Source organism: Helicoverpa zea, chromosome 14, assembly GCF_022581195.2.
Source record: "Helicoverpa zea isolate HzStark_Cry1AcR chromosome 14, ilHelZeax1.1, whole genome shotgun sequence".
Taxonomy (NCBI): Eukaryota; Metazoa; Arthropoda; class Insecta; order Lepidoptera; family Noctuidae; genus Helicoverpa; species Helicoverpa zea.
The window spans coordinates 5,419,406-5,666,867 of record NC_061465.1 but is presented as its reverse complement, the minus strand read 5'-3'; the positions used below and the strand labels follow the sequence as shown (position 1 = coordinate 5,666,867).

General features: G+C 36.5%; 17 protein-coding genes, 4 long non-coding RNA genes and 5 pseudogenes across 28 annotated transcripts; 21 read left to right on the top strand and 5 right to left on the bottom strand.

Moving 5' to 3' along the window:
• The first annotated feature begins 17,522 nt into the window (after positions 1-17,522).
• Positions 17,523-20,316, top strand: LOC124636540 (brachyurin-like). The gene is made up of 5 exons (XM_047172671.1): positions 17,523-17,811; positions 18,307-18,586; positions 18,762-18,860; positions 19,079-19,272; positions 20,148-20,316. The coding sequence occupies exons 1-5, from the start codon at positions 17,608-17,610 to the stop codon at positions 20,250-20,252; spliced, it is 882 nt and encodes a 293-aa protein (XP_047028627.1). The 5' UTR covers positions 17,523-17,607; the 3' UTR covers positions 20,253-20,316.
• Positions 20,317-21,017: 701 nt separating this feature from the next.
• Positions 21,018-27,425, top strand: LOC124636647 (annotated as a pseudogene).
• A 12,771-nt stretch (positions 27,426-40,196) lies between these two features.
• On the top strand, positions 40,197-42,517 carry LOC124636542 (annotated as a pseudogene).
• Positions 42,518-43,261: 744 nt separating this feature from the next.
• On the top strand, positions 43,262-44,999 carry LOC124636535 (brachyurin-like). Its single transcript, XM_047172663.1, has 5 exons — positions 43,262-43,523; positions 43,747-44,014; positions 44,094-44,192; positions 44,279-44,475; positions 44,831-44,999. The coding sequence occupies exons 1-5, from the start codon at positions 43,296-43,298 to the stop codon at positions 44,933-44,935; spliced, it is 897 nt and encodes a 298-aa protein (XP_047028619.1). The 5' UTR covers positions 43,262-43,295; the 3' UTR covers positions 44,936-44,999.
• Positions 45,000-51,912: 6,913 nt separating this feature from the next.
• On the top strand, positions 51,913-53,723 carry LOC124636541 (annotated as a pseudogene).
• Positions 53,724-55,967: 2,244 nt separating this feature from the next.
• Positions 55,968-57,340, top strand: LOC124636539 (collagenase-like). Its single transcript, XM_047172670.1, has 5 exons — positions 55,968-56,218; positions 56,310-56,577; positions 56,705-56,803; positions 56,892-57,076; positions 57,167-57,340. The coding sequence occupies exons 1-5, from the start codon at positions 55,991-55,993 to the stop codon at positions 57,269-57,271; spliced, it is 885 nt and encodes a 294-aa protein (XP_047028626.1). The 5' UTR covers positions 55,968-55,990; the 3' UTR covers positions 57,272-57,340.
• Positions 57,341-58,872: 1,532 nt separating this feature from the next.
• On the top strand, positions 58,873-60,322 carry LOC124636543 (collagenase-like). The gene is made up of 5 exons (XM_047172673.1): positions 58,873-59,100; positions 59,178-59,445; positions 59,713-59,811; positions 59,893-60,077; positions 60,153-60,322. The coding sequence occupies exons 1-5, from the start codon at positions 58,873-58,875 to the stop codon at positions 60,255-60,257; spliced, it is 885 nt and encodes a 294-aa protein (XP_047028629.1). The 3' UTR covers positions 60,258-60,322.
• Positions 60,323-61,254: 932 nt separating this feature from the next.
• On the top strand, positions 61,255-62,876 carry LOC124636538 (collagenase-like). The gene is made up of 5 exons (XM_047172669.1): positions 61,255-61,499; positions 61,580-61,847; positions 62,128-62,226; positions 62,309-62,493; positions 62,712-62,876. The coding sequence occupies exons 1-5, from the start codon at positions 61,272-61,274 to the stop codon at positions 62,814-62,816; spliced, it is 885 nt and encodes a 294-aa protein (XP_047028625.1). The 5' UTR covers positions 61,255-61,271; the 3' UTR covers positions 62,817-62,876.
• A 4,355-nt stretch (positions 62,877-67,231) lies between these two features.
• On the top strand, positions 67,232-79,163 carry LOC124636537 (collagenase-like). Of its 3 annotated transcripts, none has more exons than XM_047172667.1 (4): positions 67,232-67,496; positions 67,577-67,844; positions 68,030-68,316; positions 68,453-68,604. In XM_047172667.1, the coding sequence occupies exons 1-4, from the start codon at positions 67,269-67,271 to the stop codon at positions 68,555-68,557; spliced, it is 888 nt and encodes a 295-aa protein (XP_047028623.1). In that variant the 5' UTR covers positions 67,232-67,268; the 3' UTR covers positions 68,558-68,604. The 3 variants fall into 3 exon arrangements, with proteins under 3 accessions (XP_047028623.1, XP_047028624.1, XP_047028622.1); XM_047172668.1 differs by lacking the exons at positions 67,577-67,844; positions 68,030-68,316; positions 68,453-68,604 and adding exons at positions 78,137-78,404; positions 78,590-78,876; positions 78,982-79,163 and having other exon boundaries at positions 67,233-67,496; XM_047172666.1 differs by lacking the exons at positions 67,232-67,496; positions 67,577-67,844; positions 68,030-68,316; positions 68,453-68,604 and adding exons at positions 77,792-78,056; positions 78,137-78,404; positions 78,590-78,876; positions 78,982-79,163.
• Positions 79,164-81,567: 2,404 nt separating this feature from the next.
• On the top strand, positions 81,568-82,970 carry LOC124636536 (collagenase-like). The gene is made up of 5 exons (XM_047172664.1): positions 81,568-81,834; positions 81,915-82,182; positions 82,314-82,412; positions 82,496-82,683; positions 82,771-82,970. Exons 1-5 carry the CDS (start codon positions 81,607-81,609, stop codon positions 82,873-82,875), a joined length of 888 nt encoding a protein of 295 aa, XP_047028620.1. The 5' UTR covers positions 81,568-81,606; the 3' UTR covers positions 82,876-82,970.
• Positions 82,971-86,117: 3,147 nt separating this feature from the next.
• On the top strand, positions 86,118-93,583 carry LOC124636646 (annotated as a pseudogene).
• Positions 93,584-94,117: 534 nt separating this feature from the next.
• On the bottom strand, positions 94,118-98,385 carry LOC124636181. Its single transcript, XR_006985105.1, has 2 exons — positions 98,054-98,385; positions 94,118-94,298 (listed from the first exon to the last, which is right to left on the bottom strand). It is a non-coding gene; the product is annotated as an uncharacterized LOC124636181 (long non-coding RNA).
• An 11-nt stretch (positions 98,386-98,396) lies between these two features.
• Positions 98,397-99,135, top strand: LOC124636179 (collagenase-like; the record flags this gene model as incomplete). Its single annotated transcript, XM_047172123.1, has 4 exons — positions 98,397-98,418; positions 98,507-98,605; positions 98,725-98,912; positions 99,031-99,135. Coding segments are annotated over 4 exons (414 nt in total), but the record flags the coding sequence as incomplete, so codon positions are not given.
• A 908-nt stretch (positions 99,136-100,043) lies between these two features.
• LOC124636180 (collagenase-like) lies at positions 100,044-101,396 on the top strand. The gene is made up of 5 exons (XM_047172124.1): positions 100,044-100,271; positions 100,362-100,629; positions 100,736-100,834; positions 100,967-101,154; positions 101,292-101,396. Exons 1-5 carry the CDS (start codon positions 100,044-100,046, stop codon positions 101,394-101,396), a joined length of 888 nt encoding a protein of 295 aa, XP_047028080.1.
• Positions 101,397-109,479: 8,083 nt separating this feature from the next.
• LOC124636178 (collagenase-like) lies at positions 109,480-110,896 on the top strand. Its single transcript, XM_047172121.1, has 5 exons — positions 109,480-109,726; positions 109,831-110,098; positions 110,206-110,304; positions 110,421-110,608; positions 110,744-110,896. Exons 1-5 carry the CDS (start codon positions 109,499-109,501, stop codon positions 110,846-110,848), a joined length of 888 nt encoding a protein of 295 aa, XP_047028077.1. The 5' UTR covers positions 109,480-109,498; the 3' UTR covers positions 110,849-110,896.
• A 4,197-nt stretch (positions 110,897-115,093) lies between these two features.
• Positions 115,094-116,580, bottom strand: LOC124636176 (collagenase-like). The gene is made up of 5 exons (XM_047172119.1): positions 116,316-116,580; positions 115,960-116,227; positions 115,711-115,809; positions 115,399-115,586; positions 115,094-115,262 (listed from the first exon to the last, which is right to left on the bottom strand). Exons 1-5 carry the CDS (start codon positions 116,541-116,543, stop codon positions 115,158-115,160), a joined length of 888 nt encoding a protein of 295 aa, XP_047028075.1. The 5' UTR covers positions 116,544-116,580; the 3' UTR covers positions 115,094-115,157.
• Positions 116,581-118,089: 1,509 nt separating this feature from the next.
• Positions 118,090-119,509, top strand: LOC124636177 (collagenase-like). The gene is made up of 5 exons (XM_047172120.1): positions 118,090-118,350; positions 118,435-118,702; positions 118,846-118,944; positions 119,066-119,253; positions 119,335-119,509. The coding sequence occupies exons 1-5, from the start codon at positions 118,123-118,125 to the stop codon at positions 119,437-119,439; spliced, it is 888 nt and encodes a 295-aa protein (XP_047028076.1). The 5' UTR covers positions 118,090-118,122; the 3' UTR covers positions 119,440-119,509.
• A 2,023-nt stretch (positions 119,510-121,532) lies between these two features.
• LOC124636645 lies at positions 121,533-126,255 on the top strand (annotated as a pseudogene).
• Positions 126,256-138,625: 12,370 nt separating this feature from the next.
• LOC124636644 lies at positions 138,626-149,336 on the top strand. Its single transcript, XM_047172808.1, has 17 exons — positions 138,626-138,887; positions 139,148-139,415; positions 139,508-139,606; positions 139,853-140,040; positions 140,400-140,500; positions 142,302-142,536; positions 142,738-143,005; positions 143,076-143,174; positions 143,247-143,440; positions 144,929-145,103; positions 145,955-146,053; positions 146,139-146,239; positions 147,756-148,001; positions 148,191-148,458; positions 148,656-148,754; positions 148,844-149,034; positions 149,196-149,336. The coding sequence occupies exons 1-17, from the start codon at positions 138,660-138,662 to the stop codon at positions 149,292-149,294; spliced, it is 2,958 nt and encodes a 985-aa protein (XP_047028764.1). The 5' UTR covers positions 138,626-138,659; the 3' UTR covers positions 149,295-149,336.
• LOC124636175 (brachyurin-like) lies at positions 142,266-143,923 on the top strand. The gene is made up of 5 exons (XM_047172118.1): positions 142,266-142,536; positions 142,738-143,005; positions 143,076-143,174; positions 143,247-143,440; positions 143,776-143,923. Exons 1-5 carry the CDS (start codon positions 142,309-142,311, stop codon positions 143,875-143,877), a joined length of 891 nt encoding a protein of 296 aa, XP_047028074.1. The 5' UTR covers positions 142,266-142,308; the 3' UTR covers positions 143,878-143,923.
• A 4,745-nt stretch (positions 149,337-154,081) lies between the features above and the next one.
• On the top strand, positions 154,082-156,209 carry LOC124636367 (brachyurin-like). The gene is made up of 5 exons (XM_047172436.1): positions 154,082-154,335; positions 154,421-154,688; positions 155,550-155,648; positions 155,722-155,915; positions 156,030-156,209. The coding sequence occupies exons 1-5, from the start codon at positions 154,114-154,116 to the stop codon at positions 156,132-156,134; spliced, it is 888 nt and encodes a 295-aa protein (XP_047028392.1). The 5' UTR covers positions 154,082-154,113; the 3' UTR covers positions 156,135-156,209.
• Positions 156,210-162,926: 6,717 nt separating this feature from the next.
• On the bottom strand, positions 162,927-163,733 carry LOC124636397. The gene is made up of 2 exons (XR_006985126.1): positions 163,559-163,733; positions 162,927-163,191 (listed from the first exon to the last, which is right to left on the bottom strand). It is a non-coding gene; the product is annotated as an uncharacterized LOC124636397 (long non-coding RNA).
• Positions 163,734-164,528: 795 nt separating this feature from the next.
• Positions 164,529-181,442, top strand: LOC124636393 (histone acetyltransferase KAT5). 6 transcript variants are annotated; one of them, XM_047172477.1, is made up of 15 exons: positions 164,529-164,677; positions 164,757-164,883; positions 165,927-166,079; positions 173,297-173,455; positions 173,799-173,882; positions 174,504-174,661; positions 175,165-175,365; positions 175,598-175,681; positions 175,766-175,967; positions 176,244-176,366; positions 176,716-176,878; positions 177,400-177,508; positions 178,064-178,155; positions 178,649-178,704; positions 180,521-181,442. In XM_047172477.1, the coding sequence occupies exons 1-14, from the start codon at positions 164,633-164,635 to the stop codon at positions 178,653-178,655; spliced, it is 1,707 nt and encodes a 568-aa protein (XP_047028433.1). In that variant the 5' UTR covers positions 164,529-164,632; the 3' UTR covers positions 178,656-178,704; positions 180,521-181,442. The 6 variants fall into 6 exon arrangements, with proteins under 6 accessions (XP_047028433.1, XP_047028430.1, XP_047028428.1 ...); XM_047172474.1 differs by having other exon boundaries at positions 175,132-175,365; XM_047172472.1 differs by having other exon boundaries at positions 175,117-175,365.
• Positions 166,565-167,638, top strand: LOC124636395. The gene is made up of 2 exons (XR_006985124.1): positions 166,565-166,989; positions 167,368-167,638. It is a non-coding gene; the product is annotated as an uncharacterized LOC124636395 (long non-coding RNA).
• Positions 172,042-173,120, bottom strand: LOC124636396. The gene is made up of 2 exons (XR_006985125.1): positions 172,691-173,120; positions 172,042-172,312 (listed from the first exon to the last, which is right to left on the bottom strand). It is a non-coding gene; the product is annotated as an uncharacterized LOC124636396 (long non-coding RNA).
• Positions 181,443-181,602: 160 nt separating the features above from the next.
• Positions 181,603-229,337, bottom strand: LOC124636394 (protein c-Fos). Its single transcript, XM_047172479.1, has 6 exons — positions 228,851-229,337; positions 190,829-191,324; positions 189,102-189,191; positions 187,267-187,425; positions 185,375-185,533; positions 181,603-185,042 (listed from the first exon to the last, which is right to left on the bottom strand). Exons 2-6 carry the CDS (start codon positions 191,096-191,098, stop codon positions 184,497-184,499), a joined length of 1,224 nt encoding a protein of 407 aa, XP_047028435.1. The 5' UTR covers positions 191,099-191,324; positions 228,851-229,337; the 3' UTR covers positions 181,603-184,496.
• Positions 229,338-247,462: the final 18,125 nt, after the last annotated feature.

The window sequence follows — 247,462 nt, the reverse complement described above, 5'->3', positions numbered from 1 at the left end:
GCCTTGCCTGACGACAAAATGTGATTTTTCTTTCATAACCAAACGGCTGATTACTATTGTTATGTGTTATTTCATATGAATTGCTAATGTCGGTGCCAACGTGTTTACGATGAAATTGGCCCTGGTATTAATAAACTGATGAAGGGACTGAATTGTTTTGACCTTCAGCTTTTCAAGGTTTTCCTAGCGTGCATTCTTGGGTAGTCGTTTTGATAATTAAAGGGTTTTAACGTCATGCCAAACCGTGTTTAAGAGCGTGATACTGTAATCTATACATATAGTAATTTACACGTTCTTATCAACGATGACATAGAAAGTTAGGCCATGAATTATTTTCTCATTAGCGTAAAGCTTAGCTTATGGAGGTTTGTGTTATCGTTTAGGCTTTAAGTAAATGTGATATTAAAAAGTAATTAGCCTTTGTTTATTCTGGAACACAAACGCTTGGGTAAATCATTAGTCGACTAATCAACATGGCTCTATATCCACGCTTAGGAATGATTTATGCTTAGTATACCGACGTAGGTCAAACAACTTTATTCATATCATTAAATACGTATTACTTACTATATTTCTTATTAAAATTTATAGATATAGGATACATATACGGTCTAGACTAAGCTTCGTGAGTAAATAAATACCTACCATTACAGATTCGGAATCAAAATAATGGCCCCCGTCGAGCCAATTAGCAATTCCAATGTCCCTCGGTAAAAAGTGCAATGAGTATTTCATAGGCTAGGTTATATGTATAGCTACTGAAAAACTGATTTATTTTTGTCCAGTATTCATAAGTGGATAAGCATATCGTGTAATTAATTATTTGAAAATAAATGGCTTATCTTTGTCTGAAATGATGATGAAAATTTTGAGCTATAAGCAATATATGCAGTAATATTAAAGATAAGAATATAGGCACAAGTTTAGGAATATAAGTCTAATTAATAATAAAATATTAATATATATGTATATATAGTATACTTTGCAAAATGGTACAAATATTAATTCTCTTCGTATTATTCAGACGATATAACCTATCATAAATACACATACCAATGACACAAAATGTTCCTGGAATATTTGAAAACAACTAGCTAAAAGAAGCATTAATATAAAAAGGATAGTAAATCAAAACTATTACACAATAAATGACTACCCAACACCAAAATAAGTAACCACACTTTATCTAACGAAGCAAAAAGTTTCGCTTACAAAGTACAGTTAACTGATTAGTTCTACAAACTAGTGATTTGGATAGCCCCGCTTAGGACACGAGGGGCTTCACTGTAGCACATGCATTGTAAGCGAGTAAGTTGTGACAAGTTGGTGCTGCATCTCAGGAACTCAAGTGCAGATTAGATTCCAGATTGCGCCGTAAAGCTACGCGAGGGAGTTCGCAGATTTGTCAAATGTTCTGTGGTAATAGTTGTGTCCGATGGGCTATTTTTGGAATGTTCTACAAATGTCAATGGTACCTATGTGGTGTTTAGGAATATGGGTAGTTGCTTGTAGATCGAGTCAAAAAGGACCCCTTATTATAAAATCTTTTTTTTTAATTATATTTACGTTGGTAAGTAATAAATAACGTACATCAAAAACAAACAACGAACGCTCAATTAAAACATCCGGAACAGATCCCAAAATTAATTATGACCGTAGAAAAAGTCGCATAAAAACAAAAATATTATAAAAGGGTGGGTTCCGAAGCACTGCTGCATAAAAACCGTGTCTTCAATAGTATCATTGAAGCATGTAACGTTTCATTTCACGGTGCGGCCGCCGCGTGCTTGCGGAATTCGTCTCCATTAAATAATTACGCACAGCGTAAAACGGAGCGCAATAATTAATGGAGGGACGTTTAAGATAGATGGGCTTGCACCCTGATGCAAGAAAGTTGTTCCCAGTTAGCAATGCTTAATAAAATCATTTCTGTGAAAACCAGTATTATTGATGACATCGATGGATTTTTTAACTCGTAAATTATAAAAAAAAAAGTTTTATCATCAGTTTATAAATAAATCTTAATTTAAAAAAAAAAACGACCAATTGAACCCTACAATATGATTATGTAGCGATTATCAGGTAAGGGTCATCAATAACCTCTCAAGTGATCAAAGTGTTCGATACAATTTTAGCTACCGAGGTCAGACAGGAGTCGTTTAGTGTAAAATATTAACATATAACACCTTTATTACTGAAACTCATTTCTAAATTGGGATTGATGGTTTGTACTAAAATTGTGACAATTATTTTATTTATAGAACTCACTCAGAATATTATTTTCACCTTAATCATTTTTAACGATCGTGATATTCTGTCATTTATTATTGTATTTCTGTGTAACCTTTAAAGTAATTTTTGCTCTGACGTCAGATGTGTACGTATCTTCGCAGCCGAGCCCCAAGTAGAGAGATGGTCTTAGGAAGCGTGGCGAGGTCAGGCGGCTAATCCGTTATTACATCGGCACGGGATGGGTCGCGGTGTCCCACTCTCGTAAGCGCATTAGTCGAATTAACAATTAGTCATGCCTACGTCTGCCCACCAAGTCTGCACAAATTTACATAACAATAAAGCCCTTCGTAAACCCACCGTTTGTTATGGCAATTTTTAAATTAATTGGATCGCGAACCGTGGAGAATTTGTGGGCTTTGCTCCCTATGCGGTCAATGTTACTGAATGTATTGGCTACTGGACAGTTCGGTTTTATCTCGCAGATAGCATCCTTGTGTAATTAAAAACGAATGGATAGGGTTGCAGTATGCACAGATGTGCATTGTAAGTATGTACTGATTGAAAGATATATGCATGAGATATCTGAAATGAAAAAAGGGTTGTGGGGTTAGTTTTTGAGTTGTAGATAATTAAAAATTATTGCCGACAGCTATGCTGATAATGCATATAGCATTGCTAGCTTAGCGTTGGTTAAAATTCATTGATTGGTTTTTGGTTCTTTACTTCATTGATGGAAGTCCTTTAGCTTATAAGTAGGTAACATTGATTGTAGGCTCATATCATTACTGAAGCTCGCCGTAAACAACACGCTCATGACACAGTATTTGCAAGCGTCATCATTAACACAATCAGTGTTATCGGAACATAATCTCATTATGAACTTATTGTGACAACGTTATGACGGGTGACGCTCACTCGCGCGGACAGATACGCGCGTCCCGCGAATCAAATGGGCAACTATAAAAGCACGAAACTAAATCGAGACCGGAATAAGCAAGAACAATGGCGGGCTTAAATTGTCGCATTGTGAACGAACAGTAGCCGACACGTCCGCGAAGAATAGAGTCATTTGCCTCTAACAACATTAATGCCAGCCTGACCCTCATACCATCAGTTTTTGTTTGTTAATCTACAGAAAAGGGCGTAACTCATTTTGTCAACTCGTAATTTAATTTCACTTGAACCCCAGCAACTCAACGGTAGGCGGCACAGGACATGGGCAACAGCAATTTATGTTGTTAATTTATTGTCTGTTTATGTAACGATTTTAGAAGAACAGTCAAATGTTACACCAAAAGATCAGCCCAAAGTAACATCGAACCAATGGAAATAGAATTATCTGCACCAAGCGGCGTATTTTATAATAGGTACGCTATAAATTTTCAAAATTACAATACGCAATGCGTGCAGTCCCATCGTTATCCTGAAAGTTTAATGTCCCTATACAAACCCACCGACATCCCGGCCAAAGGTGACGGTCGCTTTTAGAAATGCTTAAAATGCAATTTTACGTGAGTACTTTTATTTATGCCCCCAAAAAATGTAAAATGCAAACGTTTTATTGCGGGGCTTTGTAAAAATACGAAGAACAAACAATGTTCCCGGTATCCCGAGACGAGGGGACGTCGAACCATATTTGTCCTTTCTGGCGATGCAGCGAAACGTCTTAAGTAGGTGAAGGCAGGTAAACGAGGGGTTTCCTTAACTTTTTATATCGTTGTCATATCAAAGATAGAACGAAAACACATTATAAGAAATGTTATTACCATAATTGCATCATGAGAATGTAAACAGTGATGACTTTAAAGTCTCCGGACAGACCCTTTGAAATAAATTGAAGATTCAAATGAGCGATAAATTTGATTACTCCACTCTACAAAGAGATTTAATTTTGATAAATCAACGCTTATTGTTGTAGAGATTTATTATGTTTGGTTCTGTGATGTCAACGTTTTCAATAGACTTGAAGTCAAACTAATCAAGTGAAAGATATGCCTTCTGAATGCTAGAACCTCGTCAAGTCAACGCAACTTTTCAAGGATGTACGAAATATCTTGCGCTATTATAACAATATCTCAAGCCGTCCAATTAGCTTTTTATATAGGTAAGCCAGCAGCGCTATCCTCGAGTCTACTTTGTCTGACGTAATAGCGGCATTACCCTCTTTCGGGGCGTCGTCGCAAAGCGAAGTGTGTTGAAAAATGTGAAATATTTAAGATGCAAAATTTTATAATAAGAATCGCCGAGATTACACCTTGTGCTCATCTATTTTTAATGCTGCGCTGGCAAGTGGGACATTTTTATTGCCCCCAAGCTCTAGATTAGTTTTGTTCTGTGAATTTGATGCATATAAAATGAGCTCGATTATTCAACGCCCTGCACAACTTGCTTAGTATTGTGCCCATTGCAAATATGAATTTGAAATGAAGCCACATGACTTTTGCCATGATATAAGGGAGGATTTTATATACACACGCATTTACGCTTATCTATCTTACCGACGTAAAAGTGTAAAAAGTTAACAACATTAGTGCGTCGCAACAAACTAAAATGCACATGCTCGCACATACTGGTGCTCAAACAACATTTGGGCTGTATACATTTTATCCACAAAATATCCATCACACCAACAATACGAATCAATAGAAACACACGAAGGGTTGCAAGTTATGTGAAACGAACAAGAAAACTATTGCGAATCTAGCAACCCGAACCTTAATCGAAATTACGATAGGAAAGTATGACATTCTGTGTCGAATAATAGTACAAAAGACAGAATACGAACATGTGCAAAAAATATCTGGCGTATGCATTTGGGAATTTCGCGTGACAGAAAATTTAATACGAGGGGAGTCTAATATTAAACCTCGGGGACCCATCACTTTTAATATTTGGTCGGAGTCCTAGAGGGCTCCTAAATTATTTACCAAATGGAAAGGTAATGGTCGAGGAAGAGTGCGAATGAAGGTATGCAAATTTTATAAGCACGTATTGTTGGCTATAAAACGTGTTAGCTCCTCTTAAATCGGCGTAATGAAGAATTCGCGGCCGGCAAATGTGTTCACACAACGTTACGCGCGCCCAACACCGAAAGTGAATTTGCTTTTATGGTGTAATTGTAATTTATGCTATCGTAAAATGTGGGCTTATAATTTAGAATACATAGGCATATATTATAACCCGTTAGCCATTACAGGAAAAACCGAGTTCATTGTAGGTATTTTCCACACAAAAATATTATTTTACCTTCAAAAAATACCGTTGAAATAGATCTAGATTTTCGCCATTTTGACCGTGTTATTTCCAATGGATAGACTATTAAATTCGGATCACCGGATGAATAACCATCGAACTTAATAAACTGCGAACCAACCAAAGCGACCACAACGCAGTCGCTAGAAAAATAACCAATTCATACGAACGCCGAACAAAATTGAATTGTATAACAATTGGACCTTTTAGCTTCGTAGTCGGCGAAGATTTATTGGGAAAAAATCACCATTAATTCGCACACGTGTCCTCGTTTAGGGTGAAGGGGTGAAACGGGAGTCACGGGCCATAAAGAGTCACGCATCGTGGCTGCCTGCTAATGACACCGGTACCATGAACCTCCAGCGATGTACCTTATTAGGTACCTACACTCACGTAAAACTCTAACGTTAGCTAGTTCTGTTAATTGCGAAAAAGTTAGATAACTTCATGCTCGTCCGCAGCATAATTTATTAACTGGATGTAAACGTTGTCACTGGTAATTGTAGGTGCCCGAGTTGTGAGTTTTACTTCAGTAATGCGCATTAAAAATAATTACAGTTACAAGCAATTTTCAATTTACATTCTAATTTGGCAAACGACGAAAATCTAAAACTAATATTATTATCCTAAACACAACCAGCAGCTATTAGCAAGCACTTCTCAACACTTATTTACTCAGAGGCTATTAAACAGCCATTGTAATGTAACAGATATCTTACAAACTTCTTCTGCAAAGTTAATGACAGCAAAAACAAGACGACTAGAAATTAGACAGGCGAGCGCCGAAAGATCTTAAAAACGAAGAGTGACGTAAGAAAAGACTTATCTTTGTAAGCTAAAAGAAATAAAGATGTATCTTAATAATGCGGATATTGTACGTTGTAACCGTAGCTGGAATATTCGGGAAATATATGGCGTTTTCTTTTATGTTTTATTCAAATGAGCACACCTTTGGTCTACGTTGTGTTGTTAAATAAATCTTCATGAACGCAAAATAAATATAATGACTGCTTGAAGACTTAATATTGATACTAACATGGATAAATTTTGAAATCACCCAGTAAGTGTGGCTATTCAAACCAGATAAAATCAAACAACGAAATCTAGGCAAAGAAATGGAGCAACTAGTCAAATAAATTGTTTTAAGTAAAATAAAAATATACCAGAGTTGAATGAAATGGGTTGAATGTTCGTACCTACGTAATTAGGTAGTAATACCTACCTTCCTGAAAGTTGGAGCCAGTTAATCAGTCTCCAGCACAGTAGGGGTTAATTTTGTTTATTTGAATGTTCGCCCAGATTTAGTACAGAGTGGAGCCCAACGACCGTATCCGAGGGCTAGCTGCCAAAGAATGTTTCAAATAACTTACACAAAAAATATTTTATACCTATTATTTTTATTAACCTAATAAAATGTTTGAATAAGTAGCCACTTAAAAGAAAATATTTTGACCACTCTTTTAAAGAAAAATAAAATTTTATGATACGTTTCATCTCTATACCTTCTAAACTCATGAATATAAAAAAGCTTTAAAGGAATAATTTCTAAGGTATAATTTTCTTTCAAATATGCTATAAACGAAACTACAAATCCACTTAATTAGCTTACCTAATTAACTTCAACGCTCGGGAGGAAAAAAATAAACTTTTATTTTCCTCCGAATACCTCTTACTGGCTGTTTTATATTAGGACTAATGTTTTGAAAGGAGAAAAAGTTTATTATACTTTCCATGGCATTTGCTAGCGAACTCATTAAGTGTAAGATATTTATTTGTACTAACGACTTACACAGAATGACGTATCCTTACTAATATTATGCATGGGAGAGTGAGTTTCTTTTAATGATTTCATAATAAAACGTTTGAACGAAATAAGATACAATTTTGTAGGCAGTTAAAGACTAGACTCTCTCCGTAAGATGAGTACCTGCTGGGACATGGGAGAAACCGCGAAGCTAGTTCCGTCTGTCTGTATAGGCCACTTAATATTGATTAGACTGGTAAATAGTTAATATTCCTATTATGTACTTAGACGCACGTTAAGCAAATATAAACAATTGACATGTCTGCACCCTGAAATACTAATTCGATGTTGACATATCAAACAAATTGGAATGCACAATACCAATAACGCACAGTCATCAGATTACTCCAATATTTATGACGTAAAGACATCTATTAATAGTCAGTTCATAAACATAATTATAAGTAAACACAGAAAATTATTTTTATATAAATGTGTGTGACCTTATGATGAATTTGCTGATAAATCTGGCATGGTAACGAGACATTGATAAAACTATTTGTTTTTTTTTGCACATAACCTACACTCTTTTCTTTTTGTAACCGCTTCTTTTGAAACGTGTACAATATCCAAAAATCGCCGAAGGCCAAAATATAATATAACTAAATATTTATACCTACAGTTGTATCACGACAAACAAAACAAGTTGTAAAACGAATGTTGGTCGCAGTTGAATTGAGCCCAACGTTCCATTTCACACATTACCGTGGCACTGATTATATGACCAAGACAGCAGCCACTAGATAACTGCGTTATGTAGTAATTCACATAGGTAGCGGGTATATAAAAAGTTTTATTTGATAAACGAAGTACATGTTATTTAATGTAACTTGCCTAAACAAAATAACTAAAATTGAAGTCCAACCAAAAAGGTACCCCAACTAGTTTATGTTTAGGGACTGAGACAATATTTACTGCAAAAAAATATTTGATGCTATTTTAATTTGAACTAAACAAGAAGAAATAAAAGTTCTCTCTAAATACTTCGAAAACTTCTTAGAACTGTCCTAAGTAAAATCACAGAACAAAACTTTGGTAAGTATTTCAAAAAGAAGTACTAAAGCACTTCATAAGGCTTTGAATTTAGTATTTAAAAGCTCCTGGGTGAGTGCTAGCAGCTAAATAGATAATTTACTTTAATGTTAGGTACTCTTCATGCTACCATTAACCCTTTTCATAACTTTTTGAACAAATGGTTATGATTTGACGGAATATACGCCAACATTTCAGATTATAATGGTTTTTATTTCATCATAAATTCTCGAACATGGTTACCTGGAATTTTGGTAGTAGATTACCATGTTTTGTCTTTGAAGCTTACTATATAGTGTTAATAACGCCTGTGTTTAAGTACCTACTAATTAATACACATTTAATATCTAGTTAACGTATACATATACTTTCTCCGAAAATCTAATTAGTGTACGACTCTGTTAACCTGACTATAACTAGGGAAAACTATGAGATACTGAGAATAGAGGAAAGCATTAAATTATCCTTATTAAAAGTGAATGCAATGCAAGCTTCATAATCAGCTGTAGGTAAAACTTATTTGTGTAACTTATTACGCCAGGACCGGTCAAACTTGTTAAAACTGACGCTCTTTCAGATGAACTCAGTAAAATAGTGAGTAGATGTGACTTTTGAATTCAGTGCACAAATATACATAGTTTCGGACTGCAGTAATTTACACACAGAACACAGGTAACACACAAACCCCAAAAATTTGAACCAAACGGCTAAACAGCATCAGTCAGGCATCCAAACCGCATGCTTGACACCAGCAATGCACACAAGACGTGCCGGACGGGTGTCCGGTTACATTTGCGGTCGTTGAGCGATGCATGTGCCGACCGCACCGTTCCGCGTGACACCGTGCCACCGTGCTACCGTACCACCGTACTATTATACCGCGATCGTACAGTGCTGCATCACTGCCATTGCAACATTCTCACCGCATTAATCCAAGACTGGAATTGTTGCTTTGATTTTGGGCATACCGTCAGTTAGCGACCATTTAGACGAGGTATTGATAAAGGTCGATTGTTCATTAAAGGTATTTCGGCTGACCTACCCACCAGCACGATTTTTTTTTTGTAGGATTTCCAAAGATAAGCATCACGGGTATTGAGATATAAAATTATTTTTAAGTACTAAATATCGTATAGAAATAAATGTTATTTAAATCTCTTAATTCCAATTTCTCTGAACTGAACTTTAAATCCACTTAGTTCCAGTAAAAAGTAACCTACTTTCAAGCAAGCTCCGTCAGAATAATTACAACAGCGTACATTTTTTCTAGGAAAGCTTAGATCCTCACAAGATTGCAGTAAGTACCTATCTAAGTTTAAGATAGCTACAAGAGTCTCAACTCAAGATATTGTACCAATGGATATAGTGAAACAAATTACATTGTATTATCCAATCCCAAGCGAACCAAGTAAAGGATTTCATGTTCTACTTTCTGAGAAGATAGATACTGTATTTTGTAACTTAATTGTAATTGTTCTTTCAGAGAAAGTATATCATTCTTCGAGAACATGTTACGTCTATAAAAATGTAGAAACACATTCACGATTTACTGCTTTCCTTCTAAAGTAAAATGTACGGGAAATATTTATCAAACTCATATTCAAATTAATTCATAAAGTAGGTACTCAGTTTTACCGAAAAGAATAAGAAAGGAGGAAAGGTAAGGAAACCATAACACACACACACTACTCTTTGTCTTTTTAATTTACAACCTTATCACTGTTCTGCTAAAAGCTTCCATACGTAATCTGCTAAGATATTCTGAGTGCGGTATTAAAAAGCATTTGGAAAATGTTTGCTAATTCCTCGCCAGAAAAGAACAATCGCGGCGCGTGAGTGCTGTGTGTTGTGCATTACCCACAAGACCGGCGTAGATCGTAGAAGATGGCGGTTTGCATTTCTTATGTCGAAAATAAAAATCAAATCAATCATAAAATTACAGTGAACCTACTGTGTGTGTACCTATTAAAAAAAATGTACATAGCAGTACATATTTCTTGTATCTTTATTTACATGATGATCGAAGTAGGTATATATTTTTTTTCATATATTAAAATTGGGGTCGCCGATACTGTTGTTTAAAACTTACTTTAAGGTTCCGATCATCATTTGTTTGCAGTTATCTTATTGTGTTTTAAGAAAGTATCAAACCTGCCCGATACAACGTAATAACCGAGACCAACGCCGCTAGTGGCCATTTTATAACCCCAAAATCACACTCATTTTATTATCTATACTAATATTATAAAGAGGAAAACTTTGTTTATTTGTTTGTTTGGTTGTAATGAATAGGCTCAAAAACTACTGGGCCGTTTTTAAAAATTCTTTCACCATTCGAGAGCTACATTATCCACCAGTAACATAGGCTATATTTTATCCCGGTACGGGCAGTAGTTACTACGGGACGCGAGTAAAACCGCGGGAAAACGGCTAGTAATTTATATGGCAGTAAATTGCGACAAAGTGTATGCTGGTCCCTCTTCATTCGGATGCAATGAAGTCTTCGCTGCAAACTAAGTATCTCATCTTATACCTTGCACCACAAACAATTGAAACAGTAGAGATTAGAGGGTATAGACTAGTACACCAACATGAGCCGGGATTTTCACTACAGCTTTGTACATTAACTTCCTTTATACTCGTGCATTTAAAGACAATGGATTGTTTTATTTATACTCAGAGAATATTATGGCATACAGGAGAAGGCACTTGACGGTGAACTGTAATTATGGAAAAATGCATTAAGTTTTCTTTTTAGTATTTAATTGTTTCTATGGTCTGACAATTGCCAGGATCAGACACTGTCTTGAGCAAATTAAAGTTTTTATATTGCATCAAAATTATTTAAAAATATTTATATTAGGTATTCCACAGCAAAGCTTACCAAGATATAAATTAATTTCTTAATCTTATCATGTCGTTTCTACTCCGTCCACGAGAGCGATTTCAATCTACTACAAATGACTTTAACCGTCATCCCCAAGTGAATCACCCTAGTATCTGACCGTCCATCTGACAAAGCGTCATCGGCCGATGTTTGCAAAACGAGATAAGCGTGACCGATCTCTGGACACCCTTGCAGGAAGTGACGAACAGGGCACTGTGGAGTTTCTTCATTTTAATACAGACCTCGAAATTTTATAAAGCAGTTTGCTTATGAATGTAGCGTAATGTAACTGTTTAAGCAAGAAGATTAAATGCATCAAAAATTTAACACAATAACTAAAAACGAAACAAAATTGAAAATTAATTAAAAGAGCCGACTCTATTACAACTATGCTGTACTAATATATCGTCTACCATTTGAAATATGACCAAGTATTAAAACTGTCTCCGCGTAACTACACCTTGAATATTTACGACCACCTACTAACCTACAAACACTTGTTTTGACACTATGAAACTGTCAAACTTTTTGTGCATTCTAAAAACAGTACGGGAAAAGCTATAACGCCTTATCGGGCCGTGTCCGGAATCATAACAGTGCATAGCCGGCTCTAAGACATCCCTGTTCGTGACGGAAGCGCCTCCTCCGGCCAGTAATGCGTTGACCTAGGTCGGCCTCCTTGCGACCGCTGCAACCATTACTCATTGAAAATTATACGAGACTAAGTGGTGTTTCGGGTACATCCAGTCATGCGAGCCCGCGCCCTGTTTGCGAACATCGAATAACAACGCAACTCGAATGAGGTTTGCGTGTATCGATTGTTCCTTTAGCGATTTATTGCTTTGAATTTTTCGCTGATGCGTTTCCCGTTGTTAGAGTGTAGCCAAATCGACGGTATAGAGCAATGGTGTGGAATGTGAATTGGTTGGCTCGTACCATATATTATTTTGAATGCTAGCTGTACCTTTAGTTGTTATAGGTAGGTTAGTGTTTTATTATTTTTGTCACGCTTACCTGCCCATTGAGCTTTATTTCCAATACGTTGCAGGATAAGCATTATTCATTAATTAATTAAACCGTGCTAATTTTAATTAGTGGACATTCAATTAAAATGAAAAAAGGTCAACGAAATTATAAATATAGTAAGTAATTGACTATAATTACTTACTTTAGCCTTTAACGAAAACCTCACTCGAATGATACCAAATTTCCGACTATCTAGAACCCTTGAATTTTAGGATAGTGAGATAACAAGACACGACTTGACCACAATAAAATCAAAGATTCACACGTGATCTGCCAGAAGTCACAGCCCTACTATTGGTTCCTCCTGAGATATCTTAATCTCAATGATTCTCCAAAATAACCCTTCTTCGGCTGACGGAACTATTTATCATCATTCATTAGTTCACTCCTGATGGATTAAGCACGCGTGTCGTCTCTTGTGGCCAGATTAGCGAAAGGGTTTAAGTTCAAGGGTTGAGGGTAGAACTTTGATGTGTTCACTGTTATCTCTGTTGTTAAAAGTTGTTCGGCTAGTGTAGCCGCTAATGGATTTGTTCCTTCTTAGTTTAGTTTCCGAATTCTCAATGGCTGAATTGACAAACAAACAGTTACATGACAGTGATGTCTGGATTTTATAAATGAGTGACTGTTATTTTAAAATTTTGTAGCTGTTTCCAGTACCCGCATGAAAAGTGGCCTATGCTTTGTTAGACTCATTTAAATGCGTTCACGACAGTGAGATAAAGTTACTTTCACATCATAACATTGGTTGGGTATATTTCATGTGAAACTTGAATTAATCTCATCTTTTATGTAAATTCTAGGATCAACAAAACTCCGAATCTCAATCGCTATTGTTTGTCAAACTTACATATTATTTTTCTGCTAAGCTAAACTCATATGGAAGGTTGGCAAGCCCCGGGTTTAACTCCGCTAATGGTTCAGACAATGGCTTCGAACTATTATAGGCAAGACATAAGAGCTTAACCCTCTAGGGATCTTTGATCTGCGGAAAGAATAAGCTTGGGATTATGGTGCATCCTTTGATATCCAGCCTGTGATGATTTGAGTCTTTGTAGATAATTCCAATGAATAGAGCAAATAGCTAGTTTGATTGGCTTTGTTCATACCTATTATATCGAATGAACTCAATGCTCACTCATTTAAAAATGGAATTGTGTTGTTTCTTATGTTTCTTACCTAATGGAAGCCATTTTTATTTACGTCAAACATTTTTGAAAATAGAACCACCTATGGAGCACACTTTTATTTAAGTTCAAAAGGTTTAAATATGGAATGTTGAATTTCTCTTTATTTACATAATGTTATAATATAATAGTACATAATATTCACAAAAAAATAAAAGAGACATTTAGAATAAACAATATTAAGATAACGTTATCATTTTGAGTATAAAATAAATTAGTACATTTCCGAGTTCGTAGTGCACAAAGCAATAAATATAATTGAATCTCCGTAAGACTTTCAGCGATGAAACTCGGTTGCAGAAGTTAGGTAGCGCAATCAAACTATAATATTGAATTCAGTACTTTGGATTGGATAGATAAATTCATATTGAAACATGCTAACGTGATAAGAATATTAGGGATTTACCCCGTACTAGAAGTTTCACTTTAGCTTATGAAACTCATTGTTTGATTTTATATAATCTTGTTTATCTTAATTATCTTTGCAAATACATGCGTATGAAGTGTGGAAATAGTCCAACAAGGTCTTCAGTTTTTCCCTAATAGATTACGGTTGAAGAAGATATTTTTGAGCCATTATACCTAGATTTTAACGGTCAAAGTCTAACTGAAACGTCAACCCAAAAACAAAATTTGTTTGACCTCCCAGTCCCTACGTATAAGCGGCCCAATCACATCTAAAACTTAATTGATTAAAAGTTAGCGAAGACGAGAACTGTATACCAACTAACGTTCCTGAAGCGGTGCAATATTCGCGCCGGTGCCGCCCTGTGTCCATCTAAGTCGACCAAATTGTTTACGACAACCCAGTTTTCAGGGGAAACTATTTAATTCAGTTGGTGTTCCATCCCTGGAAGTCGGAAGTAAGTTGGTAGTGGCGGCACTCACCGCTGCAGCTGATGGCATACTGAGGGCTGAATACAAGTTATAACGATAATTTGCATGTGACGTGGTAGTGTGAACGGTGGTATTCGGATTTGGAATCATTTTGTGGTATCATAGTGCATCTGCTTGTGGGTACAAATTGTCTTGCGCTTGGTTTGGCTCATCCAAATGGGAGCACCACTATGAATTACCTCCAGATTAATGTTATATTTTTTCATAATTTACTTTATATAATGTTTAGTTCCCACTACCAAATTGGGACTGTGATTTGTTTTGTTTTTTATTATAAAATCGTAAACTTAAAACAAAACTATTTTTTATTATTTCAGCACTGCGGCGTCTTTGCAGTGGTAAAGTATTTTTCACCAACTTTAAGAACACGTCAAAATTAAACCGAGCACAGATAAATGCTCCAACAATTTCGAAAAATATCCTCTTTGTGACGCAAATGAGTACAGAAAACCATTTTCAAAAATAATCGCACTGATTGACTCATTTATCCGGCGTCAATTTAAAGTATTTACAGATACGACATCAATTGCACATTATAGGCCTCGCCAATGACAGTGAAATACTATCGCACGTAAATATATTTTTAAACAAAAGCTCCCGTGAAAAGCCCAATATTGAAGGTGTTTATTTAAACATTATTTATGGAGGAGATTTAATATTGTTAACTGGAATGGATTTATTTAAGGTTTTTAAGTTTTTTTGGGATATTGTTTTTTAATTTTAATAATTTATAATGATTTTGTTTGTATGCACTGATTTTAAGAGCAGTAGAGAAAGGTGTTACTTATACTAAATTTACAAATCAGCAAATATGTTTCGAGATTGTTAGGCATCCCTTGAACTTATGGTTGATCACTTACGACACGGACTAGTCATTAATTATTATCTCCTTAGTCAAAAAGTTTCTGCGACTGTTTTAAAAACCATCAAAAGGAATAATGGGCAACTTTAGCATTAAAATAAACAAATGCAAAACAAAATATAAAATCAAAATGCATCAGCATCCCTGATTGATGTTATAGTCTGGCGCGTCAAATCCGGATGAAAACTTTAAAACGGTCCGACATTTTAACCGGGCCGGGCGTAATTGCAGTAACAAGGGTGCTCTAACGTTATTTAGTCCGGTCGCATTAACGTCCCGCCGCTGTCACGTTTCCGAACACACTTCGCTTTTAATTATATTTATTTGCCAATACACGCTTTTGTCACTTTCGTTCGTGGGAATAATATGATGAGGCAGTTAAGTGGGGTGGCTGTTCTTTTTTGTTTGTTTTATAAGTTGAAGTATTCTCGCTGCACTAAACGCTTGACCCACACGTAGTTTTTTTTAGAATTTGTCAATTGTATAAATTGTCAAGTATAAATCGATCTAAAAGAATACAATTTTACCGGATTGATACGAAATAAAACAAACCCTAACAAACATATTTTAGTATAAATAATCTATCCACGAATCTCACTCCTTAATATGCTCAACTCACAAAACGTGTACAATAAAACCAATCATTACTAATGAACATGCCTAAAATCAGAGATCCCAATTTCGAGGCTTTTAACAATCCATTGTCATCAAATAAAGTGCTGTCCGTAACACGAATTTTGTACACTTAATTATATCGATAGCAACGATTATCGATACCGAAATAGTTTTCACATTGTAGTTGTTGCCTGTCTCGCCTGTCAATCAAACAAGATCGATTGGCTAGTTATGTGCAAACTGTTGTTAAGCCCGGATTAACGCACTGCGATAATCTATCCAATGACAACACTAGCACGCACACACGGGTGTTGTAGAGTTCCAAAAATTTAGATTCGCTTTTTAATCACTGTGTATTATGACGAGGCTAATCGTTTTTACATCTGTCAGCGCTTTTAATTTAAAACCCACAATAATTTTGAGTATTGAGTATGAATTATATTCCAGTTAAACCTTGATTGAAAGCAGATATTCAAGATGCCTAAACAGATAATATCTAACATCTAAGTAGTCAGTGCATGTTAACTGACTCGCTCACAATATGGAGCGGAATGAAGTGCAGTACCCAACGTGGACCTTAGTGAATTGTATTGCAGTGATCCTCTGTTACGACCTCTTGACATCCTGCAATCACTCGTGGCAGACATCTCGAGTCGATATCGTATATCGAACACTCGAGAGTAAGTATCGAGTGAGAGTCGAGAGGCCTCGTAATGTGAACTAACGCACACTTGATCGTCCGCCTGCCGAAGACCGAAATTCGATTAATGTTTGAGCCCGCCGCTACTCACTCCGTTTCAAGTTCGCTACGACTAATCGAATCTCAATTCGACACAGACCCGAAACGTATTCCAAGAGTTGGAATCGAATGTTTGCAATGCTCCTGCAACTAGATACTTAACGGTAATAAGTAAATTGAAAATTAAAAAAAAAACTTTCCCATTGTATACGCCATTCCTTGTCTTCGTAAAGAATGATTGTCATGGTTTCCAACAAAGTTGAAGGGACCACAACACAGCCAATTATTCTGTTCTATTGTCATACAAATAAACCTCGACCTTTGCCAAAAATGGAAGATAACCAAACTGACACGAGTGTATGCGAATTGAATCTGAATACAATGTCAGCATAACTAAAGAGTTTGACTTTAGACTAAAATGTCGGTCCAATATAAGTTGCGCTCTCACGTTTCCCGCTCAGACTTAGTTGGAGGGTAAAAAAGGGTTATAGGTAAGCAACGTCGGGGTCTGCACTAAATGGGTAGCTAATATCATTGGGTTGTTCCGCGCCAGCGCTTGAGTGACAGTCCCCTGTGCAAGGCAGAGACTGAAATTGTTTGTAGAAGCGCATTGCGGGAGAGCCGACCCATCAACTATAAACATAGCTTTTGTGATATCCCTTGCAAATATCACGAATTTTTGGCAAGCTTTGGTAATAAGAGAAAGTTTTAGTAATGGTAAATAGTTCGTTTTTCGTCTGGGTTAATTATTTGGAAAAACAGGAATAATTTAAGACATAGGAATGTGAATTAAAATTATATTGGCCACTTCTTTAGGTATATGTAGTTTTCTATAATTGCTAAACCAAAAAAATATAAAATTATAGATCAAGTAATGATCAATGTCAAGCAGTTGCACAAACATAATTTCATTTGTTGATAACCAGTCCGATTCAAATCGCCGAAAATATTGATAAAAAAAACTCAAATCAATGAGATTACATATTTCGTAACATGTACTCGATTTCTTTGAAATAATATAATCTGGCCTTCTAAACACAAATAAGTGTTTATTATCTTTTGTTTCGCCTCACAATGCAGTTACTTGTGGCATTTATTGTATTTGGAGCAATTGCAAATGCTAAAGATTTGCAATCACTTTCTGAACAAAGTCCAGCATATGGGTATATTCAGAACATAGGAATTCCTGCAGCGGAGAAAATCCGTCAAACAGAAGCATCAGGAGGTTCACGAATTATCGGAGGAGTTCCTGCAGCTCTTGGACAATACCCCTTCCAGGTTTGTTCCAACATTTGTACTGTGAACTGTCTTCGAAATACCTAAGCGCATTGTGTTTAGTGTATCGCTTGCGTTATTCCCTCGTGAAATTAACAGAGTAATGCAATGAGGAGGGGTTATACATACATACATGCATGCATACCTAAGATGCCATCTGTCGTAATGTAGTTATGGGTAGCAGATATGTATGAACCGAGATCTACTTGGGACATACTTTTCCTATTAGTAAGTTTTTTCCTCAATAACAGAAACTACTTTTCAACGGTGGCTGAATCAAAAATACTTCATCCTAGGTAATAATAAATAATAAAGTTTATTGATCCACAGTTACATTAATGAGTCACTTTTTAAAAAATTAAAGTAAATTATTACAAATGTTCGCTGTAACTTCTCTATGGGAGACATTTTCATAGGTTCTGTGGTCCCCAAACTAGGCGCTGCCGTATTCCAAAACATTTACACTTTTAACCTAAATCCCTTCAATTTCGTTTCCAGGCTGGTATTCTTGGAGAAATCGTCCAAGGTGACGTAGCTGCTATAAGCGTATGCGGAGGTTCCCTCATTTCATCCAGCCGTGTCCTCACTGCTGCCCATTGCTGGTTCGACGGAGTCCATCAGGCTTGGCGCCTGACCGTTGTTCTTGGCTCCATCCAACTGTTTACCGGTGGTACTAGGATTCAAACTAGTGCCGTTGCTGCTCATCCAAGTTATATCCCTGTTCTTGGCCGCAATGACATTGCTGTTGTATATTTTGCAACTCCTGTTGCCCTGTCAGGTCAGTACTATAAGTTATGTGGAACAATATGATGAGTCTAATAAAATGTATTCTTTAAACACAGTCATTAAGTTGAGTTGGCAGTGCATTTTATAGTGTGGAGTATTGTGGATTAATGAACGTTAAATATTTTATGAAATAGGAAAAAATAATGAAATGTGTTTTTTCTTTACAGGTACGATTAATCCGATAGCTCTTCCTACTGGACCTGAACTATTTGAGTCTTTCGCTGGAGAGAGGGCTATCGCTGTTGGTTTTGGAGTGACCAGTGACAGTAAGTAGCTACCACTATCTTCGCTCTTGCTTTGTACAAAACAAAATCCTTTTTTAATCTCTTTCCTTTCTAATCCATTATTATTGATCTTCAAATTTTCCTTAATTGTTGTTTTCAAAAACAAATACGTCATTATTATCAGTAGCAATAGCAAAGCAATAAGCACGTAATTGATATTTCGATTACGTGCTAATTTATCATTTCATTCATATTTTCAGATGGGAATATTTCTACGAACCAGGTCCTGAGTCACGTCAGCTTGAACGTGATATCTAACAGCGAGTGTTCCTGGGCGTTCCCTTTGTTTCTACAAAGTTCCAACATTTGTAGCAGTGGCCTTGGAACAGTCGGGTTCTGTGATGGTGATACTGGTGGCCCTCTTATCATCACCAGGAATAATAGACAGCTATTGGTATGGACTGGTTTACTTCCACTTATTATCATTATCATAACAAGCGTATTTTAGACAACCACTGCATTTAAGTACAGTCCTTTAAAATCGTGTTTCAATTCTCCCTTTTCTTAGGTTTTTGCACAAAAATTCTATAGGTTCAAAGGTATCTTGGATATGGACACAATGCAGTAAAAAAATTACACACAGCACACAGCCTTACTACAAAAATTGAACAACTGTTGAACACTTAAATTTGTTTGTGAACACACACTAGACAAGGCCCAGCATTACATCAGATTTGATAAACCACAAGTCCTTGCAAGAGAAAACCGATTCCTACCTAGGATGATTCGCGAGGCTATTGAAATTAAAAAACATCCAAATTTCAAAAGAGAAGATGGCTGGTGCATACCACCTACTTGGAATCCCATCATAGAAACTATTAAATCAAAATCCAAGCCTACAACTGCTCGACCTATGGATACAGTGAGCTCGTTTTGCGTGAATCGGATTGTCAATAATAATCAACAAAATGTAGGGTAGCTGTTTGTAACTAATATATCAAGACGACCAACACCTTAGTCTGCCCGTGACCATGGATGCTGTAAAGGATCCGAAACGTCGGGATTAAATAATATTAATATAACGCGATAAAATCCGTAAAAGTAGTTTTATTTAAATGTCTAATATTCGCGTAAATGTCAGAAATCAATCTGTTGAACACTTGTCTAAAAATGTGGCTGCAAAACGGACCTTTATCTCAACGATATAATTTGTCATTTTTTTAGACAAGTGTTCAACAAACGTTTAAAAGTTCTTGTGGTATAACGGTTAATAGCTAGTGTATTATGTAAATATAATGTCCTATATTGTTCCCAAATTTCTATCCACAGATTGGTGTTGCGTCCTTCCGTTCCAGTCTGGGCTGCGAGTCCAACCTACCCAACGCTTATGCTCGAGTCACTTCATACATGGACTTTATCTACAGACATATTTAATCCAAATATATTTGTATAAACTATAATATGAACTATCAGATAATAATAAAACACTGAGCAAATAGTTGTAGTTTCATTACATACACTAACTAAATAAATATTACTATTAACTATGAATCCAAAGTCAATAAATGAATAACTGATAGTAAATTGTTAACTTTTATATTTAACAAAATACAATAACTCGTAGAAGAGTTGACCGATAATCTTTGATAAAATAACTGCAAGCAAATAGTACTGAAGAGATATTTCAATGGAAAGATAAATATTATCAAGTGCCCTTCTGTATGGAACGAGAACAAAAAGATTTTGATGAACAATTTAGTCTTTCAGTATTTGCTAGATTAGGTACGTTACCAGTGTTGCGTCTTGTAAAACATTAAAGTTTAATTTTTTGTAGTTACAGGTAAATAATATTGTATTGCTTTCAAATGTATGTTTTAGACCTAATTCGTTTATCTTTTATCTGAGTCGATAAAGTGTTGCCAGATGATTGCTACAATTCTATGTAGGTACCTAATGCCGAAATAGAGTTTCATTGCTAATCCAAAATGTTCTACCATGTTCTATAAATGTTCTGTGCAACTAAATTTTTGATCGCTAATCCGTAGGTGCGTCGAGATTTCGAACTGATAATAACCAAAATCAAAGTCACTAATCAAAAGAATATAATTTAAGTAGATTACGAAAGGAAATTAATATCTACGTTTAAATTGATTGCATCAGTGTAAAATTATCTGTAAAAATGCTATATAATAATCAAAAGTACGTTTTAGCTCCTAGTTTTGCCTGGAAACACGATGAAAACCTTCATTGTAGTGTGTTTGGCTCTGGCTAGCTTCGCCTGTGCGGAGCAGGGATCTTTCCCTGGGTACTCTACGTTTGGGTACCTGGAGAAGTATGCTATTCCTCATGCGGAGAAGCTTCGCGCGGCTGAGGAAAAGTTCCTCGCTAGCCAGTCTGGCTCCAGGATTGTAGGTGGAGTTCCCGCTGGCCAGGGACAATACCCGTACCAGGTTTGTTTGTTTATAATATTATCTTGTATGTTAATTTGATTCCTATTCAAATATTTCAATATATCTATATTCTTAAGTAAATTGTTCAATTTATTTTTGATGAATGCGTTCACAATTTTGTGATATTTTCAAACGACTTTTCATTTACCCAGGCTGGTCTCCTCCTCTCCATCATCGGTTTCGAAGGCAACGGTATCTGCGGAGGCTCCCTGATCAGCGCCAACAGAGTGGCTACAGCCGCCCACTGCTGGTTCGACGGTATCCACCAAGGATGGAAGGTCACAGTTGTGCTAGGTTCCACCCTGCTCTTCTCCGGAGGCACCCGTCTTGAGACCAGTGTGGTCGCCATGCACCCCAACTGGACTCCTGCACTTGTCCGCAATGATGTTGCTGTGATTTACTTGCCCAACTCTGTACAGATTTCAGGTAAATATGACAGTAATTTAAAGTTATAACAAATTATTTTTATGAAAATAAAAAATGAAAAACTACTTCCTGTATCTCTCAACGTTTTCAACATTTGTTTTATTTTGTTCTTTTAATTTTCAGCCAATATTGCACCAATTGCTTTGGCTAGCGGGTCTTCAGAATTCGTCGGTGTCTCCGCCATTGCTTCTGGTTTTGGATTGACAAGCTCAAGTATCTTTTTATTTATTGTTATAATAAGTTGAGAGTTTTTGTCATTAGTTTGATTTGTAGTTACCAACAATTCATTATTTCATTCTAAATATTGTCTGCGATAACTTGGTTTGTTTATTTACATAGATATTTACAATAAAATCAAAAACTATCCTAGTAAATAAAAAAAACTAAAAAGCGTCAAAAAATTCGTCCCCATCGCTGTCAACTGGGAGCGTGCTCAAGAGGCAATGCTGCCAGCCTCCTGCGATAACTAACTTTGATAGACAGAGCTTTGACTTGTTATGTGACTTAAGCTAAATCGAGTTTTATTCAACTTTTCAGATGGACAAATCACCGCTAACCAGTTCCTGAGCCACGTCAACCTCAACGTGATCACCAACAGCGCCTGCAGCGTAGCCTTCCCCTTCATTGTCCAGCCTTCCAACATCTGCACCAGCGGTATAGGTGGTGTTGGTACTTGCAGCGGTGACTCTGGCGGTCCTCTGGTCACCAACCAGAATGGACAGAACGTCTTGGTATGTGGTTTTGTTTCTTGACCTATTACTGATAGGTACCTAAAGCCATCTCGGTGTGTTGATAGATGAAGTTATTGCATGAGTCAAGGATGTAATCAAGGGATAATTTTTGGCAATAATATGATCAGGGCTAGGTGAGATTTTCGGTATAAATATCTGGCATGTTTAAGATTTAAAAACGCTGCTCGTAGAAACAAATGAGCAAAAGCTCCCTTTTTGAATACATATAATAAATTTTATGAGTACCTGCCAAAAGCAACTCTAACGGCCAGTTTCTTCATCAAAAGTTAAAGTTATGGCTAAAGTAATGTCTAAAGTAAAAGTAACGGTCAAATTCAATTTTTCTATTAGTTTTGCTGTCACTTTAGCCTTGAAAAAACGAATTTAACCGTTACTTTTACTTTAGACATTACTTTAACTTTAACTTTGGATGAAGAAACTGGCCGTAAGCAACTCGAAAACAACATGTTGCCAACAAATCAAGATCAGCGTGTTGGTGCAACCATGTTACTAAATAAAAGTTTATTATGAGTACGAGATCCATTGATCCAAATAATATGATAAAGCATTTATACTAATATTGTATTTTTCTTCCAGATTGGTATCACTTCCTTCGGCTCCGCTTTCGGCTGCCAGGTCAACCTCCCATCAGTCTTCGCACGTGTCACATCATTCGTCTCTTTCCTCAACCAACACTTGTAATTCTGAACAAACTATGTTACTGTAAATAAGACTGGAGTTGGAATCTTTTCCAGCATATTCTTTGTGTATTTTTTATGAATATTTTTGAAGCTGTCATAACAATAAAATAAAATCTGCTCTCGTAAGAAGTTGTTTTATTTATAGAAAACTTGTTATTTGTATTTGTCGCAACTAACGACTAGCAGAAGTGGTTTCAAGACGAGCCTTGTACTTGTAACATACGCTTTCATAAGCACACTTGCAACAACTTTAGGAATAAGCAATCCGTTTCAGATCGTGGTCCACAGTTTCCGAGGATAGTCAGAAATGCCTATATTAGTAGGCCACGAGGGCCACTATTTCATTCCTTTGCAATTCAGTCGATGACGTTGCTCCATCGGCTTATACGTATGTATTTATTTACTTAAGTCATTAATAATTAATTTGTGTCATTAGAAAAACCCTTACGACATTGTTGGATAAATATTAATATCTATTAACACTATCTAAAATAAATTGATTTTGATAATAATGAAGATTATAAAAACCCATTTCCAGTCTTAACGCAATTACTACGTGATTCCTTTTATCTTTTTAATGAACTCAATAACTATGACTGTATGTATTATTGAAATGAAATTGGTTTTCTTACTTACTCATTGTTTTTGAGGTACGATCTGGTGTGTCAAAGAATATGGCACATTCACTTAAATTCATTTTTATATTAATTTTTATTATATTACATAGGGTGTGAATGATGTACATTTATGATAAAAAATCATGTGGTAGGTATGATTTCCTCCCCAATGACATATTCATAAGGGAGCATCAGGTATCAGCATCAGCATCAGCATACGGGCAAGTAAGAAATATAAAAAGCTGAATAAAAGACGTTCTAATCGATAAGAGAAAACGCTAAGACAACACCATAACATTAAGTTTCTTTAAAATTGGATTTGGTTTTTTACTTAGCTTTTCCACCACTTCAGATTTACTAAAAGGCTTTTCTTTTTTAACATAGCCTACCTTTAAGGAGAATTGATTCTGGACTGCAGCTGACTTGCAAATACAAGGGGACAAAGTACATTATAAGGGTGAATGAGGAAAATATACCATAACTAGCTGGTGCCCGCGACTTCGTCTGCGCAGGTTTAGTATTTCGAACAATATGTTTACAAATTGTAGCCTATGTGTTATTCTGATGTATAAGCTATATTATTGTAAAGTTTCATTAAAATCCATTCAGTAGTTTTTGCGTGAAAGAGTAACAAACATCCATACATCCATACATACAAACTTTCGCGTTTATAATATTAGTAGGATTAATAATTGCTTACCTATATATTGCGATGTGTGCTAAATCTTAATAAACCTGTATATACAATAATGGCAATAAAAATCTGTTTAATTTGTATTAGATTAGGTATCTATAAAGTTTTACAATTGATATTGCCTGATAAACAAACAAACGTTTCACATATTATAGGTACGTCCCGTTCAGCACGGATTAGATAAATTGGGTAATTACGAAAGAAAAACAGATTATAAAGATAAAACTATACTAGCAAAAAATACAATGAATTAAATATGTCCCAACTAATTAGATAGTGAATACATAGGGTACCATATTTTTTTGAGGAAAATTAGGACAATTTGTTACATAGCAAAAAACTGATATTATTTTAATTTCATTTTGATAAATCAATGAGCATTGTAATTGAATATTTCAAAGTTAGGTACACTAAATGAAGCAGATTCTCCTGGACTATCTTAAGGACACAACAAGACAGACGAGCTGTATTTGTAGAGGTACAAACAGTTTGGTAATAAGTATAGCTGGAGTACCTTTCTCATGTGTATATCAATGCTTGTGAAAATGAACTTGTACCTAGAGCTTAATAATGAAACAGAGACACACATAAACGTTAAAAAGCATGCAGACATTTTAGGTAACTGCAGTAATCCGACTCTGCGGCAAAAGATGAGTAATTAAACGAAATAATTATTATTAAATGAAACCTTTTTACATTAATTGTCTCCAATTAAAATCAGATCTTGATATGGCTAATTAAAATCGATAACTACAGACAATTACGTTGTTACGTGTGGAGTTATCATTCCAATTTGGAGGCACGGTAGTGCAAAGCAATGTCTGACTCAGTATTTTTCAGGTTTTTCAAAACAAAAACTTAGTTTGATTCAGCTGTCATTACAAAAAAAAAACCTCAATGCATTTTAAAGCTAAGGTTAAGGCAAAGCATTGCGATGGAGATAAAAACATTAAGAATGTAAGAGCTCATAACCACACAGCTATTGTACCAGTTTTTTTTTAGTAAATAAAGATATATGCCTACCTAATATTATATAGGTACATATCTATTATTTTTATACCCAATGAAAATATTGCTAAATTGAATTGAGGTAATTAAAAAGTACAATAATTATCATACTAACGAATGTATCTCGGCTCTTAAGTAGTAGAACTACAGCCATGGATGGGAAATTAATAAATATTAAAAATGCATCAAAATCATATATTTATTTCACGAAAGTTTGGTCTCCGAACTTGGCCTTATTTTCGTGCCACTTCTGACGTGATAATATTTTGCGTAAGTCATTTACGTCTAATCTGTTAACGATTTAATATAAATACAAACCAACTAGCTCAATTTGTGACTTGGTTAATTAACATCATAATGAAGGTGATAATTGTGCTAGCTTTGGCGACTCTCACCTACGCGAACGTTTCACCTCCGATTGAGGGTAACACCGCTTACGGATACATCCAGAACTATGCAATCCCCTTGGCCGAAGAAATCCGCAAAGCGGAGGAACAAATGAGCCCTGAGAGGATTGTTGGTGGAAACCCATCCAACGCTGGTCAATTCCCCTACCAGGTAAGTCATTACTTAAGTTTAGTGTCCTGATATACCCTTAAAATCTCTGAAAGCTTTTATGTAGGTAATGTTATTTCAAGGCTGTGTTACAATCGAAGAAGAGCACATTGCTCAGCATTTTTAAATCATCACACTTGACAAGCACTTTTGGAATTCTGTGTAGTTATGATGTCTTGTATAAATTCACATTTTTTTGTTCCCTAGGCTGGTCTTCTCGCCTCCTACGCTGGTATCTCCGGCACTGGCGTGTGCGGAGGTTCCCTGGTCAGTGCCAACCGTGTCATCACCGCTGCCCACTGCTGGTTTGACGGTGTCAACCAGGCTTGGCTTTTCACCGTGGTCCTTGGATCCACTACTCTCTTCTCTGGCGGTACCAGGATTGACACCAGCGCTGTCGCTCTTCACCCTAACTGGCAGCCTCTGCTAGTCCGTAACGATGTTGCTGTCATCTACTTGCCAAGCAATGTTCAATTCTCAAGTAAGGAAAATTATATCAAATATCATCCAATACTCATGCAACTTTGTTGCTGTGCTCGTATACCAGCACATTTTAATCTAATGTGACCCTGTATAATATTCATCTATGTATTTTATTGCAGACACCATCTCCCCGATTGCTCTGCCTTCGGGAAGCCAACTTAACCAGGACTTCGTCGGCGTTACCGCTGTTGCCTCTGGTTTCGGTTTAACTAGTGACGGTAAGTTCTTTTTGGTTTACAAAGCCGATAATATATTATTTGAGATAAAAGTTCTTGCCTAGAACAATAATGACATTTTAACACTTTTTCAGACAATAATGAGTTTCATTTTATTTTCCTAACAACAAACAATTGGCATTTTTTTGATAAAGTATGTAAAAAAACATTTTCATAATGAGTGTACTTTATCTTTGCAGGTGGCTCCATTTCAACCGGCCAAGTCCTCAGCCACGTCAACTTGAGCGTCATCTCCAACAGCATCTGCTCATTCGCCTTCCCCTTGATCCTCCAATCCTCCAACATCTGCACCAGCAGCCTTGGTGGCGTCAGCACTTGCAGAGGAGACTCTGGTGGCCCTCTTGCCATCACCAGCGGTGGACAGCCTGTCCTGGTATGTTTATTTATTTAACTTTATGCAATATACATAACACAGGCGGACCTAATGCCACAGGCATTCTCTCTAGTCAACCTTAGGGTGATGCAGAGATATATGTTTTTATTCCTAATTTAAAAATTGTGTTCCAATTTATTCTTTATCTTTTTTTGGATCGTTGATGGTAATCCTATTTTCTCTTTTCACAGATCGGTATCACATCTTTCGGCTCAGCTCTGGGCTGCCAGGCTGGCTTCCCCGCTGCCTTCGCCCGTGTCACCTCCTTCGTCGACTTCTTCAACCAGCACATCAACTAAATTATGAAATAAATATACTTTAATTTATCACTTATACATTGTTTTTGTTATGCTATGAGTATTACATGACTCGTAAAATACTTAAAAACTTTACAAAGTACATGACTTCTAATTAAATTGTTATGAATACTGGACATCAACAGGTACTTAACTAAATCAGTAGTAAGTAAATAATTGCTTAAGGGTCCAGTTAAAGAAAGTTCAAAATGATAAGAGATTTAACGATGAACGCGGCAGAATTTGATGCCAGAGATGAAAATGTTTTTTTTTTGGTAAAAGGGTGACCCTCTTCCTAACTCCAATTTTACCCTTTTACAAAGTAGTGGCCCAGAAATGTATGGAAGCATAATATGGCTGTAATCTTCTTCATTTGTACTAATATAATAAACAGGTAATTTTTGTTTGTACCCTAAAGCTTCCGAAACGAATTATTTTGATTTGAAAAATTATTTCGCTGTTGGCTACACAGCTAAGCTACACTAATATTGGGTATGGCATCTCACCATATTTTATTGGGTACGAGAAAGTTCCTCCCAGACATGGGTGAAACCGCGGTAAAACAGCTAGTTTTTTCATATAAATCAATAAGCCCAATTATATTTATTTTTATTGTCTCAATACAATATACGATTATCTTATCACTAATATAAGCACTGTAAGCAGGTTCAGATAGCTCGTTGCTATTTTTTTATGGAAAACTGAGACCATTTTGCAGAAAAAGGTCCAATTCGAAAATCGCTATAGTTCGGCCATTCAGAGAATGCGTTCCTGACACGTCGCGATTGAACTGACGACGTAACTTTGCAATGGCGTTGCAGTTACGATAAAAATATTTTTGCTGGTTGTTTACCGTTTTAACAATTGAGGAGCATTAAAACAACATTATTATATCAATAATCAATGAATGTAGTTACGTCGTCAGTTCAATCGCGACGTGTCAGGAACGCATTCTCTGAATGGCCGAACTATAGGTACTATTACAAAAACTATTAAATATCTTCCCCCTCGACAGAGAAGGCTCAAGTTTACAAATAAAACCTGACACTGGCTGCCTACTACCCTCAAAATACTTGGACTCTGCCGATCACAATACAGCGCCCTCTAGTTAGTAACCACTGTAACTCTTGAATGAGTACCATCTCAAACACCGCCCCTTTAGAACTGAATGTTACGTTATAGAGATACATAAAGTACAAAAGTTCGAACGTTCATTAAACTCCTAGTAAAACAACGGCTTTCCCAGAACGCACGTGCATTTTTTGTTTACTCCTTGGTGAAAATAATAGCAACACGCATAGTAGAGATTGTTTACAATATTATATTTTTAATAGGCGTCGCGAATGGTTTTAATCGTTCTTTGATAATGTTCCTTGATAATTACGATAAAGTTTATTTGATTTTTGATAAAAGATGGCGTTACTGGTATCGTTGTACCTACCTATTTATTTTGTGAAGTAAGTAAAAGTCTACCCGATGAACGCAGTCCGTGCGTCAAAAACAGAGTACCTACTGCATGACATACGAACGATGTTATGAATGCAATGTGCGAATGAATGTGATTTTACCATAAGCCCACCTGCTTATAGGTACTTACCTTGCGACTTACCTACTCGTTAATTACAAAGTACCAATTAAGACTGGTTTTGAGAAATTGAAATTTCTTAAAATGGGATAACTTGATAGTACACTATATTAGTAATAGTTTGATCTTACATAAAATGTATAAATTAAACTACAACAGATTCAAATGAACTTCTACAGGCTTAAATAATTCTATAGTCTTCCAGCTAAGTAACTATTTTTACAAGTAGAAAATCTGTACCTATAACTTTTTGGTTCAAGATTAAAGGGGAGGTAGGACTACCGTCGCTTATCTACCTGTATTAAAATATATCTTATTCGATAATTTATGAAAAGGAGAGCTGCAAGATGGCGCCAGCAGTCCTATTTTTATACTTGTTATTATAGCGTAATCAGGCAACGATGTTCTGCTTTATCAGCGCCCTTACCTAGGCCAATAACTATAACAGCCTTACTACAAAAACGTAAACACTTGTTGAACACTGGTCTAAAAAAGTGTGGCTGCAAAACGGACTTTCAAAGTCATAATCTGAAATTTCATTAGACAAGTGTTCAACGGACGTTTAAAAGTTTTTGTGGTACGACCGTTACAATCTTAAAGTATTTAATTTTACGACCTGAGCATACAAGAACTAGCCACCTGATTCGATATTTCATACATTCGAATTAATCCAAATCCAAATAATATTATAAATGCGAAAGTAACTCTGTCTGTCTGTATGTCTTTCTGTCTGTCTGTCTGTCTTTCCGTCACGCCTAAACTACTGAACCGATTTGGATGAAATTTGGTACAGACATAGTTTGGAACTCGAGAAAGGACATAGGATAGTTTTTATCCCAAAAATCCTGCGGGAGCGGGAACTTCTCAAAAATCCCGCGAGATTGGAAACTATGTGGGTAAAACCAAAAATCTGCCGGAAGTCACACAATATTCCACGCGAACGAAGTCGCGGGCAAAAGCTAGTGTTATAATAATTGATTTACTCCGATATTTGTAAGTACGACTTACAATCTATGCTACTACGGTTATGAGTGTTCAATTTCATATAAATTCTAAAGTGCTTATCTTTTAATCCATGATTTTAATTGATAAAAGGTTAGGTATTTACATACTTCTATATTGCATGTTTGTCCTTATAAGATAGGTAGGTACTCTAATCATAATTCAAAGGGTGCATACAGTTCAGTAGTAATTAAAATAAATTATTTTTTTGAAACTGGTACAAAATCAGAATGTATTAAAACTAAAACTTTTGGGGTCGTATTTTGTAGTAGCTTATAACAACAAAATGAAAACAAGATAGTTACCAACGTCTGATTAAAATCTGATTTAATATTATACATAAGTATAAAGATTATTAGTGTCATATATCATAAAGTATCATATATCATAATCATATATCGTAATAAGTATCATGTGATCATATATCATAAATACTGAAAGGTAAAATTTTATTGATAAAAAAATGAAGCTGGAAAAACTGAAAAAAAATTGGATAAGGTGACTATCGAATTAATTTAAGTATGAAACAGTAAATAATTATAAAGTCAGGATTAGTCAACATATTGTTTATAATATAGGTAGGTACAAATTTTATCAACATAAATGACAGTGTGTCATCAGATAACACATTCTACCAGAAAGCTAAACCTATGGTACATCGATTTACCTTAAATCCAATTAAATATTGAATAGTAGGTAATTACCATATTTTCTCTAATTTCGTATCAAATATTTACTTCACTCGTAAAAATTGTGTTGTGAGTAAAAGGGAAGGTAATATCAAAGCCAATATAAAAATAATAATTGCATTATATCATAAAACATGATAGCATTAATGAAAATAATGGGGAAAAAAACTAATGGTATTAGGAATAAGATTAAGTTACTGCATATTTAGCTAAAAGATGGCGTTAGTAGTTCTACTAATTAATATCGTAATTAATATCTATTGATAATAAGGTGATATGTCTTAAGTACTTATCATTTTTCGTCGTATTTTTTTCATTACTCAGATAATGATACATTTCTGGGTAGTGAAGAAATCAAATAATTTATGTTATTTGTAATCAAAAACTTTAACATACCATTAATGTAGTAACAACTAAGAATTCTGACAGTAATACCATCCAATAAAATCCAGTTATTGTAACTGACATACGATAACTAAATAATGGTCTTCCTACAAAATGGTTTTAACTTACGTTCGACCCGTGTTTAAGAAAAAATGACTAAAGTCTGCTTAACTTTTTCTTAATCGTGCATAAAAGTTTGAAACCCTTGAATTCAGTTACAGCTGCGTCGAAAAACGAAAATAAATTAACTGAATAGAAGAACAGGACAAAATGAAAATTTATTGTACTTCATCTGAATGAAATTCTTAAATTTGAGAATCCTCAAGTTACGTACATATACGTTCCTCTGAATGTGCTCAAACCGTGAAGTAAATGTCTCAAACTTACCAACTTGACTACATAAATAAATATCAAATTAATTATTGAAGCGGCACTATACAGAAATGAATTTTAAGCAGTGCACATAAAAAAACTGGTGGTCCAGAATAATTAACAGAACCAGAATATTTAACTATAAGTTGACTTTGTTTTTTGCGCACTGGATAAAATTAATTCCTGTGTATGTTTTAAATGATAAATAGTGAATAACTTGCTACACATGGTATTCAGTGATGGTGAAGATTAATGTCCAAGAGAAAATATAGCGTTAAGCAGAGGAACAAGATTTTCATAGAAACACCCGATGAATGAATAACAATGACACAGGAAATGACGACTAAAAAGATAAAAAATACCTCAAAGTAAATAGTATTATTTTTATAGACCTAAGTTATTTGAGACGCACTTCACAGATAGGAGGATGACACTAAAGTGTCTATCTGACGAGGATTCCAGAAATGTGATGAGCAAATTCCGACAAATAATTGATCACGTGCGAAGTAAAGATTAGTATGAAAATTGACAACGACGTATTTCCCTTATACATCATTGATATCAGGACTTGGGAAATACCGATTAATCAAATAATTTATCTGATAACACTTTAGACTATGTAGTTTTTAGTAATTAGTCAATTAATCCGCGCACGTAAATAATATTAAAGTCTGATTAGGTCGATAGTCCGTTGTCAGAGGAATTTAAGCCCTGTTTGTAGCAATTTTAGTAACACTTGCTATATGTTTATATTTATGTCGTACAAACCGACCCCTGGTGAAAAAAATAATAGACATAGCTATCCTACAAGGACGTTGGTATGGATAACATTTATTTATCTGAAAGTGGATTTCTAAAATAACCATACAATATGACTCTAAATTAATTTTTTAATGAAATTTCTCAAGCTATCTCTTACTATTGGATTATGAATATAATAAAATCAATAATCAAATTGTTTTTATTTTAAATAGGCCTTTGCAGGCTCTTATGAAACGTCACATTAATTAATTGCACGGATCCAAAAAAATTATCTCATAGAGAAGAGCCGGCAAGAAACTCCATGGACACACAATAAAAAATAGAAGTAGGTACACTAATAGATAGTGGTAGGTATACCTAATTGGAAAATGAAAACAAAAAACCAATGCTTTGTAAAGTGATTAACTGATAAATAGGCTAAAATGGACTGATACCGAATCGCAATCAATTATTGATAGAATTGGTATATCAGACAAAACCCAAGTTTAAGAACTCGTTCAATCCTTTTCGATCATTTTGTTCTAAAAGTAGAAAAAACACTATAATATTTTTAAATAAAATGTATTTTTTTAATACCGTAAATGAGGGTTCCTTCACAGCTACTGTTAAGAACTTTTTATGTGTTAACCTCCGTAGCAATTGGTCTATTATGATAAAGCGAATGTTTTATACCTAGTTGGCATAACTTAAAACTTGTTTACGAGGACTTATCGGAAAAATAAACGTTTTTTTTCTGTTTTAATAATCTTTTTACCTCACCCTCCTACAATTATATATGTACACCGTACACTAAGTTTGGTACTGGGCACCTCAGGGTTTAATCGCAAGCCAGTAATCAACTGCCAAAAAGTTTTTTTAACTAATAGCAGCATTTAGTTAAAAATAATAAGAATAACAATGACAAGTTGTCCAGTTGTACCAACTATTTTTTTTGCACTGAAATCTTATCATTGGGTTTTTTTTGCATTATCGTTTCCTCAAATGTAATGATGATTGATGTTAATTATGTTTGCTTAAATTAATCACGTGTCATTAGAGCGATAAATAGTTGCAGGGGGTCGACCCTTGCTTTCTCATTCCTAGTAGCATTTTGAGTAAACAAAAAAGCGAGACGATCTGAGGGTATCACTCCTTTTGTGAGAACGTACTGGGTGTTACATGGCTATGTAATTTTCGGGTCTGAAGAAAGCTATGCAGTAACATCCACTATACTATTGAGTGAATGTGACTCTTGACAGCAGCTTACATATATACATAGCATACAGCTTGTATGAATGTCACCTACTACCTACTACAACTATCCAGCAAACTATACCTAGTTAGGTAAACGGTCCTCATAAAAACCTTTTCTAAAGTGCTCTTAACAAAAAAATTCAAATAAAAAAAGCTGTGTGTCAACCACGACTAGAAGAAACTGAGGACGCTTTAGAAGGCCAAGATTGAGCTGTGACAGTGCGTCCCTTTGGATTGATATTAGTATAGACATAGATTGATACCTGGGTATAGTCTGTACTACATAACAGTATTTAAGCCTCTAAAAGTTAGGAGTAGATCCATGCAAGTGCAAGTAAAACCAAATGAAAAAAAAATGCAAAATGCTTACAGTAGCATTGCTAACAGTGCTGAGTAATCACAAAATTACAAATTGAGTTGTATTTAATTGATAGTATTGCATAAATTAATTATTTGATAAGCAACAAGTTGACTTTTTTAAGGCTTAAGTTATAAACAGATTAACAGTAAGTATTATTACTGGAAAACCCAATTTGGAAGAAAGAATTTTTACTTTTGATAACAAACATTCTTAACATGTTCTTCGAATTTTCTTAACAAATTGGATAAAGGATCATTAACAAGATTAAAAACGTTATTATTTAAAACCGCTGCTACTGCAACGGGTTTCCCAATAACGTAACACAGTGGCGTTAAGCATACTTATTTTTAAGCGAAGACCTGACTGTATTTTACCTATATAAACAATGAGTGAAATATTGATTGTTTCAAATCATTCTTTTAGAAATAACGATATATCTTTGGGATATTTTCTATGTATGTATTATTATCCCTTAAGCTAATCGAGGTCGTAGATGTGTGAATATTTTGGTTGTATGGCACTATTTAGAGAATAGCCTTCAGTACCTATACTTCAACGAGGACACTTTAGCAACATCTAGGTAATTAAGTAAGACAGACCTCAGTCCCGAACCTAAGGCAACATGAACGAGATGAATAAAGATTTCGGCGGACATTCAATGCTCAGCCAATTAAAGTGACTCCAGAGTCCATTCAACGTTCATCAGAAAGCGAATAATTTGTTTCAGTTTAAATAATTTACTGTCGATCATCAAAGAATGAAAGGGGAGAACAAAATAAGAAGTCCTGTGCTATTCATGTCCCTATAAAATTAACATTAATCCTAAAAAAAGTCCCTATAAAATTAACCGTACATTTTGAAAATGTTTTCTCTGTTGCCCGAGGTAAACAGTTATCTCAGCTTGCATAGTCATTAATCGTAGTTTTCAATGTGCTTAAGCCTACTATAAATGTTGCCAATAGATGGCAGCACTAGTATCTTTACGTAAGTAACAAAAGATAGTTGGATAGGTACTTAAATTAATAGACTAAAGAAAACTAGAATAACAGCATCATAAATAAAACCGGCCAAGTGCGAGTCGGACTCGCGCACCGAGGGTTCCGTACTAATCCTGTATAGATAAAAAGTGAGTCTCGCGCCAACCGTTCAGTTTAGAACAATCATAGTTATGGTAATTTCGTGAGAGTCAAAATAGTTAATATTTTTTATTTTATAATATAACTAAAATAGTAGGCCAGTACCTTGTAAAAGTTATTTTATTAAAGTTATTTATATACAACATTTTATAGTCATCATTCAGAAATCTGATTGAAAATAACTAATTATGTCTTAAAGGTCATTGGGCATATCTGACCCGCTTTGTAAAATTGGTGGACATGAATCAAAGTAGTTTTAAATCGTGGAGAATGGTATGACGTTTCTTTGAATATAAATATTTTATTAAAATTCCATGGAGACGAATGTCCAGGATCGTTTGAAAAATATAAAAGACAAGCAGTTTCAGAGGATTGTACAGGTTGCAATGCTAGTTTTTATTGTTAAAGACTTTTCATAAAGAAGGAAGATGCCAATTCGGATGACCAGGACCTGATGAGGATCTGGAAACCCTGAGAAATCGAGGGCAACTCTTGAATATTGTAGGCACGCATCGAGTCAAAACCAGACATGTGAGTATATTTTTGAGGGTACTGGTAAACAGTGAAGGTTTGGAGCTGATTTGATTATGGAGACTACAGAGAGTCGAGGGAACTCCTCCTCCACGGTATGTTGCAACTACCACGTGTTTGGGCTTATTTTATTCGTATTGGCGAAGTCTTTCCACATAGATAGGTTTAACTGCCATTGTGGGATCGATAGCAAAGATCAGATATGGTTATGGGAACTCGTTTACAATTTATAACGTAACCTTGTGTTGGAGCTTATTTTATTTTAGGTGATGAGAATTCACTACTAATGGGATCTTTTATTTTTTTAAACATACATACAGTTCTCTCGACTTTCTCACGTCTTCATCATCAGGTAAGCTCTAAACCTTCACTGTTTGATAGTATCACCAGACACACATCTGAGAATCAAGTTTTAATCCTATGCATGCCTACAATTTCTGATAGTTGTCCTCGATTTCTCAGGATTTCCATCATCAGATCCTGACCTGATGACAATGGAAATAAACGGCGAGTATACTCTTTCACTACAAAGAAATGATTTCTCAAATCCGTCAAACTTGGTCGTTTAAATTCCCATTGAAATGAGGAAAATATTTGATGTTTACACCTGATTTTCTCTAGATTCCCATGGTTCACATAGATGCGACTAATGCCATAGTAAATCAGAGCCTTTATCATTATAATGTGCTATATTTCGTTCGTATCCGCCGTGGGTATGATTTCCATACTAAGGTGCCCAATGACCTTTGAATGATTTAAAATGTTTCACAGTTTAGAGACAATTAGATTTAAGAAGTGTTTGATATGAATTTCAACTGTAATATCTCTACGCGTTCATATGTGAAAGGGTAGGTAGTAAGTTTATAATTATTAAAAAAAATATATTTTATGTCATGTAAGCAAAAATAATATTTTTATATTTTATGTAACTTCAAATTTATCATATTCGCAATTTTTCCTTTATCTGTACTACATAACGTTGCTTTGTGCCGAATTTCAAGATTCTGAGTTCACGGGAAGTACCTTGTAGGTTTTGATTCCCTAGCGTGTGACGGAAATTCGTCTAAGGTTTCGGTAAAACTGCTGTATCTTTTGATCGCTTTAACTTAGAAGTTTGATTTTTTCATTGCTTAAAGGGACAATAGACCTAGGTATTTGGTATAAATTTCAATTTGGTACCTTTATTCGTTCGTGAGAAATAAGGTAGTAAGTTTCATTTTATTAAAATATTTTTATTATATTATATAACTAAAAAAATTTGATTTTCGCAATTTTTCCTATATTTGCATGATATGACAATGCTTCATGCCAAATTTCAAGATTCTGAGTTTACGGGAAGTACCCTGTAGGTTTTGATTCCTTTGCGAGTGTCGAAAATTTGTTGAAAATATCGACATAATCGGTTGTATCTTTTGATTGGCTTGGCTTAGAAGTTTGATATTTTCACAGCTTAAAGGGGCAATAGACTCGAGTATTTCATGTGAATTTCAGCTTGATACGTCCACGCGTTCTTAAGATAAAGGGTCTTGACAGACAGACAGACAGACAGACAGACAGACGGACAACAAAGTGATCCTATAAGGGTTCCGTTTTTTCCTTTCGAGGTACGGAACCCTAAAAACATTAAATCCGAAAACTGAAAAAATTTGGTATCTACCAATATTTAGTACATAGGTTTAGGACTACCAACAGTACTTTTTAAAAAGACATATTTAAATAGACATATCCGAATATTGATAACGTCCTCCTTTTTGCGAAGTCAGTTAAACTATTATTACCGGCATCCAATTCATAGGTCTAAGAAAACTCAAAAAGAAAAACTTTTCTCTGGTTATAAATTCTCAAAATATAACGTGCTTCATCGAGGTATTTCTCGAAGCTCCACTGTTTTGACGCGCACCTGATGAGCACCTTTACTGTTTCTTGAAGCGCATTTTATTTTCATAAGTGTCATTATGTATTTATTCTGTATTAAAACGTGTACCTTGAACGTATCAAAAATATTAATTTACGCCAATTCCTGATAAATGGAGAATGTTAATGATTTATTAGTTTTGTCATTTTTATCTATAGGATTTAGATAGCATAACCGGATTATTACTCGTCCGTGTCACTTGCAAACTACTGAGAAGATAAAACTTTTGATTTGAAAAACTAGATGTATTCCACGGTTCCACCTGCCATATAATACGACTTCACTGACTGCCTCGTTGGTTTAGTGGTCGCAAACGCAGCTCCTAGGCTCAAGGTTTCGGGTTCGATTCCCGGGTCGGGCCGAAATCGCTTTGTGGGTTTTCTTAAACTTTCACAAAGCAGCCCGTAGTCTCAGAAGTTGGTGATTGATTCACCCGTGCATCGGAGAGCACGTAAATGTCGGTCCTGCGCCTCCGGTCGTGTCGGATTACCGTCCCATCGGGCTATGAGAGTGAAGGAATAGGGAGTGCACCTGTGTCTGCTCAAGTGCTCGTGCACATATGTCCTGCGCAACTGGCTGATCTCCTTAAATGAGAACAGCCGCCGTGGCCGAAACCGGCCGTGGACGCCATTATAATACGACTTCAAATACATACCTATCGCTGGAATCATCCTCTTTCATATTATTTAATTAATAGCCCATATATCGGTTATAATGAAGAGTTAAAATATGTAAAAAAAAGTTAAGGCGTAAAAATTAAGATAAGTAATTATTGCTACCTATACGAATGGGTCTGAGATCAAGACATTCAATATGAACAAACTTCAGCTTAAAATATTAGTAGTTGAAGACATTTAATAAAAAAACTATGTCATGAATCTAAATAACAGAATTAACTACTACATTTTAAAGATACTACCACAGAAACCATCTGAGATCTTGGCACTTAAAAATATATTGTTGGAGCATGATAACACACTTAGCAGAGCAGTAATCGAAATAATTGTGACTGTTGTTACTGTTACTGTTAAGGCCTTTTTTTATCGTCCCACTGCTGGGCACAGGCCTCCTCTCACACGGAGAAGGATTGAGCATTAATCACCACGCTTGCTCAATGCGGGTTGGTGATTTCAGACTTTATAGTCCAGGTTTCCTCAAGATGTTTTCCTTCACCTTTTTATCAGCCATTGGTGTCCAAGATATACTTAGAAAGTACATACAAACTTAGAAAAGTTGCATTGGTACTTGCCTGACCTGGAATCGAACCCACACCCTCATACTCGAGAGGTTGGTTCTTTACCACAAGGCCACCACGATTACGATATTAAATGATATTTCACATAGGGCTTTCACGCTAGCGGATTTTCCGATCGACAGACACAGAAAACTAAGACAACTACCTACCTTGCAAGAAATACATATAAAGTATGGAACCGTGGAACCGATTTTTTTTTTGTTTACAAATTATGTGTTGTTTGTATTAGCTCAGTTATGGTACGCGCGACAAAATCTGCTAATCTAGACTGTACTAAATATCTTCCTTTTCTTTATTTTTTCTTTTTTTGCTCGAACTAGTAATCCGATTTGAATATTTAAATAATAGCCCGTTTATTGAGGGAGGCTGTTCATTCTCCGAGCCTTTTTTTTCCAACTATGTTGGGGTCGGCTTCCAGTCTAACCGAATGTAGCTGAGTACCAGTGCTTTACAAGGAGCGACTGCCCTATCTGACCCCCTCAACCCAGTTACCCGGGCAACCCATTACTCCATGGTAAGACTGATGTCAGACTTACTGGCTTCTAACTACCCGTAACGACTGCCAAGGATGTTCAATGACAGCCGGGACCTACAGTTTAACGTGCCATCCTGCTGTTGGCTACTTTTTATCCGGATGCGTAAAGTAGTTCCCTCGGGACGCGGGTAAAACTTCTTGCATGAATAAGATTCTGGATGCCGCCGACCCTTTATCATTTGTGTTATACATATTTGACTCTATTCAAATGAAAATATGAATGAAATGCGTTATGCGATAAGACCGTCTATCGTACTATTTATATCAATTTTATTTTGATTAATTTATGCATCATGTTGGAGCCAGCCTTTACATTCAAAAGATTATAATTTTATGAAACTGCAAACGCAAACAATAGTAAATAAGCATTAGGTATAAGTAATAATATGTATTTTCATTGATGTTAGCTCTTTAATTATTTGTATATCAGATTGTCAATTTATATTATGAAATAAGCTTTTCTTCGCTTGAGACACAGGTTCAACCTAGTTCAAGCAATTATAATGTTAGCACATATGTTTAGATTTTAAGAAATGACGTGTTTTAGTGTGAACTTTGATATATGAGTAAATGATTTGTAGTTAATTGTAGTTTGTAGTAGGTAATTGTAATCGAAAATCATATACAATCTATTTTTATTTTTTTATATAGATTTAGCTTAACAATAGCAAATTAGGAAAAGTCATAAAATATGAAAAGAAAGAAAGACATAGGTAGTTTGTGAAATATTTAACAATGAAATTGCCTTGCCGCCAATTTGACTGCCTTGGTCTTTCTAGTGTTAAATTCGAATTAATTAATTCAATTTTTAATGACTCGCCAACCCTATGATAAACGGAAATCCTTTTAAAACCGGATTTTTTGTAGATCCGATACCTATCTAAAGAAGTACCAACTGATAGGGTTTTCTCTACTGGGTCTTCCGTAAACATCAAAAATAAGATAAGATTCCTATAAAAAATTATAATCTTAGAATAATCAAAGAGACAATTGTCTATAAATATTGGCCTCAAGCAAACGCATCCACAGTTTTCTTACACACGGCAATATGAGGTTCTTGGCTGTGACATTACTAGCTCTGGCAGCGGTTGTTTCCGCAAGAAACGTTGATGTTCAAAATGTGATTGATCTCGAGGACTTGACAGCATATGGTTACCTAGCCAAAATAAGTGCCCCCTTGGCTGAAAAGATCCGCATAGCCGAGGAAGAGGACAGTCGCAACTCGCAACCCATCCAGAATAACTGGTGGCTCTGCAGCTAGTCTTGGACAATTCCCTTATCAAGTGAGATTTTTTGTTTTTTTTTTTTTTAATTCTCGCATTATACATATTTCCTAAACACCAATATTATTATTTTACTAATTAAGTATTCTTAGACAGTTTTGATCACTAATCTTCTGCCAATTATGGTGCGCCTTCATTTCCGAAAGCCACAATCCACAGTTTTTTCTATAATCATCAGTGTCTGTCTTATTTTTTGCTTTTGCACTATGCTGTTAACTGTTAGTTTCTTTGCAGGCTGCTCTATTGGCTGATTTCGACGATGGCAGAGGTGTTTGCGGTGGTTCTTTACTCAACTCACGAAGAATGCTGACGGCTGCTCACTGCTGGTACGACGGTGAAGATCAAGCTTGGCGGCTTACAGTTGTTCTAGGATCAATTCGTTTGTTCTCTGGTGGAGTGAGGCTGGTTACCTCTAACGTTGTGATGCACGAAAACTGGAACCCTAGACTAATTAGTACCACTTCGCAATGACGTCGCAATTATTAACTTGCCATCTGCAATCTGCAAGTTCAAGTGAGTATACATTGCAATAGAGCTCTTCTTTTTAAAAAAAAAGCCGTTCCATTTTTATACAACTTCTAAACATATGTTTTGGTAGAGTTAAGTTATGCTTTTTGTGATCCAGGATGATATCATAAAAATTCATGATGGGTGTTGAGAAGATAAATAATCTTACTACCAGTATTATCAAGAAAAACGCATGTGGAGATCAAAGAAGCCCTTACTTACAAAAGAAAGGCTGAATAGCTCCGCTGCACTCGAACAGACTCAGTAGTAGACTCACATACTTAGTTCAGTAAACTTGTTTTATGTAATTTCTCAATAAATACATTTTCCAACAGACAACATTGCCCCCATTGCTCTTCCGTCTGGCAACGAGCTTAACGACTAGTTTGTAGGTGCAATCGCTACTGCATCTGGTTTTGGGCGAACTGGTGATGGTAAGAAACAATTATTCACTTATTGATTACTGACACTTACGCGAATATTAGACATTTAAGTAAAACTACTTTTACGGATTTTATCACTGTTAAGTCTGTCCGTGATCATGGATGCTTTAAAGGATCCAAAACGTCGGGATTAAATAATATTAATATAACAGCGATAAAATCCGTAAAAGTAGTTTTATTAAAATTATTCAGTTAGTCAATATCACACTAATTAGGATTTTTGTAGTACCATACGTTGCCGGCCATAATTGGTACACATAAAATAATAAAGGTTTTTACAACACAGGTCTTTCTGGCAGCATTGGTCCAAACCACTTCCTAAGCTATGTGGATGTACCTGTGATCTCAAACAGCTTGTGTCGCATATCCTTCGGATCTGCTGTTCAATCATCAAACATTTGCACCAGCGGTGCTGGCGGAAGAAACATCTGCAGTGGTGACTCTGGTGGTCCTCTCGTTGTCAACAGAAATAACAGGCGAATCCTGGTAAATAAAATTTTGCTTAGCTACATTGTAGTCCAAAGTTTCCAGTTGAAAATATCCAAAGATGTATAGCAAAATTCCTAGAAAAATTACAAAGCTACCTAAAGCAATATTTAAAAAGAACTTAAAAGCTTGGATTACAGAAAAGTGCTTCTACACAATACGCTTCTTCTTTCTGTTCTACAGTATGCTAATTGTAGAAAATAAAGTGCCTACTTAGTTTTAGGTTATAAGTTTAAGCATTATCTCTGCTATACCTTTCGCATGCCTACTGGAGGCGAAATATTCTGAGAGACTTATTTTATTTTACCCCCTTTTGTATTTACCATGTCTCTGCGAATAAAGACTTCATTTCATTTCAAATGAAGTGAAATGAAGGTACGTGTACCTTGCCAACAGCTAAAAATAAGAAGCTTAAATGTAGAGTTTTTCAATGTGTATTCAAGAAGAAATAAATATTTAAATATTTTTTTACAGATCGGTGTAACCTCTTACGGATCTTATCGCGGCTGTCAAGTCGGCGCGCCGGCTGGTTATGCCAGAGTCACCTCTTTCATAAACTGGATCAACCAACGCCTTTAAGTTCCTTGATTAAATCTACAACTGCTATGAATACCTAACTGATTGATAATACATCACTAAATAGTATAAAATAAAGTCGCTTTTTTTGTCCCCATGTCCCTTTGTAGGTACGCTTAAATTTTCAAAACTACGCAACCGATTTTTATGCGGTTTTTTTTTAATAGAGAGAGTGATTAAAGAGGGAGGTTTATATGTATAATAACATACACTTAATAGTGAGAAAACACCGTTATCCCGTGCGAAGCCGGGGCGAGTAGCTAGTGTTTAATAAAACAAATGAACTACTTATTAATAGATAAATAATCTATTCTCATATTATGCAAATTATTAATAATAAATGCAGTTCGATCACACCACAAGATGAGACACAATATTTTAAAAGAAAGCGATACGAACGCTTACACTTAACTTTACTACAAGACGCATGAAGTGCAAAGAAATATATATGGATTAATTTAGTCGTATAGCATGATGTCAAAAAGATGCTAAGGATGACTTTTTATGGGAAGATAGTAGTCTGTTCACTAGTTCTGTGGTTATCTGGGCTAATTTGGAAAAACACTATAAATACCGCATTGTACTCAAACTACCTAAACTTAATTTTATTTTTCTGGGATTTACCATCCAACTCCAACAGATTAGAAAGATTAAAAATTGATTTAGTCATGGGGGTTTCCTAGTTGATGTTAACACTATCCTTAATTATAATCATATCTTGGGATCTTTTGATAGTTAGGTACTAGTAGTTATCACTGATATTATATTATAATCTTAGCTTTATCTTAAAGCAAGACGATATAAATATGTACCAAAAACTAATAATGTCATTCAGTTTCTAATACCGGCAACATGAAGTTCTTGGCTGTGACTCTATTGGCTTTGGCAGCGGTAGCCTCCGCAAGAAACGTTGGTCTTCAAGATGTAATTGATCTTGAAGATCTGACAGCATATGGCTACCTGGCCAAAATCGGCGCACCTTTGGCCGAAGAGATTCGCATAGCCGAGGAAGAAGCCATTCGCAACCCATCCAGAATATCTGGTGGCTCTGCAGCTAGCCTTGGCCAATTCCCTTACCAGGTAAAATCAAAAGCATTCATTAAAGTCCATCTTTTATTTATTCTATATTTAAATCTGGTTTTCTTTTAATTTTGCGTTGTCTATACGTCATGTTCTCGTAAATAAACATAATCATTATCTTCTTTTCGATAAATATTCCGAGACTAAGAACTAATCTCTACCAGACTCACTTACGGACCCAATAAACGTAATTTTTTGATGGTTTTAATTTATCAATTTACAGGCTGGTCTATTGGCAAGCTTTGACCTGGGCAGGGGTGTATGCGGTGGTTCTCTGGTCAGCGCACAGAGAGTGCTTACCGCTGCTCACTGTTGGTTTGATGGTGAAAACCAAGCCTTCAGCGTCGAAGTGGTCCTGGGATCAATTCGTTTGTACTCTGGTGGTGTCAGGTTGCATTCAAACAATGTTGTGATGCACGAAAACTGGATGCCTAGTGTTATTCGTAATGACGTCGCCATCATCAACTTGCCTTCTGCTGTTTCTTTTTCTGGTGAGTATATTTTTGCATAATGTTATTTTATTACTAGAAGTAAAAAAATAATAATCTAACAAATTATACTTTTTAACAGACAACATCGCCCCCATCGCTCTTCCCGCTGGTGACGAGCTCAACGAACTGTTTGTAGGAGATATCGCTACCGCGTCTGGCTTCGGACGTACCGGTGATGGTAAGAAGACGTTTAAGATAATTAGACATTTGAAATACTTTCTTAGTCACTAGTATATTTAACTAATCTTTATTTCCTAATCTCAGGTATTTCAGGAAGCATCACTACAAGCCAGTTCTTAAGTCACGTGGATGTGCCTGTGATCTCAAACAACGTGTGCCGCCAATCCTTCCTGATCTTGCAATCATCCAACATTTGCATCAATACCGCTGGTGCTAAGAGCACCTGCAGGGGAGACTCTGGTGGTCCTCTTACTGTAGAAAGGAACAACAGAAAAATCTTGGTACGTTAACAAGTTCTACAATGATCTTCAACAATGATTTTGTCTTTAAATTGGGTAAAATCAGTATATCCCTTAAGTCCTAATGTGGTTGGAAAGATTGACTGATTTTTAGAAACCAAATAGGCAGTAACTCCATAATGAAACTGATTTTCAACCATTTTGCGCTGAATGCATTGCGGGATGATCCGGACTACCAATGGTGACTGGATATCATGACCATTGTTAACTGCTTCTTTATTCAAATTAACACCACTGTCTACGACTCTCAGTAACAAAAGCTTACACTTTATTTTGACTTTGTTTTACTTTCATAATTTGAATTAGGTAATATTTTTTTTTATTTTCCTACTTCTAGATCGGTGTGACCTCTTTCGGATCTGCCCGTGGTTGTCAAGTCGGAGCGCCTGCTGCCTTCGCCAGAGTTACTTCTTACGTCAGCTGGATCAACCAACGTCTTTGAATTTAACGAAGTTTCAACTGTCGATTGCAAAATGTGACTGATTAAATTAATGATTTGAATCTAATACGTCGTTGTTTTTGTGATTTAATCTGGAAACCTTATCATTTGCTTAGAGGTGATTGTAGCTATTGTAGTAACGGTCAGCTAGGACTGACATAAAACCTCTTAAGTAAAAAATAGAGTAGGTAGACCTAATAGCTGCTCCTAATTATATTGAATCAAAGAACAACGAAACTGAACCCCGCCAAAACACTTATTACCCCCGAACTTAGAGACATTTAATGATTACTTAAGTCACTCCTTAATGACAGATTCTCATAGAAATTCTTCACCAAGGAACGGCTTAAGTAACCATTAAATGTCTCTGAGTATGTCCATTAGATAATATAAAAATAAAATCACTTTTATATCACTAAAGAGTAGAGGATGCTATTTAATTTGTACCCAAAATTGACTACGAAACTAACATTATATGGTCTTAATTGATCATTGGCTGCTGCGCTGCGTTTGCGCTTCTTCGCAGGTTAAATTTATGGATCAAGTAGAATTGTTCCTATACAGGAATGAATTTTAAGCAGTGCACAAAAAAAAAAACTGGTGGTCCAGAATCATTAACAGAACATATCTGCATCATCAGTAAAATTTTTTTTTCTTTCTTTTGTCCGCCCTAAAATCAGCAAAATATGGATACTAACTATTCTTACGCGCTTGGAACAGCGCTCGCGTCGGTAAACCGGTTTCGCGTTGCCGCCGTGCCTACTATGACGACTGTGACCGTACAATCGGTTACAAAATAAACATCTTTCGATATCAATAACTTTTCTTTTTTGCACTAAAACACGACAAAATAAAAATATACGTATCTATAAAACATGTTTAACTATAAGTTGACAAAGTTTGCGCACTGGATAAAATTCATTCCTGTATAGGTACAAATGCGACCATACTTGATTTCAGGCCAAACTAGGGTTGCCTAAGCTAAATTAGTTATTCCTACATGCAATAGGATAAACTAATTGGCTGGGGCACTGCCGTGCCCTCAGATAAACCCTAGTATAAACTACATTATAATTAGTTTATCGGGCGATAATAATGAACTAAGTAGTTGAGCCTAGGCCAAACTGGTTGATCCTTATGTATGTACATAAATGCTCTCATCATCTAGGCTAGCAGGTTTGTACAAATACCTCAATAGCCACATTCTGCCTAACTTGGCATAGTAACATGAAATATGACATTGGTTAAATAGGTATCATGCTTACCTACATATTCTTCTTATTAAAAGTATTCATTAACATCAGTATTTATTTTGCCACGTTGTAAAATAGACAATTTGATAAACAAATGGTTTTTCACTTCTTACTTGTAAAACAAAAAGGAAACACTGAAATGGATGAAGTATTTTTATTATTCGAAATTAGTGAAATGGTTTAACTAGCGTCTTTGATTGGTTTTCATCCCTGTACTGGGATTCTATAAAACTCGATCAACAACTCGCATTTCACTTCGATTCGTAATGTCATTTCATACTTTAGGGGAGGTAGGGGAGGGATGGGCACTTTTTCACAATTTATTGCATAAAAAATCAAACCCAAGACCTCTGGTTCAGCAATCCGGCATAGTTAATTGTGGCTGACTTAGTAATTTAGAAGCCAACATACATTTTTGGGGCGAATAATGATAATAAAAAGAAGTCTATTTAATTAGCACCCATTAATTATGACGTGAACGCCAAAGCCCATTCACGAAGTTTCGCCTTCGTAATTGACCTAAAGCTAAATCGGCGTTGGATGGTAAATCTCTAGTTTGCCTCCTTGTTGCTTCAGCAATTATTTCAAGCTCTTCTACTCTTTCTTCCTCGGAAATAGAGATTGCCGGAATTCCCGCGCGATTGCACATGTTGTGCAAAACACAACATGCAATTACTATTTTTGCAACTACATCTGGATGGTAGTCGAGTACTCTGTGTACTAATAAGCACCTAAATCGTCCTTTTAGGAGGCCTATTGTTCTCTCAACTGAGTTGCGAGCAGTTGAATGACGCTTATTGTAATAAGCTTCAGGGGAATTCTCTTCAGCGCCACTAATTGGCGTCATGAGGTAGGCACGCTGAGCATATCCTGAATCACCTGAAAAAAAAATAACTATGTAGTTTTTATACTTAGTAATTAGGCTTATATTCTGAAGCAGGGTCAGGAAAGGATCTACTTACCGAGCAAAACTACTTCTTCACCAGCATTTGTTAATGCCTCTAAATGGTCTTTGATAGCACTATAATTAAAAATGAAGCTATCGTGAGTAGCTCCTCCATATGTGGGATCCACGTGTAAAATATTTAAATCTGCATCTGTTATCTGAAAAAGAAATAAATTACAATGACTCTATTATACCTAATTATAATTGATTACAACATTGAAATCCATTTTACCAATTGCACATTTCTTGCATGGTAGCCTTTGCGGCAGTAAAACCGTTCTTCGTTCTCTGCTGGTCTCTTCATTGCCACCAGAGTGCCATCAATACAGCCTATGGTGGCTGGAAACCCAAACCTTTTGTAGAACCTGTAATTTACAATAATCACTAACATGATCAACTGTAAAAATAAAAGGGTCAGTTTAATTATAATAATATTAAAATTATATTATATCTAGGTACTAACCTTTCTTTTAAAATTTGCCTTTCTTGCTGATTTTGAGGAAACCTTATATATTTTTTTACTACGGCCGGATTGTTCAGAGCTTCCACTACTTCATTTATGCAACGAGATGCAGACGGTTGCGATAAATAAGTTCTGATGCCCTCTTTAATAACCTTCTGGTAACTGCCACTAGCCAAGAATGATAAAGTACATAGTATCTGTGAAACAATAAATCAATAAAAAATGTAATACCTACTTTATCTGGATTTAGTGAAAACAAAATTGAGACCAATTTGGTTATTTTCATGCTTAAGAGAATACCAATATTATAACTGAAGTACAGAGGCTTTTGAAAACATATCAGCTGGCGGGGAAACCACATAAAGGGAATACTCCTTATTAAGAACTAAGTGTTTTTCTTATTATTGTGTGCTTGATTACAATTTTTCAACTATAAACTGTGTCAATACTTACTTTTACACGAGTTGTAAGTCCTTTGCCTCGACGTTTTGTGGGCTTTATCAGGGGCAGTAAATCAGACTCCAGTTGGTCAATTAGCTCCTTTGACAATCTATATATGCTCACATAGTCATCATCGCGAGTTAATAAAGGTAAACTACGAATTCTAGCAGATTGTTGACGCTTTTCTAAATTATCTAAAGCATGAGCTTCTTCTAATAAAGATTTAAGCAAAAACATTCTAGCCATCGTTAAATGTAGGCACTTAATCACTTTAAAACACTTAGAACTTTATTTAAACACTATTTTAAATATAATAGTCTCTAGATCAAGTTGGCAACGGTACCTGAAACAAGATTCTATAAAGGATTTTTCGCGCAGATTTATAACCTCACAAATTTTCACTGACGAAGAAGAGCAAAAATTTACAAGTTATACATTACATGGTATGTCCAAGCCTCCCTACCATAGAGAGCATTGGACACTTTTGACTTAGTTTATGAAAAAAAAATCGGTAAAAAAACTTTTAAGTTAAACGGTTTTATCTTATGTGCACTGAAAACTAGAAAATAAAAAATAGTTACTTACCTGTCAACCTACGTAGGTGGTCCCGGTCATATTAGACTAAAATAAAAACGTGGGGCCCATTAACTATTGCTGTAGTACTCTCTTCTAAAGGTATAATAGGTGTGGATTGCATCGACTTACTATAATTGTAACTGGAGATTTTGACAATCAATAATTAATAATAGAAAATACACATACCTTTCATTAGTTTTCTCTTTATAACGATCCGAAACCGCAACAAAATATTTAAGTACTTTTACGAGTGTTTGTTCTTGACAACTCACAGAAATGACAGAAAGTCTATGGATGAACACCGTTACCAGTCGGTAACGTAAACTACCCAATTAAAAAAAAAACAAAACTATGATCAGAAATCAGAATAAAAGGACCCCCCTTTTATTCTGATTTGATCATGTCTCCCAACTGCCCATCTCTCCCCTACCTCCCCTATAGATAGACAGATTTTGACAAATCTGTCAAAATCTCGACTTTGATTTAGTTCAACTTGTCAACACGCTCGATAGTGAAGCGCTAGTGTAGTTTGACAATGTCAATCACGAAACTTTAAGGTAGAATTCCGTGGGTCGCGATTGTCGCAGCCGCGCGCGACAAAAGTCAACCTATGAAAATGTATGGCACCGCTGCCGAGGGCTGCGACAGTCGCGCGCGGACCACACACCTCCACACCCCAGCCTTGGTTTAGACCATCAGACCAGCAATGAGCAGCGGTCAGCACTCTCTGTGCGTTGAGCAGAGAGCCACCGCACACACCTCTTATATCATCGAAGTTGACCAATAATCCAGCCTGTAAAATAGCAATTTAAGAGCATTGTAGACTCTGCAAGCATGTAAGCTATTAAATAGAAATCTTAAGTTAAATACAACTGTAAAAGAAACTTCTGCACATAAAACAATTTTTATAATAATGCCGGGTCTCTTAAGCAGCCTTAGGATTTTTTTCCAATCTTAGTTTTAACCTGGTATGGGATTTGGCCAAGACTAGCTGCAGAGCCACCAGTTATTCTGGATGGGTTGCGACTGGCTTCTTCCTCAGCTATGCGAATCTCTTTCGCCAAAGGAGCACCAATTTTAGAAAGTTAGCCATATGCTGTCAGATCTTCAAGATCAATTACATCTTGAAGATCAATATTTTTTGCAGAGGCTGCCACAGCCAAAGCCAACAGTGTCACAGCCAAGAACTTCATGTTACCGGTATTAGAAGATGAATGGCATCACTAGACTGTAGTTGTTATTTATAGGCATTGGATTATGAGATTATTCTTAGATTGTTATCATATCCTTGATAATTACAGACCTATCAAAGATCGTAAGATATAAGACAGATTTGGGTATCACCCACCTAGAAAATCCCTGAGACATCAACAACTTTTTTTCCTAATCAGTTGTAATCGGATTGTAATTGGATTGTAGCCCTCCGCGAAGGTGCGGCCATGTCACGGTCGCCATCAGATGATTCTTGTGAAATCATTGTATTGTATCAATGTGAAAACCTAAACTGTAAGTTTTAATCGCCAATTTTACGTTGATCAGTCTCTGTTCAATTAATGAATGAACCCCTTCTGGGCATTGTGATGCACAAGTAAATATGGCTCTAACATTGTACTGGCTTATTGGTGCCTTGTGTAGTAAATAAAGAATTTTCTGGGCTTTGGATCTCAGCTTCAATATTTATTTATTTATTGGTTTGTCTACAATTGTTACACATATATGTTTACATTAGGTATACAGGAAGATGTTAATAAATAGCCTTTGTGTACAATATTACTTGACAAACACAACATTCACAAAATACATGGATGACAAGTTAGTCTAGTTTTTAACAACTTGTACTATTATGTGCTGATCTTACGGACATGGTTCCTGTATGTAATAAGAGAAGCGCTAAACATGTCTAGGTTACAGTCAAATTTATTAAAAAGCCTACACAATCTGGGGACTGGGGAATACTTAAGTGCCTAAAACTGTTTTTCGTCGGGGTGGGTAAAATAACTTAATGGGTTTCCGCGGGTATTTGTGGGGATCTGCATGTCGATTCTATAAAATATCACAACTCACTTCGACATCACTCTCACTTCGACTTCGATCTAAAGGTAGAATTCCGTGGACGCGACAATAGTCAACCTTTGAAAATGTATGGCACCGTTGTCGAGGCCCGTGACAGTCGCGCGCGGCCGACGAATTTCGTAAGCTGCTCGCGGCATTGTCAAAAATTTAATTCTGGTTTTACTAAAATTCTATAGATGTTATTAAGCGCTAGACCATGTTGAGAAGCGTACGGCCGCGAGCAGCTTACGAAATTCGTCGGCCGCGCGCGACTGTCACGGGCCTCGACAACGGTGCCATACATTTTCAAAGGTTGACTATTGTCGCGTCCACGGAATTCTACCTTTAGATCGAAGTCGAAGTGAGAGTGATGTCGAAGTGAGTTGTGATATTTTATAGAATCGACATGCAGATCCCCACAAATACCCGCGGAAACCCATTAAGTTATTTTACCCACCCCGACGAAATACAGTTTTAGGCACTTAAGTATTCCCCAGTCCCCAGATTGTGTAGGCTTTTTAATAAATTTGACTGTAACCTAGACATGTTTAGCGCTTCTCTTATTACATACAGGAACCATGTCCGTAAGATCAGCACATAATAGTACAAGTTGTTAAAAACTAGACTAACTTGTCATCCATGTATTTTGTGAATGTTGTGTTTGTCAAGTAATATTGTACACAAAGGCTATTTATTAACATCTTCCTGTATACCTAATGTAAACATATATGTGTAACAATTGTAGACAAACCAATAAATAAATAAATATTGAAGCTGAGATCCAAAGCCCAGAAAATTCTTTATTTACTACACAAGGCACCAATAAGCCAGTACAATGTTAGAGCCATATTTACTTGTGCATCACAATGCCCAGAAGGGGTTCATTCATTAATTGAACAGAGACTGATCAACGTAAAATTGGCGATTAAAACTTACAGTTTAGGTTTTCACATTGATACAATACAATGATTTCACAAGAATCATCTGATGGCGACCGTGACATGGCCGCACCTTCGCGGAGGGCTACAATCCAATTACAATCCGATTACAACTGATTAGGAAAAAAAGTTGTTGATGTCTCAGGGATTTTCTAGGTGGGTGATACCCAAATCTGTCTTATATCTTACGATCTTTGATAGGTCTGTAATTATCAAGGATATGATAACAATCTAAGAATAATCTCATAATCCAATGCCTATAAATAACAACTACAGTCTAGTGATGCCATTCATCTTCTAATACCGGTAACATGAAGTTCTTGGCTGTGACACTGTTGGCTTTGGCTGTGGCAGCCTCTGCAAAAAATATTGATCTTCAAGATGTAATTGATCTTGAAGATCTGACAGCATATGGCTAACTTTCTAAAATTGGTGCTCCTTTGGCGAAAGAGATTCGCATAGCTGAGGAAGAAGCCAGTCGCAACCCATCCAGAATAACTGGTGGCTCTGCAGCTAGTCTTGGCCAAATCCCATACCAGGTTAAAACTAAGATTGGAAAAAAATCCTAAGGCTGCTTAAGAGACCCGGCATTATTATAAAAATTGTTTTATGTGCAGAAGTTTCTTTTACAGTTGTATTTAACTTAAGATTTCTATTTAATAGCTTACATGCTTGCAGAGTCTACAATGCTCTTAAATTGCTATTTTACAGGCTGGATTATTGGTCAACTTCGATGATATAAGAGGTGTGTGCGGTGGCTCTCTGCTCAACGCACAGAGAGTGCTGACCGCTGCTCATTGCTGGTCTGATGGTCTAAACCAAGGCTGGGGTGTGGAGGTAGTTCTTGGGTCAGTTCGTTTGTACTCAGGAGGATTCAGGTCATATACAACCAACGTTGTGATGCATGAAGACTTTTACCCTAATCTAATGCGTAATGACATCGCAATTATTAGCCTGCCGTCTGCCGTGCCTCTATCAAGTCAGTATTTTAAGCATTTACTTATAGTCATTATGTTTTTGAGGTTTTTATTGAGGCATTTCTAATATATTTTGTCTTATTATATTTGTATTATAAAATGCCTAATGTCCAATGTATCCGTCCAATTAGAAAAATATTTCAGTATCATATAATATGAAGTAGATCCCATAAGACGCATGTGAAACCGCTGGCAGAAGCCACTTTTTATAAAATACAAAAGAAATAATCAAACATTTTATAATTTTCAACAGATATCATCGCCCCTATTGCTCTTCCTGCTGGTAATGAAATTAACGACGATTTTGTGGGTGATGTCGCTACCGCATCTGGCTTCGGACGCACTGCTGATGGTAAGAATCATTATTGACTTGAACTACCTAACAAGAAGATTGGATTAGTTTTTAATTATTTTTTACCCTTAACATGACACTAATCTTTATTGTTTTCCTACAGGTCCCTCTGGCGAAATATCTGAGAGCCAGTTCCTGAGCCATGTCGATGTACCTGTGATCTCGAACCGTGCGTGTCGTCTGCGCTTTTTTTATTTATTGCAACCTTCGAATATTTGCACCAGCGGCTTTGGTGGAAAGAACGTATGCAGGGGTGATTCTGGAAGTCCTCTCACTATAGTCAGGAATAACAGACGCATTCAGGTACGTAATCATTGTTTTGCTTATGTAGGTATTAGTTAAAATGATGAGATAGGTAACGTAAGTCATAGAACAGGAACTAATGAGATTCCATGTAGTAATTGACAATAAACAAACACTATGTGGATGGACAGACACTTAATCCCTGTTTCATAGAATGAATCATGAGCCTATTCAGTATTCTTTTGAGTATCAAATATGTTTTGCAAGCACTCGTCCATAGAGTATAAAATTGCAAATGTGTTTAATACTCAGTTGGTGATGCAGCTTGGTTTTTAAATTGCAAAGCACTAACATTTTCTTTACTCGCAGATTGGCGTGGCCTCATTTGGATCTCCCCGTGGCTGCCAATATCGCATGCCTAGTGCCTTTGTCAGAGTTACTTCTTACATTGACTGGATCAACCAACGTCTCTGATTCCAACGATGAATTATTATCATTATAATGTTGAATGCTGGACTCCTGTAATACCATGTCTCTGCAAATATATGTAGATTCTTTTTATATAAGTGATTAAATTATATCTATGAAATAAACTGTCTCTAATCTATCGAGTATTACCTTTGAACCTATCGTTTAAAATATATTCAATAAAAATCTGTAGCCACCACAAGTCAATGTGGCTGAACTTTGACTTGTGTTCAACAATTTGATATTACCTGTCTCACCCATTCTCAAGTTTATAATAATGTCCTCCTAGCTGATTTGTGTTAACCATATCTTGGCAAATAAATATTTTCATTTCATTTCGATTATGGGCTACGGCGGCTGTTCTCATGTATGGAAATTAGCCAACTGCGCAGGACATATTATAGTGCACAAGCATTTACGCAGACACAGCTACGAGCACTCACTATACCTCCACTCTCATAGCCCGACGGGACGGCAATCCGACATGACCGGAGAGAGATCGGGCGCAGGACCGACATTTACGTACTCTAGTTAGCTCTGTTTTACAATATTTAATTATATATAGTGAACAAAATACAGCATTTTTCTGGGTTTTAACTTGTAATGATGTAAGCCTGAGTTTTACAAAAAATATTATGCACTGTGAATTAATCTATCATACCTAGCTGACAGGAATATCGCCAATAAGTCAGTTATATCGGTGATAAATAGCTTAAATCGTGATTAACGATAATGATCTCTTTGTTTTCCTCACGAAAGAACCCCTTGAAATACTACTACTTCTTCTTCTTCTTCCCCCTGTCCTGTTCCCAATTATATCCCAAATATTTGAGGTCGGTGAATTATGTCATCCTCTTCCATTTTCTACTTGTACTATTATTTATAGAAAACACTGACCCGACCGTACAGAACTTATTATTATTTTATCAATAACATTTATTTTTTGTCACTTAAACTCGCCATCCTGATAAGACATAATGAATGACTTGTAATTACCATTACCTAAGTCTTTATCTCTTGTTGTGGAAATTTATATTATACGAAAGTGACTGTATTTTCCTTCTAAAGTACCCACTTAAGAATACGACTACTGACTACTTCAAAATATATATAATATTTTTAAGAGGATCAACTTATGTATTTTTATAACAGAATCATAGCTTTATATTCAAATTCTTTATCTTAAACTATAATTATAATCATTTTTGCTGGCTTAATTTTTATTAGGAGGTAGTAACCACTCTTAACTTTATCCTTTATGCTGTAGCTTTCCTATTTTTTTGTACTTGTTATCTCCAAATTGTGCGATGCATGATGACAAAATCATACTATATGATTTGGAAAAAATACGTAAAACAAATTTTTTGTAACTATCATATAGGTTATTTTAATTGTAGATACAACGGGTTTTTGGTATTTCTTAAAGATATAATACATTGCTTTACTTTGAAATGTACAGAAACATGAAAGATTCAAGCCCTATTTCTTATTCTTATAACATTCAGCAGCTAATTATACTATGTCTATAAACCGCAAACGCTGTTACGCGACAACACATTGTCCTATCAGTAAAGATATTTGTATATTTGGAGAGAATAAATAAATATACCAGCCCCTTTATCATTGACTTCATTGACGTATCTTATGTACGACGTTACTCAACAAATTAGTGAATTCATAGTTACAGATTACAGCGCCCTTCATAATTACGAGTAGACCAGTAGGTAATATCCGTAAGTAATACCTTAACAATGCATAAGTAATGCATATTTATAATAGAACAAAGTCTTCTACCGTGACTGTGTGTCTATTCAGAAAACGACATGACTAATTTTCAAACGGTTTTCCGCAATATATAGAGGAAAAATTAAGATAAATTTATTTTTTAGTTTAACCTTATAGATAAAGCCTTACGTATATCTTAACAATAAATAAACGCATCGTCACCAATTATCTGTTTCGGTATAAGAAATAATTGTATCACATTATCAATAAACACCTGCAAAAATGAATAATGCCTATTGGGAGAAAAACTTCTAAACTTGTTCACGTTTACTCACTATCACTATTCCCCAGAAACACTGGGTTATGGCTAGCGTATATTAACATGATGCCATGGAACGTAAAAAGTAGACACTAAGTAATGCAAAAGCATTACATGCATGTGCATACAATTGCAGCAGAAAGAAGAGTTAAAAAGCATGCGCTAAAATTAATCAATCATCAAATAGATAACGTGAAAGGAGCACATAGAAAAACATTATCTTTATCGACAGTTAATCTCCCCACCAAAGCATATAAATATTCACTGCAGAATAGTGACAACATTCGTTTGTTTGAATCGGCAACATGAAACTCTTGGCTGTGACTCTATTGGCTTTCGCCGCGGTCATCTCCGCGAGGAACATCAACCTCGAGGATGTGATCGACCTCGAAGACATTACTGCCTACAATTATCACACCAAAATTGGAATTCCTTTGGCTGAAGAAATTCGTCTAGCCGAACAGGAGGCACAACGAAACCCATCCAGAATTGTCGGCGGTTCTACTTCCAGCCTTGGCCAATTCCCTTACCAGGTACATTATTGTTTTACTTTTTTACATGATATATAATTTGACTTACAGTACGGTTCTCTTGATTTTTTATTGCATTAATGTTATTTTACAGGCTGGCCTTCTTGTTGATTTGCCCGCTGGCCAGAGTGTTTGCGGTGGTTCTTTGCTTAACCAAAGAAGGGTACTCACCGCCGCTCATTGCTGGAACGATGGTACCAACCAGGCCAGGAGATTAACTGTTGTCCTAGGCTCAGTGCGCCTGTTCAGCGGTGGCACTAGGCTGACGACTACCAGCGTTGTGATGCACGGCAGCTGGAACGCTAACCTCGTCTGGAACGACATCGCCATGATCAACTTGCCTTCTAACGTCGGTACATCCAGTACGTAACCTGAGCCTGTATTTTTAACATTCGAAAATATGAAGTTATTTTATAAAATTATTCAACATTTATGTGATTATATATGGTCCAAAAGTAAGCTTCTGATATATTTTTATGCTACCTTTAGGTTCCATCGCTCCGATCGCGCTGCCTTCTGGTAATGAGCTCAACAACCAGTTTGCCGGTGCCACCGCTACTGCTTCTGGCTTCGGACTCGCCAGGGATGGTAAGAAAATTTCCTCAATTATTCTTAGCTTAGTCATGGATTTATTTTAAAAATACATATTTAATTTACACATCTTCATTTGTTTCAGGTGGCAGTGTCGACGGTAACTTGAGACACGTCAACTTGCCTGTAATCACAAATGCTGTTTGCCGTCAAAGCTTTGGTAACCTCCTGGCTTCCAACGTTTGTACCAGCGGCGTCAATGGCAGAAGTACTTGCCGCGGTGATTCCGGCGGTCCTCTGGTTGTTAACAGCAACAACAGACGCATCTTGGTAAAATCATATTATTTTCTTGTACAACTTTTGATTGCTTAAATGTTTATACTGATGAAATCATTTGAAAATTTTTGAATTAACTTACAGATCGGTGTGACCTCCTTCGGTTCTGACCGTGGTTGCCAAGTTGGTGCCCCTGCTGCTTACGCCAGAGTCTCCTCATTCATCAGCTGGATCAACCAACGTCTTTAAAAACCGCTACGAAAAAATTACTACGACTGCATTTACCAATTTATGAAAGAATAAAAAGAGAAAACGAAATATTTTTTTTCTTTTACGGCTGCTCGACCAAATTACGAAAAATGAATGAAAAAAAAAAAACACCGATAAGGCTATTTACAACCCATCATTAGCCTTTTTATGATGAAAGCTGATATAATTGTATTACAAATGATCTTGACTGACCCTAATTACTTTACTAATTGATGTGTGCTTTCATTATCACTTCCTGTGATTACAACTTGCCTTGAGTTGATCAATTATCTATAATCCTGAAAATGTATAAAAATATTTAACATTTTTATCATGCAAGCTGAGTAAAATAGGTAATCGTGTATCATATTGCAGAATATCTTCAAAACAAATATTGACTTAGGTATATTCAGATGGGTCGCAAAAGTCATTCATAGCAGTTCTTGTGATCATTCGTGAGATGAAATGGGGCAGTTGAACGAGACGGGGAGATTTTTGTGATTACAAATTCCAGATAATCACCTCGTTAAAAGAACCCTAGTGATTATGCACTGGCATGTTCTTAGCTTGATAATAGGGTCCGTATATGTTCAGATTGAATAGATTGTCAAAAATAAATAGGTCACTTTGGAAAAACCATTGATATTTTTGATTTGATTTTTTATAACAGTTTCTATTAGGCAACCTGATGTTTATATGAGGTTAAGCCTTAAGTTAAGTTAAGTGAGGTTAAGCACAAGACGAATTCTGTCAACGCGCAAGAAGCGCTCAATTTTCGAACGATTAGATTGACCCGTTTGGAACACCGCACTATTTCTTCGCTGCTTCTATGTCATACAACCTTTTCTACTAGGGTAGCTTTGTCTATGTGGTCTAACACATACTAAATGCAGGTCAGTATTGCAACTCGCGGGCAGGATTTGAATGGGAAGATAGACGACTTTTTTATTTAATTTGAAGATTAAGATATGTACTACCGAGACGATCAGATAAGTCTTAAGTAGAGCTTATCAGCTGCGTTGCATGTGGTCTCGTGCAAGCTGCCTGCATTACAACAAAATACTTGCTATTTATGTTATAATAAACATGATGATTGATTGCAGTCATATCTTTAAATGGCATACCGTGAAAACAGATAAAATAATCGAACGACAAATTACAGCTCATTAAATATAGTTAATACCTATATTTTACTATAGTGTATCCCTACTGAAGATGTTAACCATTCTTCGAATAAACTTCATAGTTCCAATCAATAAAAAATAATTAAATCATCATAGTGATCTTCAGATGAGGATTTGATTTGATTGTTTGGATTTGATTGTTTGAATACATAAAAAGCTCTTTCAGAGGGTCGTATCTAGAGCACTTTAACAAAAAATAACGCTACCATGATTTAACATTTAAAGTTTACTGCAGTAGCGCAATGCAGAATAAAGAATTTATGAAATATTGTTGTTTTGTATTTTTCTATATGATTATCGACTGAGAGATAAAATGTATCAAGCAAATTTATTACCCCTATCGGAGAATTATATCTCTGCTATAGTATATAAATATCCACTACTAATCAATCACATTCATTTGTTTACATCTGCAACATGAAACTCTTGGCTGCGACTCTATTGGCTTTCGCAGCGGTCGTCTCTGCGAGGAACATCGACCTCGAGGATGTGATAGACCTCGAAGACATTACCGCCTACGATTATCACAGAAAAATTGGTACTCCTCTAGCTGAAAAGATCCGTTTAGCTGAAGAAGAGGCTGAACGAAACGCATCGAGAATCGTCGGTGGTTCTGCGTCTAGTCTCGGCCAATTCCCTTATCAGGTTCTTAGCCTATTATTATCTGGTTTTAACTTTGTGCTTTGTAATTTGTTTCTAATTCTACTGTACAAAAATTACAGGCCGGTCTTGTCATTCAATATGCAAGCCACCAAAGTGCTTGTGGTGGTTCGTTGTTAAATCAAAGGAGGGTGCTTACTGCCGCCCACTGCTGGTTTGACGGTTGGAACCAAGCCAGGAGTTTCACAGTCGTCCTGGGCTCAATCCGCCTGTTCAGTGGTGGTACCAGATTGGTTACAAGCAGCGTTGTCATGCATGGCAGCTGGAATCCTAGCAATGTCCGTAATGACATTGCCATGATCAACTTACCTTCTAATGTTGGTACTACAAGTGAGTATAACGTTCAAATTGAAAAGTAATACCCATTAATAATATTCAAGTTCAAGTGAGTCCTTATTCGTTTTTATTGTTTCATTCTATTTAATTATTTTCATCCTACTATATTTCCACATCAAGGATAGGTCAAATACATTGCATGTTTAATTAATGAAACGTGATTAGTTCACTTGATTCACTGGACTTGTGTGCAAGATGTCACGTTTAGTAGTAGCTACAATTTTCCACCTGTATTATTAATCATATGTAATTTATCAACAGACACAATTCGTCCAATTGCTCTTCCATCTGGTAATGAACTCAACAATCAGTTCGCCGGCTTTACCGCGGTTGCATCAGGATTCGGTCTCACCAGGGACGGTAAGCAGAGAATAAAGCCATTTATATTTTGTAATATCACTTGTGACTATTTTAACACTAATTACCTAATTGCAATTTCAGGTGGTCAAATCAGTAATGAGTTGAGACACGTGAGTTTGCCTGTGATCACGAACAGTGTTTGTCGTCAGTCTTTCAATATCATCCAGGATTCAAACGTTTGCACCAGTGGAGCTAACGGCAGAGGCACATGTACAGGAGATTCAGGTGGTCCCCTCGTAGTTACCAACAACGGCAGACAGATCCTGGTAATGAAATGCACGTACTATGTTTATCTTATTCCCTTCTATATTCTTTATCTAATAATCTATTGTTTGTGTCAGATCGGTGTGACTTCTTTTGGATCCGGTCATGGTTGCCAGTCTGGTGCGCCTGCTGCCTACGCCAGAGTTACTTCTTTCATCAGCTGGATCAACTCCCGTCTATAACAACATTAGTCTTCAATTGATGTAATGATATTTTGATATGACGGAAATAAACAATTGATAAGAAATCTATCTTGTTTTGTTAATCTTCCATGAAAGTAACACCATTCAATCTCGTGATTTATGAAGAGGATTTCTTATATTGTGATAAATAATTCTAAGATTTTTTCGATAAATTGATAGTTCCTTCAGCTGCATAAATATTTATTATATGATGGATTAAGTTTATTATGGTAATCAATTATTTCTAATCAAAGAGCTGATTCAAAATTTATTTATCTATCTACGTATATACCATTGACGAAAGGATTTTCCTAATTAAGGGCTTTAATGAATCAGATGATCCAAAAAATTGATACGATGGAAAAAAAAATATAACAGTCATCATTCATTAGGCTGGTTTAGAAAATAAAAATTGTACTCTTATACAAAGGAAGAAAGAAAATGAGAAGAAGCTCCTATTTTCAGAAGTTTTCAAAAGTAAGTTTCAGACCATATTCGGTTCTAAAGTTTCGAGTACAAACAAACCAATATTTTCTCATTATTACCTATTATATTAGTTGGTATAGATAAAAAACTATCACATGTTGGATAGCTTAGCTGAATGATTGACTCATTAAAGATGTATCTAAAGCCTCGATATGGTGTATCCACCTACATACGTATTGGTCTACTGAATTATTATTTTGATTCATCGACTCGCCCAAATCGAAACTTAGCCAAAAAAAGTATAGTTAATGCAACTGTGTGCAAGTTTTCTTTTCACTAAGAGCCATTTCGTAATCTTCAATATTAACCCTAAACCATTTTGCACAATTTCGTATTGTTGTGCAATTATATTGTGCTGTCTAAGCACCGCCATAAGGATAAATAATAATGGATTGAAAACTTTCACCAAATGTAAAGTGAGATAAAGAGATATAACATATGTTATGTTATCTGACTAATTATTATCTGCCAAGTAGTATAAATATCCACGAAACATATTTACACCATTCATTGTTTTGAATTGGCAACATGAAACTCTTGGCTGTGACTCTATTGGCTTTCGCCGCGGTCGTCTCCGCGAGGAACATCGACCTCGAGGATATGATCGACCTCGAAGACATTACCGCCTACGATTATCACAACAAAATTGGAATTCCCTTGGCCAAGGAAATCCGTTTAGCTGAGGAGGAAGCTGAACGTAACGCGTCCAGAATTGTTGGTGGCTCAACTGCCAGTCTCGGCCAATTTCCTTATCAGGTTCTTAGTTACCTTGTTTTATTGTAATCTTTTTCACGTTATACTGATCTAATTAATAACTTTCCCGAAATATTTTTTAGGCTGGTCTTATAATTGACATGCCAAACGGCGAGAGTGTTTGCGGTGGTTCTTTGTTAAACCAAAGGAGGGTACTTACTGCCGCTCACTGCTGGAACGATGGTCGCCAACAAGCCAGGAGACTCACTGTTGTTCTCGGCTCAATTCGCCTATTCAGCGGTGGTACTAGGTTGTCTACCACTAGCATTGTCATGCACGGTAGCTGGAACGCAAACCTTATCCGTAATGACATTGCTATGATCAACTTACCTTCTAACGTTGGTACTTCAAGTGAGTATAACATTCAAATTGAAAAAAGAATACCTATTAATAATATTCTTTCATCCATTCTTTCTTTTTATCTTCTTACTGCTCTGTTTATCTTCCATCCATTCTTCTTTAGGTATACCTAAAAAAACTAAATAAATTTTAAACTTAATCCGTGATCCATCAAAATTATATTTATTTTGAAACGGTACCTTATTTTGAATCCTGGTCACCAGTTGTGAGAGCTGTTTTTAGACTTGCTAATTATATGATTAAGTACTTGATATGATTATTTTATCAACAGATAACATTCGTCCCATTGCTCTACCGTCTGGCAATGAGCTCAACAATCAGTTCGCCGGTGCTACTGCTATCGCATCTGGCTTCGGTCGTACCAGAGATGGTAAGAAAAATTACTGTTTCATAAGATATAAATAATAAAAACAAACAGAATATTTTTTCAACAACAACTGTATTAATTCCAGGTGGTGCCGTGAGCAATGAGTTAAGGCATGTCAGCCTGCCCGTGATTACGAACAATGTTTGTAGTCAGTCTTTCAATGTCATCCACTCCTCAAACATTTGCACCAGCGGCGCCAACGGCAGAGGCACTTGCCAGGGTGACTCCGGCGGTCCTCTTGTTGTGAACAGCAACAACAGACTTATTTTGGTAAATGGACATAATACTTTACTATTTATGTTTAAAAAAATAACTCTTTCTTTGCTTTTGGTTTAATAGGGGTGAATATCTGCCACAAGATGGCACACAACAGTTCCTTTTTATCTTTGAGTTACAAGTTCAAGAATGTCAAATACTTTTTTTTTGTTATTACCTAATCTACCGTCTCTTCTTCATTTTTTTAACGTGTTACTTTTTTCTCATTTCAGATCGGTGTGACCTCTTTTGTATCCGCCCGTGGCTGCCAAGTGGGTGCCCCAGCTGGCTACGCCAGGGTTTCCTCCTTCATAAGCTGGATCAATCAACATCTCTAAAAAAAATATGTCCTTGGAATTGAAATAATATTATGTTTGGAATAAAATATTTAAACTGAATGCCGAATTTTGTTTTGTACTTTTCCTTATAAGTTCTTAAAGATTGATTGTTAACTACTACAGTTATTGCACTGCATCGAAAACTACTGGTCTGGAATCGAATGGAGGCTTTTTTCAAAGATTGTATCTTCTTATCTGCTTTGTCATTCAACGTGGCAGCCTATTGATGACGACGATACATGACGGATGTGATGCCCAGCGATGAGGACCAATATTTCGATGTCCTTTATTAGTTTTTAGCATCATTTTATGCAAATATTAGTTAACGTTGAAATAATATAGATAAAGGTTGTGAAATAACAAAATAAGATTTTACAAAAAAAAATATGTAGGTGCATCGTAATTCGTAATGCATCTTATAGAAGGAGCTTTTTAGTTTTAAATTATATAAGATGTATTTATACAATATATTTTTTAAGCATCAAAAAACTCCTCATCGATTAAAATTTTAGTTAACTGAATAACATATTCTCTTAGCTGAAGGCTCAAGAAAACCTACAATGGACTAAAGAAATGACTACAACCTGTATGTACCCGATTTGCGGGTCGGGCTAAAGTCACTTTGTGGGTTTAAGAAATTTTCACAAATCAGCTCGTAGCTGAAAGTTGGTGATTGATACACCCGTATCTCGAAAAACAAAGGTCTTTCTCAGGGCGTATCACGTCATACCGTTCCATCGGGCTATCAGAGTGAAGAAAATACTCGGAACGTGCCCATTGCTGCCATGTGTTCTTACACACAGGTTACAATGTGGCAAACAAAAATGTCAGAACGCAGTTTCTTATTGTTTTATGGACCGAGTAGACTAAAAGAAACATTTGTGAGCATCACAGTGCCGCTCATAGTATAAACTTTTGCTCATTTAGGTTATAGTCACCACACCAACAGGTAAACTCTTAAAATAAAAAAATACTTCTTAAACTAACTACTACCTACTGATAAATTCACTAGTTTACTAGGTTTTTATATCCCAGCTGAAAATTGTTGAAGTTTATCTATCTACGAGGGCGGGTCAATAAGTCCGTGACTTTTTGAATTTCTGACCTCTTTACTGAAAAAGCAACACTACTCCTGTTAACAGGCATCTATGAGGTGACTCCTGACAAAATTTGAACTTGCTGCGTCAGTTAGATTGTGTTTGACAGCTATCTTTATCAGACTACCCAGTAATCTGAGGAAACAATGGAACAAAGTGAATTTCGTGTGCTCATTAAGCATTATTTTTTGCGAAAAAAAACCATTATCGAAACCAAGGCTAAGCTTGATAAATACTATGGGGACTCTGCACCATTGATTTCAATCGTAAAAAAGTGGTTTACTGAATTTCGTTGTGGCCGTATAAGCACTGAAGATGCCGAACGCCCTGGACGCCCAGTTGAAGTCTCTTCACCCGAAACAATCGAAAAAATCCACGGTATGGTGTTGGCCGACCGAAGATTGAAAGTGCAAGAGATTGTGGAAGCCGTAGGGATCTCGCATGGCTCAATGGTTTCAATTTTGAATGATCACTTGGGCATGAGAAAGCTTTCCGCAAGATGGGTGCCGCGTTTGCTCACAGTCGACCACAAACGCAATCGTGTAACAACTTCACAGGAAGGTTTGGCGTTGTTTGATCGCAATATGGAGGAGTTTTTGCGCCGTTTTGTAACAGTGGACGAAACATGGATCCATCACAACACACCAGAGACCAAAAAACAGTCAAAACAGTGGGTTTCTAAGGGTGAATCGGCACCAAAGAAGGCCAAGGTGAGTTTGTCAGCCAATAAAGTTATGGCGACTGTTTTTTGGGATGCACGCGGGATAATCCACATTGACTACCTTCAAAAGGGAAGAACAATCAATGGGGAATATTATGCCACCTTATTACCTACCGCTTCAAATACGATTTGAAAAAAAAACCGAAATCATTTGGCCAAGAAAAAAGTTTTTTTCCACCAAGACAATGCAAGTACACATGTGCAGTTGCCATGGCAAAAATCCATGAATTCGGCTATGAATTGCTCCCTCATCCGCCCTATTCTCCAGATTTGGCTCCGAGTGACTACTTCTTGTTCCCAAACCTGAAGAAATGGCTTGGTGGAAAAAGATTTGACTCCAATGATGAAGTCATCTCGCAAACAAGGGCCTATTTTGAGGACCTCGACAAATTCTAATTTTTGGAAGGGATAAAAAAATTGGAGAAGCGTTGGACAAAGTGTATAGAGCTCAAGGGGGACTACGTTGAAAAATAAAATGATTTATTTATCAAAAAATCTGTGTTTTATTCCAAAAGTCACGGACTTTTTGACCCGCCCTCGTATCTTTCTTTAGGTAGTCTTTAGTAGATAATATTAAAAAAAAATCAAGTCCACATTTGGAACTGTATTATATATGTTACAGCCAAAGTAATAAGTCCGCATATTATACATATTATCTAGCTATTATTTATAATATCTACTCAATTTGGATAAAGTGATAATTGACACAGAATTAATCACATTAACTAGCAATTTTATATAATATCTCCATAGACTTAGATAATGTAATAAAACAAGTAGGTAAAGATTATTATTTCATGTTAACTAACTAAAGTGCCTGGTGCTGACCTTAATATAATTCGAAAAAGGCTAGTTAGCACATTGCACCCCATAATAGTAGCGAAAAGTCCCCCCTAAGAACAGTGAACAGTGGCCCGAGCCACTTGAAGTGTGGCTCGGGCCAATGTACCGATGGCCCGGAGTGTGCCGTGCCCGGGAAGGGCACCGCCGTGTCCTCGTCGAGGCAGTCGAGTCGGCAGCGGCGACCTCTCGCACCCGGCCCTGGTTCAGCCAAGGTCCGGGGCGAGAGGTACTGAGATGCCATCGTCTCCTTCTGTGTGGTCGAGAGACGACTCCCAGCCACCGTAGACGTGAGGCTGTGCGATGAGTTCGGGTGCCTTATCGGCCTTCCGTCTCCTGGGAGACACGGACCCGTCACGGCGGCGCGCGTTGTTCAACGCGTGGGTTTAAGCCACTAACAGTCTGACCTCACACTGCACGCTCACGCTCACGCTCTCTGAGTCCCTCACGCTGCTCTCCCACAGTGGGAGGAATCATTTGATGATTTATCATATAAACAGTCGATAATAACTTAGCCGTTTCTAGGAATTAGTAAGTAAGTAGTCAGACGATTATACCATATTTATTACTTTGGCTAACTTTGACCAGCTATTATGAATTAGATCCAGATAAAGTGATTAATCTATCACACTGTCTAGTCAATTTGGGTATTATATACAATGACCAGTCATTGTGTATAATATATATTTAATCACTTTGGCTGTAACATATATATGTATTAATAGGTAAACTATTAAAAAAAAACTATAAAATGGACCAGAATATATATAGGGGTCGGAATCGGTTTCTCTTAATGTAAACCAGCAGTACGTCGATTCTATAAAATTCAGACAACAGCTCGCATTTCACTTCGCTATTCACTCTCACTTCACATTCGGTTCAAAACGTTCTAAAAGTCATCTCATACTTTATCTGTCAAAATCTCGAGTTTAATTCAGTTCAACTCGCAAACATGCTCGCAAGAGTAGCGCTAGAGTAGTAAATAATGGCGGATTCAGATGCGAAGTTTAGAGCGAAGTCTTATAGAATCACACTGCAGTAGTCTCCCAACATAATATTTTCGTCCCAATATCCTTGGTGACGTCTGGAAAAAAAACCAAGTGGGAATCAGAAGATGAATCTTTAATGACATGTCCACGATGGCCCATCTTATGATAATTTTGTAATAAATCACCCACTATAAGTATATGCCTTTATAGTTTTATTCGAGTTAAACGACAAATATCTCTTAAACTAAACAAGTAATGTAACACTAAAGATCAGTAATTAAGAATGATTCTTAAAAATAAATATTTGAGGGTAGAAAAAAATGTGACGTGATATAATTTTTATGTTGTTACTTTTAGAATGAACAAAGGTGGCAGAGAGTACTATAGATAATAATGGTATAGATTTTGTAAGGGGTAAATAAAAAAATAAAAATTTGAAAACTAGCCACTTGAATAAGTTGTCCTTTTACCATATTTAATTTAGTGCCTATTCTGTCATTATTTTTGCGCATAGACTCTTTTAATCTATAAACCAATACGTGTTTTTTTAATCATTCCAATTACTTGTTTTAATAATTATTATTAAAAATATAGGCACTAAATGAAATAGGTAGGGTAAAAAGACAACTCATTCAGGTGGCCAATTTTAAAATAAAGGATGTAGGTATAAAGATTTCTAATAATCCCGTTGATAAAAATAAATAATGAAATCAAATAACTCATAATCATAAAGTTATCTTTTTATCAAAATATATAAATATCCACTGCAGAATAGTAACATCATTCGTTTGTTTGAATCGGCAACATGAAACTCTTGGCTGTGACTCTATTGGCTTTCGCCGCGGTCGTCTCCGCGCGGAACATCGACCTCGAGGATGTGATCGACCTCGAAGACATTACCGCCTACGATTATCACACCAAGATTGGAATTCCTTTGGCTGAGAAGATCCGTGCAGCTGAGGAGGAAGCTGACCGCAACCCGTCCAGAATTGTCGGTGGCTCTACTTCCAGTCTCGGTGCATTCCCTTACCAGGTAATTTTGGTTGTCACTTTGAAGAAAGTTGATGCATGAAAGTCTTTAGGCTCAAGGACTAAATAATCCATCTTTTACAGGCTGGTCTTCTCGCTGCCTTCGCTAGCGGACAGGGTGTCTGCGGTGGTTCTTTGCTTAACAACAGAAGGGTTCTTACCGCCGCTCACTGCTGGTTCGATGGTCGCAACCAGGCTAGGAGTTTCACAGTTGTCCTCGGATCAGTTCGTCTTTACAGCGGTGGCACCAGACTGAACACCGCTAGCGTGGTCATGCACGGCAGCTGGAACCCTAATCTTGTGCGCAACGATATCGCCATAATCAACTTGCCTTCCAACGTTGGTTTTTCTGGTAAGTGAGATATTGAAATTCAAAAAAAATCTTATATTACAGCTCACGCAATGGTCCACTAAACAAATAATTAATTATCTTTTTTTTTCTTTTTGAAATAATCAGCCTTTATAAATTTTTGTATCAACTTAATAAAAACCTGTGATAAATTACTCATTAATATATTCCATTGTATTTACCCACAGGTAACATCGCTCCTATTGCCCTGCCTTCTGGAAACGAGCTGAACAATCAGTTTAACGGTGCCACCGCTACTGCATCTGGCTTCGGTCTTGCCCGTGATGGCGGAGTTATTGATGGCAATCTTAGACACGTTAACCTGCCCGTGATCACCAACGCTGTATGCAGTCAGTCCTTCCCCGGCATCATCCAGTCTTCCAACATTTGCACCAGCGGCGCCAACGGCAGAAGCACTTGCCAGGGTGACTCCGGCGGTCCTCTTGTTGTTAACAGCAACAACAGACGCATTTTGGTAAATACGCTCGTTATTACATAACTTTATTACATAAGTTATAGAACTAATTCTTTTTTGCATAAAGAATTCACGAATTGAGCTTTCCTGAACCTACAATATTCGAGACATATTAACACTTTTTTCTTTACTACAGATCGGAGTAACTTCCTTCGGATCAGCCCGTGGTTGCCAAGTCGGTTCCCCCGCTGCCTTCGCCAGAGTTACCTCCTACATCAGCTGGATCAACCAACGTCTCTAAAAAGTTTTATTACTTGACGTACATTAAAATGTAGTACATGAAGTATATTTATGGTGTTTTAATGAATGCGGCACTAAAATCATATTTAGAAAGAATTAAGTTTACGTTTGCCATGAGAAATGTTTTAAGTGAAGTATAGACTAGTGATTTTGTTTCATTCGAAATACTACGAGTATTCTTGATACGTATTAAGTGTATGACTACATAGGAAGGACCCTCAATTTAGACCAAGTCACGAGTCCTGGTATACCTCGAGGTAACCGGCCCCTTTTAATTTTTCGGGCTCATGAATCAGTATGGAGATGACAGTTGGCCAGAATAAGAAGGACCAAAAATTTTTTTTATAGATTGACAATGTTCTTTGAAAAAATACCTACTTAACCAACTGATAGCTGACTGTTTATTCTGCAATGTGCGGGAACGCTTAAAGGCATTGCGATTGACAACAAATAAATAGAATATAAATAGGTAGAATTCTAAAGTATAAAACTCAACCCATTTATTATAATCAAGTTATTACCAGATTTTAACTAGCTATAAGGTGTAATCAAACTTAAAGTAGGCACAGCAAGCGTGCTGAACCGTGCCAAAGCGCCAAAGATAACATAGACATGGACTTTGTATGGCATCATTATGTTGATAAGACCTGTAGATTAATTAAATCACAGACTGATGTCTAGGAAGATCTTGATAAAATGATAGGTAATATAAAATCTATTTGCAAATAAAATATATCATTTAGTACGCTGTCAGAATGGTTTATTAATCTGAAGTATTTTTCCTTCACAAATTGTTTGGGTAGGACATGGTTTGTCACATTTTTTGATGTTAATATGCCACTAAGCTACAAGTTGCTGTGTATAAGAATAAAATGCACAATACATACACAGATGCCACCGCAGATCACTGTAATTTCTGGCGAAGTGTGTCTTATTTTACATTGGACGCTAAGAAATTCATATGAATACACTCATACGGAAAACAGAGTGGAACTTGGTGGGAAAAATCGAATGCGATATTCAAAATTCATCGCATTATAATCGCACCGCGAAGGCCTTCCGCTGCGGTACACAAGGTCGTGAGTGAATCACGTATTTATTATTATTTATTGATCAAAAGGTACTTTCTAAGTTATATAAGGTACATACCTAATGTCCAACAAAACTATACACATTGTTTGTTGGATCACAATTATTATATACACTGTAGGTATAAAAGAAATGTCAAGAGTTATCTTGGTAGCTACTTATTTACATATCGAGTTAGTGGGATCAGTCCTGCGATTCTATAAAATTCGAACAACAACTCGCATTTCACTTCGATTCAAAATGTCATTTCATACTTTAGGGGAGGTAGGGGAGGGATGGGCACTTTTTCACATTTATTGCATAAAAAATCAGATTTTACAGATAATCAACTTTTATTGCCATTTCTTATGTTTGGCTAGATAAAATCAAAGAGCTATCCTAAAAATTACAATCAGTTTCAACATTACGAGATATTTAAACGGTTTAAATAAAACCGTCGACACGTCAAAATTTTGTTTAGTCTGACATGCTTTAATTGGTACTTACGTAGTGTTTAAAGTTATTTTTTAACCCCCGACGCAAAAACGACGGGGTGTTATAAGTTTGACGTGTCTGTGTGTGTGTGTGTGTGTGTGTGTGTGTGTATGTGGCATCGTAGCTCCCAAACGGATGATCCGATTGTAATGCGGTTTTTTTTGTTTAAAAGGAGTGTCATTCGGGAGTGTTCTTAGCTATGTTTGGTGGAAATCGGTTCAGGTCTTCAAGGTCATCAGCTCGTTTGTTAGGTGTGAGAGGAATGTTACACGCTCAGTTTACTTGCAAGCATGTGTGGGATCTGAAATTTGAAACACTAATGTCTTCTGGAACCACTGAGCTGGTCTGCTGTTAGGGCACGAAGGTAGGAGACGTAACCCTGAACTGCCTTTTAGTAAACCCATCGAGTTTGGGCTCGTTGAATTTGTCTTGACTAGTTCTCTTCAATTGACGAGAACCTGATACTGGAAATGGGATGTGGCGGATGAAACCCTGGAATGCCGGAATGAAACGGATAAACCGATTTATATCTTCGCTGAAAATCTAGAATGACCAAAGGTTTATGTTTCCTCAATCTGTGCAATTCTCCCAGAGCCAGTATGTTATGAGGATTGTTAAACAGCATCCTTTGGCCGAGATCGCATAGAGCGACCCCATCTTAAAATAAAAGAAATTAACTGAAAGAAGGAAAAATTAAGGAGCTCCTTCAAAAAGCATGAAATAAAATTCATCATCATCTTCCTGCCCTGTTCCCAAGTCATTTGGGGTCGGCGCAACATGTCTTTTTCTTCCATTCCTCTCTGTCAGACGTCATACTTACATCCACTCCTTTTTGCTTCATGTCTTCTTTCAGGCAATCAATCCATCTTTTCCTCGGTCCACCTCTGCCTCTCCATCCCTCCACATTCATACTTAGCACACTCTTTGTAGCATGCGTTTCACACCGTCTCATCACATGCCCATACCAGGACAAACGCTGACCTCTCATTTTCTCTGTCACTGGCGCTACTTTCAGGCTTCCTCTGATATACTCATTCCTCACTTTGTCCATTCTGGTAACACCACACATCCATCTCAACATTCTCATCTCTGCTACATGCACTCTTTTCTCATCCTTCTTTTTCAATGCCCAACACTCTGATCCATACAGGACGACAGGTCTTATGACGGTTTTGTAGATTTTGCCCTTCAGTTTGAGAGGCATCCGTGGGTCACAGATAGTGCTAGTTACCTGTCGCCACTTCATCCATCCAGAATTGATCCGATGCGTAACGTCCCTGTCCACCTCACCGTCACTTTGGACGAGTGAACCAAGGTACCGGAAGTCGGAGCAGGCTGGTAGGGGCATGCCGGCTAGGGTTATGGCCATGGGTCTTGATATACCGCCAAAATCGCAATGCAGATACTCAGTTTTGCTCTTGCTGACCTTTAACCCTACCGTCTCCAGTCTTAGCCGCCATGCTTCCAATCTGCTCTGGACCTCTGGTCCACTCTCCCCCACCAAAACAATGTCATCGGCGAAAAGCATACACCAGGGAACCTCCTCCTGTATGTCCGCTGTAAGGGCGTCCATTAACAACAGGAAGAGGTAAGGACTGAGCGCCGACCCCTGATGTAAGCCAACGCCTACACTGAAACTGGCGGTAGTGCCGGCTGTGGACCGGACTTGTGTACTGCATCTGCCGTACATCGCTCGGATCAACTGCACATACTTCCCTGGCATACCTTTCTCCTTAAGGGCCCACCACAAAACCTCACGAGGTACCCGGTCATATGCCTTTTCAAGGTCAACGAACACCATATGCAAGTTTTTGTGTGCGCCCCTGTACTTTTCGCACAGTTGGCGAATACAGAATATAGCGTCCGTTGTACCCCGACCAGGCATAAAACCAAACTGGTTTCGTGAGATATCACTCTCTTCTCTCAGCCTTCTTTCAATAATTTTCTCCCAGACTTTCATACTATGTGACATTAACTTTATTCCCCTATAGTTGTTGCAATCCAACACGTCACCCTTGTTCTTAAAAATGGGCACCAGGTAACTATTGCACCATTCGTCCGGTATTCTTTCCTCTTGCAACAACTTATTGAAGAATAAAGCTAACCACTTCCATCCATTCATCCGCAATAGCTTCCATACTTCCACTGGTATTTCATCCGGTCCTAATGCTTTGCCATTCTTCATTCCATTTAGTGCTTTTCTTACCTCATCCACACAAATGTTTCTGACTAGGCCCTCATTTACTGGTTTATTGTGGAGCACACCACTCCACTCATTTTCTTCATTCATCAGTCTTTCAAAGTATTCCTTCCACCTTCCTTTTATTCTCACGTCATCCGAGAGGACCGTTCCTATTCCATCCCTTACACACTTAATTTTGCTTACATCCCTCGTCATTCTCTCTCTAGATTTAGCTAACCGGTACAGGTCTTTTTGGCCTGCCGGGCTATCTAGAGCATCATATAGTTTCTCGTGTGCTTTTGCTCTTGCAACAGCCACGGTCTTTTTAGCTTTTTTCTTCCATGCATCATATTCATTTTTCTTTTCTGCCTTTTCACATTCATTATTCTCGTGTGTCCTCTGCCATTCCTTGAACTTCACTTTCTTTTCTCTCAACACCTCTTGAACTTCTGTAGACCACCACCATGTTTCTTTCTTTATCACACCTTTTCCTTTCGATTCTCCTAAAATTCTTCTTGCTGTCATTCTTATAGTCATTGCCATTTCACTCCAACACTCATTCACACTCCTTTCATTCATATCTCCCATTTCAATCATCTTATCTACAACCGCATTTCTAAATTCTTCCGCCAAATCGGCCTTTTCCAACCTGTGCCATTTTATGTTTGGAGGTAACTTCTCTTTGCCCTTTATTGACTTTATTGTGAACACTACTTCCATAACAAGGGGTCTGTGTTGCGAGACTACACTTTCACCTGGTATAACCTTACAATCTTTTATGTTCTTCAAATTACTGCGTCTAACCAAAAAGTAATCAATTTGTGTGGCATGTGGACCGCTTTTATAGGTGACCATGTGTTCTGTGTTCTTCTGGAACCACGTGTTGACCACTGCCAGATCAAACGCAGTAGCCGATTGCAACAGGGCTTCACCCTCGTCGTTCTGGCAACCAAACCCCCACCCTCCATGCACTCTTTCATACTTCCCTCTCAATCTGCCAACATGGCCATTAAAGTCTCCCCCGACAAATACTTGTTCATTTACTGGCACATTCATCATAACTGCATCCCAGTCCTCCCAAAATTTTTCTTTCATTCGTTCATCACATCCTACTTGCGGTGCATACACGCTAATTACGTTTACTATTAAATCCTCTAACACAAATTTCACGACTATTATTCTATCATTCACTCTTTTTACCTCCATCACACACTCTTTCAGATTCTTATCTAAAACCACTCCTACACCATTCCTTTTCCCATCACTTCCACAATAATAAAACTTGTATCCTTCACCAATTTCTCTAGCTTTCGTACCTTTCCATTTTGTTTCTTGCAAACATGCCACATTTATTCGTCTTCTCTTTAACACATCCGCTAACTCTCTGGCTCTTCCAGTCATCGTTCCAACATTCCAACTTGCATACCTCAATCTTACTTCCCGGGCTCGCTTCTTACATTGCCCCCGCCCGGGTTGGTGCAAAAACCCTTGTCCACTTCCCACAGGGGCCGGGTGCTGCCCCTGCGCGTCGCCTGGGGGGTACGCCCTAGCTCTATCACTCACATCTAATATACTTGACATATTGCAAATCGATTTGGCTATATTTTTATGACCGGCCGCCTGCCTGACGTCAACCCTCCTTGGGAATGCTATTGTTGGCGGTTTTCCCTCCGCCTGAGGGTCGACCCATGGTGCTGAATACTATGCACGGGTCCATAGTTTTTTTCCCTTAGTCGCCTCTTACGACACCCACGGGATGATATGGGTCAGCCCTATTCGAAACCGGAAGCTGCACGGCTGCATGAAATAAAATTAAATTATAAATTTAAAAAAACCCCCGACCCAAAAAAGTACGCAATTAGTATGACAAAAGGTTAAAAACGCTAAACCCTATAAAAAGCAAAAAATAACTTTTAACTCTACGTAAGTACCAACTAAAGCATGTCAGACTAAACTAAATTTTGACGTGTCGGGGGACCGCTTTTTACCTTCAAAAATACTTACATAAATCAAATGATACCTACCTAATTACAACATTCGTATAAAACAAAATTATATACACAGTTATAAGTGGTATATACTTAATTACTTCTAACGTTAGGCTAATAAATTAGAGCGGTCCCCCGACACGACAAAATTTAGTTTAGTCTGACATGCTTTAGTTGGTACTTACGTAGAGTTAAAAGTTATTTTTTGCTTTTTATAGGGTTTAGCGTTTTTAACCTTTTGTCATACTAATTGCGTACTTTTTTGGGTCGGGGTTTTTTTTTTTGCTTTTTATAGGGTTTATCGTTTATAACATTTTGTCATAATAATTGCGTACTTTTCTGGGTCGGGGGTTTTTTTAAATTTATAATTTTATTTTATTTCATGGTTTTTTAAAGGAGCTCCTTAATTTTTCCTTCTTTTTATGATGGGTTCGCTATATGCGATCTCAGCCAAAGGAAGCTGTTTAACAATCCTCATGACAAACTGGCTCTGGGAGAATTGCACAGATTGAGAAACAATAAAGATTGACCTTTGTTGATCCAGGGTTATATACCATTCTAGGGTTTCATCCGCCACATCCCATTTCCAGCATTAGGTTCTCGTCAATTAGAAACATGAAGGAAACTAGTCAAGACAAATTAAACGAGCCCAAACTCGATGGGTTTACTAAAAGGCAGTTCAGGGTTACGTCTCCTATCTTCGTGTCCTAACAGCAGACCAACTCAGTGGTTCCAGAAGACATTAGTATTTCAAATTTTAGATCCCACATATGCTTGCAAGTAAACTGAGCGTGTAACATTCCTATCACACCTAACAAACGAGCTGATGACCTTGAAGACCTGAACCGATTTCCACCAAACATAGCTAAGAACACTCCCGAATGACATTCCTTTTAAACAAAAAAACCGCATTACAATCGGATCATCCGTTTGGGAGCTACGATGCCACATACACACACACACACACACACACAGACACGTCAAACTTATAACACCCTGTCGTTTTTGCGTCGGGGGTTAAAAAGAATGGTTTGCGACGGAAAATTCCTAAAGATTTAATATAACGAGCAATACAAGAGGTATCAAAAGGTTAAAAAATAAAATTAACAGCTGATAAATATGGAGTCCCTAGATCAAGTTGGCAACGGTACCTGAAACAAGATTCTATAAAGGATTTTTAGCGCAGATTTATAACCTCACAAATTTTTACTGACGAAGAAGAACAAAAATTTACAAATTATACATTACATGGTATGTCCAAGCCTCCCTACCATAGGGAGCATTGGACACTTTTGACTTAGTTTATAAAAAAAAAATGGGTAAAAAAACTTTTAAGTAAAACGGTTTTATCTTATGTGCACTGAAAACTAGAAAATAAAAAATAGTTACTTACCTGTCAACCTACGTAGGTGGTCCCGGTCATATTAGACTAAATAAAAACGTGGGGCCCATAAACTATTGCTGTAGTACCTCTTCTAGAGGTATAATAGGTGTGGATTGCATCGACTTACTATAATCGTAACTGGAGATTTTGACAATCAATCATTAATAATAGAAAATACACATACCTTTCATTAGTTTTCTCTTTACAACGATCCGAAACCGCAACAAAATATTTAAGTACTTTTACGAGTGTTTGTTCTTGACAACTCACAGAAATGACAGATACTCTATGGATGAACACCGTTACCAGTCGGTAACGTAAACTACCCAATAAAAAAAAAACAAAACTATGATCAAATCAGAATAAAAGGATCCCCCTTTTATTCTCCTCTCTCTCCCCTACCTCCCCTATAGATAGACAGATTTTGACAGATCTGTCAAAATCTCAAATTTAATTTAGTTCAACTTGTCAACACGCTCGAAAGAGTAGCGCTAGTGTAGTTTGACAATGTCAATCACGAAACTTTAAGGTAGAATTCCGTGGGTCGCGATTGTCGCAGCCGCGCGCGACAATAGTCAACCTATGAAAATGTATGGCACCGCAGCCGAGGGCCGCGACAGTCGCGCGCGGCCGACGAATTTCGTACGCTTCTCAACATGGTCTAGCGCTTAATAACATCTATAGAATTTAAGTAAAACCAGAATTAAATAGTTAACAATGCCGCGAGCAGCTTACGAAATTCGTCGGCCGCGCGCGACTGTCACGGGCCTCAGCAACGGTGCCATACATTTTCATAGGTTGACTATTGTCGCGTCCACGGAATTCTACCTTTAGAACGAATGCGAAGTGAGAGTGATGTCGAAGTGAGTTGTGAGATTTTATAGAATCGACGTACAGAATGGAATTTGTACCCGGAATTAAAGCTTACAGGGTTCAAAGGTTCATACAAGGATTGTACGATGAGCCTAGTTATTCCAAGGTATATCTCAATCCATATTAACAGGAAAATCGAAATGTGCAATCCATATTTGACTGCTAATTGGCTATTCCACTTTGATTAAGTAATTGTTGCGGATTTGAAGATAGTTATCGTCGAAATAACTAAAAACTGGTTTATTTGGAAAATATTAAACAAATCTGAAAATAACAACGTTATTCACCACAAGATAAACGTGCAATTAAGGAAAACAGTGGTATCTCAAAAAAATAGGAAAACAGTCGAAGATAAACATCTCATCGCCACAATCATTTTAGTGGTATAACGTATATTATATATTATTATTAATACAGTTTTAATAAAGACTGTTGTGGTAAAATGGCCCCTGTGTTTGACAAACATTATTAAAAAAACCGGCCAAGTGCGAGTCGGACTCGCGCACGAAGGGTTCCGTACCATTATTTATAAAACGGACAAAACAAACACGTTTGTTGTATGGGAGCCCGTAAAATATTAATTTAATTCAGTATTCGATGTTAAAGCGGCAACAAAAAAACATCATCTGTGAACAGCTCTCTTACTATCACGGTTCATGAGACACTGGTGAGGTGACAGACGGACGGACAGAGGAGCGAAAACAATAGGGTCCCGTTTTACCCTTTGGGTACGGAACCTTAAGAAAACAATTACTCATTGCGGCTTAAATCAATGAACTATTTATGGCAATTTCGAAACTTTAAGAGATATTTTACTTTGCTTGTAAATATATAAAATGCTCAGAAGATGTATAACTACAACTTTGGCACTTTATGCTGGTCACTATTTTTGTTTTTCTTTAGCCATACAATATAGGTCAATACATTCACTGCACCAAGAAATTATTACGAATTGTAGATATTTGTAACACGCAAAAATAAGAAACTGGAGGAAACAAATAATTATGAAAACGGTAATAAATACATCATAGTATGTTAAAGAGCTCATACAAACAAAATTATAAATGGACCGTTAAACTTTCATGATCAATGCAAAATGACTACTCAATAATTTTGTAATTTTTAAAATAAAGGATGTAGGTATTGTGATTTAAAGTAATCCGATAGATAAAAACAAATGAACATTGTCACAACATTTATAATCATGGAATTATCTTTTTATCAAAACATATAAATATCAACAGCAAAACAGTAACATCATTCGTTTGTTTGAATCGACAACATGAAACTCTTGGCAGTGACTTTATTGGCTTTCGCGGCGGTCGTCTCCGCGAGGAACATCGACCTCGAGGATGTGATCGACCTCGAAGACATTACCGCCTACGATTATCACACCAAGATTGGAATTCCTTTGGCCGAGAAGATCCGTGCAGCTGAGGAGGAAGCTGAACGCAACCCATCCAGAATTGTCGGTGGCTCCACTTCCAGCCTCGGTGCATTCCCTTACCAGGTAATTTTGGTTGTCACTTTGAAGAAAGTTGATGCATAAAAGTCTTTAGGCTCAAAGACTAAATAATCCATCATTTTCAGGCTGGTCTTCTCGCTACCTTCGCTAGCGGACAGGGTGTCTGCGGTGGTTCTCTGCTTAACAACAGGAGGGTTCTTACCGCCGCTCACTGCTGGTTCGATGGTCGCAACCAGGCTAGGAGTTTCACAGTGGTCCTCGGATCAGTGCGCCTGTTCAGCGGCGGCACCAGACTGAACACCGCTAGCGTGGTCATGCACGGCAGCTGGAACCCCAACCTCATCCGCAACGACATCGCCATGATCAACTTGCCTTCCAACGTTGGTACTTCTGGTGAGTAATGTTAGACAATTTTGCTACTAGAGCCAATTTTCAATAAACCTTATTTAAATTGCGACATATGTTGGCCTTATTGTTTTTTAATGTTCTCTTCTAGCAAAAAAGTACACGTAATAAGCTCAAATCTATTCGCATTTTCACTTAAAAGATAGTGTAACCATGCATTAATTAATCAACAGGTAACATCGCTCCTATCGCCCTGCCCTCTGGAAACGAGCTGAACAACAACTTCAACGGTTTCACTGCTACTGCATCTGGCTTCGGTCTTGCCCGTGACGGTGGAAGTGTCGATGGCAATCTGAGACACGTTAACCTGCCCGTGATCACCAACGCCGTATGCAGTCAGACCTTCCCCGGTCTCATCCAGGCATCCAACATCTGCACCAGCGGTGCCAACGGCAGAAGCACTTGCCAGGGTGACTCCGGCGGTCCTCTTGTAGTGAACAGCAACAACAGACGCATCTTGGTAAATCAACCATTAGTGTTATACTTCCTAAATGATAAATGGAAAAAATTAGAAAGCTTTATGTTCGTAAAAAACACTCTTTTCAACTTGTTTTTTTCTCTGCAGATCGGTGTGACCTCTTTCGGATCTGCCCGTGGTTGCCAAGTCGGAGCTCCCGCTGCCTTCGCCAGAGTTACCTCTTACATCAGCTGGATCAACCAACGTCTTTAAGAAACATAACGAAACCTTGACTGAAACCTGTGATGTAAATTTACTTACCTAAAATAAAATAAACATAATTATTAAAACGAAAAGCCTTTTCTTGCCTACACCTCTTAACATTTTTCAAAAAACTGTTTATGCAAGTGATAATATAATAAATAAATAAATAAATAATGTCGGGACACCTTTTCACACACGGTTGGTTAGCCCCATGGTAAGTTATTAATTAACTTGTGTTATGGGTGCTAACACAACTGATAAACTACATATAGCTACACATATACATATTTATAAATACATATTGTAACACCCAGACCACGACCAACAAGCATGCTCATCACACAAATGTCGACCGAACCGGGAATCGAACCCGGGACCTCAGATTCGGCAGTCCGGCTTGGTGACCATTGCGCCACAGAGGTCGTATATAATATAAATATAAATATTAAATAAATGGGCGTAGATATTTTTAGTGTTTTTTGCAGCATAATTTTTGTTGATTGACTTCTCTAGATAGATAAAGCATTAAAAAAAACCCTCAATAAAAAATGCAGCAGCATGCAATCCGGTGAATATTTTATATTCAAAAGAAATAAAACCACTAAGTAATACCTGCAATACTGCAAAAGGAAAGCGAAGTATTGTGCTAGCCCTTAACAGTTTTTTTTTTGTTACATACTATGAGGCCCGATGCCCTGACGAAACATATTGTGATACAAAACAGCCAAACATTATTGTTATATCATTTAAAAAAATTATGATAATTTTCTGACTGACTGACACCTCCAAGTTCTCAGGTTTATGGTAAAGAGTTGTGAATGTGCAATTCGTCTGATTCGAGAGGTCTCAGACACAGACACAAAAACCCAAAATATTTCATCCATAAAGTGGTTGTCATATATTAGTAGGAGGCTTCGTTTACTGACTTTTCCAATTTAATCAACCACTCAGATTTAGGAATCGAACCCAGGATGAACAGGCGACATCACATCAACCTGCCTGAATCTGTCCAATTCCTTTAATAGATTTTCAACCTTATCACAATCGTGGAAGGTTAATGTTCGATTGGTAATCTACCTACTACATTTAGGTTTCTACTCCATCTTCTACCCTCCCCTCCACATCTTTGATGTACTACATGCAATGAAATAGTACATGGCGTTATTACTAAAAACCGGCCAAGTGCGAGTCAGACACGCGCACTAAGGGTTAAGTACCATTACCAGATACAGCCTGGTGACAGACGGACGGACAAACGGACAGAGGAGCGAAAACAATAGGGTGCCGTTTTACCCTTTGGGTACGGAACCCTAAAAAGTTAAACAAGCAATTCTTCCTCTAACTCCTGCCCTGTTCCCAAACAAGCAATTGATAGGTGTTTGAAGAAAATTCCCATACCAAATCTTTCTGGAGCAAGATTAGTAATATTAAATGGAGCAGCAGAACAATAAAGGTTTTGATTTCTTTTTTCTCTTAGCATCCTGTAGATTTGAGATCTTATCAGGTTAGAGAATCTGAATCGACTTAAATCGACCTGATAAAACCTAGGTAGAATAGTAGTTGAGGATGATGGCTAACTTTCCTACCACGCTAAAAGAGGTGACATCTCTTCATCATCATCATCATATCAGCCAATTGCCAATTGAAGAAGGCAGTGAATGAATGCGGGCTGCCCATGACCGAGACGGTTAGTGTTGGGGGAGGCCTACGTTCAGCAGTGGACATCACATACACGCTGATTATTTTAGACCCTTCTGAATTACTTTGGAACTTTAAAAAAATCCATGAACTGATTTCTTACTAGGCGCTGTGACTATTAGTCCAGTCAAATTAGACCAAAAATGAGTGTGAAGTTACATTAATTCACACCAAGCTGAAAATTGGTGAGATCGCTTATAATATAATAATAAATAAAATTTCAAAGCTAGGTGACGCCATTGATAGAAATCATGTTTAAAATCAATCTGTATTCTAAACAACCTTTTTTAAACAATCATTCACAAAAACAGAAAATTAAATAGAGACTACCTAGCTGTCAGGTATTTGGCCGTATCGAACCAACCAAAAACATTGATTGGATTCGCGATTGTCTTAAAACAATATTTTTTTCCAATACTCGGGCCAACTGTCGGCCGACTGTTTAGTCTGCATGTTGTTCACACTAAGCATTTTTTATCACTGTCACAGGTATCATAGCAACATCAGGAAGTAAATTAATTTATAAAGGCATCGTTTCAAACAATTGTCTATAAAAGTATCTCGAAATGGTTCAGAATTATTGTAATAGCTAATAATTTAAATTAAGCGTGATGTCCTCCCACTAACGCACCCGAGGTTAGAATAAGAAGAAACTGTATTAGATGTAGCTATACTGAATAATAAAAATAAACATAATTTCTTTATTAATCTAGTAGATTATAAATTAAATGCGCAAGTCATCTAAATTCTAATCAAAGATTTATCTTTTATCAAAACATATAAATATCAACAGTAAAACAGTGACAGCATTAGTTGGTGAGAATCGGCAACATGAAACTCTTGGCTGTGACTCTATTGGCTTTCGCGGCGGTCGTCTCCGCGAGGAATATCGACCTCCAGGATGTGATCGACCTCGAAGACATTACCGCCTACGATTATCACACCAAGATTGGAATTCCTTTGGCCGAGAAGATCCGTGCAGCTGAGGAGGAAGCTGAACGCCACCCATCCAGAATTGTCGGTGGCTCCACTTCAAGTCTCGGTGCGTTCCCTTACCAGGTAATTTTGGTTGTCACTTTGAAGAAAGTTAACGCATAAAAGTCTTTATGCTCAAACACTAAATAATCCATTATTTCCAGGCTGGTCTTCTCGCTAACTTCGCTAACGGACAGGGTGTCTGCGGTGGTTCTCTGCTTAACAACAGGAGGGTTCTTACCGCCGCTCACTGCTGGTTCGATGGTCGCAACCAGGCTAGCAGTTTCACAGTTGTCCTCGGCTCAGTGCGCCTGTTCAGCGGCGGCACCAGACTGAACTCCGCTAGCGTCGTCATGCACGGCAGCTGGAACCCCAACCTTATCCGTAACGACATCGCCATAATCAACTTACCTTCCAACGTTGCTACTTCTGGTGAGTCCTCTGAACGGTTGATATTTGAAATATGTAATGTAATGTTTAAACAGCCAGTTTTCATATCGCGATAGCCAAACCCTTTTTTGTGAATTATATAATTCTGAATAAATTCTAAAATGTATCAACAGGCAACATCGCTCCTATTGCCCTGCCCTCTGGTAACGAGCTGAACAACAACTTCAACGGTGCCACCGCAGTAGCATCAGGTTTCGGTCTGGCCAATGATGGTAATTTATTTGTATTTTTTTATTGCCGCAGTTATAAAATTTGCTATTTAGTACTTGTAGTAATTGCAATGCGCTTCTTTCAGGTGGAAGCGTTGACGGCAACTTGAGACACGTCAACTTGCCCGTGATCACCAACGCTGTATGCACTTTGTCCTTCCCCGGCATCATCCAGTCTTCCAACATCTGCACCAGCGGCGCCAACGGCAGAAGCACTTGCCAGGGTGACTCCGGCGGTCCTCTTGTCGTAACCAGCAACAACAGACGCATCTTGGTAAATAGACTGATTGTTAAAACTTGACAAAAATTTTATATCGAGGATGATGATCATTACCTTTAATTTAATTTTCCTTTACAACAGATCGGTGTGACTTCCTTCGGATCTGCCCGTGGTTGCCAAGTCGGTTCACCCGCTGCCTTCGCCAGAGTTACCTCTTTCATCAGCTGGATCAACAATCTTCTTTAAGAAACATTACGAAAGCTCAAACTGAAGCCTAGAACCTAAATGAAATTTAATTTATTCAATTAATTAAATTTAAAATAAAGTAATAATTAAAATAATTTATGTTTTTTACTAACAACTATCATTATTCATACCTTCATTGTTTTTTTTTTATTTCCGCTTAGATTTGGCTTAATTGGTCAGTGATATGGTATTAAATGTTAAGAGTAATAATGATCTATAGAGGGTTATGAATCTCTAAGCTTTAAAAAACAATCTCGTTGTTGTCGGTACTCATAACCGAGGTAAATTAAAATCAATATTCAATTTTAAGACTATAAATCAAATTGCAATGAAGAGCCTTTTAGTACCTCAAGTTTAAAGTGAATTATCATTATAAATATGTAATCGTTGTACTCAGTTTCTTGTACCTACTGTTTAAAAATGATACCTAATACATAGCACATTTTACTGATCGACTATCGATAACGATACTATCTGTATAATCCTTGAGATGAAGAAGTGTGGACACCTTTTTACACGCGGTCGGTTAGCCCCATGGTTGGTTATTAATTAACTTGTACTATGGGTGCTAACACAACTGATAGATAAACTATGTACAGCTACATACATACATATTTATAAATATACGTGGTAAATACATGTTGTAAGTCGTGGTGGCCTAGTGGGTAAAGAACCAACCTCTCGAGTATGAGGGTGTGGATTCGATTCCAGGTCAGGCAAGTACCAATGCAACTTTTCTAAGTTTGTATGTAGGTACTTTCTAAGTATATCTTGGACACCAATGGCTGATAAAAAGGTGAAGGAAAACATCTTGAGGAAACCTGGACTATATAGTCTGAATTCACCAACCCGCATTGACCAAGCGTGGTGATTAATGCTCAATCCTTCTCCGTGTGAGAAGAGGCCTGTGCCCAGCAGTGGGACGATAAAAAGGCTGTAACAGTAACAGTAAGACCCAGACCACGGCCAACAAGCATGGACACATAACACTAACAATCGACCTTAGGTTCGGCAGTCCGGCATGGTGACTATTGCGCCATCAAGGTCGTCGAATATATTACCCTATGTTTCCTTTTATACTGCGTTTAATACATATTTTAGTGATTTGATCTAACGGAGGATGTGTACAGCCAACAAAATACCGAAAACAGTGTAACTAAGCATTTAAACTTCATATTCATCAGACCCAGACCCATGACATATGACATGGTCGTAAAGTTATATAATCTGATCAATCGTATAAATATATACTTACCAACTATGTGTATAATATTGCTCTCAATAATTCTTCTAAATATAATATTGGTGAACTCCAAACCTCTCAAAGTCATAAGAAAATAGAGATTAAAACTTTGGAAGAATAATCTGTATCTTAAATATTTAATACTGCAAAGAGGAAATCTTTTTGGTTTGTTTTAACAGTAGAGGCTCCAAAACTACTGAACCGAATTGAAAAATCTTTTCACTGTTGGAAAATAATCCCGGATGACACAGTAGCTTGTGTATTTTATACCTTTACGGGAAAAACTTATCAAGGGTGAAACAGCTAGAATCTAAAAGGTGGTAAATCAGGGTTAGATAGCTTTTGACGAGTAAGTTGTGATTGATGATAATAGATAGAAGTAATAATTAGCGATGATAAACATACCGTTTATGTAATACTACGGCATTAGACGCACAGAAGCATACTGTGTATGAGTGTTGTGTCCATATGAGATTGAATGTTTGTAAACCATTCTAAACGCACTTCTTAATTTCCCATCGTTCTTTGCCATTAAATAATTGTGTACCTACAATTTAAACACTTTCTCCTTATAATAGAAGCGTTTCAAATGACACTTGTATTCAAACACTCAGATGCGGGTATCGAACCCGCTATGCTCATCGAATCAATCAAATGGAAAATCTCTTCTATTCTTCTGATATACTTACGAAAACATGATATAACTTAATTTATTTAATAGGGAAATCATATTAATTAGGTTCCGAACTCTTGTAATTCGTTCAGTGAATGAATTATTTTTAGAACCTATCAGGCCTAAGTTTATTATCATAATTGTCGACCTATGGTAGTGATAGCGATCGGGTATGATGGCAGAACTTTATGAATGGGTTAGGATTAGTGATACTCCGAACCAGAAACGATAGTACCCTGCGGGTCATATCGTAGTCCTCTGCGGTGCAGGGCGAATAGAAATAAACAGAAACTGATTGTTGGATGTAAGAAAAAATATATTGGCACTAAATTAACCAGTCAAGTGCGAGTCGGAATGGCGCACGAAGGGTACCATTATCCATGAAACGGCCACAAAAATCACGTTTGTTGGATAAGAATCCCCTAAAATACTTTTTTATTCTAGTTTTCAGTATTTGTTGTCATATCGGTCATTCACAAATATATCATTTCTAAAAAGTCTAAATCTCTGCCTATCACTGTTGATGAAAAACCGCCTGGTGACTGAGGTATGGCGAAAAGACGCACAGCGTCTGTAGCTGATCGTGCAAATAGATTTCTGTCAGCTCCCTAAAAATTTCGGTAATCAAATGCATTTCATTTGACAGAACTTTCGACGTGCCCCAATTACCAACTTCATCTTTCCTTGGAGCACAAACGGATGAGGCTCTGGCGATCGACTGCGTTACACAGCACTAAGTGGAATAGTAAATGCCTTACTCGAAAATGTGTGGCAAATCTCCAAAACTAAAAAAATATGCCATTGGTCCTGGGTTCACCAACACACATGCCCAGCGCGGTAATTATGGGCATGGGTACTTGGTACAGCAGGTGGAGACTTTTGTAAAGCAGCGGATTTTTTCAGGCTGTGACGATGATGGCGTTTAATAAAACACCTACAAAATTCTCCGAGTTTGTTTAAATTTCCCCACATATTACGAGGAAGATTGCCACGGTATGCTACCGGTACATGTAACAAGCACTCACAATTAAAGTCCTTTTATAAGGCCGCGATTAAGAAAACAGAAATACTAGTCACCGTATAGTTGTGTGTATGGAATATGTATTGAGAAATTGCATAAAGTATTTTTTTTAGAGGACCAGTCACTACCGCACCCGATTTTCGAATAAAAATATTTGACTCGAAAAGCAGGTGCCGATTTAGCTAATTACTTTGTTTATCCTTTAGATTAAAAATTAAATTAGCAAGTCATTAAATAATAATCTCAGGTTTATCTTTTTTCGAACCACTAGCGAACCATATAAATAACCAATGCACTGCAGTAATAGCATTCGTTTGTTTAAATCGACAACATGAAACTCTTGGCTGTGACTCTATTGGCTTTCGCGGCGGTCGTCTCCGCGAGGAACATCGACCTCCAGGATGTGATCGACCTCGAAGACATTACCGCCTACGATTATCACACCAAGATTGGAATTCCTTTGGCCGAGAAGATCCGTGCAGCTGAGGAGGAAGCTGAACGCAACCCATCCAGAATTGTTGGTGGCTCTACTTCCAGTCTCGGCGCATTCCCTTACCAGGTAATTTGGATTGTCACATTGAAGATAGTTGATCCATAAAAGTCTTTAGGCTCAAAGACTAAATAATCCATAATTTCCAGGCTGGTCTTCTCGCTACCTTCGCTAACGGACAGGGTGTCTGCGGTGGTTCTCTGCTTAACAACAGGAGGGTTCTTACCGCCGCTCACTGCTGGTTCGATGGTCGCAACCAGGCCAGGAGTTTCACAGTTGTCCTCGGCTCAGTGCGCCTGTTCAGCGGTGGCACCAGACTGAACACCGCTAGCGTGGTCATGCACGGCAGCTGGAACCCCAACCTCATCCGCAACGACATCGCCATAATCAACTTGCCTTCCAACGTTGCTACTTCTGGTGAGTCATCTGAACGGTTGATATTTGTAATGTATTGTTTAATCAGCCAGTTTTCCTATCTAGATGGTCAAAACTTATTTTTTGTGACTTATATAATTCTTAATAAATTCTAAAATGTATCAACAGGCAACATCGCTCCTATTGCCCTGCCCTCTGGTAACGAGCTGAACAACAACTTCAACGGTGCCACTGCTGTTGCATCTGGCTTCGGTCTGGCCAGAGATGGTAAGTTATTTTTCACCATTATTTTAAAATTTATGCTTGCAACAGCACTTATTATATTATTCTTTCCTTTTATTTTTGTGCACCGTTTGCCACGGCGAAACATTTTGATCACATATTTTATTTAACATCTTGATGCCTACCATTTTTATGCAAATAAATGATTTGATTTGATAATACCAACAGCATAATATATGCATTGCGCTCATTTCAGGTGGAAGCGTTGACGGTAACTTGAGACACGTCAACTTGCCCGTGATCACCAACGCTGTATGCACTTTGTCCTTCCCCGGCATCATCCAGTCTTCCAACATTTGCACCAGCGGAGCCAACGGCAGAAGCACTTGCCAGGGTGACTCCGGTGGTCCTCTTGTCGTAACCAGCAACAACAGACGCATCTTGGTAAATAGACTGATTGTTAAAAGTTGACAAAAATTTTATGTCGAGGATGATGATCAATACCTCTAATTTAACTTTCCTTTACAACAGATCGGTGTGACTTCCTTCGGATCTGCCCGTGGTTGCCAAGTCGGTTCCCCTGCTGCCTTCGCCAGAGTTACCTCTTTCATCAGCTGGATCAACCAACGCCTCTAAGACGTATACTGAAGTTTTCAATTGTTAAAAATGATCAAAATAAAATATGACTAAATACTAATTCAAAAAAGTTTTTTGATTATTTATCAACGTATCCTAGAAATACCTAAAATGTATAAGATGAATTAGCAAAATAATATTTGTTAGTTGATCCTCCACGTTGAAATACTGTGATATCTGATATCCATTAAGATACTCCAAGAGTACATTTTTTTTACGAACTTTTACGAACAAAGCTCATTTGGATGACTGTTTTTATTCTTCTATTCCTAGCGTTCGAGTCGTTGTACATGTGTTTTCGACTTTTAAAAAAATACGATAAAAGAGGCCCTTTCAAAAAGTATCTAATAAGCCCAGCACGCCTTTTCTTACAAAAAAAAGCAGTGGGATGTTCCAAATAAAAAATGCGCCTGCAATGGATTTTGTTCTCATTTTCGATTTTCAAAGTTTGAGGAAAGTAAACTTTTCTTTGTTTGAAAGCTGTAATGTGATTTGAAAATTACTTTTAGTGTTATATAGCCTGTCATTGATCTAGAAGTCGGTGGTAAAAATAAACACAGCTGCATCCACTAGATACCGACTTCTAGACCGATACACCTTAAAGTAGTTATTTTGGCTTTTGATGTTTTTAGAAGTTGGTTTTATTTTTTTTAAGACCAACTTCTTGGTCGATGTTTAAAGAACATATTTCTGCGATGTTAGAAAATTTATAATCTGTAATTAATATAAGTACCTACAATGTATACTTACATAATACACTCACGGGTACCTAAGTACCTACGAAATCATATTATATGCTTGAGACTTAACAAATATTAAAAAAAATATAAGCTTGCAACTAATCGAAGTCTTAAATCCAAACACAAGACAATGTCATTGACCTTATGCTGAACATTTAGAATATTAGATAGAATTATTCGCGCAGGCATTTGAATTGTTATATTTTTTACTGAGCATCAAAATTATATGTACTTACTTGAAAAATTATTAAACGCAACTGCGAAACGAAATTGACAAACAAAATTAACAATATTCCGCTATATTCCAAATATTTTCAAACGAGAATATTTTTAATTTGTTACGCGCGATACGAAAGAGATGGTTTAGCATGTAAGAAAGAGTAAACAAATGTTTAAATAGAAACAAAACACACGCCAATGACATCACGCTCAAAATGAAAGGGATAGATTGATAGCGCAGGAAAGAGTTAGCAATTGTTTAATAAAACAAAAGACACGCCAATGACGTCACGCACAAAATGAAAGAGATAGATTGATAAAGTAAGAAAGAGAGAACAAATATTCATTGAAACAAAAGACACGTCAATGACGTCACGCACGAAATGACAAGGATAGATTTATAAATTAGACAGAGAAAATAAATATTTAAAGCAATCTTCAGGAAAGGCATTATGTTCAGTTTATTTTGGTACGAAAGTAATTCTAATTTTGAAATGCATAAGGTTGATATTTCCTAGAAAGGCTCTTAAAGGCACTCGCAGTAATACTGCCTCTGGTATGATAATGTCCATGTTTAAGAATTTAGTTTTTTTTTAGAAATTAGCGAATTGGATCGCACGGGTGTTAGCGGGCATGCAGTGTTGCGCACACGGGGTAACTTTCTTCATACGTGTGCGAAAATCGGCGAAAAGCGCTTTTGAATTTATTATCACGTGATTTTTTTTTGCGTTGAATAAAATTGATATAAAAATTGAAGAAATTGAATAAAAACCGCAAAAAATATGTATAAGATGCTTATGGTACCTATTCAACGTCATTTATTTGATCCTTTATTAATACAGTAACATAATAATACTTTTAAAAATAATTACAATTGGTGGGGATCGAACCCACAACCTCTTGATTGCCAAACCTTATCTATCATCATCAGTGCCCGTGGGACACTGAAAAATACATAGGTATAATAGTTATTTGTTATACAAGACTGCAAAGTTGCTTTTTAACCGCGTGCTCAATTTTGATGACCGAGCAAGCGAAGGATTCTAAAATTGAAACACGAGCGTAGCGAATGTTTCAATAATTAGAATCCTGAGCGATAGCGAGGGAATCAAAAGAGCACAAGGTGAAAAAAACTTTTTTACAAAAAAATTAAACCGACTTCCAAAAACACTAGAAAGCAAAAAAATGGATAGTGACAACTTTTCGTATCACTGAAAAGCTGTAAATAAAAAACTTTTTTACAAAAAAATTAAACTGTCTTCCAAAAACACTAGAAAAAGAAAACTAATTTTAGGTGCCTAGAAGTCGGTGTCTAATGGATGTTACTAAGTTAATTTTGCCACCGACTTCTAAGCCGATGCACCTAAAATTAGTTTTTGGGAAGTCGGTTAAAAATCTTTGCACTCGAGTGCAACACGTAACTTTTCATCCCACCTCATCGAGGAAATTACTAAATGCAAAAAAACAAAATGGCGCGCACATATGAGTATCAAATTAAAAAGAAGCACCTAGTAAAGTTCATTTATTTGAAAACTTAGTTTAAAAATGAAACGAGGGTAAAAATCTATCTATGTAAAAACAATAATAAAAATTACTTAATTAATCGAATAATTATGTTAAGCAGTATTTTATTTGTTTAATATGTATTTGTTTGAATAGTTTTATCAAGATTGTCACAAATGGAGTATTGCACACGATGTTCTAAATTCAAATCACTTTGCCGCTCTAGAGGATAAAAACGGCTTTTGCGCTCAGATATCAAAGGGTAAAACTATTCTTTCCGAGATGGTGGGATGAAAAATATATAGTTTTGTATGTAATTTATGTACATTGTTTGTTGTAGAAATGTATCTATGGGCCATTGTTGCCTGACTGTAAAAGATTAAATTAATAAAATAAAATATGCACAATATGGCACAACGTTAAATTCAAGTTTCCATTTCTGCACTTGCACTCCCGGAGTACAACAAATATTTTTTTTTAAATTGTTATAAGTATCAAGCATATCTTGCATTGTTTTTTTGCATGCCTACCTTGTAAGAGGGAAGAAAAAGGATTGCGGAGCTTTTTGACCCATCCATTTTTATTTAACTTAAAGACAAATGTTTTCTCCTCTAAACTACTTCATGAAGAATTTCTTTTCGTAGAATGTCAACCAATCAAGTAAGCCTTTGTTGACCTTGTGTGAGCTTGTGACCAGCATGAGAGCATGAGTACAGAAAAATCAATCATACAATTTCAATTTGGGTCAAGAAATGTATTTTTTAAACATTCATTATTAATTTCAGACGCTTGAAGGATTGGAAGGAGGCAGCAGATGCGACGCACCAAACCAGTAACTACAGCGCAGGTGAATCCGGAAGAGGTCACTGTTATCTGGAAAAAGAAAACACCTTTTTATTCAATTAACCTCTATTTCTGGTCCGTATTGAAAAATACAAATCATTCGTCAAATTAATCCTTATTAAATGCTATACAAAAGGATAAGCTTTTGATTATCAATATCTGGGAAATACTAGGTAATTAATCAAATACATGAGTAATCATTGTGAACGGGAATTCCGGTCAAAAGATATTTGATTTTATCTACACCTACACTTTATAATTAAGTTCGGAAGGGGCATGAGGACTTAAATCTAATAAGAAAATAGGTTTTATTTCTAAATAACTATTATGAATGGTAACAGAAACATTAGGTTTTGAAAATGCAACATAACTAAAAAAAAAATTCATGCCATATTTTGTAAAATATCTTTTTAAACTTAACTTGCCAAATAGCCAAAGATTGGCTCTTTCATTTGTTATGTTCTTTCATTTAAAATTCTTAAGATCAGCCTTTAATTATACAACATGTAACGTAATTAACGCACACCCTCAAACACCCCAATTAGAATATTATGTTATAATCATAATACATACACTGAATTTTTAATATAACATGTATATGCATTGTTATTTACTAAATTAGTTATACCAATTTTTGGAGAACTTTTTGGTCATACTACTACGCACGCAAATATCGCGCCGCGCGCCGCTCGACTCGACACAACATAACGAAACTACGGAAAAAGCCGACAATACACGAAGTCTTATTACTTTGAGTTACGGTCTATTTGAATTTGTTTTGACTGTACAGGGTTAATATGACAATAATTTCCGTAGTTTTAATTATTTTTGGGATAAAAAATTACCGATATTAAAAATGATATAAATCGATTCAGTAAACGATTCTGAACAAACTAATTTCAGGATGTGCGTTAATTGAGTTACATGTTGTATATCGTTCCAGGCCTTGTGGTACAAAAAATTACATTAAAAAATGAGCTTCATCCGTATAAAAACCCTCATTATTTTTTTATACCAGATTGAAAAACAATATCTCCCCTTTTAAAAAAAAATCATATCAAAGTGTCCCAATTTTCCCAAATTCTAAACACTATGCAAAGATTCTGATGTGCCTATAATATAAAGAAAGTACTAATTTTAATACTGTAAGTATTTGAAGTTGACCACTTGCTACGACAACGTTACTGAGAATAAAATACAACAACAGTGTTTGATCGGCAGCTGTCAATTAAATTATAATCATCTAACCTAGATTAGGATAAATAATAAATAGAGCGGTTCATAATCATTATCTGAGTTATCTTATTCGCGAATCATATAAATATCGACGCCAAAGTAACAGAAGCATTCGTTTTTTTTAATCGGAACTATGAAACTCTTGGCTGTGACTCTATTGGCTTTGGTAGCGGTGGTGTCCGCGAGGAACATCAACCACGAGGCAGTTGTCGATCTTGACGACATTACGGCGTACGGATACCACCGTAAAGTTGGTATCCCTCTGGCCGAAGAGATTCGCATAGCCGAGTTGGAAGCTTCCCGCAACCCATCCAGAATTGTCGGCGGATCCTCTGCCAGCCTCGGACAATTCCCGTACCAGGTACCTTCTTGTATATCAAAATCAGACATATCATACAGTAATCTTGTAGGTAATTACTAACTTTTTTCAAAATATTTTTTCAGGCCGGTCTTCTCATTAATTTACCTCTTGGTCAGAGCGTTTGCGGTGGTTCTTTGCTCAATCAAAGGAGGGTGCTTACTGCCGCTCACTGCTGGTTTGATGGTGAAAACCAAGCTAATAGTTTGACAGTCATACTCGGCTCAGTCAACTTGTATTTCGGTGGTACCAGACTGAACACCAACAGTGTCGTCATGCACGGCAGCTGGATCCCAAGTCTCATCCGTAATGACATCGCCATGATCAACTTGCCTTCTAACGTTGGCACTTCCAGTAAGTGATAAAATCATTCCATAAATTTTTTTAAGCTAAAACCCAGATCTATTTTTAGTAGAGACTTGTCAAAGAAATAACAATATAATATAAAGGAGTCAAAAATATTATAACAAAATTTTATCTACAGATAACATCGCTCCCATTACGCTGCCCTCTGGCAATGAGCTCAACAATCAGTTCGCCGGCGCCACTGCCACTGCATCTGGATTCGGTCGCACCAGGGATGGTAAGGGACAAAATTTACAGTACTATTTTTATAGTACAACATTACATATTTAGTACCATTTGCTTCACATAAATCACGAATTAAATATATATTTTGGTCTGATTTTAGGTGGTAGCGTCAGCATAACTTTGAACCACGTCAACTTGCCTGTGATCACAAACAATGTGTGCTGGCAGTCCTTCCCTGCATATATCCAGTCTACTAACATTTGCACAAGTGGTGCCAACGGCAGAAGCACTTGCCAGGGTGACTCCGGCGGTCCTCTTGTCGTAACCAGCAACAACAGACGTATCTTGGTAAATAAACTCATACTTTCTCATAAATCTACGTTGTTTTAAATATATTTCAGAAAGACTTATAAATGAGCAAGCTATAGCAACATTGAATTAAGGTTGACGACCTATTTCATGTTTTTTTTTTCTTCTTAACAGATCGGTGTGACCTCGTTTGGATCCGACCGTGGTTGCCAAGTCGGAGCGCCTGCTGCCTTCGCCAGAGTTACCTCTTACATCAGCTGGATCAACCAACGTCTATAAATAACATCTTGTAACGGACTTTCTATGTGATAAAATGATAATTTAAATGTAAATAATAAAATATATTTGACTATAATAAAAAGATTTTTTACAAATTGTAACCATCATCATCCTCTGAGCCTTTTTGCCCAACTATGTTGGGGTCGGCTTCCAGTTTAACCGGATTCAGCTGAGTAGCGGTGCTTTACAAGAAGCGACTGCCTGTCTGACCTCCTCAACTCAGGTCAGGTCCCTTGGTTAGACTGGTGTCAGATTTACTGGCTTCTGACTACCCGTAACGACTGCCATGGATGTTCAATGACAGCCGGGACCTACAGTTTAACGTGACATCCGAAACACAGTCATTGGTGTCTAAGATATACTTAGAAAGTACATGCAAACTTAGAAAAGTTGCATTGGTACTTGCCTGACCTGGAATCGAACCCGCGCCCTCATTGTAACCAATCGATTCTATAACCCAATTTTTAATAGTTAATCTATTGCAAAGACAAGCTATCTATATAACAACTAGTATAGTCACCGCAATTAAAAAGACTGCTATTTGCTGACAATAAAAAGTTTAAAATCAATCAATTTTTTAATGCAATCAAAACAAATAATTTATTTCCTAAAAATGTAAGTGCAATTTGGTGTAACTGGCTGTAACCTTGCAAAAATGTCTTACAAATTGTAGTTCTAAAGTCCAGACATGTTCTGATGATTTTCATGTATGTTACCATATTCCTCTTCTGATTATAAAGGCCATCTGAAAAATGAATAGCATATTCGAGTTGACCCTGTGTCGACACATCGCATCGGTATGAATAATGTTGTAGTTTTTGATTATGACTAGTTAAAAAATACAAGAACACATATTTAACGTATCTGTTTAACATTCTAAGCTGAAAAAACCCGTGAGTTTGTTTGTCGCAATGAATATTCAAAGCTCAGAAAGTACCGAGCCAATTTGTTAAATTATTGTAGTGTTAGATAACAGTTTATCTATTTATCGAAAAACACCCAATGTACTTTTAATCTATTATGACACAGTGGAAACCCCGGGAAACAGCTATACACAAAAAAAAAAAAAAAAAACCATATCCGTTGAGTACGATAATACACTCTTTTAGTACGTACTTGATTAATTACCACTAAAAATGAATGTTTCACTTTCACAAGAAAGTTATAAAAACTTTGTCTCATACTGTATTCTATGATTTGTTGAGACGACTGATGAATCAAAATAATACACACATACTGCCAATGACATTAATTTATTTAAAACCGTACGGGTGAAACCAATTACATTAATTACAAAAATAACACGATTTTTATATAAAAATAGTTCAGGATACTTGTCTAATTAAAAATTGACATAGGCACATCTTCAGTGACCCACAAACTCTGTTTCACTTAATTATTCGTTAATAGTTGCCCTTGTAGTAAGTGTTGGGCGCATAGAAGAAAATCAGACGGAGATACTAAGCGTCATGAACCATCTTTCAAGCTACTGTGAACTGGTCAAAAAATTTATAATTTTATCGGATAGAGATGACTGGATACATCAGTCGAATAATACCCCAAGATACCCCAAGTCTGCCGCCAATGGAGTAGTCCACAAAAAAGGTGGTGGGATAAGTAATCTGGACAAATACCGACTCACAGTGTTTGATTTCACTCAAAAATTTTCCCTATGCTGTTTGTTGCATAAATGAATCAAGGAATGCGTTTAAAATGGAAGAGTAGAACACCCACGTGTCTATTTCATATACTTTTTTTTATAAAAATTAATATCAATTTCATGACCTTGACCTAAAAAAATCAATAAAAAAATTATGTAAGCGTAACTAATTACGATAAATATATTTTTTTGATATCGTTCCATGAAGGATCTTTTGGCGCTTATTCCCCAGTTTTGATTTTTGAATTAACACCTTTGGTCACTAAGTTATTATTATTTTTTCAGATTTTTGTTTTTATTTTTTTTCTCTTAAATGACTTAAAAGTGCGGCTTGTGAGTAGCACTCAAAGATTGTTCTCAATTAGGTCTATCGTTGATAAAAAAACCACTATCCACTATCGCGGCGTTTGGGAGTTATTGAATTTCAAAATTTTATGTTAGGGTTGTCACACAACTTGACCTTTCATGTTTAGTTCGATTGTTTTCTTATATTAATTTCAGAGTTGATATTTTTTTCCTTTATTTACAAATCTATTTGTTTAGAAATAAAATATATCTTGTACACAGGATGTTGAGGTGTTAACAGACTGATCAAACAATCGACGTTGATCGAAGTCGATAGATTTACGTAATAAGCTTTGATCGACTAACGGAGACCGGTCAATTAATCATGTTTTTATTTCGATGAAGGTTCACAGGTAGCGTGGGAAAGGGTCCACCTTCGTCAGGCTTTTGCTGAAACCCTACGCTGATACAAGTGAACTAGAGAAACAGAGGTGAGGCACCATGGAGCCGTTACAGACCCATGGCGCCATTTTGCCTCAGCAGGGGCTTACCCAACCTGCTGAGGGATGTCCGTCCGGGCCCCGACCGGAGGACTTACTACATGAAGGCGCCAACCCTCATGTTGGTACACGAGTGGCAAACGATGCTGTGGATCGCGCCACAGCCGGTACTTCTCAAAATCCGGAAGTAACCGCAAATATGCAAGGATTATATACGCGTTTCTATATTTTTGAGTGTTTTCACGCAGAAAGCAAAAAATATAAAAAGAACGCCTCACCTGACGACCTAACACCATCTGATTTAACAACCGTACTTTTCAGAGAATTGTACCGACAGGAAGAGAACAGATGTTATAGTCTCTTTACCGTGGACTAAAATTTTGTGTATTGTCACAGTCATCGGATGCCAATTATATGACTGGACGTACCTTTCCTCGAGCTGGCGCGTACGTACCTTTCCGCGGGATGATGTGAACAATGTTCTCTTCCTGTCGGTATGCTCTCAGAGCAAGCGGCCGAATCGCGCAATAAATTTTGGCGCTCAGATAGGGAACATCACTGCCGAAAAATGAACAGGAGAAAAACTATGATCTAGAAGGATTTGTCTGCCGAAAGCTGTTCATGAACTTCTGAACCCAATCTACGAAGAAAACTTGCAGTTGGCAGAGGTCGATGATGAAGATCCATCGTTCGATGCATCTTCATCATTGGGCGATAATGAAAATCCATCCAATATTGATATTTGCACGCTGCTGATACTTGAAAATGAAAATGATTTGTATGCGTCATAAAATCAATTAAATAATATAGAACCAACTTGCAAAAAGACACTATAACATAAAGTGATTTCCTCTAAGTTGTTTTTGGAATATAATGTGGCAAGAAGTATCTTATGTGTCGTTTTTGGATATAAAAATCCCTCATATAATTTTTTCTATAAAAAATATATATCATATTTGTTTGACCTTAGTGACACCCCTAAATCGCATCATTTGACCTTTATTCATAACTCCCAAACGCCGCGATAGTGGAACGTGGTTTTTTTATGAACGATAGACCTAATTGAGAACAATCTTTGAGTGTCTACTCACAAGCCGCACTTTTAAGTCATTTAAGAGAAAAAAAATAAAAACAAAAATCTGAAAAAATAATGATGATGATGATGTCCTCCTAGCCGATTATCGGCTACGGCGGCTGTTCTCATGTAAGGAGATTAGCCAACTGCGCAGGACATATTATAGTGCACAAGCATTTGCGCAGACACAGGTGCACTCCCTATTCCTTCACTCTCATAACCCGATGGGACGGCAATCCGACACGACCGGAAAGAGATCAGGCGCAGGACCGACATTTACGTGCTCTCCGATGCACGGGTGAATCAATCACCAACTTCCAGGCTTCGGGCTGCTTTGTGAAAGTCTTCTAAAACCCACAAAGCGATTTCGGCCCGACTCGGGAATCGAACCCGAGACCTCGTGCTCAGCAGCCACACTTGCGACAACTAGACCAACGAGGCAGTTCACAACGAGCAAATAATAATAACTCAGTGACCAAAGGTGTTAATTCAAAAATCAAAACTGGGGAATAAGCGCCAAAAGATCCTTCATGGAACGATATCAAAAAATATATTTATCGTAATTAGTTACGCTTACATAATTTTTTTATTGATTTTTTTAGGTCAAGGTCATGAAATTGATATTAATTTTTATAAAAAAAAGTATATGAAATAGACACGTGGGTGTTCTACTCTTCCATTTTAAACGCATTCCTTGATTCATTTATGCAACAAACAGCATAGGGAAAATTTTTGAGTGAAATCAAACACTGTGCGACTCGATTCGTGAAAACACACGAAGGATCGGAGGATATGAAATGGGGAGAACCAAACGACTGGCGGAGATGTCATAACGCAAAATCCCCTAAGAATGTAGTACGCCAAAATGTGGATGGCCCCCGCTATGGAACCCGGCCAATATTTTCAAAATAAAAGCACTCGTTAGTTTAGTATCCTGCCTACCGTACGTTACTTAACCAACAGGAAGGCACCTGACTTACCTTCCTTCTAGCATATCCGCTATCTTTCTTTCATCCCGGGAACAGACAGACTGGCTAAAAAAAAACTGATGAGTATGTAATAATGACCATTACGAAGACACAGGGATAAAGCGTGTAAGTTGTTTGTATAGATTTCAACCGCGCCGGTGGAAATTATTTGCAGCGAGGTAGCTGCGGCTTCGCACTAGCGCTTGAATAATACATTATTTGATGGCTGGTAACACGCAAGAATCATGGTGTTTAAAAATACGGTATATAACTGTCATATATTGCAATCCATTGAAACACAAAGCGAAGAATTTGGTGATGGTATAATCCAGGTTATTGTCAACGCTCCAATGTATATTCTAACGTAGCTACTTCAGGTAAGTGAAAAGATCTTAATGGAAGTCATGTATTATTTCTAGATGAAACAAATGACATAATTGTTAACATTGTAATATTTATCAACAGGCAACATCGCTCCTATAGCCCTGCCTTCTGGTAATGAACTCAACAATCAGTTCGCTGGTGCCACTGCCACTGCATCTGGTTTCGGCCTCACCAGGGATGGTAAGAGCCATAACTCATAATTTTGTTTGAATAACAACCGTACTTGATATCCATACTTACATTTTACAATTGACTTAATTTAAAGTTTGAATATTTATGTTCTATTGCTGTGATTTTAGGTGGTAGTGTCAGCCAAACCTTGAACCACGTCAACTTGCCTGTGATCACGAACAGTGTGTGCTGGCTGTCCTTCCCTGGAATTATCCAGTCTTCTCACATTTGCACCAGCGGCGCCAACGGTAGGAGTACTTGCGATGGTGACTCCGGTGGCCCCCTTGTCGTAACCAGCAACAACAGACGCATCTTGGTAAATAAACATATCATTAATTATCTTTCCTTTTTAGGTAAAACACAAAATTCGCTTATTAAACTGTGAAAGGATTGAACAAAGCTTGAGGCTTATGAATATTTTTTCTTCTAAACAGATTGGTGTGACCTCATTTGGTTCCGGTCGTGGTTGCCAAGTCGGAGCGCCTGCTGCCTTCGCCCGAGTTACCTCTTACATCAGCTGGATCAACCAGCGTCTATAAATATATCTTGGACTCTCTTCGTAAATAAAATAAACGTCAATTAATAAAGTGTCATAATTTAATTGACCAATCATATTACCTACCCAGTCCTATTTCATGATATTCTTAGAATTTTAATTTGCTGGTCCAGCAGTAATTATAGAGTAGGTACAAATGAGCCAGTACAGCACAGCAGACAAATCAAAAATCAAGGAGAATCTTAAAAACTTACACAAAATTATTATAGAAGGGCTAGCAGTTACTTCTATAGAAATAAGGACATACAATATATGATGATGAATGTAGAAATAAGAAGGAAATAATAATGTTGAAGAATGTAGTGATGGCGAAAATCGAATGAGTGACAAATAGAAGGTGTAAATTTTTTCATATTTTTAACCCTTCACTTACATAAGTATTTATTTGCTATGTCAAACAGTCACACTCGGAGTTAGTTTCGAGGTAAACTGAACATACATAATCATGTGTACAACACAGAGAAAATTAAAAACGACAAATTCGCTTAAATAAATAAAAAATCTAAGGGGGAGGCCTATGTTCAGCAGTGGACGTCCTATGGCTGAGATGATGATGATGATGATGATGAAATAAAAAATGGCCTCACTTGTTATCTAGCAATACTCAATTTATATTCAAGGCAGAAAGAATTCAAGTCCAGATTTTATAGGCAGTCGGTAATTTCTAATGAGCAAAACGTTTATCCGAAGCTGACTGTCTGCTAAGACTACGAAATTAAGAATAAAAGACAATACTATCCGATTATAAGTAATTGGGAAATCCAATTTATTGTTATCTTTTTATAGATTAAGATTAATAGGAAAGATTTAATCCAAAGAATTATCTTTCTGGCGAACCATATAAAAAGTTGCAGCAGAATGTAAGTATTATTCGTTTTTTACATCGGAACCATGAAACTCTTGGCTGTGACTCTGTTGGCTTTGGTGGCGGTAGTGTCCGCCAGGAACATCAACCACGAGGCAGTTGTCGATCTTGAAGACATCACCGCCTACGGGTACCACACTAAAGTTGGTATTCCCCTGGCCGAAGAGATTCGCATAGCCGAGTTGGAAGCTTCGCGCAACCCATCCAGAATTGTCGGCGGATCCTCTGCTAGCCTCGGACAATTCCCTTACCAGGTTGTACAATCTTCTCGTACCTCACAAAACAAACCTATTTGTTATATTGTAAAACAGTCTAACTAACTTTGTTCAAACTTAATCTTCCAGGCTGGTCTGCTCGTTAATTTACCACTTGGTCAGAGCGTTTGCGGTGGTTCTTTGCTCAATCAAAGGAGAGTGCTCACTGCCGCTCACTGCTGGTTTGATGGTCGCAACCAAGCTAATAGTTTGACAGTCATACTCGGTTCAATCAACTTGTTCTTCGGAGGCACCAGACTGAACTCAAACAGTGTCGTCATGCACGGCAGCTGGAACCCAAACCTTATTCGTAACGACATCGCTATTATAAACCTACCTTCCAACGTAGGTACCTCAAGTAAGTAAAAAGATCTTTATGGAAGTTATGTAATATTGAGATTAAGCTAAACTAATTTTAATGAACGAAAACACAGATACGTTTAGTAATAACGTTTCGTAAACAGGCAACATTGCTCCCATTGCGCTGCCCTCTGGCAATGAGCTAAACAACCAATTCGCCGGATTCACTGCAACTGCGTCTGGTTTCGGTCGCACCAGGGACGGTAAGAGACAAAACCCATAATTTTATTTTTATACCAAACCCGTACGTCATGCACGGGTGTTGTATAATCCTTACTATTGCTTATATTGGATTTTTAAATGTTATTATAATATGTATTTTGCTCTTCTTTTAGGTGGAAGTGTCAGTCCAATTTTGAATCACGTCAACTTGCCTGTGATCGCGAACAATCTGTGCTGGCAGTCCTTCCCTGCATATATCCAGTCTACTAACATTTGCACAAGTGGCGCCAACGGCAGAAGCACTTGCCAGGGTGACTCCGGCGGCCCTCTTGTAGTAACCAGCAACAACAGACGCATCTTGGTAAATAACCATATCATTATTTATCGTCTTATTTTTGTTGTTTTTCAGATAAACAAAAAACACAAAAAGACTGATCAAAGTTCGTTATTCATGAATATTTGCTTTTTTATATATTTTGATTTTTTGCTTCGTAATAGATTGGTGTAACCTCATTTGGATCCGACCGTGGTTGCGAAGTTGGTGCCCCTGCTGCATACACCAGAGTGACATCCTTCATCAGCTGGATCAACCAACGTCTATAAACATCAATACATCGTGGACTCTCTTTGTAAATAAAATAAACGATTGTAAATATAAAAGATTATAATTGAATTGACCAATCTTATTATGTACCTACCGACTGTGTTTTCAGCGTAAATACCTAATTCGAATACTAATTTGAAACAAGTATAATAAGATCAAAGACGTTGTACTCTACTAGAGTACAATGTCTTTGAATAAGATTATTCTGCTACATAACTATCACTCCTATACCTTCTCTTAAACAAGCAGAATTATGCATTTCCTTAATAAGTAAATGCTAGTAGTCAAAGTATCGATTCTTATGGTGTTATAAAAATGGATATAACTATCTAGACTATTCAATTCGTACAGTCGCCTCTCTATGAGTAAAGGTTGTCAACTTAAAGCGATGTCCGTGGCATACAAAAAATCCTTCGCGGATAAAGACTTCCATTTTCCATCACTTTGTCATCTTCCTCTGGATATGGAAGTAGATGCTATGGGAATGCATTGAATACGATCTATCATTTTATCCGAGCCTTTTCCCAACTGTGTTGAGGTTGGCTTCCAGACTAACCGGAGTGATTGCCTATCTGATCTTGTCAACCCAGTTAACCGGGCAACCCGATACTCCTTTGTTAGACTAGCGTCAGACTTACTGGCTTCTGACTACCCATACCGACTACCAAGGATGTTCAATGACAGCCGGGACCTACAGTTTAACGTGTCATCAGAATTACAGTCATTGGTGTCCAAGAAATACTTAGAAAGTACGTACAAACTTAGAAAAGTTACATTTATACCTGCCTGACCTGGAATCGATCCCACGCCCTCATACTCGAGAGGTTGGCTCTTTACCCACTAGGCCACCACGACTTTCAGAGTAAAAGATTATGACACAGAGAATTTTGGTTGAATTCTGTACTTTGGAGTGACTACTGAAACAATAGATCCCATTGCAAAAAAAAGCTTTTTCTAGTCAAGTCCTATTTCATTATATCCTTGGAATTTTAATTTGTAGGTCCAGCAGTAATTACCGGGTGCAGCAGCGCAACAGATGGATGTAGCACCTCAGTAGCAGGTACCAAGGAGCATTTTGCAAACTAACCACCTAATTATATAATTATTAAAGACTAACTGTTGCCCGCGACTTCGTCTGCGTGGGCAATTTCGTTTATTTAATCGTTCATTGCTCAACCCCCGTAGGTGATAGCGTGATAATATATAGCCTATGTGTTGAACCGGCCCCCCAGGTATTAGTCATGCAAAATTTGATTTAAATCCATGCAGTAATTTTTGAATTTATCTGGGACAAACATACAGACAAACAGACATACAGACAAAAAATCTAAAAACTACATATTTGGGTTCAGAATCGCTTATGGATCACACCCCAAGTATTCTTTAAAAAAAAAATTCAATGTACAGTTTTGATTTTCCTATCATTTTATTATATGTATAGATATGTATTAATCTATTTCTAAATATATAAAACTCAAAGGTGACTGACTGACTGACTGACATAGTGATCTATCAACGCACAGCTGAAACCACTGGACGGATCGGGCTGAAATTTGGCATGCAGGTAGATGTTATGACGTAGGCATCCGCTAAGAAAGGATTTTGATCAATTCTACCCCCAAGGGGATAAAATAGGGGATGAAAGTTTGTATGAAACTTTGTCAATTTTAAACCGATCGGACTGAGACTTTGCATGCATAAAGCTACTAAGGCGTAGGCAACCCTTAAGAAAGGATTTTGATAAATTCCATCCCTAAGGGGATAAAATAGGGGATGAAAGTTTGTATACATCTTCTTAGATTTTATGAAGAAGTCCTGATGACGAATCAGAATTTTATGATGACGTTCGCTTAAATACGATTTTGATTAATTTAACCCCCATTCAACCCCCACGGGTGATAAAATAAGGGATGATGAAGGATGTAAAATGTATTAGTTTGAACCTATCAGTACGTAATGGAACGAACAAAATAATGTTTAGTTCTAAATGTTGAGAAGTTCTGCCTACCGCTATTAGATGGCGCTGTGCATTTTCGTCTCATTTCTGAATCGCTAAACAAAAGTAAAGCCGCAAAAACCATACCTAATTAATAATAATACATCTTAACGCGAGCGAAGCCGCGGGCAAAAGCTAGTTAAATATATTTCCAAAATAACTATCGGGGGGTGATTAATGATCGATACTGATGCCAAAAATGCAATCAGAAAAATTTTTGTCTGTCTGTCTGTATGTTCGTTATGGAAACAAAAACTAGTTGACGGATTTTAATGAAACTTGGTACAATTATTCTTCATACTCCTGGACAGGTTATAGGATACTTTTCATCACGCTACGATCAATAGAAGCAGAGCAGTGAAGGGAAAAGTTGGGAAAACGGGAGAAATCCCATTTTATAAGCTTCCGTCGCGTGTTCTGCCTTCATGGTTAAAGCTACACAGCATGTCGATTCTATAAAATATCACAACTCACTTCGACATCACTCTCACTTCGACTTCGATCTAAAGGTAGAATTCCGTGGACGCGACAATAGTCAACCTTTGAAAATGTATGGCACCGTTGTCGAGGCCCGTGACAGTCGCGCGCGGCCGACGAATTTCGTAAGCTGCTCGCGGCATTGTCAAAAATTTAATTCTGGTTTTACTAAAATTCTATAGATGTTATTAAGCGCTAGACCATGTTGAGAAGCGTACGGCCGCGAGCGGCTCACGAAATTCGTCGTCCGCGCGCGACTGTCGCAGCCCTCGGCAGCGGTGCCATACATTTTCATAGGTTGACTTTTGTCGCGCGCGGCTGCGACAATCGCGACCCACGGAATTCTACCTTAAAGTTTCGTGATTGACATTGTCAAACTACACTAGCGCTTCACTATCGAGCGTGTTGACAAGTTGAACTAAATCAAAGTCGAGATTTTGACAGATTTGTCAAAATCTGTCTATCTATAGGGGAGGTAGGGGAGAGATGGGCAGTTGGGAGACATGATCAAATCAGAATAAAAGGGGGTCCTTTTATTCTGATTTCTGATCATAGTTTTGTTTTTTTTTAATTGGGTAGTTTACGTTACCGACTGGTAACGGTGTTCATCCATAGACTATCTGTCATTTCTGTGAGTTGTCAAGAACAAACACTCGTAAAAGTACTTAAATATTTTGTTGCGGTTTCGGATCGTTATAAAGAGAAAACTAATGAAAGGTATGTGTATTTTCTATTATTAATTATTGATTGTCAAAATCTCCAGTTACAATTATAGTAAGTCGATGCAATCCACACCTATTATACCTTTAGAAGAGAGTACTACAGCAATAGTTAATGGGCCCCACGTTTTTATTTTAGTCTAATATGACCGGGACCACCTACGTAGGTTGACAGGTAAGTAACTATTTTTTATTTTCTAGTTTTCAGTGCACATAAGATAAAACCGTTTAACTTAAAAGTTTTTTTACCGATTTTTTTTTCATAAACTAAGTCAAAAGTGTCCAATGCTCTCTATGGTAGGGAGGCTTTTCTTCGTCAGTGAAAATTTGTGAGGTTATAAATCTGCGCGAAAAATCCTTTATAGAATCTTGTTTCAGGTACCGTTGCCAACTTGATCTAGAGACTATTATATTTAAAATAGTGTTTAAATAAAGTTCTAAGTGTTTTAAAGTGATTAAGTGCCTACATTTAACGATGGCTAGAATGTTTTTGCTTAAATCTTTATTAGAAGAAGCTCATGCTTTAGATAATTTAGAAAAGCGTCAACAATCTGCTAGAATTCGTAGTTTACCTTTATTAACTCGCGATGATGACTATGTGAGCATATATAGATTGTCAAAGGAGCTAATTGACCAACTGGAGTCTGATTTACTGCCCCTGATAAAGCCCACAAAACGTCGAGGCAAAGGACTTACAACTCGTGTAAAAGTAAGTATTGACACAGTTTATAGTTGAAAAATTGTAATCAAGCACACAATAATAAGAAAAACACTTAGTTCTTAATAAGGAGTATTCCCTTTATGTGGTTTCCCCGCCAGCTGATATGTTTTCAAAAGCCTCTGTACTTCAGTTATAATATTGGTATTCTCTTAAGCATGAAAATAACCAAATTGGTCTCAATTTTGTTTTCACTAAATCCAGATAAAGTAGGTATTACATTTTTTATTGATTTATTGTTTCACAGATACTATGTACTTTATCATTCTTGGCTAGTGGCAGTTACCAGAAGGTTATTAAAGAGGGCATCAGAACTTATTTATCGCAACCGTCTGCATCTCGTTGCATAAATGAAGTAGTGGAAGCTCTGAACAATCCGGCCGTAGTAAAAAAATATATAAGGTTTCCTCAAAATCAGCAAGAAAGGCAAATTTTAAAAGAAAGGTTAGTACCTAGATATAATATAATTTTAATATTATTATAATTAAACTGACCCTTTTATTTTTACAGTTGATCATGTTAGTGATTATTGTAAATTACAGGTTCTACAAAAGGTTTGGGTTTCCAGCCACCATAGGCTGTATTGATGGCACTCTGGTGGCAATGAAGAGACCAGCAGAGAACGAAGAACGGTTTTACTGCCGCAAAGGCTACCATGCAAGAAATGTGCAATTGGTAAAATGGATTTCAATGTTGTAATCAATTATAATTAGGTATAATAGAGTCATTGTAATTTATTTCTTTTTCAGATAACAGATGCAGATTTAAATATTTTACACGTGGATCCCACATATGGAGGAGCTACTCACGATAGCTTCATTTTTAATTATAGTGCTATCAAAGACCATTTAGAGGCATTAACAAATGCTGGTGAAGAAGTAGTTTTGCTCGGTAAGTAGATCCTTTCCTGACCCTGCTTCAGAATATAAGCCTAATTACTAAGTATAAAAACTACATAGTTATTTTTTTTTCAGGTGATTCAGGATATGCTCAGCGTGCCTACCTCATGACGCCAATTAGTGGCGCTGAAGAGAATTCCCCTGAAGCTTATTACAATAAGCGTCATTCAACTGCTCGCAACTCAGTTGAGAGAACAATAGGCCTCCTAAAAAGACGATTTAGGTGCCTATTAGTACACAGAGTACTCGACTACCATCCAGATGTAGTTGCAAAAATAGTAATTGCATGTTGTGTTTTGCACAACATGTGCAATCGCGCGGGAATTCCGGCAATCTCTATTTCCGAGGAAGAAAGAGTAGAAGAGCTTGAAATAATTGCTGAAGCAACAAGGAGGCAAACTAGAGATTTACCATCCAACGCCGATTTAGCTTTAGGTCAATTACGAAGGCGAAACTTCGTGAATGGGCTTTGGCGTTCACGTCATAATTAATGGGTGCTAATACCTAGATATAATATAATTTTAATATTATTATAATTAAACTGACCCTTTTATTTTTACAGTTGATCATGTTAGTGATTATTGTAAATTACAGGTTCTACAAAAGGTTTGGGTTTCCAGCCACCATAGGCTGTATTGATGGCACTCTGGTGGCAATGAAGAGACCAGCAGAGAACGAAGAACGGTTTTACTATCGGCTATCGCATAAGTGGTTTGCTTTAAGGAATGTGAAGTGGTTCTAACATACTGCTGCAAAAAAAAATACTGCTAACCTTGGTCCACTGTTTGTGGGTTTTGATGGTGCCACCTATACTGTTTAAGCGCACGGCTAATTCCTCCCACTGGCTTCGACTTCGCTCTCTGGCATTTTGCGTTCTCACGAAACCCTTCGCCAGGCCAGGGTTTTGCTCCATAAACTCAACCAGAGTTTCAACCTGAGCCGACGAAGGGTGAGACGACCTGTCATTTGGACTGAAATTATTGTTGGATTAATAAAATAAACACTTCTTTAATTAATATTATTTTTAACTTTATAACAAGAAATATAAAATTACTTCATGATTTTATCACAATTACGGCGAAAACCGGCGAAAACAAACAAGCTTAAACACAATATGAAGACAGAAGATACCCGATATATTACTTTCCTCTATGACAGAAGAGAAGAAAATATTGTCCACAGATTAATAATGGTATTGGCGCTGTCAGTATTTTTTTTCGTAGGGTAAGCATAGATTATATTCACAGCACGAATTTAGAGATTTCTGTTTATTTTATACTTAAAAGCTGCCTCAAATTCCTTACAATAACAAATTATAACTAAAACATCATATTTAGCTAAAATTCTGTGTCAAAACTGATAAAATTAAAAACTGATTAATCTCGGTTGACATTTTGTCGAGTGGGGAAGTCACTAGCACAGCATTGGTCGATGTCGAGCTCACTTCACTTCGCAAGTGATTAGGTGATGTTTACAGAATGCAAAATCAAGGTCGTTCTGAATCGAATGCGAAGTGAGAGTGAATAGCGAAGTGAAATGCGAGTTGTTGTTCGAATTTTATAGAATCCACGTGCAGGCAGGCCTTGGCCCTGTTGCGCCCCGCTGGGGTTGCTGACAGTATTCTACTTGTGTAGCCCTTTCATTTGATACCCATATTGAGGGGGCTGTGCCATTTTGTGCCGGCGGCCATATTGGATTTAATTAAAGGTGTATACAAAATTTCAGACCAATCGGTTGACAGGAAGAGGGTGAAATTTGAATTACTAAATTTGATCCAAGAATAAATAATAAAACAAACGGGGTGAGCTAAATAAAACCGTTTAAATATCTCGTAATGTTGAAACTGATTGTAATTTTTAGGAAAGCTCTTTCATTATATCTAGCCGAATATAAGAAATGGCAATAAAAGTTGATAATGATCTGTAAAATCTGATTTTTTATGCAATAAATTGTGAAAAAGTGCCCATCCCTCCCCTACCTCCCCTAAAGTATGAAATGACATTACGAATCGAAGTGAAATGCGAGTTGTTGATCGAGTTTTATAGAATCCCAGTACAGAAACCATGTATGACAGAAATGTTCTCCTTTAAATTACGTAAAAAATATACTGAACAACATATGTCTATCTTTTGTGTTTGGCTCACAATAACACGCGTAACTCTCGATAGCTTAGCAGTTTGGAGCTTTGTTTCTAATTAGGTACCTATATGAAGTAGTATCAGGTACGCAAAAATATAGATAATTGGATATGCTGGTGTTTATTCTTGTTCCTCTCTTTGCACAAAGTCCGAATTTAACGCGGACGAAGTCGCTGGCAGAAGCTAGTAATATATTGTCAATAAGGATTTATGACTCGATTATGATAAAAATGTGTAATAATAATTAAGTTAAATGTTTGCATGTCACATTTTAATATGACTTAGAGTTGCGGATACATATGTTATTATTTAAGACCCAAATTGTATCAACACATATCGCAAATAAATTGAAATTGAATAAGATCTAGTTTATTTTAAAATATAATGTAGATGATTTAGAGGTAAATAAAAAACAAAAATGTCTTGAAAAAAAAATTAAAGAAGGGCCTAATAATATAATGATTAATAATTAAAGAAGGTGATTTTGAACACATAATGGCGTACATGATGAAGCCTCCAGAGCGAAAATCACGGTTTTCAAGCAGAACAAGGCCTAAACTTCGTCATGCGCTGTTATATTTTGTAGTAGGTTGAATGGGACTCTTCAATCTTTCATGGCGGTTAATTGAGTAGTTAAAGACAGCACAGCACTTACAGATTTCAAAATTGTTCTTATTGTCAACTTTGCACATACATAAGTAATCTTCTGCTATGTGAAACGGTCACACTTGGAGTTTATTTCAAGGTACACTGAAAATATTATAATCTTATTTAAACGATGGCCCTAGGTAAACTGAATTAAAATGCGACGGACGAAATTTAAAAAAAAATCCTCAGTTGCAATTCTTGCTAACCTTACATATTCCAGGCAGACATAATTTTGTTAAGGTCTATGTTTTATAGGTGAATGGTAATTTCCAATGAGCAAAGAGTATACTGTAATATATGTGAAGCTGACTGTCTAACGAGGCTACCTAATTAAGAATAAAAGAAAAGACTAACCGATTATGAGTAATTGGGAAATCCAATTTATTGTTATCTTTTTATAGATTAAGATTAATAGGATAGATTTAATCCAAAGAATTATCTTTCTGGCGAACCATATAAAAAGTTGCTGCAGAATGTAAGTATTATTCGTTTTTTGCATCGGAACCATGAAACTCTTGGCTGTGACTCTATTGGCTTTGGTAGCGGTGGTGTCCGCGAGGAACATCAACCACGAGGCAGTTGTCGATCTTGAAGACATCACCGCCTATGGGTACCACACTAAAATTGGTATTCCTCTAGCCGAAGAGATTCGCATAGCCGAGTTGGAAGCTTCCCGCAACCCATCCAGAATTGTCGGCGGATCCTCTGCTAGCCTCGGACAATTCCCTTACCAGGTCATACAACCTTCTTGTATAATCACAAAACAAACCTAATTTGTTATATTGTAAAATATTATGTCGTCTTGTAATTACTAACTTTTTTCAAAATCTATTTTCAGGCCGGTCTTCTCATTAATTTACCCCTTGGCCAGAGCGTTTGCGGTGGTTCTTTGCTCAATCAAAGGAGAGTGCTCACTGCCGCTCACTGCTGGTTCGATGGTCGCAACCAGGCTAACAGTTTGACAGTCATACTCGGCTCAATAAACTTCTACTTCGGAGGCACCAGACTGAACTCAAACAGCGTCGTCATGCACGGCAGCTGGAACCCTGATCTTATTCGTAACGACATCGCCATTATAAACCTACCTTCCAACGTAGGTACCTCAAGTAAGTAAAAAGATCTTTATGGAAGTTATGTAATATTGAGATTAAGCTAAACTAATTTTAATGAACCAATACACAGATGTGTTTATTTGTAACGTTTTTGTCACCAGACAACATTGCTCCCATTGCTCTGCCCTCTGGCAATGAGCTAAACAACCAATTCGCCGGATTCACTGCGACAGCGTCTGGTTTCGGTCGCACCAGGGATGGTAAGAGATAAAACCCATTATTTTATTTTTAAACCACAACTGTACATCTTCACCATTCCTATGAATGTATTTGAATCTTGCATATTACTATAATATGTATTTTGCTCTTCTTTTAGGTGGAAGTGTCAGCCCAACTTTGAACCACGTCAACTTGCCTGTGATCACGAACAATGTGTGCTGGCAGTCCTTCCCTCTGTACATCCAGTCTTCCAACATTTGCACCAGTGGTGCCAACGGCAGAAGCACTTGCCAAGGTGACTCCGGCGGTCCTCTTGTCGTAACCAGCAACAACAGACGCATCTTGGTAAATAAATATATCATTTTTTATCTCACTAATTTGTTTTTCAGATAATCATAAAAAATGCGCCACTTACATATACTGCAAAAGGTTTGAGCAAAGTTTAAGATTCATTAGTACATGTATTTTTCTTCTCAACAGATCGGTGTTACCTCGTTTGGATCCGATCGTGGTTGCCAAGTCGGAGCGCCTGCTGCCTTCGCCAGAGTTACCTCTTACATCAGCTGGATCAACCAACGTCTATAAATATCAATATATTGTGGACTTTCTTTGTAAATAAATAAACGTCTCAAAATATATAAGAATATAATTTAATTGACCAATCAAAGAACAATGGCCAAGTTGCGAAATATATATTTGCGTCTAAGAGTACCCTACTTAATAGCACACTGCAGACAGTCGGCCGACAATTGACCCGATGCGATGGTTGTAAAAAATTGTTTTAAAGAAAAGCTTTATTCCAATCAAAGTTTTCAGTCGATTTGATATCTTATCTTCATACTGATTAATGAGCCCAAACAATCGGTGGACCAAAAGTTTACAGTGTGTGATACCCTACTCTAAACAAATTCTAAACATCTCTTAAATGTTTTTTATATTCTTTCAAGAAAGCAGACTTTTTGCGGCCCAGTTAAAGCAATATCTTAAGGAGAGTAGAAAGACTATTTTTAGCCACCTAAATTATTGCGCCTCTAAGGCATCATATAAACAGTTGTATATCATTATCATACGGAAAAAAGCTATTACACAAAGATATGTCCGATACGGCAAAATGGTCGGCTGGTTGCTTGTATGTGGTAGTAAAGGTGAGGAGAGGTGAGGACTTCGTTTGATGGAACCTTAAAAAGAAACCAAGTTCAGGCGGTGTGCATCAGTACTATCCGATGTGTGGTAGTTATCGTGATTATTGAAGTAGATACTAAAACGATTATAGGTGATGTGGACGACTACTGTGGTATTATTCCATGTCCTGACGAAATGTAAGTGTATCAAAAAATTCAAACCTCTTCTGGAACTCTGTTAGATATAAACTCAGCATTATTGGTGAAAACTGACGTTTAACCTGATTGCATCAACTGGTAGCAGGATTCAATTATTAAATAGTTTTTTGATCATTTACTTAAGTTAACATTCGATATGTTACGTGATCTTGACGATTGTGGTAATAGGACACCTCACAGTAATTTTTAATATCCTTTTTTAATTCCGGAAGTTCTTAAAATTTAAATGCAAAGTATAACAATATATCGAATTGCATTTTTGGAGTTAAAAAAGGACATCGAAAAGATTGGTGCTTTACCCACTGGCCTAGTGGGTAACCATCAGTGGCGTAGCGTGGGTATCTGCCGCCCGGGGCAGTTGTCGATTTTGCCGCCCCTTTCCGTGTATTTTTTTTTAACAAGTGTTACTGGCCGTTTGTCATTTTTAACCGACTTCAAAAAAAGGGGAAGTTTTTTTTTGTATCGACGTTAAAAATCATCAAATGACCCTTCCCGCTGTGGGTTAGCAGCGGTGAGGGAGTGTCAGACTCTTACTGACTAAAAACTATCGTGTTCCGTCGAAGGCCGCGGTAACTCTTTCGAACAACCCGCAGCTCCGGCAGAAGGGGGAGGTTCTCAAGTAGACTTTTCTTTTATATCTTTGTTACTTGATTTCTTTAAGGTTTTAAAATTCTTTTAGGTAAGTTAGTTAGTAAAGTTTGTCTTGCCGGGGACCACTTCATCAGTTTACCTAAATTAGCACTCTGCTAAACGCATGTCGGCAGTTGTGTAGGTAAGCAAATGCAAATAAAGAAAAACTGGCCTATGTAGTTTCCAAATGCGCGAGCGAAGCGAGCGCGAAATTTTTCATCATCATCATCATCATCATCAGCCTATCGCAGTCCACTGCTGGACATAGGCCTCTCCAAGTGCACGCCACTAAGATCGATTTTCGGCTTCTCGCATCCAGCTCCTGCCAGCCGTCTTGCGCAAGTCATCACTCCACCGTGCCTGAGGACGTCCTACACTACGTTTGCCGAGGCGTGGTCTCCACTCTAGAACTCGAAATTTTTATCGGACTTTAACAAAATATTACGTAAAATTTAGCCCAAACGTACTTAACGTTTGTTTGTTGACAAATGCAAAAATAAGGGCAATAATATAGTTTCTAAATACACGAGCGAAGCGAGCGCGAAATTTTTATCGGACTTCAACAAAATATTACGTAAAATTTAGCCCAAACGTACTTAACTTTTTGTTTGTTGACAGATGCAAAAATAAGGGCATATCGTTTTTGAATACGCGAGCGAAGCGGGCGCGAAATTTTTATCGGACTTAAAACAAAAATTACGTAAAATTTAGCCCAAACGTACTTAACGTTTTGTTTGTTGACAAATGCAAAAATAACGGCCATAATATAGTTTTTAAATACGAGAGCGAAGCGAGCACGAAATTTTTATCGGACTTTAACAAAATATTACGTAAAATTTGCCCAAACGTACTTTACTTTTTGTTTGCTGACAGATGCAAAAATAAGGGCATATCGTTTTTGAATACGCGAGCGAAGCGAGCGCGAAATTTTTATCGGACTTAAACAAAATATTACGTAAAATTTAGCCCAAACGTACTTAACTTTTTGTTTGTTGACAAATGCAAAATTAAGCGCATACAGTTTCTGAATACGCGAGCGAAGCGAGCGCGAAATTATAATTATTTTTTATTTAATATACAACCCGTGCCGATAAAGAATGGGATTAGAAATCGCGACCGCTGTATTCAACTCTCGCTCATGTGCTATAGTGTATGAGCGAGAGGTAAATACAGCTGTCGCGATTTCTAATCCCATTCTTTATCGGCACGGGTTGTACGTCCATGCGAAAACCCCCGCTCGCAATTATAAGTCAATAATAATAAAGTTAGATATCGCGAGAATTCGCGATGCTTCGCCGCTTAGACGTTGATCACGTGTGTTTTAAGTACCAAATTTTAACAATAATTAATTTTAAGTTTAAAAAGTTTCAACTTTCTGTTTAATGTTTTGTTATTGTTAGACAGTTTTATGTAGCGGCGCAGATACTAGTTGTGAACAATTTTTTTTTAATTGGGTAAATTTTGCCGCCCCCTAAAAGCTGCCGCCCGGGGAATTTGCCCCCCCTGCCCCCCCCCCCCCCCCCCCCACGCTACGCCACTGGTAACCATGTCTTTTTAACAAGAAATCAACTCAACTGATAATATATATCCGATGACGGTGACATACTAAACAGAGTGCTTAGTGCGAGTTTTCGTGAATTTTTTTACGGACTCACGTGAGAGCGCGTATACTAAGATTTGTATGCAGTGTTGCCAACTTAGTGGATTTTCCACTAATACTGGTGGTTTAAGTCCCCTATTTAGTGGCGAAATGTTGAAAGTACTGCGGGTCAAGTAGCGAAATGTAAGTTTTGTGGTACAACTTTAAGGAGTTACTATGGAGATTTGAAGTCTCACGGAATGTCAAAAAAGCATCTACAAAACAAAAAGGTGAACGACTACTATATAATTATATTAAGTACTCATTCATTGGTCAAATGCGTAACTAAACAATTTGTGAAACTACTACGCCGATTATAATTTGTGAAGGATTCGGATCGGGTCGGATGAATTGCTAAACAGATGTAATGCTTTGTCTGTTTTAATTTTCTATCGTTGCCGAGTTACATCTTTGGATGATTAAATTGTTTTAGGTTACAATAAAATATAAACAATATTTTTTTAGTGGTGAATTTGGTGATTTTAAGTGTGGGATAAATTTTTGTTAGTGGTTTTCTGGTGGTTTTAAAAGTTGACTCTGGTGGTAAGCTTCTACAACTGTTGGCAACACTGTTTGTATGGAACAAAAACAGGTTCCAATTTTTGACACTAGGTGGAGCTGTTTTTGTTCCATACAAATCTTAGTATACGCGCTCTCATGTGAGTCCGTAAAAAAATTCACGAAAACTCGCACTAAGCACTCAGGCGCTTACAAATAGCTCACTGAAGTTGCCCTCAAGCACTGTAGATATGCTGGCGTTTGGTGCCTTGGTCTTCAAGTATAGTTCGGCCATTCAGAGAATGCGTTCCTGACACGTCGCGATTGAACTGACGACGTAACTTTGCAATGGCGTTGCAGTTACGATAAAAATATTTTTGCTGGTTGTTTACCGTTTTAACAATTGAGGAGCATTAAAACAACATTATTATATCAATAATCAATGAATGTAGTTACGTCGTCAGTTCAATCGCGACGTGTCAGGAACGCATTCTCTGAATGGCCGAACTATAATAATAATCTTGTACGCTTTGATGAAAGGTTTGCGGCACTATACTCTTCGGGTAGCGAGTTTTTCCCATGAGGTTGGCGAAAGCCAAATAAATAAAATATTAATTTGTGGGCTGGTTTGGACGACTTTGGAGTCTTTCATTTTAGTTAACTAGATTTTGCTGTTCTTGAGTGAGTGTTATTGACGCGTTAAAAAGTAAACACATTTCTATCTTTTATATATCCTTTAATTTTAAAATATCATGTTTTAACTATTTCCAAAGGCAGTCTGAAATTTTTAAAGACGTTGGTTGATCCAGCTGATGAATGAGGTGACTCTAGCGAAAGCAGCAGGAGCTCCAACTTGACAACCACGGCCGGATCCGAATGAGGTCACACCGATCTGGAAAATAGAAAAATATGTTAATGAACTAATTTAAAATGCTCATCTCATATGCTTAAAGTTTTCTTCATTTATTATGTTTTATTTTTTTTCTTAAATACAAATAATAATAGATTATAGTAAATATTTCAATTACCAAGATGCGTCTGTTGTTGCTGGTTACGACAAGAGGACCGCCGGAGTCACCCTGGCAAGTGCCTCTGCCGTTGGCACCGCTGGTGCAGATGTTTGAAGACTGGAGGATGAAGGGGAAGGACAGACTGCACACGCTGTTCGTAATCACAGGCAAGTTGACGTGGTTCAAAGTTGGACTGACGCTTCCGCCTAAAATCAAAGAAAAATAAACTTTACTTATTAAAATATTACAATAATATTTGCAAGTACGTTAGGTACAAATTATAAACATTTAGTAACATTTTGATCGTTAAATAATATATTTTTAACTTACCGTCGACGGTGCGACCGAAACCAGACGCAGTGGCTGTGAATCCGGCGAACTGGTTGTTGAGCTCATTACCAGAGGGCAGCGCAATTGGAGCGATGTTGCCTGTTGGCATGATAACGTGATAAATAATCATTAAAAAAATTGTTAAAAAAAGTTAGTACGACATTATCACTTCAAACTTGTTTTGTTAGGTATATGACAATAGTAGCATTGTGTAAAATGAAAGTACCTAATTAAGTTTTTAAAACTCACCTGAAGTAGCAACGTTAGATGGCAAGTTAATAATGGCAATATCGTTACGGATCAGGCTGGGGGTCCAGCTGCCGTGCATGACGACGCTATTAGTGTTCAGTCTGGTGCCACCGCTGAAAAAGGTGATAGAGCCGAGTACGACTGTCAAACTAGTTGCTTGGTTGATGCCGTCAAACCAGCAGTGAGCGGCAGTGAGCACTCTTCTCTGGTTAAGCAAAGAACCACCGCAAGCGCTCTGGCCAAGGGGTAAATTAATGAGAAGACCAGCCTGAAAAAAAAATCATTTTAAAGTTAGAAATTACCTACAAGATGACTGATTTTATGTCAAATTTTGATGTACAGGAATGTTGTATAACCTGGTATGGGAATTGTCCGAGGCTGGCAGAGGATCCGCCGACAATTCTGGATGGGTTGCGGAAAGCTTCCAACTCGGCTACGCGAATCTCTTCGGCCAGGGGAATACCAACTTTAGTGTGGTACCCGTAGGCGGTGATGTCATCAAGATCGATGACATCCTCGTGGTTGATGTTCCTCGCGGACGCCACCGCCGCCAGAGCCAATACCGTCACTGCCAAGAGTTTCATGGTTCGAATTCAAAAAACTAATAACTAATTCATTCTGCTGTTAATATTTATATGATTCGTTAGAGAGATAACTCCAAGATATTGATTATAGAATAAAATCTATCCTATTTATCTTAATCTATATGGAGATTATAATTTGATTTCACAATAACTATATTACTATCGATTATACATTCATATTGTGTCTCGTTGATACCGAAGCATATTTAATATTTCAGTAGTAGTACAATATCCGTTTAAACGTCAATTTTCTCTAATCATGCCGAATTTGTATGAATAAAAATGTATTATAGCTTTTTGTACCGTATGTGAAAATGGTGAAGAAAGTTCCTTTATGATGCCTGGGTGACATCAATTTGGCTGCATAAAATAGTCTTGAATCTATATGCTCTTAAGATATTTCTTTAACATGCTCGCAAAAAGCCGGTACAGAAAAAAATAAATAAACAGGGTTGCACTTATACGTCTAGGATGTGTAATCTCCAGACTCCATCAAACCCGTTAAAATTATATTGATTTATAAGTTAAAACGATAAATAATATCGTTTCAGACGACAGCGATATATTTTGATATTTCTTAGAAGTCTGATTCTGATCAAACAAACCCATTAAATAAATATTCCTCTTACAATTTAATTTACTCTGAAAAAGATTGATTAAAACTTTCTACATGTTCTCCAAATCAAAAGCTTTATCCAAATTCGTGAACTTTGCATTACCTGATTGTGCCTTCTACTACACACACACCCGATATACATACGTTTATAGGGACTGGAATTAAAACTTCTCAAAGACAAACATGGCAGGTGGCACGTGCATCAAGGAAGGCAAGCCGATGCAAGAGATACAAATTCAGCTCCAAGACATGGAAATCAACAATCATAACACGACTCAGACCCGCCAGACAGTTTTTGGGATGAAGTCCATCTATTGACTAGGTATGAAAAATTACTGCAAGATTTTTGGAGGTTTTATTTTCCTTGCAAAACGACAACATCATAATAAAGGATATTGCAGCATAAGACGGTAAACTATCTACAGATCGAATCAATTATGGAGTTTCTTGTCGGTTATTCTCCATAAGACCCACTGTTTGGAACCGCGCAACTAGCGTCACTAACGTAGCTTAACGTTTCTTAAGCTACAGGTGCATAAGATAGGTCTTTATGTAATAAAAACCTTTGACTATGAATCGACCGCGTCAAGCATTATTAGCTAAACCTTATGATCGATCAATGCAGGAGGCTTTGACAAAGCCACGGGTTCGAGATAGGTAATTATAATTTTAAAAAATATCTTTAAAAGCACCAGAGCGATCACACAAATACTCCTGGCTCGAGCATTGATTATCACCGTATCTCCAACTATCTGCTAAGACTGCGTAATTAAACATAAAAGACAATTTAAGATTATCCGATCATAAGTAATTGTAAAATCAAATTATAATCTCCTTATAGATTAAGATAAATAGGATAGATTTTATTCGACAATCAATATCTTAGAGTTATCTTCTTGGCGAATCATATAAATATTCACAACAGAATGGAAGTAGTAGGTATTAGTTTTTTGCTTACGGACCATGAAGCTCTTAGTTGTGACGGTATTGGCTCTGGCGGCGGTGGCGTCCGCGAGGAACATCAACCAGGAGGATGTCATCGATCTTGATGACATCACCGCCTACGGGTACCACACTAAAGTTGGTATTCCCCTGGCTGAAGAGATTCGCATAGCCGAGTTGGAAGCTTCCCGCAACCCATCCAGAATTGTCGGTGGATCTTCTGCCAGCCTCGGACAATTCCCATACCAGGTCATACAACTTTCTTGTAAATCAAAATTCAGTATTCAAACTTCATCTCCCAATTACTAACTTTTTTCAAACATTATTTTTCAGGCTGGTCTTGTCATTAATTTACCTCTTGGTCAAAGCGCTTGCGGTGGTTCTTTGCTCAACCAGAGGAGAGTGCTCACTGCCGCTCACTGCTGGTTTGATGGCATCAACCAAGCAACTAGTTTGACAGTCGTACTCGGCTCTATCACCTTTTTCAGCGGTGGTACCAGACTTTCCACCAATAACGTCATCATGCACGGCAGCTGGACCCCCAGTCTGATCCGTAACGATATTGCCATTATCAACTTGCCATCTAACGTTGCTACTTCAGGTGAGTTTTAAAAACTTTATTAAGTACTGTCATTTTACACATGCTACTATTGTCGTACATCTAACGAAACGAGTTTGAAGGGCTAATGTTTTTTTTTTTACAAAATGTATAATTTTTTATTGACAACGTTATCATCTTAACAGGCAACATCGCCCCAATCGCGCTGCCCTCTGGTAATGAGCTCAACAACCAGTTTGCCGGATTCACCGCCACTGCGTCTGGTTTCGGTCGCACCGTTGACGGTAAATTAATAATATATTATGTAACGACCGAAATGTCGCTAATGTTATAATTTGTACCTAACATACTTGCAAATATTATTATGTGTTTGAATAAGTAATGTTTATTATTCTTTGATTTTAGGTGGAAGCGTCAGCCCAACCTTGAACCACGTCAACTTGCCTGTGATTACGAACAGCGTATGCAGTGTGTCCTTCCCCTTCATCCTCCAGTCTTCAAACATTTGCACCAGCGGCGCCAACGGCAGAGGCACTTGCCAGGGTGACTCCGGCGGTCCTCTTGTCGTAACCAGCAACAACAGACGCATCTTGGTAATGGAAATATTTATTTTAATCTTTACATATACATATATCGGTTTCAAACTAGTTTATTAACATTTTTTTTCTTACCAGATCGGTGTGACCTCATTCGGATCCGGCCGTGGTTGCCAAGTCGGAGCGCCGTCTGCCTTCGCTAGAGTCACCTCATACATCAGCTGGATCAACCAACGTCTTTAAAAATGTCACGCAGTTTTGGCAATCGTTATAACATAATATTTTTAAATTAAAGCGTAATATTTAAAATAAAGAGTGTGTTTACTTTTTCTAAAGTATTGAGAAATACTTAACAGTTATATGACCACGAAAAGGGTTCGCCCAAAATTATTATTTTATTCATTCGGCTTGACGTCAACCTCATGTGTCGCTAAGCTCTTCATCAAAGCATCAAAGCAAAGTGGCGTCTTGAAAATGTAGATGCTCTAGCTGCTAGGTCCTTATATAAATACTCCTACGATGCGCAAGGGCAACTTTACTAAGCTATTTGAAACCTTGTGTTCAAGGCAAAACTTGGTTTCAAGAAACCGTTCGGAAAAGGAAAGATAAAAAAAATATACCTAGTTACATAACTACACTTAGGCTGTGGTATTTCCCACTGCAAAGATTAGCGTTTATCTACATTATTACTTACCTACTGCATTGCACAAGCCAATGAATTAACTTAGGTAATTCCAAATAGGTAATATGAATGATTAACTTTATTATCCATTCATCAAAACTGTCATCTTTATAAGCAATTACATAAGTTTAATTTCATGTAGATAAAAAAACGCCGAAGCTATAAAATTATTGCCTAGTCATCTTTCACATAAGTTTTGTACACAGTCTAAAATATTGCTGTAGTGACACAAAGTAAAAGAATCTAAGATTTTTGGATTTCATGAAAACCCGACAGCTGCTTTGCTTATAGCTCATATCAATTTGCGGATGATTAATTTATCATCTACGAATAACAAATAAGGAAACCGAGGATAGGTACCTGAAAGTCGATATAGCTAAAAATAATGTTAATTGTAAGATGAACGCCAATGGAAGAGTATGGAAGAAGATAAATCCTGCGCCGACCCCAAATAAAATTGGCATAAGGGCAGGAGCATGATGAAAATTATCATCAATCAGGTTTTTGGTCACGTAAAAAGCCAAATCTAATTATCTTGGAGACTAATCAAGTATTATCATGTTTGTCTGTGTACATAGGACGTGCTGAAGGAACCAGCATTTTATGACAATGACATGGCAGTAATAAGCAGCTGATGCAAAATTGAGATTCACCTCGATCTCGAGGTAGTAGATAAAGTCACTGCGATTTTCTTCACTTTTTCCTTTCACTTCCACTCGACTTATAGACGTTTTTTGTCTGGGTTAAATAAATATTATTTACTAGCTTCCGCCAGCGGCTTCGCCCGCGTGGTGTGTTGATAAAAAGTAGCCTATGTGTTAATCCAGGATATCACCTATCTACATACCAAATTTCAATCTAATCGGTCCAGCCGTTTTTGCGTGATTGAATAACAAACATACATCCATACATTCTCACAAACTTTCACATTTATAATATAAGTAGGATTGCTCGATTGCTAAATTATCCCCTATTAAAATGACAATATTTTGGAAAATCTTCTTTTCCTTAACCCCTGTTTGAATAATATTGAATAATTTACTGAAGTTTGGTAATAATATAAGGAAAAGATGGTAAAATGATATTCAATGATTGAAAAGCTGCTTTGACATGATTATTTTATCTCTTAATTAAAAGTCATGTGAGCATCATGGTGTGGTGGCCTAGTGGATAAAGAACCAACCTCTCGAGTATGAGGGTGAGGGTTCGATTCCAGGTCAGGCAAGTACCAATGCAACTTTTCTAATGTTGTATGTACCTTCTAAGTAATCTTAGACATCAATGGCTGATAAAAAGGTGAAAGAAAACATCTTGAGGAAACCTGGACTATAAAGTCTGAAGTCACCAACCCGCATTGAGCAAGCGTGGTGACTATGCTCAATCCTTCTCCGTATGAGAGGAGGCCTGTGCCCAGCAGTGGGACGATAAAAAGGCTGTAACAGTAACAGTAACAGAGCATCATAAGAACCACCTAATATTTTCGTTTATCATGCTTAACATCTTCATATTTATTTTGGTTTTTATCTATACCTACATAATTTTATTTCGAGTGGGGTGATCAGGTGATCATGCTTATAAATATGAATAGCAGGAAGTATTGTTATATAATATATATTGTTACATAATACTCAGTTGTTGAATGAAGTCCTTTGACATGAAGTTACTGATTGTGACTGTTTTGGCCTTGACAGCAGTCTCAGCGAGGCATATTACTCTTGAAGATGTCATCGAACTAGAAAATAACTCCGCGTACAGTTATTTGAATAAAGTCGGTGTTCCTTTAGCTGAACAGCTCCGTAAGGCTCAAGAAGAAGGCATACGGGATCAATCCAGGATAGTAGGTGGTCAACTTGCCAGTCTGGGGCAATTCCCTTATCAGGTAACTTTTTGATTGTTTTGCTGTATCATGTCAATCTATGGTTGTTTAAATAAAAACTTACATCTATATAGTAAGGACAAAAATAGAGTAAGCACTTTACAGATTGATCTATGATATACAAGTGGATAGAAAGCCACGTATTTAGATTACATATTCACAAATTATCGTTTTCTCTCCAGGCTGGGCTTCTCCTTCATCTTCCGGGCTTTAGTACTCTACCATTTTGTAGAGGTATTCTTGTCAACAATAGACGGATCCTTACTGCTGCTCACAACTTAGTGGACGCCGTATCATTCGTCACACAGATCACTGTTGTACTCGGCTCTACTGCTATATTTACTGGGGGTACCAGACTAACCACCAACAGTTTTGTACTACACGAAAATTACAACGCAGTGACTATCAGAAACGATGTGGCTACGATCAACTTACGGTCAGCGGTTTCGACTTCTAGTAAGTATGTTTATGAATTAATTGAATGGCGATGTATCTATGACGCAAATTGCAGTGATCGGTCACCTCACGGGACTTGACGAGTTAATTTACTCATTTATTCTCTGTTCTGTAGTTAATCCTTTAACATTTAATTATTACGTAATCAATATTATTATCATTATCAGGTATAATTGCTCTTATCGCGCTACCTTCTGGATCTCAGCTGAATGAAAATTTCGTTGGTGTTACCGCTGTGGCATCAGGCTTCGGAAGAACTTCTGACAGTAAGTACTTATTTTTTCTGCACACAATACAACAGAACGCTTTTGCTACTTACAGTAATAATAATATTGTAGGCTTCGCAATTTGTAAACATAAACTTTTATTTTTCTATTTTAGGCGGAGGTGTAGTCGCTAACCAGCGTCTGAGCTTCGTGAACGTGCCAGTGATTTCAAACGCGGACTGTCGCTCCACCTTCGGTGGAAACTTGCAGGACTCCAACATATGCACGAGTGGTGCTGGCGGTAGAAACATCTGTACCGGAGACTCCGGTGGTCCACTCGCCGTCATCAGGAACAACAGACCTTTGTTGGCACATATACTTTTCTTATAGTCTATAAAAAAGAAGAATCATCTATTCCAATAATGTTTAGTCCAGTTTCTACCAAAACGGTTGGTGTTCGAACTTGCTCCTTTAAGTAAAGGTGTTTACAAATAGCCCATTTATCAAATCGGGGCTTTAGGCTAGATCTTTTATCTTCGCGCGATTCCAAACGAGTTTTTAATAATTTATTATCTCTCTTCAACAGATTGGAGTTGTCTCATTCGGAAGCCCGCGAGGTTGTCAAGCTGGATTCCGTCAGCTTACGCAAGAGTTACATCCTTCATGAGCTGGATTCAAAGACGTCTTTGAAAAACTGAACGTAAATTATATCTTAAAAAAATATATATTTTAAATGAACAGAATAACAATATGCCGAGTTATGGTCTTTTATTAGCCAAAAACATCAATTTTTACTCACCAATATCGAAAATAGAGAAAGGAGAAGATTAAGTACTGACATAAAAAATATATAAAAGCTAAAATGATATTTGACACTACCTTCAAGTTATTCGAGACATATAGGCTAGTTCTTCCTAATCTATAAATACATACAAGGTGTTGATTTGCATTTGTGCCATAGTTCAGGAGGAGGACATACAATACGTAAATAATCGATTGGAATTACACTAGATGGGAAATAACTAATATGGACTGCTTTTTTTGTCATTGTAATGTCGTGGTATTTCCGAAGTAATCCAATTTTATGAATGAAATTTATGAGTGTTCGTTGCGTATGCTTTGTGTTTGCGTTTATGTGAGGGTGCAGCACGGTTTTAACGCCAGTAACATACGCGCCAAGTTTAAATAAGGCTAGATGACATTTACAGAATTCCGAAAAAAAAATAAAGAAAAAAAATTACGTACCAATTTTTTTATTGATTTGGGTCGAGAATCATTAGCATAATTACCTCCTTGAATATGGCACGGATGCAAATCAACAGCTTGTATAGTGAATTCCTAATAATTATGTACCTATCATAACTCAACTTTGCGAAAAATGTTTTTGATTAGCGTCATTTGTGTGTTGAATAAATGGATTTTCTTTCTTTCTTTCTATTAGGACGGCAGTATAGAAAACTGATATCATCATAAAGAAAAAATCAAACTCAAAACAAGTATTTTCTTACTTCAAAAACTTCACCTTTTAATCAGCCATTGGTGTCCAAGATATACTTAGAAAATTCCTACAAACTTAGAAAAGATGCATACTTGCCTGACCTGGAATCGAATCCACGCCCTCATACTTGAGAGGTTGGTCCTTTACCCACAGGGCCACCACGACTTAAATTGTCACATATAGAAATAACTATTGCGCAACATCTTCCGATCCTCAAACAAGATTTATGAGTTAAATCTATAATCAGTCAAAAAGGTCTAAAGCGTTGATGCAACAGGTGTACTGGTACAAAACAGAGGGAAGGAGGGAAGGAGGGAAGGAGAAGGACTTGGTAATATTTATTACATTACAAGATAAAGTAAGACGATATTCAATCATTTCAAAAAACCTAAGACATGATTATTTAATCTCTTAATTGATAGTCATGTAACCATCATAAGAACCCCCCAATATTTTTGTTTATCACACATAACATATTCATATTTATTTTTATCATTATCTACTGTGTAGATAACTTGACTCTGAGTTGGAAATTCTGGTGATCATGCTTATAAATATGAATGGGGGGAAATTTTGTCACCCAGTTGTTGAATGAAATCCTTTGACATGAAGTCACTGGTTGTGACCATTTTGGCCCTGACAGTAGTCTCAGCGAGGCATATTACTCTTGAAGATGTCATCGAATTAGAAAATAACTCCGCATACGGCTATCTGAATAAGTTCGGTGTTCCTTTAGCTGAAAAGCTTCGTAAGGCCGAAGAAGAAGGCATACGGGATCCATCCAGGATAGTAGGTGGTCAACTTGCTAGTCTCGGGCAGTTCCCTTATCAGGTAACTTTTTTATTCTTTTTATTCTGTATTCTACGTGTCACAAAAAATATTTCCATCCTTTTCTCAATGTAATTTTACAGATACGTATTAAGAAATTCTCATTTTCTTTACAGGCTGGGCTTCTCCTTCATCTTCCAGGCAGTACTCCGTTTGGCGGAGGCATTCTTGTCAACAACAGACGAATCCTAACTGCTGCTCACAACTTAGCTGACGCCGTGTCATCCGTCACACAGATCACAGTCGTGCTCGGCTCCATTACTATATTTGCTGGAGGCACCAGACTGACCGCCAATAGTTTCGTAATACACGAAAATTACAACGCAGCGACTGTCAGAAACGATGTGGCTATTATCAATTTACCATCAGCCGTTGGGACTTCTAGTAAGTAAATATTTAAACCTTTGAATGGACTAATGGCGTGGTATACCGCAATCATACTGACTGGTCATCTCCCAGAAATTAAGGGGTTAATCAATGTAGGTCATAAATTGTCTGATCCGTGGCCAGTCAGAAAGTTACAACATTAGAATTGACATAGACCTGGCCAAACATGAAAGCCAGTTTAGACCAATGCTGTATTTTTATTCAATAATCAATATTAACTATCATTTCTAGGTATAATCGCTCCTATCGCCCTGCCTTCTGGATCTCTACTGAATGAAAATTTCGTCGGTCTTACCGCTGTAGCATCAGGCTTCGGAAAAACGGCTGACAGTATGTACTTATTTTTTCTGCACAAAATATAACAGAACAGTTCTGCTACTTAACTAATATTTACAATATAGGCTCCACAATTTGTAAACATACACTTTTTTTTCTTTCATTTTAGTCGGAGGTGTCGCTAATCAGCGCCTGAGCTTCGTGAACGTGCAAGTGATTTCAAACGCGGCCTGACTCCCCACCTATCCTTTGAACTTGCAGTCCTCCAACATATGCACCAGCGGTGCTGGCGGTAGGAACATCTGCACTGGTGACTCTGGTGGTCCACTCGCCGTCTCCTGGAACAACAGACCTCTATTGGCAAGTATTACTCTATCAAGAAGAATTATTCTAGAAACTACTATAGTTCCCAATTATTTTCAAGTAGACGTCTAGCCGACCAGTTTTCTTTGAAACGCGTATTTGAATATGTTCCCTTAAATCAAGGTGTTACGGGATGAACGTTATTCTTTACACAAATATTATATTACGTTGAAGCTGCAGTCGTGGCTGCAGAGTATGCTTCGATGCACTAATCTCAGGAACAAGAACTTTTTATGCGAGTGCAAAAAGACCTACAATCGGTAATAGAAGCTTGTTTCTTATTAAGTTATGTATTATCTTCAACAGATTGGTGTTGTTTCATTTGGAAGCCCGCGAGGTTGTGAGGCTGGTTATCCGTCAGTTTATGCGAGAGTTACATCCTTCATAAGCTGGATTCAAAGATACCTTTGAAATAACTTTGTAGCAAAATAAACAATAATATAGAAAATCTGATTTATTATACATGCATAGCATATCAAAAAACCTAGTTTGGTATTTTATTTATTTCTTTGTAATTTAACTCTCCTGCTCTTATCCCATTTTGTTAATAGGTGTCGGCGCAGCATGTTTTCGACATGCCGACTTTCACACAGTCCACCCAACAAAAAACATTTCAGTAATGCCTTTTTTAAGTAACACAGCATTAAGTAAAATTTCAAATGACTAATCATAATGTGGAACATTTTGAATGATAAGAAAAACTTTCCAATATTTTTAAATTCAATAGAGACACTAACAATATTGAAACACCCAAAAAACATACAAACTCGGTGCGCAACTACGATGAGTCGAAGATAATTTGGGGTTTTCCATATATCAAATTTAAATCCTTTCATAGCTTATATTGTTATCTGCTGAAAAACAATAATTAGTACATTGATATGACGTTAAGTACTGAACAGTAAGAAACAAAATAATGTAATGCAAAGTAGATGATTTTCATGTGTTTTGTGCTGTGTACATAGTATTAATACTGGAATATACATGTAATTTATAGAGATTAACGTAAAAAGATTTCTCGACTGAAAAACCACTTCTAAAAACACTTTCTAGAGAAATGGTAGACTATCATACATTTTGCATATTTCATTAAGATATATATAATAGTTGTATTTAATTGCTTAATTAACAAGTGTAGAATATAAATAACACAATATTATTTAATAAAATATTATTAAGGATTGATAATAGTAGTAGGTACCTACTTAGTTGTTTCACATAGGCCAATGCAGATGATTATAGTAAAAACGTCACAAAACAATACCTACTTCATAATCGTTAATCGTGTGATTATAAGTGATTATGTTATTTAAAGATAAATTAGTTTGTTATCTTTGAAATGTAATTATCTTTTAATACGACATCATCAGTTTGAAGTGTAAAATTAAAATTAAAGAATTTATAAAACAACTGCTTGCTAAGAAATAAAAATATTATTTATGTTTTATAGGTTTTTTTTAACTTACCTAAATCATCATAAATAGGTTACGCTCTTTTAGTTTTGTCAAATCATAAGCTCCAGGCTATTACAAATTCCAATCAACATTCAGAAGATATTTATCAGCAATATTTTCCTAAAAGTATAATATAGCGTCTACTTAACACTAGAAAGACCAGAGTGGTCAAATGACCCCAATGAAGTTTTTGATCAATCATATTTTCAAAACCAAAGCATTGAAATCACTGTAGTTTTATGACTTTTAATATTTCGTCATTCTTTACATTATTCTGATGTGTCGATACCGATAGCAAGATAAATACGAATTAAAAATTATCATCTACCTAGAAAGACCACAGTAGTCATTTGACACCACTACGTGCGTGCTTTGTAAATTCGTTAAATATACTCGTAAAGTGGGTAGTTAAATTAAAATATTTGCGTTGATGTTGATTCAAAGTGCTTGTGTAATGGTTTCCCATATTTAGGAAGAGATGAAGGCCATCCACAAAATCAAAGTATAGGCGAGTGCGTTGTATTGCGACTAATGGACTCATACTTGAATAGTGGTCCAAATAAAACAACTGATATTTTTTTACCAGTGTAAGTTTATCAAAAAGCTAATTGAAAAACGTTCATCAATTGTTGGTACGGTAAACAAAACACGAAGAGATATTCTAGCAACTATAAAAAAATGCAACCCTCAGTTTATATGAAACATATTCACAACTCTGAAACCTGCGCACTTACAGTTTATCAAGGAAAACCTTCAAAATCAGTTATGATTCTTAGTTCACCTCACTCTTATGTATTTGTTGATCCAGAAGAAGCAAAAAAGAAGCCGAACACGGTGAAGTTTTACAATGCTACGAAATTTGGAGTACCTGGGCGTTATTGATCAAATGACCAAGAAATATAGTGTCAAAGCACCTTCTGCTCGTTGGCCCTTACAAGTGTTTCATGATATTATGAATTTGGCAGCAATCAATTCTTGGATTTTGTACAAAAATCAAAGAAAAAAGGTCATTCTTGACTTGGCAAGGGAGTTTATCGCCCGAGATACCCACTCCCTGATGACGCCGTCTAGGTACTTTACAGCCCGATTATAGCATACCCCAGACCCTGAAGAAGAACGTAGCAAAAAGAGAAAACGGTGTCACGTCTTTGTTACGTGCAAAAATGCAGACAAAACCAACAAATCTTGTATTAGTTGTAAAAAGCTTTTGTGTGGTTCTTGTAATGTAAACAAGGAACTAAAACATCAAAAATGTGCCTAATTTTTTCATTTTTATATCACGTAATGGATGTTTAATTACTATTACGTTCTTTTATTTTCTAATAGATGTTAATCAATAAAAATTAAAACCATAATACACGAATAAAACATTACAACCCATGAATGAGTCATTTGACCCCACTTGGTCTTTGTAGGTAGTTCAAAATTTCGGTCTTTCTAGTGTTAACACACTTACAAACTGTATTTACTTCACTTAAGTCTACTTAACTTACAAAGGTAATGCAATTGTACTCAATCTGTTTACATCAAGTAGCAACGGACAGGTCCTAAAATGTGTGATATTAAGTTATACATTATATTACTTCAATATTTAAAATCGGATGGGTTTACGGGTTTTAATAACTTTCACAAGGAGTCACCGACTTCCAGAGTCTGGAAGTTGGTGAATGATACACCCGTGCATCGAACAGTACGTAAATGTCGCTCATGCGCCTGATACTTCTCCGTTCGTGTCGGATTTCCGTCACATCGGGTTCTGAGAGTAGAGGAATAGTGAGTGCGCCTGTGTCTGCGCAAATGCTTGTGCACCATAACACCTATGGCCTGCCCCGGTAGCTAAGCTCCTTGTATGAGAACCGCCACCCCGGAGAGGATAAGTCGGCTAGGAGGAAATCATCATTAAAATGTGGAGAAGCATAGGCGAGAACCCTCGTAAATACTACCTCTAACATAGTAGGTGCTCCAATATTATATGTTGATATATTTCAAAAATATATAGATATAGGATAAAGCTACCAAAAATGAGTACCTACTGTAAAAATTAAGAAATTACAAAGATGACAGACATGTGACTTTATGAAGTGAATACAATGGCCAAAAATATATTTTACCAAAATTATTAAAATCTAGATAATTCACTTTGTTTTCTTTAGAAAGAGAGAATCAAAATATCCAACAAAACAATATTCCTACTATCAACAAGGAATTCAGTGCATTCGCGCATACTTGTTTTTTTTTGTTCTTGAAGCACAGGTCATACGCAGGCGCTGGTTGCGATTATAATAATTAAATTTTATTTTTATCTTCGTGATTTTATCTACATTTTATCAAACCATAAGCTATCCGATAAAACGCAGATTTTTGGGGATATCCAATTTTTATTATAGGTAAACAATGAACAGGTATTTCCATAGGTAATTAGGAATTGTGATTTCTAGATTATTCATACTGAAGGGTACTGCAGCACTTTCACAGCTTAAAAAAAACGACACCATTCAGCCTGTTCCCAAATATGTTGGGATTGTCGAATGATCTACTAACCGTATGCACATATTACTGAATAGTTACTGCCGTATGCTACTTCTTCCTCCCAGCAAAAACATATGGGAAGTAGTTAAGGGTGGGCGTTTTTGGGGGCTGTCTAAATGAGTATTATAATGTAATTTTGACGTTCAAAGAGTGATGTATTTCAGGTGACTTTGATTTTCCTAGATAGATCTTGATTTTTGAAATGGACCACAATTTTTATAGGTAAAGGTGTTCTTTAGGTACATTTTATTTATTTATTTAATAGTTTTGTACACATAAAACACAAAGAAGAATAAATAATAGAAACAATAGTACAAGGGCACAGCTTATCTCTAAAGAAATTTCTTCCAGCAGGCCCGTTGTGGGAGAGTTAGAATAAAAAGAGATAGGTACAGATAGACAGTGTAAAAAGAAAGAAGATATAACCAATATATAATCACTAACATAAACTACTTAAATACATATAAATAAATATACATACAATAAATACTATATGCAACTATGACAGAGAGGAAAGATAGTGTTCTTTCAACTTGCGTTTAAACACAGCAACAGTCTGGCAGCTCCTCACCTCAGGCGGCAACTTATTCCACAGCCGTACAGCGTGCACGGTGAAAGAATAGGAGTAGAAGTCAGTGGAGTGGGAAGGGATTTTAAGAAGGGATTTGAGATGAGTCCTGCAGGACGCATCAGGTGAGCGGAGAAAGGAGAAACGTTCCCGCAGGTAGGTTGGAGATTTAGGATTAAAGAGGATATTAAAAAGAAGACACAAAATGCGAGTGTTCCTGCGAAGACGGATTGGGAGCCACTTGAGTTCCTTGCGAAAGTGTGAAACATGATCATACTTTTTAAGATTAAAAACAAAACGTATACAAAGATTTTGCAAGCGCTCAAGTTTATTTAAAAGCTCCTCTGTGGCATCCAGATAACAGGCATCAGCGTAATCTATGATGGGTTGGATGAGAGTCTGAGCAAGAGATATTTTGGTTTTCAATGGCAAAAAGTATTGGAGGCATTTCAGCGCATGGAAAGTGCAGTAAACTTTACGACTAACTTCATTGACTTGAGCTGTCCACGATAAGTTCATATCAAATGTAATACCCAGGTTTTTTGCTGTATTAGCGTAGTCAATCTGAACCCCATTCAAACCTAGAGGTGGTAGCGACGCAACATCTAGCCTGCTACGCATGTATCTGCTGCCAATGATCATGGCCTGAGACTTCCTGGGATTAATTTGCAGCCCAAAGGACTGCGCCCAATCACCAATCGCATCCAGGTCACGATTCATGGCAGCAATGGCAGCTTCTGCATCAGTACAGGGAAAATGTCTGTAAAGCTGCAAGTCGTCTGCGTAGAGATGGAAGTGGGAAGAAATGACCTTTGTGACAGAGTCAATGAAAATAGAAAACAGGAGAGGGGAGAGAACGCCACCTTGAGGTACACCCGCAGTGAGATTGCACCAACTAGAGGTCAAGTTATCGAGGCGAACACATTGTGAACGGCCTTTTAAATAAGAATCAAACCAACTTAGGGTGGAAGGGGAAATATTTACAGATTTAAGAATACCAAGTAGGATATCAAAGTCAACAGAGTTAAAGGCACTGCTAAAATCAAGAAGGATGAGTAAGGTGAGAGATTTGTTCTCCATCGCGAGGCGAATGTCATCAGTGACCTTCAACAATGCCGTTGATGTACTGTGACCAGGCCGAAAGCCAGATTGAAACGGACTCAGCAGATCCATTCTGTCTATATACGCAGTCAGCTGACGGTGAACAAGATGCTCAAGAACTTTAGAAAGGAATGGGAGTATAGAGATGGGTCTAAAATCTGTCAAAGCTATAGGATTAGAAAGTTTGGGCAAAGGAATAACAATAGCTGCTTTCCATAGATCGGGAAAGGTGCCGGAGAACAAGGAAAAATTAAAAATGTGAGTCAAAACAGGAAGGACAGAGGAAAGAGTGAGGGAAATCATTCGCGAGCATATGTCGTCGTTGCCAACTGCATTAGACGAGATCGAAAGAATTGACTTTTTCACATCATCCAAAGTCACAGCACACCACTCGAAAGGAGGGCAATCAGGCAACGGCACACTAGCCAGCCTGCTCAGAGTATTGGCCCTGACGTGCGCACCCAAACGAACAGGAGGAGAGGAGAAGTGATTGTTAAGAGCACACACGTCAGTGTCACCACTAGGAGCAGCCGCAGTTTTACCGATACCGATAGATTTTAAAAATTTCCAAACCTCAGAGGAATTACGGTTATCAAGAGAATTGTGGAAGTAGCGTCTCTTAGCATCTCTGCACATTCGACTGCAGCGGTTACGTAAAGTTTTGTACGCTATGAGGTTACGCTCAGACGGACTACGCTTCAGCCTCCTCTTCGCCCTATCACGACTGGCCATCAATTCCTTGATAGCAGGCGTGAGCCAAGGAGCCGGAATATTCCTTACTTTAATTCGACGAATAGGAGCGTGGCTGTCGAACAAATTTAACAATTTAGCGTTGAAGCAATTAACCATTTCGTTGATGCAGTCGTACTCAAAAATACAGGACCAGTCAATGAGATCTGCATCACGCTTTAACGCCTCCAAGTCAATGCCCTTGTAATTCCGAAGGAAAAGGTACTGTGGCTTTCGCTTAGGAGGACGAATCCTGTAAGACAGAAAGATGAAATCGTGGTAGGAAAAACAAGCAGTAAGCTGTCCGTGAAAAGAAACATTGCTGATCTTAGATACAATCATAAGATCTAACAGGGAAGGAGTACAATTGGGAAAGTGGTGAGTAGCAGAAAGAGGTAAAATACTAAGATTGAAAGAAGAAAGGAGAGATTTAAGTTTATACGCTCGACTGTCATCCTTAAGCAAACAAGTGTTAAAGTCACCCATGATAACTACATGCTCGTACAAGGGACAATAATCATATAACAGAGAGTCTAACATGTCAAAGTAATTTACATTAAGATTAGGACTATATAATACTCCAAGAAGTAACTTGGTGCGATTAAGGAGAATTTCAAGAAATAGATACTCTGCTGATTCCGAGTACAATGAAGGCGAAGCACTGACGATCTTAAACGGGACATCGGCCCGCAAGTACATGGCGACGCCCCCACCTCCCTTTCCAGTTCTGTCATTACGAACCAGAACAAAACCAGGGAGGGCATAGTGAGTAGACAGAAGTGAAGGTTTCAAAAAAGACTCGGAAATCAACAGAGCATCAAGATGCGCACTGTCAATAGATGCCAGAAGATCGGAGTAGTGACCAGGAACACTTTGAGCATTTATGTGGGCTATGTTGAAATTGTTGGGGTAAGGAGATAGAAGTGAGGAGATCTGATCACCCAACGTCAGAGGGGCAGAAGAGTTGCTATCCACACTGACAAAACTGTCGGAAGTTGAAAAGCAAGAGAAAAAACTATCATCTAAGCAAAAATCATCCATAAATATTTAAAGAAATATATATATAAAAATAAAAATAGGTATAAAATAATAAAAAAAAAATAAAAAAAAAAATATCCGTAACTCTTGGCTATTTTAACTCACCACACAACAGTCGCAAAAAAGCAAGAGAATTAAACAAACAGTACGAAAAAAAACAATACACGCTACATTGACACTGAATACAAATAATAATAACAAAAAATTAAAAAAACAGAAAACGAGAATAACAGTATAAAAATAAATAAAGAAAAGTGGCAACACAAATAAAAGTACGGACATCAGTAAGCTAAGCGAGAATAGCAATGACATTAAAAATAAAAAATTAAAGATGTTGACAACTAATTAATGTCAAATGGAACTGTCATTGTCAAACAGAACCACTTGTCAAACAAATGATACATAAAATAAACACAAATTGAAGTGAAATCGAAAAAAATAAAAATAAAAGCTAGCTACCGACGTTAAATAAAAACAAGAACGTACGTGGTCGAGTATGTACCGACATTACACACACAAAAAGTAAGACACACAAAAGAGAACTATAAAATTAGGAAGTTAAAGCGGAAAGTGACAAAGCAACATTTAGCGACGCGTCTTCCTCAGCACCTTCGCTTTCTTAGCATCAGCCTTTGGAGAAATGCTAGCCACTGAAGGCAACGCACTACCTCCAGCAGTCGCTGCACTAACACTAGCGGGAAACAATGCAATAAGATCGTCTAGCTCACCCAAACTGGAGATCTTACGACGAGACTTATCTGCCGCTTGAACGATGATCTTTCCCTCCGCAGACCAACAGCTACTGATACCAAAGTGTTTCCGAGCAGCAACAAAAACCTGATGACGGGTCTTAGTCAGAAACTCGGATATAGTAATACCCGAGCCTTTGAGTGAAGTTTTGTTGTCCCAGAGAACTCGACGATGCTCCATATCCTTAAAGCGCACGAGCACAGGCCTGGTTTTAGCCTGCGAGGCACCAAGTCTATGGCACACCTCAAACATGTCCAGGCAGGCGTCATCCAACTTCATGCGCTTAACAACTACGTCCAGAACAGTCTCGTTGACCTTCTCATTGGCCTTCTCTGGAATACCATGGAACAGCAGGATCTTCCTTCGCATGGCAGTTTCGTGTTTGTCAAGAGCACGGGAAACAAGCTCAATCTGTGCTTTAAGAAGAGTCAAAGAATGACACACAAAACTTTTAAATTCGATGAATTCAGAAGAAAGCGACGCCAAGTCGAGGTGCTTTGGAGCACTGCCAGCAGCAATCTTCAGCAGCTTGTCTTCATAGTTTTGCATACGGGAACCAAAGAGTTTCTCCAAGTCAGCCATGCTCTGTGCAAGTTTGTTGTCCATAGTTGTAAGATGATGTGAAGTGAAGAAGTGTTGTTAAATGGAGAGTTTATTATAGAAAAGTGATGAAAGGTGAGTTAAAGAGCCAAATCAATACATGTAATTATCAAAATACTGTAATTTCTAATTTAAATAAATAATAAATATAAGCAGCAAAAAACACGTCTAACTGTCACTCCTACCCACATAGAAAGTACATCAACAAATCTTCTTAATAATTTCAACCGGATTAGCCGTCATAGATAATTATATAATTACTTGCATTTATTTTTTTCATCACCAACCAAATCGAGTACCTCCTTTTCTGGAAGTCGGTTTAATATACGGAACCTTAAAAGCATCAATCCGACTCCGGATTGTCAAGGGTTTTAATCTAGTGCTTATCTTTTTATCGATTATTCTTGTTTTATTAGTAATACTTGTTTAATAAATGTAGGTAACCTTACTAAGATTTGATTGAAAAAACACTGATTTCGTCCCTAAGGATTACTATGTAGACGCAGTTTTTAACTGCACCGAATAAACTTATATTTTATTTGCAACGCGACGGCATAATTTTTGTTAACTTAGCTGGCTATTAGCTGCTATGTAAGATGAAGGCTAAGTTAGCTTTACTGTATTTCATGTGGTATCTTATTCGCCAATCATTTTGGAAATATTTTTTTAAATATGAATATGTCCCTACCGAAAGTTTCATTGTCTCTAGGCTATAGAATACATATAATTAAATAAATAATAAACATTATCTGAGTGTTTATAATCTATGTACTCATCAAATATCGGTTAAATTATGTTACGAGGACTAATGAATCAGCTTTTCAGTAGGTAATTGAATCATCAATTATTGTGACATTATAATAATAATAATAATAAAGCTTTATTTTGATCCATACAGACAAAAAAAAAAAGAAAAGAAAGTTAAACATAAGCACAAATATCAATCTAGTATGGACCCCCTCTGGGTAAAAGCCTCCTCCAAAGACTTCCACTTTTCTTTGTCCTTGGCTGTTTCCAGCCATCCTCGTCCCGCTGTCTTCACAATATCGTCTGCCCATCTAGTATTGGGCCTACCTCTCGCTCTAGAACCTCGTGGACCCATCCATTTTTGAACCCTAAGTGGCCACCTGTTTTCGTCATATCTAGCCACGTGACCTGCCCATCTCCACTTTCTCTGAAGAGAAAAGGTAAGAGCATCTGATAGGTTGGTTCTTTTTCGGATGACAGAGTTTCTTATTTTGTCTTTTAATTTTATACCCAAATAGCTTCTCTCCAATCTTCTTTGAGTGGTCTGAATTTTGTTTCTGGTCTTGACATCGTATGACCAGGTTTGGCAACCGTAGGTGAGACAGGGTAGGATCACAGAGTCCATGACTATTTTCTTGGCCGATAGTGGAAGCCGGGATTTGAATACCACTTTGTGAGCCCAGTAGTTTTTCCAGGTGCTTGCGACTCTTCGATCTACTTCTTCAGTATTTCTTTCTTTGCTGAAGGAGATCTGCTTGCCTAGGTAAATGTATTTATCTACGTACTCAATGGGGATGTTATTTACCGTGATGGATATTCTTTGACGATTAGTCATGACCTTTGTTTTATCCAGGTTCATTTCCAATCCAACTTTAGTACTAACCTGCTGGAGGTCATTAATCATGATGTTTAGTTGGCGTGGTGACTCCGAGAATAAAATTATGTCGTCGGCAAATCTAAGATGGCTTAAGAAATGACCTTCTATATTAATGCCTTGGTTAGCCCATGGTAGGTCTTTCATTATGTGTTGCAAGACCGCTATAAATAATTTCGGGGAAATTGGATCGCCCTGTCTCACGCCTCTATTTATACGGATTCTGTTTCCTACTCTGTCTAATTTGACTCTACTTGTACTGCTTTTGTAAATATTTTTTAGGATATTTATATATTTTTCATTTATATTCTGTGATCTTAATGCTTCCCAGATGCCGTTATGTGAAATAGAGTCAAAAGCTTTCTTGTAGTCTATAAAGGCTACATACAAGGGTCTGCGAAATTCAAGGTATTTCTCAATCACCTGATCGACCACGTGAATGTGGTCAATAGTGCTGAAACTGCTTCTGAACCCGGCTTGTTCTATCGGCTGATGTTTGTCTATGTCTGGAGATATTCTATTCAACAAGCAGGCCGCAAATAACTTGTAGAGACAGGGCATGAGGCTTATTGGGCGGTAATTGCTTATGTCAGCCGGGTCACCTTTTTTGTATAGCAAAATGATTTCAGATTCGGTCCATATGTGTGGTACAGTTTCTTCGTGTAGTATTTTGTTCCATAGTATCGTGATTGGTGTCAGAAGAAGAGTTGCTGCGTACTTGATGCATTCGTTCGTGATTAAGTCGGGACCCGGACATTTCTCTGGCTTTAGTTTCAATATTTGTTTTTGAATTTCAGGTTCCGTGAACTCTGGAGTTGTAGAAGCTTCTTTTGGTTGGTTGGTAGAACTAAGTGATTGGTTTTGTTGGACTGGCTGGCTATATAATTTTGCATAAAACTCTGTGGCGATATTTATGATTTCCAATCGAGACATGCTTTTAGTAGAGCCGGGTTGTAGTGATGGTATCCATGACTTTGTTTTATTAAGTTCTTTGTATGCTTTGGTGACGGATCTAGAATTATCTAAGTGTCTTTGTATGGTGTTTAATCTGTGTGTATCGTAGCATCTTCGTATTTCTCTGTTAGTATTTTTGTAGAGTTCTTTAAGTTTTTCTTTTTCAGTTTCGTTTAGCTTAGGTTTGTTCTGTAATTGACTCCTTTCTCTCATGAGTCTTAGCGCTTCTTTAGATAAGATGCTCTTTTGTTTTTCTTTAGTTGTTTTTAAACTTGATAGTATAGAATCGACTATTTTTTGGCAATAGCTTTCGGCTTTGTAATTTTCGTGTGTTGTTAAAAGTTCAGGTATATGTCTACTTAGATTTTCGAGGTAAGTCTTCTGCTCTTCCGCCGTTTTCAGGTTCTTTGTTGTATTTGAAAACTTACGTCTGCATTTGTTTTCAGGTCTCAAGTGTATTGAGGCTCTTAGTAGTCTATGATCTGATCCGAATGGGAATGACGTTAGGACTTTGTAATTAGTAAATAGCTGGTGTTTAGTAGACATGATGTAGTCTATTTCGTTTTTTGTATTTTTATCGGGAGAAATCCAAGTCCAGCGGTTCTTTGGTTTTGATTTAAACATAGTGTTTATGATTTTTAGGTTGTACTCTTGTGCGTATTGGATAAGTCTCTCTCCACGAATGCTCCTTCTTCCGTAGCCATATTTGCCCATAACTGCATGTTCATGGTCTTTAGGTATTCCGATTTGTGCGTTGTAATCGCCCATAGAGATGACAAAATTCGTGGAAATTGTTTCGTGTGCTTTTGCCAAGTCATCGTAAAATTTATCAATATCATCCTGAGATGAGCTTTCGGTGGGAGCATACGCTTGTATGATTGCCAACAGAACATTTTCCAAAACAATTTCCAGTGCGCAGACTCTCTCTGATACTCCGATAAATCTCTTTATATTTTCTTTATATTTTTTCTTGACTAGAAAACCCACGCCGTATAGACCCTTGGTTTGACCTAGGTAATACATAATGTAGTCTCGATCTTCGGTGATTATCTCCCCAAATCGGCGCACTTCGCTTAAACCTAGTATGTCGTGGTTAATATCTTGTAATGCGGTTTTTAGCTCGATTAGTTTAGGTTCAGTGGACAATGACTTGACATTGAAGGTGCAGATGTTTACAATGCTTTTCTCTTTACTGGTTATCTTTGGAGGGTTTTGTGACATTATAAGCCTTAAAAGTGTTATAAATATCACAAATGGGATTATTCTTAAACAAGGTAATCAAGTTTTTAGAAATGCTTTATTAATCCGTCAAACTCTTCTTTACAGCAATCTGGGAACATTACTACAAACAACACGTTCGAATAAGTTATCGTCCATCATACCGAGATTTTTATAACACGTTAAATGGATAAAGATAATGTATAGGAAAACCCTGCGGTATTGTTGAAAACATTATTATCAATGAAAATGTCTTATCGTGTTACAGTTCTATTATATAAATTATAAACATCGATATCACAGATTTTATTTTACTTAGCAGTGACAACATGAAGTTCTCGGTATTGACTCTGTTGTGTCTAGTAGCGGCTGCCAGCGCGAGGCATATCACCCTCGAAGATGTCATCGATTTTGAGCAAAGAACCGCGTATGGATACATTGAAAGAGTCGGAATTCCGTTAGCTGAGAAGATCCGCAAAGCTGAGGAGGAAGCTCAACGTGATCCCAGTAGGATCATTGGTGGTTCTCACGCTATTCTTGGACAATTCCCATACCAGGTACCTAGATATACTTTATAGTGCACATGCAATAAAATTGTTGTTCTTAGTATCTATTTAGGTTCAAATGCAACTAATATATTACGAAACAATAATCATCATACAAGTTTAAAGAATAATATCTAAATGGACTTATTCCAAACAGAAACGGAATTCAGAAACGGTCCCTAAAAACATAATAATAATAAACTTATTTTTCAAAAAACATGCCTAAAGCTATCACAAATAAGCTATTATAATAAGTACTTTTATTTCCCCAGGTTGGTCTAATAACAGAAGTACCGATGGGTATGTCTGTGGCCAGTGCAGTTCTAGTATCTCCAACGAGAGTACTTACTGCAGCACACAACTTGGCTGATGCTGTAGCATTCGTGACAAGGATCAACGTCGTTCTTGGCTCTGTCACCTTATTCAGTGGTGGCACCCGAGTGGTTAGCAGTGACTTTGTTCTCCATGAAAATTACATCGCTGCTACCATCAGAAATGACGTAGCTATGATCAACTTACCTTCTGCCGTCACTACTTCAAGTGAGTATAAGACGTTAATTCATAAATATTTGAATATAAATTTATTTATCTGCGTTGTAGAACACTCAAACTGTTCTTCTTTCGATTTTCAGGTATCCTCGCTCCAATCGCTCTGCCAACTGGTGAGCAGCTGAATGAAGACTTCGCTGGTGACATAGCTATTGCATCTGGTTATGGCAAAAGTGCAGATGGTAAGAACTTATTTTTTTTCCTTACCCAAACTGCTACTGGTATTGCTCGACAAAAGCCTTCTCATTTCGTCACAAAAACTCATGCGGGGCCAATTCTGTAGCCTCCATGGGGTATAATATTGAGGGACAATATTGATCTTCCTCTCTGGATGCCAAATGCTGACATTATTTCATATTTATTAGGTTTATTTGATTGCGTTTATTTTGATTGCAATAGTAAAGGAATATTTTTTTATGATTATGTAGTTGGGTTCCCGAGTGAAAATTTGCTTTACGTGGACTTGCCCGTGATCAGCAATGATGACTGCGCTCAGGTCTTCGGCTCGTTCGTCCAACCTTCTAACGTTTGCACCAGTGGCGCTGGTAACAAAGGCATCTGCACTGGTGACTCTGGCGGTCCTCTCGCCGTTGTAAGGAACAACAGCCCACTCTTAGTAAGTATATCTTTGTTCTCTAAGGTGAATTCGCATACTACTCATCATTTGACCAGCCTTTTCCCAACACTTTGGGGTCGGCTTCCAGTTTAACCTGATTCATCTAAAAACCAGTGTTCTCATGGAGCGACTGCCCCTTGGTAAGGCTGTTTGTCAGACTTTCTTATTTCGACTACCTCTTGTCATAACAAGATGGTGACACATACAGGTACCCCGTACCGACCACAGTTGGATATCAAAGTTCTCCAAACAGAGAATAAACAATCATCCCAAAAAACATCAAAAAGACTTCCTAAAATACTTAGAGATTGGGCAAATATTCCATTTTTTTCTAACTTTTTGTTTAATTGCTTTTTTAGATTGGAATTACTTCATTCGGGGCCGGCAGTTGCGAAAGCGGATTTCCCTCAGGATATGCACGAGTCACTTACTTCATGAACTGGATAAACAGCCACCTGTAAAATTCATCATTAACATCAGGCCATGTATTTTGATATGTGTAAATCTACGCCGGACATACATTGACTGTAAATAAATAATTAATAAGTAATTTAGTTTTTCTTTATAACGTGGGGTAATCTGCTTTGGATGTAGAATATAAGACTTGTGACATATTTGGAGTACTGCGATGCCCAAAATACGTTTATTCTTTCTTCCATAACCCAAACTAAATCAGTCAACTGAGACTTTATACGACACCTACCTTTCCTCGATGCACTGCGGTAGTCTACAATTTTTGCTTTCATAAGCTTTTACCTTTCTTCTTCTTCTTCTTTCGTGTCGATGACATGTCATTTATTGAGACTACACTATGTCAGCCCAATATGCCGCCACAGCGAGAGCACGGCCGGATGCGCTCATTAAGTCTTTGACCTTTGATTGTATGAATGTCTAGATGGAGCGTCGCCTTACTATCACAACAAAGACAATGAGGCAAAAAATTTTATACATGTGTGCGTAGGTGCAGTTTTACGCTGCGCGTCGACGTAAATAATGCTACCAGCTCCCATAAATAATGTAAAAATAAACTAATTAAATTTTAACGTTTATATGTACGTATACGTAGTGTTATTCGGTTTTAGTGTCTCTTCATTTAGTTGTTACTTTTTTTAATACATAAAAAAACCCTAATTAAATTAGATTAGAGTCAGGCGGTACTTAGTATGTTGTAGCTAAATCGACTCAGTTAATCTAGGAATCAAAAAATCTAGGATTACTTGGAATTCTAACAAACTAACATGTTACGTTGATGACTATAATTTACAAATGAAATCATATATTCAATCATCATCATTTTCCGAGATTTTTTCCCAACTATGTTGGGGTCGGCTTGCAGTGTAACCGGATTCAGCTGAGTAGGTACCAGTGCTTTACAAGAAGCGACTGCCTATCTGACCACTTGCGCGCACTTGACGCTACATCTAGACATTTATATAATCAAAGGCTTTTACTAGCCAGATAAACAAGAAAATAAATTCTATAAATAAGGACTTTAATCCATAAACCCAATTCCTTAGAAATATCCAGTGGAAGTTTGCAAGAGGCTTTATATAAATGTTGATGCAAGAGGTCAGCAAACTCCAGCGGGACCCACCAGGCCCAAACCTCAGTGTTATGTTCTTGCACGTATATGACTGCAATATAAATATATGTATGTACTTGCAAGTAGGTCACTTCACTGGTTTGCTTATTATTGCATTAACAGAGGAGATGTTATCGGATAGCGCTTAATCTTAAAATTATGATAAAAGATACCTATTCTCATTAATTGTACCTATTATTAGAGGATTCCGGATATACCACTATGTTAGTTGTATGTATATTTCCCTGATAACAATATTTGAGTAATAATCTTAATAATATTCTTTTTATTTATATATTCATAGAGGTAACCGGATTTACCACTTATTAGCATATTTCACTGATACCATCAAATAACATTTATGAGCAATAATCTAAAACTCTCATAGTTTTAGATTTTCAAATATGACATTATCAAGTTAATTAAATCTTATCAAGAATTAACCCAATACAAACGTGTATATTGCCTACGGATATAAATATTTTGCCGCATAAGTACCTACAGAGAACTGGCGAAAACATTTTTGTGGTACCTACATTTTGCAAAGCGATCACAGCAAACCCTAGGGTCTACAATAACCATTATCAGATTAATTGAATCTTATCATGATTTCACATCACATTTAATACGAATATAAATATGATATTCACCAATTTTCTAATCATTGGTTTACGAGCAGCGATAACATGAAGTTCTCGGCATTGACTCTGTTGTGTCTAGCAGCGGTTGCCTGCGCGAGGCATATCACCCTCGAAGATGTCATCGATTTAGAAAAGAACACTGCTTATGGATACATCAGCAAAATCGGAATTCCGTTAGCTGAGAAAGTACGTAAAGCTGAGGAGGAAGCTCACCGTAATCCCAGTAGGATCATTGGCGGTTCTCACGCTATTCTCGGACAATTCCCGTACCAGGTAAGTAACACTCTTTCCAAAACTCTGTGACCATGGTTAACAAATATGAGTAGATAACCTCCTTATCTTGCTTTATCTTTAACCTAATCTTACCAATAAATCAACATCAAGTTAACATGAACTAACGGTCTTCGTCTATGAATAATATGAATATTTTCATTATAACAATATTAACTGTAAATTGATTTGTGGATCCCATAGGTTGGTCTTCTCACTGAGCTGCCGACGGGTACTTCGTTGTCCAGTGCAGTTCTAGTGTCTCCAACAAGGGTACTTACGGCGGCTCACAACTTGAACGATGGCATAGTGTTCGTGACAAGAATCAATGTCGTGCTTGGCTCAATCACTATATTCACTGGTGGCACTAGACTAGTCTCATCTGATTTCATTTTACACGAAAATTGGACACCTTCTATCATCAGAAATGATGTAGCTATGATCAACTTACCATCTGCCGTCAGTATATCTAGTGAGTATTAATGTAACCGTTTTGCTTTTACCTTAAATGCATGTTACTTATTTTAACAATTTATCACCAGATATCCTCGCTCCAATCGCTTTACCTTCTGGTAATCAACTCAATGAGGATTTCGCTGGAGACATTGCGATTGCATCTGGCTATGGACTTACTTCAGACTGTAAGTAATATTGTTTACTATTGAAGTTCTTATGACTACTCACTTTATTATATTTTGGTTATAATCACACAGTTGGCGGTATCCCTGCTAATCAACAGTTGAGCTTTGTGGACTTGCCTGTGATGACCAATGCTGAGTGTGCTGCTGTCTGGCCCACTATCATCCACGAGTCTAACGTATGCACTAGCGGCGTTGGAAACAAGAATATCTGCACCGGTGACTCCGGCGGCCCCCTGGCCGTGGTCAGGAACAATAGCCCACTCTTAGTGAGTATTTAACTCAAACTTGTGTCTCATTTTGTCTACAATTTTCACCTTCTGTTCAACGTGAACTTACGTTTCATCAAAATAATTATTATTTGCTACTTTCTAAACCTCTAAGTATACAAGGATTGGGTATCGGCTGACCAAAATATTTTATGACGGATTAAAGATATTGGTTAGGTACCCGATATCTAATATTTGTAATGTGAACGCAATTATAATAATTGTCATCCATCGTAATACTGATCAAGAACCCGATTAAACTATCAGCCGCATAAGTTTGCCGTTTGCGGGGGGTCGACACGTCGTTTTAAATCATCGATTTACTTTCTCTACAGATCGGTATCACTTCATTCGGAGCATTCAGTTGTGAAAGCAGTATGCCCGCTGGTTTTGCCAGAGTCACCTACTATATGGACTGGATCAACAACCATCTCTAAAATGAACGCCTATCGTTAAACAAATAAACTGTTTAAATATAACATATTTTCAGTTTTTTTAATGTATGTACTTAATTTACCCTTCCACTCCCACTCAATTCCGTGCCGATGGCACGGAAATAGGGCCTGGCGCACATAATAAGGGTAGTACATAGACAAAGTACGTAAGAGGGTACATACAGGTTATGCATAACGGCGTGTACATAAAGCAGTTCATAAGAATAGAACGTAACGGAGTAAATGAAGCAGTACACAGGAGCAGTTCAGAGGGAGTACTTAAGGCGAAGTATATAAGGAAGTAGTAACAACTATAGATCTGTATATACAGAGACTTTAGTATCGCATTCGATAAGGTTAACCATAGCATCCTACTGGCAAAGTTACACCATTTGGATACAGGGGGGTGATTATTAAAGTAGTTACATGCGTTGTTAGCAGTTAGGTATTCAAAAGAGGTAATTAATGGTCACAATTGTTATACCTTTCCAATAATGTCTTGCGTTCCTCAAGGATCTCACCTAGGCCCTATACTGTGCAACATCTTCATCATTATGCTATCAGAATTCAAACTTCTACATGTTTGCAGACCACATCAAAATCATGAAACCAATACAGACTCTTCACTATTATAGGCTGGTTTAGATTGGGTGGATGAATAGTGTAGAGTCAATAAATTATCGCTTAAATATTGCTCCAAAGCTGAATAAATAAATTCCTAACACTCCATTTCCCGTAACTGTGCAGTTAAAACAGCTGTAATTTAAAATAGTAAAGATATCAAAATAATATGGCAAAATAAAAAAATGCACGAGAGAACAATTGAAAGGTTGTGTTTTATTACAAAAACCATTTACTTTAATAAAAATAATTTAAGTGATTATTTCGAACAAATACGTACGTATATCGTAGGTACCAACTAAAAACTAAATTAATCCCTAAATTACTTTTTATAGTAAGTATGTTTAATTAGGTATTATGAACACATTTTATTTCGCTGTATATTGGTATTTCCAAGAAGTTTTGTTATGATAAATTATAGCTGCTGTAATAGGTAGCAGTGAAGTTCTCGGCATTGACTCTGTTGTGTCTAGTAGCGGCTGCCTGCGCGAGGCATATCACCCTCGAAGATGTCATCGATTTAGAAAAGAACACCGCGTATGGATACATTGACAGAATCGGGGTTCCGTTAGCTAAGAAAGTTCGCAAAGCTGAGGAGGAAGCTCAACGTAATCCCAGCAGAATCGCCGGATGTTCTCTTGCTTTTCTTGGACATTTCCCATATTAGGAACGAGTTTACAAAATATATGTATTTTGAAATTTTAATTATTTATTTATTAGGTTCACCAATGCCTACACTGATGCATACTTATAAATTAACAAACAAAACTAAAGTGTAACACTCACTTAAAGGTAAACACCACAAACACAATATTAAATTAAATTAATTTTCTGATTCACTTGGGTACGCGTCTTCCGTTTTCCTTGCGTGGTAATTATTTATGCATCTCAAATCTAAACAGTACCTGCAGTGTTATTAACAACAAATAGTCACATTTCATATTTAAGTTTGTTTTGATAATCATTTTTCATAATATTTTAATATTTTATTTAGGTTGGTCTTCTCGTTGAGCTGCCAAATCGTCTATCTTTGTCGAGTGCTGTTCTAGTATCTCCAACGAGAGTTCTTACCGCGGCTCATAACTTGGACGATGGCGTTGCATTCGTGACAAGAATTAATGTCGTGCTTGGGTCAATCACTATTTTCACCGGTGGTACTAGAATTGTTACCACTAACTTTGTTCTGCATGATAATTGGACACCCTCCATCATTTTAAATGACGTAGCTATGATCAACTTACCATCGGCCGTAAGCAGTTCGAGTGAGTATTGGAAACAAATTACAATATTTTAAATTTTGAAAAAGGACTTCTTTAACCCAAAAATCCCTTAGGTTTGTGTTAACATTTTTTATACCTGTAAGTATTAATCGACAGAATTAATAGCCGTTTCTACCGTGTCACATGCAAAAGCTTTTATGTTTGTGACTCATATTAATTTTCTAACAATTTGTCACCAGGCATCCTCGCTCCTATCGCTCTGCCTTCTGGAAATCAGCTTAATGAAAACTTTGTTGGTGACACAGCAATTGTATCAGGTTTTGGATTAACCCCAACGTGTAAGTGATTTTAGTCATCATACTTATATTTTTACTTAATAGAGTTTGGGTTTACAAATTAAAGTATATGTATATGATGAAACAGCTGGCATAACCGCTAATCATCAGCTGAGCTTCGTGGATGTGCCTGTGATCCCCAATGCTGAGTGTGCTCAGGTGTTCGGCTCGACCATCCAACCTTCTAACGTATGAACTAGCGGTGCTGGCAACAAGGGCATCTGCAATGGTGACTCCGGTGGTCCTCTTGTTGTTATCAGAAACAACAGACCACTCTTGGTAAGTAGGACCTGTACTAATATTTACTTATTTTTTTAACTTTCCACAAAGGGGTGAGTTATTTTACCGCGAAAAGCTATCTAGCAAAACAGTTAAGCTGTCTAGCAAAGCAGTCGAAACAAACATCAAATACAGACTAATCATTTTCTAATTTCTGCCTTTTTTACAGATTGGTATTACTTCGTTTTTTGCAGCGTGTGGAAGCAATAATCCTTCTGGATTCGCCAGAGTCACTTATTTCATGAACTGGATCAACAACCATCTTTAATTATCTGTAGACATAATAAACGATCATGTCAAACTGTAAATATTTTCTTTTTTATTCCTTTAATTAAATAAATAATGGAACTATTGTTATTCATTCCATCTTTCAATAGTTGTACTGTTATTTTTTGTAGATTGTTTGCTTTCAATAAACGCACATTTATGTGACCCGAGTGCCTTTAATCTTCCACGTGCTGGCATGTGGACTTGCCTGTGATCAGCAACCACCTATAAATGAAAGCTTATCGATAAACGAATAAAGCTGTCTGAAAGTAACATATTTGGTTTTTCTCATAACAAAGCTCTTTCGCAGGTTTCACATTTGTTGCATGGATCACTTAAATAGTAATATACGTATGGGTTTATTTTACAACTAAGTATTCTTGGCATTCTCTACAGCCTAACCCGACAGCGAGTAAAGTAAATCAATCGAGTATTCAGCAACACTAATAGCAAAATGCAGGAGTAAGGTAAGGTAGGAGAGGACATTAGTTTTGTTCTCGTTGCGTTGATTTTTACATGAAGTTTTTATTAAAAACTAGCTGACCCGGCGAAATTCGTATCGCCTAATTATTGGAGGCATATTTAGTAACGGCCAGTTTCTTCATCAAAAGTAAAAGTCAAAGTAATGTCTAAAGTAAAAGTAACGGTCAAATTCAATTTTTCTATTAGTTTTGCTGTCACTTTAGCCTTGAAAAAACGTATTTGACCGTTACATTTACTTTAGACATTACTTTAACTTTAACTTTTGATGAAGAAACTGGCCGTAAGTCACAAACACACGACACAATACTTTTTATTTTTTTTCCTTATTTGCTCACCGTTTAGACCTACCCTGGACTACGACAAACATTTTAAAACCAAAATCAGCTCAATCGGCCCAGCCGTTCTCGAGTTTTAATCAGACTAACGAACAACAATTCATTTTTATTTATATAGATAGAAGATAGATATTAAGATAATTTGCATCGTCGTTACGATATCATCATTCCTCAAGTAACTGAAGAAATTATTTTTATGTTGTCTACATTTCAGATAACGATTACAGAAAACCCTGGGATATTCTAAAACCATTATCAAATCAATTAATCTTATCATGGATTCACATCTTATATGGAATAACCAATATAAACGTGTCATCCATAATTTTTCTAACTATTAGTTTACGAGCAGGGACAACATGAAGTTCTCGGCATTGACTCTGTTGTGTCTAGTAGCGGCTGCCTGCGCGAGGCATATCACCCTCGAAGATGTCATCGATTTAGAAAAGAACACCGCGTATGGATACATTGACAGAATCGGGGTTCCGTTAGCTGAGAAAGTTCGCAAAGCTGAGGAGGAAGCTCAACGTAATCCCAGCAGAATCGCCGGAGGTTCTCTTGCTTTTCTTGGACAATTCCCATATCAGGTATGAGTTTACAAAGATATTTTGAAATTTTAATCATTTTCTGATTCACTTACGTTTCTTCCTTTATCTTTGAGTGGTATAATTATTCATGTATCTCAAGTCTAACCAGTATCTGCATTGTTATTGTCATGTTTCATAATATTTACGTTGGTTTTCAATAACATTTTTCATAATATTTTAAATTTTTAGGTTGGTCTCCTCGTTGAGCTGCCAAATCGCGTCTCTTTGTCGAGTGCTGTTCTAGTATCTCCAACGAGAGTTCTTACCGCGGCTCATAACTTGGATGATGGCGTTGCATTCGTGACAAGAATTAATGTCGTGCTTGGCTCAGTCACTATTTTCACCGGTGGTACTAGAATTGTTACCACTAACTTCGTTCTGCATGAGAATTGGACACCCTCTATCATCTTAAATGACGTAGCTATGATCAACTTACCATCGGCCGTAAGCACTTCCAGTGAGTATTGGAAACAAATTACAATAGTTTAAATTTTGAAAAAGGACTTCTTTAACCCAAAAATCCCTTAGCTTTGTGTTAAAAAAATTTATATATGTAATTGTTAAGCTGCATAATTAACAGGTATTTCTACCGTGTCAAATGCAAAAGTTTTTATGATTGTGACTCACATTAATTTTCTAACAATTTGTCACCAGGCATCCTCGCTCCTATCGCTCTACCTTCTGGAAATCAGCTCAATGAAAACTTTGTTGGTGACACAGCGATTGTATCAGGTTTTGGGTTTACCCCATCGTGTAAGTGATTTTTATTCATAATTATATTATATTTCTTACTTAATAGAGTTTGGGTTTACAAATTAAAATATATGTATATGACGAAACAGCTGGAGTAGCCGCTAATCAACAGCTGAGCTTCGTGGCCGTACCTGTGATCCCCAATGCTGAGTGTGCCGCGCTTTGGCCCACTATCATCCAACCTTCTAACGTATGCACCAGCGGTGCTGGTAACAAGGGCATCTGCAGTGGTGACTCCGGTGGTCCTCTTATTGTTGTCCGAAACAACAGACCACTCTTGGTAAGTAGGACCTAATGCACCAGTACCAGTATTTACCTATTTTGTATACTTTCCACATAGGGGAGAGTTAGTTTACCTCGAAAAGCTATCTAGCAAAGCAGTTGAAACAAACATCAAATACAGAGTACCTAATGATTTTCTAATTTCTCCCTTTATTACAGATTGGTATTTCTTCGTTTGGAGGAGCGTGTGGAAGCAGTAGTCCCTCTGGATTCGCCAGAGTAACTTCTTTCATGACCTGGATCAACAACCGCCTTTGAACTGTTTAATGTAATAAATTATCTATTAAAACTGTAAATACATTAAACATTTTTATTGTTCCGTCTATGAAATATACAACATGTAACTTAATAAACGCACATCCTGAAATTAGTTTGTTCAGAATCATTTACTGAACCGATTCATTACATTCATATATCATTTTGAATATAGGTAATTTTTTATCCCAAAAATAATTAAAACTACGGAAATTATTGTCATATTAACCCTGTACAGTCAAAACAAATGCAAATAGACCGTAACTCAAAGTAATAAGACTTCGTGTATTGTCGGCTTTTTCCGTAGTTTCGTTATGTTGTGTCGAGTCGAGCGGCGCGCGGCGTGATATTTGCGTGCGTAGTAGTATGACCAAAAAGTTCTCCAAGAATTGGTATAACTAATTTAGTAAATAACAATGCATATACATGTTAAATTAAAAATTCAGTGTATGTATTTTGATTATAACATAATATTCTAATTAGGGTGTTTGAGGGTGTGTTAATTACGTTACATGTTGTATACCTAATTTAACAATCGTCATTAATTTCAACATTCAATGGTATAACTGTAGAGGCTGTATAATAATAGTTTTTATTTATTGGTTATATTATTTAATACTGTAGATAATTTCAATTGTAATCCGACGATTACAATTGAAATTATTTTCATTTAATTAAAAAAGAGTAAGTGTTTTGCAATAAATTGTCAGTCCTGCCAACGAGCCCGTCCAATAAACAACTTAAATTATAAGATTTTTCATTTGAGTAGAAGGTAGTTTTACCGGTCCTACAGTTACTGCCTACATTGCTCTCCTGGACATTGTTTTTGTAGACTTATCGCATATAGTGAACGCACATGTATTGGGGCCAAGCGTCGAATGTCCTTAGCGCAATCATTAGGATGATGCAGTTTAGCAGATGTACAAAGTTTCGTAGATTTCATCCAAATAATTACAAAAGTCGTTACTGAATTTGAACTCAATAACAACTGACTCAATAACTCTCAATAACAACCTGATGGTTCATGATAAACAGTGTGCAATATTAGTCCTGATTAGGTAGATAGAAAATGATGCTACCTATTATAGTTCGGCCATTCAGAGAATGCGTTCCTGACACGTCGCGATTGAACTGACGACGTAACTTTGCAATGGCGTTGCAGTTACGATAAAAATATTTTTGCTGGTTGTTTACCGTTTTAACAATTGAGGAGCATTAAAACAACATTATTATATCAATAATCAATGAATGTAGTTACGTCGTCAGTTCAATCGCGACGTGTCAGGAACGCATTCTCTGAATGGCCGAACTATAGTGCTAATCCTAATTATAGGGACCCAATAACAGTCTTTGGTTTTAGACTATAATTTTAACGATAAGAATAGTCGTACAGGTAGGTACAGAGAAACCAGAACAGATAAACATCAAACTTTAGGTCTTATTATTACTGAATGTTCCACTCGGTTTCAGCCGCCGAAATACATAGGAGAATTCATAAAATGTACATAAGGAAATAAAAAGGGGAGTTCATAGAGTGTACATAAGGAAATACATAGGGGTGTTCATAGAGTATACATAAGGAAATAGATAGGGGAGTTCATAGAGTGTATATGTTATGGACCATGTGATTAATTCGGGCATTATTTATAATGCCCGAGCATTATGAATAATGTCTAGCTTCATCGGGCCAAGTGATTAATAACTATCTTAACTTCATTATTTATCACATTGCACGGGCATTATTATATTGCTACATGATAGTTGGGCAATTTGATAATAAAGCTATATTTTATGCGGTGCGAGGGTGGCAGTTGTTCTAATAAATAAATCCTGTGACTTGCTACATATTTTATGATTATTGTTTTAAATTATATGTTCTATTTTAATGGGAAATTATAAGTCTAGCCAAAAAAATATTAATTGGACAATTGTCATCTAATTTACTAACTCGGCCTCGTTTTTCTTGATCTCATTTTTCTTGGCTCGTTTTTTTATGGTAGAATTTAATTTGGATTCAAAACATTGTATTAAAAACTGAACTTAGTGACGAAAACGAATCGCTGCAAAACCGACTCCACGTAGTCTTGTCTGCCCTACCCCTAGAGTGCAATTCAAAACCGCGTAGGCACGGAGGGGCGAGGCGGCCTGCGAGCTGAGGCGCAGGTAGTTGAAGCGCTCGCCGCCGCGGCTGAGGCTGGCCGGCCGAGCCGGCCAGCAAGCCGAAGCTGCGGTGGTGAGCGTGAAAACCATCTGCGACGATAAGCTCGCATGGGACCGCCGGGGACCCGCAGTGCCGGAGCCGTGACAGAAGCCATGCTTGCTGCATGTTGCATGCTTACTTTGCTATGCTCTGTCAATTGATATGGGATGTGTTATATTTAGTTTATTTTAAGTTAAATGTCAATAACAATAAAAAATATGAAATTAAATATGTTTGTATTACTTTGCCCAAAAGGTCACGGGCAATATGTATAGTGGCCGGTCAATTTGATTGTTTGAATAATTATTATCAAATTGCACTCTCATATTGGGCATTATTCATAATGACCGGGCATTATGTATACTGTCCAATTTATCACTTGGTCCATAACATATATAAGGCAAAACATAGGGGAGTTCACAGAGTGTGCATAAGGAAATACATAGAGTTCATAGAGTGTACATAAGGAAATACATAGGGGAGTTCTTAGAGTGTATCCTCCCTTCAAGTAATTAATGTTAACTATGACAAACTTTTAAGTTTTCCGATCGTATATAAAATATCCGATTTTTCTCGTATATAAAAGGTTTTCATTCTTTCCAATCTTAAAGAAATAAACGCAAAGCAACACTGTAATAAAAGACATCAACATCATTATAATCTGCCTAGCCTTTTTCCGTGTTAGGATCGGCTTTCAGCTGAGAGTAAGCTAAGTTTGTTTTACATGGAGTCACTGCCTATCTGACCTCCACAACAACCCCAAACCCAGTAGACAGGTTATCCGACACCACTTAGTAAGGCTAGTTGTCAGACTTTCTGGCTCCTGACTACCCTTAGCAACTGCCTAAGATGTTTAAATGACAGCAGGCATGACAAGATGGGCACCCATCCAAGGATCGACCTCGCCAAACATTGCTTGACCTTATGATCGGTCGATCCCTACGGCTAAGCTGTTACTTAGCCAGGACCATGAAAAACAAGTACAGGAAATAAGTAATCTTTATTTACCTATCTAACTATCTATATATCTATCTATCTAATTACATATTAACTCAAGCTATTAGATTGAAGTGCCAGTCATCGTGGAAAAGTGTTTAAAGATATTACTTATTATATAAATAAAATTGGAGCGACTGCTCGCAGTAAAAAATCCGCTTGCAAGGATGCATTAGGGCCTTTTCTTTTTTTTTTTTACGATGTCCAAAATCATGAAATGACCCCTTCCGCTGTGGGTTAGCAGCGGGGAGGGAGTGTCAGACTCTTACTGACTAAAAACCGTCGTATTCCGTCATGGGCCTTTTATGTATCAGGGCCGCGGTATCTCTTTCGAACAACCCGCAGGGATGCATTAGGGCTTAGATGTAAACATGGACATCACACTCATACAATTTTGGATCCTCAAAACTGAAAATCATGATCAGATTTCTTTAAAAATTTCTTTCATTGTTGGAAAGCTAAATTATCCCTAAGTAACATGGGCTATATTTTTTCTCATACGGGCAGTAGTTCCCACGGGAGCGAGTGAAACCTCGGACAAAGAGCTACAATTTTATGTATCAAAACAATTTTATTTCTGACTGTCTATCCACCGCTATTGCTGGACCGATTTTAACGCCACTTTCACTGGCAGAAGCCATGGCTTTATAGCCAGATGCAGAATTTATTTTCTGTTAGACTCAGGTTAATCCGCGGAGAACAGCTAGTCGTTGGTATATAATTAATCAATACATTTTCATTGATCAATAATAGGTATCACTGTATTTATGATTATTTGGGAAAAACCTTTTCGTATTGGTTTTATCAGCGAATTAACACTCATGTTTTGAAATAAGCTCTTATCGTTAATGTTTGTATATTCATGCTGTGCCAAACTTTGCACTTGCGCATGTATGTACATAACTACCTAATTTGTTACATTTTAGGCATAGCAACTCAGCTTCGCAAATAGAATCACCTAGTCCGTAAAGATGTATAAACGAAAGATACCTTTAACCTTGACTTACAAGATTTATTCATAGTAAACAAACCTAGTATACTTATTTGTTTTTATTACCCAGCAATACATGTATTAAACATATTTTTGTTGGTCAATTTTATCACTTACTACTTAAATACAATTTAACTAATTCAAAAAGAAACTAAAATAGGTACCTACCTATGTAATGAATAAGTCTCAGATCAAAGAAGAATAAGTAATAAAAGGTAAAAATGAGATTGGGTTATTTCTCCATTTATTCACGAGCTTGGATTAGTCAAAACACAGTAGATACTTAATGTGTGAAAATTCTATTTTAAGAAGGTAAATGAATAATTATAAGCTATTGATTTCCCCTCTCTGTTATAAAAATACATTTACGTATTGAATAGCTGATATCAACGATGTTGTCCAAAATCTAGGCTAAGAATGGAAGGAATCAATCAATTTTATGTAGGTACAATGCATGTACCTACATACAAATCACCTATTCCGTAATCTCAGGATTTGAAGTACCAGGTCTTTGTTGATAAAACAAATGATATCACATTATTAACGTTTTAATCTTAAAAATAATCGGAAATCTGTACTATAAATACGTTAAGAGCGAGAGTTTATTAACTTAATAGTTCTTCAATATCGGCAAAATGAAGTTCGTGGCACTGACACTCCTGGCGCTCGCGGCGGTGGCCTCCGCAAGGAACGTCCACCTCGAGGATTCTATTGATCTGGAAGATATTACCGCTTGGGGATACCTCACCAAATTCGGTATTCCAGAAGCTGAGAAAATCCGCAACGCTGAAGAAGCTAGCTCTGCTAGCAGGATTGTCGGTGGTTCATTGTCCAGTCTCGGACAGATCCCTTACCAGGTAAGCTTTGCCTTACTCTGTTAACTTACTCGTAAATTGATTCGTACCCTTTGATATTAATAATTTCGATTTTTCTTCTGTACAGGCTGGTCTCGTCATCGACTTGTCAGGTGGCCAGGCTGTCTGCGGAGGCTCCCTGATCAGCGCTTCCCGCGTACTGACCGCTGCTCACTGCTGGTTCGATGGCCAAAACCAGGCCTGGAGATTCACCGTTGTTCTTGGTTCCACCACATTGTTCTCCGGTGGTACCAGAATCGCTACATCCAATGTTGTCATGCACGGTAGCTGGACTCCTAGCCTTATCCGTAACGATGTTGCCGTGATCAGATTGGGCACCAACGTTGGCACCTCAAGTAAGTACCTACATTTTAGCCGATGAATTTAACGTTGAATTTGCAACTTTTATCAAAGCACACGTTGGAAAAATAAAATATAGGATGTGGCCTAGTGGGTAAAGGACCTCTCAAGGACAACCTCTCAAGTATAAGGCGTCGTCCTAATTGGCAGCGATCGCACGATGGCGCGATGCGTTTTTCATTTCACGATCTCACTATCTCACTTGCGAGGTTCAAATAGGACACTCTGATGAAATCTGTATGTTTGAACTCATCGAACGACGAGAACGCATCGTGTCATCGTACAATCGCTGTCAATTAGGACGACGTCTTAGATGAAAAACGCATCGCGCCATCGCGCGATCGCTGCCAATTAGGACGACGCCTTAGGGCGCGGGTTCGATCCCAGGCAGGCAAGTACCAATGCAACTTTTCTAAGTTTGTATGTACTTTCTAAGTATATCTTAGACACCATTGACTGTGTTTCGGATGGCACGTTAAACTGTAGGTCCCGGCTGTCATTGAACATCCTTAGCAGACGTTACGGGTAGTAGTCAGAAGCCAGTAAGTCTGACACCAGTCTAACCAAGGGGTATCGGGTTGCCCGGGTAACTGGGTTGAGGAGGTCAGATAGGCAGTCGCTTCTTGTAAAGCACTAGTACTCAGCTGAATCCGGTTAGACTGGAAGCCGACCCCAATATGATTGGGAAAAAGGCTCGGAGGATGATGACGCTGGAAAAATAAAAATGCAAATTTTGATCTTGTGACAAAGCTTTATTTATATAATTAATTATTAATTAATTACTAGCAATTTCTTCAATGCTTTAACTTTCTAGTATTATATCATTCATACTGACTTTAATTAATTTTGTTTCACAGACACCATTGCCATCATCGCTCTGCCCAGCGGCAGCCAGATCAACGAGAACTTCGCCGGTGAAACTGCCCTCGCCTCCGGCTTCGGTCTCACCAGTGACAGTAAGGAATCCTTCTTATTGCCTTTCAATTCATGAAATTATGGTTCCAATTTTAAAACGCTATTTTTTAACAGGCGGCAGCATCTCCAGCAACCAGGCTCTGAGCCACGTCAACCTGCCAGTGATCACCAACGCTGTGTGCAGATCTTCATTCCCCCTCCTGATCCAGGACTCCAACATTTGTACCAGCGGTGCCAACGGCAGGAGCACTTGCCGCGGTGACTCCGGCGGTCCTCTTGTCGTCACCAGGAACAGCAGACCACTCTTGGTAAGATGACGATTAAAAACTTTTTTATTTACCGTTCAAAGTGCAGCTACTAATTAAAGTTATAGGTATCTTTCGTTTTTTTCTGTGCCTCACCCATTCTTTTCTTTCCTACAGATCGGTATCACCTCCTTCGGATCTGCCCGTGGTTGCCAGGTTGGATCTCCCGCTGCCTTCGCCAGAGTCACCTCTTACATCAGCTGGATCAACGGCCAGCTCTAAAATATCAGCAGAATATTTTGCCTACAGAGCTACTTTGAAATACGTCAATTTAAATAAATATCTTATTTATTTAAAGTTACTTTCTTTCTACTTACTTTTTACTGGATAGATCGTTTCTCGATGAATATTTCTAAAAACTCCAATATTTTGACATTATCTTAATAACGACATAGATTATTTTGATGAATTTATTTGATTCTCAGTAAAGGTAGCTAATTAATCGCTATCAGTCAGAAACGCAATTACTCAAATAAAATTAATAGGTGCCAAATAGTGAGTAACACGAATAAAATATCCTGTGATAAAATATGTAGATACCAATCTAAGTATTTGTTTAAATTACGCAGTTAAGTGTTTATTGTATATTTTTATAGTTTCCCAGAGCGGTTCCCTCCACCAAAGACCTACGCACATAAGTGGATACGTGGCCAAGTTTGCCCAGTTAGCAAGTTACATTGCATTGACTTCTAACAAAATATTTTCAAATCTGGACCTTTAGACCTAAAAACTATAAATAATTTGGCGTGCGTTACACACCTGAAGCCTGTAAACAAAGTCCTCGTGAGCGCGTTCGTTAGCACTAGGAAACTCAAATCGAGTCATGGCCCGACGCCGCCGAACACCGACGCCAATTAGAATCAGCGTATGACGTGGCGTCATCATTGCCACGTCACACTTCCAGGGCCGCTAAAATGATGCCAATTTCGTATTTACTTCATATTTAATTTTATTTATACTATCATATTTAATTTAATTTATACCCGGCTTCGCAGGGGATGTCAGTATTTCCCCACAATTTATAGATTTTAATATACATGTAGGTAAACCTTCCTCTACAATCAGTCTATCTATTAAAAAAGCGCATGAAAATCGCTTGCGTATTTTTGAAGATTTAAGCGTAGACACGGATATAGGGACAGAAAATGCGACTTTGTTTTATAATAGGTACCTATGTAGTAGTATGGAACTTAAGTTACGCGAGGAATCTAGAATATGATGACGATTTAGGTATAGAAAACGTCAATCATATCGCATATAGGTGACTATTTAAGTAATTATATCGTAAGCCGATACTACACTTTATCTTATAATGTATGTGATTAATATATTTTTAATCATTAAATATCCATCACGATTACAAATACATTAAAATGCGATTGCCAAAAGCGCACTCTTAGTCTAGTAAGTCTAGTAGAGTCGAGAGCTGTTGTTATGGAATAAATTAGTCATAACACAGCGTAAATTTAATTACCGTGATAATTGCCGCACCGGGGTTAATCGCCAACTAATGCTGAGTCGATGTCGGAGCCTCTCAAAGAAAATCATTGGACTAGACTAAATTGATTACCCGCGTCGCACACTGTCTTTAGTAATGTGCCTTTATGCACATTGGCGCATACAGAAATGAGATTTAGTTGGTTGCTATTTTTGTGCTTTTAGTAAATTTAACAGGTTTTCATTTGTTATTTGAACTATTCAGTTATCGAACCTATCCCCCTTATCAATATTTTGTAGTTTGGGTCTGAGGCGATCCTGACACATTTAAAATGTATAAATGTGATCGTTATATAGAATATTGTGATCATAATAGGCTAGCTCACCATCTGTAAAATAATTATTCTTATCTTAAGTAATTGGATTTCAGTTCTGAAATATATGTATGTTCAAGTAAAAACCCAATCAAATTAATTCTTATTACCTACCAAAACGATTTTAACATCATTTTTTTAGTTTTGTGTTATGTTGTCACTTCATCATGACCAAGTTATTTATCAAACGTCAAACAGGCAGGGCGCGTCGTGTTGTACCTAAGTAAATTGTAGACAACGAAAGCCTTCGCGCCCGCCCATGAACTTGACGCATACGCGTTCAACTAGATGCTGGTGGAAATTACTTGATACTTGCATGTAGATACCAAGTTTTATTTTCATAAGGCTTGTGTTTAAACACCACCCAAAAAAGTACCTATTTTACAACCAAAAAAATTCTAAACGGTTACCAAAATGGATAAATGGTCACCAAATAACGTTTCCAAAAATATTATTAGATAAAACCATTTTTTCATATTATTGACTACTAAAAAAATATATGGACGCCTTTAAAATACACTTTAGACCAAATATTATATATTGTCACTACTTAGATGTTACCAATTATGTAATACCATGACTCCTAATTTGGTCATTTTTGTTAGACTAAAAAAGCTAACGATCGCTAGAATATTTCCCAAATACCAATTAATATACTAGGGTTCCCAAATGTACGTCGCTTATTTATTGTTATATGAATTTGTGTGTAACTCAGTGCGTTTAAAATGTAAGCACGCAACATGCAGCAAGCATGGCTTCTGTCACGGCTCCGGCGCTGCAGGGCTCCGGCGGTCCCATGCGAGCTTATCGTCGCAGATGGTTTTCACGCTCACCACCGCAGCTTCGGCTTGCTGGCCGGCTCCGCCGGCCAGCCTCAGCCGCAGTGGCGAGCCTTAAAACTACCTGCGCCTCAGCTCGCAGGCCGCCTCGCCCCTCCGCGCCTACGCGGTTTCGAATTGCACTCTAGGGGTAGGGCAGACAAGACTACGTGGAGTCGGTTTTGCAGCGATTCGTTTTCGTCACTAACTTTGATTTTTGGTGGTAATATTAATCTTTTAGTTGGATAGAATTTGGTGACCATTAATCCATTTTGGGAACCAAAAATAATATGAGTGCGAGATTTGCGATTTTTCTGATGTTATTTTATTTTTTTTGGATCATAATATTATATACTTTAGTGCCCTTTTAATAAAGTCAATTTATTTTTTTTGGAGTTGTTTATTTTATTTGGTGCTTCAGCTTAGAGTCTTAAAAATATTTTTGGTGACCGCCTAAATTATACCCTTTTCATAATGTAAAAATCAAAATACTTTAAATTATAAAATATTGCAAAGTGGGTATTAAAAATGCAGAAATGCTTTGAAATTGGTAAAATCAGAATTCTTAAAAGCTACTCTGTCTGAAACCGTAGAGGCAAGTTAATATTTTTTTATAAGAATAATGTATAAATAGGATACGATTGATTTACGTCCAATTGTGCAATTATATATATAAGAACGGATTGAATAGTGATACTAATACGATATCACGTACACATTAATACTCTTTAATATCAGGGATTATTCTTTAATGCTTTTTAGATTGCAACTAAAGAAAATGGATTATGATAAATATACGATAATTACATAATGCAAGAATCATAATTAAAAATAAAATGGTGTAATTATTTATATGGTATAATTGCATTATCTGTAGAGTAAGCGCATTTAGTAGTAGGACCGGACTATGTACTGTAAACTGTGAACTGCTTAGCTTTGCTATTTTTATGTTGCTAGTTTTTTTTTCCTAAAAAAATGTGTAATAGATTAAACAGTTATAGGTAATAAATATAACTTCTTCTGTAACATTAAATTGTAAACGAGATAACCAACCAACTAGACCATGTGTGGACTATAACTCAAAGTACCAAAACGCTTCAGTCGTAGTCTACAAAAACGTATCACCGTAAACTCCATAATCTGGCGTGCAAGTTTATTAAATGTCAGTAGCATGCGGCTCCGACTAGCGTTCTGTAGAAAATTGAGATGAAACAATATGGAATTTCAATAAGTGCGACTGAAATAGACGAACTCTAGACTTCCTTTAACATTATTTAATAACGTTACTTTATTAAATTTTCTGTACTGCCTATTCTGAGACGTGGATAGATAGATATCTTAATTTGAGTTTAATGTGTTTTAATTTTTGGAGTTTTGCAAGCTGTAGTCAGACGTAAGCAGTACCCATACGTTAAAACCTCTTTATTGTTGTTCTATTTGTAGCTATGTTAGGGAGTTAAGTTCTGCGAAGTGCTCGTACCAAGCTCGTCCTGAAGCAGCCCATTAATTCCTTTGAACGACTTTATTTTTCTTGTATGTATGTATTACACATATAGCATGGGGCCATAAAGTGAATCAAAGAATAGGTACTACCTATATTAAAAAGCACTCTATGTTGTACGGCATTCTGTTTGTTTTTCAGTTATACCTAAGTAATCACTATCAATGCTCGCTAAATTTAGTTTGACGTAAATACATAAGTATGTACATTATCTACTTACCTAATACCTACTATGCTGATCTGTTACGTATCAGTCTTTTATGGCATTGAACAGATTTTCATAATCTAGCTTAGGTTGCAGTAAGTACCTACCTAGCTACCTTCTCTTTCAAGCGTGAGCTGAGATAAGTTTAATAGGTAGGTACCTAAGTATATACCTAGGTATCAAAGAAAGCTTAAAGGTACAGTTACACATGCTAGTTAGTAGCACGAAAGCATGCTACTTTTGAGCAATTGCTACTTAGTGGTACGTGTGTCGAAACATTGCTAATAATGAGCATGCTAGTTTCGAGTTTGCTCGAAAATCGACGGTCGTGCGATTATTGGGCATGCTACCTGCAGCGCGGGTGGAAGGGGGCGTGCTTATAGCGTGTGTGAACAGATTTGCTTATTGAGCATGCTACAGTAGGTACGAAAAATACAGCGTGATACCTGCGACATTAGCGACTTCGTTTTAAAGACAGCTACAATAAATATCTGGTTGAAAAAGTTATAGTTTTTAAATATTATTAAATCGTTTGTATATAAAAATATAATCCTTTATTAAAAAAAAAAAAACATGTTATCGCAGAGATACTTGTGAAATGAATTCATATTTATGTTTCTTTTTTTGGTTCTTAGCTTACTTTATAAACGTTTTCCAAAGACTGGTAGAGATGTGTAATCGACTGACTGACAAATATCGATACAATATATCTATGAAAATTTCATTAACTTCATTTCAGTAGTGAGGAGTTATCTAAAAAAATTACATTTGTTATAATGATAATTTTCCTATGAGTACTTACACTTTTATTTTTCTTTCTTTCTTTTTCTTTCAATCTCTAAAATGATCTAAAATGACATTAAAAAAAAACTCATTTCTTTATAAATATTAATCAGATTCTCCCGTCCCCGAAGAAGATTTGTTGAACAAAGCATGGAAAACGTGTTAAAGCATAAACGTGTTAAAGAATATAAATTTTGTTAAAACAAACAATAAATACTTGATCTTACTAATAATTACTGGTTTACTTTACTTACCCGCATATAATCCTTCAGAGTATTGTATATTGCATCGCAGACTTCAGGTAAAAATAGAGCTATCGTAGATCTTGCAACTCTGTGAAGTGCTTCTAATGAGTATAACGAATCTCCAGTTGCTAGATACCTCAATGTCACTTCCAATTTCACTTTTGGTGGAATAGCATTTCGCATGTGTGTATCTTGTTTCTTTATAGCGCTTTCAATTTTAGATAGTAACCAGTCAAACTGATGCGGTAACATGCGCAAATGATTCTTGTAACCATTAATATCTTCTTCGCGCATTTCGACTAACAGTCGAGTACTTGCTCCAAGTTTTTCTCTTCTACTCAGCCAATCACGGACCCAAATCTTCCTATTCCTTGTTTTTTTCTTTCTATCTGAGAGAAGTTTTTGGACGCATTGCAACGCTACCAAAAGAATAATTCTATTCAACTCCATACGAATGGCTGTTTGATTGTCCATGGTTTTGTTTGAACTGACAGTAGCACGCTATAAAATGTCATGTGTACCGGAGTGTTTGCTTTGAGCATACTCTTTCAGAAGCATACTTAAAAGTAGCATGCTTATATCTAGCAAATGTAGACAAGTGCAGAGCATGCTCGAAACTAGTATGCTAATGAGCATACTAAAAAGCATGCTACTAACTAGCATGTGTAACTGTACCTTTATGAATGACGCGAAAAAATCGTCATCAAAGCGCTTAATTCTGTCATAGATAAGTAGGTAATTCATAACAAGTATTGATTGGTATTGATAAAATGATTGTCAAAACCAACTTCTCGTTATATTACACGTAGCAACTACTAAGTAATCTGTCATACAACTAACAACCATTAACAATAAGTTACAATTGGGTATAGAGAAAATTAAAAATATTGTTTCACCTCATGTAAGTACCTATGATTAACGTAACTTTACATAACTTTATCACATTGTGAACAGTTCTCACTGGAGAAGTTGCTGCAACCTCCGTTGAAGTCCCCGTTGAAACCCCATGACCTTCTAAATGAGTGAAAAAGGCAAACTTACCTGGGAAGTGGGAAGTGGACGGAGAAGAATCTGCCAACGACGGGGCACTCGATGCCGGCCGGCTAGCGGGAAGCTTCCTTCGCACTTTCACTCGCATGCTGGTAAAGTCCTTGATTCCACGGGTCTGCTTGGTACGGGGCAATAACGGACCGCTATCTTCTAGCGACATTTTAGGAGATTTTTTATACCGCGCGGGCGACAAGAATATTTGACAGAAACGAAACCCATCGTGACAGGAAGTTTTATGACATAAAAAGAAGAAGTAGGGAGTGACCAAGAAGTTTGTATACATTGCTTCTGATGTGTAAGGTATTCAGGGACTTTATTTTTTCGAGCGGTTTTAAGCCTAGATATTTACCGATACACGATCTGTTGAAATTACATGGATTGTCATTTACCCATAAAGTAAATAACAACTAGAGACCGCACTCGCCAATTTCTTCTAAGAACACGACTCACCACTGCGGGCCGGGGGACGCGGCATAATTCGCGGCTACTATTGATCAGTTCAAGGTCGAGTTGCACGAGTACGCCCAGCAAGGAATGGCTTTCTTTAATTATAAAAATATCGATAAAATGTATTTCATCGTAGTAATAAATACTCAATAAAAATCTTAGAAGAATATTTAATAAAAATCAGTCTATTACAAAAAAGAACTCCGTACAAGAAAATTATTGATTCTTAAAATGTATTAATTTAGTATAGGTACATTGTTAGAATCGCTGAACTAAATAAACGTCAAAATTGTTTTAAATATTCTAAACAGTCGGGGGTGAAGTGCCTTGAGCAAACAACGCTGCACTTTGTTGGAAACCAATTTTCCCTATTGATAGTGTCCATCCACTTCTCTTTTATTTCTGGAATCTTCGGAAATCTAAAATGAAAATATATTTTTTTCGATTACATTAAAATAATTTGTGGAGGCACCAGGAACAGCCGTCTGCAACGTCGCTATGGAAAGTTAATTAACTCATTGGCCAAATTAAACATATTTTTTAATTAATGTAAATGTACTATTATCGATATCCACTTCATCCTTAACGGTAACAGCCCAAACATCGATAGGAATACAAAGGGCAAGAAAGAGATGGACGTATTGGAATTTCTTAACGAAAGAAAGGGACTTTCCCAAAAGACATCAACGAGCGTGAGCGCGGTTCACCAACCGCGAATTTAAATAGACCCCTGTGGTATTTTCGTAATATAATTAAATCAAGCCAAATTTTGGTCCTGATACCTACCGATGAAAAGTAATGCCATCCTTTTTTGTAACTAGATGTCCTGGATTGTTTCTCGCATCATTTCACCGCGCATGTAGGCATCTTTAAACTTTTTTACTTAATAAAATCCACAATAATTTAGCGTGTACGCAGGTCATAGACTTGGTCACAACTAAAGCTTTTTACTAGGATCGTAGCCTTATAAGAGCTAAATCTATAATGTTTGGCGAGCGTCGGGGCACTGTATGCGCAGTCAAGTGGTTTTATAGTCTTTGCATTTACCTCATACCTGCATGGTAGCTTGACCATACGAAAGCGGAGAGTGAGATAGGTACCTACATCAAAGAAGTGCCTACAATATTTATAGGTAAGTACCTATACTCATAGGTTTACCTGACTGCTCAAATCCAAGGTTCAGTGATATTTGTCGATAGACTAGCTAGATGAGTCAACCTGTTAATTAATGACGTCGTAATATCAATTAGATGTTATAGCTGCAATTAGCTACCTAAACATTTATTTATATAAAAATGATAGACGTCAAAAATAAGGTGATTAAGGTGATTGATGGTTGACGTTGATATTTCAATAATAATACGTTAGGCGTATTATATCATTATGTACCTAATCTCTTACGTAAATATCGTTTCAAAATAGGTATCGCAAAAATACGTAAGTATAAATAGACTTCTGCATTGGCCCATACATATGACTAATGAAAAGTGCATCGCACTGACCACTGCCAGTGGACCTAGGACCCAAAAGACAAGAAAGAAAAAAAAACAATTATTTTTGGCTTAAAAACTTTAAAATAAAAAAATACCTATTTATTACACGTTACGTTTTTTTTATCTTTCTATTTATCATTTTAACCAACAATTTTTATTAATTGCAACATCTACGATCTCCTTTCTCTCTCATCCACATCGTAAAAGAAAGTGATGAAGCACACCGACGTAGGCGAAAGATGTTATTTTGCTTCTATGGACCGCAAACAATGGCGTCGTTTTCTTTCATAGCAGCAGTCATTTTGACATTGACAGATCAAGAAACAAGCTTTTAATTTCTGGAAACTTATTTGCGTTTTTCTAGAAAATGAACGACAACGATGATGAGCTGACCACATTTTGTGACTCGGCGGTAATTATATTTTCTGCTGAAACTATAAAATCCATAAAAAGGGACGAAAATTTTTACATGGTATTGTGGTATTTTTTAGGCATCTCTTGTCGAAGGATGTCGCCTGCCAGTACGGATGCAAGGAGGCGATGACTGGCCACTAGCTGAAATTATTAGTATAAAAGAAATACGTGGACAAAGAGGATATTATGTGCACTATGTTGATTGTAAGTACGACAAATAACAACAAATTGAGATGTTGGAGCGGACCTTGTTTGTTAACATTCATCAAAATTCACCAAACATGTTGTTGTTTTTGAACTCCTTCACTCTAAAAGATCAAAGCATTAGATAAGGACACTATTTAATACAATTTGTCCCACATTTAGAACTTTTTAAGCACTGAAATAAACTTTTGTAGTTAACCGGACAACAACTATAACTACTATAGTGACATAGAAGTATTGAAGTGAACTTCTTGTATTAAACCTAGACCTCTAAGGCATATTTGGGTGCTGATTTACTATTACATACAGCATAAGAATAATTTAGGGACTGTCTAAACCTTAAAATTGCAACTGAAACTGTTTTACAGTTCTTGATGGATGTGCGGTAATATAAATATCGGTATCAATATGTATACAAAATACTTTTTGCGTTATATATTACAATTTAACTGCTTATATGGAGCTTTAAAGAAGTCAATGTACTTAATAATTTATATTCTGCTTGTTTGCGAGAGTTAGAATATCATTGGATCATACTTTGACAGCTGAGTTCACAGGAATTGAATGTATTCACCATTCATATTTGTCTATATTCTTTCCTATTATTGATAGGATATTCATTGCTTTTACAATGCTATGCCAAACAATACATTTTTGTATGTCGAACAAAATTCATTACATTAAGTCATGCTAGCTTCCACTGGCGGTTTTACCCACTTCTCGATGGAACCATTTCAAGTACCCAGAATGCAAGTAGCCTATAATATGTGAACCCGATATATGAGCTATGTTACTTCCAAGTTTCGTCAAAATCCATACGTATATGAATAAGAAACAATATACATAAAAACTTTTGCATTCGGAATATTAGTGCACTTTTGCATTTGAAATAACTAAAGGGCACAAACATTTTGGGGACAATCTTTTGTATATTTTGATATTCAAATGTGCTGTTTAGCAGCCAAGTTTCCATAAATGGTTTTGAGCTTTTGAACTACACATGTGACTGATTCCTACTATATTTGTTATATTTCTGTATCCAGTCAATAAGCGTCTGGACGAGTGGGTGGGAGAATCATGGCTGGACACCAGAAAGGTACAGTTTCCAAGAAGAGATGGAGTTTCAACGGGAGGAACAACCACACCGAAGAAGACACATATCGGATCAGGAGGTGGCGTCATGCCTAATTTTATTAGTATGTGTTTTTGATGTTTTAGAAGTTGTATGTTCATTTTTTAAATCACTGTCATTGATTTTGAACTGTTTCAACAGATTATTAATGATAACAAAGAGAGCTTTTAATATTTTTTTTAATCGCCATGTAGGTAAATGATTTTAAATATTATCCATCATCATGAAATAAATTAGTAATCCGTTGAACTGTGTGTGTAGACTATCATCTCAATGTGATCACTTGTGTTTCATCACTTTAGATTTTTTTTTTTCAGAAATTCTTTTTAGGTTCATGGGCGACTTACGTCTTTTGATACTGTTACTCAGTCATTTATGGAATCATTTCAAAAAGATATTTCAATGTTTTTCAATTTTTAAGAATGCATTTACTAGCCTTTTGACTGCAATTGGCTTACCAAGATTCAAAATTATTTTAGTTATGATGGTAGATTGTTCTACTGCTCTTCTTTTCGTTACAAGTAGAAATAATATTAATGCATGTTGTAACATTAATTGTTACATGTCTTAATTCTTTTTAATAAAATGTTGAGTAAAATAAAATTAACAAAACTATTTACAAAACTAAAACTATTTACAAAAACTAAACTATTTACAGTAGCAAACTAAACGCATCAAAATTTCTGGCCAGCTACATTTTATCACCACGCACGTATTTAAACGAGCGACATATTAGGCACCCGGACCGCACCAGCGACTCCTCGCTTCCACGTCGCCGCTGTCACGGCTGCTGCCAGTGCGAATCTGGATATCGAGGCGAACGCACGCCGGTTTTTTGAACACTAACTTTAAGTTATTATAACCGCCATAGCGATTAAACTTTTTAAGGGCGTCATTACCGTTCCCTCGACTATATATCTCGACATATAATAATACTCAGCATATTCAGTGTGTGTGATTTAAACCCCGATTGGGTAAGTGCTATACAATTTTAAATTAGCCAGAAGCTAAGCAAACCATAACGGTTTCTTTCGCTTTGCTTTAGCTGGGTAATCTCTTTATTTGTGTTATCGCTTAACTTTATTTCTATTGCAAGCTTATTATGTGTTTTTGCATAGTAGTTTACCCCACACTTTCTTAATAATGTAATTTTTGCCTACTTGCGTTTTAGTTACCGTTAAAATTTTCAAATTTTGAATTGGCTAAGTAACCGACTTATTGTTATCTCCGTATCTGATAGTGAACATCCACAGCAACACATCTACACTTTTAGCGCTTCCCTATTAAGCGTTGCTGTGGGTGCTCACCGTCTACGGCCAGTGTGTAATGCCTTCGCTTATTGCGCATTACAGGGTTTCACGTACACCTTAAGTCTCCTGCTTCCCCGCGGTGGACTGTAGCGGGTTGACCTTCGAACCCTACACCTACACCTGTACCTGGACCTGATCTCGGCGCGCGGCCACTTGTTCCTGCAGCGACCAGTGACGTCAGGGAAGTGCTAGGCTAGTGAGGAGGTTAATCACTGTAAAACTGTATGTATGGGCTCTAACCCATTGTTTATTTCTGCCGACCGAGCTATACTGTGTTTGTGTGCGGTAAATAAATTGTCCATCTTGCTACCTACCTATTTTTTTATTTAATAACCCCTGGGAGGGATAAAGTAGCGTAGCAGAGGATGAGACCGGGACACTTTTTTTTTTTTTTTTTTTTTTTTTTTTTTTTTTTTTTTTTTTTTTTTTTTTTTTTTTTTTTTTTTTTTTTTTTTTTTTTTTTTTTTTTTTTTTTTTTTAGGTTCACATTTAAATAAATATCATACTAGTATTGTATTATTAGTTAATTAAGGTACAGTACACATTAGTAGCATTTTTTTTTATTTCTTCTGCTTCTTTCTTTTATGATTTTGTTTTTTTTTTTAATTTGATTTTTTTTTTTTCGTTAAAAAAAAAACCAGACGTTCTTAAATTTTAATTGTAACAGAACGGAGAACGTGTTGTTTTTTTTCTCTTTTAATTATTGTTTTTTTTTCTCTTTTAAGCTTTGTTTTTTTTTAGTTTTGTCATTGTTTTTTTTCTTTTAAATTTTTTGTTTTGTGTTGTGAGTAGTAGCGCATGCGTCATTTATCCTTCTGTTTTTAATTGATCTTCAATATGCTTCCTATTAAGTTCCTGTCTCTTCAAAAATCTGAGTTGGAATATGAAGTTCGTATTAGAGGCGCGACTCCTGCACCTTCTGTTGAGGAGTTACGAAAACAAATTATAAAATTATCCCCTGATTTACCTTCAGAATATATATTAGAGTCACCTCTTGACGCAAGACAGGACCTTAAGGGTTGTTTAGAAGTTTTAACGAAAATTCAATTAAATCTTGACGCTAGCGATCCTAGCGTTGCTTCACTATTGCGGACACAGAATATGTTGAATCATTTATACAATCGTGTCGAGAGGATAACGCGTAGTGACGACATTAAAAAGGAATATGATGATATTGTTAGCGGTTATAAAATGTTCTCACAAAAACTTTCTACTTTGTTAGCCAAGAAGCCTTCTACTAGTACTTCTTCGAATGCGGCTAGTGCTAGTTCTGTCAAAGACTCAGTATCTACTGTACCGGAACTACAGAACATGATTTCTGTATCTTGCGATCGTACATCATCCGATTTAAGTAAATTAAAATTTACTGGCAAAACTTGTGTTCGCTCGTTTATACAGCGTCTCGTCGAAATCCGTTCTCGTACTCAGGGAGAACGTGAGAATATTACCATTTACTTGGCAGTTATGAGTGGAATGTTCTCGCGTTTATCCAGCCCTCTTTCGGAAGTAGAACAATTAGAAATTCTCTTGCATAACATCAGACCTTGCTATGCTAGTACATTAGCGGCTGCACCTCAAATCACAACTATAGACACTTTGCGTTCGTTATGTCGTAACTACGAGGCATTTCAGACTCGACTGTCGCAATTTCAAGAGCCTCCTAAGGTTACTTCCGACACGCTTGCTCCTGAATTTGCGTACACTAAGGATGTCCATAAATCTATAAATAAGACTAATAATAGTAGTTACAATAAATATAATCAAAATAATTCAAATAATAATTACAATCAGTATAGGAATAATAATTTTAGTAATAACAATAAATATGTACATGCAATTAACGTGGCTAAAAAGGAACCTTACTGTCCTAGGTGTCGTAATAACACCCACCACATTCGTCAATGCAAGGCTCCACGGGATATCGTTTGTTTTAAATGTGGTATGAAGGATGTGAAGACACCCGACTGCCCTAACTGTAGTAAGACTAAAAATCAAAAAAACTAATTAAGCAGAGTTGTAACAATTTTAGCAAGCAAGACTGGGATGCTTGGCTTGATTTTATAAGAAAATTTTCCTCGTCATACAGAGTTGCTACAATTCTGCTATCAAAACCACTAAATGACTCTAGGCCTTATGTAAATATTAAAATAAATAACATTAATGCTGTTGGGTTACTTGATTCTGGAGCTGCAGTTTCAATTCTGGGAAACAATTCTCATTTACATCTAGTAGACTGCACTTTAAACCAGGATGACCACACTAAAATAATAGCTGCTGGCGGTCAGTCATTAAACACCTTAGGTTCGGTTAATTTGCCAGTTACTTTTGAGGGCCAGTTTCACATTATTAAGGCATATGTTGTTCCCGAAATTGAGACATCAATTATATTAGGAGTGGATTTTTGGCGCGCTTTTCGGATTTGCCCGAACTATATAGGTAGCATCACGATGTCGAACGTCCCATTAGCGGAAATAAAAGATAGTAGCGGTGAACCTTTCATCAACTCCTACGATAATTTGTCGGTGTCACAGAAAGCGATAGCTGATAATGTGATTGCGCAGTTTCGGACTATTTCTACAGAGGAAAAGGGTCTCGGTAGAACAAAAGCTGCTTAATTAGTTTTTTTGATTTTTAGTCTTACTACAGTTAGGGCAGTCGGGTGTCTTCACATCCTTCATACCACATTTAAAACAAACGATATCCCGTGGAGCCTTGCATTGACGAATGTGGTGGGTGTTATTACGACACCTAGGACAGTAAGGTTCCTTTTTAGCCACGTTAATTGCATGTACATATTTATTGTTATTACTAAAATTATTATTCCTATACTGATTGTAATTATTATTTGAATTATTTTGATTATATTTATTGTAACTACTATTATTAGTCTTATTTATAGATTTATGGACATCCTTAGTGTACGCAAATTCAGGAGCAAGCGTGTCGGAAGTAACCTTAGGAGGCTCTTGAAATTGCGACAGTCGAGTCTGAAATGCCTCGTAGTTACGACATAACGAACGCAAAGTGTCTATAGTTGTGATTTGAGGTGCAGCCGCTAATGTACTAGCATAGCAAGGTCTGATGTTATGCAAGAGAATTTCTAATTGTTCTACTTCCGAAAGAGGGCTGGATAAACGCGAGAACATTCCACTCATAACTGCCAAGTAAATGGTAATATTCTCACGTTCTCCCTGAGTACGAGAACGGATTTCCGAAATGAGTCTATAATCATAATCAGTTTGACTAAAGTCCTCTTTTAATAACCGCGCTAATTCAGGCCAAGAACTAACTTTGTCCTTTACAGCACGATACCAATGAAGGGCATCGTCTTGAAAAATTTCAGATGCAAAACTTAGGACTTTTTGTTGAGAAATATTCCTAGCCAGTATAAATTCATCAACACGCTGTATAAACGAGCGAACACAAGTTTTGCCAGTAAATTTTAATTTACTTAAATCGGATGATGTACGATCGCAAGATACAGAAATCATGTTCTGTAGTTCCGGTACAGTAGATACTGAGTCTTTGACAGAACTAGCACTAGCCGCATTCGAAGAAGTACTAGTAGAAGGCTTCTTGGCTAACAAAGTAGAAAGTTTTTGTGAGAACATTTTATAACCGCTAACAATATCATCATATTCCTTTTTAATGTCGTCACTACGCGTTATCCTCTCGACACGATTGTATAAATGATTCAACATATTCTGTGTCCGCAATAGTGAAGCAACGCTAGGATCGCTAGCGTCAAGATTTAATTGAATTTTCGTTAAAACTTCTAAACAACCCTTAAGGTCCTGTCTTGCGTCAAGAGGTGACTCTAATATATATTCTGAAGGTAAATCAGGGGATAATTTTATAATTTGTTTTCGTAACTCCTCAACAGAAGGTGCAGGAGTCGCGCCTCTAATACGAACTTCATATTCCAACTCAGATTTTTGAAGAGACAGGAACTTAATAGGAAGCATATTGAAGATCAATTAAAAACAGAAGGATAAATGACGCATGCGCTACTACTCACAACACAAAACAAAAAATTTAAAAGAAAAAAAACAATGACAAAACTAAAAAAAAACAAAGCTTAAAAGAGAAAAAAAAACAATAATTAAAAGAGAAAAAAAACAACACGTTCTCCGTTCTGTTACAATTAAAATTTAAGAACGTCTGGTTTTTTTTTAACGAAAAAAAAAAAATCAAATTATAAAAAAAAACAAAATCATAAAAGAAAGAAGCAGAAGAAATAAAAAAAAATGCTACTAATGTGTACTGTACCTTAATTAACTAATAATACAATACTAGTATGATATTTATTTAAATGTGAACACAATAAAAAAATTATAATGAAAAAAAAAAAAAACAATTTTAAGAAAGCGTCGTTTTAGGTGCCCGAGACAAAAACATTAGCAAGAAATATTTGCACAAACTATGCAACTAAACGACTTTAAATTAATAAAAATTAATGTAGGGTAGATTAATAAATTATGACCAACATTAACTGCTCAAAGAAATTGAAAGCTTGTGACGTACACATTAGTAACGGAAAAAACCAAAAAATATAAAAGACGTTTACACAGACAACCACTAACATACACAACCCACAACCAAAGGAGGAGGAGTAATCAACTGTATTTCTACCACGTTTAAGGGCGCCAGTGTCCCGGTCTCATCCTCTGCTACGCTACTTTATCCCTCCCAGGGGTTATTAAATAAAAAAATAGGTAGGTAGCAAGATGGACAATTTATTTACCGCACACAAACACAGTATAGCTCGGTCGGCAGAAATAAACAATGGGTTAGAGCCCATACATACAGTTTTACAGTGATTAACCTCCTCACTAGCCTAGCACTTCCCTGACGTCACTGGTCGCTGCAGGAACAAGTGGCCGCGCGCCGAGATCAGGTCCAGGTACAGGTGTAGGTGTAGGGTTCGAAGGTCAACCCGCTACAGTCCACCGCGGGGAAGCAGGAGACTTAAGGTGTACGTGAAACCCTGTAATGCGCAATAAGCGAAGGCATTACACACTGGCCGTAGACGGTGAGCACCCACAGCAACGCTTAATAGGGAAGCGCTAAAAGTGTAGATGTGTTGCTGTGGATGTTCACTATCAGATACGGAGATAACAATAAGTCGGTTACTTAGCCAATTCAAAATTTGAAAATTTTAACGGTAACTAAAACGCAAGTAGGCAAAAATTACATTATTAAGAAAGTGTGGGGTAAACTACTATGCAAAAACACATAATAAGCTTGCAATAGAAATAAAGTTAAGCGATAACACAAATAAAGAGATTACCCAGCTAAAGCAAAGCGAAAGAAACCGTTATGGTTTGCTTAGCTTCTGGCTAATTTAAAATTGTATAGCACTTACCCAATCGGGGTTTAAATCACACACACTGAATATGCTGAGTATTATTATATGTCGAGATATATAGTCGAGGGAACGGTAATGACGCCCTTAAAAAGTTTAATCGCTATGGCGGTTATAATAACTTAAAGTTAGTGTTCAAAAAACCGGCGTGCGTTCGCCTCGATATCCAGATTCGCACTGGCAGCAGCCGTGACAGCGGCGACGTGGAAGCGAGGAGTCGCTGGTGCGGTCCGGGTGCCTAATATGTCGCTCGTTTAAATACGTGCGTGGTGATAAAATGTAGCTGGCCAGAAATTTTGATGCGTTTAGTTTGCTACTGTAAATAGTTTAGTTTTTGTAAATAGTTTTAGTTTTGTAAATAGTTTTGTTAATTTTATTTTACTCAACATTTTATTAAAAAGAATTAAGACATGTAACAATTAATGTTACAATGTGTATTGATTGTTGTTAACTTTAGAATATTCTATACTTCATTAACTTTTTCATTCATTTATTTTGTGTGCTGACTAACAAAATTTAATCAACACAATGTACCATCGTAATAACATGTACTAAAACTCATAATCATCACAATTGGCCATTAAAATTATAACATTTTGTCTGCAGATGATACTGTCTGCAATGAAAGTCAGAAGTCTAGTACGATTCCGAGTAGGCCCACTATTGTGAACCAACAAGTTCAGCCAACTCAGCCACCCCAACCTAAAGTTCATGAGAAAGCCCACTTTAATGCACTCAATGGTTCCACACCAAAAAATTCACTTGGTATGTTGAAACTTATGATACAATTGTTTGTGTGCTTCGCATTACAGTTTAACAGCCTCATACAAATATTTGGCATAGAATAGCAAATGTGTTTAGAAATAGAAAATCATTTGTTTGTTTTACCACTTGTTTTGACATAGTACCTATTTACAAAATTAGAACTATGTGTGTGGAAAATAGCAAGATTATGTATGTTTAGATGCATATTTTTGCCGCTGACATGCCATGCTTAGTTCGATTAGCTGGATCAAGCAACATGTTATGTCCAAAGTATGAGTTTTTGAAGCAAAGCATGCTTATAGTGATTGTGTATCTGATTATGTTCCCAATACAATTTAAACAGGTTACCTCAAACCTCTGAACGTGAACGTTCAGGACTTGCGAACAGGCAAGGGTGGTGTGGATAAGGGCAGAGGCGTGACCACAGGTATGTCTATGATTAACTTGTTGACTGTCCCATGTATAATGAGGACAGTGTGCATCCCAAGCTCAATTTTAAGAAGGCATGGTAAGGCTATGACATCTCTGCCTTATCAGATTCAAAATCAGATATTACAATAATGTCAGGTAATGACTATTATTATAATAGGTTTGGCTCTCACTCAGGTCTCTTACTCAACCGTAAGTTAAGGCGTTTATAAGTTCACATTGTTTCAATACTTATTTCAACGACCTTAAGAGTTATGTTTCATTGTCACTGTTTAGTTGTATTTTAAATTGATACCGACGGCAATTATTCAATTTAGTTAGTATCAACATTAAATTATTGCACCATGAGTCGTAATGGTTTTAAAATAAAGATTTGAATATTTTGCGCTTTAAAACAACTTATCGGGTAGCTGGTTTTAATGTTCAAGCGCAGTAGCAACCGTTTAGCATACCTTAGTACCTGCGAACAATATAAAAAAAAAACCTTTCGAAATATCAAGAAACTTTACACCTTTGTTAAGATCCTTATAATGCCTATTACTCTCTATGGCCATAATTTTCGGGCTTTGTTCCTCTACAAATTTTGTGCACATCTCATAATATATAAACTTGATATAAGGTGTTATTGCCGGGGAGCCCCGTCAACTAGTATCCCGTCCCGCAAGCCCGACCCTCGGCAATGATTCGTCATCTCTCGTCAACGGAGGCGCGGTGCTGGCTGCCGCCTTGCAGAAGAAAATGAATAGGAAACGGAAAGCACCCTCTATAGACAATGAAGTATGTTCTTGTAGATTTTTTATGGTTTAGAAAATAAGGATTTCAAAAAAAGCTAATGAGAACTAGAACTTACTCCAATTTTATTTAAAATGCAATCAGGCAACACATTTCGCTATTAGTTTCATTTCTATATAAGCACCTGTGTAAGGGTAAAGTTTTCTGAAACATGCATTCCTGCATTATAAAAATAGGTGGTAATAAAGGTTCTCAAAATATAAAAATAGTTTGACAATTCGTTAAACTTGGCCAACATCTGGGTCGATAGCTTTATTTATTTACTGTCTCTTTTAAAACGACAGCTTTTGCAATGCAATCACTGTCGAACATGTTTGTTGAAACACAAGTGGAACTCAGCTTCGATTAGACTGAACCATCGCAACTCCCAACTCAGCAACAAATTCCAGCAGCTGACCGTCACAACTGGCTAATAACTAGACGAAATAATCATATTCCAGAACAATTCATTACAGGAACCCAAGCAAAAACATTCTAAAACGTTTCAGGCGGAAGGTATTCCGTCTCTTGAAACCGAAGGCAGTGAGACCAATGTTAGTGGAACGGCGACGCCAACGACCAGGCCGCGACAGTCGGGGAGCATGGTGGCACATGGCCATGATGACCTCGTCACTAGAATGAAGAATATAGAAATGATAGAACTGGGAAGGAATAGGATACGACCTTGGTATTTTGCGCCTTATCCACAGGTGGGTGACATATTTTAATCTTCTATTTAAAGTTATTTTGCATTTATTTATTTGCCAGGTTAGGTAATCCTGGGAGACAGAGTTCAATTTAGCTGTACGTGTATTATTTAATTACTTATGAATTATAGCTCAACCTTAAACGTCCCAGTGTTTTTTCACCTCTGTATTATCTCTTTCCAAGTTTGTAAAGACTCTTAAGTTAAATTTAAAACATGATATTTTTCTATTCCAGGAAATGGTCAATCTACCGTGTATTTACATTTGTGAATTCTGTTTGAAATACAGAAAAAGTAAAAAGTGCCTAGAAAGACATTTGGTAAGTTGCCTAACCATATTTTTTTAAATACATGATATTCATATTAATCGAGAGATTAATTGTTTATTTATTTTTTAATTGCAGATCAAATGCAAACTAAAACACCCTCCTGGTAATGAGATATACAGAAAAGGAAGCATATCGTTCTTCGAGATAGACGGACGGAAAAACAAATGTTACGCACAAAACTTGTGCCTACTAGCCAAACTGTTCTTAGACCACAAAACTTTGTACTACGATACTGACCCTTTTTTGTTTTATGTTATGACCGAATTTGATGCCAGAGGTAAGACATTTTGGCTGATTTTGGAATGAATTTTTGTCTGTTTCAGATGTTCTGAATTATTTATTTTTATTAAAAAGTCTAATTAAAATATAGTAGCGATAAAATTGGGTAAAAAGAAATACAATGCTGAAAACCGCATCAAAGTTGGTTCAGCCAAACGTGAGATAATCGCGCACAATCAAGCACGCAAACAGGACAGGTCAAACTCAGGACCTCCTTTTTTAGAATTCGGTTAAACAATTTTTTATTCATATTTTTCGTCATCCAATATTCCAGGATTTCACATAGTAGGATACTTTTCGAAAGAGAAAGAGAGTACGGAAGACTACAACGTAGCATGTATATTGACACTACCTCCATACCAAAGAAAAGGATATGGAAAACTTCTTATAGAATTTAGTAAGTATTCGAGACATGCTATTAATAATTTTGTCCAAAAATATATCTAAGAAAAACCCCAGGAATGCCAACTTTTATAAAAAAAAATGCGTCAAAATCGGTTTGACAATTAACAGACACTGACTGGCAGACAGCTCAAATAGAACTTATAACACCCCTCTTTATGAGTGGCTGGCTGAAAGTTTATCAAAAAAACGTAATAGCGTAATAGACCCTTGCTTTTGGTACCTAACAGTTGAGGCCATTTTTTATTTTCTTCTTTCATAGTAGATGCTTTTACAGGAGCATGATTTCACCTTACTTTCATGAGACCTTTAAGGTTTTCAATTACTTTTTTGGAATATTTCAGGTTACGAATTATCAAAGTTTGAAGGCAAAACAGGGTCACCGGAGAAACCCCTATCTGACCTTGGACTTCTGTCGTACCGGAGTTACTGGGCACAGACTATATTGGACATACTTACGCACATTAAACCCGTAGGAGACAATGAGAAACCTATTATTACTATCAAGTAAGATTTTATTTACTACCACAAGATTTACTACTACAACAATACGAGAAATTCTCGTCGAGAATTTGTGTTAAATATGACTATTGAGTAGTCTAGTCGGATTTCAAGACAAGTAGTAGTTTCACATAGAATTCATGTAAAATAGCGAGCTGAAAAATTTGTTTGTTTGAATGAGCTAATCACGGGTATCAGGTCCTATAATACAGGAAGTAATGATCCTATAAAAAGTATTTTAGTATAAGATAAACCATTTATCGAGGAGGGCTGTGGGCCATTTCTAATCCTGGTGCACGAAGTAATCGCTAGTGGAGGCTAGCGCCCTGATAAATTAGGTTCATGCCATGTTAAATAAGGTTAGGTTAAACTTTTCATTGATTGCGTATTATAGGTATGATTTGAACGAGACTGCTATCAGAATTGAAACATAAAATAAATCTATAGAGATGCAGTCTTAGTAAGCCGATTTACTATTGAGCACAAAATTAAATAACACCTCTCATGAAGTGACTGTATTTTTCCAGCGAAATCTGCGAGCTAACCAGCATAAAGAAAGAGGACGTGATCAGCACACTGCAGAACCTTAACTTAATCAACTACTACAAAGGACAATACATCATATCGGTTAATGAGGTGATCTATCACTCAAACATATAGTCTTAAGGCTGTTCCCAATATTCAATCCGTGGTTGTTCTGTTTACTAACGATAGATAGACCTTGTGTCAATTTGTACCCATTTTTCTAACATTGCTCATAATGATGAAACCTATGTCATATGAACGCTCTTGACGAGCAGTTTATTTCATTCTATGGCCGCCACGTTTGAATCCAGCGCGAACGTCGGTTTTCCATTATTTAGGTACATGTTGCACGTTGTGTTGTACTAACGTAACAAATGTTTTGTCGAAAGCAGTTCATGCTGGATTCGCACTTGGCTGTTATAGAACGAAATAAAGTGCTCGTCAAAAACTTTCATATTAGATAGGTCTCATAACTATTGAGCAATTTTGAAAAGTGGGTAGGTATAGTATTCAGACAAAAGTACCCACGCTCCTTTGAAATTATCTATGTGGGGCTAGTATCTGTAGTAAGCAAGTCAATGTTTGAATATTGGGAACGGCCATTTATAGACGAGGGTTTTCTTCCCGAATTTGATATTTGTTTACTGATGACAGGAAATCTTGCAGCAACACGAAAAGGCTATGGAAAAGAGGAATTTGCGAATCGACCCCAAGTGCTTGCATTGGACGCCCAAAGATTGGTCGAAACGCGCGAAATGGTAAGAGTATGTTTTCCTAATGTTAGGAATCAACGAAGTGTATCTATGTACTCCATACGGTAGTTCCATCTTTATTATCTATGGACATTACTATAAAATATACAAATATATTTTTTTTTAATATATATTTTTACCGTGTCATAAAACCGTTTTTATTTTTCGGTATTATTGTAAGAGATGGTTGCGTCAAGTAACTTTGAATTCCCAAAGTGAGTATGTACCAGCAAACATGTACGAACAAAAGAATACTGCGCACGCTTGAGATATCAAATAGTTATTTGACATGATCTGTTAGTTGTTTTGTTTTATATTAACGACTGTATGGAAATAAACATAGATACACTACAAAATCACTTTATCATATCATCATTAATAAATAACATTCAGGTTTTTAAGAAGAACCTTCACTGCCATCACCGCCATTTTTAACCGACTTCCCTATAAGGAGGTTCTAATGTGAAGTGAAACTGAATATATTTTCTTTTGTCACCAGCGTTTGAAGGCATAGAGTAACGAAGATGCGAGCTATCTAACTCTGGCTTCTGAAACGTACGCAGTTTGTTAATTTTGTACCTAACATTACTTTAATACTCGCATTTACTCATTCTAGTCAGTCATCAGCTAACAGGCTTGGGTATCATACATCGTCATCCATTTTTAGATCATTCGTCATCATTATGTAATGTTAGACATAATTTTGCATGCTACATTTACGGCTTTAAGTTTAAGGAACATTATAACTTCTTTTAACACTGGTGTTGTCACAAAATACCAAAGAAATTACCCTTGCGGAATTATTTCCTACCTCGTCGCCCTGACTGCATTTTTGAATTGTTTCCGTAAGGCTCAACACACACCAAAAGAGCGGCGAAGGGCAGCGAAGCGAAGCGCGGTTTGAGTGTCATTTGAATTTTTACTTTATTCCCATTACTATAATGTATATTTTCGCATGAGAAACTCGAACGAGTCGCGCCGCGTGAAGTCCCGCGGCGCCGCGGGTTCCGCGCGACTCAAACCGCGCTTCGCTTCGCTGTCCTTCGCCGCTCTTTTGGTGTGTGTTGAGCCTAAAGGTATTTTTTAGGTTATTTAGCGGTTGAGGTTATACGCATTAACAAAGGTGCTTGTGCGAACTATTATTTACTGTTCTAACTAATGATGCGCACTAACAACTAACCTTTTAATTGTAATATATTAATTATGAAATTAACTTAACCTAAAAAGTATGCGTTCTTTTGAAAGTCTTCAAATTACATATTTTGTCAAATGAAATATTTTAATATGAGATTAATTTCTATTTATAAATGAAATAAAGGCTTTTAGAAAACCAAAAAGAAAATCTGATTCGCATACAACATATGCGATCTTCAGACCAGTGACTCACAGACAACACGGGATGGGATAGCATATCGATACAAAATATTCAGCCTTTTTATTGCCCCACTGTTTAGTAGAGGAGTGTACCTACTCATTAATTGATCATACCTAGAAAATAGAGATGACATTCTTAATTCACGTCCCATTCCGTTAAATAATTAATTATTTTAATGGGAAATTGGCGGGGTTTACTAACCTTGGTGTATTGAAAAATGCTTTGGCGCAATATTATACAAAGCTTTAGGATTACACTCATGCTTTACACTATAATTAAGATCAATGGTATTGGAAGCGGAAAATGATGCACTGTAAAAACGATATAAATACGCAATATTTTTTAATGTGGATTTATATAATTCTAAATTGCATGTAACTTGCACAATATTATTTATGTGTTAAATATGATTTTCCAATGTATTATTTTTTTAATGGCTAGTATAAACTTGTAATTATTCGTATCATTCTTTATACTCCTAAAACCTTTTAATTTATCTTTATAAGTACACGGACTGTCATCATACTTACCAAGTTATTACGCACGCACCTGAATATCATCATATACATAGGTAGAACGAACTAAAATTTCAATTAACTACACAAACATAGACTTCACATTCACTCATACGGAACCACAAAAATAAATCAGTACAAAATAAACACATTTGACGGTTTAACCCAGATGAAGACGAAACTTCCGATTTACTTGGAAGAAAAATCTACCACTTAATTATTGAGACTTACCTTCTTACCTTTGTTATAACTTATACCGATGCTCGCCGAGTTGGTTTGCCATCCCCCCACCCATGTTTTCTGCAGAATGATAGACCCCTTAATCATTTTCCGTTTCAATCCCATTACCATTTTACTATAACTTATGTAAGATTGCTATTACACATATCCAAAACGCTATCACACCTGTATTATATACAATCCTTAAAACAGACGCTTTAAATTATGACTGTTTTCTAATTATTTATTTCTATAATTCTAGGTAGTGGCCAGTGTTGTTCGCTGCATCAAGACCTACGTACAATGGCAACGCTTCGTTATACTACGTATGTCCTCTGTAGTTATCTTATAAATTAATCATTCGGCATTTCTCAAAAAGTGTATGTTTTAGAATAAATTGTATGATTAGTGTAGTACAAATGTATTGAAGTATTGTATTCTACCTCGTTCGTAGTGTAGTAGTAAGCCTTTCATTTAGCGAATTGTACTTTTTTCCTAATGACGCTTCTAGCAATCATTTTCGTTTCTAGACGCTTCAGGATAGGTCTCAATAGATTAAGGATCTAAAAACCTTTTGTCTTTGTTTTAACAAAGTTTCGATCTCATGCCGTTGTAGTAAAATATTTCGATCGGCCAAAACTTCTGAACTGATTATATTTCATTCAGAAGTCTAAACTATTTTCTACTACCACGACTTTTCTACCATTATAGCTTGGCAACAAAACTAATCATTTAAAAAGTTGCGTTGCAGTCAAACTTCAGGCATCTAATTTCTTTTGCTCTTTAAGTTATCAAAAAAAAATCTTCAAATCAAATATTACATGGGGCACATCTTACATCATTCCCAAATAATGTCTCAATATGAACTGATAATAATTCGCTATTATTATGGTAGTTTCAGACATCGTTTGAAAAAATATCTTGTAAAACGGTTTGAGAACTTTAAAAAGAAAATTACAAAGCTTAATTTTTCACCCGCATGAGGGTACACTTTTTGAGATCTGCAATAGATAAATATTTTCTAGTCTCTGTTAAGACCGGTTCATGTCAATGAAATAAAACTGTGAGATTGTGTGGTATGATTGAAATATTGTTCAAAATGCTCGCTACAATAGCCAAGTAAGATATTCAATACATTTCGAAATGTAAGCTTTATTGTGATATTAAATAATATCATTGTTTTAGATTCTTTGTTTTATTGATTTTTTTCATTCGGATTTCTATATCCCCTTTAAATAGCGTAGTAGATCTCAGACAAATAAATTGCCAACTTTGCAAAATATTATTATGTATTGTGTGAAGGTTGTGTAGGAAGTTGGAAGGCAAGAAATCAAAACATATTTGTATGCAATATAATGATTTATTCTTCAATATATAAGCGCAATAATTTTGCTTTGACTGTCAAAATATTAATATTTATGAAGCAGGTACAAGTGATGTTTACAACACTTACAAAAACTAGTACGAATTATTATTTTTGATATTATAACAAACAACGGTTCCTTAATGAATATGGTACAATATGATTACATTTTAATCACTTTGTGACTTAATTAAAATTTTAGTTTTCAACGAATATGAGTGTTCAAATTATTTGTAAATCTATAGAAAATTTAATAAAACTTGAATATCAAAGCATTAGTACATAGCAGACTTAAATAGCAAGAGATATAACAACGGATTTAAAGTTGATTCGAATACTCATATATAAATTATAAAGTTAAATCTTATTTTGTAACAACAATAAATCGTTAAACAAATGTAATACTAGTCGTTTTATAACTTACAACCGAATGTTATGCAATAGTAATGTACTATCACAGCTGACCACGCGGGCGGTCAGCAGAGATACTGAGTTATAAAGTAAGAAGTAGATGACGTCACCGATTGATCAAGCAACTTTATTACATCCATGCGAAAACAGAACCGGTGATGATAATTTATTGATTATTTTAATCTTTAGAAAGTCTCTGAGACGAAATTTGATATCATTGAAACTGGTGTTCTAACTGGTTTGTCTAATTACAAAAATATCCAATAGTTTGAAGGCGAGAACTCCTCTCTTTAGCAGATGTAATAAATTGATGATCAATCTCAACGTGACAACCAGGCCATTCACAATAACTATTCTATACCTTCTAAAGTTAATCTTATAAGCAAGATTACTACGACGGTACCATCACACTACGAAAGCGAAATACAAAAGACTACAAACGTTCAAACAATCAAATTCATAATTTAACATTGACCAAATATAAAGAAGTATAGAAAACTACAAATCTAAGAGAAAGTCCATTACATTTCGCATAATGACGGCTCTTCTAGAAACTACGACGTGGACACTTTACATTCTTGTTAGACAAGAAATAACAATGAACATTAGTTCAAATTGTGCTCTGTGTTAATAAATAGATTTTTGCTATCACAATATTACCAACAATATAAAAATAAATGCTCACGCGACTGACTGCTGGGTAAGGCAGCCACATAGACTAGGATCACTGGTATGCAGAAGGCACTGTCTTTACATAGATCTGCGTATATCTGGGCTTCACATAGCTTCGGAAACTGCACGTTATTCTATTATTATGCAACAGTACAACTCCGGTTGTTACGTAATATATTATAATTGTGCTTCTATTCCACTCCAGCTGTAGTTTCACAAATATTTCGCCCAGACGTCTATTCCTATCATAGCTTACTAACTCCATATAAAAATATTAACAGAATAACAAAATCGCTTTAGTCCGGAATTAAAATACAGAGGCACTTTACAATGGTGTTTTGTGAACGCTTCAAGCGACTTTGTACACGAAATACATTTGGTCCATTTGTCAAAGTCACATGCTGACATTATTTTTTATTAATTTTGTCTTTGTGTTATATTCAATAAGGTTTTTAGTTGCATGACACGTGAACTTGACAAATGGTAGAATTCGTCATGTTGCTTTGTGTGCACATACAATTCGTTACATGTACATTCTTAATTATAGAAATGTCAAATACTTAAAATTAATTGATTATCGTCTGTAACAAGTAACGCTTGTTGCACTTAACAATAATATTAGGTATATCACGACTTACTCTGAGTTAAAGCACCTTATAACTAATATTACCTTAGACAAATTGTAACGCATGGTATATTATGTGGAATATATCTCATTAGAATCTGTGAATATACTTTTGTAACAAAAAATATATAATTTTGGATTTTCAACAGGAGGTATCTACTGTATTACTATATCTATCATTGTACTGGAAGTTAAAGGCTATGTGATGTATTTGGGACTCTCTTCATATTTTGGACTTACCGATGTAGACTAGACACCATCGGTAAATACCAAATCATTTCTCATTGCACCGTAAAATCAGATCTTAATAAATAAATATTTTAAACAGATCAAAGCAAAATCATAGAACTTAAAAAATTAAAACGAATGGTAATTGTTAGAATTAGACACTTAGATAAAATAAAATATTATGTGAAATACCTACCTAAAGAACTGTTTTACAGTTACTGTTTCGTGTTAACGTAGTCATTATTATACAATCAAATTGGGGATTCTAAATTCACAATATCTAAAAGAAAATGTAACCTTTTTTGTTTTCGTGGTAAAAGAACGAAGAAGTTTTTTTTTGTGCTGGAGGTCAGAATGCGTAAAGTTTTGTATTAAAATGTTTTTCCTGCTCATTGCTGAATGGTAATGTCACTCCATTTCTTAAACATACATACTAGCTACGTTATACAGGCACCAAACTATCTCTACGTTGTTGTTCTACACAGTAGACATATGATTTCGTTTCGAAATAAATTTCCCCGCCCTTTGTTGATTTTCTGGCACTTTAAGAAGCTTTATCATGAGATACAAAAAGGTCATTTTAAAATATTTTATCACAACTGCAAATTGTATAGGCAAAACTTGGTTCATGGAAGATGACTGAATAATTTTTTAAATATTTTTTGTTATGTTTTTTGTAATTCGTACACTATAAAAATATTGGTTTTAATTGCCACCGAATTGAAAATTTACGTTTTTTTATAACAACATTCAAAAGAGTAAGCATTTATGTAAAATGGAAGCTAAGTCTGGAAGATGGTATGAATAAAGATAATTATAATAAACGGTGACATTCTATTTCGAATTTTAATAACTCCAATGCTTAAATTATACGTATACATGTCGAAAATAAATTTGGACCCGACAAAAAATGGTTACTGATAACGTGGACGTTCCTAACTACACGAGGCAGCCGTCGTTTAGACCGTTATTGAGTTTGGTCGAGGACTCGGGCATGGTGTTGGGATACGTGTGGCACTGTTGGTTGCCCAGGTTGTAGTTCGCCTCCGGGTCATAGTAGTCCTGCTCGGAGTCGATCGGGACGAGAAGATTCGTGGACTTGGGGAGATAGCCGTCTGTGGTGACGTAACTGCGCTCCGAAGTAGGCGGTAGGCTGAGTACACTGTCGGCCCGGGGGTACTCCGCGTCCGTGAGCTGTGGGGCTACATAGATGGTGTCGAGCGACGATATCGTGTCGATGGACGAGTCCCCGTTGAGCGGGGTGACGCAGGTATAGCTGGACGTGAGTATGTTGGCGGACTCGGGTCGGATGTAGGGCGAGTGCGCGTCGAACGACACGGGGAATGTTGTCGGCGAGTCGTAAGGCCCGATCATGTTGTACGGCGTTGATGGAGACTGCCTCGTGTTGGAATTGTTCGACTTCACACACGATGCTGCGTGGATTGTCAACATATCCATCAACCGACGCTTCTGAACTTCCAAGTCCTGGAAATATGAAATCACCTGTTATTTATTTTGAAAGCTTAGTTGTTGATTGTATATCGAACTTTCTGTCGCCATTACAAATTAACACTAATAACTGTCTGGCTCCTTTCGTTATCGTCTTTTACGAACGTCACGAGAAGTCACAACCGATAGTGACATCTTTATAGAAATGGGTTTTTACAATGTAGGTAATTAACTTGTAATCCTACACTTATCTTAATTTATTTTTCACACTTATTCCTAATCCTAATAGTGTCCTCTTGAATTTTCCCATATTTTTTCTGCTGGTATCATCTAAAGCCCTTTTCTTCGAGTTTGATCACTTTACATACCTTAAGTTGAGCTTTAAGGTCTATGTTCTGGCTCTCCAACACTTCGCTCTCGGTGACCAGGTTGACGGTTCTCTCGCGTTTCTTCATCCGACATTTAGTCGCTGCGATTTTATTCCGTTCTCTTCTACGCCGCCTCCGCTCCTCGTCCTCTGGCGTCAGCTGGAAATTAACATGTTTTGTTAGCTTCTGGTTATTCAGACATAGTCTTAACTTCTCCAAATAAATAAGACTGAAATGGATGATCAACTGGCGTAACTTTGAGGACTCTAGCATATTTGTTTGTATTTTCAATCTTCTGATCTTATGGTAAAAGAAATTGCCAGAAAAGTCCAATGTCCGATACCTTAGTGCTAAACTTGAACATATTTTAAGTTCTATGCTTCAAAGGAATGTAAATACCTTTTTTTTTTTTTTTTTTTTTTTATCGACGTAAAATCATCAAATGACCCCTCCCGCTGTGGGTTAGCAGCGGTGAGGGAGTGTCAGACTCTTACTGACTAAAATCGTCGTGTTCCGTCATAGGCCTTTTATGTACCAGGGCCGCGGTATCTCTTTCGAACAACCCGCAGCCCGAATGTAAATACCTAATCGCGACTTTCGAACTGGAGATAATGAAGGTAACAAAGTAAGTTGATTCTGATATATTGCCCACGTACCCTAAAATCTGCATATTACAAAGGCTAAACAAAAGAATAATCAATCCAAAGCCCGGTTCATTAAGTAAGGCTACTCGATACGCCGATCATTTCTCATTGCCATAACGCTACCTTTCAAAATCAGGAAGTGAAGTCACGACTGCCGCCGCATTTGCGATGCCTTCTTCGTAAGCTCATAAAACTTCAATGAAGCCGTTGAATTACAATGCTGCGCAGTCGCAATAAAAGTTAGTTTAGATACGATTTGCAATCTTCCGCACACATCTTTATTTATTGCTGGTACATGGGAAGTGCAGCCGTTGGGCGGCTCGCTCGTAAATTCGATCATAAAAATAATGCATCTAACGATACGTCGAATCACGTTTGCGAATGTAATGGCTTGACCCTTGAACGCTAGAATCCGTTCAAGGAGTGGCACTCATATTTTTATTCGACTATATAAATAAATAATTATGCATAACAGCGTACGCATTGTGCAAAAATACATACAAGAATAACACAATCAATATTTTTTTTAAATAACTAAATTTGAATTAACTGTTATGAATCTTAATGGTGCTGAAACACGTGAATCCGTCATTTTCCTTAGCCAGTGTCTACGTGACTGAATGGTAGGTACATACAGTTTCCTTAGGATCCGACTTCGCTGTATCATTGTGGTTAGTAGTATTACCGCTAATACAATAAATAATACACGCTTTGGAAATCGAAATCTTCGACGGCAGTGGTCGTGACTTTGAAGAACAGTTTTCCTTTTAATGAATTTTATTTATCTTTTCAGAACTTCTAGAAATATCTTAGGGTTTTTACCCCTTTAGTATTCGGGGATTCACGTCTACTTTGCGTATCTATATAGGATTTAAGTTTATTTGCCGTGCCTGATTGTTTTACTACTTATTTACCTATTCACTTATGTATAATTTACTATCTTGGATTAACTCGGTTATTCTTACACATAAAATGTAACACAGTTTCGAACTTGGGGCTGGGAAGTTCTGGGGTTGTGTAATATAAGTGGATTTTCTTGTTCGTAAGCGTCTTAAATGAAAGTTTAAAAATATTCTTGAGCCTCTTATTTTACCATAAGTCAGTTTATTCTAGCAAACAATACATTAATATAGGTATCTTCATCGTCTACTTGCCTAACATTTACTCTATCAAATTCTGATTCGAGTATCAAATATCAGGGATGTCTCACTTACGTTTACTTAACATAGACAATGTAAATCTACTTACCCCATCAGATTTATTTGTGAGTGTGTGACTGCTGTCGTAATCATCGTCGCTCTCCTCTTTCTTCATCCGCTTCATCCCAGCATCCGTGTCGCTCCCAGACATCTTCCGTTTTGACTCTATCGACAACTTCAGACCAGCCTTTATTAGTTCTGAACAAGTCTGGAAAATTAAAATTATTCTTTCAAACATCTTGAAGGGCTATAAACGTTCGAATTGGTGAAACACAGAAAGGGTTACAAGGCTTTGACTGCAGTTTTGCAACAAAACCTGTAGTGAGGCGTAAAGCCCAAAATAGTTCACCTTACTTTTCAGGTTAGAGCTTATGACTCGAAACTTCATTAATATTACCATTTGCATTCCTATTATTCTCTCTATTGCATTATTCAGAGGAAATGCTCATTTTCCTGCCGAGATAAAAATAATAGGTCCTCGATTTATCCTTTAGCTCGCTCAGTACTATCATCGTATTTGTGTAAAAAACGATTGTTCTATTTAATTAATACCGTTTTTACGGTTGAAAAACGTTAGCATGGATGAAATTAATGTTATGTACCGGGTTTGCTATATTTATCAAACGTACTTATCTATCATCAAGATTGTAACAAGTTTACTTAAATGGAGACGTGGGTAATTTACATTTATAATCGCTTAACTTTACCAGAGGGGGAGACTCCTACTATTTAACGAATAATTTGACCGAAACGACTTTGCTGGAGCTTAACGAACTCCAAGGACTTTACAATTACAATTTTGTTTTATAGAAGGTTATTTAAAGGTAGGAGTTATTGTGTACCATGTGGTAAATTGTAATATATGTCATGTGCATCACCTGTTCAACAAATGATTCACGACTCTTTACGAGCCCAAGGTCAATATTGAAGATGTATTCTCAATACCTGAGTATTACGAGAATGTTGAAGTGCAATTACGATTTTATACAATTGTGCAATTCCAATTGAACTGTGAGAAAAAAATAAACACACGATTGATATTACGATTATTAATTATCAAGGTGGTTTGTTTTTCTCACATTTTCAACGTCCGCCCATTGTCTAGACTGGGCCTTAGCTAGCCTTTGGAACTGTGCCTACATAAATTACGTAGGCAAGAAAAAAACTGGTCGATTCGTTTAATAGGTAGTTACTAATAACGTTAATTTGAATAATTACGAGGTCAAAGGAAATCTACTAACCATCCTGAGCTTTGTTTTGTATGCTCAGCTATAACCTTCAAAACTTTTGAATAAGGACTGCATTCGGGACTAGAGACGTTAGTCTAAATATAGCTGTTAAATGGCATCCAGACCCGTTTCTGGGTAGGCATTAGGTGCCTTACCTACCGAGAATGCCCTAACAAGTCGTTATGTCTTGGTAAGGAGTGAGCAAGACAAAGTGATTTGCAACTTAGAATTCCACAAGAGGCTGCTAAGGCATGTGTACGCTATAAGTGCGGGCCCAAAATAAAATGATAATGGCCGTGAAACTGTTTTTGTTTGCTTTTTAATACATCAAAAGTGCAAGGATAAAAAATAACGCTTATTCATAAATTAACACTTAACGACTTCGTGAGAGCTTTCGAGATAAACACGAATATGCAATTAGTGCTATGCATAAAAATGTTATTTTATAAGATTGACTTATTATAAATAATTGTAATGGGCACAGATTTTTATGTATTCATTTGCTCAATAAAAATGTATCTAGAATTAATTTTGTAAAAATATTTAAATTTTACGAACTTAAATTGACCATTTTAAGATTTTTTTCAAATTTCTGGTCATTGACTCTTTAAATCTCTTAAAACATTTGCATTAATTAAGTAAAAATGATATTTACCTTCTGTATACTCGGTGTGGTGCTCGAAGCTGGTGAGGTGGCCGACGAGCCGTTGGACATTGAAGAGTTGGAGTCATTATTGCTGGCATTCTGAAACGACACGGGGAAGTGAGACCTCATACGATTGCACGGTGACCGAACACCGCTAATGTTACATTTTCCACCTCGATGCCTTTTGTCAGAGGTCGACGCTACACTAAATGGGACAGTTTGCACGCAAAAGCCATTAGTACCTACGTTGGCCGTCACGAAAGTTCCTTGTTTATCTTTTTTTATTTAGAACTACATACCTACAAACCTACCTATTTATACATTTTTGTAAGTACTCGTAAGTATCATCATGTAGTTTAAATATATGGCCATTAACATGCTTCTCTGGCAAATTAAGTCCATTACATATGACCCTACCCTACTTACTTTATATCTGAATAGACCCTCAGTAAGGCTAGTATGACCTAGGATTATTCCTTGAAGAAGACCGGGTAGGTACCTCAGTGTTGAGAACTGCCTCTGGTCTTTCCATAGGTTGTATGTTAGTTAGCAGTTAGCGTTTTATTTATATTCTATCTACTTTTATATTCTCTGTAGAAAGGCAAAGTTTAAATCTAATTTTCCTGTTATTATTCTTTGTACCAATAGATTACGTATGAAGTAAAAAATAAATTGTGTGCTTGTCGACAACACTGAGAAGGTACATAGGAACTATTTAAACAAAGTTATTAGTAGTCAAAACTGTGCTTACACAACAGTGTTTGGTTTATTTCGAACTAGCCACCATTTATCATACTAAACTGAATATTGAGCATCTTTATTCACTTTTGGGTCAATCTGTATAAGAAACAACAAACTTCTAGAATAATTACTATTTTAAAATTCTTATTTTCAGTTGCTTGTATGTGTGCGTACGTGCACACGTATTCTATGTGAACTGAATGACACATGCTACCAAATTGTTATATCAAGCGGTTAGCATCAAATAATTGTCCGGCCGTCACATTGTTTTTACGCTCTAAATTGTCCGCCATTCACATAATTCAGTGTAATGAAACTCATTCATGAAACGGCAGCGCACGAGTCGAGATAATCAACACTGCAAATAGTGCCTAGCTATACCAAACAACACGATAACTAAATATAGATAACCCGATATGAAGTGTTACCACGGCGCCATCGAGTCTGCTGCTAAACACAGTAAATAAGGAGTCTGCATAAGGTGCATGACCTCACTGCATGCTGCCAGTGTTATCCAATGTTTATAATGGGGGAGTGATGGCCGGTCACGTGGCTATAGTTACGTGCCACCTAACACTTGGCAACCGTTCAAAATACTTGTAACACTTATTTTACATTCTAACGAGCATGCATGGATGTGACCTAAGTACTGGAAGGATCCTACGTGCATTGTGAGCGTCCAGGCGCTCCGTGAAAGCACGAATAACAATGAGAGCTTCAAGTACAGTATTTTGCACGTTATGTATTCACTCATTTAAGCAAGCAGGCCTTAGATCCTGGAGCGGTTAGACGAAGTAGAACAATAGGCAGCGACTGGACGTCACTTATTAGATACTTCATCAACACGATTTCATGCACGCACATAATCTAATTAACTTCAGATACAACATTTCATTTTTCATTGGATTAATGTAATTAATCATGCACGTGCGCTACTAAAAAATGAGCTACCACAACATGTGCGAACAAAAGAAAAAACTGAATTTGTTGCTCACCTTGAAACTGGAATTCTTGTCGTAGTTGTACTGGTCTAGAGGGTTGGTCATGGTGATGACGTCGTTGACGATCTCGGGGGTCCGCAGGGTGGTCGGGCCCGCGGTCTCGGCCGTCAGCATGTTGATCATGGCGGCGCTGAGGTTCACGTTGACGCTCAGGTTGTATGTGCTCGCGGTGTCGCCGTCCGTGGCCACGGCCGCCGCCGGCGACGGCGACGTGTCCTCGCACTTGATCGTAGGCACCGCAGAGCTCATGCTCGTCGAATTCATTATATCCTTGTAAGGAGCCAGTTTCGTAACTTTTTGGTAACGTTTCTGCACTAAAAACTACCGATAGCGGTTAGCACCTAAATTAAGTATGACTATATCACGGTTACACACTATCACTAACATATAACTAAATATCACTGCGAGTGGTAAACTTGTTATGAATGGCACTTAAGTCTTCTTAACAAGAAGTCTTCACGGGTAACGTTCGTTTCACTGTTCGTGCAATCTGTGAACAAAAAAGAGGAACTATTAATTCATGATGTAGTATTATTTTAAATTACTTTAAGATAACTTCGACTAAACCGGATCTTGAACCATGACCCGTTGGTAAACATTATCATTTCAATAAAAGGGGGTCATTAAATAAATTAAATTACACATACAAATCGTTTCTGAGTAAAGGTGTAATTATTAGGCATATATCTCCAGTAACATAGCGTTGTGTAACACTTAAACGAGACGCCTAGAGCCTGTAAATCCTGTTCTAAAAATCTGGCCAGTAGTCTGAAGGGCAAGAGTTTCGCAAGAGGTAGGTAATTCGGAGAGGCACCGCTTTCGCAAGAGTGCACGCGGCGGGTTTTTAATTAGACCTATCTGAACATCGCGACCTCGCAGCCAGGATGCGACTCCAATAAAACGCGTTTTTACAGGCCCCAATTGAACGCTAGCCATAAAATTTAAAACTACGCGCACTTTTTACGACGTATTTTAATGCTCTTCCGCGTGTCGCCTATTGTTCGTTTCGTAGCTCAACAAACTGTGGAGTAGCCGGTACCGGCGTCTGCGGGGATTAGTCGCCGGCCACCTAATGCTAGGACATGCATGGATTAAGCAATTAACGAGCTGGTATCATGTAAGTCCTACATTATGTGGAGACTAGGGTGTAGCGCATAATTAGGACACGCATCGTGACACGACCATTGCTACGATCAAAACAGAAGCTAAATACGATATTCCATATAAAGCTAGTCGACTCGAAAGCTGTCTGGCGCCTTGACCTGGGCCGTATATCTGTATATCTCATATCTGTGGCACGTAAACACAATAAAGCACGGAGTCTGTGTAACCTAGTTGTGGCGGTTTTGCTTATTCCACTCGCGGAGTAGAGGAAAATGTGCCGCGACGCCAGAAATATTGAGGTGCCAGATATGGACAGACATCCCCAAGGTCGTCGGGCATTCTCGGAAAATAACATGTAACCGCAACCGTGTATTGTTTTCGGGTTGAAATATGTTTCCATTTGTATAATTGTACCAATTCAATTTATATTGTTTCAGATGAATCATTCGGATGTCTGAGCTCTACAAGTGTAGAGACTATTCGCGGTTGCCGGTCTACAGGTGAACTGTATTTATCTTGTTCTATTTGAATTTAGCTGTCAAAGTTATAAATCAATATTAAAATTTATTTCAAAACATAATATTTGCTTATTTCTTAACATATTGTGCAACAGTCGATGGAAAACATCAAAACTCCTCAGTTAACAATCCAACAAAACACTTGTCCATAATGAGTGCTGTACAAAACAAACACAAACTTGAGTACTCGAGGCAAAAAATGGGACGAAATCGAATGTTTTACGTAATATCTTGGATGTATCAGTAGCAATGACTGTGTTTAATGAGTAAACGAACACATCTGTGCAAACACGAGCACGCTACTTGCCAAAGATTTTACGCTCACACAATAAACATACAAATCTAATGGAGAAAGCGACAACGCGGAAAAGTTAAAGGAAAACTTTACGAGCGAAATTGCAATTGCTATGTAAAACACACTTCCAACAAAGGGTCACTGGTACTCAGCTGCATAATGTCGCCGAGCTAGGTGCCTATGCGTGGGTTTCAATATCTGCTTCAAAGCGAATATGCAAATTACATTAGGTAGGTAGTAGGACGTCCGTACCCGAAAAGGGGAAAGAAATATAATATAAATGTATCCGCTCCGAGCTGCGTAGGCTTCGGATTAGCTTGTTGCGTGTTATATAGTGTCGCGAGGAACCTTTTGTGGTTTTATCAGCCGCCGTGCCGTGTATTCAAATTCTTTTGTCATTACATACACACCCTTTGTTTTTTGAAAACGCATATAATGTTATACACCGAAACACATTTTTACGATCACTTTTTTATCGTTTTCTTATATTTTTTTACGCATAAAGAAAAATAACTGCGCAAATTCAGCGCCATTTAACGCGTTGTCGTCTCGAAAGTTTTATAAGTATGAGGGCACTTAAATTCTCGCTCTTTCTTACGCTAGTGACATAAATACGGATAAAGAAGAGAGGGGATCATATTGCCATGAGTTTGCAAGCAAAGGGGTCGAGTTCTATATGTTTAAAACATCGTTGGAGAGCAATAAAGGCGGGGTCGTTACGACTCTTTGTCCCGGGTGCTACTGACTTAACGAGAAATGGGTAACCTAGTTTCGGCCGCACCCGCTGCGTACTACGTTAATGTCTGTCAACTTAATTGCATTTCTCCGAGCATATTTTTAATTAGAACTGGTTTTGTACCTCTAGTAACTCTTCCATATGAATAGTGTTATTGGAAAAAACGCCAGCTTAATTGAAACAAATAGGCATCTCATAATTAATGAGTATCTAAACAAATAGAGGTGTTCATTAAAAAAACTGTTATTTTACATATAGAACAATGTCACTTTGTTTTATCCTATTAGCTATTTTTAGAGCAAGCTGTTCTATCCTCATTGTCCTATTTTGGGATCGGATGTCCAAGTATCAGCCGGACAATATAGCGACCAACATGAATCTAACTCACTGTCTAACCAGTCCTTCTCCGAGGACTTTTACGATGTTTTCAATTACGTTCCTACTTTGTAGTGGCAGAACGTTGGTCACTACTTAAGTAATATAAATAAAATTACAGCAAAATTGGAGCAAGGTAGACTAATATTGGCCAAGGGAAGTACCTACGACTGTCAAATTGATTTACCAGCTAGATGATCAGTTTATACAGGGGTGGAGCATCACCGGATATTTTTTTATATAAGTGGACTGATAACAAAGAGTAGAGTAAGAAAAAGATAAATATAGGGCGTTAGCAACAAGGACCATTCTTTAGTTACTAAGAACAAGACAAGTTGTATGACCTACTAATCAATAAGTGGGACTTACGTTGATGTGGAGATATTATGCACCCATATATTATTCAGTGACCACTAACCTAAACACCTGTGTGACACAGCATACAACTGATATGAACTTTATCTTTCTGTAAAGTACACTTTGTGCTTGTTGTAATAAGTTGTAAATAAGGCATATTTATTGTACGCGTCATAACCGTTAATTTATTTATCATTTCTTTGTACGTGTTTGTTTAGTCGTCTTTAGTTTTACTAATAAATTATATCTCTATGTGACTAATATTTAAAAGATTGCCTTACAGAGGAATAAGCCTACTAAAAGATTCTTTATCAATACTCTATACATATTTGTAAGTAGACTTTCATATTTCCATCTTACGAAAAAAATGCAGAAAAAACATTGCGAGAATATGATGTTGCTATTGTGGCTTGATCATTATCGAACAAAAAATACACGAGTACTTTGTATAGGAAATACTTGATTAACATAGGTAGGTACAACAATTTTGACAAGCGTAACTGATGATACTACGTACAATAAAGTAATAAAATAAATCCGTCTGCAATGTTTTGAGTTCATTGTTATTCAAGTGTAGAGGACGCTATTTTTTACCATCGCGGTAGGTAACAAAACAATGCAAGTTACATTTAACTGTGAGGCGGAAACAACAAATTTTAACGTACACATACTAAAATTAGTAGATACGTCGGGTTGGTATGAAAATTTTAATGGTGGTTCCGTATTTCTAGCGATAGCATGACATTGAAATTTTGGTAAGGTTATGGGAAAATAATATCACTCCGATATAGGTACGATATGCTTGTATGTAGGTCAAATTCAAAAGGCAAATGCTATATTTATTTCTACATATGGTATGAATATAACACCATTGGAGCGTAGTTGCAGCTAGATCGTCCACATTTTTGCATTAACCGCAGTAGTCACGTGCAACTAGAACACGTGATAGTGGCTTCGCGCTAATTATTCACACTTATTGAGTTCAAAGCACACTTTAATTGGATGAATTATCCCGTAATGTGCAGAAATCGTTCTGGTTCTCTACTTTTATATGATTCTCTTTACATAGTGAATGAATTGTATTGTGTATTGTGTACTTATTTAATTTTATCTTTGCTGTCTTTAAGTTGAACTCCCTCGTTTAGGTAACTATACGTATTTATATCGATTTCTATTCGAGTAAGAAGGTACATAAGTTTTCATTTTTGAAAATTCAGGGCATAATCTCAAATTCATTTCAAATAATTTTTTTAGCTCTTGTAATTAAAAAAAAATTAAGATTAAAGATTCATGCCAAGACAAAAATTCACACATTAATTCAGTAACATATAAGGCTGAACCCTAATCCGAGACAAGTGGCGCCTTTGTTCCAGCTACGATTAGTTGGACAATGTCGGCTCGAAGGCGAGTGAGCACGTTCATCAATTATACTGTCAAACAGCTCGCCCGAGCCTATGTCAATATGTTGATAACGCATATAAACCTGTGCCAGCTGTGATAATCTAATGGTAATTACATTTCTAGGGTGACCTGCGAACCTTGTGCTGAAATTATGGATTATAATAATCTCTAGAATCATTAAGAAAATAACGCTTGCGGCTTTTCCCACGCCTATGTAAGCATTTGAATCCTACATAGGCAGCTAACTTCCTACCTAATTTCTGTTTCACCTAAAAAACCTCTCAAGTATGAATTAGGTACCTCCAATGGGACTTACCATCTAAATATAAACGAGACTCTTTATCCTCTAAGCTCTCAGCCAAATAGTTCGGGTTGTAGAATGTATCTACCACAGAGACACAATAGACCTACACTGTATTGAATAGACGATCGAATCCAATGGCGGATAGACTTGGAATATCAATGATTATGTTAATGATTTTAATTCATTGTAGGAACAACGTTTTTCTATTTGATGGGACTCGTTATGTAGGCTAAGGACATTTGTAGAATTCAATGATATCTCATGGTTTGATCAAAATTAACCTACTAAATTACGGATGTTTATCTAAATTGGTCAGGCGTAACTATCTTAATAAATGTTAATGTCGTGTTTAAAGGTTTTTCAGAAACTTAATGCCGCTTGCACAATAGAGATTTGACAAACCTTAGTTTTATGTGAAGTGTTTAACTGAGCACCTCTTAAATAAATTAAGAGCCATGTTCCCATAAATGTTTGTTGTCGCCAAGACGGTGCCATCAACTGTTTCTATTGTCATTGTTTAGGAGAGGGCAACGGAATTGTTATTGCTTTCAATCTATGATCATGGTAGGGCCTTAGTTAAACTTGTTTATCAATGCAGTAACGTCATCTTTTGTTTCAAAAGCTATCTGCCTCTAGTTATAAGTGAACCTCACATCCATCATCATCCTCCGAGCCTTTTTCCCAATCATGTTGGGGTCGGCTTCCAGTCTAACCGGATTCAGCTGAGTACCAGTGCTTTACAAGAAGCGACTGCCTATCTGACCTCCTCAACCCAGTTACCCGGGCAACCCGATACCCCTTGGTTAGACTGGTGTCAGACTTACTGGCTTCTGACTACCCGTAACGACTGCCAAGGATGTTCAATGACAGCCGGGACCTACAGTTTAACGTGCCATCCGAAACACAGCCAATGGTGTCTAAGATATACTTAGAAAGTACATACAGACTTAGAAAAGTTGCATTGGTACTTGCCTGACCTGGGATCGAACCCGCGCCCTCATACTTGAGAGATTGGTCTTTTACCCACTAGGCCACCACGACTGCTTGTGAAGTGAACCTCACATTATTTCGTAATTTAATGAGCATATTATCAACTGTCGAGAATGAATGAGTCGATCAATTTTGATTTACTTTATGCCTCAGATAGGTAGCATATGGGCTGCCTGGACCCGCGTCATATTTCTTGTCAGTATTGTATAATGTGCTGTTATTTATTAAGTAATGTTCATTCATTTATCATAACGTTATCGGCTAAGTGGCTGTGCTCTTGGACCTAGTTGAAAGCTGTTCTATTAAGTAATAAGTACTTATTTATATTTTATCCTTTAATGGTAACATTTTCTGCCATTTGAAGGCATTTAATGAGGCAGGTATACTCTCTTTAATTACCTACGGCACTAATGTTTCATATCTTTAGCTGCCGGAATTAATTACTTGAGCTAAAACAGGGAGAAAAAGTAACAATGGTTTATTAACACAAGATATATTAATCTTTAGCCTGGCAGGTTTCTTTTACACACAGCAACAACATATTTTCGTATAAATATTTAGTAATTCAACTTAAGTAAGACAAGCACGCACACAACTAATTAAATTAAATGTTATTGGTTACATTAGCCTCAATACTTTAGCGTTGTATATCAATGTAATAAAAAATAAATAAACATTTACCTACCTATCAATAAATAAAAAATATTTGCCCAATTAAGAACTCATAAATATAACCTTAAGAAGATAACTGTGCCTACGTTCAAAAAAACAAGAAAGTATATCGGCAATTAAAGATTAGTTATGGTAATACTAAACTGAATATAAATTGATTTTGGTTTCGATTCCTTTAAAGGTTTAATTGCCAATTGTACGTAATGTCCGGCCGAACAATTTGACTTGATTAAGGTCAAAGCCACTTATAATAATTATCGTCTAATTATTAAAATTCGTTAGACAGAAAATTAATTCCACGAGTTAATAAAAGCCATTTGATTGTAAAGTTATTCACGACATGGAAATTAAATGCAGACTATTATATTCGTATTGTCTTGTAATATCCGTTCAACTGAGTTCTCTAATAAAATTGTAAATAGCCCTTAGATATGAAGCGATTAACGGAGTAAGTTATCACCGACTTAACGCGCACTAGTGAATCAATTAACAACACAACAAGAATTAATTTATAATACACAAGAATCTGTGACACGAGTTAATGTTTGTTAGTACCTAAGTAACTAATATCAAAAGTGCTACTGCACTTTAATTAGGCGTTTTGTTATTATTCATACAAAATATCGAATAATCCTATCTGATTTCTGCAAGAAAAAGGAAAACATTTTCCGCTTCCAATTGCAAATCATTAGCTACCTCCTACTCATGCCTAAATAATACCAAAAGGCGACTAAAAACACAAAAAAAAACATCAACCTCAAAGTGCGAAACCCCTCAGACTGAAAATTCAAATTATGTATTTCTTTTTTCACACAAAGTCAAATGCAAAGTCAGTCCAAAGTGTTCGTCGGCATCGTGTAGCAACAGAACTTCGGCCTTGACACTCGTCGGCGGGCAAAAACTATCGGTCGTAATTTCGGCGCGTCGGCTAGTGGGTGTGTTTCATCCGACGCACACACGCTCAGCCTAATCCCATGCCATAGATTATAATTGTATCGACGCGCCTTTTTTAACTAGCCACGATATACTTTGTAGAACGCAGATACGTGTGTATGTGTTTTCAATCATCTTTATTTTTTGCTGAGAAAAGAAATGTTCCTTATTTGTTTTTTATGACTTCTTGCTTGGCCGGTTTAACACATTATGGTCCACCGTTTTGGTTATACTTATTTTGTAGAATGATTTAGTATTTAGAAATAAGCAGTACGAAGAGCTTATGCGTATTCATAAATTTTTGTGTCATCATAACAGCAATACTTAATTAAATTACGATGAATATTAAATTCTTATTGACATATTACTAATTTAAAGATAAACGTGGAAAATTTACATTCGTTCTACGACCATAACAGAAAAAATAGCGTCAATTTAGTCAAAACATAACTTCTTGTTTATGTTTAACCATCTATTACCGTACACGCAAGAGCCTTGAATAAAATTATCACACACCCATCATCCGAGCTTTTAATAAATAAGTTAGCATACATCTACGTGACTGATTGTGAATGATCGAACATTTAATGGCTGCCTATTCGTATCATTTGTAATTTTATCATCATGTCAATTAACTATCAATATTTCAATGCAACGTCAGCAAACACGGACTAAGCACTTGCCTAAATAAAAACTGTTTTTACAGCAATATTTTAACGTGCCTAAGTAGACATACATTGCTAATAAAATCCTTCATGCTTGATTTGAAAGTCACGCATTACTTCGAAATATAAATATTGATTACAAACAGCTGTCTGTTGTACAAACTATGTAGATTTATGAAAATTAATAATTTATGTTATTGTCGAGCCTCTGTGAGGAAAAGGCTATAAGGAATAGAAAGGACAGTCGGTTCTGTCTATGCGCTATCGTCTACTACATCATCGGCGCCATCTTACTTACTCATGTGTGTCCACGTATAAGGAACAAAGGAAGTTTGGCAACGTATTGTTCATACAGTTTTCGTGTCTGGCGATCAGGAGACGAAAATTTGCAATTCAAACATCTGTAGGTACATTTTGACGCCCACATGTTAAAAATCGATGTATCGTAAGTTCTTGAAATTCTATGTTGAATTACATTTTTTGTAAACCCGATTGAAAGGTTTTTTATTCTAATCTCGTGTCATTTGTCACGAGCGCATACTATGTAGATTAGCACAAAATACCTAAGTTGACTGTCTATTCCGTTTGAGTTAATTTAGTAGCTTTTGAGTTATTGTTTATATGGCTTTGTTATATAATATGCCAAGCCATGTTTAGAAAGAAGATGCATTGAAAAGCCTATGCAAATCAGTCGGTAAATAAATAGGCTAATTTTATTTATACTTATTAGAAACAAGCATAAAACGTATATAAATTCTACTTAACATGCACATTACAATATAATATTGCATACCTACTGTAATTTTATGGTTTATACAGGTAAATGCGGGTATTTATTATCATTTATGAAACATTCCGGCAAAAACAGGATTTTATTTATATAATTGTAAATAATATTATTACATCTACCTGATACATGAATGGCATATATTAAATTTTATGTTCATAGATAGAGAACTAAATAGTACTTGGGCTCGGGTTTCATTAATCTCTATTTATATTTAATTTTATCTCCAAGATTTCTTGAGTAAACTTATCAAGTTAACTATTACCCAACCCAGATCAAAAAACAACTTAAAAAAAAATTACTTTAATTCATGTAGATGAATATGTCCGTACAATCGAGCAATCCTAACATAAAACTTTACACCTAAATTAATAAAATAAAGCAGTAAACAGCGACGTTAAATTCACACATTAATATTTTCCTCATATATATTCAAGAAGTCATCCATCTTCGTGCAGATACATAGATATAACACACAAAATAACCTTCACCGACTTATTTATTTTTTATATATACCGATGTATATTGTATACCTTGCTGTACCACATTAATATTAACATTTTATACGCGTGTATTCACTCACGATTGATGTATCTAATTTGACATAATATAAATTATTTATATTCACATTAAATCAACGTTTGGTGGATTTTTGTTTATGTAAATGACGTCAATCAATCAATTTAACCTCTTGCAGTATATAGGCCTCTCTTGAATAAAGTTTCGAAGTTACACAATGAAAAGCTTGAAGAAGAATTCTCATGATTGTCGAAATAAAATATTATATAGATTATCACAACGTTCATTGACACCTAAATCTAAGTTAGCTGGGACAATCATGTTAGTTGAAGATGGTTTTAGTTCTTCCAGATAAATTGTATAAAGAAAAAAAAAACCCAAAATTGAAATTGGAACAGCATAAATTGTAATGCTAAATAAACGCCAGTACATATTGAAACTATTTATAAATCGCGTAAACGATGTATCGAATCGAAAAGCAATGCCTTGTATCGGAAGGTCTAGCAAAGCTACACCCTCGCACGATTTGTATGCGGAAAACTGCAACATTGAACACTATGAGGTGCACTTTGTTACGCGACCTCGAACATTTTACGACAGGAAACCAATAAAATGATAATGCTTGGACACTGACAAAGCATAGGCTAATTATGTCGAAGTGGTGGATATATGTTGATGCTTTTGCAGGACATAGCGACAAAGAGATAAAAATACTTGTAGGTTTTATTGTGGAAAAGAAAGCCTTTGCACTTGCACCTTTATAATCCATCGTATTATTTATCTATGTGTTCTATTTCTCTAGCAGTTTGTAAAATCACCAATACATGAAAGTTAATTAAAAACACATTGGTTTAACAAAATAAAGATCACAAAACACACACCATTTGGATATCAATAAATTCCAAATAGAAGCAAAGCAAGGGATGGGTTTCTCAAACGTCTAATCTAAATGCAAATTCATCGAAGCATATAATTCAGCCACAGAACCGACACTACGTATATTTAGGCGAGCAAAACCTTCGTTAATCATAAGCCTGGTAGTGTGCCAAAAAGTTGCAATTTTTATTACACCCGCCACACGAGGCATAAAAAGTATAGAAATTCACGTGAGAAGTATTAACATGGATCGTAGGTACTGTTGCAATGCAGGACTGTCCTGTTGAATGTATGGACAGCCTACAGTAGATACAGCTACTTACCTATGACCGTACGTTATTGTTAGAGGAACACAACTAAAGTTAATCATCATCATCTTGTGAAGGCCGTTCCACGCCATGGTATTTAAATCAGTTTTATAACTTTGCTGACCACGCCCTGTTTAATATATTGCGAATTATAAAGGTACCAAATACACCTTCTCCATGAATCACTCTATTTAAAATCTCATGAAAATCTGTTCAGCAGTTTTCGGGTTTGTTGCTAACAGACAGACGATAATGACTTTGTTAGTACAAGTTATGGAATAATATTCAACATCAGGTAAGTACTTAACTTCTTCGAAACCTCAACACTCATTTTAATTATACACGAAACAGCTGATAAGGTCTAAATTCCTCGGAATGCGAGTTATTATTATGACTGTTTTTTAAAGTGAAATAATCTTCCTTTTATGTGTCTGCTTAAAACATTTTTTAATAGAGCTATCTTAATGATATCTCTTATTTATTAAAATTCTGCTCGATATCTCAAAATGACACAGAATTAAGTGAAATGTGATATCTGTATAAACAAAATTTAAACCCCGCTGAGAATCAATTACCTACTGTATTAGGTTCTACATCATAAGATTATTTGCAAGTAACAATTCAAACTTTGAAGTTCGAAGCCTACGCAGCACCCGCTACGCAGCGGCTACGCTTCGTCTACGCGACATCTTCGCGTTGGCTACGAGATCTCTACGCTTCACCTTACATACTTGCTTACTACACAAATGCTAAGTGTGAAAACACAAGTCTAGACAAGTAAACAAGTTCTAAATATGTGAATTGTAGAAGGCAACGCATAATGTCCTCTAACGGGACGGACTTGTAAGGCTCCGCCATGTAGGACGCTGAGATGCGCGGGAGTCATTATTATGCCATGTTTACGAGACCCAGATGCAGTGATGTTTCTTTTCGAAAAACATTTTTGGGCGTGTCCCGTTGGGATCGCCAAAAACAAATACCTACTTAAGGACATTTAATATGGGTGTATTGTTGTTTTTTGTTGAAACTGGCATGAAAATTTGTACCTGCACATTCAGGGTACCTAAGTCTTGAAACGTTACAAACTCATTGGTACTTGCTAGCAGCAAATTTTGTTTCAACTCTTTTTTGCCGACTTTATTTATTTATAACTCAGGTTTAAGCATAAAGGATATAACCTACATTATATTTCTACGAATAATTTCAAGAAATGCTCTGAAATTACTTGTTTGTAACCGCAGAAACTCTAGAGTAGGTCACATCTGACCACAATAGCTTTTAAATAAGACAATTTACAAAAATGACTGTCTTTTATTGAAGGGAAACGTAAAAAGCGAAACTTAACTTTTTGATAAAATGGAATCAACGGCTCAAAGATATGAAAATGATTATCTACCTAATAAAGAGCTCGTAAATGTTGGTGCATAATAAATTAGTGAATGCATTTTTAACAAATTAATTTGCACCGAAAAGATGTTTTTGTAACAAACTTTTCAATCATCGTCAACTTTCCAAAAGTTTCACACAACATTACCATATAAATTCGTATTTATTTCCTAAATAAGTGTCATAATGCGCAGTTGATTTACAATTTATGCACAAATATTGCTTTTGCAAAGCTAATCCATGTTAATCGCCATGATCTAAGATATGAGTGAAAAGATATGAGAAGCTTTAAACTTTCGCGAATATACCTTCATGTCTCGAGAATTTGTGGGTGTGCAACCGGTTTCGTTGTCACAAAAGAAAAAATAAAACAGAAAATCGTGACCCGCAGATCGCCTCGTTTCGGTATTCTGTCGCCCGATATTTTAGGATTCGTATAATGTAAATATTGCTTTAAGCTCATGATTTATGGATTATTTAACTTGCAATGTTTTCTCTTGCGGAACACCCGGTTTCGATATTACGTATATGTTCGATATTTATGTATAGTAATTATTAAACTGACCTATATCATAAGGAAAGATCAATACATCTGAGAGAAGATAAAGCATAATCCTTTCAAATGTGCCTTGAGTCATATCGCTCATCTCAAATAATGGCTCAAACAAACTCAGTATTATGGAAAAGTAATACTCCGACATAAATAATTATGTAAATATTTTGCATTAGATCAAACAGAACTCGAACATCGCTTCCCACTTCGCTTGTAAAGCATGCGCATGATAATCTGAAGCGAGCTTCCGTTATTTCATCAGATTATAGAAAAAAGAATATTACCGACAGTCTGAAGAACAATCTTGAAGTTTGATTTTATAAAATATGTAAACAGAAATGAAAACTAGTTTTTCTCGTATCTTCATGGTTAATTATTTGTAAATAATTAATTGCGAGCGCATATAGATAATTTTCCTCTTTTTATTCAAATATTCTTATTATAGGTTGGAAACTCGTTTTGCTGTGAATCCGGTATTCACGTAGCGGCACTAAACTGTGACCCATATAGCTGCGAGTCCTAATCTATGCGCCCACTGGCAGTGCGTGCTCCAATGTCACTGCTTGATAACTTGAGGAAACCTCGTCAGAAATACTCACGTACTAATCTATTTGGTTATTGAATTCTGCAATTTCATGGCTCTTTGCATTCCGACAAACGTATTTATTGTGTTTGTGATAAAATTATTGCTTCCTTATTTTTCAATATAGGTAAAACAGTGATCAGTAGTAGGAAACTAGTGTTTTAAATAGAGTTCATAATGATATCTAGCGCGTGTTTTTATTTTAACGTTGTAAATAAAAGAGGTCTACCTATTCTTATACAGGATAATAGTAAAGTATGCATGAAACCGCAGTTTCACCTTGTACTATCCTACAAAGCTTAACCAAACAAATACAAGGCGCCTATTTATTTTAGACTTCAAAGTCTATTTGATTGCAATATCTGAAGAATGGGAATGGTCAATGATAGCAATGATTATAGATAAATAGTTGCAGGAGCCATATTAAGCATGCTTGTAGGTATGTCATTTGCATTGTTATGCTCCCCGGGGAAAATGCGATATGAACATTGAATGAAGTTGTAGATTATTTTTATGTATATGGTCATGTGATTTTGTGACATACCAGTACCTACTTATTGCAAATAGATGACTAACTTTCTTCTGTGGAAAATTTACGAATTTTCAATTTTTATATCCAGTTATTATTTTCGTACATAACTTTTGTTAATGTCTTGAAAAGTGTGTACCAAGTAAATATTATCCAGAAAATTTGACTCACAGCAGACAAATCTGTTTGGATTATAAAGTAGCATCAGAGTTTTCGAGGTCGCCGTATATTATATTAACAAACTAGGATATTTACAGTACAAAATGGCCTCGGCGAAGACACAGTAATTGCGAGAGCCCGATTAAGGCTCTTTACGACCGTCTACGTCGCCATGATGTGTTCCCAAAGATTTATAGGCCACCACACTCTCGGTATTAAGTTCCCGTCGACTCTTGAAAGCAACTCAATCTTTTATATGGGTTATTCACACCTAAGTTAGAAAGCCTTAGGGAATTTGTACTTGAAACGCGATATTAGTAATAACAGTGCTTCACTGATTTAATTAAAAATACTTAAGAAGTAGTTGGGTTTCTAATTTAAGTGAAAGAAAAAGTATTTCCCGAAGTAAACATTATGTCAGATTTTAATATTGATACTGTTTTACTTAACATAAATATACATCATACAGTAAGAGATACATTAAACATAACTGATAATTGTTAATTGAAAACGTGTTTCGATTTTATAATACGATCGAGGATTTCCCCGAATATAGACAAGATAAGAGGCATGGAGCAGAATGTAAAATGTCGTCAATTTATACAGACACATACAAACTCAATTTATATTATCTACCTACTTATTCATGAAGATGATTAAAGCATAGTTTGTATTCCTATATAAAACCTGCATGGTAGTACAACATTTTACGTTTAGACGCATTATTCCTACACAATAAAACTATACGAGAGACCAGATCATTGCATTGTAAGTTATTAGCTTGAAATTCAATACTGGTCCATAAAACTTTAGCAACAATGTTTCTTTATGTTCCCGGTTAGATACCTTGTATGAAATACATAAACAGTTTAGTTGGTACTCAAGTTACCCTTAATGTGACACGATTTACATTATAATTTCCATTTGTTCATGCAAAAGCGTTTCATTACAATGATGGTATTTCGAAATTGTTCTTTTATACAAATATGGGCGTGATAGAATTACAAAAGTCCCAGTTCCTTTGTTTTATTATATTTTAGTAAGAATATATGTTTATTGTTGCTTACAAAAATGATCATCCAATACAATAATTTACGTTACAAATAAACCCACGCAAATGCAACATAATCTTGGTCCCAAAAGGCGTAGGTGTTGGCATTCTTTTTTTATGCCACTTTGTCAATGTCCCTTTTTATGACAAAATTATTATCCATGAATTCGTAATATTTGCTTATTGTAATGGAAATCCATTAACGCACGCCCACGACGTCGTCTACAGATTTATATAGGGCACGTTACACGAGGAGGATGTGGGTCAAACGCTCTATTATGTAACTTGACTTTAATAAATTCACGGACATATTGCACAGGGTTTGTTAATCTCGTTAATTTTATGGCACATAATTGTTTCGGCGCTGTTAAGCGATCATTGGGGAATGCGAATTTAATTGAGTGACCTTAACTGTACGCATAAACAGAGAAATAAATAAGGTGTACTTAGCGCTGATCAATTTCGCGTGAAAATAAGCACAAAAAATTACAAAAGTATGAGCGGTGTAAGCTCTTTTATATGTTTTTTGCAGTAATTCTAGCGCAGTAATTAAACACGTTGTGAGTCGGATACGGAGTTGCCACGTGTATTCAAGTTTTTGCAACAGTTCCTGTGCGTTCGTTCAGAAATTGGTCGCGGTCTACCGGTCTTGGTCGCACGACTGCTACCATAAAGATAAAACAACCCGCTCGCAGGAAACATCAACAATGTTTATGATCTTTTAACACCACACTGTACATTATTCGACAAGTTCTTATTTCATCTCCACGCAATCGCAGATAAAATAATAATCAACAAGGTCACCGCAGTCACCTCACCTGATATTGATTAATGGGAAGTTCTAATACATTGCTCACGATTCTGATATCATTAAAAATGTGTTTGCATTAACTTCGACACTAATTAATAGGCTTGGTGTGAAAACCTTCCGGAGACCTTTTGTATCTATAAAATTAAATTTAAAAAATAAATTAGTGGTGGCTGAGTAGTTTCGTTTACACAGAAATCGCGGATGCGTGTGAAAATCGAATCCGCTTTGATAGATCGTGACGGCGGCTTGCCTTCAGTGCACAGACTCATAGATATTCAGTTACGTAATAAGCGCGCTGGCATAGGTTTAGATCGTTACCTCTAAACGTGTGCTAGTCTGTGGCCGTGGTCAGTGCACATCCAGTGTAGGCGTGGCCTCGGTTCGCGAACTAGCTCTGTGATTGGCGGAACATAAAAGGCAGTTGCATTTCACTTCGTACTTGTTCTGAATGCTAATTAAATGGCTAATTTTTCGAATTACGCATAGCTCGTTAAATAATGCGTTTTGCGCGAATATTAGCATGTTTAGTGCATCGCTTATTATTGCGAAACTTGAATTTTCAACACGATTTCAAAGCTTTGGAAATAATGAGAGAGGTAAAACTATCTCACATACAGAAGTCGGTTTCCTTGTCCTGATTTCAATCATATCTATTTAATTAGGTAAGTATACTGTATTATATCGAAAACATAACTAAGTAAATATTTTGTACCTATAACTGACTATTAGAAAAGTCATAACAGAACAGGAATAAGCTATAAAAGATATGGTCCAATCTAATTCATCAGGGTAATAAAAATTAAGTACCCACGTCCATCTCTTTGATCGAATAAGTTTCGAGCTGGTGTTGTAACATTTTATTCACACGTTATCGAAACTATCATCAAGGCGTAGACATTTATTATTACATACTTTAGTAGGGGTTCCGCACTACTGAAAACTACCAATACAAATATTGGCAGGCTGTGAAAACGTCAGACAGATCATCCATGACGTATTCTTGGCAATCAGCGATTGTTATCATATCAAAGGGGCGGGCAATAACGTAAAACATGTCTAATTAAAGCACAAAAGCTTAAGCAATTAACCTTTGTACTGAGTTTTAGAAAACAAGAGAATAACTATAATTGATTTCATATACCTAACACACATTTCATATAATTGATATAACATATACAAACCACTGTTTTAACATTCATTAAACCCTTTGGGGCATACCTAAATCTATACTTTATCTAAATCCATAGACAATGGAATTCATCCTTAAGGATGATTATAACATGATAAAGGACTTATTAACTAGAATAATCTATGTAATCTGCAAAGCCTGAACGTATGATTTTACCTATTCTCTTAGGTATCTGTTAAGTGTGTTTAAAATGACCGTCACTATCTTTGATTATAATCTTTACATACAGTTCTTATCAATTCATTGACAGCAAAAATATTGTAGGTACATTAGATACGCAAAATATTTGACGTAAGTACACACGTACGGAGTTTGACGCAATTAAAACTACATGTATTATTATTGTGTAATTCAGGAAAATTTATTCTTCTGACGTTCAATCAAATATCCTGTTTCAAGCCACTGCAATATACTTAGCACAGATTTTACCGTTCGCACCTAACGGTTTCAGTATAATGAAAAATGCAGCTGAAATTATATAACTACATGAAAGGTTTTATAAACAGCGCTGAAGTCTAGCACGTGCAAAACACTCTCGTTCAACATACTTGTTTAATATTAGTATTAATTCTCTTTTAACCTTTTTTAACTCTAACTTTGACGAAGGTTCTTTCAAAATCATGATTTTACTTTTATTTTTCAAACTGTGGTTAGAACTAAATGATGGACTTTAGCAACGCCCCATGCACTAATTATACACCCTGACCTACATATGTTTACTTTTTGATTACGCCAATATTTCTTGTAAACCGCTAATTAAAATGACCTATTCTCAACCAAGAGAATACGGATATTCTAGAGGTATACTTAGATGTTATCGCTGCATAAGATATTAGATGAGATATGTACAAGTTAGAAAGATAATAATAATGCACTGTAATGGTGAGGGAGCTCAAAATGCTATGACAAATAATATCTGAGGACCTTGCTGAATAGATCCTTGGTTAACAAGCCTAAATAACAACAACGGCCACATATAATACGTTCGGAGCGGCGACAAAAATACAAGAGCAATGTTTTCGGTTGACAATGAGACAAATCATAGACAAACGACTAGAACAAAGGGTTTCAATAGAGAATAGAATAGAATAAATTCAAAACAAACACTCGCTATGAATATTTTCAGTCGTGTCTAAACAACGGTCTCTGGCGATTGACAAGCACCCATGTATAGTTAGAATGGTGTTATTTTAAAACAACCTCCCTTTTTTTCCTTCAGTCGGCAACGGATTGAGCTTTATTTAGGTTCCGATGATAATCGTAATTACAATAAAAAAGGATCATGTAGGTTCTTATTTGTTGTTTTCCTAGTAGGAAAATTGTCAGATGATAAGTCTGTTATTTCCAAAATCTGCAAATGAACTTGGAATCAATTACCTACAGGAAAAGTTAATATAACGGTAGCCGTAGCTAAAATATGATTTGCTCACCAAGCAACTAGGTACTAGGGATTAATCTTCGACATCCTCAATATTTATACCGACATTGTATAAAGGTACACTGAGATACTACAATTTTCATAAGTACATTTCGCATTGACGGAAATCACTCAACGACTTACAAATTAAACCTCCAAGCAGCATAAACAAAACAGGACATAAATAATTAACTGTTATTAAACATACATTAAACAAATGTTGTGAATTGTTACTCAACTAAGAAACCAACAAAGTCGCGAGATGACGCTATTAATGTTTTGTTCAATCGTTACTTGTGATCAACACATTAGCAGGTAAACATTGTATGCCTATCAAGTTTTTATATTAGCAGAGGACCCTGAATTTATTATACGTGACCTTGGGAATCGTAAATCGATATGCAGTCGTGCAATGCTGTACTAATGGCGATATGATGACCGCTAGCGTTAATTGCAAAAAAATCTGCTTCATTTTCGCGTCGTCACCTCTAAAGATTTCATAGTTCAAGTCCTTGCAACCTAAAACATATAGCATCGACTGATTTGTTTTGACTTTCGCTGTAGGGGCTTATGACAACCAGACTGCGATGGATTAGGCGATTATCACACTGCCCCGCATGATGCAGCGTAGTGCGTGGATGCGTTTTTTTCCGTTGTATGGAAATATTTCCGTTTGTATGGAAAACACGCATAGTCCAACACACTGAAAATGCATCCACGCGCGTTCATGCGGATCACGCACATACATGCGGAGAAACACGCACCCCCGCGCGTAGGTGCGGGGCGAGACGCAAGGTATGGCACACTGAATCCCGCAATGCCGCGCGTGATTTTGAATGGGCGTGACGTGTATATTTGAAAATGGAACTCGCCGTGCGTGAATTTACAAAACGCACCTACGCGCGTGAGTGCGTGAAAAACCCGCACGATGATGCAGATCTGCACTCCCGCAGGAACGCGCGTAGGTGCGTCGACACGCAAGATGCAGCGTGATGCGGGGCAGTGTGAAGATCACCTTAGATTGATTACGAAGAAAAACACTTATGAGTTATTGTATGAATTGCATCGTTATGATGATAAGATTATAAAGGTAGGTGGTAGTAGGTGTTATGGCACTGATAGGATGTATCTAAGGACCAAACCAACGACGTCGCCATATCAATCACTAGATACATATACATAATGTGGCAACCAAAAATAAACCAAGAATAAACTGATAATTTTGAAAACAATAAACCTAGCAGCTGCAAAAATAAGATTCAATAATGAAACTGACAATAAAATATTATTCTCCAATAATAATGTCCTTACAATATTTTCCTTCACCTTTTGCTCGTTGCTTCTAAATTATGCACACACGTTTGAAAAACATGCCCGGTTCACGCCCGATTCACGACAATGACATTTATGTTCGATACCCCTGCCAAGCTGCCAACAAGGGTAACCATTTACTCTTAATTTATATATTTTAGGACTTTGCCATCCTCAAAGACCTAAAGTGGACCGTTTAGTCTTGGACCGTTGTTCGGTTACGCCCCAGATTTCCTTTTCGCTATTCAGCATTTCTACTGAAACATCTGTGCATTTACTTACAGGGAACAGTACTCAGAATAAAATCAAACCTACAGCGTCGAATTCACCGACGAGACACAACATTAAATGTTATTTACAAACGTTTTATTGACACAGCGCATTCTTCAGCCGGCTACGTGAAATTTTACTTTCAGCAATGCAGAGAAACTTGAGAACGTCCATAGAAATCTAAACAAGGCGAACCGCAGCTGCATATGGACGCATTCTCAGCACATGACTACCTGACCAGCGAACTAAACAAAATATTATATTTTGATGAGTCGTCAGGTCATTCACCCTCTCCAAGATTATGCAGACCTGCCACTTTTAGAATAGTTGAAACAACGGTATTACGCGTGCACTTTTACATAAACATACGATAGCTTTACTTTACAATGATGCACAATGTTTGTGCAATATTTTATGTTGTCTCTGTGAAGATATAAATAGAAATATCTGAGGTAAGTATACAAGAGATAAATATAATCAATTTTGCACAGCAACAGAAAACGAAAGTTACATAAAAGATTCGAGAATTCCCATTGATCAACTCAACGTGTAGATAACCTATTAATGTGACAGAATGATTAACTTGCAAACTTAAATACATTAAAAATACAAATGTAAATAAAAACAAATTCTGTGTTAACGGCAATATTTTACAATTTATTTGTAGTGTTCGGGCTTGGCATATTGCCCGGGTATCTATTATGTTCTCAAACGAAAACAGAAGCCATTTCTTGTTAATGGATTTGTAAAACTGTAACGTTAATTTAATTTCATAATTTTAGCCAAAGTTATTCTCCTCGCTTACGCTACCCGTAGAACCTTTAAACCATTCACCAGTAAAATCATTTATTTTTTCCATGCACAATAATTATTCAGATTGCTTTAGATGTAGATACTTAATATCATTATTTCTTAATTGATGGTTCACGATAAAGTTACATGTTTACATTTACCATTGATGAAGTCTCCGTGAACCAAACACGCTAACAATAAGACCATTAACGTTAAGTTGGTAATAAAAATCTCAAGAGAATTGCATAAATATTGACCTAGTTAGTTGTTCACAGTGGCCATTTGTTCAGGATGTCGGGGACATTCATTACGTCTAACTGCGCTTTGTCAGTAACTGCGCATCCCCCAAACGTTCGGAACGCCCGCTTCACCGACTTTTATCCATTCTGCGTCGCGACCTATTTTATTATTGTTCTTTTCACTTCAATTTTATTGTCCCTTTGTAGTTTCTGCGATACCTACTCAGTGGTTTATGATGTTGTCTTTTATTCTTAGAATTTCAAATTCATCTGTTATATCTGACCTGATTTACACTAATACATTGCTATTCTTCACTCTTATTTAACAAATGTTTCCGTTGTGTCTGACTCCGAACTACGTAGGATATTTGTGTTTCGTCCTTTCATAATGAAGCCGACTTTTGTTTACTTTGCCAAATCGTGTTGTGTTGTTGCTATTTTTCGTGTCGCTCTGTACTATCTGAGTGGTGTGACCTCACAAGCAAGAATTCTGTCCTTTAGTTATCTATGTCATGTTGTTCATTTCTCATTTGTCCACCTCAGGAATAAATATTATATCAATCTGTCTAGCTGGCGTCTCAATTCTTCAAATTCGAACGCTTTGCTCATTCGCACCTTAACTAATTGGACGAGAGCCAAACAGGACCACCCAAACTATATGACGCTCTATGATCATTGAACTTCTGATATAATGCTAATATAGTCCACGTGTGTGTATGTATGTTTCATAAGAATCGTCTTGTTCTTCTCGATGGGTCCCCGTTTATATAAATTTATTATAATTTTATACACATTTGCTATTACTTTGTTGATTATGGGACACTGCCAAAAGCCGATAATTTATGATCGGATACATCTGTATTCAATATGAAAAATCTGATTAGAAGCGAATCTTAACTTTGTATTTGTGACAGGATTAAGCCAACATTTTCCTATCGTTAACAATTTAAAAAAAAAATTGTTTCAAATAAAAAAGCATATGATTTTATATTTCCTGAGTTTAAAGCATTTGGAGAAACGATATGTGTATCTCTACCGATGACTGATTTTCATAGATTTTTGACAGTGCAATGAACATGCTGCAAGGTTGTAGTTAATTGAGCAAGTCTGCAGTTACAAAGCTTAACTAGATCGAATTCCTGGAAATACAATCAAGAAATTCAGAATTTTCCTAAAAGTATCAAAACAAAACCCTTAAAATATTCGTTTTTTTGCACATTCCTCCCAAATTGTTATTTTCTTTAAGTACATCATCAAATGAAATTCGAAATTAAAATACTTTTTACAAAAGTGATCAATAATCTCAAAAACATGTGTTTGTAGAACAATTTGTCGAGTATTTATTAAGACAGTTACGAGTTTCGGTAGCGATACGTAAATATTTAGAGAGTTTTTTCATAAATGTTGATCTAAATACACACATCAAAAGTGTCTAGGGATCAAGCATTTTTATGCGGATTTCTTGAGATTGAGATGTGGCTTTGTAATAAATTTATGATTTTATAAATTTATATGGATCCTTTTTGGTGCATTTCATAATTTGAATCAGGAACTGTGAATCAAATTCGAGTAAAAGATGAAAATCAGCTGTCAATATTTTCCCTATAAACACATACAACGCATTGAAGACATTATTAGTGCTACTGTTTCCCTACTACTGATTAAAACCAACGTTATTATGGAGCGGCGACGTCATTTAAGCAGGGAAGAAATGCTCAGAGCCGTGGGAATGATAGAAGCTGGTTCCCGGCAACGTACTGTGGCTTTAGCTCTGAATACAAGTCAGAGTGTTATCAGTCGACTTTGGACACGTTACCGAAGCACTGGTACCGTAGCTGAGCGCCATGGAGGACGGTATCGCTGCACCACACGGAGACAAGACCGATACATTCAAATCTTAACTCGAAGAGCTCCAACAATAACCGCCATGATGTTAGCCGTGAGGCTTCATCACTCTTCAGGGAACTTAATTAGCGACCAAACAGTCAGAAACCGCTTGCATGAAGTGAACCTTCATTCCCGAAGACCGCTACGGGTACCACCTATAGCAATGCACAATCGTAGGATTCGATATCAATGGGCTCTTGAACACAGAAATTGGGCAGAAGAACAATGGCGTTTCGTGTGCTTTTCTGATGAGTCTCGTTTTGGTATGAGACCGGATACAAGACGTATACGACACTGGAGAACCCCTGGACGCCAACAGCGATTAAAATCCTGCCAGGAAGTCCATCCTTATAGTGGTGGAACCATCATGGTATGGGCGGGTATTTGGATCGGCGGAAGAACTGAGTTGATTTGGATCAGAAGCAACCTCAACGCTCAAATTTATGCTGAGACGATTGTATCAGACGTCATCGTTCCTCTACAAGTGCAAATCGGTCCCTTATTTCAGTTAATGCATGATAATGCACGACCGCACACCGCAAGAGTTGTAAGACAGACTCTCGCGGCAGCTAACATCAATGTCCTGCCCTGGCCTGCTCAGTCGCCAGACTTGAACCCGATTGAGCATGCATGGGATATGCTACAGAGAAGAGCTCTGCCGAATATGGAGGGTATCCAGTCGCAAGAAGACCTTTTTTTGTTGTTGCAACGAACATGGGCGGCCATTCCACATCGTGATTTGGATGAACTCATTTTGAGTATGCCAAACCGATGTTCTTGTGTTGTTAGTGTTCGCGGTAGAAACACGGATTATTAATTGTTTAAGTTACCCAATAAACTTTTAAAGAAAACTGTTATTTCAGTCTTTTTTTTCGAACTTTTGTGTTAGTGTTTCAAATGTCAAAAATCCCTTTATTAGGAAAATGGCAAATTTCTTTATTAGTGCAAAGGTGACTTGGTTTATCGTTACTGTGACAAACGAAAACACTTTATTTGATGAATCCTTAAAGAAAATTTTAATTAATATCAATCAGGAGAAAAGTTATTGCAAAAATATATGTTGATCCCTAGACACTTTTGATGTGTGTATTTAAGCCTGTATAACAAATCAAATCCTTTATTAAATTGAACAATCGCTACTTTTGTATTTTGTCTAAGAAATAACAAAACCCTAACAGTGTTCATAATAATTAAGCCAATATTAGCGAACAAGTAGACCCGTTCTAAAAATAGATATGTAGCAATATTCCGCATATCAGCAAAATATTAAAGCAAACCAAAATTAATCTCTCTTTATAGGTTAGCATAGTGTACTAAAAAATAAACAAATGAAACTGTTTATTATAGCAATATATAGCAAGTACATATCGCATAGATAGTTTTAAATCAACCTGAGCTTGACACTTGGCTGGATGCCAAAAGCCAATGTTTTGGTAAGTAAGAAACTCTAACACCTTGAAGAGGAGGATTACGTAGTACAACAGTATAGAAAATGATGAATTAGTAGCGAAAGAAAAATAGATTTTTAACGATCCTGATGTCTCCTTGAAAACTAGGAACGAACTCGTCAGGTAAGATATTTATTTACGTCTTGTGTAAGTAATATTATTTACTCTTATCATCAAAATTGCAGCACCGTTTGAACCAGGATATAAATAATTCTAGCCTCAAGTTGCAATCATAGATTCGTAGTCATCCTATGCGGCAAAATTATTTGCTAACATCGAAATATTTATACTTATTTTTAGACATGCTTAACCAGCACTGGCAAAGCCGCAATTTAGCAAAATTTTCGCTATTTCTGTGTACATAAGCAATAACTAGTGTATGGGCGCACGTGCGTGTCACGGGTAACGTTCACACCCAATATACACATTAAAATTAAATAATAGCTCAAGGCCTACTGTTATTTTCGTTTTAATACAACAGCAGCTTTCCGCCACGCGGTGTTGATCACAATTTTTATTCACATCAGCCGGCAACTTGCCATACGCAACATCTGCTGGAATAAGGATTCTACACTCATCTCACAGTCGCATTGTCTAACGCCGAAGTCTTGAGAGATTGTATCAATGATTAATTTAGGTACAGAGAAGAACCGTGGGCTTAGTTCTGTCAGAATTAATCTTTGGATAATCAATTATATTTTTCAGCCAATTATTTTTTTAAATTGAGTTTGTTTCAATGTATTTGGGCCAATTTTCTTGCAATGATACGCCACAGGATGTGCCTCTCATGTTTTAAATATTTTAAACAATGACCAATTTTAAACAATATTTTAAAGATTCTATGTGACGAATCTTGACTCTTATGTGATTTTTTTTAAAACAGGTTTTTTTTTCTTTTTGCAGCCAACGTAGAGGTCGTAGCAATGAACATGAACGTGCACAAAATAAACAGAATGTACAATTATTCCATCGCAACGAAAATAATTTAAATTGGGATGGCGTTTTCATTGGCGCTAGATTTTTAATTCGTGGCGTAAATTGCTCAGCGTAGGTATATGCTGACCAGGCCCGCCGTAAGCGGGCGTGCAAGGCGTGCACCGCACGCGGGCGGCACGTCCTAGGGGGCGGCAAATCGAGCGACCTATCACGTAATATTAAAAAAATACAATATCTTTTTACCAATTATTTGATTTCAATATTTCCGAACACAGCAATAGCGCTAAGAATATTACTTACACTGCCGGTTTCAGTTACATCTGTTGATCATTTTCAAAATTAAAAATTATTAAAAACGATTTAAGATCAACTATTAGCGTAGCGTGGGGGGAGAGAGCAGGGGGGCAAATGCCCTGGGCGGCACTATTTAGGGGGCGGCAAAATTAACCCATACGGCAAAATTAAACCATAATTACGTAATAAAAATGTTTTTACTAAAAATAGATGAGTAGATTAGCAATAAAATTTCAGAAAAAGCAGCCCTCGCTTTGGTCGTCCCCTATCAATTTTGACGGGTTCATCCTTTGCATCCCCAAAAAAATTCGCTCTCGCTGCGTTCGCGCCTTCATGTCAGATATCGCAATCGCAATTTATCTTTGTTTAATTGTTGAGGCATTCAATTCCGAAAAATCATTTTTCGCGCACGTCCGTTATAGCTTTTGGTTCACTTTGGCTTTTTATGATATGTTTACTTCATGAAAACTCTAAGGAAAAAATCGCGCTGGCTTCGCTCGCGGCTTCATGTACATTTGCACTTCATTTCTGAGCATATCTTACTTTTTGACTTTGCTTTGTTAATTTACAGTGGTTTTTATTTGCTTTGTGTCCTTAGACTAAAAAAAAATTCCGCGCTCGCTTCGCTCGCGCTTCCTACATATGAAATATGTCTCATGCGTTGACTTTTTCAATGGGAAACCCACCAAAAACCATTAATAACATATTTTACTGAAATTAAACATTGCTATAGATATTTAAGTTCGTTAGTTTAAGTTACCCATAATCTATTCTAAGCACTTTGATATACATTATGTTGGTACCCATTAATCACAATCTTTCAATACATAGGGGCCACTTGGGTAATGATTGCACTGCATTGATGCCCTAAGCAATTGCTTAGTCTGCTTATGGGCTAACCTAGGACTTCTTACGTTACTCTAAGACTTAGAGCATTTCAAGTAAATAAAAAGTTATGTGTAATATACATATGTTATGTACATAATGTACCTATTGCAATATTTATGAATCCAAAAGGAAGTGCGTTTTCTGCAATCAAAGCGGTGCATGTACATATTTTTTTCTGTTGGACAAGTAAAATGGATATGAATGGGCGGGGGGGTCTGGACCCCCTGGACCCCCCCCTTATATATTTTTTGACAAAACCCAGTATAATATGTAGTCGTAGGGCGGCATAATCGGTTTTGCACGCGGGCGAACAAACAGCTAGCGGCGGGCCTGATGCTGACATGTTATGACACGGTTCAACAGTTTTGTATTTTACGAATGCTCCAATTTGAATTCATTCATTGAAACATTTATTCTATTGAAGTTTTTCAGAACGTGTTGTGGGCGGTCTATGATTACGTAACATTTAGTTAATGAGTTCAACGTTTCGGAACATGTAATTTGGAGCAATAAAATCTGTGTACCAGTGTCGTGTGCTTTATGGCTTATTTTGTTGATTCCACGAACAGTTTCATGGTACAATATCGGGCTAACCATGTACTTACTACCCTATAAATCCTCAGATGTCAAACTACCTATACCAATCTTACGAAAAAGTTTCACAATATTTTCTCTTATTAACTAATTCTTGTCAAGTCTCCAGTAAATGTAGGAAATACCAACATGTTGTTCCAAGTCATTATCCTAGTTTACTTTAAATTATCTTGTGTTGATAATGTAGTGATAGTCTAACATTGCTGCGATAATATGATGAAAAAATATTTTATTTATTTTACTACAAGTTTTGAAGAAAACCGAAGTGCCTATCATGATTCGACTCCATGAAAATTCAGGGCTCAGTATATTTGCAAATAAAGCTCTCTATAAACAAATGGAAATTAATGACGAGTAATAATTAGTATAGCAAATAATTGCGTGTTTGTGTGTACTTAGTGAAAGGCCGCCGGCTCTCCCTAGAGACGGCCGATGGTAATGAATTGGGCTCGTTAGCTGTCATAACTAAGGCTGAAATACGTTTTTAATAAAATCGACCTAATTTCATATTTTTCTGCTCAATTTTTTAACGCCTACGAAGACTTGCTTGCTTTGAGAATCGTGTTTTTCAGTGAATTTTAAATTTGAGCGATGGATTGTATTTTTTTGCGAGGGCACACATTTATCAGCTAACCATAGCTACACCAGCAACTATTAGTTGTAACGTAAACACTACTTCACTGAAAAAAAAAAAATAGAAAATAACAAATCTGCCGTCTTGACATAGATATTAACTATCAGTTTAAATATAATTCTTGTCCAATCAAATAAAACACCGACGTCGAATGAGCAATTAACATTTAATATGGCTTCAAATTATGTTAATTATTAAGATAAAACTGTAAACTTTTACATTTTATCATCATCATGAATTGGCAGTGTAAAAAACTAAGCCTAATCTTCATTGACGCATATCGATAAGAATCTGCCAAATGCTATCTTGACCTCAATGAATAAGTTCTTCAGGAAAATTCTAATATAACATTTTCTAAGTACATATGTTCAATTTATTTGAAGTAAGACTTAAAACCTATATAACACCTAGATAACATTTCCATAAGTTCCCAACTCATACATTATATCTTAACCATCTATGAAAAGTTCTAAATTGAAAAATATCCCTTTAAATTAATAGACCTGTTCCACACATCATAACTCAAGTAAAACAGCTCAATACACGAAAGAATTTGCATATTTTATATTAAAAGTGACTATAAAAATAACTTATACTCTTGAATACCCACATTATGGTCATTATTTTCATCCTAATGGTACAGTTACGGACCAAATATAAAACATAATGGCCTTACCGTAGGGCGCGGCTAGTTTTATATCGCCACGGAACGACGACAAACACATTTTCAATAGATTTGTAGAATTCAATCATCATTCACCGAATTATTATTATAGTTTGAAGGAAAGCTAATCAAATGGATATAGCAGAGATAGCGTTGTCAAAAATGTTTTATAGCTGCATCAAGGATTATGAGGATTATAGAATATTTATGACTCGGTTGAATTGGGATGCAATAAAATCTGACTAGGTTACAGCTACCGATGCTTTAGTAACTTTTTATGTCAAAATTAATATTATAACACTTAGGTGCTCCATACCCATACATTCTGATTAGAGGATCCCCAAATGTAATGTTACAAATGTTTAAAAACAACAAACAAAATAATTATATTCTACAGAATATTGTATCTATTCTAAAACAAATGAAATAAGAAATTAAAATGCAATTCGTATTTTCGGCGGCCACCTTTTCCTCCCGTCTCGTTGAATCAACAGCAACATGAGAAGAATCATAAAAACAAAAACAATGTCTGCCCACTCGCAACCTTCGTCTCTAATAGCTAGACCAGCTCGCACTTTCAAACTGAATAGAAACGTGTGCCTAATAACCTTCGTAAATTAGCTGGAACTGAAATTATACGCACGTCAAATTGCGCCTGACAGATGTTTATGAAAGTCAAAGGTATACATTATCCCTCAAATTATCATCATCGTTAACTTTTTTTGCATTGCAAGCCGGCAACTGCAGTCGGCTTTCAGCCAGATGCGACTGAATTTCTGTAAATTTTCCACGGTTTGGTTGCTGTTTCATATTTCATATTTACTTGTTGATTCAGGATGCAAGAGTTATCGTTTTTTGAAATTAATTCACTTTTAAGTTGCAATTAATCGGAACAATTAAGTAAATGTGTACCATGCTCTTGGTATTTGGCATTCAAGAATACTGATTTCTTATCATAACACATTTAAATCAGAAATCATAGAAATAATAAAATTGATACCAGGATATCATAAATCGCAGCAAGATATACGTTAGCAAATTAAACTGTTCATGTAATAACACATGTGTATGCCTTAACAAATGAGGCCAAGCTCGTGATTGGCCGCACCTGCGCAAGAGGTTGAGGACAGCAGTCAACTTTTTATGAATATATTCCTAATTTATGAGTCTCTTATTTTTATATTACTTCATAGTGTGAGTAGTTATCAATCAGTTGAAGATTTCCGACCTCACGCGAAGAACTGACAGTTTAAAGTTTAGCTCGTTAACTTGAAGTAATCTTACAGTTTTTACACCATTCTTGAGTGACGTCTTCACGTCACTTTGTTCTAATGATCGTTAACAATAGATAAATGGTATTCGTTCCGTTCTTCGCTGTTAAAAATTTGTTATGCTATGCGTAACATTAATGTAAGAAAACGTAGTTCACATAAAAAAACAACGTCTATGTATAGCTTGTTAGAACGGATGCAAAAAACGACAGTGCAGTGGAAGTTTTTTTTTAAGATTTGGAAAGCTTGCTGTTTTTTAAGCGTTGTAAATATTGTTGCTGAAATTGTTACTTATTTGTAACCGAATTAAGTCTCTTGATTTGTATTGAAGTTTAAAAAGTACAGCTCTAGCTAATTGTGAGAAAAGTTATATAAAGTGAAGACATTTGAAACACTAATATATTCTTTGTTTCAAGAATGGCTCTTGTTCTTCATGACAATAATTCAAGCGACTGCAAACCCGACATCCTGACAAATCGTATCTGTATCACAAGGTTAGCAGGTTCAAACAGTTTCCTTCGACTCGAGTTTAGTTGGAAACGACGTCGTTATCGCTATCAGTCACCGGTGGCCGACGTTCGTCGACAAATTGTTATTGAGTTGTACCCGACGCGATACCGCGACCCCACGGTCAACACAAGGAGCTTTCTTATCGTCCCAAATATACCTACCAGTTAACTTTCCAATTAAAACCCATTTGACTCTCAGAGTCAACACAAAGCTTAATGGACATGACCCGCTGTAAAACAATGGACGCTTTGACGTTGCTTCCACTGACCTACATTTTACGATACATAATGCACACACTATTTCTACACGACACAAAAAGTATCTTAAGTTTTTAATACTAGGCTGAACTGGAACGATAGTGTTAACTCCGTCGTTAAAATTATCAAGGGGCAAAAAAATAAAACATTTCTGATAACACTTGCAATAAACAATTCAGTATACGCACTGAAATAAAGCAGTGTTCTGCAAACAAAACGCCTGAGTGGAGGTGGTAATATGTATAAGAGTGAACTAGTGTACAATATTCACCTCATTAGCTACATTCTTCAAGAGCCTGTACAAATTTGTCACGGCGCGGCGTCACGCGTCGCCGGCGCGTTTGATGTGCGGACGGCGCGATAATTACAGAATTAATGGCCTGATACAGAGAAGCAGTTTTTATCGCAATTAAGAGTGCGCTATCGATCGACCCAGTTGCGCTCCACAACGCTGCACTAATTCACTACTACCCAACCTTGGAGAGAACTCTAAGCAAATTGCTGTGCTTAGATAAATCTAATGCACTCGGAGATTGTGCTGTCACCACTTTTATTTTTATAAAGTTTTACTACTATAATGACATTTAAAGTAAACCGAGATTTGTTTTAATTAAGAGCTAAATATATTTTTTGCAACTCTTGCATGATCCTTTGCTACTTGATCATTAGTTTTTATTAGTCAGCTCTAGTACCTACGTATATTTATTATCGAACCTATTCACATCTAATTTTGAATGATAATAGGATCTAACTAAAGTAAGTGAACGTATGGAGTCCGTCCGCTCCAGATATCCATAAGCGGCATTAATCACTCTAATTGGACCTTCAGTTCGCCCTGTTTTTTATTTACGTTGCAAATATCCACTTAGCAAATAGAGCCTAGTTTTTCATTAGAAACAGTTGGATGTAATCTGCGAGGCAAAAATGGAACGCCTAAATAGCACGCAAGGTTAATGTGTTGCAGTATATTAAAGGCGTCAATAAGAAGCTGACATTCCTAGAGCGACCTGTAACCTGATTACTGGACACAGTCTCGGCTCGTGTGGCAATGACACTCCTTTCTTTATCTATGCGGCGTCTTTGATCATACTCACACTTTAATACAAACAGTACTGATTTAACTTCGTAGGTGCACTTCAATTTATTTGCAAAGGAATGTTCAGCAATATAATTTGCCGAAGAGTAATGCGAGAGGCTCGGTGCGTTAGCCTGGTAAATAAATTGAAACAGATCACCATACAAGCTAGCTCGTTTAATCAAATTACCATAAAATGCAAATAAGTTTGGATAAAGGAGTGGTATTAACAAATTGAACATATTATTATCATCTGAAGGAACACGAACACTGTGTTACGTGCCAGTGGTAAAATTAAAGTGGTATTGTTTGTTTGCGCCGGTCGCAACTGCCGGCGAACCAGAAACGTTCCGCGGTATAATGGTGGAAATAACGCACGCAGGTTGTAAACGTAAATAATGATTAATGGACTTTGGAAAAGTGTTTTCTTCAGTTAATGTGCAATCTTGCTGTCGATACTAGATAGCTTGTTCTGCGGCAGTAAAACGAAAATGCATTTTCTTTGGAATTTTGGCAAACAACATTTTACGCAGAGTATAGAAAAGCGGAGTAGAAAATGAATATCCTTGACACCTTGTAAAATTAATAACAAAATCAATGTTGTAAATTGTTGTTTCAGGAATTAGCCCAATCATTACAGGATTACCAAACATCATGATAAAAATCTTATCATTATTCAAAGATTAAACCGATTTATCTATCGAATGACATCAATTTCGAATCTGTTTTCCAATAAGTATCACTTTACATGTAATACACCATTAAGTACTTAAGTACGTATATAAAACCTCTAGCTTGCACGAAGCAGTTAATTTATTGGTCGTATCTTTATCACTTAATCTTAATTAAGCCCTCCTAGATTATTTTTATCTCGGAAAATTTGCAATTGCAAATGGCCGTCCGAGTCGTCTCCGCCTGACCCGTTTGTGAGATGTCAAATATTTGCTTGATGCAAACAATCTTATCCGTGCGTCCGTTTACTTGGCTCTACATATAGGGTATGTGGAATCACTAGCTATATGTATAGTGTATACACTGCCGGACGTTAATTAAAAGGAGTATTGAATTTTGTTTGATCAGTAAGAAGTTTATCAAAGTGTTTAAAGGAAAGTGATCTTAGAATGGCGAGTTTCAAGGCTTTCAAAACGTGAGAAGATATGCAATATCCGCATTAAATAGTGTTAGGTAATTTGTAAATTCGATTTAAAAGTAGCAGAAGGAAATGGCTTGTCAGTCTAGTTGATTACATATAAAAATATGATATCAATTTTCAGGCGTTTATGTAGAATTGAAGGAATTGGTTGAAACATATCGCTTAGAATATAATAAAATGGTTTGCATAAGACCTTCATTATCACAAAAGATTGAGTTAACACGTTGGGCAACATCTAATAAACTCATAAATGTAAATTTTATAATAGAGTCACCATAAAAAGTAACGATGTAGGCAGCCCTTCGACCTGCATATGAATAATCCTATTTACAAATCAAATATTTATTTTCGTTAGCTTGTCTGCAGAGATCAATGAATTAAGTTCATCGATAAAAATCTAAAGGCTTGATTCCGATTTCTCTGCCCACGCTTAAAATTATTCCAAGTACATTATTTATTGATTTAATACTTACTCAAAACGAATAACTATAAATTGTTGGCTATAATGAAAATGAATAGTTATAAGATAAACTTTAACAACGATTAACTTTATGTACGCGTCACGCCGCGATTGTTTATTGAATTCGCTTTATAAGGGCTTAATCCTAGCATCATTAATATTTTTTTCAAGTTCATCAGGATGGGCAGCCTTTATGTCTAAGACGATCACAATTTTTCCTTAAGAAGAAACCTGGTATTATTTTTATACTTAATTATGTTTAATGCTACATCGTTTTTATACAACATTGGTAAAAGGAATCGTGAGTTATGGTAACTTTGTTTGAGTTGCAACTTGGACAGGTTTAAACCATAATTATGCTTAAGACGTCTGTTCTCAACAAGTACTTAGATTGTACAAAAAATGTTGAAGCTCAGTAATAACATCAACATTCATTTAATGTTCACAGAATGATAACTACTGGTAGGGTCAGACACTTCAATCAAAGATTTTGACGTTGTTGATGTATTAATATGCGTGGGTGTCGACGCTCGTCCTTCGATGCCCACTTCAAGTGATCGACGTCCACTCGAAAATTACCGAATACACAAAACAAAAACAAACAGACTCGCTCATGTTAAATTTTTAATGCGAGTGTCGCAACAGTGCTCCTCCCATGCGTAGAAACCGAATCGACCTTCTATCAAGGGCAACTTAAAGAAACATCAAATTGAATCACAAAAGTGTTAATTTATTATTTCTGTAAACGCATGACTTCCGCCCTTTGAGCTGTAGGAAGTGATTAAGTACTGTTTCGATATAAAAAACCTACAAAAGTTTGAACATTATATTCTCACGATCAAACAGCAGTAACCAAATAGATGTGTGAAGGTAAAATAAACTTTATAGGTAAGTGTTGATCAATATTTGTTGCACATTGCCCGTTTGTTTACTTTACCTACTGATCTTGTGCGACGTATGGTAGCTCACCTAGATGCACATTTACCCATCGTATTTAGAGAAATATTTTTGGTCGTTCGGCTGTCTAATTTGTTTACGTATTTTCCAATCAACGGCAGTTAACTGTGAAGGTTCATTATGTAGATGCGAGTACAGTGCTAGCGTATGTATGTGTGCGCTTTGAATATTGAAGTGTTAAAACAAACGTACTAATTAACATCCATTCAGATGTGTGGAGGCCAAGTTGATTCATGTGTGCTGCTTGAATGTTCTTATCACGGATGTGTGCACTCTTAGCGTTAAGTGCAATATGGTATTCAAGTCACCGTATTGTTGCTTAGAAATAAGTTTTAACATCGAATATTCCATTCTAACTACGTTGGTATGTTTTCCTTTGTTCCGAAATTGTGTCACAACAATCTTGTTTTTGGATATAGCATTTAGGATAAATGTGTATTTGGTAGCGCTCTCTTATTAAACTTGTCTTGTGCATTGTACAATGAAGTGGAAGATAAAACAGATCTAGTGACCTCTTTAGAGGCTGGGGCATTGTTAAAACGATTATTTTCGATGTACCGACGCTACAAAAAACATTGGCCGCGTGGGCGGACCATTCATGAGTGTCCAGTTTTGTAATAGCACTTATGCGTCTATATTATGTGTGTATGTTATAACTGTGGTAAAAAGAGATAATGATTACATCGTGTTATACAATAGTGCCTGAAAACTTTACATAATGTGGCAAGCGATATTGTAAAGCTGCGGTAAAGGAGCTCAAAAGCAGTTGTTTAGATTTTTCTGGAAGAAACTGGAACATGTTTTAATTGAGCTATCTACGAAATGGTATGCCGTGTATGGATTAAGTGTTTAGATTTATGATCCCGACGAGCAACGGAAACCAGGCTTCATACGTGAGAAATAATATTTGAATGTGGACGTTGTGCAACGTCTTTATAACACTCTTGTGGTATATCTCGAGGACTCTTCACATTATCTTGTAAGTTGCTTTGCAAGTCGAATACGAACGCTTTTATTGCGCCCCAATAACATTATTTCTTCCCAAGTTAATTTCTGGTGGTTCATATTTGGCGTTTTCTTTTTAAAGCTAAACGTTATTATTTCCGTATTGGATTATAATTTTATGATGCCGTGCTTCATCGCCTTTATAAGGAGAAACGATACTTCTTTCTGTTAAATGCGTCAATGCGTCTTCTATTTTTATGGCAGTCTTTTATTGTACCTAAGCTTAATTTGGGATTGTATCATTAATAAATCCACCCACTATATTTAATGCATTTCATACATTATCAACATAATTCACATAATTAATCAACATATAAATAAGTAATTCGAGTTATTTTTAACTGACCCTTTTAAGCTTTCGTTCCACTCCTTATGCTGTGTTCATTCATACATTCATACACCAACCTTCAATGTCAAAAACATTTTAAATGGCAAAGTTTTGCAATGCAGATACTTTAAATTCATAATTTATTATTAACAATACTGTATGCCATAATATTATCAAGTTTTTATGTAATAAGGTATTTACTTGTACATTCATATTTTATTCATTAGAGCGTTTATTTGCTATTTGATGGCAATGCTATTAAAATTGTTTGATCATACCGCTTCAACAGTTAATATCATGTTAGTACAATATGGTCGAATCGTTACCACAGCACTTAAAGACGGCATAAAATTGATAATAATTATAAACTGCACAATACAAATCATGATTTGATTTAATATCTTTAAAATATGATTTCTTAGAAATACAAAACGTTTTGCGTGCCAAGGAGTTAGTTCAAAGCGTTACATTACCTACATCTGAAATGCAGGCGACACGACTGATGTATGGGTATAGAATATTTGAGACGTGCTACATACGTTACCACGTGCTCATGTAATTCATCATGAGTATGAAAATTCGTTTATTCCTTCATTGTTCTGTGGAGTATTGTTCGTCGCCCGCCGGGCGCCAATAATCACGCGACGCAACTTGATATTAGGTTAACTTTACATAACGATCAATAAATATATTTAACTACGAAACAAATTCACAGAATAAGGTTATGCCCAAATTCGGAAATTATAAAGTGGAGTTAATTTAATGTTATTGTCATTTTCAGTGTGTGATATAATCTTTGGTTTTTAAGAATTTTAGGCAACTAAATACTGCGAAAATATTATACCGTTTTGACTTTGTCTTGTCTTCTGTTGATATTTAAACCTTCTAGTTTAGGCAAAACTAATCAATTTCCAGCAAGCTTTAGAATTTAGCGCATCTTTTTATGTAATTTTTATAGGACAATAATCTATTTATATTTTAGCGATTCAGACACCTATTTGTACCTATATTTTCTTTGGATAGGTATGTCTTTTTTCCTATAAATATTTTTGGTTATACTTAATCAATTTAATTATCATCTACTTTTAACAGTCAGTATACCATAATGACTTTTCATTACATTTCAGAGTTATAATAGTGTTTCATTAGTGTTAATTATAAAATCGAATGAGCTACGCTCAAATCATTCATTTATAGTACCTACATTAGATTATTTGCGATTGAAAAATATGATAAACATTTTTCTTATGTTTCTTTAGGCACTTCATTGCCGACGGCATTATAACATCGTCATTTTTCCTTTCCCGTCTATTTAAAACCCAAAAGCCTGTATTTCAGTAACTTTAAATCATTTGGTGGTAAAAACAGGACGCTTTGTTATAAATTTAAAGTTAGGTCACATACCTACGTGGAAAAATATTTTAGCATAGTGCTCTTACTCTCAATTATCTTTTGGGTTCTGGAGACTATTCCATTTTAGACGCTTTATTATATCCTAAAAAGATCCTTCGTTGATATTGAAGATTGAAGTGTAGACATAGAAGATTTTATTTGATTTAAATAATCCAAGATATATCCAAGTTTTGTTCCGGAGTGCAATAGCTATATTAGTGCCAGTGCAGACTTTAAAGTTATTGCAAGTTTACAAACGTACATTTTAGTACTTAAATATCAAATATTATAGGGTTTTAAATGCAGGAAAAGTTTAAATGTCACAGGTGCGATAGCGAGTGTTGAAAAACCTTATCAACAATGAGGTGCTAACTACAATGAAACATGTTGTTAGAAAAACATTTAATTGCATGCAATTCAAACATTCCATTCGATATCAATGGTGTGCCATGTGTACGCAAAAATCTATGGAATGTGACAATGTTCTTATCTAATACAAATCTAGGTACCTACCTTTACGTGTTTGTTGTTATCAGCTGAAACTGAAGTTGTTAAATGCATTTTATTTGAGCACACATAGCCGTTTTGGAAAATCCCTCAAAACAAGCGAATTCTGGACCAATTTTTGGAAGAATGCTTAGGTTTAAGAAATTGGGATAGTTCCTTTAAATGTCTAGGTACCTAGATAACGTTAGTACTTTGTTTAAGGATTTGGAAACTGAAATTTATTATTACAGCAAGGTAACTACTAAGTGTGAGATGCAGAGTTAGAGATGATCTAGAGAAGTCGCATTAGGTAAAGTTAATAACTCGATTAGTTACAGTCTATGCTCAACGTTTAATTATGTAATCGTTTTCCTGAAAAGTGAAATACTTATAATGTTTAAAACGGACTACATGTATGCTTTAATGATCAACAAATATCAAAGATTAGCGGCTACGTGCGAAGGAGCATGTCTGTGGTGAACCGCAGTGGTGCTAATCAGAAGAGGATAGCTTTAAAGCGGTTAGCAGATACAACACGAAAATACAACATAAAAAGAAAATCCAACACATTAGCATCTGGATCTTGTGCCACTTTGACGTTTTAAAAGCAAAGCGAAAAAGCCAAGGTCACGCGTTGTTCTTCCTACCTCAGCACGTGCCGGGCACCGTGTACTCCAGGAGCTCCTGCGGGATGTCCCTGGCCGCCACTGCTCCCAGTCCCAGGGCTCGTAGCGAAAACAACTTGCAGAACAGCCTCAGTTTCACTGAGATCAGGATGAGGACAGCAAGCCGTATCGCGTCCGCACCGCCCGGCACTTCCACTACACGCCGACCGATCAAAACATAGCTCTCACGAACCTTTTCGACACACAGACTCGATTTGCAAAATTTATTCATCGCATCCGCCGAAAACACGTATAATTTTTATGAGCTGCACCGAAAGTACGCTCGGAACTGAGTGTTGACTCGTATCCCGAATGTTTTCTTTACGTCCGACATGTATTAGCACCAATAAACTGTGAGGAAAACACCATAGACGCGATTGCAGCTCGAGAGCCGCCGGAAAACTCGATTTCGCACGTTAAACAGTGTCGAATGCGTGCGCTCGCCGGGCACACCACCGCGCTGTAAACAGAGAGCGCGCCTCAACAACACACGCACACATCGACGCCGCACGTATCGCGCGCACACATGCGCAGCGGCTACAGCGCGCGCATTCTGGCTTGAGACCGAAATAGATATCACGTCAACTTCGACCAATCACGAGCGTGCTCTATCACGCCATAACGACTTGTGATCGGTTGAGGCTCCATTGATAGATTGGCTACCACAAGGCGTTTCAATTCGCGATTAACTGAAAGTTTTTGATAAAACTTAAGTGATATGAAATCTTAACGGTTGGAATTATCGCCGTAATCTTTGAAATCATAAAAATGTTTTGGTGCACTTCAATGATAGTAGAGATATAGAGATCTTAGCACCTGCGCGGAAACGCTCATCGTATTAAATTTTGGCGCGAATGTAAAGAAAAGAGAGTTTGTTCCGTGTTTATGTTGAGATTTGTTTGTTAACTAATGATAACGGATCAGAAAAAAATATGTCTTCATGAAAACGTGCATTCTCGGCATTTAAATCTTTTCGTGTCACGAGACGATATAAAAAAAATAACAATAATTTCCACTTCCAGGAAGTTCAATATTTCCAGTGCTGTCAAATTTCAAGTTCATCCATTCATAATACCGTTTCAATTATAAAATCAGATAAAAGTTTATGACGTTTTATTTCACTAATTTAGGTAGTTTTTAATCAAGTTTGGAGCAATACACACGTAGAAACAGTGTTTTGCTTGTATATTGAAATCAGGGGTCACGATCACCCGTCTTTACTTGGCCTTGGTAAAGAAAAACAATCTCTATCTCGTAGAAGATAGAGTTGACGTTTAAACGTCAGAACATTTAAAAATGTTATGTAATGGTGTGGTGGCTAATAGATTATTATGACTATTGTGTGTGTATGTGTGCGCAGCTTTGAATGTTGAAGGATTATTAACTCGGTTCCGTGAGCTTTTAAAGTCGTTTTAATTCGAAGTTTAAAATTGTTTGTACTTATATTCTTATTGAAACAATTGACATTCCATTTTCCTCAAATGTCTCAAAACACAAATAGTCTTGTCCGTGACTTAACTAAACATTCGTGCACATTTCGATGCAGTCGATTATTAAGAATCCTAAAAACGAAGGCAAAAACTGAATAGGATTCGCAACACGTTTAAGGTACACGTGTAAGTAAGTACTTGGACTTCTTTTCACAGCAATTTGTTTGGTACACACTGCAAAAAATGCTATAGAAACTTTTTCTAATACGTAACAGCTTTTTCCAGTTAAAACTGCCTAAGTTATTCTTCCTAACAGCAGTAAAAAACTTGAATGTTGTACCTATCTACTACTATTTCGGCGATGTCATGCACTATTGTTAGAGTCAAAAGTTAGAAAAAAGAAAGGATCTAATTTTAAAACTAGGTATTAGTCTATAAATAAAAGGACAATGGGCACAAATATATGGGACCTGGTATACCCCACCAATAGCGATGTCATACATATCATTGGATAGGCCTTTTTATGTAGAACAACATTTACTATGAAAGCTTTGCTGAAATGTTTGTCCGTTCTGAGACATAGATCAAAAACTGAGCAAAAGTTAAACTAAAGTTAACTTAATAATCTATTGATATCTCAAGTTTTTAGAGGAAAAACTACGTTCCACTAAGTGTAAGTCTCCTGAGTCCTACCTGCTGTGCCCGTTGGGGTCCATAATTGTTACTATTATTTAGCATTTCAACCTTATACTGTACCAACTGGATATTAAGCATAATGATAAACCCCACCAATAACAAAGTCATGCATATCGATGGATAGGTATTTTTAACTGGAACAACATTTACGATGACAGCTTTGTTCTATTTTTGGTCCGTTCTGAGATATAGATAAAATATAAACTTAAAATTAATGCAGATTAAGTGTTTAAAGGAAAATCTATGCACATATGTCTTCGATGTACTAAGTACCTGCTGTGAGTCTGCATTTGTTACTATATTTAGCAGTTCCACCTTATACTGTACATTGCGGAATGAAATATACGATACGAATATAAGAATAATATCGACATTTCGTTCATACGTTACTTTGTACATTAAAATAATTCAATATGATCTTATTAGCCTTTTCCCAGCTATCTTGCGGTCGACTTCCAGTCTAACCGGATGTAATTGCCTATCTGATCTCCTTACCCCAGTAATCTGGGCAACTCGATACCTCTTGGTAAGATTGGTTGCCAGTCTCTTTGTCTTAATTACAGTGAAAATTACAGTGTTGATTAGCATTGTTTTTTAGCCATATCTCAGAACGGACAAACAATAGAACAAAGCTGTCATAGTAAATGTTGTTTCAGTTAAAAAGACCTATCCATCGATATGCATGACTTTGTTATTGGTGGGGTTTATCATTATCCCCAATATCCAGTTGGTACAGTATAAGGTTGAAAAGCTAAATAATAGTAACAATTATGGACCCCAACGGGCACAGCAGGTAGGACTCAGGAGACTTACACTTAGTGGAACTTAGTTTTTCCTCTAAAAACTTGAGATATCAATAGATTATTAAGTTAACTTTAGTTTAACTTTTGCTCAGTTTTTGATCTATATCTCAGAACGGACAAACATTTCAGCAAAGCTGTCATAGTAAATGTTGTTCTACATAAAAAGGCCTATCCAATGATATATATGACATCGCTATTGGTGGGGTATACCAATCTGCCCAATGTCCTTTGTTTTTTGAATGTTATTTCCGTAACAGTTGCATCTAAATGTATTGTTAGATAAGTATCTATCTATCTACTTTTAACGGCAACTTTTCTATTAGGTAGACTTCTTCGAATTCTGTGCCTAAATCAAGTCTTTCTGACGTAGATACTAAGGAGATGGCATTTCCTCTAAGAATCCTCCCTCAATAATTAATTGATTCCTAATCCTCGACAACTAAGGAACTATTGGCAAACTCTACTTTAAAAAAAATATTTATAATGTATTCTAGATATGTATGTATATTTAAAATATTATGTATGGAATTTATATCCTTGATCAGAATCTTGATTGTCTATCGTAGTTAAGTTACCTTTTCTTAATAACGTAAATGTAGGAAAAGTAAGGCCAGCCGTCCTACGCCGATGTTGGTCGCTGTTGGTCGCGCATGCATTGCCGCATACCAATTGGATTTTATCCGTTTTATCCTAACTAATATTAGTATCCAAAGAAACTCTGATACTTAGTTACATTTCTAATCAAACTAGTTTAATTTACTGTCATGGTGTCACCACTTTAGTATTATCACCAGTAGGTCCCGGCTATCATTGAACATCCTTGGCAGTCGTTACGGGTAGTCAGAAGCCAGTAAGTCTGATACCAGTCTAACCCAGGGGATATTGGGTTGCCCGGGTAACTGGGTTGAGGAGGTCAGGCAGGGCAGTCGCTTCTTGTAAAGCACTGGTACTCAGCTACATCCGGTTAGACTGGAAGCCGACCCCAACATGGTTGGGGAAAAGGCTCGGAGGATGCTGTCACCATTTAATTATGCGTGGGCTGAAGTTTGGTAGTGGGAAAATATTTTCTCGCACTACGCTACGCCTGAAAGGACGCTAGCACTACATGTTTCAGAAAATATGTAATCAAAATTACTTTAAACCCGCCCATACTTTAAAGATACCACGGTATCTTAGTTCTTAATGAAATTATATAATGTTTAGTCTTTAATGTAATACGTAAAACAATAAATTCTGATAAGGCTTCCGGATTCGATTAATTATTATCTATACTAACGTAATATACAAAAACCAGTTTTAGTTTGTTTGTGTGTCTTTGGGGTTAAAGGCTCCGTAACTTCTAAACCAATTCTTAAAATTCTTGCACTATTGTATGGCTACACAATTCCCGAGTAAAATGGGCTATATTTTATCCTAGTACGAGCAGAAGTTCCACTGGGACGCGAGTGAAACCGCGTTAAAACAGCTAGACAACCGAAAGACGAGGCTGTCAGTTTCCTGTTAAGCCAATAGGAATCTGACAGCCTCGTCTTTAATTAATATTTACGGATATTTATTATTCTATAGATAATCTCTAATATCTGCACTGTCCTATCTAGATTATAATTATATCTATTACATGATCTAATACCCGAAACTATCTAATGTTTAATGCCATAATACCTTTATGTATCCGCTTCAAAATCTGATGATATTTCTAGTAGAGGTTTAGTTACTTCATCGATCAACTAAACAAAGTTTCGTTTTAGGGTTCCGTAACCAAAGGGTAAAACGCGACCCTATTGTTTTCGCTCCTCTGTCCGTCCGTCCGTCCGTCCGTCTGTCACCAGGCTGTATCTCATGAACCGTGATAGTTAAAGAGCTGAAATTTTCACAGAAGATTTTTGTTGCCGCTATAACAACAAATACTGAAAACTATAATTAAATAAATATTTTGGGGGGCTCCCACAGAACAAACATGATTTTTTTGTCCGTTTTATAAATAACGGTACGGAACCCTTAGTGCGCGAGTCCGCACTTTGCCGGTTTTTTATACGTGTCTACTGAATTTGACGTAGATTTGATTACTTACGTAAAAACGTAAGTCATAATAATCTTATCGAATACCTTCGATTGTGACGCGTTGTTAATTTGTGTGTGGTTTAACTGAATTAGATTCACTTGGTGCTTATGTCACTGAAAATATTACGTCTTTACTTAAATTCTATTTGTTACATAATGTTTGGTATTTGCTATGTACTTACTGATATACCGTAGCTTATCTTACCGTCTTCATAAAATTAAAAATGTTCCGGATTTTTTTATTAAAATTTTAATTTGTAACAACAGCGACAACTTTATCAAATAAAATATTGGGTTGAAGACTTCTTATTCAGAATACCTGCATCTGCATAACTTCTTCTATCAAAGAACCTAATAAAACAACAATATTTATTTTAGTAGTTTCTTTAACTTGTGCAATAAATAGCTGATGATTTAGACTTACGTAGTATGTTATAAAGCTAGTTATAGAATAATTAATTACTACCCATAATATCAATAAGTTCAAGTTTGACAAGATACTCTTTGAAGTATCGTTTGATTTACATAAGTTATACTTAATACGCAAGTGTAGACTACTTATTTAGTCATTTTAATACTGAACTTGGTGGTCCTTACGATAAGTAATTGTTTTTAGGGTTCCGTACCTCAAAAGGAAAAAACGGAACCCTTATAGGATCACTTTGTTGTCCGTCTGTCTGTCTGTCTGTCTGTCTGTCTGTCTGTCTGTCTGTCTGTCTGTCAAGACCCTTTATCTCAAGAACGCGTGGACGTATCAAGATGAAATTCACATGAAATGCTCAGGTCTGTTGTCCCTTTAAGCTGTGAAAATATCAAGCTTCTAAGCCAAGCCAATCAAAAGATACAACCGATTATGTCGATATTTTCAACAAATTCTCGACACTCGCAAAGGAATCAAAACCTACAGGGTACTTCCCGTAAACTCAGAGTCTTGAAATTTGGCATGAAGTATTGTCATATAATGCAAATATAGGAAAAATTACGAAAATCTCATTTTTTTAGTTATATAATATAAAAAAATATATTTTAATAAAATGAAACTTACTACCTTATTTCTCACGAACGAATAAAGGTATCAAATTGAAATTTATACCAAATACCTAAGTCTATTGTCCCTTTAGGCAGTGAAAAAAACAAACTTCTAAGTTAACGCGATCAAAAGATACAGCAGTTATACCGACACCTTAGACGAATTTCTGTCACACGCTAGGGAATCAAAACCTACAAGGTACTTCCCGTGAACTCAGAATCTTGAAATTCGCCACGAAGCAGCGTTATATAGTACAGATAAAGGAAAAATTGCGAAAATGATTAATTTGAAGTTACATAAAATATTAAAATATTATTTTTGCTTACACGACATAAAATATTTTTTTAATAATTATAAACTTACTAACTACCCTTTTTTACATGAACGCGTAGAGATATTAAAGTTGAAATTCATATCAAACACTTCTTAAATATAATTGCCACTAAACTATGAAAAATTTTAAATCATTCAAAGGTCATTGGGCACCTTAGTATGAAAACCATACCCACGGCGGATACGAACGAAATATAGCACAGTATAATGATAAAGGCTCTGATTTACTATGGCATTAGTCGCATCTATGTGAACCGTGAGAATCTAGAGAAAATCAGGTGTAAACATCAAATATTTTCCTCATTTCAATGGGGAATTTAAACGACCAAATTTGACGGATTTGAGAAATCATTTCTTTGTAGTGAAAGAGTATACTCGCCGTTTATTTCCATTGTCATCAGGTCAGGATCTGATGATGGAAATCCTGAGAAATCGAGGGCAACTATAAAAAATTGTAGGCATGCATAGGATTAAAACTTGATTCTCAGATGTATGTCTGGTGATACTATCAAACAGTGAAAGTTTAGAGCTTACCTGATGATGGAGACGTGAGAAAGTCGAGAGAACTCTATGCATGTTTAAAAAAATAATAGATCCCATTAGTAGTGAATTCTCATCACCTAAAATAAAATAAGCTCCAACACAAGGTTACGTTATAAATTGTAAAGGAGTTCCCATAACTATATCTGATCTTTGCTATCGATCCCACAATGGCAGTTAAACCTATCTATGTGGAAAGTCTTCGCCAATACGAATAAAATAAGCCCAAACACGTGGTAGTTGCAACATACCGTTCAGGAGTTCCCTCGACTCTCTGTAGTCTCCATAATCAAATCAGCTCCAAACCTTCACTGTTTACAAGTACCCTCAAAAATACACTCACATGTCTGGTTTTGACTCGATGCGTGACTACAATATTCAAGAGTTGCCCTCGATTACTCAGGGTTTCCAGATCCTTTCTTTATGAAAAGTCTTTAACAATAAAAACTAGCATTGCAACCTGTAAAATCCTCTGAAACTGCTTGTCTATTATATTTTTCAAACGATCCTGGACATTCAAAGAAACGTCATACCATTCTCCACGATTTAAAACTACTTTGATTCATGTCCGCCACTTTTTACAAAGCGGGTCAGATATGCCCAATGACCTTTAAGACATAATTAGTTATTTTCAATCAGATTTCTGAATGATGACTATAAAATGTTGTATATAAATAACTTTAATAAAATAACTTTTACAAGGTACTGGCCTACTATTTTAGTTATATTATAAAATAAAAAATATTAGGTATTTTGACTCTCACGAAATTACCATAACTATGATTGTTCTAAACTGAACGGTTGGCGCGAGACTCACTTTTTATCTAACCAGGATTTGTACGGAACCCTCGGTGCGCGAGTCCGACTCGCACTTGGCCGGTTTATTTTAAGTATAAACATGTTGCACAAATCAAATTTTTTATTTAAACTTAAGAGGTGAGACTGTACCTACCTACTTAGGTAACTACTTACCTAAAATATAATTGAAACGTTTTTAATTTCCGACGTAAGAATGACCCTTTTAAAACTAAATATAAGCACTAATTACTAAAGTACTACGAGTGTACTGAATGTCATTATGATTTACTTCTAGTAAATCATAATGACATTCAGTACACTCACCTACATTTACGATACTGCTACGCTACTACGCGGGTACGTACCATACCTACTTACCAAAGCATCATAAAATAAATCTATTTACACATAAACGACACGGATATATACAAAACAAAGTCACAAAGTCTGACAATACTTCTGTAGGTACACGAATTATGGTATTTTCCAAGTATTTCAATATAGGAAAATTATGAACTGTATTAGATGAATCATTATGTTCAAAGGCTTGAGCGCCCATTGATTCACGTTTTGTCCGATGACTGATCTTTTGCACCTAAACTTTTTAGTTGTAAGATTGTGGCTAAATGATAATTTATATCCTGCTCAAATTTTCAAGTCCACTAACTACGGATTTCCATCTATTACCTCTGGATTTAATTACGAAATCCTAATGTCAAATTCCTATCTTTAGTAACCAAATCAATAAATAGACAGAATACCTATTGGAATTCATAGCTAGAGGATTCGTTTTCATATTTTAATAAACAATTTATTCTTATCTGATCATTGTACAACATTATGTGAGCTTTATGAACAATAGAAGAAAAAAATAATACTCATCGTTGTTGTACATGTAAAAGCACAAGTCAAAACATCCTATTTAAATGATACCGCATATTTTATAAACACAGAAAGAATACAAAATCTGTAGAGACCATATACTCTCTCTAGAATTTTTATTTGCTATTTACTTACAACTTTTTATTAGTTTCACTGTTTGACTTGGGAACATGACATCACCTCGATTTTAGCGTTGAATGAAAGATTTTTTTTTATACTCGTCGTCATATCTTAGAACAATCGATGGCAAATTGGCCAACCAAAATGAAATAACAGAGTGAATCCACTTGTCATACAGTCATGTAATTGCAAATAAACAGGTATCTTTGTTAATAAATCAAGCAGTCCAATCACTTCATCCGAATAAAATATCTCCCATCACATTTGTCATTCGTACAACAGATGTCAAGAATCAAAAGAAGTTGTTAGTACGTTAGTTTTTGCCAACAATAACTGCATTAGATGATTCATTTAGTAGTGTCGTGTTTAAATTTGTCTAACCTTCGATTATATGTAGTGCTTTAGTGAGCAAACTTTTGTTCTCGACGACGGAAATGTCATGTTTCGTATCATGATAATGTCTTGAACTAATCCATGTTAGCTGATTAACTGATCCTTCGTGACCAACTTCACAAGTTTTTGTTCTAGCTAACCACAAAAATTACAATAATGCAATATGCACAATTAACTCGCATTCACATATTAACATTTTCCTTTCAGTGCATTTGATTTCTATGGAAATAAGTAGGAAAATAGTACGTATGATAATTCTTGGTATAGATGGGGTCACCGTAAACCCTGCACTGCATTGGTTGAATCATATTTTATCTAAACCTCAGCTCATTGAACAATATGCTCTTATATTAACTTATAACTGTTTATGGCGTAATTTAGTATGCAATGCAATACTCTCTCATCACAAGATCTGTAAATAGTATTAACTCTTTTGCTATTTGTGGGCAACAACAAATCACCCTTTCAATACAAACAAGAATGCCAATGACCAAATTCCTGTGTCGTAATTAAAGCTCAGAGTAAAAGGTATTATTATGTCAGCGCCTTTAGATGTGAGGAGGCCCACACTTGACATATTGACAGGACAAAGAGATGGCGCATGTCCATAATTTATCTACCGCCGAAGCAACGTGAGAATAGTGAAGGTATTCCTCTGTGAGTTGTCTGTACATGTGGGTGGACAATGTCAAGTGTTATGGTAACTCACACCATAATAATGTAGGTACTTTGTGATACTTGAATTGGTAATCACTCATAATATAATCGAAAAAAAACACAGATAATATTTGCTAATTGATGAAAGTAATGTAATCTGGCGTACCTAAGTACTTAATCTAAAATCGGAGAAAACAAAATAATTTATATGATAACTGATCCAACTATAGTTTCTTTGATTACTACGAAAAAATATTCGTACAATAAAGCAAGTACTTACAGTTAATTATCCTTTTATAAAGACAATAAATGAATAACATATCTAAGTAAGAACATAAGCAGGTTTCTCTCATGGACCACGCCTCTAACCTTAATGTATGTCAGAATTAATAAATTATAGTTCGGCCATTCAGAGAATGCGTTCCTGACACGTCGCGATTGAACTGACGACGTAACTACATTCATTGATTATTGATATAATAATGTTGTTTTAATGCTCCTCAATTGTTAAAACGGTAAACAACCAGCAAAAATATTTTTATCGTAACTGCAACGCCATTGCAAAGTTACGTCGTCAGTTCAATCGCGACGTGTCAGGAACGCATTCTCTGAATGGCCGAACTATAATTCACGCTATCACGTTGCTAACTCATTAAAGAACATTATTTTATCACGACCAATTTTTTATCTGTATATTATGTAATTCGTTTGTTTTAAGATAAGTCCCAACGTGGTCAACATTTGCCACAAATTAATTAATTCATAAATACATAGCTTAAACGTTTTATAAGTTTAAAACAGATCCTATTATTTTGACAACTTAAAATTAAACAAATATGTAATTTGGTATTCCCATTTTGACAGAATAAAATAAACAAAGCAAGATATTGCATGGTTATCAACCTGAAATATGTGTCAACTAAGGAAAATAATGACTTATTATAGCTAACTGCATATCTTCGGTAGGTCATGATCATGAATTATGAATTCGACAAACTACCACGTAACTTCAATTATTATGCAAATAATTAGTTTTATCCCTGAGGCACAATTTAAAGGAATAAAGTTCATCAATACGTACTATATTGATGCAATTAATTTTCCTGAAACTAACCAAATTGATATACAAAATGAATGTTGATGCATAAAACCTATGCACTAATTAGTACAAACTACCAAATTAGTACCTAGGTACCTTTTCTGTAGGTAATGTTCACTCTATTCCATCGTTATTCGTCGCATCACCGTCGTTTTTACAAAGCACATCACTGAAACCCCATAGTTCACATGTCACTATTAAAATTGATGTCCTTTGTTCTGTAGTAGTAAATCTGGCTCAGACGGAGGGTTGACACTGCGTCTATCATTAACAAACGTCGGGAATTTCTCACTGGAACCGTAACACGTGCTGCGCCATTGATAATGGGAAGACATTAAGATTATATGCTCTTTGAAAATATTAATGAGTAGCTGCCATTTTAGAGTTACGACGCCACCAAGCTGTGAGACTAATAAATGATTTTTGTAATGAAGTTTTCAGAAACAACTGGGTATTTAATTTATTTGGTGGGAAGATGAAATGTATTCTAAGAAATGGGCATGTTTCATCATTCTAGAAGATAAGTTGGCTACTTAGATATAAGGAGACAGATATCTACTTAGTGAGTACAATGTTCATTCATACGTTGCTGCTTTTTATGAATTAGATATATTACCTAACGTAAACAATATGCATGAATTGACGTAAGTAATTGCATACGTAGGTATGTGCTGTTTTTCAGATAAATAAGGTAAAAGTTGATTGTTTTTCACAATCAATTCATCAATTTAACAGTTCATTGTTGCTATGATACAATACTTAGAAGGTAAAATTATTAGCTAACGCTGAACTGCATATTTTTTAACTATTTACACAACATAAAAATGACATACCGATTTATAAGGAAAAGTTATATTCAGACACAGGTATAAACTATGTGCACTTAAGTTATTTCAGGATGAATTTATTGATGAAGACAAAATATTTACAAGTACATGTCATGCAGCTGCAATAATAATTCACGTAGGCTGTATTGAGTAACAGCCATACCTATAAAATGATGGAAATAAAATGTAGGTAAATTGTTCTGTAAATAGGATAATTAAATGGCAGTGTTCCTTACGGTTGCAAATATTGAAATACCAAATTACTTACATTTTTGGGAGTATCATTACTTTATCGATAATCTCTGAAGAAGCAGGTGTCTAAAAATATTGTTGTTCTTCATCACCTGTTTATGCACCTGCCATAACTAATTTTAGAAGCTTAGAAGCCAAATAAAGCTAAAACTTCCTTCCTACTTACAACATAAATTAAGGATGTCACTATATTCCTATGTTACGCAGGTAGGTACCATTATTACATAGACACATTATACTTAGTAAAATACATAAATGTTAAATACTCGCTTCCGCCAGCGGTTTCGTCTGCTTCTTGAGGGCTAGTTTAGGTTCATCAAAATCCATAGAAGTAATAAATAAAAGATTTGGTTAGTACTGTTCGTAAAGAGTGGAAGAACAGCTTATAAGAATTTGGAGATTTCTCGTAGATTAATGTCAACTTGGATTATGACTTTTGATACATTGTAGGTATGTTTCAAGTCCAACGGGGTAACAAAATAGGTAAGTAGGTACCGTGTACCTTAGATATAGCGTAGCTCTACAACAAAGACAACGAACATAAACCAACAATGTGTTATTTTAAGGCATTGCTTCATGCATGCTTTTGACGTTGTTGTTTCACTTCATTTAAAATTACCTTATTAGGTACCTCAGTAAGTATTTTGATTATTAATATTTCTTACTTTATTCCAATAGCTTACACTGTTTATGTACTTACATTTATTGTTGATCTTCTTGGGTAAGAAAGGCGAGGATTTTTCCCCTTAGAGAATATAATCATATTTTGTTACGTCGTCGACGCCATCTTTGATAAGACAAAATTTAATTAGGCAAAGGTAAGCCGATTCATTCTGCTAAGCTAATTTCTATTTCATTTCCACGTCACTGAATTGCCCCATAAAATGAAATTTGACACGATGAATTGATAATGCAATGATTAATTGATACTCGTAATCTGATAGTAGCATTGTGCTTTCCGATTAATCGCCTAATCACATATCACCTTATGTGTATGTAAACAAGTTATGACAAAATGTCCCGAGTATCTTACGGAGGTGTTAATTTTTTAAACTGTGTAAGAAGGTGTGTCTTCAATGACCAGGTTATTTTAACTTCTGCTAGTAAACTTCTTTTTGATGTGAAAGACCAACATACACTGGACTAGTTTCTTTGATTAATTTGAAATTTATTTACGTTCGTATTTAGTAATCGTAAGGAAATTAACACTTTATCGATTGAGAGGAAACTTATCGGATGCGTGACATTTGGAATGATGCTTAACGCCTTGACCTAAGTAAAGATTGATTTGAAGTAAAACTTTGTTTTGATAGGCTAATCTATCTGGTAGCCTTGCAAGGAGTTGAGTTACTGATTTATAATCACACCCAACAGTAAAGGAATTAAGTAGATGTAGATGACGTTACAATGATAAATGTAATTAATATTACCTACTATTTCGGCGCTTTTCAGCTGAAAGTATTTGTATAATGTCTATACAGTTTTATAGAATTTTATCTCTTTATGGAATTTAAGATACATAAAAATCAAGACACATTAAAAATATAACCTTAACAAAATAATATCTAACGTCAAAACAATTAAATCACACACAGACAAATTGCACGCACACATTCGCACCTCTTGTGTGTTTACGACGCAAGGGGCGTGACCATGTGAAGCACACATGTGCGCATGTAGGTATTCAAATTATATATCTTTAGGTATCAGCTATTTAGCTTGTAGGTACTTGGGTAGGTGTTCGTGAGCTCATAGTTCACATCCTGGCTGATGACAATATGAAACAAAAATTCTGAGCATTCCTTGTATTAAAGAGCCAAACAAAAGATCAAAATTTGTAATCTCTGATCAAACCAGCTAATAGGAAAACAACTAAGTACTTACGATGAAAGTTTGCATGAAAATACACCACGTTATTAGTTATTACTATTACTGTTACTGTTACAGCCTTTTTATCGTCCCACTGCTGGGCACAGGCCTCCTCTCACACGGAGAAGGATTGAGCATTAATCACCACGCTTGCTCAATGCGGGTTGGTGATTACAGACTTTATAGTCCAGGTTTCCTCAAGATGTTTCCTTCACCATTATATCAGCCATTGGTGTCTAAGATATACTTAGAAAGTACATACAAACTTAGAAAAGTTGCATTGGTACTTGCCTGATCTGGAATCGAACCCACGCCCTCATACTCGAAAGGTTGGTTCTTTACCCACTAGGCCACCACGACTTTAGTTATTACTATACGACGCTTTTCAAGCTCTAATCTTCATCTCGGTTTCCTACATTAAGAAGCGTTTACTCGTCTATATAGTGTAACTCACATACGATTCAATACAAAAATTCAGAAGAAAGCTAAAAAGACGTCCCAGTTCTTTAAACAACAGGACAACGCCTCAGTTAAAGAGCTTATTACACAGTACTCTGTAGGCGTCAAAGGAAGCACGAATCGATCGTGTCTGTAATTGATCTGGCGACCACGAACACGACCGAGGCTATCAGTAAAATTTCATTAACAAATCAATAAACTGTTAACCTAATATCCACTAAGAGCAAATCAATTAGTAGCGATAGTAAAATACACCGAATAGACTATAAAGTATCATAATTAATCCTAAGCACTTAGCTTCACTCGTAATAAAGTTAAGATAGTTACGTTATTATTGAATCGCCTTGGATTTGTATCGCGGTGCTTATTTACTGATCAAAGCCACCGCCCCTGAAGAGTTAACAGATGTATGCGCTTTATACTTTATCTTTGTAAATTAATACATACGCCATATCGTATTTGTATGTACCTATGCTACAATGGAATGTTGTGGTTAATAGGAAATCTAGAATTTAGTACAAAATTTTAAATGTTAGATGTAGATATTTGGAAAATGTTAAGCACCTAAACGCAAGGGTAAATACCACAACGTGTTTAAGCTGCCATATCTTATAAATAAAGTGATTGATTACTAATTATTTCATTTACCTTTATCACGAATCTAATTAAACTAACGCCAAAAAACAACTACTGCTTAAACTCTTTGTTCTTTGAATTTGTTTTAAGTGCCATCACTTGTCAGAATATTTAAGTAAAAATCCTTTTATGAATGATGAGGTCAATATGATTTTCAAGTACTGAGAAGGTTGCTCTTAAGAAAAATAAATTACATCATTAAGGTTACTTTAACATACAAATCAAAGAATTTATTCGGCTTATAAATGAATGCAACAGTTATAAGCTGAAGCTCAGCAAAAGCTTATCGATAAAATAAATTAAGTCGTGCCTTTTATTGCATTAAGGAAGTTTTGTACTCGGTAGGTACTAAAATGTTTTAGCATCTTTTTACTATGGCTGATAATTTTACTAGTAGGTACTTATATTTTTTCAGATATATAAAACATACTTACCCAAACAGAACGATAACTAGGACTTCCGTGCAACCTCTGAGATATATATATAATCATCACTCCCTGGAAATCGTAAAATTGTGGACCTATCCCAGTGATAGAAAAATACCTATATATTTTTCTATTTCCAATTTCGACAGTCGGCAAACAAAAATAACATAAATTAAGGAACTAAACTTTTACTTTCAGTTAGCATTACCTTGTAAACGATTTTTCAACGCGTTAAGCCTTGGCATTTAAAAGTGAATGAAGATACGACACATTAGGTCTGCGGTAGGCACGGCTAAACAGGATTATAACGTCTGTTAAAAGCAATAATTGTAAGCCAATAAGCCATTTAAGAATTACGAAACGAAATAAATTCATAAATAAACGTCGAACGTTCGTAAATGTAAGGCACTTGAGCTAAGTATGTAGGTATAAGTAAGTTTACACGAATAAGCCGGATCCGACTGCTAATTTAATAATAATGTTTTTGACCAACAAAAAGATGAATGGCCTATCAAATTATGTTAAACGTGTACGCGTTTCGTGTCCTTTAAACAGCTACTTTTAATTTATTATAATTTGAAAACAGGTGCTTAGAAGAGGCAATAGAAGGGTTATTAGGAATTAATTTTGCTGCCAAGTTTCTATAAATAGAAATTTGTATCAACACTGTATGAGTCGAATTTATTTCATGTGTGTTGAGTCTTACATTATATTCGTGCATTAATAGTCAACTCCTATAACCTAAAAGGGATGAAATCGTGTTCGTAGCCTCCAATCGTAATGTTATCTAAAGACGAACATTACTTATATTTACTCATAAAAGAGATAGCAATTTTGAAGGTTCTAGAAAATTTACATAATTTTAAAGTTCAAAATTATCTTTCATTAACATTTGTTAGTTTTATGGGCTTTTAAAGTTATTCGTAGCCAGCGTCGTAGCAGCGGCTACGCGATGGCGAAAATATGGTTTGACGAGTTTTTGTTATTTTAGTTCCGTTTTAAAATCAAGGCAGAGAAAATAATTTCAATGATATTTAAAATCTGTTTTTAACATTGGTTGTATGGATGCTAAAAATAACACAAAAGAAGAAAAAGTAGGTACAATCCTATCAAGAAAGCCTGCTTTCACTTACAAGGTTTGTTGTGTTTTCACTTATATTTTTGAAATGAAATCTGGAATTCGATAGCTTTTCAGCACTAACCATAGGTGATTTTAAGGAGATGATATCATTAGAGGCTCCAACACTTGAAAGATTAGTTATAATAAAATCTGCACAATACAAAACACGATAATATAGTGATGTCATATTTATTTATAGACCTCAGAGAGATCGACAGTTCAATAAATAATACTATACCTACATAATTATGTAAATGCTCTACTTAGTTTCTAATTTAAGTTGAAGTTGACTACTTTATGACTACCAATTTAATTGTAGAATGAACTACCTTTTGGAAGGGAATAAACCAGTATAAACTGGACGCTAATTCAAGTGAAACTTAAATACGTAGACGGTTCTACTGTCTATCGTCGATTTATATCTTACGTAGAAAATGATTGACCAATCACAAATATCATTTTGACATAATTTCTAAAGCTTCGACAAGTTTGACAAAATTATTGATCAAGTTTCAAATTAGAGAAAATACTCAGGATTTTAGTTTATTCTACTGTTTTCTTCATACATATGATTTTTATAGATTTTGGAAAACACAAACTCCTCTTACTTTTCAGCTCCTGCACAGTATTTAGCAAGCATTTTAACCACGTATAGTTTCACGGTGTCGTACACCTACAACATGGCATAGTCCATAAATCAAGTAAAACATCTCCTACTGTAATTATCCTATCAAAACAACGCAATATCTAAGCACCTATAAATGATGATAATTTAATTCAATAATAGACTTTAGTCGTTTTCCTAAGCGTAAAAATTAATCGCGAGTAACACTTCGTGCCATCTTCAATGCTAAGCATGCAGTAAAAGCCTTCAATAAAGTATTTACTCAATACAATTGAGAACTTAGTACCTGTATGTTTACAAAGATCCAGGTTATGTGTTATCACGTCTCTTGATCGCTCTTGGATGTTAGGTACTTCTCTAGGTATAAGAACAATAAAATCTTTAAACCTTTCGATAACTTAGTATTACGGATAATCGAGTCGTCGAGTCGATTTCTGGAAGATTCCAGAAGAATTTACCTGATACTGTAACTTACAACTGAAAGGAGGAGGTTTTTTCTGACTGAAATGACAGTTCTTAATCAACATCTCACGTTAACAAAAATTAAGTTATTATAGTTCGGCCATTCAGAGAATGCGTTCCTGACACGTCGCGATTGAACGATACTAACAGCGATTTACTTGCGTTGCAGTTACGATAAAAATATTTTTGCTGGTTGTTTACCGTTTTAACAATTGAGGAGCATTAAAACAACATTATTATATCAATAATCAATGAATGTAGTTACGTCGTCAGTTCAATCGCGACGTGTCAGGAACGCATTCTCTGAATGGCCGAACTATAGTACACAGACGGAAATCAGAGTATCTAAATGGCGCTACAATAAAGCCGAATGCTAAAATTAGCTTTAACACTACTCCACATCGTGAACGACACATTATCTCTCAGAATTGCGGAGGCAGCACGTCGACATCACAAATGCAGTTCAACTTTAACGCTTATAATATCAGAGTGGACGTCAGAGCGCACTAACGACATGATTGTTTACAACATTGCGGTCAGTAGTGGATAGTCACGTGATGACTAAGGACCCAACCCACGGACAAAAGGACCTGGTCGGAACAGGTCGTGACCGTGACTCAATCCTTCGATGATGTAATTCTTCGTAATTGATTCGATGATTCGCATGCTTAGTGCTTGGACGTCGCTTTACAATCTATCGATAGAATGGCAGTCTACAAAGTTCTGCATTTGGTTTTTATGAGATCATCAGAAGTTGCAAGCAATTTCTATAAGCCGAATGTCTTGGTAAACTTCTGGCATTCAAATAATACCTTCTAGGAAAGATATAAGATAAGAAAATTATTTCCCAGAGTTGATTTGGTTATCATATCGCGAAACCTAGATAGAAACATAATTGGCTTCATAAGTGTTGCTGGCTACCGATCAACGTCAGTATTACCTATAAGACGATTCTTTTCCTACAAAAGTTTCTTCTTCACTTATTTTTGTAGCTATTTTATGAAAGTCAATGGTATGGCTTCATGTCCTAGCTAATTACGACTGTTGCATCACTATTAGTCAAACGTAAGGCATAGC

Bases quoted from the DNA above. Each gene is read 5' to 3' on its own strand.
- LOC124636393 (XM_047172472.1), top strand. From the start codon at position 164,633: ATGAACGACAACGATGATGAGCTGACCACATTTTGTGACTCGGCG. The intron at 175,682-175,765 runs GTAAGTTGCCTA...TTTTAATTGCAG, and splicing joins AGTGCCTAGAAAGACATTTG to ATCAAATGCAAACTAAAACA. The intron at 177,509-178,063 runs GTGATCTATCAC...GAAATCTTGCAG, and splicing joins ACATCATATCGGTTAATGAG to CAACACGAAAAGGCTATGGA.
- LOC124636367 (XM_047172436.1), top strand. From the start codon at position 154,114: ATGAAGTTCGTGGCACTGACACTCCTGGCGCTCGCGGCGGTGGCCTCC. The intron at 154,689-155,549 runs GTAAGTACCTAC...TTTGTTTCACAG, and splicing joins CACCAACGTTGGCACCTCAA to ACACCATTGCCATCATCGCT. The intron at 155,916-156,029 runs GTAAGATGACGA...TCTTTCCTACAG, and splicing joins GGAACAGCAGACCACTCTTG to ATCGGTATCACCTCCTTCGG.
- LOC124636543 (XM_047172673.1), top strand. From the start codon at position 58,873: ATGAAACTCTTGGCTGCGACTCTATTGGCTTTCGCAGCGGTCGTCTCT. The intron at 59,812-59,892 runs GTAAGCAGAGAA...TTGCAATTTCAG, and splicing joins ATTCGGTCTCACCAGGGACG to GTGGTCAAATCAGTAATGAG. The intron at 60,078-60,152 runs GTAATGAAATGC...TGTTTGTGTCAG, and splicing joins ACAACGGCAGACAGATCCTG to ATCGGTGTGACTTCTTTTGG.
- LOC124636175 (XM_047172118.1), top strand. From the start codon at position 142,309: ATGAAGTTCTCGGCATTGACTCTGTTGTGTCTAGCAGCGGTTGCCTGC. The intron at 142,537-142,737 runs GTAAGTAACACT...TGGATCCCATAG, and splicing joins TCGGACAATTCCCGTACCAG to GTTGGTCTTCTCACTGAGCT. The intron at 143,175-143,246 runs GTAAGTAATATT...ATAATCACACAG, and splicing joins CTATGGACTTACTTCAGACT to TTGGCGGTATCCCTGCTAAT.
- LOC124636537 (XM_047172668.1), top strand. From the start codon at position 67,269: ATGAAACTCTTGGCTGTGACTCTATTGGCTTTCGCCGCGGTCGTCTCC. The intron at 67,497-78,136 runs GTAATTTTGGTT...CATCATTTTCAG, and splicing joins TCGGTGCATTCCCTTACCAG to GCTGGTCTTCTCGCTACCTT. The intron at 78,405-78,589 runs GTGAGTAATGTT...ATTAATCAACAG, and splicing joins TTCCAACGTTGGTACTTCTG to GTAACATCGCTCCTATCGCC.
- LOC124636176 (XM_047172119.1), bottom strand. From the start codon at position 116,543: ATGAAACTCTTGGCAGTGACGGTATTGGCTCTGGCGGCGGTGGCGTCC. The intron at 116,228-116,315 runs GTTATACAACAT...TTTTTTTTTCAG, and splicing joins TCGGACAATTCCCATACCAG to GCTGGTCTTCTCATTAATTT. The intron at 115,263-115,398 runs GTAATTGAAATA...TCTATTTTCCAG, and splicing joins GCAACAACAGACGCATCTTG to ATCGGTGTGACCTCATTCGG.
- LOC124636539 (XM_047172670.1), top strand. From the start codon at position 55,991: ATGAAACTCTTGGCTGTGACTCTATTGGCTTTCGCCGCGGTCATCTCC. The intron at 56,578-56,704 runs GTACGTAACCTG...TGCTACCTTTAG, and splicing joins TTCTAACGTCGGTACATCCA to GTTCCATCGCTCCGATCGCG. The intron at 57,077-57,166 runs GTAAAATCATAT...ATTAACTTACAG, and splicing joins GCAACAACAGACGCATCTTG to ATCGGTGTGACCTCCTTCGG.
- LOC124636178 (XM_047172121.1), top strand. From the start codon at position 109,499: ATGAAACTCTTGGCTGTGACTCTATTGGCTTTGGTAGCGGTGGTGTCC. The intron at 110,099-110,205 runs GTAAGTAAAAAG...TTTTGTCACCAG, and splicing joins TTCCAACGTAGGTACCTCAA to ACAACATTGCTCCCATTGCT. The intron at 110,305-110,420 runs GTAAGAGATAAA...CTCTTCTTTTAG, and splicing joins TTTCGGTCGCACCAGGGATG to GTGGAAGTGTCAGCCCAACT.
- LOC124636644 (XM_047172808.1), top strand. From the start codon at position 138,660: ATGAAGTTCTCGGTATTGACTCTGTTGTGTCTAGTAGCGGCTGCCAGC. The intron at 148,459-148,655 runs GTGAGTATTGGA...ATTTGTCACCAG, and splicing joins ATCGGCCGTAAGCACTTCCA to GCATCCTCGCTCCTATCGCT. The intron at 149,035-149,195 runs GTAAGTAGGACC...CCTTTATTACAG, and splicing joins GAAACAACAGACCACTCTTG to ATTGGTATTTCTTCGTTTGG.
- LOC124636536 (XM_047172664.1), top strand. From the start codon at position 81,607: ATGAAACTCTTGGCTGTGACTCTATTGGCTTTCGCGGCGGTCGTCTCC. The intron at 82,183-82,313 runs GTGAGTCCTCTG...ATGTATCAACAG, and splicing joins TTCCAACGTTGCTACTTCTG to GCAACATCGCTCCTATTGCC. The intron at 82,684-82,770 runs GTAAATAGACTG...CCTTTACAACAG, and splicing joins GCAACAACAGACGCATCTTG to ATCGGTGTGACTTCCTTCGG.
- LOC124636394 (XM_047172479.1), bottom strand. From the start codon at position 191,098: ATGAATTCGACGAGCATGAGCTCTGCGGTGCCTACGATCAAGTGCGAG. The intron at 187,426-189,101 runs GTAAATATCATT...TTAATTTTCCAG, and splicing joins CCACACCGAGTATACAGAAG to ACTTGTTCAGAACTAATAAA. The intron at 185,534-187,266 runs GTAAGTAGATTT...GTTAATTTCCAG, and splicing joins TCACAAATAAATCTGATGGG to CTGACGCCAGAGGACGAGGA.
- LOC124636540 (XM_047172671.1), top strand. From the start codon at position 17,608: ATGCAGTTACTTGTGGCATTTATTGTATTTGGAGCAATTGCAAATGCT. The intron at 18,587-18,761 runs GTCAGTACTATA...TTTTCTTTACAG, and splicing joins AACTCCTGTTGCCCTGTCAG to GTACGATTAATCCGATAGCT. The intron at 19,273-20,147 runs GTATGGACTGGT...TTCTATCCACAG, and splicing joins GGAATAATAGACAGCTATTG to ATTGGTGTTGCGTCCTTCCG.
- LOC124636538 (XM_047172669.1), top strand. From the start codon at position 61,272: ATGAAACTCTTGGCTGTGACTCTATTGGCTTTCGCCGCGGTCGTCTCC. The intron at 62,227-62,308 runs GTAAGAAAAATT...TATTAATTCCAG, and splicing joins CTTCGGTCGTACCAGAGATG to GTGGTGCCGTGAGCAATGAG. The intron at 62,494-62,711 runs GTAAATGGACAT...TTCTCATTTCAG, and splicing joins GCAACAACAGACTTATTTTG to ATCGGTGTGACCTCTTTTGT.
- LOC124636535 (XM_047172663.1), top strand. From the start codon at position 43,296: ATGAAGTTCTTGGCTGTGACTCTATTGGCTTTGGCAGCGGTAGCCTCC. The intron at 43,524-43,746 runs GTAAAATCAAAA...ATCAATTTACAG, and splicing joins TTGGCCAATTCCCTTACCAG to GCTGGTCTATTGGCAAGCTT. The intron at 44,015-44,093 runs GTGAGTATATTT...ACTTTTTAACAG, and splicing joins TTCTGCTGTTTCTTTTTCTG to ACAACATCGCCCCCATCGCT.
- LOC124636177 (XM_047172120.1), top strand. From the start codon at position 118,123: ATGAAGCTCTTAGTTGTGACGGTATTGGCTCTGGCGGCGGTGGCGTCC. The intron at 118,351-118,434 runs GTCATACAACTT...ATTATTTTTCAG, and splicing joins TCGGACAATTCCCATACCAG to GCTGGTCTTGTCATTAATTT. The intron at 118,703-118,845 runs GTGAGTTTTAAA...TCATCTTAACAG, and splicing joins ATCTAACGTTGCTACTTCAG to GCAACATCGCCCCAATCGCG.
- LOC124636180 (XM_047172124.1), top strand. From the start codon at position 100,044: ATGAAACTCTTGGCTGTGACTCTGTTGGCTTTGGTGGCGGTAGTGTCC. The intron at 100,630-100,735 runs GTAAGTAAAAAG...TTTCGTAAACAG, and splicing joins TTCCAACGTAGGTACCTCAA to GCAACATTGCTCCCATTGCG. The intron at 100,835-100,966 runs GTAAGAGACAAA...CTCTTCTTTTAG, and splicing joins TTTCGGTCGCACCAGGGACG to GTGGAAGTGTCAGTCCAATT.